The sequence below is a fragment of the Ahaetulla prasina genome, chromosome 3 (genome assembly GCF_028640845.1).
Source record: "Ahaetulla prasina isolate Xishuangbanna chromosome 3, ASM2864084v1, whole genome shotgun sequence".
Lineage (NCBI taxonomy): Eukaryota > Metazoa > Chordata > Lepidosauria > Squamata > Colubridae > Ahaetulla > Ahaetulla prasina.
In genome coordinates this window covers 163,409,970-163,658,029 of record NC_080541.1, presented here as the reverse complement: position 1 = coordinate 163,658,029, position 248,060 = coordinate 163,409,970, and the positions used below count along the sequence as shown (strand labels likewise).

General features: G+C 38.5%; 4 protein-coding genes across 13 annotated transcripts; 3 read left to right on the top strand and 1 right to left on the bottom strand.

Annotated features, from left to right (window-relative positions):
• Positions 1 to 46,043: 46,043 nt before the first annotated feature.
• On the top strand, positions 46,044 to 56,288 carry USP1 (ubiquitin specific peptidase 1). 2 transcript variants are annotated; one of them, XM_058178722.1, is made up of 9 exons: positions 46,044 to 46,433; positions 47,389 to 47,636; positions 48,618 to 48,741; positions 49,918 to 50,013; positions 50,688 to 50,848; positions 51,326 to 52,017; positions 52,542 to 52,706; positions 53,661 to 53,862; positions 55,213 to 56,288. In XM_058178722.1, exons 2-9 carry the CDS (start codon positions 47,464 to 47,466, stop codon positions 55,928 to 55,930), a joined length of 2,331 nt encoding a protein of 776 aa, XP_058034705.1. In that variant the 5' UTR covers positions 46,044 to 46,433; positions 47,389 to 47,463; the 3' UTR covers positions 55,931 to 56,288. The 2 variants fall into 2 exon arrangements, with proteins under 2 accessions (XP_058034705.1, XP_058034706.1); XM_058178723.1 differs by lacking the exon at positions 47,389 to 47,636.
• A 1,669-nt stretch (positions 56,289 to 57,957) lies between these two features.
• Positions 57,958 to 190,575, bottom strand: DOCK7 (dedicator of cytokinesis 7). Of its 8 annotated transcripts, XM_058178712.1 has the most exons (49): positions 190,335 to 190,570; positions 176,533 to 176,638; positions 167,483 to 167,658; positions 166,260 to 166,328; positions 163,962 to 164,091; positions 163,455 to 163,667; positions 161,522 to 161,607; positions 157,015 to 157,081; positions 156,289 to 156,438; positions 154,567 to 154,647; positions 152,930 to 153,095; positions 148,256 to 148,398; positions 144,763 to 144,856; positions 144,493 to 144,655; positions 124,564 to 124,681; positions 123,830 to 123,900; positions 121,165 to 121,303; positions 120,745 to 120,846; positions 119,352 to 119,438; positions 117,952 to 118,183; positions 117,019 to 117,183; positions 115,340 to 115,509; positions 109,844 to 109,933; positions 108,607 to 108,702; positions 107,993 to 108,133; positions 107,726 to 107,839; positions 106,471 to 106,641; positions 105,668 to 105,807; positions 101,663 to 101,832; positions 99,661 to 99,815; positions 98,391 to 98,573; positions 97,218 to 97,353; positions 96,260 to 96,356; positions 92,980 to 93,076; positions 90,966 to 91,100; positions 90,474 to 90,626; positions 89,188 to 89,346; positions 87,188 to 87,288; positions 86,907 to 87,099; positions 84,737 to 84,880; positions 83,626 to 83,757; positions 79,936 to 79,950; positions 69,238 to 69,372; positions 66,312 to 66,401; positions 63,744 to 63,980; positions 61,505 to 61,648; positions 60,291 to 60,397; positions 59,553 to 59,720; positions 57,958 to 58,387 (listed from the first exon to the last, which is right to left on the bottom strand). In XM_058178712.1, the coding sequence occupies exons 1-49, from the start codon at positions 190,370 to 190,372 to the stop codon at positions 58,345 to 58,347; spliced, it is 6,312 nt and encodes a 2,103-aa protein (XP_058034695.1). In that variant the 5' UTR covers positions 190,373 to 190,570; the 3' UTR covers positions 57,958 to 58,344. The 8 variants fall into 8 exon arrangements, with proteins under 8 accessions (XP_058034695.1, XP_058034688.1, XP_058034692.1 ...); XM_058178705.1 differs by lacking the exons at positions 57,958 to 58,387; positions 59,553 to 59,720; positions 60,291 to 60,397; ... (1 more) ...; positions 63,744 to 63,980; positions 66,312 to 66,401 and having other exon boundaries at positions 69,199 to 69,363; positions 190,335 to 190,572; XM_058178709.1 differs by lacking the exons at positions 57,958 to 58,387; positions 59,553 to 59,720; positions 60,291 to 60,397; ... (2 more) ...; positions 66,312 to 66,401; positions 190,335 to 190,570 and adding an exon at positions 188,954 to 189,056 and having other exon boundaries at positions 69,199 to 69,372.
• On the top strand, positions 125,655 to 142,896 carry ANGPTL3 (angiopoietin like 3). Its single transcript, XM_058178727.1, has 7 exons — positions 125,655 to 126,855; positions 130,987 to 131,097; positions 132,232 to 132,334; positions 134,284 to 134,397; positions 134,884 to 134,979; positions 136,107 to 136,379; positions 137,150 to 142,896. The coding sequence occupies exons 1-7, from the start codon at positions 126,370 to 126,372 to the stop codon at positions 137,353 to 137,355; spliced, it is 1,389 nt and encodes a 462-aa protein (XP_058034710.1). The 5' UTR covers positions 125,655 to 126,369; the 3' UTR covers positions 137,356 to 142,896.
• A 20,379-nt stretch (positions 190,576 to 210,954) lies between the features above and the next one.
• Positions 210,955 to 247,105, top strand: ATG4C (autophagy related 4C cysteine peptidase). Of its 2 annotated transcripts, XM_058178725.1 has the most exons (13): positions 210,955 to 211,118; positions 213,610 to 213,757; positions 214,725 to 214,796; positions 214,873 to 215,004; positions 219,756 to 219,839; positions 220,370 to 220,603; positions 221,095 to 221,422; positions 229,179 to 229,249; positions 230,822 to 230,958; positions 238,680 to 238,758; positions 239,458 to 239,534; positions 241,804 to 241,923; positions 244,957 to 247,105. In XM_058178725.1, exons 4-13 carry the CDS (start codon positions 214,917 to 214,919, stop codon positions 245,125 to 245,127), a joined length of 1,389 nt encoding a protein of 462 aa, XP_058034708.1. In that variant the 5' UTR covers positions 210,955 to 211,118; positions 213,610 to 213,757; positions 214,725 to 214,796; positions 214,873 to 214,916; the 3' UTR covers positions 245,128 to 247,105. The 2 variants fall into 2 exon arrangements, with proteins under 2 accessions (XP_058034708.1, XP_058034709.1); XM_058178726.1 differs by lacking the exon at positions 219,756 to 219,839.
• The last annotated feature ends 955 nt before the right edge of the window (positions 247,106 to 248,060 follow it).

The following is a 248,060-nucleotide window of genomic DNA, read 5'->3' as shown; positions in this document are numbered from 1 at the left end:
ACATAGCAAAAAAGGCCCTAAGAGTTGTAAACCTAATCCTGCGTAGCTTCTTTTCCAAAAACACTACACTACTAACCAGAGCTAATAAAACATTTGCTAGACCAATTCTAGAATACAGCTCACCTGTTTGGAACTCTCACCACATCTCTGACATCAATACAACTGAGCGAGTCCAGAAATATTTTACAAGAAGAGTTCTCCATTCCTCTGAAAACAACAAAATACCTTATCCCATCAGACTTGAAATCCTAGGCTTAGAAAACTTGGAACTCCGTCGCCTTCGACAAGACCTAAGTTTAACTCATAGAATCATCTATTGTAATGTCCTTCCTGTTAAAGACTACTTCAGCTTTAATTGCAACAATACAAGAGCAACCAACAGATTTAAACTTAATATTAACCGCTTTAATCTAGATTGCAGAAAATATGACTTCTGTAACAGAATCATCAGTGCTTGGAATACTTTACCTGACTCTGTGGTCTCTTCCCATAATCCTAAAAGCTTCAACCAAAAACTTTCTACTATTGACCTCACCCCATTCCTAAGAGGACCATAAGGGGCGTGCATAAGCGCACAAACGTGCCTACCATTCCTGTCCTATTGTTGTTGTTTTGTTTTTTCTTCCTATATATATATTGATGCTTATACCGCCTAATATTTACTCATATATATGTTCATATACTATATATTCCTTTTTATATGATGTTGTGACAAAATAAATAATAAATAAATAATTCCAACATACTTTGAGCCCAAGGTCAGAGAAGGCAAGGGATGTATGTAATGTCCACCTTAAATAAGCCTATTTCATTTGGGACTAGAAAAAGGTTCATCCAGATAGACAAGAGTCTATATGAACAGGGTCCCCATATGATTAATTCCCTTAATATTGATTTAGCAAAGCCAGGTATCCCATAATAGTTCTCAAGTTCCAATTTGGCTACCTACAGGATTTCTGCCAAAATTTTATTTTGCAACATTGCAATTTCCCAAGGAGGTGAGTGCACATAGCTTAACTGCTGAAATCTGTGCAAATATCAATGCTTAGGTATAAATAGGGACATAATTTTGCTGGCTTTACCCTATATTTTTAGTTGTCTAAGAGCTGAATTTCATTTCCAGCTGTCCCACAGCTGTCCATCATAGGAAAGATGGGTCCACAACTTTTCTTTAATGTGGATATTGTACATATGAGAAATTATGTGTAAATCCATAGAAAATGTTTTTTTTAAAAAATCTGTAAACTAAGTTTAACAAGGGCTCCTAGGCCTTCAGATTGCATTGGCAGAAACACAAAGGGAAATTAAAGCTACTCATATGGTGTTTTTTTAGGGACAAAGCAAACTCTCAGTGTTAAAGTGTCAACATTTTGATGTTACAGAAAACTTCAAAATATACAACATCCCTGCTTGCGTGTGTTCCATGAATGATATTTTATAGCTGCATCTGCTCCCTTAACCTTGCTGCTTCCAACTTCAAAGCTCTTAATCCAGTCACAGTAGGGAAAATTGAACTTGTCATAAGTAAATATTTGAAGGGGATAAAGTGTGCCCGAGAAAATATTACCTCACCATATGGAAAAGTTTTCATGGGCTGCTGCAGTTCCAGTCCAACCTTGACAGTGATTTAGGAAGTTTAGATTATCCAGGTACTATAACTCAACTGGGTGAGCTCAGCCAGACATCATTGTGCCCTTATACTATATTTAGCTACGGCACTATGTGATTGGTTTGGTTGTCTTAGTGTATATACAGTCAGAGCAGTATGGTGGGCTAGAGGTGGCGCTCTCTCCTCATAATAATAACAATAGCACTTAGACTTATATACCGCTTCACAGTGCTTTATAGCACTCTCTAAGCGGTTTACAGAGTCAGCCTATTGCCCCCAACAATCTGGGTCCTCATTTTACCCACCTCGGAAGGATGGAACGCTGAGTCAACCTTGAGCCTGGTGAGATTCGAAGTGCCAAATTACAGGCAGCTGGCAGTCAGCAGAAACAGCCTGCAGTACTGCATTCTAACCACTGCTCATAATTAGGGAGCTGTGAGTTTGATCCTAGGTAGTGGCAGATATTTCTCTCTCTGGGAGCAAAAAGAAACTATCTGAGTAGGCATCAAGAAGGGCATCCGGTACATAAATGCTCAGCTCCATTCAGTTTCCCTGACTCCACCCAGATGCAAGGGATTACGGAGTTGTTAAAAGAAATGTGTGATCGCAGCTGTTTCTTCCTTTTAACTGCTAGTGGGGATTTGAACTGAATGGGTGGGAGCTTGGCTGTGCTCTGATTGGATGGGGGGGGGTTTGTGCTCTGATTGGATGGGGGTGTGTCCTGTGTTGGTGGGGGCTTGGTTGTGCTCAGTTTAGTCTGTGTTGCAGGGGGATTTGAGCTGGTGAGCTGCATAGCTGTTGTTTGGCTTTGTGGTGGTGCTACATCTTCATAGTGGGTGTCAGTCTGCTGCATGTATGGATTGGAGGGTTTGAAATGGCTAATGTTGCAGCTGCGGTCTGGCTTCTGGTCCTTGGTCGTGCTTCATGATCAGTGTGGGTTTGGGTCTGCTTTCTGGGTGGATGTGTGGTGACATCCTGTGTGGACCTCGTGAGTGTGGGTCTGGTGTCATTCCTCGTGTTAGGGACTCGTTTGTCAATAAGGCGGGTTTCCAAATGGCTGGTAGGCGGAGGTGTCATCTCGTTTGTTCATGCTGTGTGGGCGTCTTTCTATCTCAATGGCTTCTCTGATTATTCTGTTGTTAAAGTGTTCAGTTTTGGCGATAGTTCTGGTCTTTTTAAAGTCAATATCGTGTCCTGTGACTTTAAAGTGTTGGACCAGGGAAGAAGTTGGTTCCTCTTTTTTGAATGAGTTCTTGTGTTCTTCAATGCGTGCAGTTATTCTTCTGTTGGTTTGTCCAATGTATGTGGTGGGGCAGGCGGTGCATGGGATTTCATATACTCCTTGATTTTCTAACTCAATTTTGTCTTTGGGGTTTCTTAGGATGGTGGATATTTTTCTGTTTGTGCAGAATGCTGTCTTGATGTTGTGTTTGTGGAGGATCTTGCTGATTCTGTCTGTGGTGCCTTTTATATATGGGAGGAGGGCTGTGCCGTTTTCTTGTTCTCTGTCTTGGATTTTAGTGGGGGGTTCTTTTTGGATTAGCTTGGTAATCTTATTTGTTTGGAGCTCCCACCCAATCAGTTCAAATCCCCACTAGCAGTTAAAAGGAAGAAACAGCTGCGATCACACATTGCTCCCAGAAGCACGAAGCTGAAGCCTGAAGATGACGAATGAGACTTGATGAAACGTCGCCAAGACACTTCCAATTTTACGGGAGAAAACCCGAACAACCAAAGACCTATATACAAACACCCGTGAAAACCTCAGAAAACATATATACATATATATATATATATATATATATATATATATATATATATATATATATATATATATATATATATATATATATATACACACACACACACACACACACACACACACACACATATATATACATACATATATATATTCAAACCACATTTGATAATAAACATTGTAAAATGGAAAAAAATGTGAAGGCTTATCCATACTAACGGCTATTGTTTGGTCTTACGTATCTTTCTAAATGTCACTCCAACCTTCCTGTTGACTTGCATCAGTTCCCTTAATCATATTAATGGCTGTTATCACTCTTTTAGGGCTGCTTAAATCCTAAAATTGTCAGGGAGGTAACCAAGTCAGAGTCAAAAGAGGAATAAGACTAGAATTATTATATAATCACAAAAAGATTAAGTTCAACCTTTCTTAACCCTTATCTAGTGCCAAAATAGTGCTAACCTTTGGTTGATTCCTGAGCATTGCACGAGTAATAATAAATCAATTTAATTGGAACTTCATGGATAGTCCTGGTCTTTTGCACTGGCATATATAAAAACCAAAATTTCATGAGTTTTTATTCCCTAATTGTCCAAAAGTAATACCTCTGGTTTCAAATATATATTACCCTTTTTGATCTTCTGAATCTCTCTCTCTCTCTCTCTCTGTCTGTCTGTCTGTCTCTCTGTCTCTCTCTCTCTCTCTCTTTCCATGATAAAAAATCCTATCTTAGTCACATTTCCAACATACATTCAAAGTACCTTTACATGTTTTAGTTCTGCTCTTAATGGACAGTTTGTTCAGTGTTTTTTCTGTAAACATTTTTATGCACATTTAATTGAATCAGGATATAAAAACAAGAAATTGGCTGGGCCTTTTCCTGTCTCTGTCCTATCATCCTGACACAATAAATCATGACCACGCATAGGCTTGCTCAGAGTTGTGTTGTTCTAACCATACAAATGAGCCAGTTAAGTATGCACCCTGCTCTGTGTTTGGCCTTTTGTCTGTTCTTCGAATACGTTTGGCAGTTGCAGAGCACAATTTATTAATGCAAGATCAGATTCCAGGCACCCAAATTCTATTCATTTATTTTCCCACTTCTATTGGATCAGGCTTTGCCCTGTTCCTTTGCTATACCAAGCTGCCTTATAAAGCATGGGTTATTTTCCCAAAGTACTAATGATATTCCCCTCCCCCAAATTAATAACAAGTTGGATTTCATGATGAAGCTTTCTGGATGAGAAACAGTCCAGTTGCTTTTTGAAAAGCATCTTTGACACAACTATGACCAAGACTCTCCACAGACAAGTTGGATTTCAGTCATTTGTTTTAACCAAGGGAATAAAGACAAGAAGCAATAGACATAATTCCACAGCATATAATTGTTAGGAATTTTTTAAAAAGAAAATTGAACAGTTAGCCATAGAAAATCTGATCTTCAACAATCCATTGATATTTCACATATGCTCTGAAAGGGTAAACAACGGAACAGAAGCTGGGTGCAAGCAGAGCAGAAACAGCTGGAAGAGCCAAGGTGTGTCTCCATCACTTCATGCATTTTAGATAATTGCATGGGGAGCTTCTAGCTCAGTGTTTTCTAAACTTGGGAATCTCCAGTTGCTTGGACTTCAATTCCCAGAATTCTTAGCAATAGCCATTGTTGACTGAGGAACCTCTGGGAATTGAAATTCATGCATCTGGAAATGACAGAAACAGTGCTTCTGGCCTATGGATCAGCACACCTGCCAGCCTCTTCTTTCATGGCACATTGCTAGAAAGATAATGGTCAGGGTATGTCTTCTTAATGTTATTCTATAATGAGTATAGTGTATTTTCTATACATTGGCCTATGACAGTGATGGCTAACCTTTTCTAGACCGAGGGCCTAAAGTGTGTGCACACACAAATGCACACAAATGCACGAACCCCCCAAATGCAATGCTCACGCTGGCCCCGTGCATGTGCACCACCCCCATGCATGTGCACAGCCCCACACATGCATCCCCCACATGCCATGCCCCCCTACATGCATGTGTGCCCTCCCGCATGCACCCTGCCCCCCACACTTGCACAGCAGAGACCCAAAGACCAGCTGATCAGCGGGAGGCACGCACACATGCGCAGCAGAGCTGAATTGGGGCAACAGCTCGTATGTTGTCAAAGAGGGCCCTGCATGCCACCTCTGGCACGCATGCCAGAGGTTCGCCATCACAGGCCTATGAGGTGACACATCTTTTGTTATTGATCAAGGAAAGAACTTGCCATCCCAAGTCTGTTTGGGTCAATTGAGAAATTGAGACTTGAATAGGGAGATGATGATATAGAACAGGGGTCTCCAACCTTGGTCCCTTTAAGACTTGTGGACTTCAACTCCCAGAGTCCCTCAGCCAGCTTTGCTGGCTGAGGGACTCTGGGAGTTGAAGTCCACAAGTCTTAAAGGGACCAAGGTTGGAGACCCCTGATATAGAAATATGTCCATTTAAAGATTTCACATAGAATTTATATTTAAGCATTAACTCTGACATTTAGGTTTTGTGTTGCTGTTATTATGTAACATCAATAATTTGGTCTTTTTTGCTGTAAGCCTATATAGACTTTTTTTCTCTCTACCTCAGCTCTGCCAACATTGACCAGTTAAGCGGTATTGGGCTCTTAAAAATACAAATTGTATTGCAGGTTCATATTCAGCTTAAGAATATCATACAAATACTCTTTCTCTTCCCATATTTATTTTTTGTGTGACTAATATTCATGTGGATCATTTAGTATTGCTTTGATTACAACCAAAAAAAATGTTCAAAGAAATAATTTCTAAATTGTTATTACCTTGTACTGACAGCCTTTGAGAGTAATTAACTAAATCAGTATGATATCATGGAGTGTTCTATCATTTAGAATATGAACCAATTGCCATTTGCCTTCTATGAAAAGAAAGAAATACTGTCATTTATGAGGGATAAAACATTACACAGAGGTGGCTAATGACTGGAAAGAAGTCTACAGAGATTTTATTTTTTAAAAAATCCATTAAAAAACCATTTTGTATTTAATGAATTCCAATTTACACAGCCATTCCTGAACCACAAATTATCTTTATTTCTTGAGATTCCTAACCTATCAGTGTCAGGACAATTCCACCTTATATTTATGATTCATTAATCTCAGCCACAAATAATTTAGGAAACACAGGCATCTGTAGACTTGTGAAGGCAACTAAGTGATCAAGAGTCTGGAGTAGCTTCCCTATTTTGGCTCTTTGGTCTAGAAATGAGAAGGCAGTATACAAAATTACGTATGGTGTAGACAGAGTAGAAAAGGAAAGGTTATTTTCCTCTTCATCAAATATTAGAACCAGAGGTTTCCAAGTGAAATTAAATCCTAGAAGAGTCAGGACAGAACAAAGGAAGAACATTTCACACAATGCATAACTAAATTTTGGAATTTGCTATGACAAAATGAGATTCGTATAGAAAGCATGCTAGAAAGATGGGGTTGCTTCCCTTCCTCTTTTTCTGTAAATTTGAGGTGTTAGTTCGGTCAATATGCAAAATGAGAATACTGGATTCATGCAAAATTCAAAAGTTATGATAAATTATTGTTTATTTCCAAATGAAATGTCTGATTTTATACAATTTAAGGATTCCACAATCATAAGATTGGGTTTATAGATAACAATAGCAATAGCATTTAGACTTATATATCACTTCATAGTGCTTTACAGCCCTCTCTAAGCTACTTGCAGAGTCAGTATATTGCCCCCAACAATCTGGGTCCTCATTTTATCAACCACGGAAGAATGGAAGGCTGAGTCAATTCTGAGCCAGTCAGGACTAAATTCCTGACAATGAGCAGTTAGCCTACAATACTGCAGTTTGCCACCACAGAAGGGAATGATTAAAAGTGGCATATTCATTCATTGCCCAACCTAGCCCCAATGAAATAATTAATTTAAATTCAGGTTTTGGTGGGGTGGGGCGGGAGAGCCTCACAAATTTATTATTTTAGAATGTCACAGCACCATGAGGTTTGAGAACCTAATTTTTAATCTAATTTTGAGTATCAAGGTGATTTTCTTTTCCCAGTAGAGAATGGATGTGTCAGAAAAGTATGTGCCAAAATATTTGCCAACAATCCATGTCAAGATGAGGGTGAATGGATATTATCATGATGAGATGGTTGATATTAACTTTTAGATGCTGTTTCTTCAATGAATAATAACTTCTGCATCAGATAAGAAGCCATGCTTAATTAAGCAGTCCACTGAGTGACAACAGTTAAAACTGATTCTCCATCTCATTTCCTCTGATGAGATTATCTTTTAAAGCCCCGGGGGTCATAAAGAGGTTAGGAGCACTTTGCGATCATCTACAGTAATATGTCTCTCTTAAAATTGTCAATATTGTGGCATGTGAAATACTTGAAAGCGACCACTGACTTTTTGCATTTAGGAGACCCGAGAAGCAAATAAGTAAACAGAAACTGTTGTATCATTAGAAACATACTGTATACTTAAAGGCATGAAGAAGAGAGTCAAATACTGTAGGTAAATATTATTGGTTTCCAGGCAAGCTTAGCCTAGTCTGAAAATTCATTACCATGATAAGAATGTTGAGATTACATAGTAAATCTTTCATGAAAATATATATGTAATTTGCATCTGGCAGGATGGCTAAGCCAGACATTTTAACACGCAAATTCATGAGAATACAATTTTGATTTATTTATTTTGATTTGGCCTTTCTTCCTTTTCTGTGCAGTGGCTTCAGTGGCTTGCTGTGTTCATTCAAGCTTTGTTGCTTTTCTATGCAATGATTTATTTATTTTGGCTTTGATGGCTACTGTCTACTGGCCTCTGCAATCCCCCTGCCTCCAAATATTATCTATAGATCATTCCTATGAGATAGATTAGTCTCTGGAGGAGATTGTGTGTCAAGGAGCGAAAGAGTTCAGTGACATCCTCAGCCAAGATGGGATGTACGCCCTCATGGCAGCCATTTTCTGAGTAGCACCTATAACATTTTCTCACAATTGCAAATATATTCCCAGACATCCCAACATATTGAACAGGTCTAAATGTAAGCAAGAAGAAGGAATGAGCACTGAATTAAACAAGAAGACTGCACTGTCTAAAATAGTGAGTTCTGTCCTAATAACAAGGTTTACAGGCTGTAGAGCAGAAGTGAGCAAAGTAGATAGACTTCTGCATCCAAAGTGCAAAGAACAAAAATAAATCCAGAGACAACATTTAAATGCCAAGAGCTATTAGGCATGTTTGATATGCACACATGTCATGGCTGTTCCAAACACAAGCATCTGTAAATCCAAGGAATTGACAAACATTAGCAAAGATTTATTTTTTTGCTTTATTTATTTGTATCCCATCTTTATTATTTTTACGAATAATTCAAGGGGACGAACATATCCAACACACCGTCCCTCTCCTATTTTCCCCTGTAAGCTGGGTTGGTTGAGGGAGAGCGACTGGCCCAAATTAATCTTTCAGTTTTTCACACAGACAAGAATTAGGGGCTGATTGAGATGAGTTAGAAATTAGGATTTTTTTTAAAAGTGTAAATCCATCTTGTTTAGTAGTAAAATCATGATGAGTGGTATAAACTCAGTCGTAATTGATCCATAAGGCATAATTTTGCATCAACTTCCAGGACTGATTAATATCTGAGAAGAGGGACTGAGAGTTAATGACCTGTTAAATTTATCTATAATTGATATTTTCATCTCTGAAGGAGAAAGGGACAAGATTTCCATACTTCTATTTACCCACTCTTATAGTAATGATTTTATTACAATTAACATTGACTAGGCTAGCTTTTTGATTGATTTGATTTTGTATTAAGTTTTCAATGTAAGTAGGAAAGTTACCAGTTTTATTATGGCTTAAAAACAGTGCTATGAATAACGGTTCTGTTTTCCTGGCTGGGTAGGCATCTCACTTTTTGATCTAATTTGTTAACCATACAGTTGTCAGTTTTTAAATGTCCCTACATAGATGCATCCTCATCAGAGATGGGATTCAAATCCTGGCGCTAGTGGTTCGCTATTGGTAGCCCATGTGTTCGCTTTGCGAGCATGTGGCGCTTCTGCGCATGTGCAGAGCATTTTTGATGACATCTGGGCGGGTGGGCAGAGCCTTCTGCCGCCGCTACCAGTTCGCTCAAAACGGGGCGAACCACTAGAAACCCACCCCTGATCCTCATCAAACTATTCTTTTTCAAAGTAGGGACCATGACTTAACATATAAAAAAGGATTTAAAAATATTAAATGAAACAAATTAGTGCTATTTTGCTAAATTTAACTTACACATCAACACTTCTCACTGTATCTCTGTGTGCTGAGAGTGTAAAAAAAGATGATGGCTCTGCAATTGAAGCTTCCAACTATTTTAATATGTACCATGTTGCACATAAAAAAGAAGGTGCTTTCACTATACAACTGAGGCTACCATTTTACCCAGTGCTTATACCTATCAGCTTTTCTTTCTGCAAACTATCTTGTATCCATAGTACCACTTAATACCCTAACTCTCTTCTTGGCTATTTAGTTTAGTGTTTTTTTATTATTATTGTTTAACGTATTACCTGGACCTGCTTAATTTAAAAATATTACTAATTCAATGTATTTTTTTTTCCAGTTTTATATCCTAAAGTCAATCTTTTCCTAAAATGGGTATACCGATCCATATCCCTTTAAAACTTGTGTTGGACCAGCATTTAAAACAAAGGAAATTAAATCCTGGGAGGCAGATCCACTGTTTTCATACATTGCAGAAAGGAATGTAACTTCAGTCAAATTAAGTTGGTATCCTAAGGGTTTTACTTCTTATTTTGCATAAGGAAGTCAGCACCAATTCATTTATTAGGATGCTTCCTTTGTCAACAATCCAGATAAAATTGTTCTAGGAGAGACCAGGCCTTGGATCCATGTTTATGGATGAGTATAGATACACATTATTTAGACGTCTATCATTCATATACTTGATCTGTCATTCAGTGGCCATTTTATAATTTTATTTGGATAGCTTTCTTAGAAACGTTGGAGAGCTTGAAAACATTATAACATTCCTATGGGAATATTTCCCTCAATAAACTGATTATTTTTAAAAACCACTCTATCTCTGCAAGCATTAGCAATAAGTGGCATACAAACAATACAGTTTACTCAAAGGAACACGGGAGAAATTCATACGATGCTCCCCTCTCTTATATCTTTGATCTTTCAGCCCCCAAACTCTTCTAGTCATTTCAGTAGATCTATCTTAAAATAAATATTTCGAGTCTACATTTAGATTTGCTTTTAGAAGGCAGGAGTTTATTTTTTCTCTCTCTCTCGCCAAGACTTTTAATTTGTCTTTGCTCACTATTTATTTTCACTCCAGAGTCTTGAGCTTTGTGTGGCAAATTTTATTATGGCTGCATATTTTCATCCTAAAAATAGAAGGAAATGAAAATAGAATGAAAAAAAATGTCATCTGCAGACATAGTTATTGATAGATACTCTTGGGAAATTAAAAGCCAGAATGTTAAACCTGAGACTGATCAGATGAAATTTATATTTGTAATATACAACTACTTTATGCACACATTGCAGTTAACATTTATTGAACCCTACAATTCAGTCCAAGATTCTAAATTCATTAACTTTCAGTTAAATTCTATCATAACTAAACTGTAAAAACTGCAATGTGCTGTAAAGTACTGGCTAAGAAATAAATTTCACTGAAGATAGAGAGAGCTCTTTCTTAATAACCACAGGACTGCATTGTTAATTGGAAACCATACTTTTCTCCATACTAGAGAAAAATGTAAGCTATTGTATGGAGTAAGTAACATTCTATATCGTGCGCACCATTGAGGAATCTGGTGCTGACAATTTTCTCAGATGCAAAAGCCAAACATGCCCTTCAATCATTACATTTTAACCAGGGGTGAAATGCTTCCAGTTCAGACCAGATTACCCGATCCGGTAATGATGGTGGAGGGTGGTTCAGAGAACCGGTAGCAAAAATCCCTGCCCTCCCCACATGCCCAGCTGACCCGTGTGATCATCAGAGGTGTTTTTTTTTTACTTTAAAAAAAAATTCTTCGTCTGAAAAAATGCTTTTAAAAGTAAAAAAAAGGCCTCTGATGATCATGCGTCTCAGCTGGGATCGTCAGAACCCTTTAAAAGCATTTTTTTTCTACAACCTCTTCAGCCAAAGAGGCTGTAAAAATGCTTTTAAATGGTTCTGGCAATCAGGTAACTCAGCTGGGATCATCAGAACCCTTTAAAAGGCTCCTCTGGCAAGCCCAGCTGAGTTGCCAGATCATCAGAGGCTTTTAAAAGCATTTTTTTACAACCTCTTCGGCCAAAGAGATTGTAGAAAAAATGCTTTTAAAAGAAAAAAAAGTTGGCCATGCCCACCCAGTCACATTACCTCACCCCCCCAAGCCATGCCCACAGAACTGGTAGTAACAAATTTTACATTTCACCCCTGATTTTAACTAGTTTGCAAAATGTTAACTACATTTGCAAAAGCTTCTGGGCAGACATTGCAAATTCCCAACAGCCCATTTCTTGAATGTAAGTTAGTTTTGGTAGCTTCCTCAAATGGCAAGTTTGGCAATCGCTTATTGGTTTGGCCAAACCGTCTGCAGACATTTCTGTGGATCATACCTTCAGACTTCTGTTCCTAGTAGGATTTTTTTTATCTGTATGTGATTTGCTATATAGTAGGGGTGTCAAACTCGCAGCGTCATGTTGTCATCATGTTGATGTATCGTGACTTTTTCCCCCTTCGCTAATACAGGTGTGGGCACGGCCAGCATGTGATGCATCCGGCCCATGAGCCGTGAGTTTGACACCCCTGCTATATAGACTATCCCACAAAGAATGTGAAATTATTCAAGCCTTCAAAATGCATAGGTCATTCAGAAGACTGACACCCTCACTTTCCCCTTATAATATATTTAATGAAAAAGTCAATTTCAAAATTCAAGTGAAAGGCCTAATTTGTAAGCCACACTAGGTGAATGTTCTGCTCATATGTATTAACAATTGCTACCAACCTGGCTTCCATTGAGGACCTGTATACTGCACAAGTCAAAAAGAGGGCTGTGAAAACAGATCCCTCAAATCCTGGACATAAATGGTTTCAACTCCTACCCTCAAAATGACACTATAGAGCACTGCACACCAGAACAACTAGACACAAGAACAGTTTTTTCTTGAACGCCATCACTCTGCTAAACAAATAATTCCTCCAACACTGTCAAATTATTTACTAAATCTGCACTAATATTAATCTTCTCATCATTCCCATCACCCATCTCCTTCCATTTATGACTGTAACTTTGTTGCTTATATCCTTATGATTTATACTGTAATTGTTTCCTGATTGCTTAATTGTAGCCTATGACTATCATTAAGTGTTGTAAGTGTTGTACCTTGATGACGGTATCTTTTCTTTTATATACACTGAGAGCATATGCGCCAAGACAAATTCCTTGTGTGTCCAATCACACTTGGCCAATAAAAAATTCTATTCTATTCTGTTCTGTTCTGTTTTATTCTATTAACTCCTATGTTAGAAGCCATAATCTGAGATTCATAATAATGCTGATGAGTACTTCAATGAAGGGAATGCAACAGCACCATCATGGTTCATGAAAGAAAATATAAATGGTTTATTGTTAGATCAGTGCTTCTCAATATAGGCAATTTTAAGATGTGTGGCCTTCAGCTCCCATAATCCCACACATTTAAAGCTACCAAGGTTGAGAAACAGTGCAATAGACTATAGTGCAAATAAATGCAAATCCTACAAAAGGAACGTAATTAAACAGTAACCAGTAACTAACATATGTGAGATATCAACCCTTCAACAAATCTATAGGAAGAGTAATAATATTGCAGTAATAATTATAATATTATTTTTTCTTTACTAGCAAGCTGTTCCATTAGCTTCCTTTAGATAAGAGGTCATTTTAAACAGAGCTCGCTTTGTAACATTTGCTCCACTTACAAATATACAAACAGCGGATGGAAACAGGTGTCTTCGGCAGGCAGCACAGCTGCTAATTCTGCATGACTCCCAGACAACAGCTGCTGCTGTGGAATCCTCAAGGCCACATCTCAGTTTAGCTAACTCCAGCTGTCTCACCTCTAACTTCAGGCTGAAATTTGTGTTGCTCTCTCACACTCCCTGGGGAACATTAGAGTAAAAATCCAATTCTGCATGGGAATTGTCTATCTAAAGAGCCATCAGCATATACTAAGGCTGCCGTACATCTGGTTACACTCATAGGATATTTCAGCTAGGAAGTCAATCTTCACATCATACTATTTCTTCCTTCAGAGGAAGTCTGGATACTCCATGGCAACCTAAATGGCTTACAGCTGCCTGTTCTAAAGAAAAACAGCAGTTAAGAACATGTCAAAGGATATATGGCCTAGGTTTTTTTTTTTCCTTCTTTCAGGCTAGACTCATAACATTTTTTTTTTTTTAAAGCATGAAATATTTACAAAGCTATCTGGCAAAATCTTGGAAATGACTTGTTCAATGTAGGCCTTTCTGCAGACAACCAAATTCTTTTCCGTTGGTCATCAGTTGTAATTTCCTGAACCCCCGTGAGATATTCACACCTTCACGTTACCTAAATAATTTTTCTATGCTGTACTTTGTGAAGGCATAAGGCCTAGGTGGTTTGAGTAAAGGCCAATAAGCTGTCATTGAAAAGATGGCGGTACTGTGAGTTATGTTCTTCTTTGGGTTTGCAAAATCATTATAAGAACTGTTTGGATAAGACTACACATAACTGAGAGAAGCAGTGCATGGTTTGAGTGGGAGTCCTTTTATATCTAGCTTTGTCTGGGGCCTCCGTAAGGGTGTGGGGCCTTAAAGATGAATGGCAAATAATGCAGTCTATTTTTAAAGAGTCATTGTGGAGATTCCTAGATGTATCATATTCTATTCTATTAAAAACTGGCTCTTTTCCAAAGAATATGTAAGCCTGGGTCCTCTTTTTTTTCCCTAGATTTGTTTCCATTATACGGGAGCCCTTTTACTTTTCACTGTTACTGTGAAAACTTTCCATAATTCATGGAATTGAGGTTGCCAATTGGTTGCCAATTGTAAATAGAATTATGGAAATGAGATTCCCCCTTTGAATTACTTTGCCTAGAGAGAAAAGAACAATGTTTCTAATGACTTAGGATATTGAGCACCGTAATCTACTATCTCTGGCTTAGAGGATGTGCTCTCCTCTCTACTGTGATATATATTTTCCTTTGAAAAAAAATATGCATCTTCATTTATCCTTCACAAGTTTAAGATTTTCTTAAGGCTATTTTCGTCAGGCCCTCTTGATTAAAGGTCATCTTGTGGGACTCAGGAAGGGCATCTTCTCTGTTGCAATTCTTGGCCAATGGAATGACCTCTCCCCAGAGATCCATGTGGATCTCAACCTTACATTGTTCAGAAAGCTATAGATCTGATTGTTCTCTCAGGCCGTTGGACAGTGTGGCTGTTTTGTTCTGCTTTACTTTGCTCTTCCAGACAGCTGTATATATGATTTGAGATATAAGATATGATATGAGATATACCCCCCTCACATACACACGTACATATTGAATCTTAATTATAAACTGTCCAGAATCCTTTGGGAATGAGGTAGGCAAAAGATAAATAAAATAAAATACATCAGGGGTGAAATCCAGCAGATTCTGACAGGTTCTGTAGAACCGGTAGCGGAAATTTTGAGTAGTTTGGAGAATCGGCAAATACCCCCTCTGGCTGGCCTCAGAGTGGGGTGGGAATGGAGATTTTGCAATATTCTTCCCCCAGGAGTGGGGAGGAAATGGAGATTTGGCAGTATCCTTCCCCTGCCACGCCCACCAAGCCACGCCCACCAAGCCATGCCCACAGAACCGGTAGTAAAAAAAATTGGATTTCATCACTGCCCTACATGCCTTGCAGAGAAGAGATTTTCAAAGCACCAATTAGACCAATCAGCCTAACATCAATACCTGGGAAGATAAGGGGAGGGGAGGGAAACAGATCTCTGAACATTGAGAAAGATTATATTTTATTATATATAAATATAATATTTTATACTAAACATATTTGTTTTAAAAGGTATTTTCTGTCTTTCAATTTTCTGAACTCAGGTAGGTTTGATTCTTATATTTAACATCTTAGCAAAACAGATATCATATTCAAAGAAACACCTCCATTGATATGTCTCTTTTTCAAGATTTTTATCTTTATATTATTATCTTTATAATAATTATCTTTTATTATTGGAAATAATTTATTCAGCAAATTAAATGAAATGCCCTTTTTTAAAGCAGTGGTGCTTAAGCTATAGAATATAGAATTATTTTATTTAAAAAAAATAATCTTTCAACATGTAAATGTACCATTATGGAGCAATCTTATACAAAGCTACTCAAAAGTGAATCTTGCAGAGTTGTAGAAAATCCTATTAATTTTCTGTTAAATATTACTATTAGATGGGGTTTGTTTTTATTACATTTTTTTAAGGAAGTGTCTTGGTCCCTGGATTAAGATTACTTTGAAATTAAGTATCTGCATCCTTGTGGGTTCAAGTTATGCTTTTAATTTAACCTGAAAACAGCAACAAAACTATTCCAGCATCAAAGGTAAAAAATACTTTTTATACTATTGTCCCAAATTAGGCAAGCACTGTTACTATTTACAGTTGGTTCTTTTGGTATCAATTCTGCTCTTGTTTGAAACTCAACTTAAAACATTTGTGGGACACTATCTGCGGATATAAGAAAGTCTTTGATGCAAAATTACTTTATGCTATCAAACAGAAGTCACTCCAAGTAGTTAAAAAAATAAGAGTATGCTGCAGTCTTTCCAGCTGTGAAGTCTGTGCTAGGATGAGGCCCTCAGAAAGGAGGAGAATAAACTAATATATAGAATGTGTACATTCTGCACAATGTCCACAAAACTCACACCATAACTTTGACAGTGCCGAAAACCAGTTAGATTTATAGTTTGAAGGCTGAAATTCCCTGGGGCTGAAGGAGGGTTCCAGACTGGATGAGATTTCTATAGTTTAAGAGCACAGAAACAACTAAAGCCTGCAGGTTGCTTTCCTGCAGCCCTAAGGCTTTGTAATAAAGACTCCCTCAGGGTATTTTCAAAATTTGCCTCTCTAAAGCTGTGATTTTCGAATAGGGCATGTGGTTATTTTTGGCAAAGCATGTTGAGCTTTTGGGTTTGTTTGTTTTTTTGAGGATAGTTATTTTTGCAAACCCCAGTTAGACAGTTTATAGAATTAGGCATGGTTTAATCTTATCTGCCTAACTATCTCATTGCATATGCTATGGAAAGGTTTGTTCTCTCTGCCCCGTTGAACTTCATCCCAGCTTTTTTCTGTCTGCAAACCACAAAGTCTCTCAAATGATTAGGCTTTGAGTCTCTCTGTCTTTCTTAACCCAAAGTCTAATCCAGGATGCTTTGATTATTTGCAGATCTACTCAGATATTTGATGCTACATGTTTATATGTTTGGATGTCCAGAGATCATATAAAATTATTGGCCAATCAGTGCTTGCCTTTTCTGGCCAATAACTGAGCAGATTATTGCTTGCCAATCAATGCCTGCTTTCAATCTGTTCAAAACTGTCTGGTCTGTACTCGGGTGCAAACTTGATTCCCTTTCACAGACAAATTACTACCTTTCCATCTCCTATACTCTGCTTTGGGACATACATTTGTCCTTTGCTCTTCAATAAAACCCTATTTGGTGAGGAAGCTGTATGATGGATGCTAGACTGTTAAAAGTTAAAAACAAAATTCAAAGGGCTTTTATTTGCAATATTTGCAATATTAACAAATCTCGGTTGCTTTTCTTGCTCTGAATGCTAGATTACTGTATTTCATCTCTTTTACCAGAAATGACCAGCAGCTCACTGCTAAGACAGGATCCCAGAATTCCACCAAACAGGAACAGAAACTGTCAATTCATGATTAAGGGTTGATGCACTGAAGCTGCAAAATAAATGAAGGATTATTACAGAAATATTTGATGGTGGATTACTGTGTGAACAAACTAATCTTTTTTTTTGACAACTTAGATAAAGGGTTGGGCTTAAAGATATTTGGGGTGCTAATAAAGCTTCTATGATAGGTTATTTTTTTAATCCAACATAATCAAAAATTAAAAAAAGAAATGCAGGTGACTTTGTATGAAATTATTTATTAGATTTTTATGTCACTTTTATTAGATTATAATTCAAGGTGGCAAACATGCATAACACTCCTTCTTTGTGTTGTGGCCTGCTGGTGGCCAGCAGAGCTGGCAGCAGAGTCAGACAGTGAGGAGGTTGGGGAAGAACTTGGGCCAGTCCTGGGGTCTGGGGAAAGCTCGGGCGAGGGCTCTGCATCAGAGGCAGAGAGGGGTCCAAGGCCATCTGATAGTTATGTGCAGCCTCTGGAGTCTGACAGCAGCAAGGCAGAAGAACAGTGGGAGCCTGTTCCTAGTGTACACATGCGCAGAGCTGCAAGAAGACAGGAACAATTAAGAAAAGAGGGTCGACTTAGGAGTAAGGCTTGGAAATGATTGGCCCCTCCCATAAGACATAAAAGAGAAGTGAATGGGACATGAGCTTTTGCAGGAAGGAATTAGTTCATCTGGCCGATTCAAGATTTGAAAATTCTATTTGTGACTGTGCCAAGTTTGGCCTTGCCCTGTGTCTGGAAATTAGCTCTCTGGCAGTGTTCCACATGAGATAGGTGGGTGTTAATAACCTTTCTCTGAAAGGCTGTTTATCAAGCCTTGCAGACTGTAATTTACTGTCATATAAATAAAAGAGGTTTTGCGGGACTAAGATTGTACTTTATACTTTCTAAGGAAGCCTAGGTCAGAACACTTCGTTATATTTGTTGTTGTTCCACAACAACAATCCTGTGAGATGAGTTGGGCTGAGAAAGATTGATTGGCCAAAGTTAAACTCAAAGAAATTAGAAGAGTTACAAAAGACACTGATAACTGCAACAGTTATATATCAGATTAAACTTCTACAATAACTATTTATATTATCTGTATAGGAAAAAATTGAAATATGTAAAACAGAAGAATTTTGAGTTTGCAAATAGTTGGAATACAAAATTAGAAAACAAAGACAAAAAATATATTGAAAATTCAAGGAAATAAGGTATTAGTGGATAATGTCAGTGTACAGAAAACTGTTTTTGATTACTATTCTAATCTGTACAAAATTATTTCCTTAGAAAAAAGATTAGGAATATTTTAAAAAATAAAGTTTACACAATGCTTTCCCTGTGTTAATCTTTTGTATAGCTTCCAATATTTTTCGTAATAAATATACAAAACATTAAAACAGGGAAAGCACCAGGGCTGAATGGACTACCAGGTTCTTAAACGTAAAACATTCTTCAAATGTTTTGAAGATCAATTCTTGCAACCCCTTCAGAAAATGATGGATTCTATTTTATGAACAGACGCAATGCCAGAACCTTGGAAAGAGGCCAAGGCCAATACACATAGTCCTCAACTTACAACCACAATTGAGCCCAGAATTGAAAGTGAAAAATTTGTTAAGTGACTTTTGTCCCATTTTACAACTTTCTTTGCCACATTTAAGTGAATCACTGCAGTAGTTAAGTTAGTAATACAATTATTAAGTGAATCTGGCTTTTCCATTGACTTTGCTTGTCAGAAGGTCACAAAACATGATCACATAATCTCGGGACACTGCAACTGTCATAAATATGAACCAGTTGTCAAGCATGTGAATCACGTGACAATGGAGATGCTGCAAAGATCTTAAGTGTGAAAAATGGTCATGTCACTTTTTTCAGTGCCGTTATAAATTTGAATGGTCCGTAAATGAAATATCATAAATTGAGGACTACCTGTACTGTATAGTTACCAAAGGAAGGTCAATATCTAACTTCTATTAAAGATTATAGGCCAATTTCTTTATTAAACAATGATTATAAAATGTTTTCATCAATTATGGCAGGTAGGCTAAAAATCTTCATGAATAAACTATACAAGAGTTTGTTCATGAAAATCAGTGTGGATTTATCTAAAAGACAATTAAAAGATAATATTAGCAGTGTATTGGATTTAATAGAATATGTGTATTCAAATAATTTTACCCTGAGTTCTTTATTTGAAAAGGTTTGCAAAGTCGCCTGCAGATCCATGAAATGCAAGACAGGTGGGAATTGCAATGTTTGCAAAAGTACAAAGAAGCCTGAAAGAATAAAATGAGATTTTTTTAAAAAATCAAACTGTGTACTAAGAAATGAGCGTGATCAGTGTTGATACAATGCTGATGATTGAAGAAACAGAAAATCCGGAGAGAGTGGAATGATTTATCCAAAGAGAAGCATTACACTGCAATGTTTTATTGCAGGACTCTCATTTTTCCCCAATTTGAATCTTAGCCTTACACGCATATAACCAAATGATATTGCTCAAAGTAAACAGAAGCAAAAGTTCTAAAAAGTGCAGAGGGACTAATTGGGGAGCCAAAACAGAACAATGTAAACTAAACATTTGGGCGCAGAAGGGGGCGTGCCCCTAGTTGAACTGTGCCCTCCAGGTTTCTGAGCATTCCATCAACCGAGGGCCCGGGGTAGGAGTGGAAGGGTGGCGGTTGTTATGAAAGAGGGTCTGGAGCCGAGGGAGACCACTGTTCCTCAGATAGCTGGCTGTGAATCCCTTCTTGTGAAGTGGGGCCATAAGAATCAGATGGGTTTGTTGATCGCGTACCTGGCTCCTTGCTACGTGACTACAGCCCTGCCTGAGCTGCTGGAGGTGCTTGCCGGGGTGGCTGTTGAGATCCCCAGACTGTTGGTCATGGGGGATTTCAACTTGCCATCGGCCGGCCTGTCGTCGACAGTGGTTCAGGAGTTCCAGGCTTCCATGACGGCCTTGGACCTGATTCAAATAACTGATGGCCCTACCCACACGGGGGGATCCGCGCTGGACTTGATTTATATCTCTGGACAGTGGTTTAATGATCTGGTAGTAAGAGATTTAGTGACGAAACCGGTGTCATGGTCAGATCATTTTCTCCTCCGCCTAGACTTTCAGACCGCTACTCACCACCGCAGGGAGACGGAACCAATGCGTTGGTTCCGTCCCAGGCGCCTGATGGACCCTGAGAGGTTCCAGACGGAGCTTGGGCCGTTTCCTGAGGATCTTGCCCATGGCACGACCGAAGAACTAGTGGCAGCCTGGGAACAGGCCGTGGCTGGGGCTTTGGACCGTGTCGTGCCTTTGCGGCCTCTGACCCGGCGCAGATCTCAATTAGCTCCTTGGTTCTCTGAGGAGCTGAGGGAGATGAAACGCCGGAGAAGACGCCTAGAGAGTGTTTGGAGGTCCAGCCGTTCCGAAGCTGATCGGACACTAGTTAGGTCTTTTTCAAAGACCTACCTAGTGGCACTGAGGGTGGCGAAGCGTTCCTACGCTTCCTCCCTCATTGCGTCGGCAGATAACCGCCCGGCCGCCCTGTTTCGGGTAAGCCGTTCCCTCCTTCACCAGGGGGAGCGGGATGACCCCTTACAGGGACGTGCCGAGGAGTTTAGCGGTTATCTATACGATAAAATCGCTCAGCTCCGGGATAGCTTGGACCAAGATTGCGATGATCCGGATGAGATGACTGAGGCGCGTCTTGTTGATGTTGTTTGGGATGAGTTTGATTCTGTGGCTCCCGAGGACGTGGACAGGTTGCTGGGGAGGCTGCATGCCACTACATGTTTACTGGACCCGTGCCCCTCCTGGCTGGTGCTGGCCACTCAGGAGGTGACACGAGGCTGGCTCCGGGGGATTATAAATGCTTCTTTGATGGAGGGGACCTTTCCCGCCGCCTTGAAAGAGGCGGTGGTGAGACCCCTCCTCAAGAAGCCTTCCCTGGACCCAGCTATTTTGGGTAATTACCGTCCAGTCTCCAACCTTCGCTTTGTGGCGAAGGTTGTAGAGAGTGTGGTGGCGTGGCAGTTTCCTCAGTACCTGGAGGAAGCTGTCTATCTAGACCCGTTCCAGTCCGGCTTCCGGCCCGGGCATAGCACGGAGACAGCTTTGGTCGCGTTGGTGGATGACCTCTGGAGGGCCAGGGATAGGGGTTGCTCCTCTGCCTTGGTCCTGTTAGATCTCTCATCGGCTTTTGATACCATCGACCATGGTATCCTGCTGCGCCGGCTGGAGGGGTTGGGAGTGGGAGGCACCGTTTATCGGTGGTTCTCCTCCTACCTCTCCGACCGGTCGCAGACGGTGTTGACAGGGGGGCAGAGATCGGCCGCGAGGCACCTCACTTGTGGGGTGCCGCAGGGGTCGATTCTCTCACCTCTCCTGTTCAACATCTATATGAAGCCGTTGGGCGAGGTCATCAGTGGCTTTGGGGTGAGTTATCACCTGTACGCTGATGATACTCAGCTGTACTTTTCCACCCCAGGCCACCCCAGCGAAGCTGTCGAAGTGCTGTCCCGTTGTCTGGAGGCCGTACGGGTCTGGATGGGGAGAAACAGACTCAGACTCAATCCATCCAAGACGGAGTGGCTGTGGATGCCGGCATCTCGGTACAGTCAGCTGCAACCGCAGCTGACTGTTGGGGGCGAGTCACTGGCCCCAACGGAAAGGGTGCGCAACTTGGGCGTTCTCCTGGATGGACGGCTGTCGTTCGAAGATCATTTGGCGGCCGTCTCCAGGAGAGCTTTTTACCAGGTTCGCCTGGTCCACCAGTTGCGTCCCTTTCTAGACCGGGATGCCTTATGCACAGTCACTCATGCTCTCGTCACTTCTCGCCTGGATTATTGCAATGCTCTCTACATGGGGCTACCCCTGAAGTGCACTCAGAGACTTCAGCTAGTCCAGAATGCTGCTGCGCGGGTGATTGAGGGAGCACCACGTTGCTCCCAGGTAACACCACTCCTGCGCAGTCTGCACTGGCTACCTGTGGTCTTCCGGGTGCGCTTCAAGGTTTTGGTTACCACCTTCAAAGCGCTCCATGGCTTAGGGCCCGGGTACTTACGGGACCGCCTGCTGTTACCACATGCCTCCCACCGACCCGTGCGCTCTCACAGAGAGGGTCTTCTCAGGGTGCCGTCCGCCAGGCAGTGTCGGCTGGCGGCCCCCAGGGGAAGGGCCTTCTCTGTGGGAGCACCTACTTTCTGGAACGAACTTCCCCCCAGTTTACGCCAATTACCTGACCTTCGGACCTTTTGCCGGGAACTGAAAACTTATTTATTCATTCAAGCGGGACTGGCCTGATTTTTTAATTGCTAAATTTTTAAATTCTTAAATTTTAAATTTTAATTGTATTTTATTGGGTATTTTATATGGTCAATTTGGACGGTTTTAATTTCGGCCTTTATGGAATAAGTTTTTTAATTGTTATTTTAGGGTGTATATAAATTGTTTTAATGCAGGCTGTACACCGCCCTGAGTCCTTCGGGAGAAGGGCGGTATAAAAGTTTAATTAATTAAATAAATAAATAAATAAATAAACATGTTCAGTTACTGAAATGCTGGGTGAATTCATTTTTCCTCAACAGGAAATGTAGAGAGGAGGAATCACTTTTGGATCACACAAGATGACACTGTTTGATGAAAGGGACCCAGACTCTCTGCTAGATCTGGTGGGCCATGCAGAAACAATGGGAGACAGGCAAATACCCAGTCCTCTGTTCTTTTAATATATAACATTCACAGAAAGTTGACATCAATAAATTTAATCTTAGACGACCCTTGCAGGGAAATACAAACATTTCTTCAGAAAAAAAAAAGCAATAGTTTAAATGGAACAGTTGTGGCAATACAACCTAATAAGAACTGAATCTATTCTAAGGCTGTGGAACACTATTTGTTGAGGGGAATGAAGAAACCAAAGCACCATGGACAGTAGCACCTTTATGGAGATGGCTCCAAAAAAAATCACAATGGGGACCAAAACCATGCAATTAAAGCTCATAGAACATAGAATAATAGGATTGGAATAGACCTTGGCAGTCTTCTAGTCCAACCCCCTGCCCATTGAAGGCCCACAAGCCGTCTCCACAGTTCAGCTCTGCCACGCATGTGGGCATGCCTCCCATTGGCCAGCTGGTCTTTGGTCTCTGCCACGCATGCGAGGGGGCAGGGGGCATGTGGATGGCCACACGCACATGCATGGAGGGGGCGCATGCAGGGGGATTTGTGCACGTGCACGGGGGTGGGGTGCACGTGGGAGGCATATGCACATAGCCAGCACGCACATTGCATTTTGGGGTTTGGGCATGTGCATGCACATTCGTGTGCACACACTTTAGGCACTTGGTCCGGAAAAGATAGCCATCACTGTCCTATATTATTCTGGACAAATGGCTGTCCAGTCTCTTCTTTAAAAATATGATGTGCACATAAAAGGTTTTGAAGTGGTTATAACTGCCATCTTGATTTTTTGGGCAGCCCCTTCCTGTTTGTTTAAAGAATGAAGACAGAGAGAGATTAAAAATCTATTTCAATTGTGCTGGGTAGAACATTTCCTTGTTCAAGCTGCAAGGCTTACGTTTTCTAGAAATGGAAATAATCACACTCAAAAAAGAATGGAATTTTAGAGAGTGGGAAGAAAGCAGGTAAAACTCATCCTGGACTCTTGGCCTTTACATAGGCCCATTATCATCAATTGCTTTGTTTCTTCTGGGTCCTTAAATAATTTTATTGTATTTTATTTATGAAGCTTTATACGGTTTATAAGCTTCTTTGCGAAGTTTTATACTGAGACACAGAATAAAACTAATTGTAATAAGAGTGTATAAGGCCCTAGGAAAATACAACACTTAGCTATGAGTCGGCTTTTGATGCTTCTGGAAGTATTCAGTGCACAGTTTAAAATTGTAATTTTGTTTATGAAAATTTCAAAAGAAATAAAAGTTCCACATTGCAGGTGGAATGTGTCTGTGGCTGAGCAATAGTAACTTAAGATACTCCTGCATTTCATACTGAACACTACAATTCAGGCTATGAAGTAGTTCACAACAATGCTTCGATGTTATATAGAAGTATTTCAAAAGACTTAGAAAAAAAGGTTTACAGGAATAGTTGTATGAATGTAGATTGGTATTAATATTTCATGTTTAAAAAAGAGATGGCTTGTATTCTTAGTCAAAAATCTCCTTATATTTCACCAATAACAGATCAATCTACTTAGAGATCCCAGATAACTTCTTGAGTGCCTGAAAATATCTTAGCATTCCCCAACTAGCATATAGATCAGATGTACTTGTAAATATATATTGATAATAAGTTTTGTAAATGTAGCAAATCCCAATTAGATCCAGAATTTCTGTCCAATGTTTACTTTTTCAGCCTTAGAGTTAAAAAAAACATCTACTGTTAAGTTCGGGAAGTAACGAGGCTGGAGACCAGGGTAGTGACAACAGCTCTTTAATATAGGGTGAACCCAGCAACAGGCTGGGGCAAAAACCTCTCCTTTTATACAGTTCTGCTGGAGGCTTCGTCCAATCAGCAACGTGCTGATTTCCCGCTCAAATATTTAAAGGCACAACTGTTAATACATAACACTCCTCCCCTCCCAGAAAACACTTGGTCTTATTTACATATTTATTTACATGTTATTTTTCGACGTAGTCACGCAAATAACCTGGGCGTCTCCTAGTTCTTTCTGACCTGCGCGGGTCAGTTCTGGGTGGTGTTTTGAGCTGGTCGGAGGGGCTGTTTTCTCCTCCCAGCTCTTTCTCTGGGCCATCGGGCTCTGGATTATTGGCCGACTCTTTTTCTTGGCCATCCGGCCTTGGATTAATTTTGGAATTTTCCTTGCTGTTTCCCTCGGGGACCTGATGGCGTCGCTGGAACTCTGGGACCTCAGCTAAGTCTTGCGCCTCCCCCGGGTCATTGTCAGCTGTGGATTCAAAGTGGTATTGGTCATTACCTGTCTCTGTTGGTTTGGTTTGGTCAGTTATTCGTTTCCTTAACTGATCTATGTGGCGCCGCCACACTCGGTTGTCTGGTAGCTCTACCACGTACGATTTTGGCCCTGTTACTTTTGTTACTTGTCCGGCGACCCAACTCGGGCCGTCCCCATAGTTTCGGGCCCACACCCGGTCGCCTATGCTCATTTCCCTTGTTTTTTCTAGCTCCCCCTTGTAACCCTCGGGTGTGTAATGGGGGTTCAAACGGTCAAGTGGGCACCGGAGTTTTCGTCCCATTAGCAATTCGGCTGGGCTTTTTCCCGTGGCTGTGCTTGGGGTTCTGTGCTGGACGGCTAGGAAAAAGTCTATTTTTGTTTGCCAGTCACCTGGCTTGAGCCTGGACAATGCCTCCTTAGCGCTCCGGACGGAACGCTCTGCAAGGCCATTCGACGCAGGGTGGAAAGGTGCAGAGAGGGCATGTCGGATGCCTTCCTCTGCCAGGTACTCTTCAAACTGGGCTGCCGTGAATTGGGGCCCATTGTCGGACACCAGAGTGTCCGGCAACCCGTGAGTTGCGAATAGGTGGCGCAGGGTTGCGATTACTGCTTCGGCTGTGGTGGACTTCATAAGTATGATCTCTAACCATTTGGAAAATCGTCCACCACCACTAGGAACGTTTGGCGTGAAGGGGCCAGCACATTCAATGTGGATTCTTGACCAAGGCCCTTGGGGCTTTTCCCATTCTCTGACTGGGGCTGTTGGGGGTAGCGGCCTGGACTCTTGGCAAGCTTGGCATTTCCCTACCCTCTCAGCAATCTCTGCGTCCATGAGTGGCCACCATACATAGCTTCTAGCTAACCCCTTCATCCTTACGATGCCTGGGTGACCCTCGTGGAGGAGGTCCAATACCTTTGCGCTTAACTTAACAGGAATTATTACACGATCACCCCATAACAGGCACCCCCCTTGAGCCGAGAGCTCATCTCGTTTTTTAACAAATTCTTTGAACCGTTCGCCCGGCTGGCCACCCTCTCTGTACCCAACCGAGTACAGTCCTTAACACAATGTCGGTATGATGCCGAGCCACTTCCTTTGATGTGACTGGGCCAGAGTCCAACGAGTCAATAAGGAGGATGGGTGTCCCGGAGTGGGGTCTTCGGTCGCCCCTGGCAGTGGGCATCGGCTCAATGCGTCTGCATGCCCCACTTCTTTCCCCGGTCGATGCTGCAGCTTGTATGAGTAGCGGCTAAAATATAGTCCATCGAGTCAAGCGTGGCGAAAGTGCCACAGGCGTTGGCGGTCGCCAGCCAGTAATCCCAGTAACGGTCTGTGGTCAGTCACGATTTCAAAATTCCGCCCAAAGACATACTCATGGAATTTTTTGACCCCTGATACAATGGCTAATGCTTCTTTGTCTAATTGGCTGTAGTTCCTCTCTGGGGAGGACATCGTTCTAGAGTAGAACGCTATAGGGGCTTCTGTGCCGTTTGGAAGTCTATGGCTGAGTACAGCCCCACCCCATAAGGGGACGATGCAAACCAGCACTAGGGGTAGTGAGTCGTGATATTGGATGAGCAGGCTATCACTTGAGAGCAGGTTCTTTACTGCTTCAAAAGCCCTATTTTCTGACTTTCCCCAAGACCAAACAGTATTTTTCCCTAAGAGCCTATGCAGCGGTTCCAGTTGCTTTGTTCTTTAAAAGACCGCGTAAAATTAACCAATCCAGGAATGCCTGCAGCTCTGCTTTGTTTTTGGGCGCTGGAGCCTTCCTAATTGCCTTAACTTTGCTCTCAGTAGGGTGAATTCCTTTCTTGTCTATCCGGTAGCCCAAGAAATCGACCGATTCGACCCCTATCTGACATTTATTTGTCTTGACTTTTAATCCGGCTGTCCGGAAAATGCTCAAGACCTTTCTTAACCGCTCCCCCAATTCCTCCATGTTTTCCCCTGAAATTAGGACATCATCAGTAGGGAACTACCCTGGGAGCCCTTGCAGTAGTCGTTCCATCAGGTTTTGGAACAGCCCTGGTGCCACACTAACCCCAAATTGCAATCGGGTGCACTTGAATGCCCCCTGTGCGTCACAATCGTTTGGGCTTGGCTGTCGGGCGTCTACTGGCAGTTGTTGGTAGGCTTGGGCCAAGTCTAACTTTGCAAAGACTTGCCCTTGCCCCAAGAGTGCAATAAGTGTTGCACTACGGAACCGGTGCGCTTTTCTGTAAGGCTTTGTTAAGCGTCGCCTTGTAGTCAGCGCAAATTCTAATTGACCCGTCCGATTTGATGGGGTGACGATTGGCGTCTCCCACTGCGTGATCGACTGGCACCAAAATCCCTGATTTATGAGCTTGTCCAGCTCCTTATCAATTTTGGTTTTAGGGCAAAGGACTCTCCTCGCCTTAAGCCTAATGGGGCTACCTGGGGTCTAAGTTGAAGGAAATAGGGGTCCCCTTGTACTTGCCCAGGCAGTCCTTGAAGACATCTTGAACTCGTTAAAGAGAATGTCTTTCAAATTGCAGTCACTTCTGTAGATGCCAGTCACTCCCATGCCCAGGGCACGAAACCAGTCTAGTCCCAACAGACTGGGCAGAGTTCCTTCGACGATCGTGATGGGCAGGGTCTTTTGTGAGGGCCGTACTCGACTCGGACGGAGGTGGTCCCTCGAACAGGGATGCGATTCCCTGGTAGTCGTGGACTCGTGGCCGTTGTGCTTGCAGATGGCGCGACGGACGGCAGCGACTTCGCCAGGGTGTCCCAGGACATGATGGTGATCGCTGATCCGTGTCCACTTCAAGCCTGCACCGTACTCCCTCGATCTTGGGCTTTGTGAAAATCTTCTTTTCCACTTTGGTTGGTAGCGGCCTATAATGACAGTCGTTTGGTTAGACTTCGCGCCTTTCTTGTTTGAACCAATCGCGGGCCGCCTTTCCGGTTCCAGCGTTTGATTGCGATTTGAATTTTCGGCGGGAAGGTTGGGCGCTCTGCAAACCTGAGCTAAGTGTCCTTTCTTCCCACACCGCCGGCATGTTGCGTCTTTATGGAATAAGTTTTTTAATTGTTATTTTAGGGTGTATATAAATTGTTTTAATGCAGGCTGTACACCGCCCTGAGTCCTTCGGGAGAAGGGCGGTATAAAAGTTTAATTAATTAAATAAATAAATAAATAAATAAACATGTTCAGTTACTGAAATGCTGGGTGAATTCATTTTTCCTCAACAGGAAATGTAGAGAGGAGGAATCACTTTTAGATCACACAAGATGACACTGTTTGATGAAAGGGACCCAGACTCTCTGCTAGATCTGGTGGGCCATGCAGAAACAATGGGAGACAGGCAAATACCCAGTCCTCTGTTCTTTTAATATATAACATTCACAGAAAGTTGACATCAATAAATTTAATCTTAGACGACCCTTGCAGGGAAATACAAACATTTCTTCAGAAAAAAAAAAGCAATAGTTTAAATGGAACAGTTGTGGCAATACAACCTAATAAGAACTGAATCTATTCTAAGGCTGTGGAACACTATTTGTTGAGGGGAATGAAGAAACCAAAGCACCATGGACAGTAGCACCTTTATGGAGATGGCTCCAAAAAAAATCACAATGGGGACCAAAACCATGCAATTAAAGCTCATAGAACATAGAATAAAAGGGTTGGAATAGACCTTGGCAGTCTTCTAGTCCAACCCCCTGCCCATTGAAGGCCCACAAGCCGTCTCCACAGTTCAGCTCTGCCACGCATGTGGGCATGCCTCCCATTGGCCAGCTGGTCTTTGGTCTCTGCCACGCATGCGAGGGGGCAGGGGGCATGTGGATGGCCACACGCACATGCATGGAGGGGGCGCATGCAGGGGGATTTGTGCACGTGCACGGGGGTGGGGTGCACGTGGGAGGCATATGCACATAGCCAGCACGGACATTGCATTTTGGGGTTTGGGCATGTGCATGCACATTCGTGTGCACACACTTTAGGCACTTGGTCCGGAAAAGATAGCCATCACTGTCCTATATTATTCTGGACAAATGGCTGTCCAGTCTCTTCTTTAAAAATATGATGTGCACATAAAAGGTTTTGAAGTGGTTATAACTGCCATCTTGATTTTTTGGGCAGCCCCTTCCTGTTTGTTTAAAGAATGAAGACAGAGAGAGATTAAAAATCTATTTCAATTGTGCTGGGTAGAACATTTCCTTGTTCAAGCTGCAAGGCTTACGTTTTCTAGAAATGGAAATAATCACACTCAAAAAAGAATGGAATTTTAGAGAGTGGGAAGAAAGCAGGTAAAACTCATCCTGGATTCTTGGCCTTTACATAGGCCCATTATCATCAATTGCTTTGTTTCTTCTGGGTCCTTAAATAATTTTATTGTATTTTATTTATGAAGCTTTATACGGTTTATAAGCTTCTTTGCGAAGTTTTATACTGAGACACAGAATAAAACTAATTGTAATAAGAGTGTATAAGGCCCTAGGAAAATACAACACTTAGCTATGAGTCGGCTTTTGATGCTTCTGGAAGTATTCAGTGCACAGTTTAAAATTGTAATTTTGTTTATGAAAATTTCAAAAGAAATAAAAGTTCCACATTGCAGGTGGAATGTGTCTGTGGCTGAGCAATAGTAACTTAAGATACTCCTGCATTTCATACTGAACACTACAATTCAGGCTATGAAGTAGTTCACAACAATGCTTCGATGTTATATAGAAGTATTTCAAAAGACTTAGAAAAAAAGGTTTACAGGAATAGTTGTATGAATGTAGATTGGTATTAATATTTCATGTTTAAAAAAGAGATGGCTTGTATTCTTAGTCAAAAATCTCCTTATATTTCACCAATAACAGATCAATCTACTTAGAGATCCCAGATAACTTCTTGAGTGCCTGAAAATATCTTAGCATTCCCCAACTAGCATATAGATCAGATGTACTTGTAAATATATATTGATAATAAGTTTTGTAAATGTAGCAAATCCCAATTAGATCCAGAATTTCTGTCCAATGTTTACTTTTTCAGCCTTAGAGTTAAAAAAAACATCTACAAATTTAGGATTCCAACTGAGGATTCAACTTCAAACTCTAGGAAGCTACGTTGCTTTGTGGGCCTTTCAGTTCCAGAATTTTTAATGTGGTAGCTTTTAGTAGATACTGTACTTACAAGAAAGAGGAGTTGGGGAAAAATGCAGTGTTTGCAAAATGATATTTTTTTAAAAAAAATTAATGGGAGAGAAAAACAGTCTCATTGGTAGTGAAACTTTTCTCTAGACCTAGATTGATGACTATAGAGAAATGGATAAATAGAATGGAATATTTTGCAGAAGGGAAATAATGAGTGAAATTCTACAAAAAGATTCCATGTGGTGCACATCAACATTAAATTATATCAGTAGTCCTGAAATCACATAAGCATCTACAAGGTTTTGTAAATCGCTTTCCTCATTGAACCAAAACAAAATATTGGGAAAATAAATAGATTTTCCATAAATTTCATGAAAAAACTACAGGTATTCAGGAAGACCAATGTGTCATTATTGAATTTAATTCTGCCTGGTAAAAAATTGTGCAAACAACCAGATTTTCAGTCAAATGAGCATGGCCCATTTTGCAATCCTAAAATGACGTTGCTACAAACGATTTTAACACTTAATTCAAATATGGATTTCCTTCACATTTCAACAGAAACTGTCTATAGGAAAAATTCTAAAAGGTTTTCTTTTAAAATTTAAGCCAATTATGTTACATAAGATAGTATTAAAGCAAAAACAATGTCAAAGATTTACTATAAGAGAACAATTATATTTCATATGCAAGAATAATTCAATAATATCCATCCACATTTTTATTGCTAAAGCATCTAAAAGTTAAATTGTGCCATTTTACATCTAAATTTAGAGAGTTGTTTCTCTCCTTTTTCTTTTATCATCGATCAGATTATAAACAGCATAAACAAAAGTGATGTTATTTACTACCTCAAAGTGCTTTTTGCTAGAACACTTAGTTGGATGCAGCTTAAACATTGGGAGGGTTGAAATGTGTACAAATTCCTACATGATTTTAAGTTTATTAATAAACTGGCCTGGTTCTAGGACAGTTAGCCATTATTCTTAGGATATTTTTAAAAAGCTACTGTAATTAATATTTATGATGAATGTGGCCTTTAGTGCTAAGTTAATAAGTATTAATTTGCTTCTTTATTCAAACTTTCAAAATAGCTGGAAAATAAAGTTTGGCTTTGTCAAGAAATGAGATAACAGATAGCATGCATGACAGCATGGACCCATGCTGTTATGGAAAACAACTGAAAAGTTTCAAATATGGGATAGCCTAATTTCTCCTGAGTAGCTAGAGACTGTGCCAGATGTTATTTTAAAGCTGAATGTGTACAAATGAAAATGCAGAGATGCAATGGCAGATATTTCTCCTTTCAAAAGCAGCAGCAGGCAATGTGCAAAAATAAATCTGGTTCAGACAATCCCAGAATGATAAATTATTTGAACTTCCTGATCATAAAACATTTCCAGAATCTATGCTGCACAGCAAAACACCATATTGTTGCAGAAGTTTTTATCAATAGTATTTTTAATTTCATTGTTAATTATACCACTTGTGGAAAATTTATTTCTTACTTATAGAAATAGTAACAATTCCATATACATAAATATTTTTCATTTGCATTCTGCCTTTGCATCAGTGTTTTGCAAGCTTGGCAACTTTATGATGTGCGAACAACCCCCAGAATTTCATACTGGCTGATGAATTGTGAGAGTTGAAGGCCACATCTCTTAAAGTTGCCAAGTTTGAAAAACACTCCTTTACGTTAAGGAACTAAAGTCAAGTTATATAGAATCATTTTTTATTTTTATAATAGCTCTGCATTTTCTGCATGCTGAAAGATTTACCCCAAAACATCCAGAGGTTTCAGACAAAGATTTGTACTCTTGAGACCCAAAGTTGTATCTACTGCACTGTAATGACTGTTTGATAGAATTAATATTTGGGGTATAATTCATAATTATAATAATTACACCCCATGTTATTTAGATTTCTTTCTCCCTGACCTGCTATTTAGTACTTAAACACTTTTACATATAATCTCTCTCTATTTTACCAATAATAGGTTCTATAGTATTTTGTTGAAATATTCTTAGTATATTTAACTAAGAAAATCACTTGGAAGCAGTTTTTCAGAATTTATACTGAACTCTTTTGAAATATCCAAATGAGTGACAAATATAAGATCCATCCCTCTCCTGCTGTATTTTTATATTTAAAATATTTGGTTATTGTTTCAGAGATAGTTCCTTACCAGATTCATCAATGTTTTCAACAATGGTAGAGCTTCTAATGTTTTTTAAAATTCAAAGTTTTTTAAATTGGAAAAGTTTTTTGGAAAAGTTTTTTAAGGGAAGATATTAACAGATGCAGCTGCCTTGAAAGTAGTCATGTTGAACTGTATAGTTGTTGATTACAGAAAACATTTTAGGACATTTTGTATTATTTCATAAAATACTTTAATAATTTTATGTCATAAAATGTTTTATAAAATTTTTCAAATTTTAATACCAGAGAAGTCATAGGTTCTGGATTTTGGACACATTTTGTAAGTTAGCCTATTTCAGATACTTTGGTTGAATTTTTTTTTACTTATTTACCATTTCACCCAGTTAAAGCTTTCAGACATGAGAGTTTAATAGTATATAGAAGATATTGATCTTTTCTATATACCTCATCCAATAGTAGCAGTTCCTCAACTTCTATAGTTTATTTATTAAAAAGTGATATTCAGGATTAGTTTAAAATAAAATGTGGCTCTTATGGCATTGAAATTTGCTTCCCAGATAATCTGAAATATTTACAAAGCTAAATCTTCATTTTATGGGAAGGTTTAATCTATATAAATCTTGGCACTCAAGTCAGTGTATGTCTTCAGAGGTCTGTACAATGTAACAGCCATTTTCTGAAATCCATGCTTGTAATCCATGGCTACTGATGTTGCAAGTGAAAGTCTACACCTTCCAATTTAAATGGGAATATGCAAGTTCTTTTCCCCAGATGATTACTTTGTCTTATTTTTTTGACAGATAACATAATATTTTAGACTTCTTGTATTGAAAATGAAAGATACAACTCATCACTCTGTTGTGCCAATTCTTTATAGCGCCCACTTTCTGTTAGGGACTGCAGAAAGATTTTTCAGCAATGCCTGTTTTAAAAAGTATATCTGATATTTTCAGTAACCCCTTAAGGCCAATCTGCTATTTCTTGGGCAGATTCTTTGAAAGAATGTGGTTTATAGGAGCAGGCAACATTTTGGGAACTAGGGGACGTTTTGAGGTTGTAGGGCTTATATCAGAAAATGGCTATCACAGGAAACTTCCCTATTCACAAAAGGACTGCCATGCTAACCATAGCTGATCACAAAACACCCATTTGCCAGAAGATAAACCAGCTTCCTATGAAGCTGTCTATCATCACCATGCACCGCTGCCAATAAATATAGTGCTGGTGCTGTGCTTTGTAGCCTGTCAGCTTTCTATTTATTGATAGATTTTTTAAAGATGGTTGAGTCAAGAAGTCTGATAGGCAGCAAGGGATGTATGGATGGACATATTATTTTCAATGAGCATCATACTGGCCACCCCTGTGGAAGATATAGCCCTTCAGATTAGTAAAGGGGGAACATTTAGCAAGCATCTTCAATTGGCATCTGTGGTATGCAATACCTGGTTCTTCACCTCTGCATGCTATCCTTAATTGTTTAAGTCATGTATAGGCAATTGGTAGATATTTTAGTCTTCAGGTCCCATCAATAACACAGGAGCTCAGTTAGCAGGCTTTCAGAGACCAAGAGAGAGCAAATTTAAATGGTTAAACCCACAGCCTCTTTTTACCTGGGTGAATGTGAATTCAGCAACCTGACAATCCTTGCTCTCCCTTTGCCTGCACAGATATTGGGAAAACACAGCTGAGGCATTTAAACTTGCTCTCATTTTGCTTGCACATTGTAAAGGCAAAGGGAGGGATGAATTTTGAAAGGCTAAACGGCTGTGCCTCCAGGCTTTGCCTATGCTGGCCCTGAGATGATGTTCTTTGACCTAGTCCAGGGGTGTCAAACTCATGGCCCACTGGCTGGATGCATCACCCACTGGCCACACCCACTCCATTTAGCAAAGGGGGGGAAGTCACAATACATCACATGATGATGTGACACTGTAAGTTTGACACCCCTGACCTAGTCGAAGTATACATCTACAGAAAGCGGTTCTCTGAAATTCCAGGATCTCCCTTAAAATATTGTCATTAAGTTGTAATTTTACTGCGTTGAAGGGGAATATCATTACATGGGGAGTAGTCATATTAATATCAATCAATTTCAGTATAATTATTACATTTTATGGATTATTGTTGCTTTACAATGTTTTGATTTTTATTAACTGCTAAGTAGTTTTGGCAGAAGCAAGCAGGACACAGCTAAATACAAATTAAATAAATATCTAAATAGTTAATTCCAAGAAAGAATGGTAATTGAATTTGGTCTTTCAAAAAAGTGGAGTTTAAATTCTATATCACAGCATTTTTTACTATGCCTTTATTGCTTTAAAACAGCATCACTAAGCCTACAAACCCAGATATATTTACTGAATCAGTGATACTTCAGTAGTTATTGTTTAGAATATCCATCCTAGATTGAGGGGGAAGTACAATAAATGAAACACAGCAGGGTATCTCTATAAACAATAAGTTTTTGTTTGATTTGAAATACAAGCTGAGCACCACCTAGTGGAGATTTGGCATTAACAGTTTAGTCTCTCATCATGGCTGTGATTACATATGTATCATTGCTAATTTATTAACGGATGTGGACTAGTTTGTTTTTTTTTTTTTTTTTATTACTTTTTTTACAACAAACAAACAAAAAAAATACATTATTACACCCTTGTGCTATACATAAAAGGAAGATTTGGGTCTTCGGATATATCCTCATGATTGCCAAAATCCACGTTCTCGAGGTACAGGTACTGAAGCGTCCAATGTTCCAAGCGCAAAGTCCACAAATGGTTTCCAAGTCTTCCAGAAAATATCTTCTTTATACACACCACTTCTAATTTTAATATCACATGTCATTTTATCATTTAAAGCTAATTTCCACATTTCAGAATTCCACTCTTCTATTCTAAAAATCACATCTAGTTTCCAATATCTAGCTATTATAATTCTACCTATTATAATCATAATTCTAATCAATTCTTTTCATATTTTGTTAATTCTATTTCCTTAATTACCAACAATAATATAGTTTCCACTCTCAATGTTATTACTTTCCCCATCATTTCAAATATCATTTTCTCCAATTGTTGCCAAAACTTTTAACCTTATCACAATTATACCACATATGTTCATAAGTCCCCAATTCCATCTCACATCTCCAACATTTTTACTAGTTTTTTATCCATTTGTGACAATCTTACTGGAGTCAAATACCATTTCCAAACAACTTTATAATTGTGCTCTTTAATCCTTATAGATAAAGTTCTCATAATTCTACTCTTCCAATTCACATTCCAATCTGATTCTGGTATTTCAATATTAAGATCTTTTTCCCAATTTGTCCTCATCACTCTTTGTAATTTTTCATCAGAATTTATAATCTTATAAACCCTACTAACGAGTCCCTTTAGCCCAATTTCATCTTTCATAATCCGAGATACTAAATATTCAAATTCAGTTTCACATCTATTTATTGAATAATTTTCCTTTAGTTTTTTTGTCCATTTTCTATCTGTATTTTTCAAACCAACTTAACCCTAATTTTTCAATAATTTCTTTATTCCTCCTTTCATTTCCCATAACTTTTATCCAATCTCTAATAATTTCTATATTTTCCTCTTTAATCACTTCATTACGTTTTATATTATTTTTAATTGGCCAAATTCCAGTTGTCTCCCCCAAAAAGATTATATCCGGAATTAAAATTTTAACAAATTTGTTCCACATTTTACTTAATCCCTTTAACCAATAACTTCTACTTACACATTTTAAATTTGCTTTATCTAAAAACCACCTTGATCCAAATTTCTATACCCCTTAACTCTAAATCTCTCCAATAATTATCTTCACCTTTAAGTATTTTTACCACTATCCGGATACCATACGCACAGTAATAATTAAATAATTTGGGGATTCCTAATCCACCTTCCTTTTGATTTTGATACCACATTTTCTTCACTAATCTGGGTCTTTTGCCACCATTGCAAAATTTATCCAGTTTTTTCTGATATCCTTCAATATCTTTCTCTGTCAAATTTAGTGGTAGCATCTCGAATAAAAAGTTGAACTTGGGCAGCAACATCATCTTACACATTGCAATTCTACCAAACCAAGACAACTTTAAAATTTTATATTTATCTATCTTCTTCTCAATTTCGTTAATCACCACATCATAATTAAGTTTTTTCAATTCTTTAACCTTAAGTGAAAGCACTATACCCAAATATTTCAATGTGTTTTAATCCTTATCCCAAATTGCTCTTGCATATTCTCAGACTCATTACCATTACTATCCATCAATAATTCTGACTTTGACCAATTTACTTTCAATCCTGTCATTTCTTCAAATTCTATCAAATGCTTATATATCTTTTCAAATCTTTCTCTACATTTTCAAAATAATTAAAGTATCATCCATACAAATTTATCTTATACCCCTTATATCCTTCTAATTCTTCATCTTTTTCTATCATTTTTGTCAATATTTCCATAGCCAATAAAAATAATGTTGGGGACAGGGGACATCCTTGTCTCGTACCAGCTTCTAATTTTATCTCTTCAGTTAATATTCCATTCACCTTCACTCTTGCACTGCTCTTTTGGTATAATTTTGAAATAACATGTATAAACTTATTACCAAAGCCTAAAGCCTCCACAATTACTTTAATTGTTTCCCATTGTACAGAATCAAAAGCTTTAAAAATATCCAATGATACTATACCAATTTTATCACCATTATATTCAGCTACATCTATAATATTTAATACTCTTCTAACAATATCACTCATGTATCTACCCTTCACAAAGCCTACTTGATTATAACTTATATATCTATCTATAAATCTATTTAATCTATTACTTATAATAGCAGTAAATATCTTTGCATCCTGATTAATTAAAGAAATGGGCCGATAGGACTCAATCCTTTCTAAATCTTTATCTGGTTTAGGAATTAGGGATATCACCGTTCTATTCCATGACGAAGGTACTTCCCCACCATGTAATATTCCATTAAATAATTTTTGCAATCTTGGTATTATTAATTCTTTAAATTCTTTATAAAACTCAATAGGTAATCCATCCTCACCTGGAGCTTTCCCTAATTTTAATTTTTGTATTATTCCATTAATCTCATCTTGTGTTATATCTTCTTCCATCAATTCCTTATATGTTTGATCAATTTTCACCACATACTTTTCTAAATAGCTTTGCAATTTTCCCCGATTAATTGGTTTCTTTGAATATAGATTCTGAAAAAAATTTCTAACCACTTCACATTTCTCTAATTTTATAACATCTTATACCTCTATCATCTATCAAAACTCCAATTTCTCTCTTCTCTTTTATCTTTCGCCATCTTTGCCAATAATTTAGAATTTCTATTACTAAATTCAAAAATTCCTATTTAAAATCTCAAATTTCTTTTACTAACTCTGTATCTTCTTCTATCATTTTATTTCTTAACATATTAAGCTCCTGAAGAATTTTTTTCTTTAGTAAGCAAAATTGATTTTCCAATTCTTTAATCTGATTTTTATCTCTTTCCATTTTAATTTTATAATTTTTATATTTCCTACTTGATAATTTAATACTCTCCCCTCTAAACACCGCTTTCATCGCATCCCAAACAATTTCAAATTTAACCTCCCCGTTATCATTTAATCTCCAACTTTCCTCCAGTTTTTAAGTATCCATTTTTATCCTTTTCATTTTATACAATTTCTCGTCATATCTCCAATAGCTTCTTTTTTCTCAAAATTAAAATCTAAGTCCACCATAACTTCTGCATGATCAGAATCTTTAAAATTCCCACATCTACCTTATCCACATTATTCAACAAATCTTTAGAAAGAAAAATATAATCAATTCTAGAATATGTATTATATATCTTAGAAAAAAGTGTATACTCTCTCAATTCCTTTAACCTCTCTCCACATCAACCACGCCATTTCAAGCATCCACATATTTAAAATCCCCATTTTATTTGCTCCTCCACAGCGGGTGGGATTAGTACTATCTATTTTATCTCTGATTAAATTAAAATCCCCAGCCACAATTACTTTCCTACACTTTCATTCTCCAAAATTTTTGTTATTTTTCAAGAAATTCTCTTTGTTTTCATTCGTAAATATAAATTAACAAGTGTCACTTTTTCCTCATTAAGATTTCCAACAATTATTACATATCTTCCATCTTCATCCAAAATTACCTTATGTTTTCAAAGTACACCCTATCTGATATCAGTGTTGCAACTCCTCTAGCTTTTGAAGATCCAAATGCTTTTCATATATTTGCATACCTTTTATATACATTCTATTTGAATCTTCAGATTTCTGATGGGTTTCTTGTAAAAATAAAATGTCTGGCAAATCCTTTTAATCTTAAGCTCCAATCTTCTTCTTTTAATCTGGTTCCTGTACCCTTCACATTCCATGACATTATTTTTATAACTCCCATTTAAAATATAAATTTTTAATCCTATCCCGCATCTTCCTTTCTGTGCCCACCACCCGACATTAAACTACCATATTTAACATATAAACAACAATAAGAAAACAGAAAAAAACAAAAACAAAAACAAAAACAACAATAAAGTACAAACAATCTTCTTCCCCACATCCTCATCGATTTCGCCTCTATAAAGAGAATGGGGAGAGGGACGTGCCAATGCCCGGCCACTTCTTTCGGGCTGTCTATTTAAATTCATCACTCAAAAAAAGATAACGATGACCCGCATTCAGCTTCAGATTTTCCAAGACTCTTATCTGCTTCTTCTCTTACTGTATCCTCACGACTCTTCTTCTGTTCAACCAACACAGGTGATATTTCTTTCCTCTTTAACCCTTTGGAGTCTTGCCTCCAATAGCCCCTTTTTCTTCTTCTGGGATTGATGTTTCCGTATGTTCCACCCATCTGAAGCATTTGATCTTTTATCTCCATTAAATCCTCCATCTCAATCAGTCCAAGCTCCGTAAATATAATAATGCATCTATATCTGGGGTGATTATGCATCCTTCCTTTATAAAAAATTTCAATTGTTGTGGTGGCCTCCAATTGTATTTAATTCCATTATCCTCAAAACTTTTGTGATTGGTTTTAAAAAAAATCTCCATGCCCTTTCTTCTCTTGATATATCCGGGAAGACATGAATAGTCTTCCCTTCAAACTTCAAAGCATCTCCCAACTCTCTCACCTTGGCCATAACTTCCAACTTATCACCAAGATTTGCGAACCTGACAAGCACATTCCTGTTAGAACCATTTTGCCTTCTATATCCAATTCTAAAACACTTGCCAGGTCTGCTATTGTGAACGTAAGTTGCGTATCCAAATCATTAATCCATTTCAAAACCCGCTGTTTCAATTTATCCTCCTTTTCTTCTGAGATTCCTCTGATAACTAAATTATATTTCCTCATCTCTTCTTCCAAAAGACAGATTCTCTTATCTTGCTGCTCATTTTATAAAATATTTTACCAATTTGCCGATCTACTTTTACTTCATGCACATGCATCTGCTCCATTTCATCTTTAATCATTATCATTTCCTCTTTTGTTTTGCAAAGTTTTCATTCATCTCTTGCTTTAAATTCTGCATTTCAGATGTCAGTTTCAATGTCAAATTATCTATACGCCTGATAGTCCTGCTATTTTTCCCCCAATTTTATTTAAAGCTGCAGCAAGTTGCTGCGTTTCTGAAAGTTGTTGAGTCATTTTGAAAAAAACCAAAAAATTTCCCAAACTAGGATTCCAAACCAATTTTACAGAGGGTCTTAGTGAAGATCAAAGGACGACTGTCTTTTAATTGAAGCGAAGCGGCTTATTTGCACTGTTATCTCTCAAGTTCAAGGATACTCCACAAAGAAACACAAAACTTCACAGCTAACATTAATCAGCGCCATTTTTCCTCCACGTCAGCAAAGCAGAAAGGAAGACAAACCAACTTAAACGAAGCAAAATCCTTTTTTTTTTTGTAATATAAACAAGCTATTAATTTGCTCTCCAGAGAAAAAAAAAATAAAGAAAAAATTAGCTCAGTAAAATCCTCTTACTACCAAACAATCCAATAAAAAATCAGTTTCTCTTCTCTTCAATTAAATTCTTCTTGGCTGAACTTCCGGAAGGCTCAAAAAAAAAAAAAATATTCTCATTATCAAATTCAGTCCTTCACTTAGCCTCAGCAATAGAAAAAAATTTTTTAACACAGAACAAGATAGTTAATTTTGGAAAAACAAAACACAGCAATTTATTCCAACTTATCTTGTCTGCCGGCTTCGGTCAACCCACGCTGTAGAAACTCCTTAATTTCAGATGACCTACCAGTTTTAAATTCAATCTGCTGGGCTGTTAACACTTTCAGTTCATGATTTATTACTCCACAAAGAAACACAAAACTTCACAGCTAACATTAATCAGCGCCATTTTTCCTCCACGACAGCAAAGCAGATAAATTCTTCTTGGCTGAACTTCCGGAAGGCTCAAAAAAAAAAAAATCTTCTCATTATCAAATTCAGTCCTTCACTTAGCCTCAGCAGTAGAATAAAATTTTTTAACACAGAACAAGATAGTTACTTTTGAAAAAACAGAACACAGTAATTTATTCCAACTTATCCTGTCTGCCGGCTCGGTCACCCACGCTGTAGAAACTCCTTAATTCAAGCCGTTTCAAATGACCTACCAGTTTTAAATTCAATCTGCTGGGCTGTTAACACTTTCAGTTCATGATTTATTAACTTTCGTCCATATCAGTGCATTCCAAACGGCATAAATTCTCATAAATCTTCATTAATAAGCCCTGTGAAGTGAAGGAAAGGTCCTTACCCCACCACGGTCATGGCCACGCCCGGATGTGGACTAGTTTGTACAAGATGCCATACTGACATCTGGGCAGTCAATTTGTGGTTCTGTACACTGGTCTAATACAATCTTTATCTCTTCAGTACGTTTCAAAAAAAAATTCTGGATGATCTTTCTTAGAATGTAAATTTTGTCAGAAATGACTGGTAAATAAAAGGAAAGTATTTTTAAAATTTAACACACCAATTTATCTGTCCCATTTAGAAGGGTGCTATTCTCTAAATTTGGCCCAAAGCATCTACTATCCATTTGAGAAAAATGTCCAAAATGCAAAACTGAAAATCATGCAGCCGCATTATAGCCAGCATGCTGGGCAAATTCAATTAGGTATGTACATTATGGTTCAGTTTGTCATGTGAGGCTTAAAAAATAGATAGAATAAATCATGATTAAATTATCCATGAGTGAAATGTGTTGTACAAACACAGCTAGTGTTTTATTGTTATAAGACATCCCTTCCATTTCCTGACATGGCAAAGTACAAGTCAATGTACGAATTATCTAGTAATGCTGCCTTTAACAATTTTATACTAACATTTTAAAGTAAATATTCACATGAATTACTTATATCAATTCTTACCCCACCCCTTATTGACCAACCTTTCTATTTAGTTGACTTTCTCACCTGTATCACAGTAATGCCAACTATTTTTCTAATGTTGCCAGCTCATGTGCTGACAAGTTTCCATTTCTTTACAGCTGGCATAACACCACGGAACTGAAGAGTATTTGCCACAAGGAAGTTGCATGTTGTCGTAGCAGTTAAGTAGTACAAGCATTCGTCTTACAACCCTTCATTTAGTGACCATTCATAGTTACAGCAGCACTGAAAAAGGTGATTTATGACCAGTTTTCACACTTTGCAGCATCCCCATGGTCAAGTGATCAAAATCCGGGTGCTTGGCAATTGGCATGTATTTATGAGAGTTGCAGCGTCCTGGAGTCACATGATCATCGTTTGTAAATTTTCCAGCCAGCTCCCAGCAAGCAAAGACAATGAGAGAAATCAGATTTGCTTAATGACCATGATTCACTTAACAACTGCGGTGATTTACCAAATTGTGGCAAAAAAGGCTGCAAAATGGGGCAAAATTCATGTAAAAACTGTCTTGCTTAGCAACAGAAATGTTGAGCTCAATTGTGATTGTAAGTCAAGGGTTACCAGTAACTAATGAATTACCTAGGCCAGGAGTCCCCAACCCCGATTCCGTGGATTGCCACTGGACTGCAGCATGCCAGAAACCGGGCTGTGCAAACAAGCGAAGCCCCATCTGCGGGATGCAGGCAGCAAACAAAACCACACACCCTCCAGTTCGCAGACATCTCTCTCCATGGAACTGTTCCCTGGTGCCCAAAAGGTTGTGGACCGCTGACTTAAGCCATTACCTGTGCAAACTGCTATCCACCCTTTATGTCAGCATAAAATACACCCCAAAAATTGGTGGCCTGGCTCATCGGTTATAACCTGTGCAGCCAAATTTGTGGATTTGTTGCTAGTTAGTATAGGCATACTGCTTGTTTTCCTCTGCTTTACTGCTATTTCCTTTGGCACATTAGCTAATGGACAAGTATAGTATCTACAAATGTGGACAACTGCAGCACAAATGAGGCATAACTTCATTCTGCAATTTGGGGATTCGCCTGAATGTCTGGTTTAGCCTGCCTTTCCTCCCCAAACATCATTGAGGTATCTCACATATTAAATACATGAGATGTAGAAATGGATAATGGCTGCCAATTATATGTGTGCCTTTACCATTTTAAAAATTAACTGAGTTAATTCTAATTTAAGCAGATGTGATTCGATACACTGAGGGAGACACAAGGAAAGAAATAACCCCAAGAAAACAGATACAGACTCCCTGATCGTGTTGCTACTGGATCATGGAGAATTGGACAATTGAAACTGACTAGCCAATAGGCTTTCTTCATTTGGGAAAGTGATTGATGCTATGAAATTTGTAATATAATTCAGGAAAGCCCAGTTAGACTTTTTTTTTATTTTCAGGATGCAGCAAGAAGGAAGGACTACTGTTGCAATCCTAATGCAATTTCAGAGTTCTGCTAATAAGGCACATTCCCTTTTGTTTCCTAAATAAAAAGAGAACTTCTTTTCTTCTCCCCTATCTGGGTTAGAACCTGAACTATTTATAAAACTTGTTCCAGCTACCTTTGCCTGTCATATAGGGACAGGGTAGGCATCATCTGGACCTTATCAACTAAAAAGGCCCATACTATGGGGCCCAGAACATGCCTTCTTCGTTGCCCTTCAATAAAATGTTAGTCAGAAGGTTTCTCATTTTTTATCATCACCCTCTGCCTCCAAGGGTATTGGCCTTGATCCTGCTGTCCTTTAGGGAAGCTTTACAAAGTTAACTTTTCAAGCAGGCAAAGATCAAGGCAATTTATTAATTTCTTTTTGGAATTCTTCCCCCCCAAAAAACTTTTTTAAAAAGAGTGGCAGGAACTACAATAATGACATATATTAATATATTAACACAGTAATATCATCAAAAGATTGGTTAGCTGCCTTGCAGGCACATTTTAAAATCAAACTCATACATCTACCTGCATGTTTTAGTGAGATTCCTCAATGTCTCCCCTCCCCCTCCCCAGAAAAAGTAACTTGAAAAATACACTGAATATAATTTAACATACAAGGTCTCTTTCTCATTTGATGCTAGATTAGCTTTGTAACCTTTCTCTCCGTGTTCACATTTAAAAGTGAAGAAAGATCAAGATGATCCTTAGGTAGCTAAATATTGTTTCAAAACTTATTACCTATGTATCTACTGTAACATGTTACTTTTTATTGGTAACTGGTTTGGATTTCTAATAATTTATTTGGTTAGATTACAACACAAGTGTTTATGTTCTTCCCACGAAGATACTTTCTGCTTTTGCCTCTTGCAGCAAAATAAACAAGCTGACTATATAAACATGCATTTGAAAGGTGTGTAACAGTGTCCTATTTGTGTGAAGCAGTGATGAAATGTAAAATTTGTTACTACCGGTTCTATAAGATCTATAGCATATTTTTTTTATTAAATTGGTCTGAATGAAGATGCCCTGGATAGACCTTTCCAGGTGTCAAACGTAGTGCCACCTTTCTCAATCTTCTCCCCCCACCCCGCAGGACCTTGCAATAATTCTCAAATCTCGGGGAACCCTGCATAAAAAAGGACAGAAAGCACAAAAAAGTTCACAACCCAATTCACTCCAAACCTACACACGTATGACATCATTTTGAACCACAGTGAAGCAGCAGGCAAGTTGTGCACAAATATTTCTACCAGTGTGTACAGTAGCACTATAGGAAGTCCCAAGTTCAAAAAAAATATTTACTTATTCAATCACTACAGTATCTTAACAGAACCTAAGTTAATTAAACTTGGCTTAATTCGTGCCAGGTTGTTCGGCCTGACTGCTGACAAACTACTATAACTGGCTTTTATTCAGTGACTTTTATCAAGGGATTTTATGGATTATAATTTTCCTTTGCTTTGTCACAGGAACGAATAAAAATTAAATCCAGCAAAGGCCCACGGGCATCTTCTTGACTTCTTAGGATATTGTCTTTACTTACTGTATGGACATTTTTATATTTCCAAATCCTATTAAAAATATTTTTTTTAAAAAAGTATTTAACCTGGGTCAGTCACTCTCTTTTAGCCCGATTCACCTCACAGGGTTGTTGTTGTGGGGAAAACAGGAGGAAGATGTGTTAAATATGTTCCCTACCTTGAGTTATAGGTAATCCTTGACTTACGACCACAATTGACCCCAACATTTCTGTTGTTCAGTGAGACTTTTGTTAAGTGAATTTTACCCCATTTTATTACCTTTCTTGCTGCAGTTGTTAAGTGAATCACAGCAGTTGATAAGTTAGTGACCCAGTTGTTAGTTGTGGTTAGTTGTTTTCCCCATGGACTTTTTTATTTGTTGGGAAGGTCGCAAAAGGTGATCACATCACCTTGGACAAAGCACCGGTCTTAAGAATGAAAGAGTTTCCAAGCATCTGAATTTTAATCACACGATCATGGGAATGCTGCAAGGGTCCTAACTCTGAAAAACGTTCACTTCACATTTTTTTAGTGCCGTTGTGATTTTGAACGGACACTTGTTGTAAGTCGAAGACCACCTATACTTGTGAAAATAATAGAAGGCGGGACGGGAGATACCAAAAGTGAGAGACACAAACTGCCTTTCTAGTCTCTCGCTGAGGAGAAAAAAGTACGCGATTATTGAAAGTGGCTTTATTTCTCTCTTTTCTTTCCCCGCAAGCCCAACGCGTTGACATTAACCGCCCTTCCTCAAAACAAGGTTCGCAGCTCAGCGGAAAGAGAAACCGGGCGATTCTTCTGGATTTTAATAGCGAGGCTAAGTGCGCCAATACTCTTCCCTTTTAAAACTCTATCCCTCCGCAGGGCCTCTCCCTTCCCTCAACCGTCAGATGGCCGCGTTCAAATGTACCTCCCCCCCACCACACACAACACGCCTAGCGATCCAATGTGGGCGAGGCCAGAGCGGAATTATTCGCATCTCCTTACGCTCGCTTACATCTGCTACGTCGTTGGATTTGAGCCTTTCCAACCAGGCCTCTACAGCCGCACGCGCGCTTCACTCTAGGACCCCTTTTAGGCCTCCAAGCCAAATGCCTGACCGAACAGACCGAAAAGGGGTGCTTTTTTATTATCCTCCCGCGCTCGGTCAGAAACGGAGCCCATCCCTAAATAAGCGAAGGAGGTCGTCCGCTCCCGTTTTTACTTCTTCCCGCCTCGGAGGGTTGAGGAAGCGTTATTTTTAAACAGGCATTCACGACGGCGGGGCGGAGGCCCCCGGCGCGAGAAACGCGGGCGAAAGAAGGGGTCCTGGAAGAGAGTCAAAACGCGCCAAGTTTCTCGGTGCGGGGGGCGACCGAGTTTGGACTAATCCAAATATTGATGACCTCCGGTCTCTCTCTCTGTCTCTCTGTCCCCCCTCCCCCCCTCACGTTGTACCCTTTTGGGAGCGCGCAGAACGGCAAGATGTAGCGGGTGAGGAAATGCGGCCGCGGCCAGATCAGCGAACGAGGAAGCGCGGGAGTTAGTGCCGCCGGCCGGGCAGAAACCCGGCCTGGGGCTACGCAAAGCGCCAATCCTTGAGGACTAGAAACTTAAGCTCGTCGTCTATCCTCCCCTCCCCGGGTTGAGCCGCAGCAGCTTATAATAAATAGCCCTGGAGCGTTGAGGGGTGGGGGAAGGGGGGAAAAACCCCCTCCGCTTTCGGAGGATGTTCGGGCTAGGCTGAGGGGAACGCTTCTCCCACCGATGAGGAGAGCGGCGGGGTGGCCATCCTTGGGAAGGATGCGGTGGGGATCTGTTAGCCGGGATAGTCGTTGTGGAAGCCCTGCCGAAGACGGAGCGGGTTGATTTTCGGGTTTCGTTGGCGGGAACGGGGTAGAGTCCGGCTGCGGCGATCGAGGCGGCAAAATTGCCCCGTTGGTGGGTTGGGAGCAGTTATTACACCGATGCGAAACTCGAGTCAAAGCGCTCCGTGAGCTGATTTCCCCACCACCACCAAAAAAAAAAAAAAAAAGTACGGCCCGAGATTTTGTTTCTCCCGATTAACGACTATAAAACGTTCTAACGATATAAAATGTGGGAGGACTCGAACTCCCACAATGCCCCTAAGCCAGAAATGGGCTTAAAGGGGCTTCTTTCTGCCCGCCTTTTAGGAACTGCTTTTAAAAAAATACATTTCCAGGGAACGTCTAAAAGCGCCCTTGAAAAGTTAGCTTGCTTGCTATATGTATCCTTTCATGCAGAAAATACTTTATGGTCCCGTTTCACAAAGTCAAAAGCCATCTTGACCTATGATGCCTTGGTGAAAAGTGCAGCTGCTACCGTATTATCAGCCCGATTCGTTGGGCCCGGTTGTCCTTTCGACTAATGTCCCTGTGCCCGGGGTACCACTTAACAAAACGCAACCGTCTTTTGTGTGCTTCAACAGGAGTTAACTAAACAGCAGGCTACGATTCCCTTTCATGCCTTCCTCGACGTCTGGCTAAGGGAGGGGGGGAAAAAAATGCCTGGCGTGCTGCCCAGTGACAGCCACGGACTTTCAAGGGATCCGTCAGCCACAACAAAAAGCAGGCTGTCGTTGAAGTTTTTCCAGAAAAGGGAAACAAAACGAGCGCTGGATTTTGTAGAATCGGCGGAAAACGAACAAAAGGCTTCAGAATATGAGTCTTCTGAAATGTAAGCCTTTTCAGTTTGTAACAGTAGAGCAAAAAAGTTGGAAAACGGTTTTTTTAAAAAAAAAGTTACTCCGTTGCATACTTAAATCACAGTAAAAGATTATACAGCAGAGGATTTTAAACATACAAATGTAGGTTTTTTCCGGTCTGGTCCAGTGTCTTGGACAAGGGCAATCAATTTGACACTACGCAAGAAGGGGTTGGAGCAAGAAGGGGTTGGAGCAGGACAGCCTGTCATTTATGAAAATATGTTACACTAAGCTGTCATTTTTGGATTTCTTGAAAGATATTAGCTTTTTAAATATTTCCCTTAAGCAGGATAGATAATTTGTGGTCCCAGTGCTGCCTTTTTATGGCTTCCAAAGGCCCCCTGACTTCAGTTGCTATAAACATAGACAGTTTTCCTGGTGTTTTGAGGTGAGAAGTACTAAAAAAAAACAAAAACCAATAGAAGCCCTAAATATGCTCAGCACATGCAAATCCCAAGAAAATTCCATTCATATCTTTACATTTTTACTCCATTCAGTTTTCTTCATCATCATCCATTCAACGTAGCCCTTGATCACCTAATAAATGTTAAGTTCAGCCTGGACCACCAATAGATTACCTATCTGATTAATGCAAATAAGCTTTTTCTTTTTTAGGTCTTTGTTATCAGTTTTGATTTAAAAAAATGCCTTACTTCAAAAAGTTTGTAATGTGTTATAATGTTAATAAAGAATACAATCTGTGGAGTTGATTTGTAAATATGAAAATTGTATATTTTTAAAATTATAATTGTTGTACTTTAGCTGTACCTTGAATACAACTCATAATTGTTTAGAATCTAAATTCATGCAAGTGTTGTAAACCTTTACATGTTGGGCAGTTCATTAAAGTCTGTATGTCTTCTGGAATGTTATATATAGAATAGTATTATTAAAATGCATGCTATATTTTTCATATGTATTTTGAAGTTGATTTTTTTTTTTGTATATACTAGTGATCAAATAGTTCCTGCAGCACAACCTCTTTCACCTGCCTGTTGTGATAAAAAAGACAACATGCTACCTTTTGTGGGCTTGAACAATCTTGGAAACACTTGTTATCTTAACAGTATACTTCAGGTAAATTTTTGGTTTTAGAAATTTAATGTTTTTGTACCTTATTGGACGAAGCAGGGTGTTTTTAAAAAGCACACATGAAGCAAATGTTTCTGTATTTTTATTTAATCTTTGTTTTTTTGCCAACATCCTTTGTCATGATGATACTGATAAGCTGTCTTTTTAAAGTAACTTTAGAGCTTCATTTTTACCCAGAAAAAATGTTTTGTAATGTTAATTTTATGTCCTATTTTAGAGACATTTAGCTATTTCGAAGTTTAATATGCTTGTTATCTCTTACAAGTGGAAATATTAAAACAATTATAATGCAATCTGAATATTTACCATGCTGATCACCCATAATTTATTAAACATACTTTCTGGGATGTTCTCATTCAAACTTCTTTTTATAACCACAAAATTACTGTTCTTTTCCTTCTACCGAAAGTACTCATTCACTTTTTACTAACTGTAAATTCTCCTCTTCTAATGTCTCACTCCCTCTCTTAGCTTAGACATCTAAATATCCAACCCACATTTGACCTGTCTTATCTGTTTCACTGAGGTGAAACTTGAGATATTAAGCATAGATAATAAATTCTGCAACTCCTTTCCCCAGTGTAAATGTGAAGAGGTCAAAACCCTCATACACATTAGAGCAACATATAAGTACAATTTAAAGAAAACTGAAAGATTACCCAATAAAATTACCATACTAAAAACAAAGCATACTCAGTTTAAGAAACCCCTAAATAAATATCAAACAAAAAACGTACCTCTCCTTCCCAAATATGCAGACACAGGCATATCCTCCTCAGATTTGAAATCAAAACCCCATCACACCAAAACATAGAAAAAGCATTTTCTGTTTCTTGGTTGGATACGACTTTCCTGTACTTGCATGAAAAGAATGGAATCTCTTGCTATACAAATAATTATACATGTACTACCTTGTCTGTTTTTTTAAAATAAGTAGATGATCACACATCTTTCTTCAGTATAATAATAAAGTTCAGTAACATAATGAAGGTATGTCATCAGAGACATATATGTAATGGTAATGTCAGTTTACACCTGGTAATTTCAGTTTAAATACAATTTCTGGCCCAAGTAAAATATTTGATTAACTAAAATATGTATATTACGTTTAAACATTTATTTTCTGTACAATGTATTCTTATTTTTTTATTCTAATTTTAGGTGCTCTATTTTTGTCCTGGCTTTAAAACAGGAGTGAAACAATTGTTTAATATAATTTCAAAAAGGAAGGAAAGTTTAAAGGACGAAATAGATAAGGTGAGATTTACTGCCCACTATTACATATATCATAAGCTGCCTTTAGAGAATTCAGAATGATGTGGTAACAGTTTTATTTTTTTAGAAGGAATTTATTATCAGGATAATTTGTCACATATCCTGATGCAATAATATGCAGGTTCTTGGTGGCTAACCTCATGAGAAAACAATGCATAACCATACAAATTAATTGAATTGAAAACCATACATACTGGCATCAGTCCCCAAATGAAAAATTGTGTTCAGCTGCTTCTGGAAGGCAATAAGGTTGCAGCCAAATGCATATTTTTGCAGGAGACAATTCCAGAGGTTTAGTCTGAAACATGTTCACTCCCCTTATCCAGAAAATGGTGGACAGCCAGTTGCTTCTCCTGGCAGAATCAAAGTAGCTTGGCTGAGAACAGGCCTGCAGGTAGCCCTGCTTATATAAACGTGCATTTAACATTGATTGAAAGTCAGATTCACTCCACTTTTTAAATATCTCCCCTCTCCTTGGAGATTCATGTCTTAAATCTTCTGTACTGTATTCTTTGTGCAATAAAGTAACTTTTGGTTTCATGAATGTTACAGTAACAAAAGTTACACCTACATGTCAATGGTACAAAAAAAGACCATGTTGTCAAATAACAAAAGAAGAATAAATCTGTAAAGCAAACAATTTTCTATCTTTATAGGAAACTACTAAAGAACATTCTTTTGGAAGTTATGAATTGGTATGCAGCTTACACACTTTGATTGTTTCAGTTGAACAGCTTCAGGCAAGCTTTCTGTTAAATCCAGATAAATACACAGATGAACTTGCTACTCAACCAAGAAGACTGCTAAATACACTTAGGTAAACCATGTTTTTACAATGTTTCAAATATAAGAAGCTGCCTATTCTGTAAGCAATACTGTATTATTTGTATTAGGACATATAGTCTTTATTATTTATATTAAGGGTATAGAAAATTTCTGGCAAATTATTAATTTTAATAATTAGTTTTAATTAATGTAGCTCAAAAATAATCAGTTTACAGTTTGTTCTTTGTGTGATCTCAATGGTATAAATCAATGATTAAAATTAATAGTAAGTTTTGGTTTAGGCAGGCTTTTTATAAATTAATGCGCATATAATCATGATTCTAAATGCAACTGCTTACTATAGTTTGAACTATATTCTCTATTATAATTAACTTGCAGTTCTTGTATGCCTTGGAAAATGGTTACTAAGCTTGCTTAGGCTCATATATATCCTTGTATAGGTTTTATAATTGCTATTAGATTTAACTTAACTGAATGTAATTTTTTTTTATTTCTCATGTCCTTATAGGGAGCTAAATCCCATGTATGAAGGATATTTGCAACATGATGCTCAAGAAGTATTACAGTGTATATTAGGACATATTCAAGGAACTTGTCAGCTCTTAAAGGAGGAACTACGACAGAAATCACTGGAGGAGCCAGCAATTCAACTGAAAAAAAAGTCTAATTTGGATGCCAATGGCACTAGCTTTGCGGAAGATGACAGTGTGCTCCAAAGCCAAATTATAAAAAATTATGACAACAAAACAAAAGAAAATGCAAAGAGGAAAAATGTTATGGAAGGTGGCAATGAAAAGAAAAAATCAAAGGTCTCCAAAGAGAAAAACGGAATAGAAGAAAATTTGAGACAGACTCGGTCAAAAAGAAAAGCTTTAGAAGAAAAAGTAGAAAATCAAACTGAAGCTATCATTAAACAGTCTGTTGAAAATGAAAATACAAAACCAATACATAAAAAATCAAGACTTAGATTAAATTGGTTAAAATCTGCCAATGACCAGCCTAGCATTTTATCTAAATTTTGTAGTCTGGGAAAACTTAAAACAAATTTGGTGTCCAAAGATCCGGTTAAAGACATTAACAACTGTGAATTTACGGGCAGTTCCCTCAAGTATGAAAAGGATAGCAAATCAAGCGGAGAATGTTGTGATTCTTCACCTATGAAAACTACAGTTGGAGAAAGAATTGAATGCTTTAGTCAAGGTTAGCCTATATCCATTACATGGGAGAGTGGGAATTTTACCAATCTGAATATCCTTCTGTGCCATCAAATTTATTAGTAAAAGTTTGTAACTGATTATTAGCTATAAGAAAAGGCAAAGTAAACCATGTATTTAGTTTTCTTATTTCTGCACATGTGTTTACCTCCAAGTGAGATGCAGTTTTCCTATGAGAGTCTTAAACATGATTAAACTTTCTAGGTGCATGCTCCACCAACGTAAATAAAACTTAATAATATTATTGTCAAAATTGTGTTCTAGTGTCACAGCTGAAATGTATTGTTTGAATAAAAAGTTTGTTATGGAGTAGAATAAGATGGTCGTGGACATATGAAGTCTTCCAACTGTTCTGCTTCAATCATTCTCCTTTTAATTTCAGTTACTCAATCACTGATAAAATATCAAGGGATTCTTAAAAACATAATCAGAATATCTTTTGTAAACAAAATCCATTGAAAATATTTCACTGAATCTGTTTTTTTTTTTTTGGTGTTTTTTTTTAAACAGAATTGGCTATTTTCAATTTAGTGGAGCGACTTTTCCAAGGTCAATTGGTCTTACGAACCCGATGTTTAGAGTGTGAGTGCTTTACTGAGAGAAGAGAAGATTTTCAAGATATCAGTGTACCTGTTCAAAAAGATGAGCTCTTAAAAGTAGAGGAGAATGCTGAAAGTAAGTAGAACCTCCAAAGTAAAGATAGCTTCATGTTCATGATTTATAGTAGAACCTTATTGGGTAGCAGGTATTGCTAAAGAGTATTCAATGGACACTATGAGTGAAAAGTGGTTTAAATTCTCTTGCTTTCTTCAGTGAAGCACAGTGATTGTTATGGGATTACTTTGCACCTTTTGGGACGAAAATTCAATAAATGTCATTGATGTGATAAGTTCTAGAACTACTTCTATTTTTTTGTCCTAAATATTTTTTGTCATGCTCATTGTCTATGACATAATGTACTTAAGTAATCTAGCCCTTGTTCAATTTAGGAGTTTTCGTCTTTACTTTTAAATATCCTATACTATTGTATTACACCATAAAGGAAGATATGTAACTCCATCTTGTATGCTTATGACAAACAAATATTACTGGAATGTTGTATGCATTGCTCAATTCAGAAGATATTTAAAAAAAATAATTCATTAAAGTTTAATAACCTGCTACACAAGCTAGTTTGATATAGTGACTGAACTGGGAGAGGGGAAACCTGAATTGGATTTGCCCCAAATGCATGACAGTTTCTCAGTAGAAAAATGTTTTCCTCTTTTTCCCCCCTATCATATTGTTTAAAATACTACAATCAATGTAGTTAAATACTATATTAATGCTTCCAATGCAATTAGGGTGTAATGCATAATGGACATTACTGATTTCTCACTATCTTAAATTATGGAATTCTTTGATCAAATATTAATAAGCTGAGGACAGAAACTTGACCTGGAAATTCTGAGATAAGACTAAAATATAAGACCCAATGTTTGTATTTAACATTGTTATTCCTTACCTTGTGCTCTTACAAGTAATTTGTTTTACAATTTTTACTACTACTATAAATAACAGCAATTTCTCTTTATGCTTGCAGAACAACAGTATTAAATGTTGTTGAATTAATTAATTTATCTTTTACAGTTTCCCCAGAGCCCAAAATGGAAGTAAAGACTTTGAAATGGGCAATTTCACAGTTTGCTTCCATAGAGAGGATTGTGGGAGAAGATAAATACTTTTGTGAAAATTGTCTCCATTACACAGAAGCAGAACGCAGTCTTTTATTTGATAAAATGCCCGAAGTTGTAACAATTCACCTGAAGTGCTTTGCTGCAAATGGCTTAGAGTGAGTATAGGGCATAAACCGTATGAAAAAAATCTGAATTACTGGAAGCCAATTAAAATGTAGGCTAATGATAAAATGAAAATAGTTTTCAATCAAACATTATTCAGACGTTAATTAGTATTTGTTTAATAAATACTGAATGAAAAATAAAGTCCCATAACTTATTCTATGAAGGGATAAATTTTAAAGTTTTATTCTATACGTAAACTCTGTTCTCTAATTTTTATTTTAAGACAATTCTGTATATAATTCTGCATTGTTTGGTAATATGATTTAAAACAGTTTGGTACAATTAATTGAATGAATTTTCTTTCTCTCTATACTATTCTACTCTCTACTAATCACCCTTGATGGCTTAGCAGAAAAGTGCTAATTAAAGTTGTGCGCCACCCAGAGTTATGATGCAAGATGGGCAGCCATATAAATTGAATGAATGAATGAATAGTACAATCTGAATGAGTATGCTCATGCTCACTCTCTCTCTCTCTCTCTCTCACACACACACACACCTGTAAATAAATAAATAAAAATAAAAAAGCCATTTGCTTCCAGTGATCATGCAAGTTTACCTGTAAACCTGTATTTGATTATATTCTTTATTCAGTGGGAAATCTGTGATCATGGATAACCCACATGCTCAAATAACTTTCCCGAAATTATGTAATTAGAGAGACATCTAAAAATATTTTTAGCTCCCACAAATAGATAAGATTGCGCTTTAGTGGTGAAAAACATTTGTCCATTTATAATGGTATATTCTAGTGTATATAATTTCAGCAGTATGCTGGAAAAATTAAGTAGAATTTAAAGATTAATTCAGTATTTACTTGAATATATATAGTATCTAAAATGAGTATATTTGAAATATGGCTGATCAAATGAGATTCTTACCTTTGATTGCTTATTATGAACGCTTGAAAGATCTTTGTGGCTGTAAGACGTAAGATAATTGGGCCCTGCTCTTTTGTACTATGCGTATCTGGCAAAAAAAATTCAAAAATCCTTAAGGTCATCCATTTGTAAAAATGATACCCAGTCTAGTGGACTTCTTCAGATATAGCCAAAAGAATGCCTTTCATAGTAGCATAAAAAGATAAAGCAATTAAACCAAGAAGTTATTTAATCATGGATTTGATTTGATTTTAGAGATCTCAAAGTCGGCAACAGTGAGCCTATCTGTTGCCAAAAAAAAAAAAAATTGCCATCTTTTTGGCTGACAATCATAGAGAAAAATCAGAAAATATAGTATGAAGTTAATTTTAAAATATAATCAAAATATTTGTTTACATCTTAAAAAGGATTGTAATGGAAAGCAGTGCTCTTAACTGTACATGTTATCTTCTCCAAAAGGTTTGATTCTTACGGTGGACTGTCCAAAATAAATACTCCTTTACAGACACCTCTCAAACTGTCCTTGGATGACTGGAGCATAAACCCAGCCAATGAAATCTATGGATTATTTGCCATAGTGATGCACAGCGGAATTACTATCAGCAGCGGCCACTACACAGCCTCAGTGAAACTCACAGATCTTGACAGCTTGCATATAGACAATGATAACTTCAGCTGTGATGCTCTTCGTAAATTTTGCCCAGAGCCACTAAATGAACAAGAAGCTGTCACTGAGGACTATGATGATGGTGAGGTCTCTTTTACAGTTGGAGAAAGCACTCAACCTAACAAAGGACTGAACAAAAAGAACATGGAAGCTGTGGGTCTTCTGGGCGGACAGAAAAGCAAGTCCAACTGTGATTTGCCAAATAACAAAGTAGCCCATTCTGAGAAAATTGCTCATGTGATGGGTGAAGCAAGAAATGCCGAATGGAACTGTCCTAAAGCAATCATGACATTTGAAGAGTGTGAACAAACTGGCCCAACGTCCACTGGACTAGACAATGAAGCAGCGCATCTAATGCATTCCCTAAAACAGTATAAAGACAAGTGGCTACTTTTTGATGATTCAGAGGTTAAACTTATAGAGGAAAGAGATTTTCTTAATTTGTTGTCTCCAATTTCATCATCTACATCTACTCCTTATCTGCTATTTTATAAGAAAATTGTAGAGTGAGATTGTATTTTGATATGCAAATGATAGTTTTTAAAAAGCATACAACGGCAATTTTGTAGATACATGTTACAATTATTTTCATTCTATAAAAATGGGCAAATGTGTGTGTTTTTAAAGGCAATAATTCAATTTGTAGATGTTATACAAATTGCTTTAGAATACAAGTCTGTATATATTCTGTTGAATAAATAATGTTTTGAGAGTAAGCACTATATAACAATAATTCCAGCTTCATCGCACTACTTGTACAGTAAATATATTATTTTTTAAAAATAAAGTTGCATGTATTCACAATCTTGCAAAAATTTGTAGCTGGTCATAAAAGAAACATGCTTTTTATAAAAAAAAGGAAACTGTATGTCTTGTGTATGATTTGAGATTTCATTTCACATTTGAAAACTTCATATTCTTAACAAGTTCTTCTTCTATCCCATGAACATTTTGTAAGTGTTCTAATTAAGGTTGAAAACAAGATGCTCATCTCTTTTTCAGTACGGCCAATGTATATTATGGGTATTACAATATTTGTATCATTGGCTGATTTCCATATTATTGGCTGTATTTCTGTTTCAGTGAATTTCAGTGGTTTATTTGATCATAGTTAATAGATAGCAATGGCATGCTTCAAATTGATTTTATTATTTAATGCTCTCCGCACAGCTGTTTTGGAAGGGAAATACAGGAAAATCCCATAGGAAACCAGATATTGGTGCTATAGAAACCACAGCCTAGCTTCTTCTGAATTGTCAGTTTTGTAAGGACTTGTAAGCTTCTCCCACGAATAGTACTATGTCTGTGTTGGAAGCACTGAGGTGAAAGAATCAGACAGTGACATTACCATTGCTTGGGGGGGATGCCCAGTTGGGGACTCCTTTCACGTCCCCATTAATGAGCCCACTGAAATGATACCTATTTATTTCACACGCTTTCAAACTGCTACATCAGCAGGACCTGAAATGAATGACAGGAGCTCACCCCTTCACACAGCAGCACTTCAAACTTGGGCTTGTAAATTGTCAACCCAATGTTCTAACCATATGAGCCTCCGCAGTTATTGATATTAGGGGACAATTTTTCTTCTTTGTTTTATAGAATGCATTTGTATCGATCGATGGCCAAAATAAAGGGCTTTGCATTCAAAACAGTGGGCAGAGACATCCCCCAATAGATGAGGCTAAGTTAAAAAGTGCCAAACCTGTGATTTGGGTTTCTGAACGAACCACTTTGAATTTGATGAGAACTTCTCATCAAATTTCCGTGGTAGATCATGTTGGTAATAGAACTCTTTATTATAAAGCTTGATGGAGATAATGATATTTGCCTTTTTGTTCTTTTCCAATTCAGCAGAATGTTTGAGACAATTTATCTAAAAGAGGGGTGAGAATGTCCATTAGTATCATAACGCCATAGTAAAACAAAATGATACCAAATTTGGTGCTAAGGAAAAACACTGGCAAAAGAAAACTTAAACTTAAAATGTGCTAGATCAGGCCAAAAACTGTGATGACAAACATTCCGGATAAGTTCCTCCCTATGTCCATATAGAAGAGGCACTTGAAAGTAGCCAAGAAAGTTGTCCAGTCATTACAAATAAAAGTGGGTAAACTTTACAATGAAGAAAAATAACCAGAATGTGAACATTAAAATGTGTAAATAAAATAGTAGATATTGTATGACAGTGTATGATAATAACTTAAATGTTACTTTATAATTCACATCATCCTTTCAATCTGGTATCCAAGCAGAGATGAGAGATAAGATGTATTTGTAAATTGTGTCTTACCTATTAGTCAGACCTTCTGTTTTATTTATAGTGGCCCCAAACAATATTAGAAAGTACAAATTTATACTAAAAACATAATGTTCCAAGCTACCCTAATAATTTTGTTCACATGTAATAATCATGCATATATAAATCAAGAGTAAATTTATTATAGAAAGCATTCCTTCTAGCAATACCTGTCTGTATTTTTTAAAAAACTCTGTTTGCACATGGCAATGAATAGGAAAAGCATGAAATAAAGTGGAAATTTTCAAATATTTAATAGTACCATTAATATAAACAAACACTATATTAAAAATTGTTTGCTTTTTCAAATGCTATTATAAATTAAATATACAAACTAAAAAAAAAATCACATTACAGAATGCTATAAATAAGGTTGATGAATTCAGAGTACCTTTGAATATTAAAGTTTTAAAAATACTTTCATACTGTTGGCAATAGATTTTACAAAAACAGACTTTTAAAACTACATTTTCCAGGAGAAAAGATTTGGCCACTTAATGCTCCCATGCAAATCAAAAAAACATGTGTTAGCTGCCCAGAGCAAATTCCACATATTTTCTGGTGTCGATAACACTGAACCTGCTTTTTCAGTACCTTAAAACTCTTTAAGTGCCTTCTGAAGTGCTTATATGTCCATTTTGCGAAGGCTCATTCTGCTGAAGGAATCTCTGGAGGGTGGAAAAAAACATTAAATGAGCTACTACAACTTAAACCAACAGAATCAAGTTTATTTCTTGCCGATTGAATAAAAATCTGTTGCATGAAGTGTTTCTTCCGTAGAACAATTACTCCCAACTAATACAAGTAGCCCTCGGTTAAGGATCAAATGTTCAACAACATTTTGAAGTTCCGAATAAGTAGTAGTTAGGACCAATACTTGAAGTTCTGACTGTTTCACCACTTCTGAGATCACATGATCACAATCTGGGTCCCTGCAACCAGCTCACACTTAATGATTACTGCAGTGTCTCAGTCATGTGATTGCCATCTGCAACCTTCCCTGCCAGCTTCCCACAAGCAAACTCAATGGAGAAGCTGACAGGGAAGGTCATAAGTCTCTCTCATCCTTGTACCCTAACCTAGCTGCTCTGCACTCATGCTAGCCACTCCGACACCCTTGGCACCCTTTCCAAACATACTCTTCTCAAGTGCATGCTGCACTTGCATCACCCCCAGCCATCTGCACACTGCCATGTTCCCTCTCCCACCTGGCGGCAGCAACTTATCTGTCTGCTGGTCTATTGGTGAGCCAGCTGGGACTTGTAACTTCCTGCCAATTTGTGGAATCTCTTACCCTTTACCCAGAATAGATGGGAAAAGGTAGCCAGGCTTTGAACCAGGCAAAATGTAATACAGGTAGTCCTGTATTACAAACAATCAATCATTTGTTCAGTGACTGTTCAAAGTCACAATGGCACTGAAAAAGGTGACTTACAACTGTTCTTCGCACTTACGAACTCCACGGCATCTCCATCGTCAAGTGATCAAAATTTGGGTGCTTTGGCAACTGGCATATATTTATGGAGTCATATGATCACCTTTTGTGACCTTCCCAGTAGGCTTTCGACATGTAAAGTTTAACAATCACATAGCTCACTTAACAACGTCAGTGATTCGCTTAAAAGATCGCAAAATTGAGTATGACTCAGTTAACAACTGTTTTGCTTAGCAACAGAAATTGTTGTCTTTAGTCAAGAATTACCTATATGGAAAATGGCACCATCTTACCCAATAGGTTACGTTAGGTATAGCTATGGTGGGGTTTGGTTTTTTTTTTTTTCATTCAGGAGGCCTTTGGGGGAAAATGTGTAATGTTATTTATATTAGAATGACCTGTGACAAGCAGCAGGTAGAACAGCCTTGTATAATTGGGGTATTTTTCTATTTATCAAGGGCTGAAGGGCTTCCTTGAGACGATGATAATTTCTTTCAAGTTCCCGCTGATACTCTTTTTGGTCTGGACCAATCAAGCTTTTGTTTTTGCGTAGTGCGTCCTCACACCTAGAACACAGTACAATGCATTTTAAGTGAGCAAATGATCACGAACATATTAGATGATAATTAAACATTTTGTCAATTTATCTTTGTTTATCCTTAAGCTTCCCAGATAATGCTATCTACGTAAGTCCATTTCACATAAAATCAATGCAGCTTGTTTTTTTGGGTAGCTATACTGTACAGCTGAAGCTAGTTTGGCACAGTTGCTACCAAATAATTCTGGACATTGTCTTTTTCTATTATGGAGAGCTTTTTGGAAAAAAAATTGAAACCGGTATACTGTCTATGCTATATGTCTGGCCTCCACAGCATTTTACAAACGTAAATAGGTAGCAATTGCCTCAAATATAAGGATACTCTGCTTTTTCATTAAAAAAAGAAAAGACTAACATTTCAGAGATTTTTCAAACTTGTATTGTTTTGTATTAAGAAAATATCTCCTACCCATTAGACTGAAAAGTGGAAAGGGACTCGAATAACGTAAGAGACATAACAATGAGCACCCAAAAGAATATTTTTTTTGGCTAACTCAGGAGAAAAAGGTTCAGGTATTTACAAGAAATAATACAATACCTTTTTGTAAAGTCTTTGAAACAAAGCCGCAGTTTGTTATGATGGCGGAAGAGTTTAGGATCATTGGGTATTTCAGATAAAAATACTTGTGCAACCTCCAGCGGCCCCTTAACAAAAAAGAGGACAGAATAATTTTATCGACGCAAAATAAAATGTACGATTTTTTTTAACATTATACATCAAAAGCCCTCTGACAGACAACACAAAAACTATATTACAGTGAAAGGAGTAAATTGCACCAATTAATATATTGGGAGAGAGATTGGTGTTTATTTAAAATTATGCTACTTCAGTTGTTGGATGCTAAGCAACATAAAGCTACAACCTTGAACTATCTACAATATTGCAAAAATCAATAAAACTTCAGAATATAAAACCAACAGACTAATTCATAAAGGCACTTCTTCGTTATATTACTGGTAGGGCTGGGCAACGACTCCTTTATGACCTGAGGACTGCAACTCCCAGAATTTCTCAGCCTACAATGTTGACTTCATTTTTTAGTTGATCTGGGTATATTGCCCAACTCTCAAATATGCTGGGCAGGTCACAACAATCAAATTACAATCAAATAAAAAATTGATTATCTTCATCGCAAGCACGATGAAGTGAGGGTCTCACTCTCCCTTGCCAAAGATCTGGGCAAAGGACCAGGTCTTCCCAGTGGAGGCCCTCTGGATCTTGGATGATTGTGGCTCTTTAGGGACGAACAGAGTTGAAATTTTACTTCCCCTTTTGCCAAACATAACAATTGTGTATTCTTGACTGCTATCAATTCAGGGGCAAGAATGCAAACATCCTACAATAGAAAATTACCCACACTTTTCACCTCCATAGATGCTAACAAGAAGAAATCTGAACTGTGCTAAGATTATCTGGTAATGCTACCTGTATTACATCTGCAAATGATTATGGGAGCATAAATTCAAATTTCTAGCTTGTTCTAGCTCAAACATATCCAATAAAACTTTCCACTCATTTTTGTCCCACAGATTAAGTTATGTTTTTTCTACATGATGCATTTGACAGATCTAAATGATGGTCCAATCATCTATTTTATTCCTTGTTCCATTATTCTGGTGATCTAATACTGCATGCCTTTTAAAATCTACCAAGTAGCCATCAAAATACAGCTGTATTTAACAGTATACTCTAACTTTCAAATATCCAAATCACTGTGCTTAAGAACCCATTATGGTACTCTATATTCCAACCTGATTTACAGTGGTGCCCACTGAACCCTGAAGCACCATCTGGAGCATCTTTGGGTCTGCTGGATCTTGATGGGTTGCAAAAGCCAATTCTTGGGTTTTTTTCTGCATGTCCTCAATGGCAACTTCAATTGGTGTCAAAATTATCTAACAAAGAGATGTGCAAAAGCATTAAGACATTGACAGGGATTTTATTTTCTAAATAACGGGAAGAAAACATTTTGTTTCCCCCACCACCACCCCCATTACTCAGTGCATAGTATTACTAAAAAATTAGAGTAGAAGGATACCAAGCAATTGTACCTAAACAGATGGTCACTATTGCCAAATGTCCCAGGAGCCCATCTCATGTTTCAGCTAATTTTCTAATGCCTTATGCTAGCTTTCTGCACTAGAAAACTTGAACAAATTGAAAAATATCCTGTAAAAAAATTCAGGGCGGTTTAGTAGGCTAGGGACTCTAATTACTAATTGATGAACCCAGGATTCGCAAACTATGTTCAATTTTGGTTTATTTTAACCAGTTTCCAGAATACAGGTAGTCCTCGACTTGCAACACTTTATTTAGTGACTGTTCAAAGTTACAATGGCACTGAAAAATGTGACTTATGTCCCTTTTTTCATAGTTACAACCTTTGCAACATCTCTATGATCTTGTGATCAAAATTCAGATGCTTGGCAACTACTTCATATTTATGATGGTTGCAGTATCCCAGGTCATGTGATCATCTTTTGGGAACTTCTGAGAAGCAAAGTCAATGGAGAAGCCAGACTTATTTAACAACCGGGTTACTAGCTTATCAACTGCAGCGATTCACTTAACAACTGTGGTAAGAAGAGTCGTAAAATGGGGCAAAATTCACTTAACAAGTGTCTCACTTAACAACAGAAAATTTGGGCTCAATTGTGGTTGAGGACTACCTGTATTCCATAATTATCTGAGTTCATGCACAAAATCCAAATCATGGTTTATAAAGCACACAGTATATGGATTCACATATAGTACAAATCCAAATCCAAAACTAAACATAAACATTACTTAGTGTGATCTGTGCATCTAATCAGTTCACAACTCAGGGATGATGATAATGGTCATGAAGCAAAAAGATTTTATTGGTGAAGGATGACTACTACGTAAGTCAATACCTGAATCCGTATTTTGAGAATCATTCTTTGATTTGTAAGGATATACTTTTTTAATTCTGAGAACTACAAAGCAAAATGGTACAGAGATTCCCACTGCAGATGAACCATCTATGTTTTATGAGGAAACATGTTTCCCTCTGAAGATTGTCTACGTGGCATGGCATTAGTCCTTCATCCAACTTTCAATTACGTTTTTTTAAGGAATGGAATGGGACTATGGGCCATTAATTTAATTTAAGACTCAAATAAATAACAGTGCATTCTTTCACTTCACTCTTTCCTCTACTTCATCTCCTTCCCCATACTTTAATTTATAAGCTTCTATAAATTCAGGATCCTTGTTTATTCAGCAGTCTCATAAATCTATGTTAATAATAGTAGAAGCAGAAGCAGGAGCAGAATTTTTTGAATAATAATAATAATATTTTAATTTGTATACCGCCCTTCTCCCGAAGGACTCAGGGCGGTGAACAGGCAGATAAAATACAAACATACACAATAGCTAAAAACAACCCTTAAAAGAATGATTTAAATTTGCCCAAAAATTTAAAATAACAATACAACCCACAAAATTACAAAAATTTAAAAACCCATCAACTTCAATTAAAATTAAGAATAAAATCAAGCTAGTCCAGCCATACGAAATAAATAGGTTTTAAGTTCGCGGCGAAAGGTCCTAAGGTCAGATAGTTGTCGAAGCCCGAGGGGAAGTTCGTTCCACAGGGTCGGAGCCCCCACAAAGAAGACCCTCCCCCTGGGGGCCGCCAGTCGACACTGTTTGGCTGACGGCACCCTGAGGAGTCCCTCTCTGTGGGAACGCACCGGACGATGGGAGATAGAGGCCGGCAGTAGACGGTCCCGTAAATAGCCCGGCCCTAAGCCAGAATTTTTTGACAAGCAAAGCATAGACTGTTTTCTCAAAGGCTTGTGAAGATGCTACCAAATTAAAAATACCTTATTGAATGTTTTTGAGTGTTACAAATTAAAACTGAGCTGTGTGAAAATACTGCCTTAACCATATTGTCCATCATTTCCTTCATCATGTAGCCCTTTCATCTCTCTTCAAGGCAGAGTATAATGGAAGTACAAGACTTACTTCTTCCTTGTGAATGACATTTATCCTTGTCTTAATGTAAGGAAAAGCATGGGATATTGTCAAGATAGTCTTCCTTTTGAACTGTTCGTGCAACTCCCCATGAGCTCTGCCATCCAACGTGAACGGAGTACAATACATGAATCGGCGCAAATTGTAGTTTTTGTCAAAATAGGTTATCCTGTCCTTCATTTCATAAGTATCAAAATAGGGCTCAACATAAGTGATTTGTATATAAGCCTGAAGAAGAAAAGCAGATTATCAGCAATAAAACATTAGAACATAACTGGTCATAGAAATGAGAGATTCTATTAATGCTGGGACAAGTCCTTTCCCACATGTAGATTCTAAAACAAGCAGTTTATGTCCCACAGGTGCTTTTTCAGGAGACAACTGGACTTTCGTTTTTTCTTTGAAGACATCTCTCCTTTTAGAGAGTCATTTAAAAGGATGGAAATGACCAACTGTCAAACCTTTTGGGAAAAGTATATTTTCTAAACTAGCTAATAACACCACTTTTTTTTAACAGTACCATAAAATTATATTTCAATGGAAAGATAATGTAATGAAGAATGTAATGCAATAACTTTTATGAAGGATTTGCTATTAGAATAGCAGTTACAGTATAAAGAAAAAAAGTGAAACGTAGAAAAAATGAGATATACAAAAATTATCATGTCAGTTAATACTTAGTTGAGTAACCTTTAGCATGAATTACAGCCTTCCATGTCTTCCCATGGAATGAACCAAGTCTTTTAGTTCTGCAGCTGTTATAATGTGAAACCAAGATAGAATGATTGCTTCTATTAATTGGATTTTATTGCCGGGTCACTTCTGATTAACAAATTTCTTTAGTCGGCTCCATAGATTTTCAATTGGGTAAAGGGTCTGGGCTATTCCCAGGCCATTCCAGCAGTGGAATATGATTATCTTGAAACTCAAAAAAAAAAAAAAGTGGTGTTATTAGCCATCAAACCTCAAAAATACACTTTTCCAAAAAGATTTCCATAATTTTGACCACTACTGTATATTCATCTATTCTCCACCATTCAGTCAGATCTGAAGAAGCTTCTTGAATGAGAAGCGAAACGTCTTCATAGAAAAAAAAAGTTCAGTTGCCTCCTGATAAAGCACCTTTGGGACAACCAATGGTCTGTCGTGGAGGCACAGGCCAAAATTCCCACACAATGACAAAAGAAACCAATGAGACAATACTACAAAGTCTTTTGTTGCTATAGTTACTGGTCTTCAACTTACAACCACAATTGAGCCCAAAATCTCTGATACTAAACAACACAGTTGTTAAGAGTTTTGCTCCATTTTATGACCTTTCTTGCCACAGTTGTTAAATGAATCATTGCAGATGGTTAAGTCTGGCTTCCCCACTCACTTTTCTTGGTTGAAGGTTGAAGATAATCACATGACCCCATCATAAATATGAGCCAGTTGCCAAGTGACCAAATTTTGATTATGTGACTGTGGCAATGCTGCAGTGTGAAAAAATGGCCATAACTCACTTTTTTCCAGTGCTGTTGTAACTTTAAACAGTCACTAAATGAATGGTTATAAATTGAGGGGTAACTGTACAGATGTTTATAGAAGTTGTAAACAGTTAAGGAATTTAATGGGATGATTATTTTTTCACACTCGCCCAGGTTAGATAACTTTGCTTTATGAAATAAATGAAGCATGTTTCAAACAGCATCATTTGTTCAATCAGATTCTCTTCCTGTATGAGGAAGATTTACATGAAATTTTTGATTCAGGAACAAAAATATGCATTTAGAGAAAAATGGACAAACGTATTTTCATACAACCATACCAGAATCCTCCACACTGTACATTAACGCTCTGGGACAAATCCAGTCCAAATTCCTTAGGGTGGGGTTTCAGGGTCTTGTATCTAATGCAGGTAGTCCTTGACTTACAACAGTTCATTTAGTGACTATTCAAAGTTACAAGGGCACTGAAAAATGTGAACTATGATCATTTTTCACACTTAACGACCATTGCAGCATTCCCATGGTCACGTGATCAAAATTCAGATGCTTGGCAACTAGTTCATATTTATCACAGTTGTGGTACCCAAAAGTCACCTTACCTTCTGGTTTCAATGGGGAAGCCAGATTCACTTAATAGCTATCCTACTAACTTAACAACTGCAGATATTCACTTAACAGATGTGGCAAAAAAAGTCATCAAATGGGGCAAAACTCACTTAACACATTTTTCACTTAGCAACATAAATTTTGGGCTCAACTGTGGTCATAAGTTGAGAACTACCTGTTGACAGAAGCAGTATACTGTAACAAGAGAGCAGCTTTATTCTTCCTGGTCAATTTCATTCCTGAAACATAGTATTCATATCTAGATTGAAAGGGAAAGTGTAAATACAACCTGTCATCCTTATTTTCTTGAGAGAAGTAGTTTCTAAAAAAGAAGTACTTCTTCTAAAGTAGTAGTTTCTAAAGAAGAAGTAGGTAGATCTAGACCACTTCTAACACCATGTGGAAAAATATTCATTGAGACAAAGCCTAAAATACAATGTTTGGTCAGAAATTAATATCTTACTTTATTGGCATCTAGTTTGCACTTGTCAACAGGGTTAGAATCTTTAATAACCTCAACAGCATCTTCACCAAACCTTTCTCCATAAAATCCCTGAAAATGATAAACATGATATTAAGAACTGAACAGAAGCCAACATTTTAAACAAAAATTGAGCAAAAGCAAACATTCCATCTCATCATAATTGACTTCTTTTTCCTAGCTGTAGAACTGGAATATACAGTACCTGCTATAAACCCAGTGATTTTATCTGATCTGAAAGCATTGTTTCTTATCTCTCTAGCTCCAACCATTACTCATTCTTACCATACTTTCTGCTTATCACATTCTGAATAATAAATGTACTATAGTTTGTCTGATCTATGTCCTTTGTTTTCATAAGAGACTCAAGGTGTTCATACACAGCATTTTTTCCTCCAATTTTATCCCTATAACAAATTTGTGACATGTTGGGCTGAATATGATAAGCCTAAAATCATCTCACCATGGCTGGTGAAAGATCTGAACCTGGAGCTTCCATGTCACAATCCTAATTCACGCACTCTCAGTTTAACCTACCTACAGTACTGTTGATGTGGGGAAAAACAGAATGAAGTGCTGTGTGTATACAACATTAAAGTTATGAATGAAAGGCTTAGATACATTTTAGAATTATATTTATTTTCAACAACTCCCTCAGAAGGGGACTCTGCATTATATATATTCTTAGGAAGTTCATTTTCCCACTGCTAATCCTCATATAGACAAAATAGAATTAGCTACAGCAAGTATCAGCATGGGGGAAAGCATGACTTATTATTGTATACAAATAAAGATAATTTTTAAAATAAAAAATATTGGTTGATATAAGGTAAAGGTTCCACTTGCACATATGTGCTAGTCGTTTCCGACTCTAGGGGGCCGTGCTCATCTCCATTTCAAAGCCGAAGAGCCAGCACTGTCCGAAGACATCTCCATGGTCATGTGGCCGGCATGACTAAACGCCAAAGGCTCACGGAATGCAGTTACCTTCCCACCAAAGGTGGTCCCTATTTTTCTACTTGCATTTTTTACGTGCATTCAAATTGCTAGGTTGGCAAAAGCTGGGACAAATAACGGGAGCTCACCCCATTATGCGGCACTAGGGATTTGAATTGCTGATCCTTCAATCGACAAGCTCAGCGTCTTAGCCACTGAGCCACCGCGTCCGTATTGGTTGATATACATACCCCAAATTTCAATGCAACTAGATCATGGAAGTGACTTACAAAACAATGTAAACTAAAGTTACTAAAACTAGTATAGTTAAAACTTTTTAAGTACAGTAAAACAAATAAAGCAAAAGAGTTTAAAATCTTTATTAATGTACGCAAATATTCTAAGCTTGACCAGGAAATCTCACCTCTAATCTATGAGAAATTTCAGCAAGTTTTGTTATAGCAGGCTCCTTGTACATGAATTCCTGTTCATCCAAATCTCCAAATTTAGTTCCATAAAAGCCAACCCGAAGTATGTACCAAACATTCGCTTACCATCCTAAGGTATATAAAGTTATGTAATATTTAATGTAAAGCATGTTATTTTTTTAAAAAAATTCTAAAATACAAACTCATGCCAGGATAAAACGACAACAATCAACTAACCAAAAGTACTAGTTATAATTTATACAAGTTATAGCACAAAGGCAAAATTCAAAATTAAATTTTACACTTATGAAATCTATGGGAATCTCATGCATTATTGGGAGGAAAAAACCCAGTGGCTTAGGTCTGCATAGGAAGAATGGAATAACCTTTAATGGCCTGAATTTAGATGATAATAGGCATATTAGGTTGAAGAGGGTTTCTTAGAAATGGGTAAGTTTCTTTAACTGTTATTTCTACTCTTATTGGAAGATACATTTCTAAATTCTACAAGTTTGAGTAACTTCAGAATGAATCTGCACATTACAGTCTAAGCACTAATATGAACTATGTTCAACATAGTTCAACTCAACATGGGCCCCTGGGAGACAGGGAGGCAGATGACAGAACATACATAAAGATGCCATCAAGCAAATGTTGTGATTTACCTAATTGTATCTCATGGACATGAGTACATAATCATGTACTGTATGATGCCATTTTGTATGACACCATTATGTGTGTTTCCATTTTAGCACTATTGTGGTTTGCTGCATTAAAAAATATATACTGAGGTGCTGTGAGTGTGCAATGACTGTTATTTGTAACTTCTCTTAAAACAATGGCCAAAGATTGAAACAGCAATCTTGGTTTAGGAAGTTCATTTTCCCACTGCTAATCCTCATATAGACAAAATAGAATTAGCTACAGCAAGTATCAGCATGGGGGAAAGCATGACTTATTATTGTATACAAATAAAGATAATTTTTAAAATAAAAAATATTGGTTGATATAAGGTAAAGGTTCCACTTGCACATATGTGCTAGTCGTTTCCGACTCTAGGGGGCCGTGCTCATCTCCATTTCAAAGCCGAAGAGCCAGCACTGTCCGAAGACATCTCCATGGTCATGTGGCCGGCATGACTAAACGCCAAAGGCTCACGGAATGCAGTTACCTTCCCACCAAAGGTGGTCCCTATTTTTCTACTTGCATTTTTTACGTGCATTCAAATTGCTAGGTTGGCAAAAGCTGGGACAAATAACGGGAGCTCACCCCATTATGCGGCACTAGGGATTTGAATTGCTGATCCTTCAATCGACAAGCTCAGCGTCTTAGCCACTGAGCCACCGCGTCCGTATTGGTTGATATACATACCCCAAATTTCAATGCAACTAGATCATGGAAGTGACTTACAAAACAATGTAAACTAAAGTTACTAAAACTAGTATAGTTAAAACTTTTTAAGTACAGTAAAACAAATAAAGCAAAAGAGTTTAAAATCTTTATTAATGTACGCAAATATTCTAAGCTTGACCAGGAAATCTCACCTCTAATCTATGAGAAATTTCAGCAAGTTTTGTTATAGCAGGCTCCTTGTACATGAATTCCTGTTCATCCAAATCTCCAAATTTAGTTCCATAAAAGCCAACCCGGAAGTATGTACCAAACATTCGCTTACCATCCTAAGGTATATAAAGTTATGTAATATTTAATGTAAAGCATGTTATTTTTTTAAAAAAATTCTAAAATACAAACTCATGCCAGGATAAAACGACAACAATCAACTAACCAAAAGTACTAGTTATAATTTATACAAGTTATAGCACAAAGGCAAAATTCAAAATTAAATTTTACACTTATGAAATCTATGGGAATCTCATGCATTATTGGGAGGAAAAAACCCAGTGGCTTAGGTCTGCATAGGAAGAATGGAATAACCTTTAATGGCCTGAATTTAGATGATAATAGGCATATTAGGTTGAAGAGGGTTTCTTAGAAATGGGTAAGTTTCTTTAACTGTTATTTCTACTCTTATTGGAAGATACATTTCTAAATTCTACAAGTTTGAGTAACTTCAGAATGAATCTGCACATTACAGTCTAAGCACTAATATGAACTATGTTCAACATAGTTCAACTCAACATGGGCCCCTGGGAGACAGGGAGGCAGATGACAGAACATACATAAAGATGCCATCAAGCAAATGTTGTGATTTACCTAATTGTATCTCATGGACATGAGTACATAATCATGTACTGTATGATGCCATTTTGTATGACACCATTATGTGTGTTTCCATTTTAGCACTATTGTGGTTTGCTGCATTAAAAAATATATACTGAGGTGCTGTGAGTGTGCAATGACTGTTATTTGTAACTTCTCTTAAAACAATGGCCAAAGATTGAAACAGCAATCTTGGTTTAAGGAAGTTCCACCTTGCTATGCAATGCACATGACATTGTCCCAATATATCATAAGTAATGGTTGACTCTCTGTATAATGTAGAGTGGAGACTGTCATGGTAACACTAGAGTTGTTCTCAAGTATAATTTTATCTTCTAGAAGAAATGAAAACAATTTAGGAAGATGATTTTAGTTATACTGTCACCAAACTTTCTCCAACCACTATTCTGGAGATCTATACCCTGTGTCTGCAGCTCAAATATCAGTGACAGTTGAAATTCTTCTGTTTGTAGTAATAAAATTTGCATTGCCAACACTGCAAGGGATACAGGTCATCACTCTATCCTCTATGCAGTATAGGAATAATGGTTATGGTTTAAGGAAGTTTTGCCTGCCAGTTCTCCCTTTGTGCCATGAAAACCATGTGCATGTCTAGGTGGTCTTGGGTAATGGGGTGCAGAGTTCCATAGGATGGGAAATGTCCTGTTTATTCTTTATAGGTTCCCATGCAGTTCCTTTCACTTGGGCATTTAATCAAAGCAACACTAATGCCAAGGATAGCAACTAGTGTTTTCCAGACTATTGAGATTACAATACCCAGAATCCATGACCATTGACGTACTAACCACGGATTATGGGAATTGCAATGGAAGGCATCTGGAAGGCACCGGAATGCTTATCCCTGATTTATAGCAGCAAAACTGAAAAGTGCACTATTTTATAAAGACAACAACTAACTGAAAGACACAAAGCAGCATGGGGTTTGAAATTAAGGTTACCAATCCTGGAATTTCCTCCCCCACAAAAAGATCACACTGCTTGAACAAATATGGCTGAGAAAAGGACTCCAAATGTTCACCTTGACTCTCATGGCACAATTATATTCTGTGCACTACCTTTCTCCTTTTTCTTAAAAAAAAAAAAAAACACCAACCACACAGAAATATTTTGAATGATGTGTCCCATTACTATGTTTCAAAATATGTTTAATAGAGGAGAAAAGAGTTAAATGAAGTCCCTGACTTAGTTTCCAGCTACTTTAGCCTGAACAGAGAAATTTTCAGGAAGATGCTCAGATTGCAATTTGCAAAAAGCTTCAAGGGAAAAGAGCTGCCTATTGCGGTTTTGTACAGGACCTGATCATTCAAGCAATTAAAATTTTAACTATTAATTATGAATTAAATTACTATTCAAGATTGGAGCCAGGCCTGTTCTTCCAATGCTTATTGGTGTCTTCCCTCCTTTCAGAACAGGAATCTCCAAACTTGGCAACTTTAAGACTTGTGGACCTCAATTCCCAGAATTCCTCTGCCAGCATGGCTGGCTGAGGAACTCTGGCAGTTAAAATCCGTAAGTCTTAAAGTTGCTAGATTCAGAAACCCTTGTTTTAGAAAATAGGGTTTCATCACCATCAAATGCAACCAAGCCCAGTTTTTAAAAGGCAAAGAACTCATTATGTGAGCAGCAGGGGTGAGGGTCACCCCTTTGAAGTCACATAAGTTCAATATCTGCAATATCAATATTGTGCTGCAATATAACAATATCTGCAGCACAAAAATTTCTTGTGTAGGATACTAAATGCTAAACATTCCTAGGATAGATTGTCAGTGAAAATAAGGTAATTTGCCTTGGTGAGGGAAGGGAAATGGGCAACACAACATAGAATCAATGCCACGTTTGCTTATTACATAAATAGAAAAAATAATTTTCTGTCTTGCATTCATGGAACTGTGATATGAACAATTTTAACCATATAAATTTAAACTCACATTTTTAAATTCAGCTTTGAGTCTTAGAGGAAAAGGTGAGCTTTCGTTTCTTCTAACACTACTAATAACAAGTATCAAGTGATTTGCATTTACTGATAAAGGCTACCATTTACAAACTTCCAGATATATATTTTTTAAAACAAGACTATGTGGCTAATTCTGGCTGTTTAGAGCCAATAGGTTGATTGGATTTGCATACCATGGCACACCTTTTCTGAAAAAGCCCACCAGTCTATAATGTGGAATAATTTGAAAAGAGGTGCTAAAGTTTCACTTTTTATAGATAGAATTGTCAAGCAACTACTCCTCAACTTATAACCACAACTTGGATGAGAATTTCTGTCGGAAATCATTATGGTCATAAGTTGAATCGGATCTGATTTTATGACTATTTTTATGAAGGTCATTATGCAAATCATCCTGGACATTAAGTGACTCTATGGTTGTTAACTGAACACCAGGGTTGCAAGTGTGAACACAGATGCAACTTTTAGACTTGTTTGTCAATTAAACTATTGGCCAAATAAACAAAGGACATTAATATCATTTCTATCTTGTGTAGTTCTAAGACCATAAACCAAACATTTGTATGGCTTAAATGAAGATGTATTTTTAATAATACACTTACTTTAATTAATACATTTAATTGGATCATTTAAAAGTGTAATTACTTATGGAAATACAAAAACCTGGTCACTCTCAAATCAGGCTCAGTCCTCATATATCTCCAAGGTTTTTATAAAAATGATTTTTTTATTTAAAAAAAAAAGAATAAAATCATATTCTACAAACAGGATTTAAGAGCTGTCTTGCTACAATGAGGATATTTTCTATAGTTTTATTTTTTATTCTACCCACAGACTCATGGGGAGATAAAACAGAGACAGAAAAATTTGCATCCCCCTCCCTCCCCCTAATTATTATATTTTAAATCTGTTAAACTAAAAAGCTGTATGCTCTTCATTTCCAAACAGTGTGCTAACTGATATAATCAGAGCCACCACAGATTTCTTTGATCATCTGTCCAGGTGATCATCAAACGAACACAGTTTAAAAGTAAAACTCAGCTCTGTGAAGAGTGCGCTGGGTGTTTGGCTACAGCTTTCAGTAAAAGGCTATTCACAGCGTTTAAGGCTGCATGTGACCTTGGTCTAGCTCTGAGTTTGCAGTTTAGATTTCTCCAACTGACAGCTGGATGGATATGGTCAAAAAAGAAATGAGAGAATGAGAGAAATGAGAGAAGTTAAAAAAAAACAAAAAAACAAAAACAAAAACAAGGGATTGGCTGAGAAAAGGAGAATAATTGGGGGGGAGGGGTTGGCTCAAGCTGTGTGCAGTCTTGAGTATCTAGTTCTGAAAGATTACCTCTACACACTGCCTGGATGTGGGTACACAATGGATGGATGTCCTTATATGACATAAGTAAATTGTTAAAGAAGATGCATTCTACAGTGCCATCTGATTCCAGTGCTTTCTTAAAACCAAAGATTTAGATGTGTTGCATTTTCTAAATCCAAATAACATTTGCATGAGCCGACAAGAAGTCTTTGTTAAAAATGTCACTGTTCATAACTTCAAACTGCTAGCTGTTTTGGGGAACACAATAAGTCTAAGATTTTGGTCAATGAACAAGCATACAGTAAAATAGTATTATTAACTGAACCTTTTAATCTAGCATATTTGCTGTGAACAGAGCAAACACATGCTAGTGTATATTTAATTGCATATTCTAGTTTTTTATTATTGTCCATCCTGGAATTTTGCAAGTGGGAAGAACAAGTATTAATCTAAAATTGAATTAAAATGGGCAAACTGCAAATTGTTTTAGGGAGCATAAAACTAGGTAAAGATACAGCCAGAGATTTTGTCTCACAGGTGATATCAGGGAAAAATGAAAAAAATACAAAATCTATTCCCTTACTCAAAGCATGGACAGAGTTATTTAGGGTGACTGTCAATGTGCTGTCCACTTTGACAATTTTACACAAGAAGAAAGCTTCTGCCACAAACAAACTTGTTTACACACAGAGGCAAAAAGCCTGTACATTGAAAGTATACACATATAGCCCTACAGTTTTAATATTTAGTATCCATTGTAACTGCTTTTTTTTTCTTGCATGGAAGGAAAAATATTAATCTTAGGTTCTCTAGAGTGGGGAAGCTAGTCAATGTTAGGCAATTTTATAGCTGGCATTACTTACTCCTACACTGAAACAGGCTTATCACAGAGGGAATCTTAACAATTCATTTGGTCCTCTAAGCCGGGGTGGGCAATTAACTTTCACAAAGGGTCACATCGGAAACTAGGACTATCACGGAGTGCAGAACTAATAAGGCTGTGAAGGTGCATAGGCATGCATACACGCATGCATAAAAGTATATTTGGGGGCGGGGGAAATAGCAGCCGCTTTCAAAATAAAAGCAATCCACGTGGGCTGGGCAGGGACAGTTAAAGGACCAGATATGGCCTGGGGGCCATAAACAGCTCAAGTCTGCTCTAAGCCAATTATTATGTGGCCTAGCTAGTTTGGTCTTTGAAAGCAAAATGGCCTCCAATGCACCAGCCCACTGTGCAAACCCTAAGACTGTTCTTATTTTAGGTATCTTTAGGTAAGGTATCTGCTTGATTACTGTACCTAGAAAATGTACATCTTTCTTTATCAGGTTGGTAAGGCAACGTTCCCTAACAATTCGGAACAGTGAATCTGTTGATGCTCCAAATGTTACTGAATTTCTGGGCTTTAATTTCTTCAAACTTTATTTCCCAATTATCTTACTTACAATCTACATGAAAGAGTTAAGAAAATGCTTGCTGCCATGTAATTAATTAGAAGTATTCTGTGATAATGAGTTTCAAACAGATTACCATAATTCTAAAACAATGGTCACCCAAGACAAATTAGGAATTGGCGTATGAAAGGAAGTCTCTTTCCATTCAGCTTCCATTTATTTAGGGAGATGGGAATGCATTGATGGGTCAGTTCCTGGGAAAATTTTTGGAATGAAGTGAATACAAAACATGCTGGAATGAAATGAAGCATAAACAGGCAGAAAATGGAGAGGCCAATAACATCATAGGGTATCATGTTATTGTTCAGAACGTGGAACATTATCTATATGGAAACTCTGATATTGATCAAAGGTATTCACGAAAATCAAACCCCTTGCTTTCAAGCCATAAAACACATTAATACTCCATGGTCTTTGTTTCTGAGCGATGCAAAATGCAGTTATGAGTAAGGAAGATATTATAAAAGCATTTATGTCTATTATTTTGAGAAAAATAATAGTCCTGGGGAGGCAAAGAGAATGAAGGTGAACGCTGTAGAGTCATTATAGATCTGGCAGAGTGGGTATACAGCCATCATGATTTATGAAGGGTTCATAATATGTTATTATGCATGGTAAATACCTGCTAGGTGTAAAGTTTTATTTTTTTTCTTCTGCATATAGACCAAAAGCTTTGCCAACTGGGTTTACTTCACCAAAAATAACTAAAATCACTGTCCATCTTACTCCTGTTGTTTCCAACAGGTAGATGAAAATATCCCCAAATATCTAATTCTAGACTACAATGATATTTTATAATCTGAAATAGAAAGATTAATGCCAAAAAGTTTTGTTCCAGCGATTTCCTATTTAATTCAGCTTTTGAATTCATAACCCAAATTCTGAAGGCCATCCAAACTTACTTGAGAAAAAAAAACCTACTCACTCCATCAATGGTAACCCAATCAGTCTCTGAGGTAATTTCCTTCCTTCCCACCAGCCCAAATTGAGGAGAATTTATATGGCATTTCATAAACCCCTGAGCTGGCATAAGTCTTTGATTAAATAATTTTTTTAAAAAAAGAAATTATTGAGGGATGCCATGGTGTTAAGAATCATCAACAACTTAGTAGGAACTTACCACAACAGACAATAGTAAAAGTGGGGAGGAGAATCAGCAACCAGGGCAATAGAGGAGAAAACAGAAAGTATTTTAATTAAGGAAAATCAAAAAACAAATAAGCAGCATTTGGCAGCAAATAAAGGCAAACAAGCACTCTACAAAATAAGAACTGGCTAAAAAGCATGCAATGGGGGATTAAAGGCCACATTGGGAGAAATGTCCAGCAAGAGGAGATGTCAAGTGCAAAGCAGTGGACAAGAACATAAACCATGGGTGTGTTTTACCATGCAATAAAACATTCCTTGACTATGTTAAAATCGTAATTGAGGAGAGGGTGTATTTCAGGGGTCGATTTAGCATCACACACATTGAAAAGACTCCCCTTAGGCTGTCCTCCATTAACTGGTCACTGAATAGCCGGGAGTGCCTCATCTGTCCCTTTGTATCTGTTTGTCTCTTGCAACAGATTTGTGCCAACTACAGGTAGTCCTCAACATACGACCACAACTGAGCCCAGCATTTATGTTGCTGAGAAATGTGTTAATTTTATGACTTTTCTTGGCCCATTTGTTAACTGTTGAATCACTGCAGTTTAACACGGTGGTTAAGTGAATCTGGCTTCCCCAGTGAATTTGCTTGCCAGAAGTTCACAAAAGGTGAAGACGGGACACTGCAACCGTCATAAATGTGAGTCAGTTGTCAATGTAAATCATGGGACTATGGGATGCTGCTAAGTGTGAAAAATGGCCATAAGTCACTTTTTTTCAGTGCCATTGTAACTTTGAATGGTCACTAAGAGACCACTTGTAAGTTGAGGACTACTTGTATTAACCTCAATGGGAAATCCTTCCTTATAAGAGAGATAAAACTCATAGGGATAGATATTGCTACTAGGAGGGCAAATGCTTTTGATTTCTCCTGATGTCAAAAATGAGAAAATTGAAAAACTAAATTGGCTTAGGCCCTATTTTTCCCAAAATAGCCAGGGTTTGTAGTGGAAATAATAAATGGAAACTATTTATCATTTCTTGCTAAACTGTTATAAAGTCTGATCAACCTCCAGATTTGTAATTATAGGGGGTCTTCGACTTACAACCATTCATTTAGTGACCGTTCCAGGTTAAAACGGCACTGAAAAATGTGACTTATGAGCGGTTTCCAAACCTATGGCCCTTGAAGCATCCCCATGGCCATGTGACCAAAATTTCAACTGGCATGTATTTATTGTCCTGGCATCATTTGCTCACTATCTATGTAACCTTCCCAGGTGGCTTCCCAGCAAGCAGTCAATAAAGGAAGCCATATTCGCTTAATGACTGCATGATTCACTTAACTTCTACAGTGATTTGCTTAACAATTGGGGCACAAAAGATGGTAAAATGGGGCAAAAGTCACTTAACAACCGCCTCACTTAGCAAAGGAAATTTAGGGCTCAATTATGGCTGTAAGTCGAGGACCACCTATAGTAGGCCTACGTAGACGGTGTGTGGCCATGCTTGGATTTTCTTCTGTGAGAAAGCATTTAGGTGCTGCAAAGTTGCACAATGGGTTTCAAAACAAAATCTGAATCCAGGAGGGTCTTTCTTGAAGCTAAATGGCCATGGGTCCAGGAAATCTGACCTCATATGCTCTGAGAATCTTTGGCTCTAAGTGCCTTCCTAAGCAAAAGTTCTAATGATCCCAGTTCTGCAGTGGGAATGATCAAAATAAAGGAGCATGAGCCAGGAAAAAGCAGAAAACATTATTCTCACAGTACATTTTATGGGTATAGGAGACTGATTAAAACAACTATATATGTAACTATTGCGACACCAAACGAAGGTGCAGATTTTTTAAAATCTCATCTAAAACTTCTCCACATGAATAATAAGTATTTGGATACAATATGCTGGCATTATTTTCAGAGGACGATCAACATTTTGTTAGCACATATTCCACACAATTATAAGGAGGCCACATGCAATGCGTTTCCACTGATATTAATTCAGGACCTACATGCTTAACTGCAGTGGATTCCATGGGAACACGACGCAATTAGGAATTAAAGAGGCAAAATACCAAACGAGAAGAGGGCAACTCCTGCGCCAAAAAGAGGGGCTTTTCCACAAAAACAAAAGTTAAAAGATTTTTTAAAAAAAAATATATTATATTTTTACTTAGCTCGTAATTTAATCAGTTCAATTTGCATATCACTTTCATGGATGTAGTATACAGTTTCTCAGCCTAGGTCACTTTAAAATGTGTGGACTTCAACTCCCAAAATTCCCCAGCCAGCATCGCTATCTTGGGAATTCTGGAAGTTGAAGTTCACACATCTTAAAGGGGCCCAGGTAGAGAAACACCGAGGTATGGTAAACTGCAATCAATTGGACATGTTGCACTTAAACCTGCAAAATTCTTAATCCCAATTTATGAAAAAAGTGTGTAGCCTTTTGAAAGTTTCCACCTTTTCTGGCTGAAAGATTCATGTGGAAAAGTTACATCTGATGAATTTCTCTGTGTTCTGTTTGAAGTGCATGAATATCACTGAAACTATGAAATACAGGTTGTCCTCGACTAACAACCACAATTGAGTCCAACATTTCTGTTGCTAAGTGAGACAGTTGTTAAGTGAATTTTGCCCCCTTTTACGACCTTTCCTGCAACAGCTGTTAAGTGAATCACTGGATTTGTTAAGTTAGTAACACAGCTGTTAATTGAATCTGGCTTCCCCATTGACTTTGCTGGTCAGAACATCACAAAAGGTGATCACATGATTTTGGGATACTGCAACCGTCATAAATATGAACCAGTTGCCAAGCATCTGAATTTTGATCACGTGACCATGGAGATGCTTGAATGGTCATGTGAAAAATGATCACAAGTCACCTTTTTCAGTGCCGTTGTAACTTTGAAGGTCATTAAATGAACTGTTGTAAGTCGAGGACCCTCTGTATAAAAAAATCTGTTGTACAAATGAATCTGACAATCTTGGTTGTTCTTCTAAACTAGCCACTCCTCACAGCTCTCTATCAGATACACTAGACTTCAGCATTCAGAATTTCAAATAATGGTCAACAGAACATGCAGGGAGGCAAAAGACGGGAGAAGCTTTTTTTATTTTCTTAACACTGATTTGATTTAAATTTAAGGCAATACCAGGAATAGTTTTGGGCTTCAGCAAAAAAGACCACTGATGATAAAAAAGAGAAATAAAACTGATATGACATCTATAGATTTGGCTTTTAAAAAAATTATTTAATTTTTCATTTCTACCATTAAATCACTTCTAAAACTAAGAAAAGTTTGTATCAGATCAAGATCTCAAATTACAAAATTCAAAAGTGTGTTACTGTTATTTTGTTTGCCCTTTGTGTAAGAAAATATTCTGATTAGTTTGAAACTATTAACCATAACTTTCCAGTTTTGACCTAAATGAATGACTGTATTTATTAAACATCTATCTTAAATATTTTACTGTGGCCCTTACTAGAAAATTAAGACTGAATAATGTTATACAAATGAGATAAAGTTGGGAGGTTATATTTAGATTTGCGGTTGCTGAAGTCACAGCTACTTTTACGGGTTGCCAATTTTTGCACTGGATCATAATGTAATTTGAAAAGTATTAGAGACATTGAAATTACGCATCACATAATCAAAGAAAATATATTTACTCAATGAGGTACTTGAAACCCGTGCTCTAACTGGGTGTTTGGGAGCTAAGTGTTAATCTGAATTAATTTGGTTTTTGTTTCAGTTTTGTACAAGAGACAAGTATATACAATTCATAAATAAATACTTGTTATGTGTTATGATATGAGTAAACTTATGCATTTTTGCATTCAAATTTCTTGAACATTGGAACTTAAATCGACCCCTGTGTTGGGGGTAAGAACATGGTAGGAAGAAATGATATTCTAAGTCAATATAGATGAGAAATAAAATTAACAAAAACAACAAACTTGCAATGGTAAAAATGGTTCATTCCCCAAAGAACCTCATTAGTGTCATAATTCATGCACTACCTAAATTGTCTAAAATGACCACAACAGTTTTACTAATACTTTTTGGTTAATTAATTCAGGTCAATCAATAGCAGACAGCAACAGATACCCACAACTAGCATATGCGGGCAAAGCATTGGCAGGAAATATCAAACCAATCTATTAGTCTTTTTTACTAGCTAAAACATTACCTACCTCCCAGCCAGTACTCTGTATAATAAAAAGTAAAAAAAAAAAAGTATGTAACAGAAGCAAATGCAGAACTTTCTTGGCATGCCATCAACAATAAAACAGTATACATCTACAATGGTTTAATGATTTTTAGGGGCCACGTATTTACATTAGCAGGGTTGTGGTTTTTTTTCATTCCACCAGAAGAAACATCATATGGGAAAGAACCACCTATGGAAATAAGATATTTTTGCTGAATGCATTGAAGGCTAACTCTGCAGATGATGTGACCATGCATGTTTCCTCCTATATAGATGTTCTGTTCTATCTGTTCCTTTCTCTTCATTGTGAAATTTGAAGGGGAACGTGATAAAGAAAATACCCAACATAAAGGGGTTTAATGATAGGAGTACAGAGATTACAACCCTGGGCTCCATTGCATTGGCAAATATACAAACTCCTGGCCCATACATACACACAGTGAAACCATAAATACACACAGTGTATTTGTGTGTGTCTGTGTGTCCGTCCAATTCTTCTTCTTCTTTTTTTGGATTATAAAGATCTGAGAATCAAATGAGAATATGAAACCTCTCTTACCACTGCAACATATTCACCATTTCAGCCTGAGAGTCAGGTTAATGTCAGACTGGAGAAATTCAAACTTTGGGCATGAGTTATGCAATAATTTTTATGCAGTGTTTGTTGTGCAATGCTGGTACAGATAGTCCTTGACTTATAACCGATCATTTTACGACCATTCATATTTACGACGGCCTCAGAACTGATGCTTTACAGTCTGTAAAGCGCCTCCAAGTCACCCTAAATGGTGAGGGCTTCATCCCCCATGACTACATGATTGCATTTCAGGTGCTTAGCAACCTGTTCACATTTATCATCTGTTGTCAAGTGCCCTGCAATCATGTGATCGCTATTTGCAATCTTCTCTGCTGGCTTCCCCAGAAAGTAAATGGTGAAGTCAGAAGAAGACAGCAGAGAAGATTGCAAGCAGAGAGGATGGAGGATTTGAGGTCAGTTTCCCTGGTGCACTGAGGGATTTCCCCTCTTCTCCTGGCAAGGAAGAAAAATCCTCCACTGGAGGGACAGACCTCGAATCTGGCAAAACAGCTACTAAATGCCAGCCTCCTGAGCAGTTCAGAAGGCTGATGTCTGCTACCATTTGGGAAGGGGCGAGCACCAATCAATGCCAGCCTTCTGAAAGGCTCAGAAGGCTGGCCTTTGCTAGCAGCATTAGGCGAGGAAAAAACACCAATGAATTCCAGCCTTCTGAAAGGCTGAAGCAGACTTCATATCTGGCTAAAGTGCTAGTGAAAGCAATCATTCAGAAGACCCTTTCTTCAAAATGTTTGGTTTGGAGAAGGAGCCTTCCATTTCATTGAGATAATGGGGCTGACTTGCAAGACGGAATTGGTGGCCTTGGCAATCAGTTCTAGAATAATACTAAGGTAAGTAGATCCGAGCTTGGTGTGGAAGGGAAAGGCCCCAAGTCTCCCAAGCATGGTGGAGTGGGGAATGGGGCCAGGCCTCATGAATGTGGAGGCATGCTCCGGCCATCTCGCCACCCCATCCCACCCAAAGGCCTAGACTCTCTCCATGACACTCCACTTAATGACAGCAACTGGAAGACCTGGGATTGCAATTGTTTAGCAAAGTGCTCACCTAGTGTCTTGGTTAACAACTGCTTTGCTCAACAACCGATATTCTGGACCCAAATGCAATAGCAAGCGGAGGGTTACCTAGTCCTCCACTTATAACCACAACTAGGACCAGATAACTTTATTGTTAAGCAGTGCAGTCATTAAGAGAGGAATCACCTGATTTTATGACTTTTTGCTATGGTCATTAAGCGAATCACCCATAATCAATTGAGTGAAACACTGTATGACTGTGACTTGCAACCTCCTGCTTGCTTCCCCATTGATTTTGCTTGTGGGAGCTTGGATGGGAAAGTCACAAAGGTTGAACACACGCCTGCAGGATGCAGCAACTGTCTTAAGTGGGAACTGACTGCCAAGGGCTGGAATTGTGATCACATGTCTGCCGGGATGCTGCAATGATCCCAAGTAGTTATAAGTCCCTTTTTAAAACACTGTTGTAACTTTGAACCATTACTAAACGAATGGCCAAACTGAGGGCTACCTGTAAGATTCAGGTTTCAGAGAGTTTTAGTACATGAATCAAAATAAAGTTTATTTTCTACAAGCGCTCAAATTATTTTTAAATTTCTTAATCATTGCAAATTTTCTCCAAATTATATAAATGGCATTTACAATATTGTATATTATCTGTATAGACCAAAGATCTAAGAAATATCAAAGTAGCCTCTAAAAATATAGGCAGTATCAAGCAAGGTGGATTTTTCTTTTTTAGTAAAATTAGGCTGTTCCTAATTTCCAAATATTGGCCTTTAGGTATTTCTCCAGGGACTGCAGTCATGATTACTATAATAGTGGATTATATTTTCATTACTATTTAATCTGCAAGTCCCATATTTCACAATATTTTCAGATTCATTTTCCTCAAACCTAGCATCACCTAGAATAGCAACATCAATGACCCAGACACTCTTCATTTCAATAAATCAGGATGTTATGACCAATGTGCTGTTTAGATTTTAAAGTCCCATAAGATCTCAACCCACTCATTTTCCAAAACCTTCTCAGCTTAACGGTCCCAACAGTTCTTGCTATATTCAAATCCAAACCTCTGGTTTATTACGGTTATAGTTATCTCTTTTGCTTCAAGTCTTGTTCCAAATGCATGTAAAAAGGTAAGCCTTGAACAAACTTAGTCATGTCATCCAAGGTTAAAATTAGTGCCAACGCAAAACCAGATCAGAAGGAATCACAGCATTGGAGTTGACTCTGGGCCAGAAAGGCAGAAGGGGAGTGTTATATGTCTGGTGACCAAGAAACCAGCAATTTTTCAAGTAGCCCGGAATCAGAGTTTACTTTCTGACCTTTTGAAAAGGGAAAATTATTTGCAATGGAACATTTCTCTTTGCTTTGGCCATGTCATAAAAAGCTTACTAGCTGTTGGTATAGTTTTTAGCAACAGGATGCCATCCAGTTCGCTACATCCAAAGATACAGCCATCTACATTCCCACCATCTGTACAAGTCAGGACAGTTTGGATAAACAAGGCATCAGCTGCAGGACCTAAAATAGGTACCTGCCAATCAAGTGCACTGAGCACTCAACTTACTGAGTTTGGGAGCTCCAGCATAGTTGCAAGTGTGTGGTGGTTTGTGTTTTTACTGAGAGTTGATAAAGTTTCAGTTGTTTTTTGTTTTAATGTCATTTTTTTGTTTTGGTTTGTTCGCCATCCAGAGTTTCTTGGATAGATGGTTATATAAACTGGATAAATCAATAAATGACTAAAGCCTAATGGGGAAAATGGCCCGCATAATAATTGCACTCAATTCTTTCATGTTTTGTGGAGTCAGCTTTTTGTTTGTACAATAGGCACAGAATAGAATGTACCAATGGACACAATAATTGCCACCTGATTTAAGTAGGTGGCTCTAGAAAAATTAGAAGAACTATTTAGCCATTGTTTTGCCACCCAAGCTGATTGAACACTTTGTAATGGCCATCTTCTATATTGTGCTGTTCTGACAAAGCGCATTGGTCTAACAGAAAATCAGGCTGATATATTTTGCCGCTTTCTTGCCATACATCCCACAGGCATTACCTGATGAACTATCTTGCTGAATGCATCCTGGAGTTTACCATGAATTGTGGCCAGTTTCTTGGCATCTCTGTTAGCTTCATGAATTGGAATAAGGATTTTGTAAACCTCGTTGACCGCTTCATACATACCAGCCTACAAAAAACTGCATGTCAGATGGATCTATTGCTTCACCAAGAAAATAAACATCCTAAGTGCAGCACATGATAAAAATGCTTCATTATGACAAAGAAACTGAAAAGCTCATTTGCTATACTTTCGTAACTATAAGAGAATATAATCTAGAGCACAGAATAATTCTGAGTGTTCCTTTTTATACATTCCATGAAAAGGCATCTAGGTATCCATCAGCCATTTCCTTCTTTCCACTGCCTTTCAGAGGGTTGAAAAAAATAGCCCCATTATTTGCATAAACAAAACGTAACTGCCCTTGTCTTCAAATTTCTTTCACTTTCAGTCTAAAGAAGATTTCAAAGGAGTCCCGTTGCTGAACTAAAAGGCTTAATAGCAAATTTTGAGCACATGTTACAGTTGCAGTTATGTTACAGTTGGCTAACTAAAAGTGTTTGAAAACTGACTTTGGTTACTCTCCTAATAGCACAAAGAGTGTAATCTTATCCATATACAATCCAGTCAATATTCCTTTCACTCCTATTCCATTTCGGTTCAGTTAAGCAACTGAAATGTAAACCCACTGGTGGAGATGTTTCATGTTTACCTCTGAGTGCTCAGTGCTTTCAAATATTTACATCACGTATCATCTACACCAGAGGTCCCCAACTTGTGGGCCACGACCCACTAGTAGGCCGTGAAGAGACTGTAACAGGGCCATGGAAATGGCTGGCGAGTGTATGCACACACACACACCCATCCTCACTTGCAAGAGCAGTGGGCAAGCGTGTGTGCTCCATTTGTGTGAACAGCAGGCACGTATGCACTCTGCTCGTGTAAGTGGAGCTGCAAGTGCGCATGCTTGCCAGATGCTTCTGTGGAACCATCCCTTCTCCCCCACCCTGCTGGTCCGCAAAGCCAGACACACTGGGGAACTCTGATCTATTCTACGTAGCTATAAGAAATTACCAGACGAAATACAGAAAGTATGAAATTCTTCTACCATGGAAAAACAGGCTGCAGCTTGCTCCAGTAGTCCAACCAGACCCACTTCAGTAAAATACTTTCCAGAACATATCCCTTCTTCATCTGGAGAGACCACATCATCAGAAACTGCAGATTCTTCTAGAACATTTGAAGAAACGTTCTGAGGAAATATAAAGCAATTACTTTCATTAATGATAATATGCAAATCTGACCAAAGCACTAAATCTTTTCTTTGATGTGCAATTATATTTCAGTATAATGGGACTAATCTGGTAATAAAAGCCATATTCCCTTTTATGGTTTATCAGAGAGAATCTCCACAGATAGTGAAAATTAAGAAAAGCTATTACAATGATGTTCAGATTATGCCTGAAAGTTATCATTTTGTTTTGTAAAGCAATTGGCTTAGATTAATGTAGATGAACACTCATTCATGAAGAGCACACAGTTAAATATATACAGATTATGACAACACACTTATTTGTGATAATTCTTACATAACTTTCCCCAAACCTTGAATCTCTGAACTTTCTCCTACTTGCTGTAACTTCCGTTGGGACTGATGCAATCATTCTGTGGGCCTCATCTAATATAGTACCAGCATTTCCTGGTATTTTTCATTGCTGGTACGACAACTACAATTCCAACAGTTTATCTTTCTGTATTGGAGGTTCTTTGAATTTTGTCAAAATAGTCAGTAAAAGAGCCAAGTCACAGAGTTTGCTTCAGATGAACTTTCCTCAACCTAACGCCCACTGGAAAGATGAGAATCACAACTTTTAAGATGACCAGTCAGTTCATGATCAAATGTCTAACTAGATATTTTGGGAGGTGTAATTCTAATATATGCAGTGCGCATAATATACATTCCACTGGGAAGACCCCTGCAAATGGAAAAATATACAACTAGCTTTCCTACCAGGAATATCAAGAGAATGTTCTTAAAGTAGAGCATTAATTTTAACATTAACAGTTAATTTTTGACTTACAACTGCAATTGACCCCAAACTGTCTGTTGCTACGCAAGACAGTTGCTAAATGAGTTTTGCTCCATTTTACCACCTTTCTTGAAAGAATTGTTAAGTTAGTAACATGGCTAAGTGAATCACGCTGGTAAAAGCCTGTTATTAAGAACACAGTAGCCTGCAATTACTGCAGGTTCGAGCCCGGCCCAAGGTTGACTCAGCCTTCCATCCTTTATAAGGTAGGTAAAATGAGGACCCAGATTGTTGGGGGGGCAATAAGTTGACTTTGTAAAAATATACAAATAGAATGAGACTATTGCCTTATACACTGTAAGCCGCCCTGAGTCTTCGGAGAAGGGCGGGGTATAAATGTAAACAAAAAAATAAAAAAAAATCTGGCTCCCCAATTGACTTTGCTTGTCAGAAGGTTGCAAAAGGCGATCACATGACTCTGGGACACTGCCACCATCATAAATACATGGCAGTTGCTGAAAGTCGGAAATTTGATCACGTGACCATGGGGATGCTGCAACGATCGTAAGATTAAAAAATGGGTCATAAGTCACTTTTTCAGGGCTGTAACTTCAAATGGTCATAAATGAATGGTTGTAAGTCAAGGAGTACCGTGTTCTGCTCAATTCTTGTAATGCCCAACATTTTTTCCCTCAGCTCTTGGCACAATCCATAGGAAATAGCTATCTGAAGGAGTCTTCTTTCCCACTTAGGATTACTTTCTTAATATAGTAATTTCATAACACTACCAAGTTATGCTTTCTTGGACTTTATATGACGTAGTCCTTGACTTACGGAAACAATTGAGGCCAAAATTTATGTTGCTAAGCGAGACATTTGTTAAATGAGGCATGCCTCATTTTACAACCTTTCTTACCACAGTTGTTAAGTGAATCACTGTGGTTGTTAAGTTAGTCACACGGTTGTTAAGTGAATCTGCTTCCCTGTCGACTTTGCTTGGCAGGTCACAAAAAGTGATGCCATGACCTGGGACACTGCAACTGTCATAAATATGAGTCAGTTGCCAAGCATCTGAATTTTGGTCACGTGACATGGGGATGCATCAATGGTCATAAGTGTGAAAAATGGTCATAAGTCATTTTGTTCAGTGCGGTTGCAACTTTGAATGGTCACTAAATGAACTGTTGTAAATTGAGGACTACCTGTACGATCCAGTTTTATAATCTAGGAAATTAAAAAACGAAGTACCTGAAATGTAACACATCCCACAGGGAGATATTTCCGATCCTCCAGCATGCTTAGATATTCAGCCACCAGAGCTGCAGAGTGAACCAAACATTGTGCTGATTCGGCGTGGTTATTTCTGGCGGAGTGTTTTCCAGCCATGTTCTGCAGCCAGGTTAGTCGTAGATCTGGGGAATTCTGGTATCCTTTCGCAATTCTAGTTTTTGAAAAGCCAGAAGATTCATGTTAATGTGTATTTCTTTGCCCGTGTTTTCTGAGAGAGAAGCAAACTCCATAAATCCCACCTGTACATCAAGTCAATTAGCATTTCCGGATCTTCCTGGTGTTCCTTCATTTTAACTGTATCCGAGAGGATCATATGGAGATTGAACACAAGATCCTGTACCTGAAAATATGAAACACGAAAAAAATAAATTTATACTTGTTTATTTATATATTATATATATTTATATATGAATCTGTTAATATATAATTTACTCATTGCTCAAAGCCTGGTAGCAAACTTTGACAGAACTAAAAATTTATTTATTTATTTATTTATTATTTAAATTTTTATACCGCCCTTCTCCCGAAGGACTCAGGGCGGTGTACAGCCTACATTAAAACAGTTAAATATACAAACTTAAAATAACAATTAAAAAACTTATTCAAAAAGGCCAAAATTAAAACCGTCAAATTGACCATATTAAAATACCCAATAAAATTATTAAAATTGAAAAAAAATTTAGAAATTTAAAAATTTAAAATTCAGGCCAGGCCCGCTTGGATAAATAGATAGGTTTTCAATTCCCAGCGAAAGGTCCGAAGGTCGGGTAATTGACGTAAACTGGGGGGAAGTTCGTTCCAGAGAGTAGGTGCTCCCACAGAGAAGGCCCTTCCCCTGTGGGCCGCCACCCGACATTGCTTGGTGGACGGCACCCTGAGAAGACCCTCTCTGTGAGAGCGCACGGGTCGGTGGGAGGCATGAGGTAACAGCAGGCGGTCCCGTAAGTACCCGGGCCCTAAGCCATGGAGCGCTTTAAAGGTGGTAACCAGCACCTTGATACATCATTAGTTTAGTCTGGTTTAGAATTACTTGTCTTATTCAATTTTTGTATTGTTATTCATTGTATCAGATATCAGATTTCTACTAAGCCCAATATCATTATTCCCCTGCCCCATATAAACTACTAATGCTAGAAAAAAAACCAACAAAATTTTGCAAAACACATTTACAATATAAATTAAAAAGTCAATTCAAATTTCAACCAATTTTGAAAGTGATGTTTTTATCCAAACTACAACCTGGGTCAATACACCCATTTAATTTTAACTTCAACTATCTGTGCTGACTTCCAGGAATTTTACTTTACATTTTCAACCACCTCTAAATATTTACTTCACATTTTTGCACCAATAACTCTTCTAAGATTCTGCATCGATCAGACCTTCTGAGAATGAACACTTGCTATGTTCAAAGAAAAATACTTGTTTTTTCACCAAATCTAAAAAAGCATAGACTGAAAATTAAGGATTTCCATAGTCTGTGAAGGGCAGCTTTGATTTGCCTGAACAAGTTGCTTCATGGTGCGTTTACCTCATCAAAGCAAACAGACAATCTGATTACCATTAATAAGCTGCTTTGCATCGCTTCCCATAGCCCAGCAATTGCAAAAGTTGTAAGAAATTCCTGCCCATGCACAGAAAGCCCTTCTTCTAAGTGTTGTAAGTATCAGAGGACCTGTAGAACTGGTATTGGACTGAGCTACATTGTGGTTTAAAGCAAGGGAATCATGTTGCTTTATGCAGTAGTTTCAGGGTTGTTTACTTACAATTTTGTCAAAGCACCAAGCTCTTAAATATTGATACAAGAAGTCTCTAAGGAATTAAATACGCTTACAGGTAGTCCTGTAAGTCATCCGAAATCACTTCAAGAGTGAGATGGATGGCATATAAATTTAATAAATGAAATGAATAATCACAATTGACTCTGATATTTTGCTTTTAATTTGCTGTTAATGGCTCAAATTTTATGACTGATTTTAGTAATGGACGTATTTTGACTGAAAACCAGCAAGAAACATCCCAAATAGCTGTCATATTGTAGTTGCTGCAATTGGTCATAAATGTGAGCTGGCTGCCAAGTCCCCAAATGCAATCCCATGGCTGCAGGGGCAGGTCTGTGTAGCACACATAACTTTGAGGATGATATTAAGTAATTTTTTGGGAGGCCGTCATAACTTTGAATGGTCATTAAGCAAAGGTTACTTGTATTTTTCCATGCTAAATGATAATTTTCTTTAACCTGATCAGGGAAGGTTGTCTCCTTCAGTTCCAGATCCTCTTCAGCATAAGTCAAAATGGTCTTCAGAGAACGTCTCAGAAACTCTTCATTAAAATTTTGAGATGTTCCCACTAGAGATGAGAGTGACATAGTCACCTGCATTTTCACTCTAGCAAAGTTCTGAAACAAACAAATTACCTCTAAGTCATTAATCTGTTAATAAGAATAGTTTTTCAAAAAGAAAAGCTTCATAAATTTCGTAAACCCAAAAACAGAAAATAATCTTGTTAAAGGCATCTGAACCAAAGCCCCCCCAATACTCTTTCTCCTAGTATCTGAAGTTCTCCAAGACTGAACTATTAAATTTGGCTATAGAGCAGGCAAATGAAAGTAACACATTTTTTTCCTAAAATTATTCAGTAAAAAATTAAGACAGATACGCTAAACCAAGTGACCAACGTAGAACAAAAAGAAGTTAGCTGTACCCCCGCTAGTGAAAAAGAAATGTAATTATCCATCCCCTCCCAGCCTACATGACTTTCCTCAGTACCAAAAGTTTACCTGCTATTACTTTAAAAAAGAGATAAGAATAGTATTTATGTATTGGTTTAGTTGTATGATTTTTGAAGCCATCTGGTTCCAGATGTTTATATTCTTAAAAGAAAGAAACAATAAGATAGGGAAATTGATTGTGTACATCCAGAAGACTAAAAAACTATAATCTCAGGCAAAAAAATCCAAACACTAACATAGCTTCAAAACCTCCCATGGCTGGGGAGAATAGGTGGGATTTGGAATATCATCAGGGTGGGAACTATATAGATCTATACAGATATATAGATAGGTGGATGCTATTCTATAGAGGAGGCACTGTAACACAGAAGGCAAGAGGTTTCACTTCATATTCATCAAGTCTAATACAAGTCTTTTGGTCAGCACAAGGCTACTGAAGTTCTCATTTTAGAGATGTCCCTCCTTCCATAATTCCAGACACCCCACAATTTAGTTCAGGGGTTCCCAACCCCAGGACGCGGCCCATTACCAGGCCGTGGTCTATTTCGAACCAGGCCACATGAACAGTGGGGGCAGCTGCGTGTACATAGCTTGACTTACATGAGCGGCAGGGTGGTGTGCACTCACATGCACCCACAGCACAACTTGTGCAAGTTGAGCAGCACGCATATGCACCAGCCCACCACTTGTGCAGCCCGGTTCCCCTCTCCCCATCCCAGCCGGGCCGTCAAGCCTCAAAGGTTGGGGACCACTGATTTAGATAATCTGTGCGCTTTCAGAAATAATGTACTTACATTCCCAATCTCAAAGTTTTGCCTCATGAGGAGATACAGAGAGGCACTGGCATGGGACCGTATCATGCTAATGCTACTGCTGCAGTGGCGCAGGAGTCGAAGGCATAAATCGGCACATTGCTCAGTCTCTTCTTCAAACAACAGTTCTGGGAACTAAAATGGCAGGATAAGAGGTATATTATTCAACAAATGCTAGAAACAATGAGCATTGCAAATGTCAAGATGATTCTACTTTATTTGCACTATAATGTTAATTATCTGCTCTCATCTTTCCTGGGATCACCTGCTCACTAGTCCAAGTAAAGCAAGCCTTCAGTTGCATTTTGCTGGCAGAAACTGTGGAAATAAAGCTGTCCCAGGTGCAAAGTAAGCTCATTCAAGAGTGACAAGGAATGGTAACTTACTTTGAGCTATTGAATTTAGATTAGTCAGTCTCAGTTCCAAAATTAAATAAAACCTCCTCACTCGGTACTCTATTTTCAAAACACTTACCTTTGAGACTAAAGCTCTTTGAGTAGCAAAGCAATGCTGGAGATAAAGAGCGCTTTGATTGCAGGCCATGCTATGTAGAAGAGCCTTCAGTACCCCGCCAAGAATACTTTCCTTGGATTCAGTCACCAAAACCGTCTGTAGCCAAAGACAACAGGGCATCAGAAGCAGTCAAAAAAATTGTTTTAAAGTGAAGTGCGGTAAATGCACAATGAAAAGCTAATCCTCATTCTGAGGTGTCTGTAGCCCAGTCACAAGGGCTGGGATGGGACTATTGTTCTCAAAGAACCATTATGGAAAATACCAAGCGTACTCAGGGCAATAAAACTAGCCCTATGCATTCTGAAGCATATGCTGAAGAGGACTGAAGCAGACCTTCAACAACACACAAGCTTATCCCCAGAGCAGTGTTAGACTAGCTGAGGAATTCTGGGAGTTGCAGTCCACGCATCTTAAACTTGCCGAGTTTGAGAAAAAACTGCCCCAGAGGCTAACAACTGAGAAGCTTGATGTTTAAAAGCTCAAAATATTATATTCTACACCAAGGAGAGAGAAAATATCGATACATTTTTAATCTTATGTATATTTGCTTGAGAAGAATTCCCAACAATATGGAAATATTTGGCTAATAAATACAAATTGCTGGAATTGTTATTTACAAGGAAGCAAACGGATGAAACAAATGAATAATAAAAGCAGAAGAAATTTCATCAAACTTCCTTTTATGTCCTCCGAGTTCCCATTGTTCCAGCACATTACACATAACTCGATCAAGTCTGGGAGCTTGGCGCACTTACAACCAGTTGTTGTGCTGCGCGATAACAATTGACATTTGCAATCTTCTCTGTTGACTTCTCCCAAAGTTCAGAGGGGAAACTGGCAGGGAACCCCACAGGCACTAGGGTGAGTCTCCCACACCAGCTCTTCTACACTCATGTTGCACCAGCTATCCACATATCCCCTTGCACCCAGCCCATGACACATCACTCTCTTGCTTTCTCCTTAACCTGTGCTATGTCTCTTGTGTACCCTGCCACCCTCGTGTGCATTCTTTGCAGCCTCCCACATCCTCCTTGACTCACACTCTGCCTCTTATGCACCCCTTAGACACTTGAACACCGTTCCTGAGCTGTGCTCTTGCACAGCCCTTCCACCCTCACCATGACTGGCCCCACACTCTCCTTAGTGCACCTCCCTATCTTCTTATTCTGTCCTCCATCCCACAGCATCCTTTTACCTGCCTGCCCACCTGGGACTTACAGCTTTTTGCCTATTTCCCCACTGAATTTGGTTGTGGATAGCTGTCATGAAGTTGCTTGGCCTAACAACAATAGGATCACAGTTAACGGCAGCAACTAGGGCTGGAGAGATTGCTGCCGCTAACCAATGCTTTACAACTGCCCTTAGCAATGGAAATTCTGGTCTCAATTGCTGTTGTAAGTTGAGAATGCTATAACCAGCATTCTTAGTATACATGGTTAGCAGAGGAGATCAGGAATTATATGAAAGAAAGTGATGACTACTCTGCCTCCAATATTTCACTCAGTTTCTATATTGGTTGTAGATGAAGGAAAGGACTTTTACCTACTGCTACAATGAATAAGATGGAGCAGAAGGTCTTCATGAATCTATGTGACAGAAGACTGTCTCACTGGCCTTGGCAAGAGGCCACATAGGTCTGAACTTTCCTAGACCAGGACAAGAAATCTACTCCCATCAACTGGACCCGAGCAATGTTTCCCTCTTAGTTGCTTATGTAACAGATCTTCCCCTTTGCCATCAAGGTAATCCTCTTTACTCTCTAGTAAAGGAAGATGAAACTCTCATATTTCTGTGGTTGCTTAAGAAATGTAGCTTTCATCATAACAAGTTAGTATGATTGGCTTATTTACAAAGCTAGCTGTGATGTCGATCGGTTTGCAATATGCTTTTGTAGGATTTTGCATTTCTGTTCTGAAACAACACATGTTGCATTCAGGTTATTAGAAACTATGTCAAATACTTTTAGCATCCTCACCTGCACAATTATCTCTAAAGTATCCAATATGATCAGATTGGCTTCTGTTGCCAAGTTACCATCAATAAGTGCTTCATGTTCAATCTCTGCCCGGGACCTGGTAGAAGTAAAATAAACACTAAAAATCCATGTTCCTTTAAGACATAAAACAAAGGAAAGCAAATACCATTCTGCATTCCTAAAACCCCTCCTATAATATAAAAATAATTCAAAAAAGGAGAAAATAAAACAACTAATCTGATTCATGTTGTCTTTTTGCAGTTTTTAAATTTGGCATGAAGATGCTGTAGAACAACTGCATCTCCAAGGAGTAAAATTGGGCTAGATGGACAATAATCTAGCTATTTTGGAGAAACATTTTTTCTGGCAAATACAGATAAAATACAGGCAAATGCATACGCACAAAGATGAAAAAAGACAAATTATTGGCTTAAATGGATAATGGCCAGCCTAAATGGGATAATATTGTGACTGAAATGGAACCAGAAAGCTGATGCATTTCCACAGTGGAAGCAATCTTTTTAACTACACCTGTTAATAGGTTTTTACATAATTATAATTTAGGTTTTCATTAATCCACTATTCTTTCAAATGTTGCTTGGGAAACAACTCAGTTGCAGCTTCACCAAATTGTTTTTGCAACCGCTTCTGATGTTATGGGACTGTTAAAACATTCCCAGACTTTGTTTTTATAGCACAAGGATGATTATTTTATATTCCTCGTCCAACGGTGCCTTATATAATTATGTTTTTCTTTTAGTTTTCTTACTAGGTCAAAAGACTAAATGATACCCACTGTTTATTTATTTAAAAAGAATGATTAAAAGTGTAACCATTCTGTCAATACAATTTTAAGTCCCTTTAAGTTGAAAAAAAACCCCAACATGTTATTTGTAACAGTGAAAATGTCTTTTCATATTTCGTAATGTGAACACAGGGTGGTGCTGTGAGAATAAGTGTCTTCCTAAAATATCTGGGTAGTAAAAATGGAAATGTACATCTGACAGATATCTTTGTTTTGCTATCCTATTCTTAAATGATACCTTCTTTTTAAAATCTGATAATGATTCCTCACAAACAGTACATCACACTGCTCCAAACAAGTTGCATACAATCTCCAGTTGTCCGTGGAAGGTCAATGCTAAATACCTCAGAAGAAAAGCAGCGTAAGTTTGATACTAAGTGAAGAATTCTATTGTTTCAAAAGTGGAGGCTGGCCCTGATCCATACTGACTTCTACTGATCTTATGAAACAACAGCCATTGCTGAGACTGGCTCAAATCCACATTGACATGAACCTGGTGTCCAGATATTACAGCACTCCGTTTGGGTGCTCTGCAATACATTTTTGTGTGTTTGGCTTTAAAATTAATGGTTCTGTGGTCAAGAAAACCGTCTTCAGAAATTAGTAACTCGGGTTCTAAATATATTGTGATCACTCACTTTTAAAATCTCCTTTAACTCAATTATTCTGGGGCAGAGAAAGAAGAGCCGATTTCCTTACCCACTGTGTCACACTCGAGTTTTCACGCGTTACATATTATTTTAATCTTCATCTACCACTTTTAACCGCTGCAAGATTTACCCAGATTATGGCAATAGATTTATTAATTATGTAGTCTATAGCAGGGGTCTCCAACCTTGGTCCCTTTAAGACTTGTGGACTTCAACTCCCAGAGTTCCTCAGCCAGCTTTGAAGTCCACAAGTCTTAAAGGGACCAAGGTTGGAGACCCCTGGTCTATAGCATAAACATTATTCCAGCAGAAAAAAATCTTATAAATAAATATGCCCTATGACATCATACAATCCTTGAGAAATATCCTTGGAGCCAATTTAGCCCTTGGCACAGTAGTAGATTCCCACATTGGTGGTGGTCTATGGCAGGGCCCCTGGGCTCTCTTGTCAAATTTTTCCAGAATCTCGTCTACTGCAAATTAAAAAGGTATTAAAGGTACAATTCATTTGGCATACATAGCTGTTTATAACCCTTATCAGAGTTATTAAGGGATTACGAGCCCATGTGCTAGATGTGCAATAATCACATAAGAATACAGACATGCCTCGTGCTATAGAACAGGAAACATTTTTGTAGCAGGATATACGCACTCTCTTTTTATAGCCAAATTATTTCACAAAACATCTTCTGCAAAGCATCTCAGTCTACCAGGATCTGGGGATAAAAAGCATGCCAGCCAGCCAGCCAAAGCTACACTTTTTACAGCTAATTAACCCCAATGTTTCAAATTCCAGCAATTCCTGATATAACAATTACTGCAGTAACACACAGGCATATAAAACCTCTGCAAAGCATCAAAAAACATAGCTGCAATAACAAAATAGGCAAAGGTTCAAAGTGACAACTGAAAAAACAAAACAAAATAAGATTCATAGCAGGATACCAATGCTACAATACCTGATTGGTTTGTGGCTTCTAAAAATACAGCACATGTAGAAAAATAATTAAAGTCATGGATTAGGGCAGGAAAGAAGCAACTTTTAAACTCCAATGGACTAAGTGACCGATGTTGTATATATTTCCTGCATGTACAATTTATGGCTTTTGGCTGTATCTAATAGGATTTTTACTACAACAAAGATTACTTTCTTATACAGGTAGTCCTCAACTTACAACAGTTCATTTAGTGAGCATTTGAAGTTACAACATCATTGAAAAAAACGACTTATGACTGTTATTCAGTTATGACCATTGTAGCATCCCCACGGTCATTTGATCAAAATTCAGACAATGGCAACTAACTCATATTTACATATTTATGATGCAGCATCCCAGGATCACGTGATCCCCTTTTGCGACCTTCTGACAAGCAAAGTCAATGAGGAAGCCAGATTCACTTAACAACCAGGTTACTACCTTAACAACCAGAATGATTCACTTAACAACTGTAGCAGGAAAGGTCATAAAATGGGGCAAAATTCACTTAACAGATGTCTCACTTAACAACAGAAATGTTGGGCTCAATAGTGGTCGTAAGTCAAGGACTACGTGTAATAGTGTAACTTAATATAATCCAACTGGTTCATTCAGAAGTCCCATTGAGTTCAACATCTTATTCCCAGATACGGGAATAAAATTGCTTTAAACATAGCTTGCACAGGCGTTTAACCCTTTCAAAGCCATAATGTGAGAAATCTTTCCTTAATCAGTGTCTAAATCTGTCCATATTATAGCCCACTAAATTTCAAAGGAGACAACAAAGTCTCCATATACTCTATGTCATTTGCTCAATCTATTAATTTATTAGGAAAAGATGGCATTACTTGTCAAGTTTTTCAGTGTTCTGCCTCCAATGCGTCATGTCCTTTCGCCACCTCAGGTTCTCTTGACTTCCAAAAGCACTTCCGGAAGGACTTCTTTCTGCAGGGAATTGTAATATTTAATATGTGACTATGAAGGAATTCAAAATAGGACAACTGTTCCCAGGCAATTCCTGCCAACCTAGCAGTTTGAAAGCATGCAAGTGTGAGTAGATAAGTAGGTACCACTTTGGTGGGAAGTTAACAGCATTCCGTGTGCCTTGCTGGTCACACATCTACAGAATGTCTTCAGACAAAGTTGAAACTCCCTCGACTAAGAAACGGAGATGAGCATTGACCCTTAAGAGTCAGACACGACTGGACAGGGGAAATCTTTACCTTTGCCCAAGCAATAATTAATTTTGGTAAATGTTACTGTTCTTATTCCCAGGTATAACAATGACGAGGACTGCCTCCATGGCATAAGGTATGAATTAAACATCTATCTATCTATCTATCTATCTATCTATCTATCTATCTATCTATCTATCTATCTATCTATCTATCCATCCTCCCTCTGTCTGTCTGTCTGTCTGTCTGTCTGTCTCTCTCTCTCTCTCTCTGCATGTTCTGATCATGAATAGATTTTAACAAATGGAAGACAATGGTGTTCATCACATGGAATTTTCATCAGAGGCAGACATCAGCATTTTACAGCTCCCAGGCCAGACATCAGCATTTTACACCTGTCCAGCCCATGTGAATTGCTTTTATTTTGAAGGCAACTTTTTCTTTCAATTTATGTTATGTACATGCATGCGGGCCTACATACCTTCACAGCCCTATTGGTTCAGCCCAGTCCAACAGTCCTAATTTCTCACGTGGCCCCTTCGGAAAATTAATTGCCCACGCCTGGTTGTAAGGGATAATGCATGAATAGGAACTCTTCTTCTTTCAACTATAAAAGAACTAGTCCACTCACCCAATTGTCCTCTGCTTCTTCGTACCATTTCTTGCCTGGCTCCAATGCTCCCAAGTATAGCTTCTTCAAGTTTGGCCCGCATATCTTTTGACTTCTTAAAAGTCAGACTGTTCATTCTTTCAAACACTTTCTTCCCCTAGATGTTTCACAAAAGGACAAGGATATAAAAGCAGAATATTATCTTTCTAAAGATTAATTCTTTCTAAAAATAAATTTTAAAAAGATGGGAGGGCCTGTAAAATGCAAGCAATATTAGAGGAAAAAGCAAGAGTTGACTTTGTTTTATCCAGAGAGAAACTTGCAAAGTGAGGAACATATAAAAGGAACATATTTGGAGAAACCAATTCTGCTATCTTTTAGTGGAAAGATGCTATTTTAGAACAGAATTTAACAGAAACCAGTATTTTTTGGATTTGTTTTAATCATTTTTAATATTACCTGCCCAAAGAATAGAATACTGTAGATTGGATTGGATTGGATTGGATTGGATTGGATTGGATTGGATTGGATTGGATTGGATTGGATTGGATTGGATTAGAATAGAATAGAATAGAATAGAATAGAATAGAATAGAATAGAATAGAATAGAATAGAATAGAATAGAATAGAATTCTTTATTGGCCAAGTGTGATTGGACACACAAGGAATTTGTCTTTGGTGCATATGCTCTCAGTGTACATAAAAAGACAAAATACATTCGTCAAGAATCATAAGGTACAACACTTAATGATAGTAATAGGATACAAATAAGCAATCATATCATACTAGGAAACAATATCAATATAAATTGAAATTTGAGATGGACAACCATATAAATCTGCTAAACAAATGAATAAATTTTATAGACATATTTACAATATTAATACAAATCTGCTTTAACTGTCAGTGTTACCATTCTCAGAATCTTGCAATTACAGTACAGGAATCTTCCAGCTAAGTGCACTCATTATAATTCTTATGAGGAAGCAAAGCTATTCAGTTTATGTGTCATTCAATATTTTCTGGAAGTATTCAGTGCAAATTCAGGCTCTCAAGAAAATCGTGCAATATCACCAAAAGCTTACATGTCTGAAAAAGAGCTCAACTTCCAATACAATTTTAAGACCTACATTGTGCAAACATTTGAAGAAGGCCCATCTCCAATCAAAGGTGCGCTTTTTAAAGTTGATTTACCTTATACTCAAAGCAGGAAATGCAAAGATAAAGCAAATCCAACAAGCGATTGAGCTGCAACACAGAGAGATCTGTAAACCATTTCTGCAGAACACTTTCGTCAGCATTCTTCAGGACCCACAGGAGGCAGATCAAAAGGTTTCGACTGGAATCAGCTGAAAATGTTGAGTGTTGCCTGCTGGCCTGGATTCAGAGATAGAACAGATCAAAACTGTGGTTACCAGTTTGATTCTGAAATAAATCTAGTCCAACTAAAGCAGGGGTCTCCAATCTGGGCAACTTTCAGCCTGGTGGACTCCAACTCCCAGAATCCCCCAGCCAGCAAAGCTGGCTGGGGAATTCTGGGAGTTGAAGTCCGCCAGGCTGAAAGTTGCCCAGGTTGGAGACCTCTGAACTAAAGGAAAGTTTTATGTTCTTTTGCAGCTTTAAAAAACGGGATGCAAGCTATTCAGATAGACCTAATGCATCCTGCTTAGGATGTGAAGAGTGTGCTGGATTCTGTAATAAATGGGGCACCGTATCCCCCTCTCAGTGTGACTGTGGGGTCCCATGTCAAATTGTAGATCACACTGTGACCAGCCATAAGCTGAGGGCATATACCAGTCAAGTATCTTTATATATATATATATATATATAAACGATGCTGAAATTCAATACTTGGATGGCCTAGACATAATATTTGAACATAGATCTTTTTAACATTTATATTTTATTGTGTTTTACTAATCTAGGTGAAATTTTAATATATACTGGTAATCCATGTATGATATGCTAAATAAGTAATAACAAGGTGTGGATGAGTCTTTTGACAAGTTTCAAAATGGGAGGAAAAGTGTTATATCCCGATCGCCTCAAAGGTGGTTTTTCAAAAGGCAACGGGACTTTGTTTTCCCCTGAAGACATTTCGCTTCTCATTCAAGAAGCTTCTTTCGTTCTGAAGAGAAACGTTCTCAAGGAAAAACAAAGAAAAGTACATTTGAGACAGCCATGACCTGGATGAATGAAAATCTCCATAGACCGTTATATCTTTAAGGCACTGCCTTAAAATATCATACTATCGTTTTATTGTGCTATAGTTTCCCAAAGAACCAAAACAATCATATTCCAGTATTATCATCTTCCCCTATTCATTCTTTAGTTTCCATGAAATATGTTAAGAATATTGGCATCATTTCATGACATGGCTTTCACCCAGTCTTCTTGTTTCATGAATACAGATTCCCAAGTATTTATTTGTAGACAGATCTATTGAAGGAGGATGTTCTTGTACCGTTGATGTGAGGAGAAAACTGGTAGGCCGGCTGAGCTGTGGTACAGAGGTTCCTGCAATGGCCATAGCAACTGTCTGACTGATCATGTTCCCACCCTCACTTTCACAATCCTCCACTGCGACGCAGCTTGGTCTTCCACGCTGGTTGTGACTTTCTGCAGCGAAACAGGCCAATTTCAATGAAATGAAACATTAATGCGGCTGCTTTAATAAAGTTACGTGGAATACAGACAATAGCAAAAGACAGAAAACTTTTGCATTAGATGGCATATAAATAACCCACAGAATCCCAATCAGAAAGGTTCATTTTAGCCATCTAGTCAAATTCAAATTAAAATAAACCCCTAATTATTCTTAAGGGACATGGTGGTTCAATGGCTAAGACGCTGAGCTTGTCGATCGAAAGGTCGGCAGTTCAGCGATTTGAATCCCTAGTGCTGCCTAACGGAGTGAGCCCCCAGCTTCTGCCAACCTAACAGTTCAAAAGCAGGTAAAAAATTCTAGAAAAATAGGGATCACCTTTGGTGGGAAGGTAACAGCATTCGGTGCATCTTTGGTATTTAGTCATGCAGGCCACATGACTACGGAGACGTCTTCAGACAAGCGCTCTTCGGCTTTGAAACGGAGATGAGCATTGCCCCCTAGAGTCCAGAATGACTAGCACATATGTGCAAGGGGAACCTTTACCTTTTTAATTATTCCTAACATTCAAGCAGAATTTATACTTAAAATGCAGTAGAGTCCTGCACTCCAGGAGGGCAGCAATAGATATTAGCCTTTGATAACACATCCTTTCAGGTATTTGAAGTCTCTAGAACAGGGGAGTCAAACTCGCGGCCCGCATGCATCACTTGCTGGCCCCGCCCCCACCTGGTTTAGCAAAGAGGGGAAAAGTCCCAATATGTCACGTGATACTGCTGTGATGATGCAAATTTGACACCCCTGCTCTAGAATGTTTAGGAAATCATTTTTAAATGGATGAAAGAATGATGTCACTTTTTATTTATTTATTTGTCCAATTTATGTAACTCCCCATTACACAAGTGACTCTAGTAGGCCTTTACTTGTCAGAAGGTCACAAACGGTGATCACATAACCCTGCAACAGTCATAAATACATACCAGTTGCCAAGCATCCGAATTTTGATCATGTGACCATGGGGATGCTGCAATGCTCATGAGTATGAAAAACTGGTCACAAGTCACTTTTTTTCAATGCCTTTGTAACGTTGAACGGTTACTAAACAAGTGCTTATAAGTTAAGGACTACCTATACAGCATGCATTCATTTCCTACTCTACAGGTAGTCCTCGACTTACAACAGTTCATTTAGTGATCATTCAAATTTACAACGGCACTGGAAAAAGTGATTTATGACCATTTTTCACACTTACGACCATTGCAGCATCTCCATGGTGACATGATCAAAACTCAGATGAGTCATATTTATGACTGTTGCAGGGTCCCAAGGTCATGTGATCTCCTTTTGCGATCTGACAAGCAAAGTCAATGAGGAAGCCAGATTCACTTAAGAACCTTGTTACTAACTTTTTTTTTTAATTTGCATTTATATCCCGCCCTTCTCCGAAGACTCAGGGCAGCTTACACTATGTTAGCAATAGTCTTCATCCTATTTGTATATTTACTGTATACACAAAGTCAACTTATTGCCCCCAACAATCTGGGTCCTCATTTTACCAACCTTATAAAGGATGGAAGGCTGAGTCAACCTTGGGCCTGGTGGGACTAGAACCTGCAGTAATTGCAGGCAGCTGTGTTAATAACAGACTGTCTTACCAGTCTGAGCCACAGAAGCCCTTATCAACTGCAATGATTCCCTGTGTGCTTGATGTGGAGTTGCAAAGGCAAATAGACATTTCAAGCACACATTCAAGCTTTTGGGTGCAGTTTAGAAATTCTTTTTTTAAAAAACCCAGTTTTCTGCTCTAACTAAATACAGTACTCAGGTAGCAGTGCAGTTAATGGGTTAGCATACCAAGTACCTGTGAAATCATACAGCTGGGGCACACTCTCCATGATCACTCCAATCAGAGGCAAGTACAGAGTAGCCACCCTGGCCTTTACTTGTGGGTCAGAGTACCGTGGGTCGGAGTCATGGCTAGATAGCAAATTGTGTACCATGTTGATGACTTTCTTATGCAATCCAAACAAACTATTTAACAACAACAAAAAAAGAGTTAGTAGGATGTGTTAATAGTTTTAGAGCAGATATGGCATGGCAAACACATATATAAGCAGATTCACAAGTTTGATTCCTTTTAATTATATCCCTTATTTTATGATTTTTTTTTCAATTTCACCTTATCCTTTATTTAGCTAATCTGAAACAATGTAGCAAATATACTGTAGAATTAGAATTAACCTCTTAAACTAGAATGTGCAAAATAAGCCAATATTAGCCACTTGATTCTGCGTCTTTAACTCCAGACACAAAATATAGACAGTGGTTAATATATAAACTGACTTGCAGATTAATTATTATTTTTATGATGTGCATTTATGAAAATGGAGAGGAAGAGGAAAAAGAAGATACACAAAAAAGGAAAAAGAGGGGGAAAGGCAGAAAAATCACAAAATGCACAAATAATTTACAAACATTAGATTTTTTTTAAATTTTAAATGTTTTCTTAATTTAAATAACTAAATGCACTCCATCATTTTAAAACTACTAATCATTGCTAAAACATTATATGAATTATCAACTGCAACAGTCAACATGGTATATAAATCATAAAATAAGATTAAAAGTTACAGGAATTTCTATCTAAGCAATTAAGACTTTATACTAAGAGAAACTGACACCTCAGATATGAAACAAGCCCATATATGGAATTGTAATCCAAAAATATTTCCAAGTTGAATTACATTCTGTTTCAGATTTATTTTTGAAATACAAAGTTATTTTAGGCACTTAGGCATACACCAAGAACTTAATTAGACATTCTTCTACACACTGAATAAGTATAGTTTCCAAAAGGAAGTGTGGACTACTCTTATAGCAGTTACCACAAATAAAACTAATTCAGCATACTTTGTGAGAATATAAGATTTAGTCATTCTGAGAGTTTTTTTGATGCTTGATACTTTCAGTTTTAGATGATTGATCATTTTAACTACTTTGTTTCTTCCTATTCTTCCCCATTTTTACTTTTTTGCATTGATGGCTGCAGCAAGAGTACCTAAAGTAGAGGTGTCCAAACTTGGCAACTTTAAGACTTGTGGACTTCAACGCCAACAAAGTTGAAGTTGAAGCAAAGGTGGCTGAGAAATTCTGGGAGCTGAAGTCCACAAATCTTAAAGTTGCCAAGTTTGGACACCCCTGCCCTAAAGATTAACTCTCAGAACTGGAGATAGCCACAAAGTAGCAGAACATAATCTGCTGCTGTTTATTGTAGCTATTGAATATCACAAACTAAGACTGGAGCACAACACAGATTATTTTAAGAAGTAGTGATGTCACAGCAACCCATGTTAATAAGAAAACAAAAACGTGTATGGTAACATCATGGTGCAAATTTGTTCTTATATATTTTTCTCCTAATATTGGACAAACATATGTACAATTTGGTATCTATTTCATTTATTATGTTGCATTTTCCTAACTTGCTTTTAACTGTAGAGGCCCACGGTTATACAAGAAAAAAAAATACACAGGGATGAATACGTACCTAACAAAAGGGAAAAAAAACCAATCTAACTTATGTTGGAGCATTCAACTTTATTACAGGTAATCCTTGACTTACAATTCACTTAGTGACCATTCATTTACAACAGCACTGAAACATGTGACTTATGATTCTTTGTCATAATCATGTGATCAAAACTCAGATGCTTGGCATCTGGTTCAGATTTATGACCGTATCACAATGTGTTCCTTGAGTGGTTTATCACACATATATAAACAACTAGCATCCCAATGATAGTTCTCTCTAGAAAATGGGGACCTAGAACTGATCACAGCCTACAGACAAAGGTTGCTAGGAATATTAAGAGAGGTGAACCCTGAATGGGCATAACTCATCAAAACTGACCCTAATATAAATGGGAAATGTCATCTTTACAGTTGGAAAAAACATCAATAATACATATCATGTCTTGCAGTGATGCAATGAAATAATTGCTGTATTTTGGCTTTACATGCTTTATTCATTAATAAGTGATGGAGTCAGTTAAAATTTATCTACCACTTCCTCCATTACTTACATTTTTCATTGTGAATGGTTTACTGACCCCAATTACTTTATATGAGACTATGCTATTCAACCACAAACTATTCCACTGGAAAATAAAAGCTTGGTTCAAAACGAAACAAAACAAAATAAAACAAAACAAAACAAAATGCAATGCAACACAACGCAAAGCAAAGCAAAACAAAACAAAACAACCCCTTTCTAATGATGCCATGCTTAATAAATTTTATCTTATTTATATTTGTATGATTTTCTTGAGGCCTGTGGGTTCTCATATCCGAGTGATAGTTATTTTTTTCTGTTGATGGATAGTCGTCCAAAAACACCATACAATACAGTGGAGAATAGAAAACATAGTCTAGCAGTCAACCATGCATTAGCTGTGGTTCAGTTTTTACTTCTGCAATTAGAAAATCACACGACGCTGGCCATGCTGAAGGCCCTTCAACCTTTTAAGAAACATGTGGCTGTTCCACTTATTTCCTCTTTTTTCTGATCCTGATCTGAAAAAATTGTTCTGGTCAGCAAAAATTAGTACAGGTGGTCCTCGACTTACCACCACAACTGAGCCCAAAATTTATGTCTCTAAGTGAAACATTTGTTAAGTGAATTTTGCCCCATGTTACGACCTTTCTTGCCAGAGTTGTTAAGAGAATTGCTGCAGTTGTTAAGTTAATAACACAGTTGTTAAGTGAATCTGGCCATTGACCCAAAAGTGCTCTTTCAAGAGGCAACTGGACGTTCGTGTTTTTTCTTTGAAGACATTTCACTTCTTATCCAAGCGTCCTCACTTATTGCATCACGGTAGGGCATGCTGGTCTGACGGCCGCGGATAGAAAAACATTACAGAGGGTGGTGAGTACAGCACAAAACATCGTGGGCGGTCCCCTGGTATCATTAGATGAGATTGCTAGGGCTCACTGCCTTAGAAAAGAGTGAAGAAAATTCTCAGGGACGACTCTCACTCTGGTCATCACTTCTTTACCCTCCTACCATTGGGAAGGAGATATAGAAGTATAGCCAGCTGCACAAACAGGCTGAAGAACAGTTTTTATCCCTGGGCTGTCAGACACCTGAATGAGAAATAACATCGTAACTATGTAGTATGATGGACTGCAGGGCCAGCGCAATGTGTAACATTTTCACACTGGTGCAATTGGACTGAGTGTTTTGTTAATAGGATTTCTTGGGTTAGGGATTTTCTGTCTTCACTGTGAGTTGTATTGTGTTGGGGGGGGGGGAGTTTCCCTGAGGGAGATCAACCAATCTCACTGTACATATGTTGTGTACTGACAATAAAGATTTGAACTGAATCTGAATTGAATTGAATTGAAGCTTCTTCAGCTCTCACCGGACGGTGGGGAATGGAAGGATTTATATTCCTTGCAGACAGCCGGTCATTTACATTTCCCGTTGACTCTGCTTGTCAGAAGGCTACCAAAGGTAAACACATGACCTTGGGACACTGCAATCATCATAAATATGAGTCAGTTGCCAAGTATCTGAATTTTGATCATGTGACTGCGGCTGCGTTGCAAATGTTGTGAGAAAAATGATCATAAGTCACTTTTTTCAATCCTGTTGTAACTTTGACCGTCACTAAATGAGCTGATGTAAGTTGAGGACTACCTGTATGACTATCTAAGCAAATTTAAAGAGTAATTGACTGTGAAAGGAACAAGGAATTGAGAAGAAATACATTCTTTCACAGTCCTGTGACAATATACTTGAAGGCTTATGAGAGAGGAAATATGTTTGAAATAATTATAGTCTGTTGGAAACAATTTTAAAATGTACCTATCTGCTTCAGGATCTAGAATGACAGCTAGTTCAGTAAGTACCAGTCCTGCCAAGTAATGCTGTTGACGAAAAGGAACGGACAGCTCAAACATATTTGCAATCTTCTGATCCTGGACATTTGTTGAGAAGCCAGAACTCTGTAACACAAAAACACAACTTTTGGTAGGTTTTATTATATGTATTAGTCCTAGTGGCCTCCACAAATTTATTTATATAAATATATTCATAATAAAATAACAGCATGAAAGAAGAAAACACAACAAAGAAATACATTCAACCTTAGTTCGGCAAAATTTTTTATCAGTTTCTTTATTACTGTTCAACAGCTAAATAAAACAGGACTTGTTTATTGCAAAGGATAAAAAGGATTCCTGATATATCTAGACAGAATTTATGAACAGGGATCACATTATTATTATTATTGATGTGTACTATTCAGTTTCCATTTTTATGCATTTAGCACAAATATTGGGTATTCAAGTTACAAATTTTAGAAATTAGATAGGATAACAATTCATGTTAAGACATGGTTTGCAATAACGGTGTTGATAAGCTATAATAGGTATATTTATATATTAAGTCAAAATCAATCAAGTAACTGGTTTATATTTATATTTATCACATCAACTCAAAATCAATCAAGTAACAATTTGGTTTAACACAGCACAAGTTTTTTTTTAAAAGTCTGCATATAAAGGAGAGCAGAGCTAAAGAAGAATCTAATTCTACATGAAATCCTACAGTCCATTCAATTATTATTAGCCTTCTAACACGACACTATACTTTGGTATATTATCTACCTGTGATGTTGCTGATGACACTGAAGGAGATGGAGAGGCAGGCGGTGTTAGCAAACTACATGGTAAATTCAGAGTAACGTAATGCTCATGGCTACAGACAATCCGAAGGAAATCCAGCCTCAAGGACACCAGCGTGCTGGGGTTTGGTAAAGAATAAAGCTTGGAGGACACCTTGTGAAACAGGAAAAACAAAGTTAAAAAGTGACAAGGAAGCTTGGTCCTACAAATGTAAATGTATCCATTTCCCCCTAAACTACAAAAATAGAGAGCAAAGGACAGGCACGTTAAATTTGGTATTCACAAAAAATGAGCAGGACATTGTTACTTTCAATTTGAACTTTAAACCATTTTGAAGCATTTCCATGCCACTTAGACTATATCTTTTCGGAGTACAACCATGCTGCTGGCCCAGAATGTGTTCTATTTAATCCAATGTTTGGATTATCTTGATCCAACATCAAGAGCCAAAAAGATGGTGCTGTGTCTGTGCCCCCCGAGCAGGGCCTCCTGCCAGAAAGTGACTTGGAAAGTGAGGGGGAAGGGCCATCAGGACTTCAGGAGCACTGGCTTCCCTGGCTCAGCTCCAGAAGCCAGAGGCAGGCCAGGTGGAGGAGATAACGAGGCCTCCATCCCCTCTTCCCCCCCCAGGCCACGCCTCCAGACCCAGCTGATGGCAATCAGGCCTGGCTGGACCCTAGGTTTCGTAGGCAGGAGAGGTGGGAACAACAGAAGCAGGGTGGGGCAGGCTTAGGAAGTGTTGAGTCATGGAGCCACACCCCACAGGATACAAAACCAGTGAGGGCTGCTACGCCTCTTCGTAGCAGGCAAATCAACTGCTTAACTAGAGCTGAAGTACTGTTTTTTTCTGGGTGACTCATTGGCATCAAGGGAGATAACAGTGTCACTTGGCAGACGCTCGCTAGTTTGCTGCCAAAGCTGATAGTGCTGGCTAATTAAGCCATCGCTCGGATGGAGGCGAGGAGGGACAGAACAGATGCTTTGGAATCTACAAACTGACGCCAATAGTGATAGCATCCCCAGTAGTTGTTCATCAAATTAGGAGGGAAAGAGAAAAGGGACAGAATTTTGGCCTCTTTGGAAAACATCCTTCTAATCAGATACCACAATGTATTATACTCCTCCTCTCCTCTTTCCTTCTCTCTCCTTCTTGGATGTAGCCAATGCCAAGGATTCTCTACCCCGAGCCCAGGTCTTTCTTAGATGCCCTCCTTTTACCTCAATCTTGCCACCGTACCTGTTTGTAATAAGTCTTAACAAGGCTAAAGACAAATCCTCTGTCCATGACAGACAACAGATCGTTGAGAAAAAATGCTAAACTAGTGTTGAGTCTTTCAATCATTTCTGTATCCTGCATCAGAGGGAAAAAGGAAAAAAAGAAGGAAAAGGACAGAATGTTTCAAAACAGAAGGCTCTTATCCAACCACTTGTCCACTATATAGAAATTATCTCTCCATCTTCGGGTATACATTTGACAAGAACACAACTGAATTGCTTCCATTACCTTCTGAAACCGGGAAACTATATCACTGGCGATTGTGCTGACCAGTGCAGCTATGTCATCCATGAAGCGCTCTGGAAAACGATTCTTCCTCGGGGCGTCGAGTTTATCAGCAAAATACAAATGATGCACAATACTTTTTACCTGGGGGAAACATATATTACCACTCGCCATCACTTGCACGAAAAATGTCAGCTGTGGATAACAGTACGATTTGATACTATTCTGTAAACCAGATCTAATCATTATAACAGTTGTAAGAGGCTCCAGGTTGCCTTCTTTTCCCATTGGTCTAACTCTAGCTATCATCTGGAGAGTAACTTTCAGAAGCATTTTATCTTCTACACAAGTAGATATTATCTGGATAATGAGTGGCCATTTTCCCTGAAAGTTCATCTATGATAGGGATCAGGACAGAAGTCCAGAGGCAATAACAACAAAAAAGATAACAAAGCCGACTTTCTTTCTGATCATATTTTCCCCTCCAATAAAAGGAAAGGAATAGACATGTCTTACCAGAGATCTGAACTGGTCTCTTGCATAAGGATTGTGATTTTAAGCTGGAGCACATGAAGGTTGCTCATCCCTGCACTTGACAGTTTTTCTCATTCTCTTACCATAAGTTCAAAGAAGAACCATGCTTGCTGAAGAGCTGCTTCACGAACACTTCCACTGCAGACAACCCATTGCAAAGCCAGTTCTTCATGAAAAAGCTAGCAGAATTAAAATTCATGTTTACTCATCCAGCATTTAATCATTCTTGAAACTGTAATTCAGAGATTCCCCAACTCCTGAGCTACTGCCTGGTACTGGATTGTGGTCTGTTCGAAACCAGGCTGCACAAACAGCGGGCAAGTGGGCCTGCGCATGTGCTGCTTCACTTGAGCAAGTGGCGGGTGAGTGAGTGCATGCATGAAGCTCCTTTTGTGCAAGGGTTGTACATGCGTGTCCGCCACTTGCACAAATAGAGCTGTGCGCACGTTCACCTGTCACTTGCATGGAACCATCCCCTCTCCCCTCCCTTTCCACTTGTCCACAAAACCGGAAGGGTTGGGGACCGCTGCTGTAATTAGTAAAATAATATCAAGTAACATACAGGGATGACAACAAGCAAAACAATTTTATGAACATTACAGCAATGGTTAACGGTTCTTTAACAACCTTTTTAAAAGGAAATATTGCATAGTGGGAAGTGTAAATCCAATCTATGCCAGGCAGAACTAAAGGCAAATTGTAATTTCTGATAAAGTTATGATTTATTTTCTCCTGAAATGTTCTTCTTCTTATTGCTAGAAGAGGGAGAAAAATGAAGCTCAGGGTGAAAGAGTTCCACTCTTTTCTCCAGTTTTACTGAAGAGAAGGTAAGGGATAAAAACTGATCCAACTCATCTGTTGGAAAACTAACAAGAAAAATTCTTACTCTTTTCATCCATCTCTTGGAAAAACAAACCGGTGGGGAAAAAAACATCCATATAGATTCCCAGCTGCTCAGTCTCTAATGCCCTCAAGCAAAAGCAGAATGTCAGTAATCAAATTCTTCTTCCTACCTCCATGAAAGCCATAGAAGATGGTAAGTGGAAGCCCCCGTAAGCTAAACTGAAGCACAGGAGCATTTGCTCAATCTTTGCATTGTTCTCAGGTGTGTGATAGAAAAGAATTAATGTTTTTACAAAAAATGAAGTGATTCATCTGGATTAACATCCAAGCTATTTTATATTTGTAGAACTAGAATCAAGCCACTGCGAGTCTAGTTGACTCAGCACTCTTCAAATTCAGGACACATTAAACACTGACTGAACTGTTTATCGCTCCTTGTCTTGCACAACAGCATGTAATGATCTTTGCTATATCTACCTTTTTAGTTGGCAGTCGCCCTGTTAATGTTTGTAAGAAACTTGGTGTCTCCGTATGGGAAGACATACGATTACAGCTTCGATCTGCAGCCTGCAAAATAAAATGGTGACAGCACATTAAAATATGATATGGATGACACACATAATTCGAGACAACGGACATTAAAAAAAAAATAACAGAAACTTTTTAGATTTCAACCTTTAATTCATTTCAATAAAAGGACAAGTAGTACTGAACCTTATGGAGATTTTGAAACTTATTAATAGACAATAAAGCTGTTTGTTTAAAAAAAGGTTTATAGGGTCCAAACGGAGATTAAACATTATGCAATGTTTTCGCTTAAAGACATGAAGTGTTGCAAAAGTATGAAACTAATTTGTAACAACTTCGCATTTTGCTGACATACAAGAAAACAACTTATATTCTAACTTCTGTGTCACTCACCCCAGCTTAAAAAATATTGAACCATTGCTCAAAATACCAATATTTATTGTATAGAATTACACATAGTACTCGACTTATGGCCACCATTGAGCCCAAAATTTCTATTGCTAAATGAGTCATTTGTTAAGTGAGCTTTGCCCCCGTTTTACGATTTTTTTGCCACAATTAAGTGAATCACTGCAGTTGTTAAGTAATATGTTTGTTAAATGAATCTTAACTTTGCTTGTTAGAAGGTCACAAAAGGTGATCATATGACCCCAGGACCCTGCAACCTTCCTAAGTATGAATCAGTTGTCAAGCAGCTGAATTCTGATCACATGACCATGAGAATGCTGCAAGAGTTATAAATATGAAAAATGGTCGTAAGTCATTTTTTTTCAATGATGTTGTAACTTTGAATGGTCACTAAATGAACTGTTGTAAGTCGAGGGCTAGCTGTATACAATCAAATGGGGTTTTATTTATACATTTGGTTTAACAATCAATTTTTTTTAAAAAAAATTTTTTTTACTCTTTTACAAAATAATTAAACTGATTAAAAGCTAAAAGCATGGTCAACTGAATTTAACCAGGACTTCATTTAAACAATCACACTGTGTTAAGAAGCAAGCAACTAAGGTTAAAATTATCATGATATTAAGCATTTTGTATTTTGCAGTGTATTACTTGACACATTTTTCAACAGTTTTCATCAAGAAAAATAAATAGTTCACACATTATGTAATAAAAACAAGGTGGCGAATGAAGAAGAAAATGCATTATCAAAATCATAACAGATACAGATGGTGATGATACAAAATATAAGATTGGCCTCCTTAAAATAAAAGGAAATTAATGAATCACACTAATTAGGTATGGCTAATATAAGTCCTAATTATTTCAGTAAGCCAATTTTATATATGATTGACAATGTAATGGTTAGAAATGTTACATTTGCACATAACATATCTCTATTTGGACTGTATTACATGTAATGAAATGTTATAAAACAAGTGTAAAAATTAATTATACAGTAGGAAAAAAACAGTTTTGAACATGCGGGAGAACAGAAAAAAATCAGATGGATGGTTTCTCATGCAAACTGGTGGATACAAGAGAAAGGAACCATGTGAATTCTTTAAAACAGGTAAAAGTATGTGAAAGGGATTGTAGTGATGACTCGAGGGAGAAAGATTTCTGAATGGTGATATCAACCAAAGATATTAAGAGGAAAGTAAGGAAGCTCTGAGGGAATCACCACCTCTGAAGTCTCTGCATTCGGACTGGGGTTGGATCCCCATGGGGCAGCTTTTGCAGCACCAGTGTTTACCCAAGAATTGGAGCGATCTAAGCCCTGGGCACATAACAGAAAGCAGTAAGGAAAGGAAAGAAATGTTACATATTGCATGCCACATTTGCATTGGAAATTGGAGGAGATTAATTTCTTCAAAGAAATCCAGAAGGTATGCAGCACAAACACATCACCAATTAGTACTGTTAAATAATTTGCTTAGTCCAAACAATTATTTGTATCGATAGAAGAGAATATTTGTAGCTCGGGGTGGAATTGTGGGATCCTTGGTGCTCTTTGAACTTGCTTATTCTCTTGCAGATGTTTCATTAGCAAACTCGGTAACAGCCTCAGCAACAAGGACTCCACAATTATTTGTATTTTTCCCCCAGATATACATGCTAAAATGTCATCGGACCAAGCATATCTTGCAGCACCTTATGTAGGCATAGCTTATAAGGGGCACCTTCTCCATTTCTGTTTAGTTTTAATCTTATTCCAGTTGCTGTTTATTTATGATTTTACTTAAATCATTTAGGTGCTATATTTAGTAAGTTTGTAAATATTAATGCATATACAGTAGTCCCAATTCTAAAGAAATCCAGTCAGGCTGCAAAGTTACTGAATATCAGGACATAACTTAACTGGATCTACCTCTACTGGTTTTAGCTAGAATAAAACTAAACCAAATTTCTCAGCTTTTGTAACACTGATTATATTTTACCACTTCAAAAACCACTTATTTTATAATACACATGTCTTATTTTCCATCATTAGTACATAGTAGAAAAGATAATTCATATTTATTTCTGGGAATCGGTTTTGTTTCATGGATTTCTATACTTCTGTAACCTGCTGCAGTCATCTATTGGCACAATATAGGCATATCATAAATATCTGAATTAAAAATTGGTTGTCAAATAATAAAAAACCCAGACCTCTGAAGAAACAATTGTAAACCATAAGCACTTGAATTTGCAGGAGTTCAGGAATTCATAGTAAATAAAAATATCAGTCTTTGAAAGTAAACCTCACTAAGAAATGTTCTGTGGTTGATTTTCTATACCATGTATGGTTATTAAAACAACTGCCTGAAGACCACTGATGTGATTTGGTTTTTCATGTTAAACAACTCCCTCTTCCAATTTGAAATTTCTGTGCCATAGTTCACACTCTTTTCAAGGATCCCTTGATATGCTAGTCTGGGTTTGGAGGGGGATGAGATGTTCTCCTATATATACCGTGTTTTCCCGAAAATAAGAGAGGGTCTTATTTTCTTTTGAACCCTGAAATGAGGGCTTGGTCTTATTATTGGGGGTCTTATTATTTTGGGGGTGCTCATGGTTACTGTTGTGTTGCGCTGCTGTAGCACCACAACACAATCGCTCGTCAGCTGTTTTCCCAAGGCCATGCCTGCGTCCGCACATCCCTTTGCCTGGCTCTTCAGGAGCCTGCTCGCAAGAGAGCAGCCGCCCGGAACCCCTTGCCACTTGGTGCCTACCCAGCGGACACCCCTCCCCCCCCCAGCCAGGCAGAGCGCCACTTACCAACCAAGTGATCATGACGTGGGCGAAGCTGGTGAGCACCAGGTCCTTGAGGAGTCTGCACCGCCGCCATTCCAGCACTTAGGATGGCTTCGTCTGCAGCTTCCAAACCCTGGCTGGAAGCCACTGGAAGTGAAGAAGATGTCAGCCGCCTGCTGCCGAGTCTTCGGGAGCCAGGGCAGAGAGCCTTCCAGCAGCTGGGGCAGAGAGGCGGTGAAGGGAGCCACAGCCCCACATGGGGAGTCCGCGCCGCTGCCATCCCAGCACTGAGGATGGCTTCCTCTGCGATTTGCAAATCCTGGCTGGAAGCAGAGAACAGGCTGGTCGGGTCAGTCCCCTAATGTCGAGTCTTCCAGGAGCCAGGCCAGCCACATGGACCTGGAACCATAGAGCGGGAAATCTGCTCTATGGTTCCAGGTCTACGGGGCTGCCCTGGCTCCCAAAAGACTCAGCAGCAGGAGGCTGGCCCGACCAGCCTGTTCTCCACTTCCAGCTGGGGTTTGGAAGCCACAGAGGAAGCCATCCTCAGTGCTGGGATGGTGGCGGTGCAGACTCCTCAAGGACCTGGTGCTCACCGGCTTTGCCCACATCATGATTCTGGGATAGCATTCAGTTGGTGAGTGGCGCTCTACCTGGCCAGAAAGGGGGATGTCCTCTGGGTGGGCACCAAGTGGCAAGATGTGCCGGGCGGCTGCTCTCTTGTGAGCGGGGCAGGAGTTTTCAGGTAAGGGGGATGGATGGATTGATGGGAGGCAGGTGAGCCCACCCCAAAAATCAGGCTTGCCCTTATTTTCAGGACATGTCATATTTTGTACAGTACAGATATATGTATCATAGGCAGTCCTCGACTTACAATCACAACAGAGCCGAAAATTTCTGTCAAATGAGACATTTGCTAAGTGACATTTGCCTTATTTTATAACCTTTCTTGCCTTAGTTGTTAAGTGAATCACCGCAGTTGAGAAGTTAGGAACCCAGTTGTTAAGTGAAACTGGCTTCCTCATTGACTTGGCTGATCACATGATCTTGGAACACAGCAACGGTCCTAAATCTGAACCAGTTGCCAAGCACCTGAATTTTGATCATGTGATCACGGGGATGCTACAAAGCTCATGTGAAAAACAGTCATGAGTCACATTTGTCAATGCCGTTATAACTTTGAATGATCACTAAATGAATTGTCAAGGACTACCTGCAATACAGTTTTGAAATCAATTATTTATCCTAATAGCAACTTTAAGTGAGGTATAACAATGAGCACTTCAAATTTTGGTAAGTGGCATCATTCCATTTTAAGGGGTGGGGGAGAATTAGGATTGCCTTGAAATTCAATGTCTTGAGAGCTTTATGGGATCCTATCAGGCAGAAACATTAGCCCTTCCAGTTTATTAAAGAGCAGGTATGCTTCTATAAGAAAGCTTCTATCTATTTTATTGCCAAATTATTCAGGCCAGGCAGCTCATGCAAAACTTATCATCTCCTAGGTAAATTTCATGTGCACATTACTCCCTCTGGCATTTCACAAAAAAGGTCAAGGTGGTTTAATTAAGCAAGACTATCAAATGAATACTAAAAGACTCTTAGCTCTTCCAGTCCAAGGTTTAAATGTTTAATAAGAACAACAGGTAAACCTTTTTGGAGGGTGAGGCTTTTTTTCCCTTCCTTTTCATTAATTAAATAAAAGGATTCTTTTCTCTGCTTCTTGTATTCTTGTCTTGCCCGTGGTATGCAAGTAGGCTGCTAATGTAAATACTCAGAAGGCTCTCCATTTTGGGTGGGTAAATTTTGGGGTTTAAAAACGCTTTTTAAATGCCTCCTAAAAGCTTTTGGCTTATAAGATATTCTTTGCCAGGAGGAAAAATGAAATTATTTATCATGAAAAGTTTATGACAGGGGACCCCAAAGTTGACAGCTTTAAGACTTGTAGACTTCAACTCCCAGAATTCTCCAGCCAGCATAGCTGGCTGGAGAATTCTTGGAGTTGAAGTCCACAAGTCTTAAAGCTGCCAAGTTTGAAGGTTTATGACGAAAGAATCTGTTCTTTGGTGTCATTATCCCCGCTGAACAAGGCATCTGGAAATACAATCTACTGACAGTGGAGGAATCTGTAACTAATAGGAATCCTATGCTCACAATTTGTCCAATCTGAGGCAAACAGTCAAATCTGGAGCCCAACAGGATTCATGATTTGACTCTTATTAATTAATAACCATGGGATGTTATTATTAGCCATCTTACCTTACTTCCAATGATTGATCGTACTTCATCATCAGGTGAGGTTGGAGTCCCTGATATGTCAGGGTTGCTGTTACTAAGGCTCCTGGAGCGATTCAAGTTTAGGCTGGCAGGTCTGATAGCTGAACGAGCCATGGTAGCGTAGTGCACTGATCCTCCTAAACCACTGGGAGCTAAAGAAATGCATAGCAGGAGTCAGAAATTATTTATTTAATTTCATTTTTATTGATTACATATTTATGCCACCCATCTCCACTACAAGGCGACTTTGGGTGGCTTACAAGCAGGGGTGAAATCCAGCAGGTTCTGACAGTTCTGCAGAATCAGTAGTGGAAATTTTGAGCAGTTTAGAGAACCGGTAACAAAAATTTTGAATAGTTTGGAGAACCGGCAAATACTACCTCTGGCTGGCCCCAGAGTGCGGTGGGAATGGAGATTTTACAATATCCTTCCCCCAGGAGTGGGGAGGGAATGGGGATTTTGCAGCATCCTTCTCCTGGAATAGGGTGGGAATGGAAATTTTGCAGTATCCTTCCCCTGCCATGCCCACCAAGCCACGCCTACCAAGCCACGCCCACCAAGCCACACCACAGCCACCAAGCCACACCCACAGAACCGGTAGTAAAAAAATTTGGATTTCACCACTGCTTACAAGTTATAAAAGAAATAAAAAAATAGTTAAAAGATTAAAATGACACAAATCATAAACTATTATTAAAAACAGTATTAAAACAGCAACTAAGATAGCTAAGAGACGGATGGGAGTATACCTAAAGTACTAATATAACTGGTATCACTTTGAAAGGTAGCCCCAGCTACCTTTTGCTCACTGACAGTTACAAATTCCATTCATTAGGTCAATTCTGAAGAAAAATTCAAGTTTGCCTGGAAGTCATATAGTAGCATTTATTATGGGATAGGTAGTCCTAAACTTATGTACTGAGTATTGAGTAAAGTGTTATGATCGTAATGGTGGTGGTCACCACAATTGCGCTCAATTTTACCACATTTTTGCAGTCATTAAATGAATTCTGGGATCATTAAGCAAACATTGTCATTGTTAAGCAAACTTGTTCTCAGTAATGGTGTTTGTTTTTTCTAAAAACCAGAAGCAAACCAATCACTGGCAAAAAAAAGTCGAAAAGAGCAATCACATGACCTAAGACGCTGCAAACAGCCATAACCGCTGAGCGCCAAAAAATGTGATCACACAATTGTGAGAGGGTGATAACGATGCAGTCGTTGGAACTTCAAAAACAGGCTGTGAGTAGGAAGCTCATCCTAACTTTGAACAGTTGCTAAGCAACTGGTCATTAAGCAAGGACTACCTGTATAGATTTCCTTTCCATAATCAAAATACCTATGTTTAGTCATGAAAGAAGGACCCTGTATATATGAGTTTGAATACAACCAATGACAGTTCTTTCTCTATACTCTCTCCATACCCCTAAACAGCTGTTCTTGGAGATAACAGACCCATACAGTGGTATAGAATATGACATAGGGAGATGTAAAAGAAATTAAAATTAGGCATAATTTGGGGGGGAGGTAATTAATAGTTAGTAATTAACTATTAATTATGCTACATGTTTGATCACCAAGGTAAGATACAGAAACTAAGGTCCTGATACCATGCTTTTTCATTTGAATGCAATACAACTGCATTTTAAAAGTGAATGTACCTGTGCATGGAGAATTGGAAGACATATTTGGTAACCGAAAAACATAATAAATATATGAAGTAAGAAGATTGTTTCTTCCATGCTGATCTTGGTTTCCTTCAAGGTTTTTATGAAGTCTGTTTACAATAGAGGCCATGGCTTCAAAAGATGCTTGACCTAGATTGACTAGAAAGAATAAAAGAGTTAGATATCAAGCTGTTTATTTCTACTGACAAACTATCTAAAGGAGGGAGGGAAGGAGGAAGTATAGTCATCACATTCAAGTAATCTGACAATATCTTAAATATGTGTTAAGTATGACTATCAATGGAGATGGCAAATGAATTCATTCAGCACCAACATAACTTCATATGGTCACTGAGCAATGCTCATGAATTGAAGATTACCAGTTCTAAAATTATCACTTATCTTTGGTTATGACTTGTAACTGTCATGATAGCCAAAATAAGTTTCTTCCCAGAAGGTGTGTTCTTTTATAGTTAATTCCAAAATCTTATAATAAAAGTCAATATTCAAAATTTATCTGGATCCTTAATCCATTTATATCTTTCTTAGATTGAGATCTTATTTTAGCTTTGATTTATTTATCAATTTTTATTGCTACTCATCTTGCAGCAAGGCGACTCTTTTTGCTGCTTACTTCAAATTCTTTAAGTTTCAAATTCTTTAAGCTTGTAGTTCCTTTTTATTTTGTTCAGAGCTGAAGACAAACTTACTCAATGAAAACTTTTCAGACTTGCTCTGAAGATCTCTAATAGTTTTAAGATATTAGAGATAATTTCTGAAGAGATTAAAATGAAAATACTTATAATTCTAAATGTAGCTATGGCATGTTAAATTATAGTGGAATAATTACAACAAAGAGAATTTATATTGCAACAAAGCGAATTCATATCATATTTTCACTTAAAAACATAAACCAAAATGAAATACCTATTTGGCCTGCAATAATAGGAGGTCTTACAACCAAAAGAATTAATTTGTCAAGCAAAAGATGGAGAAACCGCACTACAGGCTCCAACTGAGATGAGTTCAAAGCTGAAATACTGCTCTTTAATTCATTTTCCAAGTTGTTCTCCATAATTCTCATGTCACCTATCCGTACAGGGAACATATGTTCATCCAGGGCATGAACAAGTGCAAAGAACTTGTCAAGATAGGGGTCCTAAATAAACAAATAACAATAATAACAATAACAATAACAACAACAACAACAACAATAATAATAATAATAACGTTTAGCTATTTAAACTAATACAATCAAGACCAGAATTTTAAAATCATCAAATGATTCAAAGTGCAGATTGTGCAAACAGGAAGAAGAAACAGTAGACCATATAATCAGTTCGTGCAAGTAGATTGCACCAATTATAAACAACAGCATAATATGGTCACCAAAATAGAACATTTCTAAAAATTATCATATGCTAGTAATAAAAAAATTGGTGGAGACATAGAGTTGAAAAAGTAGTCAAGAATGAGAAGGTGGCATTTCTGAATATAAACTGATAAACTCTTAGCTTATAACATGCCAGTGGCTGAAAAGAGGAAAGTATAGATGATGTGGCAAGATCAGGAGATAGAAGAATAGAACAAGAAATTGGAGAAGTTCGCAAAGTATCAAGATCTGAAAATGAAAACCAAAATATTTTGGCATAAACTGGTTGTGATGGTCCTAATTTCCATCTGACACTTACAAAAGGCCACACTGCTTGGATCCCTCTTCCTGAGAGGAGAGGTTGGTACCAGACACCACCACAGGAGGACTTTGGGAAAAAGTCCCAACGGTTTCTTTGCTGTGAGGTTAAGTTCCTCTGCTAACTTATTTTAGTAATTCCCATTACCCCTATGCAGTCAACTGTATGGACGGTTAGCATTTTTGGGTTTTGGCAGAGCACCAGAGTGGAGAGCCAGTAAGGAATGTGGGCTGCCTCAGGCAGAGGTGAAGGAAGCACAGAGCAGGCCAGGCATGAGTGTCTCTCTGCTCTGGCACTCTGGCAGTGAAACTCCATCTTGTTGAAATCCAGCAGAAAGCATGGGCTTTCCAGGGAAGCTGGCATGGAAGATTGAAAATAGTGTCTACATGAGTGTTCGGTACTTGACAACTGTTCATAAGTGCGAATGGGTTGTCAAGTCCCCAGACTGCAATCACAGGGATGAGACAATTTGCGATGACCTATAAACCACTCTTTCCAAGCCATCAAAATTTCAAACAGACATTAAGTGACTGGTCATAACCAGTCTACATTCCATAAGAAATGTTGTCGTAATATTAGAACAACTTTATTTACTGTTACTTTCCCTGTGTTAGTGGGATCCTTCTTAATACATACCTGCGTATGAATAGTTGACACAGCAATTATTTCTACATTAAAAACTCCTTTATGGTTATCAACCCACTTCATTCCAGGCAAAGGCACCTGACAAAAAGCAAAACATAATGAAGTGTAAGAGATAACCAGGCTGAGCCCCAGGGAGGGATCAAACGCGTCATCGGTCTCAAATCCCTTTGCTCCCACAAGTGATTTTGAATTCCACTGACTCTTCTCTACGCCCATTTGCTTTGGCCGTTAGTACAGTAGTTCTACTGTAGGGCCGGTTTAGCTCACGCTGGTAAAAGCCTGTTATTAAGAACACAGTAGCCTGCAATTACTGCAGGTTCGAGCCCGGCCCAAGGTTGACTCAGCCTTCCATCCTTTATAAGGTAGGTAAAATGAGGACCCAGATTGTTGGGGGGGCAATAAGTTGACTTTGTAAAAATATACAAATAGAATGAGACTATTGCCTTATACACTGTAAGCCGCCCTGAGTCTTCGGAGAAGGGCGGGGTATAAATGTAAACAAAAAAAAAAGAAAAAAAGTTCAGATTTGTGTAAAGAGCATAAGCTTGCAATAAACCCATATATTCATTTGAACTGCCTGGTCTTCTGATTTTTCCATGCTTGATATATACCATATTTTTTGAAGTATAAGATGCACCTTTTCCCCCAAAAAAATCTGGGTGCGTCTTATACTCCGAATGTAGCCCCATCCAGCTTCTCAAACAGAGGTTTCAGAGGCTGAAAGAAGCTTCAGAAAAGAAGCCCCCAAACAGAGCTTCAGAAAAGAAGCTTCCAAATAGAGCTTCAGAAAAGAAGCTCCCAAACAGAGCTTCAGAAAAGAAGCTCCCAAACAGAGCTTCAGAAAAGAAGCCTCCAAATAGAGCTTCAGAAAAGAAGCTCCCAAACAGAGCTTCAGATGCTTTTTTTCTGAAGTTCTGTTTTGGAGTGAAAGTCTCCAAAACAGAACTTCAGAAAAAAAAGCCTCTAAGGCAGAAAAAAGTTTTTTCTGAAACAAGAGTTTCAGAGGCAGGGGAAAAAAAGCAAAAAAAAAAAAAAGCAAGGCAAAGAGCTCACAACCAAGGAACCTGTTGCTAAAATTCACTTCCGGGAACAGCTGATTGGGGGTATTCCGGGAGGCTGATCCACCTGCCAAACAGCTTCTTATTTTCCTCCCCAAAAACTAAGGTGTCTTATACTCTGGTGCGTCTTACACTCCGAAAAATACGGTAGTCAGTTATGACTTTCTTTATGGTGAAAGAATAGTTAGTAAAAACAGACATTTTAATCAACAAATGTGGATAAAATGTTTCTAGAATTTACTTTCAAAATAGGTGTTCTTAATAGTTGAGATATTTGTTGCTTAACCCACTTTACTGAGTCACACCCACTATAGGAAGTTGCTAACCTCTGGAGAGAGTACAGAATAAGCTTGTGGTGGCTTCTCCAAAGAAACAGGGAGGCAGAACTGGCCTGTTTTTAATCGTCCGTTTTGTAGCATCGGTATCCACTTGAACGGGAAAAAAAGAACCAAAACATCATTAGCACCTATCAAATACATTGGAAATCTTTGCTTATTCACTTACCTATTTCAATTTTTACAGCTACCCATCTCACATCCATCACTCTGGGTTGCTCAAGTTAAAATAAACCAAAGAAAGCCACGTAAACGAATTCAAACAATTAACCAGAAATGTATCAAAACTGACTTCAGCCTTATTCCAAACTAACATGTACAGAAATAATATCAAGCAAAATGATTTCTGTGATGCTGAAAGTCAGAATGAAGGTAGGAGGGAATGGAAGACATTTTGTGGTAACTGTTTACCGTGTAGCCAACAGGAGTCTCGAGTGGGGTGTTTTGTTTCTGTTGGCAACTGACATGGTAGAAGGTGAAAAGCAAATGATGGTGGTCCGTTAGAGTAGCAGGAAGCTTAATTTTGATTTCTTCATGGAAATCAGGAGATCTGTTTTGAGGTAAATAGAGAGTTTATCTGTAAACAAAATGCTTAAGTTTGATTGGTTTATAAAGCAACCCTATATCCTCTTTGGAAGACAGCTTTTGGAAGCTGCAGCAGACAAATGTCGATGGAGATTCTCAGTCAGCCTTTGGGTCATGGTTGTCCCAAAGGTGCTTTTTCGAAAGGCAACTGGACTTCGTTTTTCCTTGAAGACGTTTTGCTTCTCATTCAAGAAGTTTCTTCAGTTCTGTTCAGTCAGAACTGAAGAAGCTTCTTGGCTGAGAAGCAAAATGTATTCAAGGAAAAACGAAGTCCAGTTGCCTTTCGAAAAAGCATCTTTGGGACTGCAACAGACAAATTGCCAACAATTCCAAAGTCGTGCTGGCAACAGATCATAAAGTTACACGCGACATTCTGCAATCCCCCAATCACCACTACAATTGATATTCTCTCCCTGAAGGCAGTTTTAGAGATTATTTACAACAGCCTTCGAGCCAAAGCTCTTCCTGGTAGATCATATGGGCTCTTTGGGATTCTTTCCAAATAAAAACTTTCCTGTGAAACAAACCTAATCTTGGCAGTTCTCTTTCTCTGAGGATAGAGTGCTCTCTCTGACCTAGGAGGGAAATCCAAAAAATCTTGTGATCCCTGGAAGACCCTTTCAAGGAGCTAAGGATTGTAGTTTTAATTGCTTAGGCTCCTTCCTTCCCCTAGTTTTCAATTATTGTATTGCATTAGTTACAAGAGAATTTTTTCAGATAAAATGTCAAAAGAAAGATTTCCTGGGATAATTTCCTATTTTATCCCTCCATCTGACTAGCTCTTCCACATCTCTGTTCTTTTGGCCACCCTGTGCTCTGTTGACCCTGCCAGCCTACATTCGCTGGTCCTCCCATTTCCTGCCTCCAACTGACTTTCATTATCTTTTTAAGATTTTTATTTTTTCTATAGGATGATACATTTTCTCTACATTCATCTACATTTCTGTTTAGTTAGTTAACACACCCTATCTCATACTACAAGGCTTTTAGATGTACTCAATACAATAAGATGGTAGGTTCACTCTAGATTATTCTCCAGCTTTTGCTCACATAAATAAATATTTCATTGATTTGTTCTACTAATAAATGTTCCCCTTTTTTCAGCTTCCTAATCATGTGCAATGGGACATAAAGGCTTCTTTTCCTTTTCATGCGTTATCATATATGCAGAAAATGTAACCTCTCATAACCATAATTTCAGCAAATTAGACAATCATGATAATGGAATTATGAAAGGCAAAAAGGGTATGAACAAGATGCTTGGGATCAGATACATGTAGTTAGTCCTCAGATTGCAACCATTTGTTCAGTAATTATTCAAAGTTACAGGGTAGCTATGCTTGGTCCTCAAAATTACAACCATTGCATCATCCCCATGGCCACATGATCAAAATTCAGGGGCTTGGTAGTGTGTTGCCTGCAGGGGCACCTCAGTTCCCTCCATCTGACTAGCTCTTCCACATCTCTGCTCTTTTGGCCACCCTGTGCTCTGTTGACCCTGCCAGCCTACACTAGCTGGTCCTCCCATTTCCTGCCCCCAACTGACTTTCATTATCTTTTTCAGTCATTTTTAACAAGGTGTGCCTGCAATGGCCTTTTGCAAGGCACCTCCTGATTTATGCTAGACCTTCTTCCCTTGTCTGAATCCCATGTGGCCTTATCAAATGTGGCCTTCTCAACAAGTTTTGGAAGGCAAGTACACATAAGAAGACTCTAACAGCATCAATACCAAAGACTTTTAGCTGAGCCCTTCTTTCTTAGTGGTACATCTAGGATCTTCTTTCATGCCTCTGCCTTCTAAAAAGCAAAACGCAATTTGGATATGAGATGGGCACAACTTCTGGAAAAAGGCCTGTAGCTGCCAGCAGCTGTCTTGCAAAGACCAGGCTGAGCGTGCCTTATCAATAACCGGAGGAAGATGGCAAAGGTCAGACATGGACAGCAAGATTGGCAAGGAGACAGGGCTATAGAACAGAAGGTGGCAAGGCCAGCAAAGATGGCAGAATGCAAGGCAGCCAAAAGGGCAGAGATCTGGGGGAAATAGGAGGGTGGGCGGAGTTGAAGAGGAGGTAGTCCCTTACCTTACCAGGATTTAAGGTTGGGAGGAACCAATTCAGGAATGTCTTGGCTTGGGATGGGACCTTAGCTAATGACCAGTGGGATATGGTTAACAAAGGCAATCGGGATTACTGGAATTGCAGTCATTAAGTGAGGTAGTCACATGGCATCAGGCTTTACAATTGCATCCCTTAGCCACATAAATTCCAGTCCTAATTGCCATTGTAATGCAAGGACTATCTGTACTTGCATGCTCATGGCTAGACAACCAGAATCTCGGCTTGATTATAATCAAAAATATGAAATTCTTGTTACTCCAAGATCATCTTTGTAACATATGAGCGCAGAAGATGTTTTATGTCTGATCTCACAATACTATATACAGTGTCGAGTAAAATAAAAGGTTGCTTTTCAGAAAGTTTCTGCTTTTTACCTGTTGTGGTAAACAACAGCTGTATAAGCTTCTTTTGAAAATTCAGCACAGCTAGATTTTCCAAAGATTACCTATAAAAATAAATGATCAAATGTATTTTCAAAAAAACATTCTTTATTCTTCAGAACTGGAAATTTTACTAAGTCAAAAATGAATATCAAGATACCTATTTATGTGACATATATCCATAACCTTGATAAATATGGTTTAGTTTAAATACTGACTTATTAAAAATAAAAATATTTGGCTGCAAAAATAGTTATTAATATTTCAAAAGAAAATATTTTTTATATCTGCTGCATATTTCGTGGTGTGAGCTGTATGCAGAAGTATATAATTATTAATCATTTAATCACCAAGTGAGTCAAGGCTGCTTACAAGGGGTGCAGATACCATAAATAGTAAAACCAAAATCAGATAAAACTTGGATCACAAACATTTCAGCAAGTTAACCCTGTTAAGTTACAAGCAGGAAAGTGCAGAAATGCCACTGAGTAGATGTTGAAATAACACAAAGGATTAAAAACAAAAGAAAGTTTGAAGAAACAAATTCTCAAATAACTAAGAAGTCTGAGAAACCAGTGATCCAGTATGATTCTGTCCTAGCAGGAGTGCAGCCTGGTATAGCACATTTTGATGTGCATCTAATGTACAAAACATAGAATAGATAATTTACACCATCAAAATCAAAATGCAACAAACACACACACACACACACACACAAAACCACATACCGGCATTGCATTGCTTGGATCCTCTCCAAACATAAACTGTACTTTTACAGTAATATTCCGAGCAGATCCTTGGCGATTGGCAAAGTTAAGGCTTTGTGGATAAACATATAGAAGATTTCTACAAAAAAAGAGAGAAAAGTATAAAAATTACATAGTGACTAGGTTATCTGAGTTATCTGTGGCTGATGAATTATACTACCATGCATCAAATAATAGGAGATGGAAACTACTAAACCAGAGATAATAAAAAGCTGCAGGGACAAATAAAAGTTAGCTGACACATAAGCCTGTAATTAGTTAACTGATTAGGATCCCATGAAATCAATGGGGTAAATTAGGGACGACTTAATTCTTATTGATTTCAATGTGAACTAAGCATAGCAAACTTTGATTTATTCTTCCATTCTGTTTCCAGGTATCTGCTGAATGGGAAGAAAGAAGGATAAAAATTGACCACTCTTAATAAAAGCTGGCAGTGATCGAACTACACTCATTTAACTACACTTAAATTAACACTCAAATTTAAAATCTACAACAAAGATGACATAGCCCTCTCCTTATTTCTTGAAACCATTATAAACATCTATTTATTATAATATTTTCCCCTTAGTTAATGTTTTGATTCATGCCTTTTCTGTGAATTATTTTATTCTACAATATGTACAGTATACAAATCAACCAACCATAAACATAGTTGCTACTTCATATCAAAAGAGTAAATTTGCTCTTTCTAAATTAGGCTGTTTAGTACTCTTTACATTCAATATTCATGCATTGGCTTAAAAAGCTACACAGAATGTTACAGTGAGCATTGGGGTTTCTGGGAGGGAATGGTATGGAGCAGGGGTCTCCAATCTTGGCAACTTTAAGACTTGTGGACTTCAACTCCCAGAGTTCCTCAGCCAGCAAAGCCAGCAAAGCTGGCTGAGGAACTCTGGGAGTTGAAGTCCACAAGTCTTAAAGTTGCCAAGGTTGGAGACCCCTGGAATGGAGCACATTGGAAATCTCCTAGAATTTCAAATCAGATGGCAAAATTTATACTTAAAAAACCTCCTTATGAAGTTTCCATCTTTCTTGGAAAAATTGCCAATTCTGTTGTTTGAAGTACACATTTCTCATATAACATTAACAAAAGCCAGATCTCACTGGTTTGTTTGTTTTTCAAATGTGCTAGTTTTATTAACTCTCATTTGCTGAATAATAGACGACCTGGGCCAGTCAAAATAATAAAGCAACAATTATATCCATATTTGAAGCAAAAATAGGGTTTTGAAGACCCTCACTAATTATATATCCCAAACACGTGGTTCACTGCTCCTGTCCTTCACAGTATCTTATATGCTTAGGATAGACTACAAAAAAAGACCTCTGTTGTACATGTTGAACTGCATGCATGCCAATAAATGAGTGAACATGGCAAGGTCTGTATCAGTTATTCCAAATTGCTCAAAGCTTTCAAAGTTCAAATAGCACAGCTGGCATAATATGCATACCACATAAACTGACAGCCACACTCAAGTTGCCAAGTTCTATATCAATTGAACGTTCCAAGTCATCTTTAAAGGTAAGCTTTATTTACACTTAGCATAACATTTGCTATCAGGAAATGTTCATCAGATGGGCTCAAAGAGCCTAAACAGGACACAGGTTACATTCATTCAGGTTTAATTATCAACTACCTCAACTTGATTTTTTTTTAGGACTGAACATGCTATATGTATTTATAGGCATACTAGAACTCTCCCAGAGAAAGACAAATAGCAAAGGGAGACATTTCTTTTCTGAACTAGAATAAGCAGAAAGAACATGAAAATTATTCTAGTATTGGTCTTTATGATTTCTCTAGTAATTTCAGGTAGACTAGACGATCACTTGGAATCAGCAACTCCTGAGCCTAAGTCAAGATTTGCTATGTCTGATGATGTACATTTGCTGGCCACTGGACTACTCCAGCTTGGGCGTGGCCTTCAAGACTTTGTGATCAAAACCAAAACCCAAATGAATGACATCTTTCAAAGGCTTAACATTTTCGACCAATCTTTTTCTGAGATCTTGCAACAAACCAATGAAATGAAAGAAGAAGAGCAGCAGTTAAAAAAAGCCACAACCAGATTGCAAGCAACTGAGGAAGAGATGAGAAATGTATCTTTGCAGCTTAATTCCAAAATAGACTTCCTTTCCATCGAGAAGATTCAACTGAACAATAAAGTAGGGAAACTTGAAGAAAAAATAACTGAACTCGTACAGACCCAGCTTGATATCCATGAGCCAAGAGAAATTGCCTCACTTAAAGTAAGTAGAAATGAAACATATTAAGTGTTGCCAAAGTAAATTGTATTCTGTGCAATGAGATAATTCAAAAAGATTTAAAAAGATTCCTGTTGCTGCTGGACTAATTTAAGGAATAAAGCCAGCTTTTTTCTTAATGCTGCTTTATTGTGCTTTAATGCTACCCATAGCCATTAAGGGAATGTGTAGCGTGTAAAAAGTCTTTAAAATAATCATGAAAGTAATGACTGTTTCTTGAAATAAATTTGCTCTGACAGTTTTCCTTTTTAACATATGTACAAGTTACTACTTTTATTTTGACAATTTGGCTTAACTGTGAAGATTTAGACTAAAAGAAGTAATTAACAAGTGATAATTTTATGCCAAAAAGAAAATGAATAGTAAAGTTAGCAAACTGCCTTTTCTTTCACCCCATAATGTTAATAGTTATATGCTTTTTCAATAATTCATTTAGTTCAGCATTCAATACCATCATTCCAGACATTCTTCTAACTAAGCTAAACCAGCTACAGGTACCAGAACAAACTTGTAAGTGGATCACAAGCTTCCTAACAAACAGGAAGCAGCAGGTGAAGCTAAGCAAGATCACATCAAATACCTGTACCATTAGCACAGGGGCCCCCCAAGGCTGTGTGCTCTCCCCACTTCTCTTCTCTCTGTATACCAATGACTGCATCTCCAATGATCCATCTGTTAAGCTACTGAAGTTCGCAGATGACACAACAGTGATTGGTCTCATTCGAGACAATGACGAATCTGCATATAGACGAGAGGTCGAACGGCTAGCCTCGTGGTGCAACCAAAACAATCTGGAACTGAACACACTCAAAACCATAGAAATGGTGGTAGACTTTAGGAGAAACCCTTCCATACTTCCACCTCTCACAATACTTGACAACACAGTATCAACAGTAGAAACCTTCAAATTTCTAGGTTCTATCATATCGCAAGATCTCAAATGGACAGCTAACATCAAAAACATCATTAAAAAAGGACAACAAAGAATGTTCTTTCTGCGCCAACTCAGTAAGCTCAAACTGCCCAAGGAGCTGCTGATCCAATTCTACAGAGGAATTATTGAGTCTGTCATTTGCACCTCTATAACTGTCTGGTTCAGTTCTGCAACCCAACAAGAAAAACACAGACTTCAGAGGATAATTAGAACTGCAGAAAAAATAATTGCTACCAACCTGCCTTCCATTGAGGACCTGTATACTGCACGAATCAAGAAGAGGGCCGTGAAAATATTTGCAGATCACTCGCATCCTGGACATAAACTGTTTCAACTCCTACCCTCAAAACGACGCTATAGAGCACTGCACACCAGAACAACTAGACACAAGAACAGTTTTTTCCCGAAGGCCATCACTCTGCTAAACAAATAATTCCATCAACACTGTCCGACTATTTACTGAATCTGCACTACTATTAATCGTTTCATAATTCCCATCACCAATCTCTTTCCACTTATGACTGTATGACTATAACTTGTTGCTGGCAATCCTTATGATTTATATTGATATATTGACCATCAATTGTGTTGTAAATGTTGTACCTTGATGAACGTATCTTTTCTTTTATGTACACTGAGAGCATATGCACCAAGACAAATTCCTTGTGTGTCCAATCACACTTGGCCAATAAAATTCTATTCTATTCTATTCTATTTGTATAGTTCATAAGGAAGAAATTGGCATTCCTTCACTTTTACAAACCTACAGCTCTATTTTAGGCATAAAAATTGAATCTTAAAGTTGTTAATCTAATTTTATATAATGAAGTTGGTTAATAATATTTGAAAGATCATTTTATAAATAAGAATATAACATTTGTTTACCTCTACAGCAAGCATCAAGAATACATTTCTGAGATACAGCGTAATTATGGTACATGTAGTGATATTTTAGCCATCAGCTGAAATGGATTAGAACTGTAGAGTTTCAATTATCAGGCCATACTATTTACTGCTCCGAAATGTGAAAAAGCTGCCGAAAACTGAACATGTAAATACATAAAAACAATGCTTTCAAAGTCAGGAAAGATATATGAAAGATAGCACTTGGGTACAATGCAGTCAACAATTGAATAACATCAACTGGACTTTGTGGACAACTTGTTAATATGATTATCAAATTCAGATACCAACCACTGAAGCAGAAGACAGGGAAGCTGATGGGTTTTGTGATAAAGTTCAACCTAAAATCAATAGAATATTTAAGCAACAGGCTGGAGACTTGAGTGCCAAAGTTGGAAATAGTAAGGAGAAAAATATAATTGGCCAAGGAAAGAGAAATGAAGCAGGAGAACAATTTATCCATTTCTGGCAATCCAATGAGTTCTTTATCATCAGAGTCTTCAATCAAAATGATGTCTATTTACATCTACTTGAAGATGCATACCGAAATCAAATTGATTATATTATTAGTACAAAAAGATGGAACAGCTCAATTATAATGACATGACTAAGACTAATTGTGGAATAGATCATTGCTTATGTCCAAGTCAAATTAAAATGGAATAAATAAGCCAATCCATTTCCATGATATAATCTTCAGCATATATTCACCATTATCAAAGGAGAAATGAGGAACTGCTTTGAAGTCCTGAACCTCATTGAGAGAGAACCAAAAGAATAAGGAATCTAATCAAAGTAGTAAGTTTTTAAGGATGTATTTGAAAAGAGATTGCTAAGGCCGAGAATCAGAAGAAAGCAAACTGGATGTCATAAGAAATGGTGGAAACTGACAAGTAAAGAGAAAGAAAAATCAAAGAAGAAAAAATTTCAAGAAGAAACTGTCCATGGATTATTAGAAGATACAAGAAGCAATATTATGATGACAACTTTAAACATAGATGGGCACAAATACAAATCTTCCAAAAGATCTCTAAACTCAGAAGGAGGTTTCTGCCTCAAATTGGTGTGCTAAGATTAGAAAGAGGTCAGTCAAAAGGAGACTTAGCAGAATGTGCACACTATCACACAATATATTTTATATGCTTCACAATGCTTAGAATTAATTAACTACTGCAGATTGCAGTCCAACATGGAATGGAAGATGATCAGGTTCAAAGTATCATGTCTTGGAACATTAGCTTTCTTGAAAAGACTACAATATTAGGAAAGGGGAAAGGAAAGAGACAAGAATGACAGCAATAAAATAAACTTGATTACAGAGATAATGGATAGTGTTATTCGAAGGCTTGAAGGACCAGATGGGTACTGATGATTCTGAAGAGAGTTACCTAAGTGATCACTAACTGACAACAATTTGATGACACATAATCTATCAATCAAATAAACACATATTATCTTCATTTTTTATCCATCAACTTCAGAAGACTGCATTCTAGGGAAAGCTTGCTATGCTAGTATATGCCAATTTCTTAAACTTGATGCCTTCCATATATATTGGACTATGATTCTTTTCAACATGTGTTGAGATGACTTAAGGATATACTGGCCAATAAATGATAAGAAATTTTAATTCAGTGTGCCTGGAATAGGCCAAATAGGAAAAAACATTTTATTATGTATTGAATGTAATCTTTATTAATTTTATTAATTTCACAACAGTAATAATTAATACAAATTGAACTTAAGAGAAATAGAAACAAAGAATAAAAAGGAAAATAAGTGCAGGAGAAAGAAGGAAATGAAAAGAAAGCAATAATGAAAAAGAAAGGAAATATATAAAGAAATGAGTTCCAACCTTCATTACAAGTATAAACAAATCTAGTAACTATTCACCCATTGTAAGATTATAATGTGAAAAAAATACATTGATTTTGGTAGAAACGAGTGGAAAGATGGGCAGCAGAACACTTAATTGGAGAAATGGAGGTCCAACGTGTATTTTTAAACATGGGCCCAATGATGGATACATTTAATGGATTTTTGAGACAGCTGGTATAAGGATTTCTAAATGGATTGTGATTGTCAAACGTTTATTAAAACATAAGGCAATCTTGGAGAAGCACTTCTGATTTGGCAAAAGAACACTAGGTAATGAGTTTATCTGGCTAAGCTCTTGTATAAGATCTCTGCTGCATACATTATTGCAAAAAATAATATAGAGATATTTTATGCTTCAGATTAAGTCTAAATTATTGTTATTGTTTTTGCTTTCCCTAAAGAATTTTGTTGAACAGCAAGATGGCCACCTCAAACAGCTTCTCAACATTGTTCAACTGCAACATGCTCAGCTCACAAAACAGCAAGGGCAAATACAGGTCCTGGAGGAAAAGGTAAAATTGTTGAATATTAATGGCCATCTCTAATCTAGGGGCAATTTCAATGGGTTAGATGATTTATAAGAAGGAAAGAAAACTGCAGTTTCCATAAAGTTTTTATATATTAACTTCTAAAATGTATCATGATTTCAAATGAAAGATCAAGTTTACCAACAGCCAAAACCAAGGTACAACTATTTAGGAAGCCAGGGTTGAGAACTCAAGTACTTGAGTTTGCCATATTTAATGTGAGAATGCAAAAGATTCTTATGCATGTTAAAGTCTTATAGAATAGAATTTTTTTTTATTGGCCAAGTATGATTGGACACACAAGGAATTTGTCTTGGTGCATATGCTCTGTGTACATAAAAGAAAAGATACATTAATCAAGAATCATAAGGTACAACACTTAATGATAGTGTTCAAACACTTTTTGTGTTCAAATGAGCTTCACTAGAAGTGTTTAGGATTGCAGATTTCATTTTGTGTGTAACACAAATGGATTCAATGACTGGGTTCATACATCTTGCAACTTATAATTTGGTTTGTTCAGTTAATAAATTATGTGAATTCAGTCATTGTCTAGGTAAATTATGGTTTATGGATTAGCATGTGTATGAATACCATCCATGCAGCTCTTGAAAAAAGTCTAGTGTTTTCTAGTTGAAAGAATTTACTACTCATTGTATTGGTTGAAGGAAGCTATCTTAATCTACCAGATTTGGGCTGCAAATATTTGAACAACTACTAGATGGGAGCAGCGCTAGTTTTCTCCAGATTTTTTTGCCCTAAAAGGACTGTTTAACTTCTTCACATGACATGGTTGATACTGCTGTCTCTAGTCAAAAGTATTTTTTTCCATGGTGTTTTTTCTTTGTGGTAACTTTTATTTGGCAGAAGACATAGCCTTCATCATTCAAGCATGTAGCTTCATAGTTTTATATGACAACTCTGTATGAATCAGACAGACACATGCAAGAATTTTGTCCCCAATTTTTTTGTGGCCTACGAAGATAAAGGGCCACTTATCTTCCCCTCCCCTGTCCAACCCTGGTGCATTCGTAATTTGAACTTCAAACTGTTCTGTGAACAGGTAACCTGTCTTACTAATGAAGTACAGATGTAGAAGTAATTTCTTTCTATTTTCAGATAAACAGCCCCAATTTTCAAGAGGACTCACAATTATTTTCTGTGAAGGAAGATGACAGACATCCTAAACTGAAAAAACCAGCTAAAAATAGCAATTCTAGAGGTAGATGTGCTTATGAATTTTTTTAAAGTAATTCTAGGGTTTGGAATACAGCACCGTTTTAGAATACCATTCTGGTGTATGCTTTGATAGCAATAGTATGTATGTAAGAAACAGATTTGATTGATTATGCTTATTATTTTTCCAACAACACTAAAAAGCATTAATTTAAAAATAAAGGTGAGATCTGAAATAAAATGTTGCCTATCTCATGAAATAAGATTATGTGTTCTTGTTAGTCCTTTCCTCCAAAACAAGGCATTCTATTCAATCTTCCATGATTCTCTTATTGAAACAGCAATACTAGCTTCTAGCTATTTTCTGGGTACAATTCAAAGTTCTGGCAAAGATCTTTAAAGTCCTGAATTGTTTGTTGTTTTCTATTCATGACTTGATGGACATTATTTTGTCTGCCAGTAATGGCTTCTTTAGATTTTTTTTAAAGCTCCTACTACTGTTACAGTGGCACATTATCTTCTCACTGATTCCTTTTCAAGCGCCTTTGATTTTACGAGTTATCTTGATTTTCTTCAATGACTCTTTATCTTCATATTATGTAACCAAAATACTGAAGGTTTAGCTCTTTTAGGGCTTCCAGAAAAAAATCTGGTTTCACTTCATCTAGAACTGAAATATTTGTTCTTCTTATAAAGAGGCATTTTCAACCTTTTTCTCCAGCACCATAATTCAAAGGCATCAGTTTTAATTAATCCAGACTTTCCAATGGTCTAGTTTTTAGCCACATGTTAAAACCGGAAAACCATGGCTTTGACCACAAATAGGAATGGCTTGGAGTCAGGATATTTGAAAGGCTGTCTATTCCAGGGGTTTCCAACCCTGGCCATTTTAAGACTTGTGGACTTCAACTCCCGGAACTCTGGGAGTTGAAGTCCACAAGTCTTAAAGTGACCAAGGTTGGAGATCCCTGGTCTATTCCATATCAAACTGAAAATCCACTAAAATCATCTTCAGAGGACTCCTTGCTTATCCCTATAATTCCAGAGAACCTTGATCTGCTTCATGTTATCAGACAGACCTGTCCCACTTCCTCACTAAAACCTTTGGAAAGTTAGTGGGGGGGGGAATGTTCTCTTTGCCTTAGAATAGTGATTTCCTGCTGCTGTGATTTCCTGCTGCTGTTTTTATCAAAATAGCTTGTAATTGTTATTTTTTAATCAGTGCTAAGTATCACATGACTGCATCCAACTTAAGCCTTTCGCTGCAATCATTAAACAACTCACTGTGGGAAATTAAGTACAGTGTTATGTGGTCATGACATGCAACTTCCTGTCAGCTTCCCCATTTACTTTGCTTGTTGGAAGCTGGTGGAGGAGGTCACAAATTATGACCATGAGACACTGTGACTATTGTGAACTATAGTGAACTATACTGGTTGCCAAATTTCTAAATTAGGACCATGTGAATGACTGTGAGGATGCTGCAATGATTGCAAGTTTGAGGACTAGTTGTAAATCTAATTTTTCAATGCTGTCATACCTTTGAATGGTCACTGAAGGAGCATACAGTGAGGACAACCTGTTGTCAAGCCTCTTTTTTCATTTCACAAGATATTTAAATCAAGTAACTGTTCTCAAACTCCAAAGGCGGTTAATATTAGCATGTGTAATATTTCCTAATAATTGTTCCCATGGACGAGGTAAGACTGTGCCCTTGTGGAGAATACTCCACAGAACATATTGCCCATATTCTGTTATATTGCTCCCTCTATATAAGGATACAAGAACCTATTTCATAACTCTCTTATCTGACAAAGAACCCAGATAATTCTGATTTATTTTAGGTACAGATAATTCTGTCAGAACATATGTCAATATTTATTTCCAAATAAAAAAATCTTAAATTGATTCAAATTTTGTTTAAATGACTGCTTAAAAAAGTAATATACATTCTGAAAAATTGCATAGATTTCCCTAAATTTCTGTTTCTTTTAGGTAATGCTACTGATTGTACTTGGATTTACAATGCAGGGGAAAGATCTAATGGGATTTATTCTATTAAGCCCAATGGATCCAAGGCATTTAATGTTTATTGCGAAATGGAAGGAGGTATGGCCCGTTACATTAGCAGTCTTGTTTTTTAAACTAATTCTTACCTTCTGTAAAGTGGTGTCTTATATATATATATATATATCTTTATTAAACAAACTTGCTGTCACCACTCTTATTTGCTGAGAATTCAACCTTAATCAAGTAATAGGTAGCAATGAGGTATTTGGATTTTTAACTGCAGTTGGTTGTGGTTTATTTTAGAAAATATGTAAATCATTAAGTCATTGTCTAATTGCATTAGACAAATCCATATTATAATTGTCTCTGAATAGAGACTAAATTGGATAGACTGAAGTTCATGCAGAAATGCAAACTAGTCAATGTTGTGCAAATAATTGTTTTGTTAAAAGTGTACTCCAGTTCTCTTCTGCATACGAACTGATGTACAGCATTCATACCGAGATATAATATATACTTTGTAAGCTCTAAAATGATTAAAACAATCAAATGGTTGTATTAATAATTTATCATCTTCATCCACAGAAAACGCATGGACAATTATTCAGAAGAGATCAGATGGATCAGTAGATTTCAATCAAACTTGGGAGAGCTATATAGATGGGTTTGGTAATCTTGATGGTAAATATATTTTCCAGTTTACTCAAAGTAACATTTATGTGTTTGTTGACTACAGCTTTTGAAAGGAGAGAAAACCCCCGGACATTGGTAAATGAGCTTATTTATTTGGTCTAAGTGGTTGGTCCCAGAATTGTTTACTTTTTTCCCTTCCTTCTACCATGTCTATTTAAAATCCTAAGCATAGGACAGCAGTCATATAAATTATTACAAGCACATTTAAATAGATTTGATTTAAACACGTCCAGATCTAGTTAGTCATAAATGTAGATTTGAATGGATTCTATTAATGCACAAGTTACAAACATTTCTGAAAGAGGCATCCATGCAATTTGTTCAGTTACTTTCTAAGATTTTCAGTGAGAAAGAAATGGAATGTTAGGGTTTAACACTTTTTCCCCCTGGAAATAGTATAGAACAGAAATAAGGAAAAAGATTCTGGAACCTGAATCATCAAGAAAAAATTCAAATCAGAAAGGTCTGCAACGCCTACATGAGCAAGATCAAAGCCATACATTATAATTTTAATGGCCAGTTTGCCACATAAAGTAACAATAAATTAATGAAGGATAACTTCACAAAAGTTTCAAAACTGTTGTCCTTGCTGTAGCAGACTCATGCAGCTATTCTGTTCAAAACTATATTTTGTTAAGAAGTGTTTTTCTGTTAAACATGCTTGTTCAATGAGGTTTACTTCTCAAGTTTATGCTATACACAGTCTACTTAAAATGCTAAAATTATGTGTGTTGTAATATTATAAATGAAACTACTCAATATCCATTAAGGGTATTTTCTCCCCTCAAGGATTATAGTATACATTCATATATACCACTTGCTTCACTTATTACACAGATTCACTTATTTATACTTTATTTAAGAATGCCTTTACCCTTCTTTGCAAACTTTTTTCAAAGTCTTTTTCTATTTATACTTAGTTTTAGTTTCCTGCTTTATTGTTCATTCATGAATACTATAAAAGGAATAAGCCTTTTGCAGGTGATCCAAAGTTCAAGGACTTCCAAGATTCAAGCTGACCATGTAATTCATGGAATTCACAAATCTAGCACTAAAGCTTGCATCTTCCTCTCTGATCTGCCTTAATTGTTCTGTTTGTTCACTTGTATTTTCAGGAGAATTTTGGCTGGGCCTTGAAAAGATCTATTCCATTGTAGATCAAACTGACTACATTCTGCGTATTGAGCTTGAAGATTGGAGAGCTAACAAACGTTATATTGAGTATACATTCAAAATGGGAGGTCCAGACAGAGATTATGCACTCTTTCTCTCTAGGATTACTGGGAATATTCCAAATGCTCTACCTGAACAGAAAGAAATTAAATTTTCTACTAAAGATCATAGCAACAGCACTGAAAGAAAGCTTAACTGCACAGAAAGTGACTCAGGTAGATATTTTCTGTATATGTCAGTGTTTTAAGTTTTCTTATAATCTGGGGGAAAAGTGGCAGAGGGTAAGATTTTCATAAATTTACTATGCTAAGAATAAAACACTAATAATATAGTATTATAAAAGAGAAAGGAAGGAAGGAAGGAGGGAGGGAGGGAGGGAGGAAGGAAGGAAGGAAGGAAGGAAGGAAGGAAGGAAGGAAGGAAGGAAGGAAAACAGAAAGAAAAAAAGAGACAAGAAGCAAATGAAGGGAAAAAATCAAAGAGTATATATGAAAGAAGACTAAATGTCCTTTCAGTTAAAAAAGGTGTATTGCATGCAAAAATCTAGTACATAATAGACAACCCAATGTTATATCTTCTGTTTCACATAATAGCTTTCTACAAATTCAGATAATATTTTAAAAATATCCAATTATTTTTAAAATTACATTACATTCTCTATCAGCACAGAAAACATTATCCTGAAGTTCTCCTGAACATGTAATTTTCTCCAGATAACCTGGTTAGAAAAATGTTTTCTTCAAAATACAATTTTTGCCATCATTGCCACCACTATGACCAAAGGCCATATTAGTTGGGACTATGAGAATTGTAACCCGCAACTCATCCCAACCTATGTTAAATAAACTACTATTAAAGTTGAACATTTGTGGGAATCCCAGGCCTACAGGAACAACCTGTAGTTATCTTAAAAGGTTTTATTTATTAACTATGCGGTTAATATATTGGCATATCAATTCAACAATGTTTCTATTATCACCTTCAGGTGGTTGGTGGTACAATGTATGCGAAGAAACAAACCTGAATGGAAGATACATCAGGTCAAGCTCAAAAGGAAAACTAGAGAGGAAGAAACGAGGACTGTATTGGAAGCCTCAGAAAGGAAAACCTTATCTTCTCAAGTCAACCAAACTGATGATATATCCTACAGATTTTGAAACATTTGACTCAACATTATCAAAGTTTACCTAAGAAGCTGCAAGCTACTTCAGTCACAATCCGGCGGACAGCCCTTTCTGGTGTACAAAGAAAATCATATTAAGGATGTATTCAAACCATAATATTATTCCTTTGGATATATATCTCAGTGTGCTTTGTTCTGCTCCATACGCTCAAAAAATAAGCAGAGCTTTGCTGTTAGACAAGGACAATTTTCCTTGAGGGCCACTTTAGTAGAATATTTCTTAGTATCAATGCTACCTCAAGAAAGGCAGGAAAAATGGAAAGATCTCACACCTCCTTGGAACAAGATTTTGACTTAGGGAGGGAAGGGGAATTGCCACAGCTTCAGTTCCGTGAGGTGTGGGATAGAAAAAAAAAAGATTTTATCTCACAGAATTAGGCAGAAAGTGTCTAATCAGACAAGGAATCACTATTTTCATTTTTGCCAAGGATAGAAGTGGTCTGGAGTGAAATCCAAAATTTTTCCCTACCGGTTCTGTGGGCGTGGCTTGATGGGCATGACAAGGGAAGGATATTGCAAAATCTTCATTCCCACCCCACTAGCCAGAGATGGTATTTGCTGGTTCTCCGAATTACTCAAAATTTCTGCTAGCGGTTCTCTAGAACCTGTTAGAAACTGCTGGATTTCACTCCTGATGTGGTCTCTATTCACTTCTTTGGCAGAGATCAAACAGTGTGTTTTCAAACAGAAGTTTACAAGCAGCAATCTTAATGCTATAGGCACAGGAAAAGCTGTTTTTCTCCTCTATTTAGTTTAATACTTTATTTCAGTTCTCTAAAGCAAAATGTGAGCAGCTTTTTTGCATCTGGGAGCCACAGAGGGAATGTATCCTTGGAGTTGTTTAACAAAGGAAATATGAGTGTGAAGTTTAGTAGAGGCTTAAGATATCTATTTTCTTCTCTTATTTTTTTAATGAAACTATTAAAGGATTACAGAGACTGGGGTTGACTATGTATGGAATATAGACCACGGGTTTTCCAGCTCTTGTTAAGCAGGAAGCAATGGAGATACCTAAAAGCAGAAGTCATTTAAGGGGGAATATATGCAAGTTATATTGCTCCTAGCTATACAGCTCTATTCATAACATGTCTATTTCCCCCACCCCACCCCGAAGCAAGAACTTCCACTGAAATGAATTACATAAAATGAATGAGCCTCATTGTTCAAAATGTTCAGCTGGAACATGGACACTGATTCCATCCCACTGAGATTGTACAACACTGCAAAGTGAAACCCTTTATTCTTTTTTTTTCTATATATAGGAGCCTTTCCTAGCTTTGTGTTTCCTCTCTCTGGTGTCTACATATATTGGGTTCATGTATTAAGTAAACAGACTAGTTGGGAATCCTGGAGTATTGCGCTGACACTCCCAACATTCACCGTTTGGGAGAAATGTGATGTTCTAAATATAAATATCCTAAATATCACCCTGGTGGACATAACTATCTAGTTCTGAGATAAGTGTGTGCCTCTCACTCTGTGCCTAATATTCCTCCTTACTTTCCTAATAATATAAGTCTTTATATCATAATGGCCTTTTTAAATTGGCTTTGATTAAGAAGATAACTTCAAGTAGTTCCTTGTTATTTCAAAATTGTAAATTATAAATTATTGAGATCACAATACAGATAACTACATTATAGTATAGAATGCTTAACTTGCTTTATGGATTTTTTGTTGTTGATTGTTTGGTAAACCACCACAAAGCTGTAAATGAATTGGTGGTATACAAGTGGAGTGAATGAAGGAATAAATAAGCAGGCTTTCTGTTAAAATGAAAAACATATACATTTCTAAAGTTCCTCCCAAATTTGAGAACAAATCCAATTATATTTCACTGGAAGTATACAAAATTTGAATCAGAGTATTATGCTTATGACACTATATTACAGAATTTTTATGGCATTATCTATATATTCCTATAAACATAGGCATAACCTTATCAATGCATCTATCAAATAATTCACATCGACAATAGTGTTAAACATTTAGGCCTATGACAAATTAAGTTAAACAGTTCCATGAAAAATTGTCTCATGACATCAAGCAAAAAAAGCTATCAAGCAAAAAATACTACTGGTGTTTTTGATTAACAAATCAACTGCAATGTATTTTGAAAACAAACTGATGGTTTATAAAACCATGAAAATTACTAAAGTGGAAAAAAACCTTTAGATTTACATCAGCAATTTTGTTTTAATCAGTAGGCTTTCAGAGGGATTTCAGATAGATGTAAACAATATAACCCATTTAAATATTTTTTTCTAATACATGCCAACAACAACATAGATTAAATATGCACATTGCCAAAAGAAAAACTACAGTATGTTAATAGACAATGCATACAAAATATATGTTTCATGCTTGTAGCTCAGATCTTCACAGAAGTGCCTTTTGAATGAGAATTTTCTTTTTTAGGCCGAGTTATTAGCGTTGTATCTGGGCAATTACATTATAAGATTGTATATTATTTAATTAAAAATGTGTACCCATCTAAATCATTTTAATAGTTCAATAAAAAGACTATAGAGCTATATTTCATTTATACCATCTTTCAGTTTACAATAATAACTAACTTTGGTGGTAATTATATCACAATATGATACTAAAATATTATCTCTATAATGAAGCATTTTAAAAGTCAACATAAAATGTCCATACAGTGCAGAGTCCTATATCAAAATTAAGCAACACCGTTTTAAATTTAGAAATCAGTGCTTTTAAATCAAGTCTTTTACCAATTAGGCATTCTGATTCAAAAGTTGTATCGTAAAATATCACATATTGGGAGACTTTATCTGGAGGATGGCTACGGGTGTTCAATATTATCACCAGTTAAATGAAAGCAAAAGAACATCACCTGATCCTGGAGAACAGTATTGGAGAGAAAGTAGGTTGTACTATCTGGCTGCTTACCTGTGCATGGATATTGTTTATTGCAGGATCAATCTTTGTGTGCCCCTGACAATGACCACCTGCCCTAGGACTGCATTTCCCATAACATTACTTCTTGATAGAGGAGTTGTTTAAAATGCCTTTTCTACCCTTGCTTCTCACATGGCTGCTGCCTGCTCTATCTCCAACTATTTAAGATTAGCAAACCTGGGCTGCAAAAATCTGGACGGTCACTAGATGGTAGCAATGAGTTCAGAATTTTCCCTCTCGAATGCTATCTATCTGGAAGTACAACAGTCCTATTAAGAGATTGTGCAGGCACAGACAGCAATGACTATAAAGAGGTTCTGTCATATTACTGCTCACATAAAGATATTGTTCACACTGTGGCAAGCTGAGATAGACTCCTGAAAACCGAGACCTCTTCTTCATGTTGAAGATTTTGCCTCCCATACGACACACGTTGCTGAAGTCAAAACATCTGTTTACGCTAAACACATTCTCTAACTATTTGCATCTGAGCTCTATTATTTACTACTTTAAAAATCTACAAAAACTCTTGTAATTTCCCCCAAACTTTTTACAATTAAATTACTTATCCATTTTAGTGTTATTTTTATTTTAGTTTTTCATGTCTATATTCTTTTTTGGGAGAAAAAAAGTTAGTATCCTTGATTACATGGCAAAGGAGAAAGGTAGAGTATTTATTAAATAAATGAAAAAATAAAATAAAATAATAAAAACACAAAGCAATTCTGCCTAAAGATATTAAATACAGATTCTGGAACTACTGAAGAAAATTTATATGATATTTTCCTATATATTAGTCTGCTCCCCAGAATCTTATTTGAGTAAACACATGTTATTATTGTGCAACAATCTAGAAAATATAAAGGAGAAGGAAGTTTTAATCTGCAACTAAATGAATACAGTACGTGAAGTAGCTGGTGGTTTATTCCTTCTCTTTGAAAGGTGACACATAATTCAGTTGTAAACCATAACCTCAATAGAAAAAAAATCTGGCATAAAGTTTTCATGATTTTATTATAGATATATTATTCGGTACCATTCTGTCCTTGCTAGGACTTTTACTCGCATTGATTTATTACACACTACCTAATGGTTGGTTGACTGCAACTATTATCCCTCTTCCCTAATCCCTAAAACATATATAGTTGTAAGAGATAAAATTACCTCCCAAATGTTCTTTCTGATATGGCATTGAAGATGATTAAATTTCTCCTTCAGAAATTAGAAATTTGGCTTGCTCCCTCCAAGAACTCTCAAGTTTTCGAGAAGGTTGTTCCACAAGTTTCCCTAGCAAAATGCTTCTTGAAGAACTATTGCGTTTGTTGATAATATGTATGTTATCATTCATAATGGTCAATGTGCTAAGCTAGAGAAAAAACCAGTCTGATGTAGTAGTGAGGGCATCAACCTAGCAATTGGAAAAAATGTGAGTTCTAGACTTGACTTAAGCACAAAGCCAGATGGGTGACCTTGAGCTACTCATTATCTCTCAGCTCTAGGAAGAAGGCAACGGCAAACCACTTCTAAAATTTTGCCAAAAAACCCTGCAGGGATTTGTCCAGGTCATTACCAGGAGTCAACACTGACTCAAAGGTGCATGTCGCGCTTACACAAACATTCACACAAACTGAAGTGGTTCTAAGTAAGATTATAACGAGAAGACCAAAGATTTAATTTTGACATACTATTCAAAGCATGTGATATTGTTCTTGCTTTGCCTGAAAGGGAGCACTGAAAATGGAAATAATAATGCACAAATTTGATTAGCCAAGAGTTCAACAAATTCAGATAAACTAGAAAATCCATTAGAAAAATTATTCTTTTCAGGCCCACAGTTTTTAGAAGAAATATCAAGTTGGCATTTTTTGAATATCAATTGATAAATATCAAAGGAGTTAGTTGGTTGCTGTGGAAGCAAAGAAAAGAAATGGAAAAACTCTTCTACTTCCCCAAAACAGAAGTTAGCTGAGGCTGCAGGAAGCTGTGCTAGCAAGTAGTGACAAAACATCTAGCAAATAGCCAATACCTATACCAGCAAGCAGATCCCAATACCTTCTATTTGCAAAATAATGCTCTTTATCTTTGTTTAAATGATCCTGTTTTCAGCATTGTGAGACAGGCAGCATGTCTCTCTATCTGTCCTATCACTTTCATAATATAGTACTAGGTTACTTATGCATGATAAATGTCCATATATTTGCAGTGGAAAAGAACTAAAGCACAGTTATAGCTATCAAAGCTGGTAGCAAACACCTGGATGGCCAACAGATGAAAGCAGAGTTCATTTATTATATCTTTGCACATCTAGAGATTTGTCTGCATTTTCCCAGACCCAGTCTAGTACTGTACTATACATGCTTGCGTATAAGCCTATACGCAGATAAGCTGACCCTAAATTTTTTAACTAAAATACCATGAAAAATGTGCCAGCCACAGAAGCCAACCCTCAAAATGGTCATTTGTTTTAATTTCCACAATTGGCTTATCATAAATGATCATAATAAGGGATGCGGTGACTCAGGGGCTAGGACGTTGAGTTTGTCAATCGAAAGGTCGGCAGCTCAGCAGTTCGAATCCCTAGTGCTGCCGTGTAACGGGGTGAGCTCCCGTTACTTGTCCCAGCTTCTGCCAACCTAGCAGTTTCGAAAGCATGTAAAAATGCAAATAGAAGAAATAGGAACCACCTTTGGTGGGAAGGTAACAGCGTTCCATGCGCCTTTGGCATTTAGTCATGCCGGCCACATGATCACGGAGACGTCTTCGGACAGCGCTGGCTCTTCGGCTTTGAAACAGAGAGGAGCACCGCCCTCTAGAGTCGGCAACGACTAGCATGTATGTGCAAGGGACACCTTTACCTTTACCTTTAAATAATCATAAGATTATCTATTTTTCATGGTATTTTGGTTAAAGATTGGAGGGTCAGCTCATCCAGTGATGGGCAAATACACAAATATAAATATAAAGTACACAGCTACTTTAATTGACTCTATATATTTTGGGAAAACACAATTCTATCTAATTCAGATTATTAAAGGAATTGGATTATTTGCATATATCACATCATCAGCACACGGGTGTACATATGTAAACATTTTAAAGGATTGCATTTCAGTGGTAAGCAGTCAATTACAACTGGCATAGTGTCATAGTGCCTTCCACAACCATAGTTCACTTTTGATTAAAATGAAAATGAAATCTTGAATTAGTATCATTAACAATAGGAGCACATAATCACATAAATGTGATTAATAATAATAATAATAACACAATTTCTCCCACTGTGGTATTTCCTCCATCCAGATCTTCGTGGAGTAGCACACTAAATTATGTAGCAGTCCTAGTACCTTTACTATAACCAGGACATTGCATAATTTAAATATCCCATTCTATCCACATACATTCCCTTAGCAGTGATGTTTTTTGTTCTGATCTAGTGATGATATTACACAGCTAAAGAATAGGTGGAATCCAAGCAAAACAAGATTAATTCAACACTTAGGTTGTATCTAGGAATGTAAAGTCCAAAGAGGAAAATTTCTTTTCAACTCAACTTTTAACTATTCAAATTAAATAAACACAAAAAATAAATTCTGGTAATTAACCTGTTGCTGTCATAAGTGATCTTCTAAATATACTCTAAACTGAAAACCAGTTGTTCAAATAGACTTTGATACGATTCAAAAATAACAGAAGGTGAATCTGATTTAGGTTCATCTATATCAGGGGTCTGCAACCTTAAACACTCAAATAGCCATTTGGACCTGTTTCCCACAGAAAAGAAAATATCGGGAGCCACAAAACCCTTCCTGTGTCTGACTATTTCTTGAGCGGCCACAAAACTAGTATATATAGTTGAATTAAACATTGTTTTCTTCTGAAACTTTTCTTTTCTTGGATTTATCCATGGTTGGCCTACCGGGGGTTGAAAAACTCAATAAATCATGTGCCAGCGGGTGTCACATATTGGTGGTTCTGATGCATATTTTGAGTGACAGGGAGCCGCAGCAGAGGGGTGAAAGAGCCACATGCTGCTCCAGAGCCGCAGGTTGCTGACCCCTGATCTATATCAACAGTCAATTATTGAAAAAGTAATTCATCTCAATGTGTTCCACAACCTATATACAAGTTGCCTCAGCCAACTATGATTGCATGAGGAGTAGCAGAATATAAGATAAGTTGCAATACTCGAATGTGCTAACATTATTTTTTTTGCTTCTTACCTGTAAGTTGTATTTGGAATATAAACATCTCTTGCAGGAAATTCCAAGATCTCTCTTGTTGGTCGAACTCTACTATCTGGATAAAGTTTTACTTGCAACAGTTCTGGAGTTAGACAATAGTGTGGGTTCTCTGGGGCTGGAGAAATATCAATCTTCAACTGAGCTATGGAATGACAAATTATAGTATAAGCAAACTTTAAAATAGCCATTTGCTTAGAAAACAAAAACTGATCTTCAATACGCTTTCAAGCAGTGATATGTACACTATACCTGTGATAGGTCTCAGGCGCCTTAGAACAGAAGAAGGCCTCTTCATATCCGCAAGGAATTTGTATAAATCTTCATCACTCAACCTGTCACCTTCCTATAGTTGATAAATAAAGGAAGCAATCATTTTCAGCCATGTAACAAGTCTCCACCAGTATTCTATGTTGTCTTCCTCTATACAGTAGACCTTGACTTACAACAAGTCATTTAGTGACCATTCGAAGGTATAACAGCACTGAAAAAAGTGACATGACCATTTTTCACGCTTATGACTGTTGCAGCATCCCTATAGTACATAATCAAAATTTGGATGCTTGGCAACTGGCTCATATTTATAACAGTTGCAGTGTTCTGGGGTCATGGGATCACCTTTTGCTACCTTCTGACAAGCAAAGTCAATGGGGAAGCCAGATTCACTTAACAGCTGTTTTACTCATTTATTTTCATAAACCGGCCCTATCCTTTTTTCTCTTTTTTTTTTATTCAAAAAGTTTTTATTAGTCAAAAAAGGTTTATACAAATACATATCAGGTATGGTAAATTTTCATTTTTCTTATCTAAAATAAGAATTTTACTCAAATTTTTTAACACATACAACAGCCATAAGGCAAGCAGGTGACACGAAGTAGCTAAGTTTGCAAATTTTAAATACGTAATAAAGAAGAGTCAAGAATAATCAGAATATCGTACAAAAGAGAATAAGGAAAACCAACACAATCCCAAATATCTTTATCACTTCCTAGTTTTGGATCTCAGAACTCTGGGTTCAGCCTGACCCAACTCCAGGGCCGCAACAGCGGCAGCCGCTTCAGCCCCATGATCTATAACCTCCCCTTCAATTCCTGGGTCATCTGATTCCAGGAAGGCTTTGTGTTCCTCCACATAGGCCGTAGCCTCCGCAATTGTACTGATTTTTTCGTAATGCCCTCCCGAAAATCATCAATCCTCTGGCATCAGCCATCTGAAGCCCACTCCTTCTGGTACAATTTGCTTGACAAAAATAATATTTCTTTCTTTTTCACGCACCTGTCTGGGAATCTGCCTCAGAATGGCTATCTCCTGCCCCTGTAAATCAGTGCCCCACTCCTATGTTTTCTAAGAATTTCATCTCGCCTCTTCTCACAAATTTGACATGAACCTCTCTGGGAACTGCATGCGTGCATATTGCGAATTAACTCTATAAACTCGATCCACATCCCAATTCATGAAATCAACACCTCTCCCAAGAAATTCTCCCAACAATTTAGTCACAACATCTCTCAAATCTTCTTGGTCCACTTCTTCCAAATTTTGAAACCTAAGGAAATAAGACATTTTATCCATCTGTAGTCCAAGCACAGCATTGCCTGTCGCCTCCTCTCTTTTCTGCACTGCCCGCATATCACCCTCCAGACCTTCCACTTTCTGCTTGTTTTCTGCTGAGACTTGTTGAGTATCCTTTAAATCCTTTTGGATAGTCACAATTTCTGCTCTTATTTCCGTTTGGCCTCTTTGCAAATCATCCAATTTCTTGTCCATATTAGATAACTTTTCCAGAATTCTCTCCATCTCTCCAGCAGTTGGTCTCTGACCTTTGCCATTTGAAAAAAAGTATTCAAAATCCTCAGGCAAGCACAGTATCCTTGTAATTTCCTCCGGATCCACCAGGGGGCACTCACAGGAGCAACGAGTCCAGAGTACAGTTAGTCAACCAGGAAGCCGAAGGGAAGTGATGTCATCAAAATTCTCATAGTGAAGGCGGAAGCTGGACGCCACCACTGTTCCCCAGAAGGAGGGGGGGCCTCAAACCTTCCCTCCTAAATTTCTCCATCACCTCTTCTCCAGAGCTCCACAAAACCGTAATCTTCTTATTTTAAGTTCTCCTCTCCAGAATAACTCGTGCTCCTTCCAACCGCAGGGGAGAAAACCCCCGCACTCCGGAGCACTCCACCACGCCACCGATATTCCCTTCCTTCTCCTCCTCAATTCTTCTCCGTGCCCTGTTCACCACCAGGCTGCTGCAGTTATAATCCAATGCCCCGGTATCACTGGCACAGCGCCCAGGCGACGACCAAAATAATGGCCGCGCCTGTGGCCTCCGAACCCCGCCAAGCCTAGGACGCGCCAGCATCGGTCCCCACAGTCCTGTATGTCGGCTGGGAGACCCTGGCGAGCCGTCTGCACGGCAGGTGTCCTTTCGAACAGCTGGCCCCTGAGGGCCTCGGCGGCGGCCGGATTCGGGCGCTGGAGGCAGGAGAAACCTTCCAGACGTCCGTTGCCGCTGGATACCGGAAGTCGTCTCTCGGCCCTATCCTTTTTTCTCATTTGCATTATAAGCAAGGTCAGATGGAGTTCAGACCAAAGGGAGAATTAAATGTTTTCTGCATTCTTTCAAAAGTGAGGAAAACCCGTATGACAGTCCATCTTCTCCTGGACTATCAGTACAACTCCTTTTAACTCAGTAATTACTCCTATTTCATTGTATCCTTGGAGCTACTGAACTTAGAAAAGTATTAGAAGTAGCCAATTTCCTACTTAATGGTGCCATAGCCAGACTATGTTACACAAGGATGTTGTAGAATTCAGTGGAAAAGGGTGCTTCAAACATGCTGCATGATACTTATGACACACAACCTATCTCATTTGAAATCATATACATCAGAGTGAGAATATAAAGCTTAGTGTTACACGTCCTCTTGCACTGACTCCACACATGAATTAGGTAATGGGATAGAAGCAGGCTGAGAAGATGCACCAAGCTCTTGCCCCTCAAAAGTATGTGGCTTCCCATGATTCCTTCAGCGATGTATGTCTGAGAAAGTGTGCAATCACAGATCACTAGTTAAATAGAAATGATATGCAAAAAGGTGTTTCAATTTGCATTGGAAGCTTACACTCGTAAAAATAATATAGCTATAATACATGAATGGATGACAGCCACTTTGGTGTAGCAATGAAAGAACCAAGTTAGAAACCAACAGACTTTGAGTTCTAGTCCTGTCTTAAACACAAAGGCAGCTGGGTGGCCCGCGGCCAGTCAGTCTCTCTCAGCACTCGGAAGAAGATAATTGCAAGTCACTTCTGAAAATTCTTGCTAAAAAAACTGCAGGAACTTCTCTAGGCAGTTACCAGGAGTTAACATTGACTCCATAGTGCCAAAGCAAAAGAAAACAAATACATTGGATATTTCCAAGCTATGAATCAATTTACCTGTCAACAGGTTTCATTGTATTTCTACAATCTATAATATTGATTAAGAAAGACATGGAATAGGGGCTATTTATCAAATATATCACCAAAATATTGCTTATTTGTGCAAGTCTAACTCATGGAGACTACCTGGTTTCTATCCTGATGTTAAACTGGTTTTTTTGTGTGCATACATGTGAATATAATTTATAGTTTTTGAAGGCCTCATGAAATCTTAATTAGTTAGGATAATGTATTATAAAATAATAACAAGGACAGCATATGACTAGTTGTAGCAAGAGTTACTATATCAGGAATGGAGGAATACCTGTTTAAAGAAGTTTGTCACTGTCAGAGTAGCTGGTCTAAAGTTAGTCAGGTTACAGGCCTCATCCCCACTAGTGGTTCTTTCTAGAGAACGCCTACCAACAATGCTAGAGTTTCTTCTTTCAGACCAAGATCCTTTGCGTTCTTTTAAAAAAAAACAAGTAAGAGAAATAAAACTTTCATAATTACTTTTGAAGGCTAGCTGTATGAACTTTGGGAAAAACAAGATAAAGATACAGTTATGCTAACACAATTTTACTCCTGAGACATCGAAAATGCACAAAGCAGTCATTATCCTTACTTCCCTCACAACAACCACACCAAGTGGCTTGTGCTTATTATAAATCATACGGCAATTTATGTCTTCGTTTCTCAAAAAAAAAAGTTAGTCATTATGAAAGATATGGGCGGTTTAGAAATAGGAAATATAAACAAGTAAAATTCTGAATACTAGTATACAACAATAAAATACTCCATGATACTTCACAATAATAAAACCCCTCTCGTGGAATATGTTTGCCAGCCAGTAACACTTTCACAGAATTAGCAGAATAGTTTTAAAAAACAGCAGATGGACTAGGAATATAATCCCTAAAAGATCATTCTATTTGTTCTTGCAGGATTTTCCATTTTATTTTATGGGCTGCACACAAGGATCCTTAGCAGGCCTGGTCTTCAGTTGGTGTTGGTCAATGCCAAGTTGATATAATAAAGCAGTGACAAGATGCATGATCTTATAATGAATGAGACAACTAATTTGAGATGAAACATTCAGACTTGGGTGATCAAAGTGGTTGATCACCTCTTGCAGATACCCTCATCTGAGTTCTGGCTTTGACACCAAATGCAGCCCCAGGGATTAGAGTAGCAGCAGTCTACTACCAAGCAGTCTACCCCAAGCAGTATGTTTTAACAACTTTTGGAAGATCTATACCATAGATAACATGTTGTGAGATCCTAGGTGGTCTCTAGGAAGCAGGTTGGTTTGCGAATGTTGTACTGGCCACGAAAGCTTGCTTCCATTATCAAGTCTGCAGCAGACTCTGCAAAGCTGTTAATTTGGGAAAATGTTAACTTGCCCTTATGTGTCATAGAGCTGGTGTGCCAAAGTAGTTATGGCCATTGTGGCAACCAGAGATCTGAACCAAATTTTTGAGGGTCCAATACATATCAAGAGATCACATGCTGGATCTACTTTTGTGTGTGTGTATGCGTGTCTCTGGGCAGTTGTGAACTGAAGGTGGATTACATTACCATCAGTTCTTTATCAAGGACAAATCACTAGTAGTTGCTTTTGGCTTGCTAGTGCTGCCCTCTGTCCACAGAAAAGTCAGAAGCTATACGATCAGTCTGTCCCAAGTGACTACAGTAATAGACCCAGATGGATTTCAGAAAGGCTGGGATTTCTTTTCCTGGGGATCTGATGATGTTCTTAAGACTCCATCTGAAATAGAAGTGCACTGAGGATCTTGTGTCTGTTTACATCAATGCACTTTTCTGTGTGTGAGTCTTGTAATACTGCTTGGTATTCCAAAGGGTTGTGAGAGATGGAATAGTAGAAAGAATGCCTAGCTCACTACTAAAAAAAGACACGAGGAGAATCAGACCAAGCATATGTAAAAAACCATATAAGCACACTTGATGCTAAGAATAGGAAAACGTAGCTATTCTTCTCTAAATGACAATTCCTAGTGGCTGAAGTCTTCCCAGAAAATAATGTGAACTTGGATCCATGAAGTAGGAAGCATGTTGTTGAAGTAGTTTTTATTCTCTCTGACCAGTTCCAGTTTATATTGAAAGCGGAGGGAGGTCTATCCAACCACATGGTTTGCAGGGTACCTCAGGGCTTGATATTCTCACCTCTCTTGTTTATCATCTACATGAAATTACTGGCTGTTATTCAGCGACATGAGATCAGGTATCCCCAGTGTACTAGTTATGCTATGTCAATTCACGTCTGTGTCTGGAAGCTCCCTGGGCCTGGACAGGGGGTAACAAGCTAAAGTTTACTCCTGAAAAGACCAAATATTTATGGGTACACAAATTGTCTGGTCCTGTTGATTTTTGATCTTTGGCTCTGAATGGAGTTGCATAGAGTTGATGTGTATTTATCTGGAACTCCCAGTTCCTGCCTGCTCAGGAAGCAAATAGCAGTGGTTGGTTCTTTGCACAGAATCATCTAATGCACCAATTGTTTCTCATGGTCACTGATATTTGGTCACTTCAAATCTGCATTTCTGCAATGTGCTCTACACAAAACTATCTTTGAAGACCACTTTAGATCTACAGCTCAAGCAGAATGAGCAGCGGAAAAAGTTATGTATACATCTTGGTAAGTCCTTGAAATATCTCTGCTATATGAACTTTGCAACTGAGCTTCCAGTCACAAAATGGTGGTCATTGTTACGGCCAGCCAGTGGACATGTGACAAGGACACGCAGCTGGTTGGTCCGCCGGCATGGCAACTAACTGATGGGACATCGAAGCATGCTGATTGGCTGAGACACTGACAGCTCTGATATAAAAGAACTGTCAGCACTGGGGAAGTTGCTTGCTCATCAGTTGTTAGCCATAAGAGCGAGTCATGGTTAGATGTTACTGTTAAAGACCTGTTAATTGTTAACCTGCCTCACCTCCGTCATTGTTATTCTAAGAATAGAGCAGTCACCAACTATAAACTCCTTTATAACACTGAATCTGGCTGAGAGACTACCTCTCCTTTATTATTTCTGCTCATCCTGTACTTCAAATCTCATTCACTGGGAAGTATCATGGGGTCTTCTCGATTCCTACCCTTTGGGAATGGCCTTCAAGCATTTAAGCATTTCTTTACAAACTGGCTTTTCCCACAAATTCTGATAAGATAGGCTGACGGTGCGAATATTTGAAATGTCTGACTAGTTTTTGTGATGATATGGCTTTTCCCCTTTTATGGGATGGTCTTTTTGTCTTTATTGTTTTTAGGTGTTGTGTTGGTTTTAATTCTATGCAGATTATGGTTTTCATGGTTTTTGCAGTTTTTTATTGTTTGTAATGCTGTTTGTTTTCATGTATCTGGTTATTTTTGTACTTTTTTGTGTTTTTAACTTTATAAGCCATCCAATACCATGTATTTAAGATGGACAGCAATGTAAACTGAATAAATAAATAAAATACCATCCGGCCAGTTGTCTTTAAGTTGAGGCAGCTTTAAGGGAGGGAGGGAGGGAGGGAGGGAGGGAAGGAGGAAGGAAGGACAGACGGACTTAGTAAAAAGGAAAAAATACAAGTTAATAAATATGTATTGCGTAGCATACTCAATCCAAACTCTGTGACAGTCAAAGAAATGCAACAGTAACTTATATTTTGCAGAAAAATAATTAGAACGTGCCTGGTCAGTTCTACATTATTATTAATTTTTTATTGTATGTGTATGTATAGTAACAAACATACCTAATACTTCTGGCTCCTATTTTCCCTACAGCAAGAAACCAGTGAGATGAGCTGGGCTGAGAAAGTATGACTAGCTCAAAGTCACCCAGCCAGCTTTCTTGCTTAAGGCAGGACTATAACTAACCATTTCTGGTTTCTAGGCCAGCACCTTAACCACTACCAAACTTAGCTCTCCGTTCTATGAAAGGAAGAGCTAATCTATTTATGGAAGAGGTTGATATCCAGCAATATTTGCCCTTTTTGTCCACTTCCCTTTCAGTCTCCGCCAACAGCTGTTTGTACCTGACCCTAAACCTCTAAGCCTTTCATAAAGGCTTAAAAACTTGGCTTTGTTCCTGTGCCTCTGGTGCTAAATATATTAAGGACCCAATTGGCTATACTGCTAACTGGCCAAGTATTTTGCTCCTATGTATATTTAATCTGGATACTGTAGTGTTTTTTATTGGTTTAAAATGTTTTTAGTATTTTAAATCATGTTTTTTTTCCTTTTGAATTATAAGTCCTCCAGTATCAGTAACTGAAATGGGCAGCTGCAGAAATGGATGGATGGAAGGGAGGGAGGGGGGGGAGAGAGAGAGAGAGAGAGAGAGAGAAAGAAAGAGAGAAAGAAAAGAAAAGAAAAGAAAGAAAAGAAAGAAAGAAAGAAAGAAAGAAAGAAAGAAAGAAAGAAAGAAAGAAAGAAAGAAAGAAAGAAAGAAAGAAAGAAGGAAGGAAGGAAGGAAGAGGGGGCAACAAAATAGAATAAATTTGGATTAACGGAAGGGGAAGAATTATCTGAACCAGATGAAAAGAAAAAAAAAGGGAAGAGAAGCTCTGTTTAGACATTAAAAATCCCATTCCCTTCTAGTTTTGAAGATGTTATCTACTTGGGTAATGAAACATCTGCAAGAAAGCAACCAAGCTCAGAGAGCAACAAGGACTCTACAATCCAAAAATATTAAAATTCACCAGACACTAAAACCCACTAAGCTAACCTAGCTTTTTGGCAGCAAAATTTGCAGTCCTTTGCATCTCTAATCCTTTTGCTTGTTTTCACCAGCATGTTCTATATTCTAAATATACTATATGTGAATTTATTTCCACTAGTACCGAAATGCTATTTTTTTTAAGTGATGGATAGTATGCAACTCAAAACAAATATTGTGGTTAGTAAGCAAGTAGTTTTAAAAAAGCAAGCAATTTCACATATTGGTCTTTTGCTAAGACTTATTTTCAATTTCTTGTAATATGTTTAGATATCTACCTCCAGCGGCAATTTCTACTTCTCCAGAATCTCTTTCCAAACTTCCAGCACTGCTGACTATATTCATTAAATGAATAGCAGTCCACGCAAAAGGCATGCGATATTTGCCAAGTCTTTGGCAAAATTGTTCTGACTGGCTTTTCAGTTTGTCTAGCTTTTCCTTGTTCTGCAAAAACAAAAACAAGCAAACAAACCTGTTCACACAATTGAAATATTTCTAAAACATTAATAGTTCTCTGCTGATTATAACATGTCAGTTCATGTTTAAAAACTGAAACCTGGCATATTTCTAAGAATTCTTTTTCATATATTGTAGGAAATAAAAAGGATTTTTTAAATTGAAGCATTTGATTGTATACATTCCTCACATGAGTTAAAGATTTTCCTAATATTGTCTTAAGTAATGCAATGAACCTTTAAATGTGGTTTAAATATGCATGGTGGAATGAAAAGACTTGCCTCTAGTTGAAAGTGAAAATCACAGAATTTGCAATTAAGTCAGTAATAGAACCTAAAAGAAATCCCAAAATATATCTCTAAACAATTACAAGTTACACTGTATCTACAAGAGAAAATATCTGTTGCAAGCAAACAAAAGGAGACTGATACAAGATTATAAAAAAAAGCAGCTCGGACAGAGCTATTATTTATTTAGAATTCTTTCTAGATTTATGCCAAGACCTCAAAATTATTAACAATATCTTATTTTTATTTTAAATACTAGTAGTCCTCGACTTAAAACCATTTAGTGACCATTTGAAGTTACAACAGCACTGAAAATAGTGACCTATGGCCGTTTTTCACACTTATAATCATGGGGATTGCTGCAATGGTTGTAAGTGTGAAATTTGGATTTCGATGCTTGGCAACTGGATCATATTTATGTCAGCTGCAGTGTCTCTGGGTGATGTGATCATCTTTTGTGACCTTTTGACAAACAAAGACAATGGGGAAGCCAGATTCACTTGAACAACCATATTACTAACTGAACAATTGCATTTAACAACTTTGGCAAGAAAAGTCATAAAATGGGGCAAAACTCATTTAACAACTGTGCTGCTTAGAAAAAGAAAATTGGGTTCAATTGTGGATATAAGTTGAGGGCTTCTTGTATTTTTTTACAGAGCAGAATTTCAAATCATTTTCTTGGTAGCTTTCCATTTATTATAGCACATAATTCTGTTTGGAAGGCAAGCACTAATGGGCAACAGTAAACGACAAATTTTCATTTAAAGAGGAAGAATGGGGCATGATTCAAAGAGGCAAGAGTAAAAGTCAAGATATAAGATTTTGGCTTAGTCACATAGTGGCAAATCTAATTGAGCAATATGTCTAAATCCTCCCAAGAACTTACTCAAGCAAATTACTTATGAGAAGTTATACTCAATGGGTTTCAGAAGCAGAACAGATAAAAACAATTTTGGCATCTCCAAAAGGCTAAAATACAAGGGGAATGGGAATTACTGCAAATTGCTTCACTTTGCACTATTTGTCAGTAGAATGGCTTGCAATTCATGATTTGTATCTCTTATATGTTAACTGCTCCACTTTGTTTCATGAATGTAGCAACCAACTGTTAAATGCAGGGCACAATCTACTTTTGGATGAAAAATTAAAAAATTAAAAAAAGTGCTTACCTTTGCAGCATCTGCTTCTTTCATAATCATATATGGCTCAGCACATTCCCCAATATCTCCTTGCTGTAGTACTTTTTCCAACTACTCAAAGAAAAGGAGGCAGAAAGAAGGATTGGTATGATATAGGAAATATGTTTCACATGTTCAATATGTGATTGAAGTTGAACTTTCCATTCAATTATCCAATCCTACAGCTAGAAAGAGAAGTTCTTTTTTTGTGCACTAGTTATATAAGCCACAGTCATAAAGGTAAAAAGCAGGTGCAGTCACATCTATACAAAGGAGAACAGGGCAATCTCTTATCCCCCAATTGCCAATGTGAGATTTCTAACTAAGAGAATAAGAAGGACTTGCTTGAAGTCCCATCTTTTTAGATTTGTTTGCCAGGGACTCAAGTCTTCTTCATAGTATGACAATTCTCTAAAATTCTCTGCTAAGAGACCAGCCTAATTATACATCTTTCATTTGTTTATTTAGCAGAGCTTATGCCCTTGGGATACTGGAACACATTAATAAAAATGTAATGCCTGGAATGATCAAGGGTAACCACAGGAGGAGAGGCAGGACAAAATAAGCATTTAGGTGATAGCTATAAGGGACACAGTGGTTTAGTGGCTAAGACGCTGAGCTTGTTGATCGAAAGGTTGGCAGTTCAGCAGTTTGAATCCCTAGTGCCGTATAACGGGGTGAGCTCCCATTAGTTGTCCCAGCTTCTGCAAACATAGCAGTTCGAAAGCACCTAAAAAATGCAAGTAGAAAAATAGGGACCACCTTTGGTGGGAACGTAACAGCATTCCATGCGCCTTTGGCATTTAGTCATGCCGATCACATGACCATGGAGACGTCTTTGGACAGCGCCGGCTCTGGAAACAGAGATAAGCACTGCCCCCTAGAGGCGGGAACGACTAGCACATCTGTGCGAGGGGAACCTTTACCTTTTATACATGTATAATCTGCAGGCATACCTCTTGCTGTATACAAAAATATGTCCAAGAAGCATGTGTAATTTCCAATACTGGAACACAACATTTAAACACAAGGTCAGGACTATCACCTGTGCCATCACTTACATTTCTGAGAAAGGAGAAGGAATTGAACTCTGCCAAATTTCTTTCATTTCCTGATAATGCATTTTGTGTATTTTGTTGTTGTTCAGTCGCTAAGTCATATCCAACTCATCACACCCACATGGACCATAGAATGTGAGGCTCCCCCCATCCTTCACTGTCTCCTAGGATTTGCCCAAGTTTATGTTCATTGTGTTGATGACACTATCTAACCATCTCATACTCTATCCCCTTTTTCTTTTATCTTCTACCTTTTCTAACATGAGGGGCTTTTCCAATGAATCCTCTCTTCTCTTTAGATAACCAAAGTATTTGAACTTCAACTTCAGTAGCTGTCCTTCCAAAGAACAGTCAAGATTTATGTCCTTTAAGAATGCTGTGTATACGTATGCATTTATATAGTGTCTGTTTGGCTCTGCTGTTTCTCTTAAAAATAGTTTCTTCAACTACCGCTTGAATATTTTTTCCCTACGTATATAAAGAGAGATGATTACCTACAATCAATATTCAGGTCTTATGAAATCATATATTCCACCAGACTTTTAAATGACCTTCATCTCTAATTTTTAAATACTCATATATTGGACAGCTATATTCCCAACCTTTATCATCACATAAAATATTCTCTTTTTGAACAGGAAAAGAAAAATCTTACCTTTATTACCAGGAAGACATCTTGGGAAGGGTATGTAATACTAAAGATGGCTGAACGAGCCAAAGTGGTTATGGCCGCAGGGGGAACGTGAGGTCGCAACATGCTTTTCATTTGTTCGGAGTTTAAATCAAAGTAAAAGTTCTCTGAAATCTAAAACAAGAAGCTAGCTAATTGCAGGTTATTAACTAGACATACAAATAAATATTCTTCATCCAATACAAAATTTTAAAATATCAGAGCAGTTCATAATATAGCTGCTCTTATAACCACTGGAGATGGCAGTAACTCAAGATACTTTTTATATTTTCACATAGTTTTATGCCATTTAGGACTGCACAAGGCTCAGATTAGGAGAGCACAATGTGATTTGGAATGTGCATATGTATGTATATCTGTCAAGCACACCTTAAACCAAACATGGTTTAATTGACGCTGGGCAAACATGGACTTTTGGATTAAAGCTACAATTGTGCCTGAACAACTGCTGTTCATACATTTGCTAGAGTCACTTGTGACAGTTTGACCTACAGTACGGTGACTTTTCTATTATTCCTCAAATGGACTGCCTTTTCCATTTCCATTTTGAATTTGTTAATGTAATTCTTATATCATGATGGCAAACAAAATAAAGGCAACATTATTAGTAGTGTTGAGCATAGAAGCACTACTATCTCAGATAGTATACTGCATTCAAGTTCCATCCGGAGCAAGTAAGCCTCAACTCACCTTCTTCTTTTCTTTAACATCATATAATGCCAGACTTGCAAAAATGGGCTCTATTTCAATTTCAAACCTTCCAAGAAAAGAAAAAGATTAATTATGACCAAAGAGTAGCAACTTCATTTCACTCCACTATATGAACCCCACAGGCACACAGAGAGATACCGAATTGGGATTATGATTGATTACAATGATTCTATTTCTATGACTTTAACAACAGCCTAACACTTGTAGCATTGCTTAAGCCAGGGCTCCCAATCCTCGGTCCGTAGACCAGCATCAGGCCACAGCATGCCAGAAACCAAACCATGCAAACAAGTGAAGCGACATCAGCAGGATGCAGTCAGCATGCAAAACCACACCCCCACCGGTCCATGGAAAAATCTCTCTCCATGGAACCGGTCCCTGGTGCCCAAAAGGTTGGGGGCCACTGACTTAAGCATTCAAGTACCTCAAGGTATTTCACCAAGATGCATACAATAGGAACCAAATAAAAGTTTTGAGCACAAATGCAGTGATAGTAAGATACAGGTACTGAATAACACAAAATCAAGTATCTCTGAATACTGCTTTATATACATAAAGTTCTCTTAATATGTCAATCCAATAAAAAGAACAAGGTGTGTGCAAGGGCATAATCTTCTACTGGTTGTACAACTGCACATTTTTCCACAGCCTGTTTTTAACACTGGATTCAACCAACTCCTACATAATCCATTTATCTCAGCTAAAGGCTGAGAAGGAACAGGTCTTTCAGATTGTATTTTCTGCTATCTATGTTACCCTGGAATTAGAGCCTGTATATTTTGTTTTATTTTTTTGATATGGTTGTATTACTAGCTAATTAATAAACTTTCTATCCATTTATATAATCCTAACCCAGCCTATAAATATTACAAACATAAATGACTGATATCTATGAATTTCAAAAACATTTCAAAAACCCGTACAAAACCAAAGCTTCATCTTGTGAAACTTCAAAAAAAAAAAGGCATAATAATTTGCCTTCCCAAGTTGGCATAGAGAGATTCTACTATAAAGATTTTTGACCAAAACAAAAAGGAAAGCTTTTTGCTATTGTTCCTTTTTTGTAGATAGTGTGACTGTATGCTTGCGTACAACCATCTTCTTCAGAAATATTTTTTACTAAGGATTAAACTAAGTGGGAACTTTAAATCTTTGTAGTCCAAACTGAAGCCCTTATCTGATTTCTCCAAAGTAAACCAGGAATCATAAAAAACAAATAATGGTTTGCAATTATAACGTGGAAAAGAACAAGCTCAGGATGTCATGTTAAAAGTTTACATTCTTTATTAACATGGTGACTTTGTTCAACACAGTGAACATATTCACTGTGGACCCAGATTGTTGGGGGGGCAATAAGTTGACTTTGTAAAAAAAATATACAAATAGAATGAGACTATTGCCTTATACACTGTAAGCCGCCCTGAGTCTTCGGAGAAGGGCGGGGTATAAATGTAAACAAAAAATAATAATATTCATATATATCAGCGGTTCTCAACCTGTGGGTCGGGACCCCATTGGGGGTCGAATGACGATTTGCCAGGGGTCGCCTAAGACCATCGGAAATATGGGAAGTATACTTGCGAGTCGAAGAAACGCGCTCCAATGGTTGACTTCACAAGCCAGCTTCAGGCTCTTCAAATCGCTAGCTGAATTCGGCTTCAGGTGTGATCAATTAAAAAAAAGAGAAATCTTTGCTATGATGTCCCCCTCTCAAGCCAGCTGCAATCACACCCAATCACTAGCCTAATCTGGCTTCAGGCGCGATAAACTTAATAGGGGAGGAGTCTCCGCTTTAATGCCTCCGTCCTCAAGGCAATCGCAAGCAGTTCAGATCGCTAGCCAATATGGCTTCAGGCGCGATAAATTCAAAACAAAAATAATTTTACGGTTGGGGGTCGTCACATCGTGGGGAATTGTATTAAAGGGGTCACCACATCATGGGGAATTGTATTAAAGGGGTCGCAGCACTATAAAGGTTGAGAACCACTGATATATATATAAATATCATACCAAGGTCCATACTGAGTGAGAAAAACGTATGATCAATATAACTGCAATTGATATATTTTTCCCCGTATATTTAATAATTTCTCCCTTTTGCCATGTTAAAACTCAGTGGCAGTTGTTGGAGCCACAACCAAGGCTTTGGGGCAACATTTGTGGCCCTAGAAACTCAAGGAAGAAAACTGAGCACTCGTAGAAGGAACAAAGGCATCTATTTCAGCACACAGCTCAGAGGCAACATGAGAATACCCTACTGTTCTAAATTACTGGCAGTGTTTTAAGCCTTTGTTTTCTTGAATATTTTCTTTCTTATTTCCTGATCCTATTTATCCTACAGTTCACTTAACAAAGATGAAAAGCGCTATTGGTTTCCTACACCATGAATCTAAGTAGGTACTTGACAACAGCTGTATTCATTTACAAAAAAAAACATATTAGTGATTCTGCCATCATCTGTGTCCCTCATTCTTGTAAACGATAAATTGAGATTTCTTCCGACTTTGCGCATCCTAACAACAATATACCAGGGCGGCATATGTTAAAAACTTCTGAATTAATTCTGCTGAAATGGAGCAGCCTCCATCCACACAAAACAGATTTATAGATTTTTCTCTTTGCATTTGTACTGAGCTGACTGAGTCAATTCTGGGGTTTTACATTTGGCACACAAGGCCCCAGCCTAGTGGATCTCAGCCTTTCATACCTTAACTCCCATCATTCAGTCCACCAAAGCACGTGAGTCCCCTTTTGGGAAACTTAACAAAATTCTGACTGTTTCTGGAACATCAGTACAAAATACTCAGGAGTTCTTTATGTTAAATATCCTTTCTGGGATCTAATAGAAATAGAGCTCAGCAAAGAGCCAATTGATATACTACTTCAATGCTGTAGGGTCTTACAGAACACTGTAACAGAAAAATGCTCAGAATTAGCTGAATTAATTCCAGGACTTTTGTTTCCCTCTAGGACGGGGTGGGCAACTCTGGCCCCTTTATGACCTGTGGACTTCAACTCCCAGCTGACTCAGGAATTCTTGAAGTCCACAGCTTCAAGGGGCAGAGATGTGCAACCCTGCTCTAGGAGTTAAGTCCCACTTACATCTCAGTTTCAAAAGCTCTAGTAACTGGCGCTCCCTAACAAGAAATGTTGACAGAACTAAGGACAGACAAGAAGAATAAAGTCATGTGGAAAATCAGTTTTGTGCTTTATTTCTCTAAGGGAATAGCAGTAAAATTTTACCTCCTGTTATTAGAGAAGAGTTATAGGCAATGAACCAACTACAGGTAACCCTCTATTCTGGAGCTCCACTTCATTAAACTTGTTTAACAAGTTTCCTGGCTCCCTGGTGAATGCTTTGCTGGCTGCCTCAAGGCTCAAGGTTTAAAGAGAGTTTGGATTTCTGAGCCTCAGTTTGCCTTAAAGTGCTGCCTTTTAGAAGCAATGGATTGCAACTTCCAGAATTCCCAACCAACATGGGAATTAGCACTGCTGCTTGAGTATCAGGTAGCTCATGTTTAACCTGTCTGGTCACAGAAGGTGCTCTATCCCAACCAACAAATTCTATGTATTAGTTACATTTCTAGGCTTCTATTCACTATTCCTAATCTCTTTCTTGGGTTTTTTCTAATTTTTATTTATTTAATTTGTATCCTGCCTTTATTATTTTTATTTTTTACAAATTTTATAATAAATAATTTTATTATTATTTTTACAAATAACTCAAGGTGGTGAATATACCCAATACACCTTCCTCCTCCTATTTTCTCCACAACAACCACCCTTTGAGGTGGGTTGGACTGAGAGAGAGTGACTGGCCCAAAGTCACCAAACTGGCTTTCCTGGCTAAGATGGGACGATTTGAACTCATGGCCTCCAGCTTTCTAGCCTGGTGCCTTAACCACTAGATCAAAAAAACTGAGTCTTCACTGCAGTTTGAATTTTAATGTTATGGGAAAATAAGTTCTCTTTTTCTATTTTCTCCATGCATGGAGCTATAAATCTCCATCTTGTATTCTTACATTCCATCAAATTAAAAAGCCTTTATATTTCAGTTTACATTTTCTTCAGAAGAAATGTACCTCAGCTACTCTTTTTTGGGAAAATGCAAGAAGAGATAGAAGTAATTGCAACTAAGGTGCATATTATTCATAGTTGTGTTACCTGTGAATATGAAACATTGAGACAGGTCATTTGCTCCAGCTGCACTCAATTGCTATTTAATAGTGCCTCCACTATTTAAATGCTATTTGGAGAATGTGGAAATCGTATGTTTGTGGTAAAACACTGGAGCTGACAACCTTAGTCTGACAAGATAAGTATTATGTACATGTATGTGTGTCTGTGTATATGTGTTTCCATGTGTCTGTCCTACTTTGTCCCCCCCACTCCGCAATTATCTTAAATTCAGAGTCACTTCTGATAAAGGAGAAAATACAACAGCATTTCAAAAAAAAAAATTCAAACTGGCCAAGTTAACACTTACTTTAGAGACAAACACTTGACAAGAAGCCTTTGACCAAAGTGCTCTTTGGGGATTTCTGGAATGCCAAGCCTTTCTATGGGTTCCTCCTAAAATTGGGCGCAAACCCAGGAAGGAAGGAATGCATCACTTCCATATATAAAGCATAGCATCAAATGACTAAAACAAAAATACAAGACAGATTCCTATCCACCCCTTTCTAAAGCATAAGTGTAATTTCAAAATTGATCAACTGGCAGCAACTAAAAATAATAGTACATAGAGGGAATTCATTTCAGATTACAGCTCGGAGGACTGTAAATGTAAATCTGCCTGTCTATGGAGATTCTCAGTCATCCAGGTCATGGCTGTCCCAAAGGTGCTTTTTCAAAAGGCAACTGGGACTTTGTTTTTCCTTGAAGACATTTTGCTTCTCATCCAAGAGACTTCTTCAGTTTTCTGTAGATCTGCCTATGTATGCAAGGTGGATTAACCTCAATGAAAACCTTCACTCTGTGAAAGTGCCACCATCTGCCTCTTTAAGCCAAACAGGAATGTCATTTTTCCCCCACCATCTTTGGATCTTTCTCTGCATCCAGTTCTGATACACACAGAAGGTTGCAGAGAAGTTGGCATGAATGGAGCACCACTGGAAAATCCTGCTCCGGGTACTTTTCATGCCAGATGAAACTGCAGAGGAGGAAAGCAAAGCGGTAAGATCGAAACAACATGGCTGCTTCACTTCTCTCTGCCAAACAAAAGGATTGTTTTGCTTTGCTTAGGACCTGTAATAGGAATATGGTCAACCCAAAAAACCTTTTTAAAATGCCCTGGGAAGCAGTATCTAAAAGGATTATATTTTCATTACTGTTTCTTCAAGCAAAGTTGGTAACAATGCCATAAAACAAACCAAGGTGATATGTGGCTAAATACTTGCTCTTTTATACTTGGCAAAGGTTTCTGATTATTGGCCAAGAACTACCACACCAAAACATGCATTGTGATGGAATGTGGTGGAACAAGCAAACATTAGCATTTGTTTTAGAGCGCAGGTCAGAGCTTCAAGGCTCTGGAAGAGAGGAGAGAACCAGGGCAAACCGGTAGCAACCCACCACTGGTTTATACATATAGAATTAAAACATAAATAAAAGTCAAACATCAACTTTGACAGCCGTCGCCAGGGGAGCTTTTTATCAGGTCCATCTGATTCGCCAGTTGCGCCCTTTCCTTGACCAGGACGCCTTACGCACGGTCACTCACACCCTCGTCACTTCCCGCCTGGACTATTGCAATGCTCTCTACATGGGGCTCCCCTTGAAGAGCACCCGGAGGCTCCAGTTAGTCCAGAACGCGGCCGCGCGGGTGATAGAGGGAGCACCGCTGTTCTATATAACACCTATCCTGCGCGGCCTGCACTGGCTACCGGTAGTCTTCCGGTGCAATTCAAGGTTTTGGTTACCATCTTTAAAGCGCCCATGGCTTAGGACCGATACCTTCGAGACCGCCTTCTGCCACCGATTGCCTCCCAACGACCTGTGCGCTCCCACAGAGTGGCCCTCCTCAGGGTGCCGTCGACCAAACAATGCAGGTTGGCGACCCCCAGGGGGAGGGCCTTCTCTGTGGCGGCACCAGCCCTGTGGAATGAGCTTCCTCCTGGATTACGACAACTCCCTGACCTCCGGACCTTCAGACGTGAACCGAAGACTATTATTTCAGCGCGCGGGACTAGCCTAAGAACAAAAATGTTTTAAACAAATTTTAATGGGGGTTTTATTGGTTCTTATTGTTTTAGTGATCAGGTCTTGATAATATTTAGTTTTAATCTGGGTTTTAAAAGTCTATTTATTATATTGTTTTAATATGCCTGTGAACCGCCCTGAGTCCTATGGGAGATGGTGCGGTATATAAGTTTAATAAATAAATAAATAAATAAATAAATAAACTATCCGAACAGTACCTCGTCAGGTGCTGGATGCAAGGCAAAAAGTTCCTTGTGTCTGTTGGATTTCCTTTGTTCATCATTTTGGTGATCGATTTCTTCATTTGGGGTCCGATCCAGAAGATTAGGGAGCAAAGCATCGGGAAGGGAATTTTTCAAGTCAAAAATACTGCAGGCCCAGCTACCTCGTGGCGTATCATCTATTGACATGGACCGTCTTTTCAGATCATCCTAATGATAAATGGAATAGAAGAATATGTATGTATGTGTGTGTGTATGTATGTGTGTGTATATGTATATATATAGATATAGATATAGATATATATGAATGCATATGTATGTATATATGCTCAGGATAGAATTCTTGAGTCCTTGGTGCTCTCTGAGCTTGGTTGTCCATTACAAAAAAACAACCAAATTCAGACAGCACCAAGAATCCAACAAATCATACACAGTTTGCAAAAGGAATCACAGCCATTAAAACCCTAGCAAGTAATTTTAATGAAGTAAACTGAGCAACAGTACTTGTTCATCCTGGTAACTGTTGCCATCTGGAGCTTCATCAGACTCGAAGATCTGTTTGGGCAAGCCCTTTTGCCTCTCTTTTTGCTTGTCCAAGGTGTTGGGATTGAATCCAGTCCCCAGTTTGTGATACCTATTCAAAAGCAAAGAAAAGCAAATTAAATTACAGCCCTGCCTCGCCTCAAAAAAAAAAAAGTCTAAGTTATTGACTCTTCAAAGATGAATCCCATCATCAGAAATAATTTTCAATACTCAAAATAATATTCGAAGTAGGATATACTAGAAGAAGCTGCTTTGGGTCTAAGAAAGTTCAACTGTTTTCACTAAAGTACATTTAGGATTGTAATCCTCAATTTGTATAGTTCCTTTGTTCCAATAAGCAATTACTGCTAACAAGTATAATCACATCTGTATTGCGTAATATATATGAATGCTCACCAATTAATTCCAATAAATTATGACACAAAAATCAGCTGAGAGGAGGGGGACAAGTAATTCATTGTAGCTTTTAGCTGTTTTTGACTGCTATAGCAATTTGATATTCTGAATTGTTTCACATTGTACATTCTGATTTTAATAGAGAGGTGCATTTAATATTCTCTTCTACAAGCAGATGATACTTCAATAGTCATACAGAATCTAGTTAAATACAAGTTAATATTTCCCTTGAAATACTGGAAATGTGTCCTTAGGGGTCATATCTAGTATATTCAGCTAGAGTGCAATTATCATAAAAATACAAAATTCTTCAGCACAATTCAGCTGAAGAAATAATATATGCTCATAAGAAATTCAATTTTGCTGTTTCAGTTCCAACGCAAAGCTTTTACTGTTTCTGTGTTGGTTCTATTTATCTTCCTCTACCAGCCTTGGCATTTCAATGCCTAAAATTCCTTTTTTTTTTCTTTTAAGAAAAAAAATTATCCCTAGCATCTCCATTCTAAATGCAAATGCATAAAGAACACAAAATATCTTGAAGGTGAACACAACACCCTTAACAAGAAGAACTGTCAGATGGAATAGATAGGTTGAAAATGCTAATATATCAACATGATTAAGATTGTATTTGATCATTTCACTTTTAAATTTTAAGCTCTTAGGGCTTCATTCTGGCCACTCTCTCTGGGGAACCCTGAAGGTATACAATAAAAAGAATTCACATTTTATATATAGGAGAAACAGAATTGCACCCAAAATAACTCAGGACTCTTCACTAGCTATAAAGTATTGTTAGGAAACATGTAACATGGCAACATGATCCTATACATTTCTTTCTATCCTATCATGAGCCTTCATGACTACTGATCAGTAGAAATAATCTCATAAAATGTAGTTCTATACTATATGGCAGGGCGCGCACCCTGAAGTTCTCCTACAGCCCTGAATTCCTGTTCCTCTGAGCATGGTAAGCATGGCCAACAGGCAAGGTTTATTACTGCCAGGTTCAAAAAATCTGAAATGCCCAGCTTAATTGCTTCAGGATGAAGGGAAACAGAATTCAGCTTGGAATTTGCTGAATTGTTTTGAAAGAAAAACCATTGTTCATTTCTAATGCCACCCCAAAAGTATGTCAGTGTTTCCATCAATCCCCCCAAGAAACTATTTGCTATTTAAAAGTGGAATTTCATATAATTTTAAGTATTAGCGGCCATACTTCAAAAGAGGCAATCTTTGGCAACTTCAGACAGACTGCCATTGAGCATAAACTCAGCCATTGAGCATAAACCCCCCGATTTATTTTTTTCCCGCTTCTTTCCCTGGGTCATCTTTTCCCTTCCATACTTCTTTTATCCACTCTTTCTTTCAATTTCTCAGGACAGACAGGCAAAACGGGAGTGATGCTACTGGTAATAGATGCTTTAGACTCAGGCATAAATGGCATTTAAACAGACCTGCTGGGAGCAAGTCATCTACACTGTGCTGCATAACTAATCCAAAATGAGCAACCAGAATAGCGTGAATACTGTTTGAGATGCCAATATTAAGTTTTTATGAACCCACTCTATAGCACACAGAGGGGTGTGGTGTATTTCATGTAAGTTAAGAATCAATTCAAATCCAGGCTTGTCTTTCTAATACCGCATCAAGGCTTGAAAGAAGCTTCCCCTGAGGACAATGGCCCATTCTTCCTGCAAAACCAAATTGCTGCCTAGGAGCAAACCAATATTTACAAAAAGTCCATTTTTATTAGTGAAAATGATAATTAGTGATGGCTGCTTGACAGTGTTTAAAAGCAGCACTCTATTTTTATAGATAATGGCCACTGTTTACATCCCCTTGCACAATTGTGTTAACACTTACTTTCTATTCACAATAGCCCAGTCTTCTGTATAACTTCTTACACAGTCTCTCACATGGGGGTCCATTTCACTGCAAATGAAAGAGATGAAACAAGAAAGAGGTATGATTATTTTTTCCAGACCACAAAGATTCCAAAAACCTTATTTCTAATTGGCCAACAAATCTAAGTAGCCTCCACCACTATCTTTTCTTTTCAATTCAATTTATGTTCCCCTTCCAAATATATTGAATGTTCAGGATACTTAACCAAAAGAAATTTAAATGAACAAAATACTACTAATGATTAGTTCGATGCCTCCCTTTCTTTAATTTGAAATTTACTAAAGTATAACAAAAGAGAAGAAGGGCAAAACACATGTTGTGAATGGTTGCCAAGAAAACTGTCATTGACATTTCAGTGAATTCTTCAAGAACTGAACTTGACCTGGAAAGAGAATTTTCCAAAAAAAAATCCAATGAGGAAGAAGGAAAAAAGTAGAACAGAACAGAACAGAATTGAATTGAATTTTTATTGGCCAAGTGTGATTGGACACACAAGGAATTTGTCTTGGTTTATATGCTCTCAGTGTACATGAAAGAAAAGATAGGTTCATCAAGAATCGTAAGGTATAACACTTAATGAGCACAAATAAGCAATCAGGAAACAATCAATATCAATCTAGATCATAAGGATACAAGCAAAGTTACAGTCATACAGTCGTAAGTGGAAGGAGATGGGTGAACGATGGGAACGATGAGAAGATTAATAGTAATGCAGATTTAGTAAATAGTGTGACAGAGTTGAGGAAATTATTTGTTTAGAAGAGTGATGGCGTTCGGGAAGAAACTGTTCATGTGTCTAGTTGTTCTGGTGTGCAGTGCTCTATAGCATTGTTTTAAAGGTCGAGTTGAAATAGTTTATGTCCAGGATATGAGGGGTCTGTAAATAAGTATATAATACAGTGGTACTTTGGTACTCATCTTTAATTGGTTCCCAGAGGCACAATGAGTGCCAAAAACAATGAGTACCAAACAATTTTTTCCCATAAGGAATAATGTAGTGAGTCACAAGGGAGCCGACACCAATAAGTTCTAGTAAACAAATGATGAGTACTAGGACAAAATTCAATAAATTGCAAAGCAATAGAATATCAGGGTATTATATTGTATACATAAATCTCAAATATACATACAGTACATGAATATCTGTGTGCTTTAGGTACATTTTTCCCTATGTTTCTTACCTTTCCTCTGGTACAGCTGACACCAATGTTCTGCATTCTTGAGGGCTATAGATGACTTCAATATCATCAGAAGGAAATTCAAACAAGTCTCTCATAGGGCCGGAATCCACTGCAAGTGGATGTGTAAGAAGGTAATCTTCCAAATCCACTGGATCAACAGGTTCAGTAAGAGGCACCTATTAAAAAAGAAAGAGATGGGAAAAAAGAAAAGAAAATGACCAAGTTTTAAATACATAGCATATAATAAAGATATACATTTGTTTTTTCCCTACTGCTTATTGAGTCTTTTCCTGCATCTAAGCATGCTATAGAATGGCCATTAAATATGAATATCTTTATACTATATTTGAACTTGCTTCCAGGCAGCTGCTAGATTATTATTTAGTCATTGTCTCCCAGCTATTGCGTCGGAGTGTTCTTTACTGGTAATCCTCAATGTACAACAGTTCACTCAGTGACTCTTTTTCACAGTTATGACCTTTGTAGCATCCCTATGATCATATGATCAAAATTCAGATGCTTGGCAACTGGTTCATATGACTATTGCTGTGTCTCAAGGTCATGTTTTCAACCTTTTGACAAGCAGTCAATGGGGAAGCCAAATTCACTTAACCAGGTTACTAACTTATTGATCACAGTGATTCAATTAACAACCGTGGCAAGAAAAGTCATAAATTCGGGCAAAACCCACTTAACAAATGCCTCACTTAACAACAGAAATTGTGGGCTCAATTGTGGTCATAAGTCGAGGACACCCTGCAGGAAGAGGAATAAAATTAAATACTGTATTAAAGGCGTGATCAATAGATCAAATCAAATTCTTACAACCTATTCTGAAGAGACGTAATGCAGAAACCTTGCTTAAAATGTCTCAATGTCTGGATGGAAAGTCATTTAACAATTCCATGTCATTGTCAACCATATCAAGTTTCTTGCCAGAGTGTCAACATAATGCTAGTTCAGGTTTCCCAACCTGGTGCCCATCCAATGCATCAGGCATGAACTCCCCAAATCCCCCACATAATTTAGTTGGAAGATTTTTAAGGTGCAGAAGTCCAATACATCTGGAAGGCAGCAGAGTGGTATAAGTTGATTTATATGGATGCTCTTATTCCTGAACTATATCACTTTCTATTATACTACAAGCTTAGGCATCAAGGTGACTCTGAAGGCAGATGTTTCCACCCTGAAGCAACCCAAGTCATGAAATCTGAGAAGTGCTTAGCTGCAATGTCAGGTTAAAGTCACACCTCTGAGGCAGCCCCTCTACTATTTAAAACTAATTACAGATGCAAAACAAAGCCTCTGATCTGACTTTTCTTCTGGTGGAAATACCTTCAAGCAAGTTTTTTTCAGATCAGCAAGGGAAGTATGAACAGATATTGCAAAGGTCCAAAAAGTCTTATAAGGCCTGTCATATTTCCGATTCTCCTCCCAACAGGGGAAGCAACAGGGGGGCTTAAGAATAAAAAAATATGAGCATACTCCTCAATGCATTTGGCACCATATCTCTCCCCACAACCGCCCCAGTCTATATGCAAATTCACTTTATACAAGTTTGGGGAAACATAACCCCAAGGGAGGACTTTTGTATGAAGAATACAGACCACACCATTGCAGAAAAGCTGTAAGGTAGCAGATGGGTATCCTTAAACTCAGACTACTAAAGAGAATCAGAAATGAGAAAGGGAATAATATATAACGCTTGCTCTATTGAATTAGGGCTTGAACCAAGGCCCAAATGGCATGATTATCCCTATTTGTAGCTCTGTTTTATTTATGCGAACCTGAGCTAATGTGAAAAATGCTGAAAAAGAGAAATTATTTTTCTCTTTATATAAATCAATATATTGCCCATTAATACAACTGTGCAACAAAAGATAGATTTATCTCAAGATATATTGTACATATATACTTATCTGCGAGTTATTGGGTTGATCAGAGAAATTATCCAACAGCAGCACTGCACACATTGTATTTACACATTCATAAAAATAGCTAATGGTTAAGCATGCAGATTTTTAACAGAGGACTACATGAATCAGCTATGCATGTAAATACTGTATTCAATTAATTTTGCAGCTCTAAATTCCTTTTAGATTTGTGTGCATGTTCAGAGGAAGGATGAATGAATCACACACTAGGGTAAAAGGATGTAAAGATAGTAATATGTGCAAAATCTTTTCCAATAGGGAAGTATGAAATGTACAAGGCACAATAAGATTTCTATTTTAGATTCAGATAATGTGCCAATATTCTTTTCAAGGACTGTATATCCTTTACTGACTAGTAAGAAGGTGCCAGTCACTGAATCACTGAATTGTAGGGTAGCAAGGGGGGGAGGGGTACAGCGTCATTTAGTTCAACCCTGTGCCATAAACAGTTTTTACTCCAAAGCAAAAACTCCATCCTGAAACAGCAATGCTCAGAATTTTATAAAATGTCTGGTTTTTGCTCCTGTGTTTTTTCAAATGACAAACATAGCATGAAGATATAAAACAACATAAATATCAAACTAAGAAACCAATATTAATCTCACCAACCTGGCAAGAGTAAGAAATGCTGCCTAATAGATGAATAAACAGACATAACACAAAGTCATTGCACCAAAGAAAAATTAGTTTGTATTAATTTATTGGGAAAAAAAGGAGAGAGAGAAAGATTTAGAAGTCAACCTATCTCCTTTCTGGCTGAAACCAACAGCAAAAGGAGATGTTTTAAAACCATTTCACTCAATTACCCCTTTTTCAGGTCCTAAATAATGAATGTACAATAATTACACCACCATTCCCAAGATTTTGTGGTTTTACGCAAGCACCTTTACAGTGACAGTCTCAAACTGAATCTCCTATTTATATTCATGTACAAATTAACCCCAGTATATGCCCACAGATGCTCTTTGGGAATAATTACACCCCCCCCAGTTTAAGAACTACTGTTTTAAGAGATTTGTTGATATCACTCTTCTAATAAATAGACAGCCAGATCCTATTAAAAATAATATTGGCCTTTTCTTTCATAACTGATTGTCAGAGGATGAGAATCTCTCATATTCTTTGTTCAATAGAATACCACAGAAAAGAGAGTTTCTTTTGTTTTAAAGGTAAGTATTTCACATAATCTAAAAAATAAGAACTAACTTCCAAGTTAATTTTCTTTCACTGTTTTTTTTAATGCAGAAAGTCAAATTGATTCAATGTGTCATATTTCTTCTTTTCTGGCATCAAGGTTTGTCCATTGCCATGTTTCATGTGCTATGGTATGTGCAGTAGAATCTGGCACACAGAGAATGTTGTGTTCTTAGTAGGCACTACAACTATTCCTTCCCATTTGATTTGATTTCAAATGTAAATGTATGCATGAAAAACTCCCAATACTACATTGAAAGTCATTTTAAAGCAATCTTAAATCAGTATAAATGTGCAAATGGCCTTTCACAAAAAATGAGATGCAAGTTTATTAGATAAGGTTTATATACACTATCATCTTTCTAGCCTGTTCTGCCTCTGAGAATGCACAGGGAGAGTTACCGCTGTCAATGCTTACATTATAAAATCCTGTCTCAAATGTTTATTACTGGATGATTACAAGGACATTGAAGCTTTTTGCCTTTAAGGCTCTGTTAGTCTTCACTGCTATAGTACCTTGCAAGATTGAAAATAAAACTCTGCTTATCAACTTTGTCCTTCCCTGGATGTCAAACACAGTATTTTGATGTATTTTAAGGTTTTTCCCAATCAGCCAGCACTTGTTTCTGTTTGGTCTCTTACCTGCCTGCCTATAATACCACATGAGGAATGTGTTAGCTAAGCGTATCAATCCATTATTCCATCCATACAGCACTGTTGTATTTCCTACAGCTGTTTTCATTTTTAAAACTGTCAAGAAATTTGATACATAAGCTGTTTTGTCAAAACAGTGTTGCAGATGGATCAATGTAGCTGGCATAATATAAAGCCTGTATGCCAGTGGTGAAATTTGAACCGGTTTGCTACCGGTTCACTAGCTGTGCATGCGCGCCAAACACGTGCGCAGTGCGCACCAAACACTGCATGCACACATGAGCAGTACGCAACAAAAGGAGACTTGGGAAGGTAAGTAGAAAAGCGAGGGGGGGGAATCAGCTGTGGCGCGCTAACTTGGGAACATTTTTTTTAAGCTTTTTGAAAGCATTTTTTAAATTCTTTAAAAAGGTAAAAAAAAAGTTCCGAAGATCAGCTAAGCAATGCGCAATCATCAGAACTTTTTTTTTTTTTACTTTTTAAAGCATTTTTAACTATTGGCTCCGGAGAACCTATAGTAAAAATATGCTTTTAAAAAGTTTTTTAAAAGGTTCCGACGATCACACACCACAGCTGTGATCGTCGGAACCTTTTTTAAGCATTTTTTACTACCGGTTCTGGAGAACCGGTAGTTAAAAATACTTTAAAAACAATCAGGTAAAAAAAAAGTTTCGATGATCACGTGTCGCTCAGCTGATCTTTGGAACTTTTTTTTACTTTTTTTACTATCGGTTCAGCGAACCAGTAGCATTTTTTACTATCATTTCGGATGAATCGGCCCAAACCAGTAGCATTTCACCCCTGCTGTATGCTAAAGGAATCTTAGTTGCCCTTATCGAAGTATGATGTAAATGTTCTTCTCTTCTTTTAATATAATTTTACCTGATTGTTAAGATTAAGGAATACTTGTGTAATGGTTATTAATTTGTAAGAAGTTAATGAAATCAAGTGTAAGTCCAACAAAATACAATTTTATAATATAAGGCAGCAATAGCACTTAGGGTTATATACCACATATACTATCTTACAGCACTCTCTGAGCAGTTTACAAATGTCAACATATTGCTGTGTGGGAGAGTGCGTGCGTGCAGCTCCACTAGCCCAAACAGTGGTCGCTCACACGTGCAGGTCCATTTGCATGAGTTGTTCATGTCAGAGAATACACCTACCACTCGTACAGGACCATCCTCTCCCACCCTCGGGCCACCAAGCCAGAACAGTTGGGGACAGCTGGTATATATCATCAAGTATTTGGAACTGCATTATAGCTACCTGACCATGGCTAAGTTTTTTTAAAAAATTAAATTAATTTTAAAGTTAAACTTAAAAATAAAAAACCCTAAAAAGAGTTAAATCTAATTTGTACTTAAAAACGATATCACATTACAACTCAGAAGGAAGTCATACAAACTGCAGGAATTATCAGGAGTCAAGTTTTACTCAAGGGGGACTTTAGCACTGAATAGACCAGAGGTCCATTAAGCCTTTATAGTCTTTCCCCAATGCATTATTTATTTACACGCTTCCTCGCTTTATGGCCCATCTTTCTATTTAACTGAATGTGCACACTGGCTAAAGTCTTCCAGATATTTTGTGGTACTGCTCCCATCAATCCTGGCTAGAAAGTTGATGACGAGCCACCCACCCATTCCATTAACAAAGTATTATTTGAACTGAACTGAATAGCGAAAAGTTTTGTGCGTAGACAGGTGGCTCCATATGGAAATCTAATAAACCTCTCTTAATATAGGTAGTCTTCAAATTATAACAAATGAGCCCAAAATTTCCATCGCTAAGTAAGACAGTTGTAAAGTGAGTTTTGCCCCATTTTAGGACTTTTCTTGCCACAGTTGTTAAGTGAATCACTGCAGCTATTAAGTTAGTAACGCATTTGTTAAGTAAATCTGCCTTCCCCAATGACTTTGCTTGTCAGAAAGTCACAAAAGGTGATCACATGACCCTGGGACACTGCAACCGTCATAAATATTGGCCATTTGCCAAGTGTCCAGATTTTGAACATGTGACCATGGGGATGCTGCAATGGTTGTGTGAAAAATGGTTATAAGTCGCTTTTTTCAGTGTTGTTGTAACTTTGAACGGTCATTAAATGAATGGTTGTAAGTCGAGGACTATCTGTAGACATTTGGACTACAAACTTACAGGATGGAATGCTAACCGCCAAAACAAACTTAATCAACATATGAAAAAACTAACATATCAGTAAGCATTTCTTCTTAGTATACATTTTTCCCATTTTTGGTACTGTAGTTCTAACACATCAGGAGGGCTCCAAACATAGGAGGTACTTAAATACTTCACAAACAGTTAAGCCTCATAGCTGAAGAGTTTTGTTTGTTGCTTTTTAGAAAAAAAGCTAGAAATCTAATTCTTTTGTGCAAACTCCAATTAAATGAGGAAACCTTTAATTACCTTTGTTTCCCATTCCATCAAAATCTGGAAACTATGATTGTTATACTGGAGCAAAAACAGCATATTAAACCATACTTTTGGTAACCATAGTTACTAAAACAAGGGAGTAATCTCCAACTTCAGAAAAATGAAGTTAACTTTCTGGTTTGCAGACTCACAGTGGGGAGGCAGCATGCCAAAGATATTATTAAACTGAATTTTAATTAATTAATTAAAAATAAAATTAAAATTAATTAATTAAAATTAATTTAATTTTAATTATTAAAATTAAACTGAAATATAATTTAAAATGTACAAATATATTCCAGTTTTCACTTATTAATTCTGCAGCCATCAGAAGCTATTATTATTACTATTATTATTACTATTATTATTACTATTATTATTACTATTACTATTATTATTATTATTATTATTATTATTATCATCACATAGTAAACCAGATGTTTAGACTGGATTTGGCATTTTGTCCATTTATTAAGTCCTTTCCAAAAACCCAGGATCAGCAGATATTGTTGTTAAATAATATCAAATGTATCAGCACAGGATGTAAGCTGTTCCAAGTAAAGCTGCCTTTTATAATTGACTGATTTATGACTTTGTTAATGCCAATGGTGGTGCTACAGATTTTTGGGAATTACATCCATGGTGCCTATTACTGTTGGTATTATTTTTGCTTTCCATTGCCACAGTCATTCTACTTCTATTTGCAGGTCTTCATATTTTGTGACTATCTCCATTTTCTTCTCTTCTATTTTGCTGTCTACAAGCACTGTACCTCCACTAGCCAGACTTTCTTGTCTTTCTTTTCAATAATTGTTAACTCTGAAGTATCATGTGGTAAGTGCTTATTTGTTTGAAAATTTTAGCATCTTCATTTTCTATAACTTTGTCTGTTTTGCGGTTCCACACTCAAACAGGCAGCAGCATATTTTCAAGTTCCTCATCATTTGAAGTAGCTGCTTAAAGCCCTTGTCTGATGAGAATTGAAGCAAATTCATTTAGAACAGGGATGTCAAACTCAAAGTTCAGGGGCTGGATCTGGCCTGCAGGGTGCTTAAAACTGGCTCGCAAAGGACTGGCCCATGGTGCCTCTGGAAGCCAAAACAGGGCACGGGGGCACAGTGCAGCCCCTGTGTGGCCCATTTTGGCTGGCAAAGTGCTGCAGGAGGCTGTCCATCCCATTTTCCCCTCCCCCACAGCCAGCCCATGGAGAACTACAATGCTGATCAAAGAAATCCAGTTTGACATCCCTGATTTAGAATGTCACCAGGAACTATTTGCAAAAGCTTTGCAAACTGTATTCTGTCTGATAATTATTTCATTCCATTCTTTTAATCCCAACCAATCTAAACCCAGAACAGGCTATAAATTTTAATTATTTAATTAATACATAGTACTTCATTAAGATTTGCCTCAGATGCTGAAATGCATCAAAACACAACTCTTAACTAGTTCACAATCCATCAAATAATTGGGACCTAAAGTCTCACCCAATCAATTGATTATCTTTTTCCCTTGCTGGTGGAATAGCCACAGCTCTGCTGAAAAGAATGAAGAATTCTTTTAATAGACAGAATGAATTCTCATCAGTCCTCTTGATAAATCTTGCTCTAATTCTAGTACCCCACTGGGCAATGGCAAATGTTCAAAGAAATGTCTCAGAAATGAAAGAAAAGAGTAAGAGTCATTGACCTTTTCATATTTCAATAAAACAAGATTTAACAAATGCACTGCCTTTTATTTAATTTCAATCTGACTTTTACATTATCTGTCAGGTGATTTGCGGTCTACCATATAATAGTATATGAGCAGGCCATTCATTAAAGTTACTGTCCTGTCACAGATTGCATGAACTAAGCATGAACACACATAACCCAACTGCTAGCAATTAAAGAATTCAGTGGGATTAAGAAACTGGCTATGCGTAACCTTATTCTCATTCTGAGTAAGAATTCTTTTAAAAAGGAACATTTGGAATATAAAACCTGATTTATAACAATGGGAGCTGCTAAGTTTATCAGCAAGCAAAGTCAGGATTGCTAGCTCCCTCTATTCATTTGCAGGAAATTTATAGAAACTGTACAAATGACATAGGATTCCAGTAAAGCGGTAAACCTGTAGAAGATTTTATTGTAGAAATTAGTACTGTAGTCACAGTACACACACAAACTGTTACCTTTCTGTTTCTAGGGGACTACATTGAAATGACACTAATTTAACTTTTAATATCTTCCTAAATAAAAGTCTAAATAACTGGCTAACATTGTATCCTAGAAGTCTTTATGTTTGCTAGTGACTCCATGACCATATCAATTTATGTTAAATAAGAATAGAGGTTAGAGATAGGTAACATTCAATACAAAACCCCTGATTTTTAGGGGTTAGGAATTAGATTATCTAATCTGATTAGGGCAAAACTGGACATAAGAACCCACACACCAAATCAAAGTTCTAATATGCACTGGCATTCAACCTTGCTCAACAATCCTATTGTTATTGTGGCTATTATTGTTTAATTGGTAAACAATAAAAAAAATTGCAAATTACAGGACAGAAATAAAAATCCCAAACTCGAACAATAAACAATGCTGTGTAACCTTGCACCTTCCAAGAATCAGTAAATAGACTAAATGAATCCAGAAAACTTCCCGCTAACTTCAACTTTTGCTGTTAGGTAAAGAATAGATTAAAATTTCTTTTGTACTTGGAATCCTACAAACTCAATGCAATTCATGAACCACGAAAACATAATTGTTCTTAAATTTGGAAAGGTAAGCTTCATCTGATGGCAATATGCAGTGGGCCTGCTGCTTATAAATCTAAGAAGTTACTTACAGTTGTATGGTGGGAAATTGTGCCCCCAATATTAAGGTTCTTGAGAAGTTGTGGTGATCCTCCATATTGCCCTGAAATCTGTTTCCGTACTTCAGCTGCCACAGTTCTAGAACAAGAGAAGCGATGGTACTTAACTACAGAATTCACTACTTTTATTTATCAAGGAAATAAAAGATACAAACTTTATAGGGAAAAAAATAACATATACAATATATTAAAAAGTTGTAAAAATATAGCGAAACCTTTAGACAACAAACTTTGCATGCAAGGAAGCGAATTCCACCGTTAGACTCATTATTTTACATAATTTTCCCCCTGTGCAAATAACACCCTTTGTATAATGTCATCGCATCCGTGACACATATGACACCATCTGTATTATTATATTATTTGCATGATGATGTAATTTTTCAAATATCATTTACTGCATCATTATCCTAACAATATAAAGGATGTAAATAATATAAATTGTGTCACATGGGATAATGTCATTATACAAATGATATCAGGTTGTAATACTGATGTGCTCTTCAGTTTATTGAGCTTTGTTACTAACTGGCACCCCAAACTGTAATTAGTCCATTAAAACATTTAATTCTATTGATTCACAACTGGCCTAATCCAACATGCAGAACAAACTCTGTGGCATTGTTGAAGTTAGTGATGCTACAATCACAGACTCTAAACATTATATAAAAGACAACTATTGGGGGGGGGGGAAGAATAATGATAAAATAATGATGCTGAAAAAGAGACTTATTCTAAAATTCTGTATTTATATTTATAAAATTAGGGTTTCATTTTATAGTAAAGGAAAGAGTGGTCATTATTATTTTAACTTACTTAACACATCTTTTTATCATTAATTTTGTATATACCACATAGTGATTAATACCCATAAAACTTACAAGAGTGGTAATGGATTTCATCTTATCCAGGGTATTATGAAACAAATCCGTCCCATTTCCTCTTTAAATTTATGCGATTCAAGGATTAGTATATTATTCTAAGATCAGTAATTCTATTCTAAAAATAAACAAACTTTTGTACTAAAGGATTAGCAATTCAGCAGATATCCATTGTCACTAAGGCATCTGTTGAAGTCCAATACACCTTAATGCTTCTAAGTTAGATGGCCAAAATATTACAAGGTCTTGGGTAAATTTGCCAAAATTTCTTGATCTTGATTCCAGCTAGTTCTAAGCCACAATATATTTATTCTTATTATTCCTTAGATTTTTTTAAATCTTCTCTTTATTAGTTTTATAAATAACTCATGGTGGTGAACATACTTAATATTCCTGCCTCTATTTTCCAATAACTACAATCCTGTGAGGTGGGTTAGGCTGAGGGAGAGGGACTGGACCCAAGTTATCCAGTCAGCTTTTATACCTAAGGCAGAATTAGAACTCGCACAAAGCACAACTTTTGATTTCCTGCAAATTTAACTACTAAATTTAACTAGTAAAATCCTAAATAAGCTTGGTCAGCATTCTTGGTCATTGTTATATGTGAACCAGGACAAAGGCCTAAAATGAAACATTCAATATGCAAATAGACAAAAATACAAGGTCACAGTGATAGTTACAACATAGTGTTCAAAAAATAATGTACAATGCCTCAGCCATAAATTCAAGCAATGCATTATCAAACTAGTTCTTTGATATCTTAATAATCAATACTCAGAGTGCCAGAATTGAATAGCCTTTTCAGAGTTCATCAGATGTTTTGAAAGGAGACTTTAAAGCCTTTAAAGCAGGGGTTCCCAACCAGGACTGTGAGACGATATTCTAGGGGGGGTGAAAACTTGGGTTTAGAAGTTTCAAAATTATAGTGTATTGTGCATAATTATAGGCATATAATCATTTACTTTTGTAAGGGGTGAGAGAATATATCAGAAGCATTCTAGGGGTGCAGGGTATAGAAAAGGCTGGGAACCCCCCTTTAAAGCATGAAATTGGCAATACTTTTCATCACTGAAATAATCAAGCTAGGGAGAGGACAAATAACTAGCAATGAAGATGGCTATTTGCCAAGACTGTTTGCCAAGAATAATGAATTTATAAGACAAACTATAAGAGGAAGAAATATATTCATAACCCTAGAACTTGGTATCTCCCCTTAAAACTGATTGACAGAAGATTAAAAAGATAAAAAGACTTCCTCATACCACACGATATTTATCCTTATGAACATCACTTCCACAAGAGAAGTTGATGGCTATTAATTTACTGTCTATTGTATTACGGGATGATTTTACAAATTACAGAGAAGTGGTGTAGAATAGTTATGAGAATTAATTAGGAATCAGAAAATACTAGTTCTAATCTCAGGTCAATGAATATATACAATCCTAGATTTACACCGGTCGCTTAGCAATCATTCAAATATGACGGATACTACCCCCAGAACTACTTACCATCCAGTTTCGAAGTTCTGATGGCTAATGACCACTTAATGACAGCTACTAAAAATGTCATAAAACTTGGCACATTCACATAGTGACCCACTTAATTAGGCTGGGCTCAATTATGGTTGTAAGTCGACGAGTACTTGTATAATATCTTCTGTTGGTTCACATTTCAAACCGAGTCATGGTTTGTTTAGTTATGATTTGTTAAATTAGCAAAAGTGGCTAGACTCACAAATAAAATCATACAGTTCAAAAGGACTCCAATATTGAGCTCATTACAGAATCTACTTCAGCATGTCCAACAGATGATCACCCATCGTCTATCTCAAGCCTGTCAAACTGGCAGTCCATGGTCTAGATGTGTCACAGGCATGCCACGCCCATGGCATGGCTCCGCAAAGGTAAAAAATGCCACAATACATCACATGATGCAATCAAGTTTCACACCTGTGCTCTATCTGAAGTCCTACATAGGAGAAATTACCACTTAATGTTCCCTATTCCTGACAGTTCATAGTCATACAGACATGAGCTAACAGTTCATACTCTTTTAGATATTAACAATTTTTCCTGTTAGCTAGCCTAAACCTATCACTTTGTCATTTTTGTTCTGGCCTACTTTCTTTTCCATATGATAACCTTCAGATACTTGAAGACTGCTAGCATAAATGTCTTCTATAAGCGAAATATATCAAGATCCTACTTTCTTGCAGGATTCAGGTTCTAAACACTTCACCATTTTGGCAGCCCTTCTCTGAATCTGCTCCACCTTCATCATGACCCCTCTCAGTTATGATGTCAAGAACAGGACCCAAGACACCAAGTATGCTTTATTTAACATGAAGAATAATGGAAGTATTGCTTCTTGTATTATGTAAATTCTGATTAAAATGCTTCTGTAAATGCACAAAGGAAAAATAAAAACAAAAAAGGGAAGAGTTAGAATGGAATAAAGAAGTTGAGAAAACGCATGGCTCAGTTGAATGATAGAGTGAACAGGGATATTCCAAAAGACGGCATTTAGTTCCAGTTTGCATTGAACCACACAATAATCAAGAGAATGTATGCTTACATAACAACGTAACGTAAAATTTTTGAGGAACATTCCTTCAAAAAAGTACCACCCATGTACAAGAAGGCCATACTAGCAAGTTTCAGGGTAGCTCAACATTTGCAAAGTACAAAACAAAAGCAAGCAAAACAAAACCACTCTAGAAAAAATGGTCTAAAGAGGGAGCGGGATGGGATGAGAAAGGAATCCAAGACAAATCTGCTCTTGATTTGAGAAGGGAAAAAATAGCTGAGTTGGGGAATAGAAAAGTGTCTGTAACCCCCAAGGAGGATTCCATGTTGCAATATTTTGTTGCGGAATCCTACTTATTATTATTTTTTTTTTATTTTTTTTTTATTCAAAAAGTTTTTATTGGTCAAAAAAGGTTTATACAAATACATATCAGGTATGGTAAATTTTCATTTTTCTTATCCAAAATAAGAATTTTACTCAAATTTTTTAACACATACAACAGCCATATGGCAAGCAGGTGACACGAAGTAGCTAAGTTTACAAATCTTAAATACGTAATAAAGAAGGGTCAAGAATAAACAGAATATCGTACAAAAGAGAATAAGGAAAAGCAACACAATCCCAAATATCTTTATCACTTCCTAGTTTTGGATCTCAGAACTCTGGGTTCAGCCTGACCCAACTCCAGGGCCGCAACAGCGGCAGCCACCTCCGCCCCATGGTCTATAACCTCCCCTTCTTCAATTCCTGGGTCATCTGATTCCAGGAGGGCTTTGTGTTCCTCCACGTAGGCCGTAGCCTCCGCAATTGTACTAATTTTTTCGTAATGCCTCCCGGAAAATCATCAATCCTCTGGCATCAGCCATCTGAAGCCCACTCCTTCTGGTACAATTTGCTTGACAAAAAGTAATATTTCTTTCTCATTTCACGTACCTGTCTGGGAATCTGCCTCAGAATGGCTATCTCCCTGCCCCTGTAAATCAGTGCCCCACTCCTATGTTTTTTAAGAATTTCATCTCTCGTCTCTCTTCTCACAAATTTGACATGAACCTCTCTGGGAACTGCATGCGTGCATATTGTGAATTAACTCTATAAACTCGATCCACATCCCAATTCATGAAATCAACACCTCTCCCAAGAAATTCTCCCAACAATTTAGTCACAACATCTCTCAAATCTTCTTGGTCCACTTCTTCCAAATTTTGAAACCTAAGGAAATAAGACATTTTATCCATCTGTAGTCCAAGCACAGCATTGCCTGTCGTCTCCTCTCTTTTCTGCACTGCCCGCATCTCACCCTCCAGACCTTCCACTTTCTGCTTGTTTTCTGCTGAGACTTGTTGAGTATCCTTTAAATCCTTTTGGATAGTCACAATTTCTACTCTTATTTCCGTTTGGCCTCTTTGCAAATCATCCAATTTCTTGTCCATATTAGATAACTTTTCCAAAATTCTCTCCATCTCTCCAGCAGTTGGTCTCTGTCAGGCAGGCACAATATCCTTGTAATTTCCTCCGGATCCACCAGGGGGCACTCACAGGAGCAACGAGTCCAGAGTACAGTTAGTCAACCAGGAAGCCGAAGGGAAGTGATATCATCAAGATTCTCATAGTGAAGGCGGAAGCTGGACTCCACCACTGTTCCCCAGAGGGAGGGGGGGCCTCAAACCCTCCCTCCTAAATTTCTCCATCACCTCTTCTCTCCAGAGCTCCACAAAACCGGTAATCTTCTTATTTTAAGTTCTCCTCTCTCCAGAATGACTCGTGCTCCTTCCAACCGCAGGGGAGAATAACCCCCCCGCACTCCGGAGCACTCCACTCGCCACCGATATCCCTTCCCTTCTCCATTCCTCAATTCTTCTCCGTTCCCTGTTCACCACCAGGCTGCTGCAGTTATAAATCCAATGCCCCGGTGTCACCGGGCACAGCGGCCCAGGCGACGACCAAAGTAATGGCCGTGGCCTGTGGCCTCCAAACCCCGCCGAGCCTAGGACGCGCCAGCATCGGTCCCCACAGTCCTGTATGTCGGCTGGGAGACCCCTGGCGAGCCGTCCGTGCGGCAGGTGTCCTTTTCGGAACACCTGGCCCCTGAGGGCCTCGGCGGCGGCCGGATTCGGGCGCTGGAGGCAGGAGAAGCCTTCCAGACGACCGTTGCCGCTGGACACCGGAAGTCGTCTCCTGAATCCTACTTATTATTGAATGATTCTGAAAAATGCAAGTTAAATTACATAAATAAATATTTAAAAATTTAAAACAAAACTGGACTCCTCCTTTTTGAACTGTGAGGCCCAGAATTTTGATGGCAGTATTCCAAACAATCAGAGAAAAGTAGAATGGAGTAATTATTTCTTACAATATTGACTTGGTATTCCTCTTAATATACTCACAAGATAGTTTTTTTCTTTTTTAAACAGCTTCATCCCACTGATAACTCATATTTAACTTAACTGGCTGAAAGGAAATTTAATCTCTTTTACGTGTATTAAAACTAAGACAGATCATTCCCTACTTACACTTTCCATTTAACCTATTCAGATGCATAATGTTATCTTTTTTTCATATTCCATCACCCCATTCATTTCAGCTCATTACAGGTAGTCCTTTTTTTTTTATTTATTTATTATTTCAATTTCTATACTGCCCTTCTCCCGGAGGACTCAGGGCGGTTTACAGCCAACTAAGAACAACAAATATAAAAATTAAAAGCAAATTTAAAAGATTAATTTAAATAGGCTGAGAATTCTAAAAACTATTTAAAAACCCCCATTAAAAAACTATTGGGCCAGTCCTGCACGATGAAATAAGAGAGTCTTCTTCCTGGAAGGCCTGGAGGTCAGGGAGTTGGCATATCCCTGGGGATAGCTCGTTCCAGAGGGCTGGAGCCCCCACAGAGAAGGCCCTCCCTATGGGGGTCGCCAGTCGACATTGTCTGGCCGACGGCACCCTGAGGAGACCCTCTCTGTGGGAGCACACTGGTCGATGGGAGGCCACCGGTAGCAGCAGGCGGTCGCGTAAGTAACCCGGTCCTAAGCCATGGAGCGCTTTAAAGGTGATAACCAACACCTTGAATTGCACCCGGAAGGCAACCGGAAGCCAGTGCAGCCTGCGCAGGACAGGTGTTATATGGGAGCTTCGAGCCGCTCCCTCAATCACCCGCGTGGCCGCATTCTGGACCAGTTGAAGCATCCGGGTACTCTTCAAGGGGAACCCCATGTAGAGAGCGTTGCCGTAATCCAGGCGGGAAGTGACGAAGGCGTGAGTGACTGTGCATAGGGAATCCCGGTCCAAGAAGGGACGTAACTGGCGTATCAGGCGAACCTGATAAAAAGCTCCTCTGGCGATGGCTGTCATATGTTCTTCTAATGACAGCCATGCATCCAGAAGGACGCCTAGATTACGAACCTTCTCCGTGGGGGCCAAAGACTCGCCTCCCACAGTCAGCGATGGCCTCAGCTGATTGTACCAGGATGCCAGCATCCACAGCCACTCAGTCTTGGCTGGGTTGAGCTGGAGCCTGTTTTTCCCCATCCAGCCTGTTTTTCCCATCCTTGACTTACAACAGTTTGTTTAATGACAATTCGAAGTTACAACGGCACTGAAAAAATGGTGATGTTTATGACATGACAGCAATGTGGGCTGGAAAATTTTCTGGGATCAAAATTTTCCAGAGAGAATATTCCACTTCAAGCAATTTTGACAGGTTCGTATCTTTTAATCTTTTCAGTCTGTTGCCCAACATTGTTTCCAATATAATAATTTTTCTCCATTTTTCTTGAATGCACAGTTTAAACATAATAAAAAGATGTAATTTTTTTTCACATCAAGTAATGTTGCCAATTACCAGTGTGGACTGCATGTATATTGGGATAAATATGCTAATTTGAATTGTGTTTGTTTGCATATTTAGGTACAGACTTGTATTAACTATAGCAATAATATAGAAAACATTATTCTAGAACAGCTCAAATGGTGCACCCCAAGTGCAGAAGACTACAGCTTTCAAAATATCCCACAAACATGGTTGGGTGGAGACTAATCTAATTCCCCCTGTGGATCTTGCACGTGATTTTTGAACAAGGTTTACAAACCTCAAGGTCAATCTAGTCTTCTGAAGGGGGAAAAGTGCACTGAATCATAATTACATTTAAACATAAGCTCACATAAAACTTTCCAGAATGTGTGCCATACCTACAATTAAAGCAAAAGAAAATACTCATTGCCAGATTTAACCATTTTGTTATAAAAACATAAGAACAGTGCTGACAGAATGTAATTCTAAGGAATGGCTGAAAAGAAACTCACGAGGTTGGATCAAGCTGGGCCACTACATTTGTTTTTCTGTTCATAAAAGTTAAATACCAGATTCCAAACTAATCTCCCATTTACCATTAAAGCCTCTGTGTCATAATATAGACTGTTCTGAAAGATTTCCAAATTAGCAGAGCAGCATTTTTTTTTAAATTCGGAGAAAGGAAGAATTACAAAGATCATCTTCTGATCTTTTTTTTCCTCCCCAATAGAGGTAGAGCTAGACTTACAATCATAATTGTAACAGTTTTCTGCCACAGTTGTTAGGTGAATCACTGCAGTTGTTAAGGTTAATAACACAGTTATTAAGGGAATCTGGTTTCCCCATTGACTTTGCTTGTCAGAAGGTTGCAAAAGCTGATCACCTGACCCCAGGACGCTGCAACTGTCATAAATATGAACCAGTTGCCTAGCATCTGAATTCTGATCATGTGACCATGAGGATCCTGCGCTGACTGTAAGTTGAAAAGCAGTCATTTCAGTGCCATTGTAACTTTGAACGGTCAATATAAGTCGAGGACTACCTGTATGTGTAAAACATCTGTGTAGTGTTCCTCTGAAATTATAATAAATAACATGCATGAGAATGTAATTATTATTCCTAAGGAACTTTGCAACTGCAGTCTATTGTAAGCCATTTTACTATTTAAGATTTTCAGAATTCCATGAAGAGAACCATCTTATTATTAAGAAATACGATTATAAAATTATTAACACAATATATTTCAAAAAGCCTAATTAAAAACCCTGTATTCAAACGGTTGTCACTGGATCACTGATAAAAAAAATCTGATTTAAATAAAAAACATCAGATTTTTTATTTTTTATTTTTTAAAATCATCTATTTTTTTCCACCCTGATTAGTGGTAGACAAAATGATACACTTCGGTAGCAAAGGAACATAGGTAGCAAAGGAACCCTTAGTGGTTTCTTTATTCCAACAGACTCCATTTGTTTTAAATCATTTTAATTAAAAATAAGAATACTACTATAGTAATATGTTATAAGCCACCATTGTTATTATAGCCACCATAATTTTTAATATCAAGAATGCCTCTTGGGAACATTTTGAAAACATAAATGATACACAGCTGCAATCCAATGCTTCTTTAGTAAATGTGTCCATATAATCCCGAAAAAGAGACACAGATAAATCCATGCAGTGGAAACATTTCTGGAAGGATTGGAGTGGAAAAATAGCTAAGGTTTTATTTTCTTGTTTGTTTGCTTTTATTCATAGCTATATTTTATTTTATTTTACTCATAGCTATATTTTTTATTTTTTATTTTTTTAGAATTTTTATTGGCCAAGTGTGATTGGACACACAAGGAATTTGTCTTGGTGCATATGCTCTCAGTGTACATAAAAGAAAAGATACGTTCATCAAGATACAACATTTACAACACAATTGATGGTCAATATATCAATATAAATCATAAGGATTGCCAGCAAAAAGTTATAGTCATACAGTCATAAGTGGAAAGAGATTGGTGATGGGAACTATGAAACGATTAATAGTAGTGCAGATTCAGTAAATAGTCTGACAGTGTTGAGGGAATTATTTGTTTAGCAGAGTGATGGCCTTCGGGAAAAAACTGTTCTTGTGTCTAGTTGTTCTGGTGTGCAGTGCTCTATAGCGTCGTTTTGAGGGTAGGAGTTGAAACAGTTTATGTCCAGGATGCGAGGGATCTGTAAATATTTTCACGGCCCTCTTCTTGATTCGTGCAGTATACAGGTCCTCAATGGAAGGCAGGTTGGTAGCAATTATTTTTTCTGCAGTTCTAATTATCCTCTGAAGTCTGTGTTTTTCTTGTTGGGTTGCAGAACCGAACCAGACAGTTATAGAGGTGCAAATGACAGACTCAATAATTCCTCTGTAGCATGTATTGAATACATGCATACATAAATAATAATTTATAATCTTATAATTGCAAATTTGCTTATCACAACCAAAATAGATGCCTGTCCTTAGTTTATCCCATCATAACTTAAAATAAGGCAGGATAAAGTCATTATTTCAATTCTCTCTTTATTCCTAAATAAACCATGGCTTTCAGATCATTATGCCTGGTTTAAAATTAGAAGCAAAACCTACTGGCAATTGTTAACTTCTAAGTCTTTTCCATGGTAATTTGGTTAACTTTCAATTTCTGAAAAGTATCTTTCCTACAATGACAGTAAAGAATTTACTGAATCAGTACTTTTCAAACTTTGACAGTCCGTGAATTTCTTAAGTTTTTAAAAAAATTCTAGATCAAGAAGCAAAATTCTGGCAATTGTCTTTGTTTGAGTGGCCTTTCTCTCTCTTTCTCTCTTTTCTGCATTTAAATCTCTGAGATTCTTGAGGAACCTTAAGATTCCATGGAATTTAATTTGAAAAAGTACTGATACTACTTTAAAAATGTATAGATTGCATGACAAAAAGAAATCTGCTTCACAGATAAAATCACATCCAATAAAATTCACTTTGATTTACTAAAGAAATCATTCTAATCTGATATATCTTATGAAAATCATTCACTTGGTAAGCATAGTTGCAAGATCAGAAAATGACTGGAGGATCTCTTCCTGAATTCACATCTCTATTGTGATAAATATTTGTCATATTTAATTGTTATATTTGCTGCTAGCACAATTTTTAAAAAAGAAAACAAACAATAGTAATTAAATATATCCCTTCTCTTATTTCACAACACTTCTTAGGAAAGATTTCCTCACTTTTCATTTGCTGTAAATAGCTTCTGTCAATGCTATTAGCGCTTGACATTCAGGAGAAGCAAAATAACATTCTTTCTTTTGAACAGGTATAATTTAAGCAATATTTGACCAATCTGGAGAAGCCAGGTGCTGAGAGAAGCAGGAAGTGCATAAATCAAATGTCTTGATCACACAGTGCTCTGACAAAATGAAGAAAATTTTGTGTTGAATCTATTTTAATACCACTGTTGATTGGCTGAGTGGAAAAAACATCTGTATATCTTTTTTCAATACAGGTAGTGCTTGACTTACAACTACAATTGAGCCCAACATTATTGTTGCTAAATGAGACATTTGTTAAGAGAGTTTTGTACCAGTTTACCAAGTTTCTTGTCACAGATGTTAAGTGAATCTGGCTTCTCCATTGACTTTGCTTGACTGACAGCCACAAAAGGGGATCACATGACCCCAGGACGCTGTAAATATCACACACGAGTCAGCTGCTAAGCCTCTGAATTCTGATCATGTGACCCTAGCGATGTTGCAACTGTCATAAATGTAAAAAACATTCATGTCACTTTTTCAGTATAGCTAAAGCAATAGCAATAGCACTTAGACTTAGATATTGCTTCAGAGGGCTTTACATCCCTCTCTAAGCAGTTTAGAGTCAGCACATTTTCCCCAATAATCTGGGTGCTCATTTTACCGACCTCGGAAGGATAGAAGGCTGTCAGTCTTGAGCCAGTCAGAATTGAACTGCCAAACTGCTGGCAGTCATCAGAATTAGCCTGCAATTCTAAGCATTGAGCCACCACGGCTCTTGTAACTTTGAACAGTCACTAAATGAACTGCTGTAAATTGAGGACTACCTGCACATGCAGAAGTTAATCCTGTTAATTTCAAGGGATTTACTGGATTTGGCTACCTTCTGAACATGCAATTTCCAGAATAAAGTTACTGGCCTAATGAAATGGAGGGTGGGAACAGAGGGCGGGAGGAATGGTTATTAAATCGAGGACTACCTGTATGGACTTCAACCTCCAAAATTCCCCAGCCTTCCTTTTGCTGCAGATCTCATATCAGGATGAGTCAAGATAAAGAAAGATGAGACATCATTTTATCAGTAAAAAATTAATTTTGAATTATTCGCTTTATATGATCACAATCTTAAAACCAGACTCACAGATGTAAAGATATTATAGGCAGATTTCATGTGAGCAAAGCCAGAATATTTGCTAGTTGCTAACCAATCTCCCTAATCCTAATACATTTACTAGCTAAATAACAAGTTTCACAGAACACAGCGGGAATAAACTGACATAGACTAAAGGTAATCCTCAACTTGGAACCATTCATTTAATGACCATTCAAAGTTAGATCAGCAATGAAGACATTGGCTTATGACCATCTTTCACACTTATGACCACTGCAGCACCCCCACCGCCATGTGTTTAAAAGTCAACACTTGGAAATTGGAATGTATTTATGACAGTTGCAATGACCACCGTCTGTGACCTTTTTGGCAAGAAAATCAAAGGGGAAGGCAGATTCACCTAACAAGTGTATAACTAACTTAACAACTGCAGTGATTCACTTAATAACCGTGGACATAAAATGGAGCAAATCTCATTGTATCAAGTTGTATCTGTTACAAGCTTAGTAACAGAAACTCTGGGCTCAATTATGGCATAAGTCAAGGATTACCTCTACAGTAAGAATCTATTAGCCCCATTTCAGTTTAAAAGGCATTAAGCTTCCATCTCCTTTCATCCGACTGATGAAATAGCTAAACTGATAAAGGATGTTGTTCTTTTGAAGGGGAGCTACCAGATTCCAGTTTTTTTGGCTATCAGAGACTAGCAGGGTTCTTTTCCAACAATACCTACTGTATGAATACACACTTAAGTTCTCACTCATATACCAAAACTTTCTAAAAAGCAGATATCTCTATAGAAAAACTCTATAGTTTCAAAGGCAGTACCTAATGAAGATACTTCATTAATGTGTCAGTGGGTATGTTGGAAGACAGCATAATGTTCTTTCCTCTAACATTCACATGTAAGAATGGAATATAAATAAACTCTGAAAGATAAAATATAAATAAAAGTGAAAAAAGTTAAACTAAAATAAAATTTGGATAAAATAATACTTTGAAATCAGATGGCTCTGTCTGTCTGTCTGTCTGTCTGTCTATCTATTTGTGCTATCTATCTATCTATCTGAGTTTGGAAGCCAGATTATACATACTACAGGATCTGAAATTTAGAAGTCTGGATTTCCCCCACCCCACTCACGTGCATGGGCGAAAATTTTCACTGAGAAAACAGCTGCAGAGAAAGAACTTCAGGGAAGGGATAATGCAACCAGAGGGAGAGAGCATGACAAGTCCAGCATCAAGCAAGGAAGCAAAAAAAAAAATTGTCAAGAGAAGGTCTAACACAATTAAAGGAAGCTGCTCTGCTACATTAAACCCCGATTATACCTTTTAAAAATGAACAAGAAATCTGTTTCCAATTCCTCCTTATAACCCAATACAGGCAGCGTCCCTCACTTCAAGGCCGAGGTCTAAAACACCCACATCCATCCAAACATCAAAACATGCACAACCACAGCTCACCCCGTCCGAAAGGGACCCTCCAAACAGAACAGACTTGTAGACAGCGAAGCAGACGCAAATCCCAGGGAGGACCATCTACGTATAAAGCCAAAGGACAAAGGGGGAGGAAGGAGGCGGGGAGCAGATTAACCCGCAATCCTGCAAATCCCAAAGGTGGCGCCCCTTAAATGAGAAGACCCTAGGAAAGCACATTCACACACGTACGTACATACATAGGCAAGCAAGTTCGCTACAATCAGTCCTATGAAAGGGAGGCGTGCTTCGGAATCAACCCTGCGCGCAAAATGCATCCGGCCGCCCACACGACGGCCTGCCCTTTGCTGCTGCTGCCACCACTGCATAAATCACATCCACGCCTATCGGATCGGGCTCCGGAGTAAACCTCGCCCCCGCCGGGATAGCGACCGTCCAGTCTCAGCGCCACGCGCCCCGGAAGACCCCCCCGCCGGCCCGCGCGCGCACAAGCGACGCTCCCCCACCCCCCCCGCCGGCCTTTTTGCACGGCCGACCACACAAAACGGCGCTAACGCACCACAAAGCAACCCACACAATAGGCGCAATTCCCGGCCCTTCCCCCACAGCCAAGTCTCCGGAATCCCCACCCCCACCCCCACGCCGGCAAGATCATCTTCCCTAGTGGGGATGGGAATGCAACTCCCTGCTTAGGCCCCTTGCGCAGTCCCCACGCGAATCCCGAGGAGCTTAGGACGCGGCTCCTTCCTCGCCGCGCGCCGGTTCTTTTTACCTGCTGATCTTCTGAGCAAAGGCGCGGCGCTCGGCCATGGCCGCTTCGGCTTCCAGCAACCCAAAACGCTCCTCGGCTCTTTCGCCGCCACCGCTGCTGCTGGAGAGCAGTCAAAGGAACCAGGAATGAGTGCCGTAATGCTCCTAAAGGAAGCGCATCCCAAAGTCTGCCGTTTATCCAGTCCCGTTTCCAGCGACAAGTGCGGGGAAAAAGCTTATGCGCCTCTCCTAGCAGACATATGCTCCGTCGCGGGCTCGCTAGATGGGAATCGGTGGGTGTGGGCTACGGAGGAGGGACCGGAGCGTTTTCCTCCAATTTTCTTTAAGGGGGGGAACGGGGGTGGGAGTGGCCGTGTTGGTCCTGCAGCCGGACTTGAACTGGGGGCTGCGGATAACCGTGGAACCCTGGAGAAAGCAGGATCGTCCTTCCTAAGTCCCTCCAATACCCCTATCCCGAAAGACCGGTTTCCCTTAAAAATGCAAGGATGGTCTGTTTTCCTGGAATCCTTGGCAGACGTTTCCATTCAGAACAAGTGCAAGAGATCCAGAAGATCCGATCCACTGGAGGGGGAGGAAATCACGCCGAAGCCGAAGAAGCTCGGAAGGCGAAAGTAAAAAGGAGATTCGTTTTCTGTCCTCCCTGCGTCCCCCCGGGTAGAGTTGATTCCTACCAGTTCTGTCGAGTTTTGCTACTTTCACTGTCTGTCGAATGATCAGATTGTTCCCTAGTGGGGTGTTTTTTGAGAGGGTGAACTTCTTAAGGCTGAGAGACAGTGTGTGAGGTAGTGCTTAAGCCAGGGGTCCCCAAGCTTGGCCACTTTAAGCCTGGAGGACTTCAACTCCCAGAATTCCCCAGCCGGCTTTGCTTAAGACCCCTGGTTTAAGGCATCCTTTTAGAAACTGAGAGATTATGAATTCTTGGCCCACTGTTGCCACAAAATCAGCTGGGTGACCTTGGGCCACTCACTCACTTACTCTCAACTCTAGGAAGGAGACAGTGGCATGTCACTTCTGAAAAACCTGGCCAAAAAAACTGCAAGGAGTTGTGTAGGAAGTCAGCAGGGGTCAAAAACTGACTCAAAAGCACGCTGACACAAACTTGTTAACATGAGAGAGATCAGCAGATCCCTCACCAGCCAGGAGCAAATGCAGGTAACAATTTAGGAAGCAAATGCTGTGTTTAGTTCCACAGAACTTATTTCATCATCTAAAGTAGAGCATCCAAGGGTTGTCCCCCTCCTAATACCGTTCATAAGCATCACCCAGGGCCAGCTGCCAAACTGTTTTGGCACATGACACTCCAAATTCCAGACATTCCCCCTCCCTTGCCTAGCTTTAACAGACACAATATTTATAATAATGATTTAACATTTAATGTATATTCATTTGAAGTGTATCTCATACAAGCATCTCCAAACTGTGTACAATTTTAAATAAGTGGTTAAATTATTATGTCTTTCACATCACCCAGAATCACTTGATAGGCTGATTACTTTCACTGTGGTTGAACCAGAGGTGGGTTTCAGAAGGTTCTGACCAGTTCAGGAGAACCGGTAGCGGAAATTTTGAGTAGTTCGGAGAACTGGTAAATACTGACTCTGACTGGCCCCACCCCCATCTATTCTCTACCTCCCAAGTCCCAGCTGATTGGGAGGAAATGGGGATTTTGCAGTAACCTTCCCCTGGAGTGTGGTGGGAATGGAGATTTTACAGTATCCTTCCCCAGCCATGCCCACCAAGCCACACTTAAAGAACCGGCAGTAAAAAAAATTGAAATCCAGCACTGGGTTGAACGGTTGCATATAGCTCTTTGTTTTTGTCCAGGAACATCCAACTCAGTAGTGGGTTGCTACCAGTTCACATTGATTTGGGAGAATCAGTAGTAGCTGCGGCAGGAGGCTCCGCCCACCCGGCCGGATGTCATCAAATATGCTCTGCGCATGCACAGAAGCTGCTAGGCATGCACAGAAGTGGCGGGCGCACAAGCAAAGTGAGCACGCATGCACAAGCGAACTGGTAGCAAAGGTAAGTGAAACCCGCCATTGATCCAACTGGCTTTACCTAGATATGTAATACTGAATCTTTGGTAGAAACTACCATGTTTCCCCGAAAATAAAACTCTCTTATATTTTTTTGAACCCTGAAATAAGAGCTTGGCCTTATTAATGGGGGGAGTTCTTATTATTTTGGGGGTTCAGGAGGTGGCAAGCATGGCCACCTCATGGCTGCTGCTGTGTTGCGCTGCTATGGCAACACAGCCGCTTGTCAGTTGTTCACTGGGGCAACCGAAAGTGGGAATCTCTCTTGCATTCTTGGCATTCGCCCGCCTCCCATCCATCCATCCATCCATCCCCCACACCTGCAAACTTATGCCCTGCTCCCGCCTCTCCGCCGGGTGACCCCAGCAGCCCCAGACACCCAAAGCCTGCACCTGGCCGCCTCCCTTTTCCACAGCACCCGGCTCTTTATCGAGGGAGGTGGCATATGGGGCGGGGAGAAGCAAGACACGTGGAGCAAGATGGGGCTTACTCCTCTTGCTGTCTCTTCTCCCCCGCTAGGGGGAAGCATGTCTTACCTACCTTGCAGCTCTGTCGCGTGTCTCGCCATTGTCTGCAGGAAAACACGTTGTAGGGTAAAACCAAATTTCTCGCAAGTTCAAGAAGTCTGACTGAACTTGTGAGGTTTTTTTTAACTACAACGTGTTTGCCAGCAGACAACAGAGAGACACACGACGGAGCTACAAGGCAGGTAAGAGACATCGCATGTCTCCCCAACCTCACCTCTCCCCACCTGCCACCCCCAAATTGCATCCAATTTGGGCAGGGGCAGGAAGCCCTGCCATGCACAGCAAGAGGGGGAGAAGAGACAGCAAGAGGAGTGAGCCCTGTCTTGTTCCATGGGTCTCGCTTCTCCCCCCACCCCCCTCGATAAAGAGCCAGGCACTGTGGAAAAGGGAGCCAGGCAGGCTTTGGGCATCTGAGGCTGCCAGGAGTTGCCCAGCAGAGAGGCAGGAGCGGGACGGAAGTTTGCAAGAGATCGCTTCCCCTTTGCCTTCTCTCCCAAAAGCGCTCCTCAGGCACAGCCACTTCTACAGCAGGAGACTCGTGCCAGATCGTTTGGCCTCCTGCTGCAGAAGTGGCCATAACCCACGGAAAAAATGGCCCCACTTGCTGGAGGCGCCAGCCAGAGCAGCATCCATGAGGCAGCTGTTCTGTGGATAGAATTGCCTGCTGTGACTGTCACAGGGTGCAAGGCATGTGGGATGCGTTGCTTGGCCTCTGGCTTTTTTTGCATCCACAATCGGCTGCAAAAGCAGCTGTGCTTGCTGGAGGAGGCGGCCTGAGCGGCACCTACAAATCAGCTGTAGAATGGCGGCCTGAGCATCTCAGCTGGTCTGATTAAGGGGCCAAGAAGCCCTGAGGTGACTGGGGAAGGGAAGAGCTGCCTCCTGTGCTGGCCACGCCCACCCCGTCACAAGGGCTTATTTTCGGGGGAGGGCATATATTTACGCCCACCCCAAAAAATCAGGCTTGGCCTTATTTTCGGGACCTGTCCTATTTTCAGGAAAACATGGTTTTCCTGGTTACATTACTGGTTATAGAAATTATAGTGAGGTTTGATTTTCTTTCCCTGAAAGAGCACAGTCTGTTTTTTTCTGAATTTTCCAGTCAGAATCAATCAAACTCAGACCAGCACTGTTACAGAACTTGTTGTTTGATGTGCCTTCAAGATGTGCCTTCAGATTATGTTCATTCCAAAATAGATACATACATGGATTATGTTCATTCCAAAATAGATACATACAATGCAGAAGAAAGGGGCAAGAAGCAGTTCTGAGATTCCATAATGTATAACAAGAAGAGAAAGTTGGGAGCATGGTGCTATATCATGTCCCACTCACAAATAAGCACATCTGAAAGACGAAAAGTCAGAAGGATTTAGGAGAATGGTACTAAAAACCAACACCCTCTGTCAGTACTGTAGCAACTGGGAAGGATTTTTGAGTCTGTCATTTCATGAAAAACAAGACTATCAATGCTATTATTACTTATTAATATGCCCCAAATCCAATTGCTGTAAAGCATAAGTAGGAACATGCTATTTCCTTCCTCCCTTCTTCCCTCCCTTCCTCATGGGTTATAGATACACACTTCCTTAAGTAGAATTACACTCTTGGTGATCTTGATGGATTCCAAATATTGGTGCAACTACAAAAAAGTGAATTTTTAACACACAGTAATTGGCATAAAGATCTATCAATAATCATATGAATTCAGATCCAAAAGTGACACTAGGAGAACATTAAATTCTACATGTTACTCAATGTTCTAATATTAAGTTCTATCTTTTTTTTTTTTTTTTGTTTACATTTATACCCCGCCCTTCTCCGAAGACTCAGGGCGGCTTACAATGTATAGGGCAATAGTCTCATTCTATTTGTATATATTTACAAAGTCAACTTATTGCCCCCCCAACAATCTGGGTCCTCATTTTACCTACCTTATAAAGGATGGAAGGCTGAGTCAACCTTGGGCCGGGCTCGAACCTGCAGTAATTGCAGGCTTTGTGTTCTTAATAACAGGCCTTACCAGGCAGAGCTAAACCGGCCCTTAAACTGTTTATGTTTGGGGGGGGGAACAGATGTTTAGTACAAAATAAAATTACACTTTCTTTGTTCATCCTGAACATGAAGCACAAACTAGTGAAGTCAGTGAAGTGCAATTCACTTCACTAACTTTCACTATCACTATCTTAACTTCAAGTAAGTGCGTCATATCAACAGCCTATTTGCAAAGGAAGCATCTACACATGAAGAAGTATAATTACAGGCGCTTCAAATGGATGATAGGTTTCTAGCTAGCTCCCACTTAAAAAAAATTGTAGCCTGAGAGGAAGGCCAAAACTCCAAGATATTTTTCTGCTTGGGAAAGATAGCAGCCCTCCCATTATTGTAATCAAAAATAGCTTTCATTTCTCTTATCTGTCCTCATGCAGAAATAGATAGCATTGCTCAAGCAGTTGAGGCAAATTGAGGCCTCTCTTGGGCCTTTATGCCAAACATTGCATCCAAATTAAAAATAAAGGATAAAAGAGTCCACACAAAAATAGTTTTAAAGTAAAACAAATGTTATGTTAAAAAGCTTGCTTTCCTATGCTAACCCTGTTGGAAGACGTTCTGCATCTCACTGTACAACATTATCAAATAGTCAAGGATGTTGACAAAAAAAGGGGGAACGTATATCTGTATTTATTATATTTAGTTAAGCTAATCAGGCAAGGAAGGTATGGCAAACATTTCGTAGGAAACCCCTCTATTTTTCCAGAGAGTAAAAGGAAAGAAGAAGAGAAACACAGTCAATCTTGCAAGATTCTGTTAATGCAAACTTGAAATAAAGATAGACCTAGCATTCCTCTTGTGCTTTTTGTCTGGACTATCTCAAAGGACTAACATGTAATGCATGTATAATTTAAGAGTTATAGATCTGAAGTAAATGTATGTATGACTACAAGCCAGAATTTTAATCTGTCTTTATATCTAAGTTGCTATATAACTCCTCTATTGTAAATTCATAATTAAGTAGGAATACATAAGTAGCCCCTTTTGGTGCAGTCAAAAACAAATAATTACAAAATTAATTAGGTGCAATATAATCATAAAACCAAGCTTAACAAACATACTGCAAACAATTGTTTTCCTAAAAGGAAGCTATTTTTAGTAATGTGTGAAGTATTCGGAATAACCACTATTAATTAATTTGGCTCCTTTGTTTGTTTGTTTTTTTAAAAAATATTCTAGTTGTAGCTGTATTATAATCTAAATGCATTCATTTTTCCCACTGACACAAGGTAAATGGCATTCCCCTTTTAAAATGGGCAGACTTACATCATGTTCTACTTGACTGGTCAACTTATTTATTTATATTTTATATTTCTAAACTCCCCATCTCTCAAAGAGAGGCTAATCAAATCATACCGAGGCTTAGAATATTCAGTCCTTGATTCATCTTCAAGAATGCTAGAATGTAGGCAAATGCCAAGTATAGTTTCTTCGTCTCAGATCCACTGCAAGCAAGATTCCATAATAAGAGGTGAATCGGATTAAATCAAATCTTTATTACAGTCATAAACAGAGGTGGGTTTCTCCTGGTTCTGACCAGTTCTGGAGAACTGGTAGCGGAAATTCTGAGAACTGGTAGTAAAATTCAGAGAACCAGTAGTAAAAATTTTGACTGGCCCTGCCTCCATCTATTCTCTGCCTCCCATTTCCCAGCTGATCAGGAGGAAATGGGGATTTTTCCGGTAATCTTCCCCTGGAGTGGGGTGGGAATGGAGATTTTATAGTTATTTCCCGTGCCACGCCCACCAAGCCACCCCCACCAAGCCACACACAAAGAATCGGTAGTAAAAAAATTTGAAACCCACCACTGGTCATAAACTTATGTATCATAAAAGGAGTGTGCTATAGTTTTCACTCAGGTCCTCTAAAAAGGTGGGAAAATACTTAAAGCTCATTGGTTAAGCCATCTGGCAGCTCTCTATAAAAGAGGACACTGCCAGACTAGCACTCTGTTGGGTTTACTGGTCTACTAATAAAGAGCTGTTGTTACTGAAAGAGCTGTGGCTGTCTCTTCCATCATCAGATCCAACATAAACCATCATAGACAAGATGTGAATACTACAGTCCCGGTGTAAGCCCTAGTGTGAAACCCCCTAATATTACCATAACACAACAATATGCTCCTAAAGTATCTGGATAAATTGACCTCTCTTGCTGAGATGCCTAAGTAGATGGCCTTCAACATTTATTTCCCCAAATTGCGCCACTAAAAATAAGATAAGCTCATTTACACAAGATTAAAAAGGCAAAGAAAAGCATACGGCTCTCCCCATTATTCCAAGAATTTTTAAGAAAACTTCTAATTTGCTGAGCAGAAGAGGACATCACTAATGGAGCACTGCTTTATGTGGTAAAACCATATTCAGTCCCCAAATGTGCTTTTCCAAAAGGAAACTGGACTTGGTTTTTTTCCTGGAAAAAGTTTCATTTCTTATCCAAGAAGTTTTTTCAGTTCTAAGTGAATGGTAGGGAATGGTAGGAATTATATTCTTTGGAGTCTCAATCTGATGGTGGACTCACCATCGGATCTCCTTCCCCCTTGTCCTCACTGTAATCGGGGGTGAGGTGGTATTCCCTTTCTGCCGTTGTTCCTCCTTCGTCTGCCAGTGGTTCCAGGACTTCCACCATCTGGTGCACCATCCTGGATTTCATGGGGGTTTTCCTGGACGATTTCCTAGGCTTCCCTGTCCCAGTAGACCCAACTTTTGATTGCAGGGTAGGGACTGGGCACTCGGACCCGTGGTGGCCGGTTGGCCAAATCAGAAACAATGCACAGGCGGCCCAGCTGTGGGGCCAACACTGTGCCAGTCCCACTTCTTCCTTTCCCGTCCTGATCCGGAACCTGAAACACTGGAGGAGGGCCTATCCAGTTGATAATTGGTTGTCTCTCAGGGAGCCTCCACAGCTAGAACCCAACTCACCTTGGGACAGCACTCCCACAATTCAGCATCCAACTCAGTAGCTGCCTCATAACACTCATTGAGCCAGTGGGGGAAGCCTCCATAGGCACAGGCTTGGCGTAACGTACGTTCCACACACCCCTTGAGATAGTGGATCAGGAGCCATTCCGGCCCTGGCCGCAACTTACTGGAGATGCAGCAAAATTCGCAAATAATCTGCCACCAATCTGCCCCTCTGCTTTAGTGCCAGGATCTCCCCTTCAACCCACTGAGCTTGGGTCACATCCTCAAAGCAGTCCTGCAGTGCCTCTAGGAACAGGATGGCATCCCCAACTCTCAGGCGTGCTCAGTGTAGAGGTCCACCACTCACTCGGCAGCCTCTCCCTCCAATGCCACTGTCACCACCATGACTATGGCCCATTGGATGAGGTAAAGATGAGGTAGTGGTCCAAATGGTTGATCACCTGGCTCAGGAATAGGGTCAATGTCAGGGTTCCCATCAAAGGTGGCTCTAAAAATTGGTGGCTCCAAGAGCATAGGGTGCGGTTGCCAAAACCGCATAGGCCACCCAGGACCTGACTGGGTCTGGTTGGCCTGACGATGGTCGGGGCCCTAGGTGTTGCCCACTGCTGACTGAGAGGCAGACTGGCTAGTTGCCAGCCTGCCTCTCAGTCTTGGTCACTGGGTCCTACTGTCCACCAATCTAGTGGTCTCTTCTGGAACCGGTCCTGTTTTGCCTCCTTGCTCCATCAGGGAGGACCCCTGTAATGCTCCCATTACTGGCTAGGGCTCTTGGGACCGGCTATAGCCTGCATCCAGGTAGAACTTAGGGCTGGCCAAATGGAACCGGGTGGCAGGACCTTTGTCAGTTGGATGAACTGCTGCCTCACCTGCCAGGTGGCTGCCTGGAGCCAGTATTGTGGAAGCTGGCCTCCCCAAAATGCTCCCACAACTGCTCCATCATCTGGCTGCCTAGAGTGGACGAGTAGCTCCACTCCCTTCCTTGTCACTGTCTGTCAGTCTCCTTTCCCACCACCATGTCAAATAAGCACCGGAGAAGCTTGGGGTCGGTAGTGGGGCCCCTTAGCCAGCCTCCGCTGATGAGCCCCAACTCCTGCCCTGCTCCCATTGCAGATGGCTCCTGGCTGGCTGCACACCCCTTGCGCTCCTTGGCGTGCATGTCTATCTGGGCATCTCTCCCAGCCTGCTCTGGCGTGAGAACCACTGTGGGGATGGGTTCCACTGCCACTCCAGGGTCGGCCTCTTTCACCATCCCACGATGCTCCCCTGCCTTCCGGCTGTCCCCAGGGAGCACCATAGAAAAGCAGCTGTAACAGAGGTTTGGGATCATTAGCTTACTGTCACTGTCAAGCTCCGAGCCAATGAAGTAGGACGCCACACATTCCATGGAGTGTCAATACCTTTATTCAAGCACAGAATCTTGCCACAAAGTGAGTCTACGTGAGGCTAAGCTAGCAATACGAGCTTCTGCCTCCCAACTGCTTTTGAAGGGCTGGAGCTCCCCACCCTTCTCCAGCTGCTTCAGAGTGCTGGCAATCACTCTTAGCATTTCTGAGAGAAGAGAAGATGGAGGAGGCATTACTGTGTGGATGGAGAATTCGAGCCATAATAGCCTCATAGTGAGATAAGTGGCAAATAAATTTAATAAACAAATTATCATCATCTTCTTATAATGACCCCATAATCCCTTGCAGAGCGGAGTCTGAATGGAGCTAGCAGAGTGTTTTATTGGCCGGATGCTCTTCCTGTTGCCAGTGCAGAGTTTTGTTCAGCAGATATATTTCCCAGTGTGCTCAGAGAGAGAAATAACTGCCTCTACCTAGGATTGAACTCACAGCCTCCTGATTTAATAAACAAACAAATAAATAAAATGCCTATGAGCATGACTTCAGTTATGAATAAAACTAAAAAGCTATATGAATGTTTTCTGGCTGTTGCAGGAAAGGATGATTGTGATGATTTCTCTGGACATTTCCCCAGATACCTCTCCCTTCCTCTTTAGTTTGGAGGAGGGTGAGCCGGTCCCCAGCAGGTCAGGAGCAGCTAAGGGCTATGAGTCAGGAATGGAGGTTCCCAGCACAAGGGAGTAACCCGCTGAGCTAGAGACTGGAGAGGCACAGCTGCTGGGAGGCCCGGAGGCTTTGGAGTAGAGAAAGCACTTAGCTGAAGCTGGTCAGTGGAGCTGAAGAACAGTCTCCTCCTCCCAATCCTAGAGCACATAGGACTGAGAGGAGACAGGCACAATGAAGGTCATCCAGGCTACTTGCGAAGTGGCAATCTTATCCCCCTTAATGGGCTGCACCAGGAAGCAGTTATTTAGCTCAGCAAGAGGAGTGAAACGATTCTGGTAACAACATGTCTGTTTCAGGGGTGAAATGCTCCCGGTTCTGACCGGATTGTGCAATCTGGTAGCGATGGGGGCGGGTAGTTCGGAGAACCGGTAGCAAAAATCCCTGCCTCCCCCCACCGCCCACGCCTCGCTGTTCCTCTTCTCTGTCCCTGAAGCTCTCGGTGGTGATATAGCTGCAAACGGCCTTAAATGACTGCTGCAGCACTTCAAAGGGCAGCACTACAGCTGATCAGCGCTGTAGGGGACTAGTAGACCGGTGCCTCTATTTTTAAAAAAGGTACACCTGTGCACTCCCAAGTTTTGTATACTTTATTATTTTTATTATTTATTATTATTGGCCATGCCCATTCAATCACCATGCCCATTCGCCCACCAATTAAGCCACGCCCACGGAACCAGTAGGGAAATTTTTTAGATTTCACCCCTGGTCTGTTTCCTTGCTATGTGTCCTTCAACCATCACGATTCTTGCCTTTGGATCGTGCCTCTTGAACTGTGGACTTGCCTTTGCCTTGTAGACTTGCCTTTGCCTAGTCTTTGCACTGTGGACTAGTGCTGGCTTCCGAGTAGCCTGTTGAACTCATTGAGGGTGGGCTGGTGCTACCAAAGGGAATTGCTAGGGAATACTAATTCAGATTTGGAAACCTTAATAAAGACTCCTAATACCTGTGTGTGTATGTGTTTGTGTGTGAGAGAGAGAGTTGGACAGTATAGTCGACTCTAGCAAGATTAAGGCCAGTAAGAGTGCCTTTGAAAACTAAGAAATACTATGATTTGTCAAATGTCAAACTGGTATAGACGAGATACCATCAACAGAACACGAGGCAACATCCAAATTAAGAAGGAAAAATCATTTTTTTATAAATAATAATAAGAAGAAATATTAGATAGGAGTAAACAGGATTTGAATCGATGTGAAGGGAATATGTATGTAACTGGAGAGTGATTGAACGTACAAAAAGTATATATGGAATATGCATAATGTTATATTGTAATCTACATGAAAGAAAAAGTGTTAGAAAAGTATGTCCCAGACAAGTCGCACCATGTCTAATGTTTTTAAATTGTATATTTAATAAAATTTATAAAAAAAGAAAAGAAAAGAAAAAGAACCAGGTTTTTTTTTCTCTTAGCTGTTATGTGCCTAAAGAAGGGGTCTCCACCCTTGGCAACTTTAAGACTTGTGGATTTCAACTCCCAGAATACCTCAGCCAGCAAAGCTGGCTGAGGAATTCTGGGAGTTGAAGTCCACAAATCTTAAAGTTGCCAGGGTTGGAGACCCCTGGCCTAAAGGTTTGATTTGCTTTTTCAAAATACAGTAGCTCTCTTGTCATCACCTGCTCCCTTTGGATGGGGCAAATTTATTTGAAAAGCTAGAATGATTGTTTATTTATTTCCCTGTTAATTAAAATAATATGAAACCTGTTGCTAAAAAAAAAAAGGATAAATAGGTAGTTGCTGCCCAAGCTTTTATTCAAAAGAGATGAAATTCTGACACCAATAGAACAATGTGGCACACCTTTCCATTGTGGAGAAGACCCTTCAAAGCAATCAAGCTCTTCCTCATCTTCACTATCATCATCATTATCATTATGGTCATTATTTTTATCATCATTAATTCTTGATATCTTCATCTTCATTTTTATTTTCTGCATAAGCACAATAGAAAACACAACAATAATAAAGAGGTAATAAATAAATAAATAAATCTATTTTAAAAAAATGTTTTTAAACCACGACGGTCTTGTGACTTTTGGTGGTTAATATTTCAGAAAAATACTTTAGTAAAATATGCGGAATTCCAAACTTCCAGTACCAGTGTAAACAACAGTGTAAAGTGGGCCGGTTTAGCTCACGCTGGTAAAAGCCTGTTATTAAGGCTTATTAAGAACACAGTAGCCTGCAATTACTGCAGGTTCCCAAGGTTGACTCAGCCTTCCATCCTTTATAAGGTAGGTAAAATGAGGACCCAGATTGTTGGGGGGGCAATAAGTTGACTTTGTAAAAATATACAAATAGAATGAGACTATTGCCTTATAATGTTTTTAAATTGTATATTTAATAAAATTTATAAAAAGAAAAGAAAAGAAAAGAACCAGGTTTTTTTTTCTCTTAGCTGTTATGTGCCTAAAGAAGGGGTCTCCACCCTTGGCAACTTTAAGACTTGTGGATTTCAACTCCCAGAATACCTCAGCCAGCAAAGCTGGCTGAGGAATTCTGGGAGTTGAAGTCCACAAATCTTAAAGTTGCCAGGGTTGGAGACCCCTGGCCTAAAGGTTTGATTTGCTTTTTCAAAATACAATAGCTCTCTTGTCATCACCTGCTCCCTTTGGATGGGGCAAATTTATTTGAAAAGCTAGAATGATTGTTTATTTATTTCCCTGTTAATTAAGATAATATGAAACCTGTTGCTAAAAAAAAAAAAAGGAAAAATAGGTAGTTGCTGCCCAAGCTTTTTTTCAAAAGAGATGAAATACTGACACCAGTAGAACAATGCGACACACCTTTCCATTGTGGAGAAGACCCTTCAAAGCAATCAAGCTCTTCCTCATCTTCACTATCATCATCATTATCATTATGGTCATTATTTTTATCATCATTAATTCTTGATATCTTCATCTTCATTATTACTTTCTGCATAAGCACAATAGAAAACACAACAATAATAAAGAAATAATAAATAAATAAATCTATTTTAAAAAAATGTTTTTAAACCACGATGGTCTTGTGACTTTTGGTGGTTAATATTTCAGAAAAATACTTTAGTAAAATATGCGGAATTCCAAACTTCCAGTACCAGTGTAAACAACAGTGTAAAGTGGGCCGGTTTAGCTCACGCTGGTAAAAGCCTGTTATTAAGGCTTATTAAGAACACAGTAGCCTGCAATTACTGCAGGTTCCCAAGGTTGACTCAGCCTTCCATCCTTTATAAGGTAGGTAAAATGAGGACCCAGATTGTTGGGGGGGCAATAAGTTGACTTTGTAAAAATATACAAATAGAATGAGACTATTGCCTTATACACTGTAAGCCGCCCTGAGTCTTCGGAGAAGGGCGGGGTATAAATGTAAACAAAAAAAAAACAAAAAACAAAAGACATAAGGGACAGTTTTGAATAGGGATATTAGACAGGATGAGAAATTAACGGGCATAAATTTTAAAAAGGAAGTTTATAAATTGAGAGCATTTGCTGACAACTTAAGTCATATTTTTGTGGGTACCCAAAAACTGGTGTAGAATACTTGATGAAGGTAAATGACTTTGGAGCTTTAGCAGGCTTCAGAATAAATAAACAGAAAATAACAATGCTCATCAAAAATATGGCTTTTAGGATATCAGTATAATATGATGCTTGAACAAATGGTTTAAAGTTTAAATTATAATTTAAAAGAAAACAATTAGAAAATGATGTACCATTGTTATTTAACACTTGATAAACTGTCAAAAATGTATAAAGGTATTTCAAATATATGTTGAAAATGTAAATGTAAAGGAAGAACTTTTTATCATCTTTGGCGGACCTATCTGCCAAAGCAAAAAAAAACCCCAAAAAACTTGAGTAAGATTCATATTTTAAGGCAGAAAATTCTTAAAGTGAATATAAAAATAAAACCAGACTTTTCTTTTAGGTTTAATGGACAAAGAACTTGAAAAATAATTGAAACTTTGTTATTATATACCAGTGGTGGCTAACCTTTTTGCTGTCGTGTGCCAAAAGTGGGAGGAGCGCGAGGGGGATGTCACATGCACGCGTAATTCAACCACCCCCCCCGTGTGCGATACCCCCCCCACTACCACGCTTTTGGCACATGACAGCAAAAAGGTTACTGGTGGGCCCGGTAGGCCCATTTTTTGCCCACCAGGCAAAAAGCCTGCGGAGGGTGAAAACAGCCTCCCACACCCCCAGAGGCCCTCTGGAGACTGAAAATGGCCCATTTCCCGATTTCTGGTGGGCCCAGCAGACTCGTTTTTTGCCCTCCCCAGGCTCTAGAGGCTTTCTTGGACCCTGGGGAGGGTGAAAATGGCCTTCCCCATCCCCCTGGAGGCCCGTTTCCCAAATTCTGGTGGGCCCAGAAGGCCCAAAAATCAGCTGGCCTGTGTGTGCATGCGCGCTGGAGCTAAACTAGGGCAACACTCGCGTGCCCAGAGATATGGCTTTGCGTGCTACAGGTGCCATAGGTTCACCATCACGGTTATATACTGTATGTTGACAGCAGCAAAAATGCTTTACACACAAAAATGGAAGGATACCTTAATTCTCACAATGGATGATTGGTTGGAAAAACTGAAAAACTTTTATAGAAATAGCTAGTACAGTATATAGTAGTATATATTAGCATGTAAAAGTAAAAGGTTGAGGCTATAGCGTTATTTTCCTATTCTACTGCACTAAAAAGAATCAGGTCAATGCTTTTCTTTCTTTCCTCCCCTTCACCCTACACTTTTTTCTCTTCTCTTTTTCCTCCACCCTTTTCCTCCCTTTTATTTTCTTTTGTGTTTAATATCCTGATAAACTTAATAAAAATGAAAACACAAAGTAACGTATGCAGTATATATTAAATGAAGTATATATTATCAAAATGTACCACCCACCTTACTATTCTTTGTTACTATTTAATAGGATAAATTCTGACTCAGTTTATTGTTTAGATCCCCAATATTTTTTTTTGCATAGGGTCTAAATGTAGACCTATAAATTAGCCACCCACAAGAGTCTTCAGTAATAGAACCTCCACAGTTTGCAAGGTATTATACAATTACACCACTTATTTCTGCAACGTTACACCGTGCTGATCCATTACATTTTGTCTCTAAAATCAATGCAAAATAAGAGTAGAGTACTTTCACTTTAGTAACTTTCAAGAAGTTAATTAAGGAAAGAGACTTCTTTTTCAAAACATTATTAAATTTCCAAAAAAAAATAAAATACAGAAAATCAAAGAATAAAGAATTGACCAGAGAGAGGGATAAGGAAAAAAAGCAAAATTGTGTTCAATATGGTTTATTCTGGCTCAAAGAGTCATTGATTTTTAGGATTTTATCGAAGAAAGTTATAAGATATACTTTATAACTATATACTTTTTTTGTATAGCTTTATTTTTTTATACTCTGTGGAAAGGAATACTTTCTAGATGTATTTTCTATGACCCATACACCTGTGATATAAGCAACTATACTAGTGCAAGTGACCTTAAATCAGAACAGATAGGAAATGGCTAATAGTATACATGACCTTGTAAGGCAAACCAACTGATATTGCTCTCTGACTCAAGTTTTCTCAGTGCATGGAACACTAACCAAACAAACCGAAGGAAAAACTGATCAAGTCTGAAAAGGTACAATGGAGTCTCTGCCCCTCCTACTGAAATAAAATGATCTACCAGCATTCATTTGAACACTAGTTCTATGTTATATAGATTGCAGAATTCAGGTCCGAATGCTATCCCTTATTAACTATGATGCTCTCTTGCTTTCAGGCTGCTTTGCATGAAATTGCATTCTCTCTTCATTGTAAAAACAAAACCCTACACATGTATACAGTTATTAAATTTATCACAGAATTATTGTGTGTCATATTAACAGAACAGAACAGAATAGAATAGAGTTGGAAGGGACCTTGGAAATCTTCTAGTCCAACCCACTGCTTAGGCCTAAGTTAAACTAGGTTTCTCTTTTAGTTGCATTGCATTCACCTTCAAATGGAGGAGTTCTTTTGTAAGCCTGCTAGGTACTCAGACTTGCTCTATACCAAAATCAAATTCTGTTTAGCTAGAATGTGAATAGAGTTTTGGCTCCAGGCTTTTCGCTCCCTTACTACAGTTTTTAATAAATATTTTATTAATGTTTTAATCTGTGCAGTTTTAATGTTTTATTTATTTAATTACTTTTTTTACTTCTTTTATGATTTGTAAAGTCACCCAAAGTCACCCTGTTGGCGTAAAAAATAAATCAATAGTAATTAAATATATGCATTTGAGTATATGAACAAGTAGTGGATATTTGAGGGGGGGGGTGTGAAAATTCACCAATTATTTTGCTGTGTACATGATAAAATAGCCAAAGGTATATCCAACAGACCTGAGTATAGTCTTCATGTAATAAAACTCACTGCTGCAGATAGTTCCCAGATACCCTTTAGATTGCCTGCTTGCCTAGCCCCTATAATGCGAGTTGCACTTTGGCCAAAGACTATGAGTAATATTGAAACAATGGAATGAATCATCTTACTTGTATTTGTATTGGTAGTTTTTCATCAGAGCCATTGATTGCTATTACCATAATGTCCATATTCACTGATTCCAATTTACTGCCATGTAAGCATTATGGGACATAAGTGGGAAAATTTACAGCAGTCAGAAGTATGGGCAATGGTGATGTCACAACATTGCAAACAAAAGAACTGTGTGGAGGATAAATGGGATGGGAAGCTGAAAATAGAGCTGATAAGACTATAAGCTGTCAAGAAGGAAGTAACAGCAACACTGAAGTCTCTAATAGAACACTGTGTTGTTTGTAAATTAAATTTCCTGAAACTTACAAAAGATTTATGATATAAAGAGAACCTGGACAAGTTCCAAGGAGCGCTAAGCCGATTAACAGAAGGAAAGACTTGTGAGAGTGTAGATGTGGAATCAAAGGTCTGGCTTCTGCCAAAATTCACATGTCCTGACGGGAGATTTCTTCTGCTATATGAATCAACATATTTCTAATCAATAATAATTTATTGAGTGAAATTGAGGTTTATTAAACTGAATCACTGATCTCATGCCAGGGCTATTCAATCCAACAATCCTGTAGTACAGGATTGGTAACCAATTTATATGAAGGGAAGGTTAAAGAGATTTGTGCTTAACTAATTGTACAGCCATAGCACTTAGCTCTATATACCACTTCACAGTGCTTTACAGCCCTCTCTAAGGTTTACAGAGTCAGCATATTGCCCCCAATAATCTGATTTGTCATTTACTGACCTCAGAAGGATGGAAGGCTGAGTCACTTTGAGCTGGTCAGAATCGAACTGTGGCAGCTGGCAGAGTTAGCCTGCTATACTGTATTCTAATCACCGTGCCACTATGGCTCTTGTGTACTGGATAACTATTTTGTGCAGAAGATAACAGATGGTTGTTATTCTGTTAGGAAAAGAGCTATTTTACCTCATGTACAGGAAGTCTCTGAACAATCGACTCCTGGCTATTCATTTCCTATGACTATAGTTATTAGTATTAACACCTTTTATCTGTCATTGTTCAAAGATTGAGGAAATGGCTTGCAGCTAATGATCAACATTTGTGTACTTCCTTTGAGACAATGTTACTACCGGTATGATATGCCATAACACTAAGGGGTGGGTGGGAGTATGTGATCATGCATGGAGTTGAAGGCATGCAAATTCTTACTAGATGCAACAATCCCTGATAGGCTTTCCAATAAAATATATATGAAAGCAGCTGTAGTAGGCTGTATTTCACAAGGAGGAAACTTAATGTGTGACTGGTTGGGAAATAATATGCAAATATTTATTTGTCTGACCTATGAAAATATTTTGTAATTGCACATCAATAGGAACAAATGCTTATTTCAACAGCTAAATTGTTGACTCAGATCGGATGTCTCTTATATATACAGCACTTATGCATACAGTATATGTCAATGCTAATATTAATTTATATAGTAAATGCATGAGATGTAGATCCTCTTCTGGTGGATAAATTTCCTTGTTCTGATATAGCTCTGGAGTGTTTTTCTTCTGGTCAGGCTGCTGTTATTACTGCATTTTAAATATATGTGTGATTGGATGTCTCCCTAAGGTGCCTTTTGGTAGATGGCTGTAACAAAGCTATTTAAACAAATTACTATGCTACGCATAATTGACATGGAGGCATTATAGGACACATTAAAAATGTAATTCTTAGCTCAGAATAAACCGTAACTGAGTAAGATGTGCCGAATTTAAAAACTCAGGCATTTCATTCATCAAAATAAGAGTATCCCAAGAGTATTTTTCAAAAGGCAACTGGCCTTTGTTTTTTCCCCTTGAAAATGTTTCGTTTCTCATCCAAGAAACTTCAGTTCTCAAAATAAGAGTGAATTCTTCACAACAGTAGCTACATGAAAATACTGAAGGCACTTTAACTACTTTTGGTGTGTCAGAAATAAAAATCTTGCATACTATGAAAAATGAAGTGACTTGCTGCAAGGAATTAAGAATACAAAGCATGATATTCTTCAATGTTTGGTATAACTTTAATGCAGTAATTAAGTTGGGAAATATGACTCTGAAGTGTGTTGCCTAGAGAACTAAAACAAATTGGCTTGACTATTATAATCAAAGAATGTTAAACCAGAAAGTAGTATCAAGCGGAGTGCAGACTAGTTTCAATGCTGGGTTTGAGTGCTGCCACAGTTTTCTTAATGAGTTGGATGAAGATATAGAAGAAATACATAGCAAATATGCAAAGATCACAAAAATGAATTCATAATATTTGAGAGGCAAGAATAAAAATTTCAAAAGAAACTTGATATGGTAGAATGGGCTGAAAAGAATATATTACATTTAAGAGGAAGAAATCCAAAGCCATTTATTTGGGAAACAGAAATCAAAATGAACTGAGGGATACTAGCTTTGCTAACAGTAGTATTTAGGCTAAGGTAAATAAAGGTATATTTAAAGGTATATTTAAAGGTATATTTTTCACAGTATAGGACATAATTCCATTTCATTCTGTGATGGATAGTAGACTCCATATTGAATATTATATGTTCAGCTTTGAGGACATAATCTAAGGATTTAGACAAATTATATCAGATTTAGAGACGATAAATGATGATGACCAGTAATTAGGAACTAAATCCAACACTGTGAAAAATATTCATAGAATTAGGCATGGCTAAACTAAGAAGAAAAGTTACATGATGCCACTCTTCAAATACCTGAAAAATTATGTCTGTCACCTATATTTACAGAACAAAAAATAATGTAAATTACAGGAAATCATATTTTACCAAATGATATGAAAAAAATCTAATAAAAGAATAATGCATCCCCTTCACCGGCTGTATTGAACCTGCTAGGGATACTTTATTTTTGGTTATTGTATGGCGCAAGGGATGGACTTGATACTAAACTAAACTAAACTAAGTGATACCTTATATGATTTTATACAATTATTTACTCAAACATGAAATTAGTATGCATCATGTTCTGATTAAGTTCATCAATAAGCCATTTAATGGTAATATAGTAAATCAAATCAAAGAATTCATATTAGAATTTGGTTGATATACTGGCTCTGTGTGCCTATGAATTTATTAATTTAGAGCAGATTATGAATACTTATTTAATGTGCAACTAATGCAAGACAAATAGTGATTTAAAGCTCAGTTCACCATTTCTTTATTTAATTTATTTAATTTGATTTTGACTGCGCTCAACTCCAAAACAACCCTGGACAGCTCACAATACAAAATGGAATGCGGAGACAGTAAGACAAATTTAACAGATACATTAAGAGAAATAACAGAATGACAATTTGGACAATAGTAGAAGTAGACATGGTTTATCATGGAACTACATTAGGGCAATTACTCTGTTTCCCCCAAAATAAGACATCCCCTGATAATAAGCCCAATCAGGCTTTTGAGCGCATGGTAATAAGGCCAAGTGCTTATTTCAGGGTTCAAAAAAATATAAAACTGGGTCTTATTTTCAGGGAAAACAAAATGTATGCATGTACATATGCTAGTAGTAACAATAACTACTGTACATTATAGATTATGTGCACCATATCTGGACTACAGTTTTCAAATAATGCAGATGAAGCTGACAGATTACTTTAACTTTAGAAAGTACCTCAAATAGGAGAAAGAAGTACTGCATTTGTCACCTTGAATTCTGTACAGTAAAAGGTAAATCAAATAATACATTATGGCAAAAAATAAATAAAAGCCATATCGTAAATTATCCAGACATTACATTAACAGAGCCATCTACTGGCAGCTATTAAAATGAGCTAAATGTATTACTCTGAAAAGTTTATATTCAAGATTATTTAAGTCAATGCAGAGAAATCACTCTCACCTGTGTTTAAGGTTATGTATATTGTCCGCTAAATCGTGCTACTGATAAGTTATAAACTATCACTGCAGGTTTTTGCATGCCTTATTCAGTTTAATTGTAACATGAGGAACCTAATTTCTAGCCAAGTGTGTATATCTGTTCAACTAAATTATCCATACTTATATTGTAACCAATTATACAAACTAATGCTGCATAGAAATGTTCTTTGATTTATCATGAAAATGCTCATCTTCAACGTATCAAAAGAGAAGGTTAGAGTTTATTTAACGGATGGCAATGTACAATTGACTAGAAACCTCTAATCCGTAAAACCCAGCGGGTTGCATAAACTATGAAAAACTAAATTTCTCAACTGCCATTTCCTCGGATTCCCAACATTGCAACTTTTCTAAGCTCGAAGCCTACATTTCCCAAACAGCAGTTCTTCCCCGAGGGTCCACTTCCGTCTACAGAGCAATGCTTTCTGGGACATGCAGTCCATGCCTCGATATCAAATGAAACGGCCGCAATGTCGGATTCCCCCCAGACAATGATAACAGTGTACTGTACTATTTGGGCATGCAAATTTCGTTTCCCTTTCCGGAAGCGGCGCCTCGGGTGGAGGGGGGATAAATAACGGGAGCCGGAGTGGGTCAAAAGAATCGGTGGTAAGTCGAAACAGGATTTTTTTTTCTCTTTTGTTGGGCGGGAGGGTATCTTCTCTTTAATCTAGCTCCGGTGTCCTGGATGAAGGCGACCGGGGCGGGATTCGAACCCCTCGATTATTCGGAGTTCTCTTCGTGTAGGAAACAATCGATTCAGAACCCCGAGCGAGGCACCCGGTGCGTGAAAGATTCTTTTGTAAAGGGTGAATAATAATAAAAATCTGAGATCGTGGGATTCGGATGGAGCGCGGAGGAGGGTAGATCTCTGAAATTTCTGCAAGGGATAAAAAGCAGGGGAAAAGTTTTCTTGATTCAGGAAACGTCTGAAAGATTGGCTTTTTAAAAAGATGCCGAGAGTCGTCTAAAATAGTAAAAAAAAATCGCTTTTATTCTAAAAGTCAAGGGGTTTGAAATAGAAGTTTTAATCATCTGCAGACTTGGTTGGGAGCTACGTGTAGCAATGGAGCAAAGGCGAAGGAGTGCGTGTGTGAACGGGTTTAACTCGGAGGTGTTTGTGTGTATGAATTAAATTCAATTAAAATTGAATTCAATTGAAATTGAAGATTACTCTGATTTTTCTGCAAAGATTATAGGGTTTGGAAATTAAAAGAGCAGTAATTCCAGGAATGAATTTCAATCTGAAGGTGGGGAAAATCCATTTGGTGTGGTGTTTTTTTGTTTTTTAAAAAATGCGTTTTGAAAATGGGAAGTGTCTAGATCTCATTTAGAATGATTGTTTGGCAAGATATTAGTAGGACATGGTAGTTTTTCTTCATATTCTGCTAAATGCTATGAATTTATTGGTTTTGGGCATGAACATCTTAGCCCTCAAATAAATCAAAGCAACAGCAAAAAAAAAGTGCTGTTTTAATGTTTTGACTGCATTCTATAAATATGGACAGAAGGGTCTACTTATTTGGGTTTTTTTAAATCCTGGTATTGGATAACCCTTCCAATTTTTGGATCTATATATATACCTCTTTCTTCCCTGATAAATGGATTCACACAAAGCGGGTTGTTTGAAGGAGTAAAAAAAATCCCCACAAACCTTCCTTGAATGTTTTGGAGAAGTGGAGCCAAAGAGACATTAGATTATAATAGTTTGCAAGTTCTCAACTTCTCTGGACCTTCACAGTGAACTAATAAGAACTTATATTAATAGGAACGAAACAAAGAATCACAGTTACAGTACAATGAATATAAGATTAGTTGGGTTTTTCAAAATTAATTTCTGTTGATTATATATTAGATTTACTTCTTTCTTTGCTCTATTCAGCTTTTCATTGCAGGAGTTGAGAATGAAACAGAGGCCTGACAAATCCAGATTCAGTGTCTACTATATATTTCCTTTAAATCCTCCATTATTTGAACCCAAAAATGAATTAGCATTTCAAAAAAATTTCTTTATTACACTCTACAATTGTATATATCGTATCTTAAATTTGATGATTGGACAGAATGTGCTTATTTTGAGTCTAAAATGCAAAGAGAAAGTTAAAATTAATTAATTAATTAAAAAGAATGCATTATAGTGATCAATGTAATGATAAACATTGCATACTTGTGTTTTCCAAGATAAACTTTACTGAATCCAACAGTACTTAATTTCCAAGGAAATGTATATAAAATTATAGGCTAATAAATTATAATTCAAGTCTTGTCTTCTCTCATACTAAGTGTTTTTTCTCCTTTTTGAAGGTGGCTATCTTAACTTTTTTAACAAAAAGGAGGCAGTCCTCCATAGAAATCAAATTGAATTAGTTGCCTTTGGTGTCAACATACAGACTGATTTTCAAACTCACTTCTGTTGAGTTTCCATATAGATCACCTTATGTACGATCAGCTTAACTCCCAAACTATTGCTTGCATATTACAAATTGCATACATAGTACATATTGCTTTGACAGGAAAATTGGAAGGCATTTATCAGTTGATAAATTCCTGAATAAAGCAGTTCAGGTAAAATACACTATCTAGGGTTTTTTTAATCACTGGATTTTTTTCATCAGTTTGGCTATATGGAATTTTTGTTGCTCTTAATAGCCAAGTCCAAAATTGTTGATTATAGAATTCTGTGAGACATAAAGCAAATTATACTTAAAGAGTATATAAGAACTAATTGCGTTGAATAAACTGATCGTTTAAATTAAACAGTTCTAATCTGTATAGCTACCCTCTTCAGTAAATAACTCAGGGCATTGTATATCATTAATAACAGAATAATCAATAAAAATCACAAAATACTCAAAAATCCAAAGGAGCAGCATATAAACATATAAGTTCATCCATGGGGTCATATGCCTACTAGACTCAATATCTGTGGGGAAAAAACAGGTCTTCAATGCCCTTTGAATCAATTCATGATTTTCATTTTGAATTTTTACAGTCCTAAATGACTTGCCAGATTACTTAATAGACCATCTAGAACGAACAAGTATAGATATAAAATTTTGCAAATGAGATTTTTCTAAAGATACGGGTTACTGGGGCATGCTAGAAATGGCCTTTTTGTGTTTCATTCCAAAATTGCGGAATTCATATAATTGGATTGTTATTTTGTAAGTGGCAAACTCCATTTATTAGCAGCAAACCAGGATAAAAAAAATCTAGTAATTAAATAAGTAAAGTATGATGAAATGTCATCTTAGATTACTTTCTCCAATTCCAGGTTTGGACATTGGACAGTTTAGCTGAGGAATCTGCTCCTGTAAAATACAAGAATTGAGGAGTTTTGTTTGGCTATTCAAGGCTTATTAAAAGGCATGTTTTGGACAACTGGAAACAGCTTAAAACCATCTAAGGAATGGTGAAATCAGGTATTAATCCTGCAACATTTTCTACAATAAAGTTAATGGAACAGAAAATATATTTAAATTGGTAGGAAAAAGGAAAGTTTCTGCACAAGATCACTTAAGGCTATGTGACATTTCTGAAAATAAACAGGTTGCTGACTTGCAGACCAGCAAGATGTCCTTGACAGATCTGAGAAAGGCAATAAAAGAACCTCAGCAGAGAGATAAGTGGTTGTCTGCTACTAACGCAACAAAACCACTAGGCTGTGGCATCTGATTCTGTGTATGCAAAAGTCAATCTCTCCCCCCCACCCCCCAACTATGTATACACAACTTGTGATACTGTGTTTTTAAAAAGGTGCTGATGCACTTCATGGTTTTCATGCAGCATGGTTTGAGTAAGAGACAATTCCTGTGCCTTAGCAAAAGGACCAGTCTTTAGAAAAAGCCATATCAGTTGGGTAAATATTTGGAGTGAAAGATAACTTAGCAAAGTAGAAAGGCTAATCCTGATACATTAAATAACGTATCTGGATATGTGGTAATTTTCATTCTCATAAAGCTGTTTTGGGTTAGTCTTGCACAATAAAGTGTTTATGTTTCTGTTTCTTTCTTTCTTTGTGTTTCTTACTTCCTTTAAGCACGTTCTTCTTTTTATTTGCATCTTAACCTCTTTTGCTTTATGCGATTTGGATTGGGAAAGAACCCAGCTTTTTAAAATAGAGCATTAATATTGATAAGCCCAGGGTTTTGCTGCGAACTGAATAGGCATAATATAAAACGGTGTCCCTTGTACAGCAATTCAAATATTTTCCTCTGCCTTCCAATTAGCCTTTCGGTGATCTCAGTTGCACAACCACATGTACACACTTGCTGGATAGTTTATTGTGGAGTAGAAAGCAATTGGAGGACATTATGTTTTATTTAACTTTGCAGGATAATTTTACCGTTGTATATTTGGAATCAAATGTTTTTTATTATTTATTCATAGAACTTACAATTGCTTTTCTCTATGCAAATGGATGTTCTTGAGATTTTATTTCTCTTCCTGGTCATAATGGATGTAAGTACCTAATAACACAAGCATCCAGTTTTGTCCTGAGTAACAATGGCTGGGCTTACTTCCTTTCCTTTTGCAGGAACAAAGTCATTAAGATCCTTAAGATAGTGATGGCTATTCCTCATGAATCTGAATATGGAGGCCACTGGGACAGATGAAGTAGAGAAAATAAAATCAAAGTTTATATCAGCATGGAATAATATGAAATATGGTAAGTGAAATGTAATAGACTTTTTAAGCCTTATTTTAAAAAGTTAGCAAAACAATGCAGCCTAGCTTTTGCTGACCATTAATATATTTACTCAAATGACTGAAATATGCTAACTCTGGTTAAGATTATTATTGCTGGTTCAAGTGAAACACATCAATAATGTATTTGTTCAGAAGAGATAATGAGGGAAGAGACAATGAGGGAGAAAAATAGTCAATTTCAGGCTTTTAGGCTTCATGATTTAATTTTGAATGAACTCATAAGTAGCCAAATGAGTAAAGTATTTCAGTTCTACTTTTAATTAATTACAGTTTAGTATCGTATTGAAATTAATGCTAGGAGCTAGTCTCTGAAATTCTGAAGGCATTGAAGGTAGTGGAGAATTTCTTTATTTGGACTAAACCAACAATTTATTAGTGGCATAAATTTAAAATATTACAAAAATAAATGTGGATAGTAAATTGGAGTATAGAACTGGAGAATCCTAGTAGTGAATTGGGTAGTGAATGGTTTTAGCAAAATATATATATATTTTCTGGGTTTATTGGACATTAAGAGTTGCTTGATGGTGAGATGGGCAATATATTAATTTAATAAATAACTAATCCAAGAATGTTTTTAAAGGATGACTGTCATGTTTTCTATGCCAAAGATGTAATAAATTTGAAGGAAGTTTGCTAGTCATGTTATAGGTGTGTCTACTTGCAATTCTTTATTAGATGTTATTATAATAAACCAGGAATTCGGCAGGAATTTACAAGACAAAAGTATCAGTAAAAGAGTAAATTATGTACTAGAAATGTGTAACATCTTGATTCAGAAAGAACTTTTGATATATTGGACTGTAGAAAAAGATGACTATTTACTCCTGAAATAAATTTTGTGTGCCAAACTGTAAAAGTTGTTGTAATGAAATTTGTCAGTGTTCAGCCTTTGAATTAGCTTTGTATTTAAGAACAAATGAGACCAGACAATAAGATTCTGTATGTTCTAGTTTGACTACATTGTTTAAAAATTGAATCATAACAAAGAAATAAAAACAACAAAATATAACCTTGACATTCCAACTGTCTGATGTATTTCTTAATGGCATTTGTGTGTGTGTTGATTATTTTTGTTTAGTTGCTCAGTTAAAGGTTTCCCCCGCCCAAGAGACTTTTTAATCTATTCACTTTTTCTTCTTCTTTTTTTTTTTTTGCTTTTTAAAGTTTTTCCTTTGAGTGGTTCCCTCCATGTTGAAATGTTATTTGTCTCTTTTTATCCTGCTTTTATTATTTTTGTAAAGGACTCAAGGCAGGAGACATATCTCATGCTCCTTCCTTCTACTATTTTCCCCACAACAACACTGTGAGGTGAGTTGGGCCGAGAGAGACTGATGGCCCAAAGTCACCCAGCTGGTTTTTCATGTCTAAGGCAGGACTAGAATTCAGTCTCCTAATCTCTAGTCTGGTACCTTAACCACTTCTTTACTGTAATTGAGACAGAAGTAGGGGTAAAAAAAATCAGTATGATGCCTGTAGGGCAAATTATGCTATCAACCAGTGCTTCTACAAGCTCCAAAGAAAAGATGCTGCTGCCATGTTCTCCGGGTGCTAGAAGAACATTATTGCATAGTTGCAGTCTTCATCTGTACCACCTGAGATGAACAAACATTGATCAGCAATTTTTGAGTTGCCTAGAACTATCAATGGCACAACCACCTGCATTTTTGTGGTCACTCCTGGAAGTTATTTCTCTGTTAGAAGTCACCATGGCCTTGCAGTCTAGGAAGTCCAGTACACCTGGCCTGAACCATATTTCTGCTTCTGATCTCCTGACGATATACCAGCCTTCACTAGCAGCTTATTTCAACTTGCTATTGGCAGTTGGTAGTCTGCCTGCACAACTGGCTTGCTCTCGGGTGGCTTTTCTGCCAAAGACGTAAAATCCATTAACTCCAGGAGATTATCAACTCCTTCCACCATTCTTTGCACTCTTCATCAAGATTCTTGCTTAGCACTTCTGTGACAAGCTTCAGTTCTCCTCTTTCCAGCCTGCTTTCTTAAAGAGGAACGGCTGTCTCGAGGTAATGACCTTGCTTCATTCTATTTTTTTGGAGGGTCCATACCAAGTCCCTTGTGTGATGTTATTTTTCAATGTCACCAAGGCATTTAACACCATGTCCCTTGACTCCTGTTTCAGCCTCTGGATTTGCATACCCTGCCTTGCAGACTGACTCTGGATTGTGACTTATGGACCTTGTTTTGCAACTTGGCACTGGATTTTTGGGCTTTGACTTCCTGTTTGGGGGCTTGGTTCTGATGGCTCTTGGACCCAGCTGGTGGGACATTGACTGGTGGTGGTTGTTTTGTAAGGAATAATAAAGTGGAATTTTACCAACACGCCTGGAGGGCCCATTTGTCTTGTTTAGCTGTGTAGTAAAATACTTTATCGGTGCCTGCATCTACCTATGCGACCTGAGTCAAAACCTTGCCTCCACTGCAAGTTTCCACTGAATCTATCTGAAGAATCTGTGTCAGTGTTCTATGGTGCAGCTTGAAGATTCTTCAAATCAAATATAGAAGGGGTATATGTCCTCTATCCCCACTTCTACTCATGATGATAATCAATGACATCTTGCAAGCTTCATTGTCTGACGTTGGGTTCAGCTTTGATAGCCAGTGGATTAACTGTCTATCTTAGGCCAATGACCTGGTTCTTCTGGCAGAGAGATCCACAGACTGCTGGAAAAGTTTGGCTGTGCATCTAGAGCTATCCACTCAGCCAGTATGTCACTGAATGCGAAGAAGTTCTTTGGCCTCACCATCACCAAAGTCAGGAAGCGGAAATATATGGCCCTATTATACCAACGTCCTACTACTTTGCGGCACCACCATTTGTCCCCTAGGCCCCCAATCACTTGATGCGATACCTAGGTCTCCAGTTTAACTGGAAGGGATGCATCATCCCCAAACATACCAACATCCTGGATTGCATGTTGCAAGAAATTTCTGAGGCTCCCCTTAACAGTTTAGGCTGCTGCAATCTTATTTGGTGCCAAAATTTATTCATGAGATTGTTTTTGGTCAAGCACATCATAACACGTTAAAAGAAGCTGAACTGTTTGGTCGATTCCGCAGTGAGACACTGTCTGAATACTGAAGGATACTCACTTGGGATACCTCAGTTCCAATGTCAAGGACAGGACTGGGTGAGTTCCCTGTTTCTCCACCTCTATCCTGCTTCTACAGAAGGCCAGACTTGAGAAAATTGCATTGAGTTCCACCACACTGCTCGAGTCAACTAGCAACAAGATTCATTTTTCTCCCTTGGGAACCAAATAAAGCCATGCAAGGTGACTCTGTTGCCCTCACCTGTAAAGCAAAAACGTGGACTGAGTGGAGACATGCTGTCTCCCAGTCCCATCGACGACCAAGAGTCGAGCATCACTGACATTTACAGAGACAGTCAAGAGTAGTTGTTGTGCCCTTCCTGGGTGTTCCCTCACGTATATTTATCAGGCATCCAATTGAGGGGCAGTCTATTCGCCACCAAGTCAAGGAGTGCGTGACACCTGTCATCAGGTGGTTGATTAAGTGCTGAAATTCTGTGAAACTATGATGCAAGATGCGCACACCACAATCATGTTTTCTGTCACTTGGAACAACTTTTGCGACAAGACAGCATCTGCTCCTGGGTTGTGAGACTGTTATACCACCTGGAGCCTCATTCATCAAACCAGATTTAGTTGTGGAGGGGTCTCAACAACTGTGGGTTTTGGATGTTTCTGAAATTTCTGGTTATATATGGATGGAATCCTGGGACTTTAAAATTGCTAACTATGGTCATGCTAATTGTGTCAAAGATCTTCTGAGCTGGGCAGGCTCTTCTGCTCAGGTGTACCACCTGTCAATCATCATTTCTAACCAGGGACTGATCCATTGGGTAGTGACTTTGGGCATTGGGGCTATCACAGACCTCTATTTACTAACCATTAGTGGATTTATATACAATTTATATATTTGTGGGATTAAGACTGCCTGCATTTGATATTTTTATGAACAATCTCAAACTGGTAAGGAACATTTGTGTATTACGACCTGCTGTGCAGCAATTCCTCTTGCCGGACTGTAAAATAGCAATTTGTCACCTTAAAGGGTTGACTTGTGGAGTGAGGGGTAGTTTGTTGCAAACTCCTGATTCTTCTCCTATATCATTGACCTGTCTAATAAATGATACCTAGTTTGTAGCCTGGTGCTTTAACTACCTTTCGGGTAATTGAGATGGGCACAGGGTAAAAAAATCATGATGGTGCCAGTACTCATGCAATCAACACCCTGCTTCAATGATTGCATGGAAAAGGGGCTAAATTTTAATTCTGTGGCTATCATCTTGACAGTGAGCATTGGGGGTGGGATGCCTTTTTATTAGATACTTACCATTACATGGTTTTCATGTAATGTTGCTTTGATATATAATGAATTTTAAGAAATGTTAATTGTAACTTCTTAAAACTTAAATTTTTTAAAAAAGAGAAACTCTGATTTAAAGAATGAAAGAGAAATACTTGTTTAGAGAATTAAGTTGGTTTGAGGCTTAATTATGATATTTTGAAAACCAAGCCACACCTTCATTTTGCTCCCATCTTTAAAAGATGCTAGAATGTGTTTCAGATTAAAATGGAAAGTTAGTATTTTTAATTTTCTTGATTAGTTTTTTACTCAATCTAGATGGAGCAGCTTTAAAAAAAATATGTTTGTCTTTGTTTGTAGGCTGGGTACTGAAAACTAAAACTTATTTTAGCAGAAATTCTCCTGTCTTTTTGCTGGGAAAATGCTACCATTTCAAGAGCGATGGTATGTGTACCTATTTTTTAATTGGTTTTTATTCTTATATTTATGTAACAAAACCTTGGATTTTACTTTTGCGGCAGCTTTTGAAAATACTTGAATATTAGATCAGTTCAGTTATATGCTCACCTCCTGAAGGGGGGAAAAAAAAGACTGCAAAAGAAGTTGGAAACATACACAAGTCCTTAAGGTGACCTCTGAATCTGTTCTGACAGGTCTTTCCCATGAAAGCATTTTAGGGTTAAGACTGCTTTTATAATCAACTCAAAGCAGTGCTTTGTCTGGATTTATCTTCTGAAGGGAAGAGTATAGAAACTTTAACAAGGTCCTTGAACTCTACTAAGAGAAGATGTCCTTGCTGTTTACTGAAAGCTGTTTGTTTTATATTTTTCCAGTGGCTGCATCTGTAAATGCTATTTACAGCTGAAGAAAATGATCTTTTCTTACAATAGGATGTACAATGTTAATAAATTAGGGATAATGTGTTCATGTTTTCACTTCTTTTACAACATGTACGCATGATGTCTCTCTTCCAGAACCCAGTGACCAGTCACCAAATGGTTCCTGTGATGACATGACAGAAGAAAGGTTTTCCAGAAACGTTGAAGAGTTCCGTAAAGACTTTATTTCTAGGATATGGTTGACTTACAGGGAAGAATTTCCCCAAATCAAGGGTTCAGTTTTAACAACAGACTGTGGCTGGGGCTGTACCTTGAGGACTGGTCAAATGCTTCTGGCTCAAGGACTTATTCTCCACTTTCTTGGTAGAGGTAAGTTACCAAGTTTTGTGTGGACAAAAGTGTTTATGCTTGATAAATCTTAAATTTGAGGAGGCTCCTCATATCAGAGTTTCTAACCAGAACAGACAGCTTACTCTGAAAGAATTTAAATATAAACTATTTAGTTTCAGTTAAATCTTAGTACAATCTCGTAGATATGCTAACTTTTTTAGTTAATGTAAAATTATAAGGACAAAATATTTGACAATAATTACCATAATTTTTTTCTTCTTGAATGGGTGTCTTGTGGCTGTTGTTACATTGCTGACTTAAGCTCCATATTATTGTACATTTATGCATTTAGTTTAATCGAAACACTTATTGTAGAGTTGCTAAATTACAGCATTTTCTTATGGACTAGCTAACTTTAAATATTTAATATGAAACAGGACAACAAAGAGTAGAAATCTTCTTAAACAAGTTAATGTCATACTGTAACCTTTACTAACCTATAATATAATATCTTTTTAATCCCATCACAGATTGGACTTGGGCCAACGCTTTTGTTTTCGAGAATCCAGAGTCTGAATCATGGACAACTCAGACAGTAAAAAAGCTCACAGCATCTCTTGAAACATCACTTATAGGAGAAAGAGAATTCAGGAACCAGTCAAATCATCCTAAAAGTCCAATACACATCCGGGAAAGTGAAGAAAGCGTGGAGGAGCAGTATCACCGAAGAATCATATCTTGGTTTGGTGATTCCCCACTTGCCAATTTTGGCTTGCATCGGCTAATAGAATATGGAAGGAAGTCTGGAAAAACAGCTGGAGATTGGTATGGGCCAGCAGTGGTAGCACACCTTTTGAGGTAAAAACAAAATTCTTGACAGAACAAACTTGTTTAAAAACAGACTTTTAAAAATGGGTCCCGATTATTTATGATTCAAGCATGAAAAAACGTCGCAGAAACATGAAAGGAATATTGAAGAACCTCTTTCCAATTTCTGATTCCCCATGGGGCCTCGAGACAAGATAACCATATGCATTATAAACTTAGCCTTAACTGCAGTATTTTTAATGATATGTTACAAAAACTAGAACTGTAGACTTTCTGTTTTAATATACTGATGGTGTAATGAGCTGCCAGAGATTAAAACTGATGCTTTCAGTGTTTTTTTAAAAAATATATCAAATTCTTGTGAGATGTTTAATGTATAGGTTTAGTAATAATTACATCTAAATAAAAGTAAAGGGTCTGACATTCAGCCTAGTCTTTTTATATGAAAGTCAAATTTCTGAGTATAGATTGTGATTATATGCCATTGTTTGAGACTATTTTTATAGTTTTATGTTTTGCAATTTTACACAGTCTTCTAATGACAAGAATCTAAAATCCAGGTGTAATTTTATATATCTGTGAAAATGTAGGGTGCACATGGTTTTATATAGCAAGAACAAGTCTCCTTGAATGAAACTTAAAATAATGCAGTTGTCTTAAGAGTTGAAGTTATTTATGTAGTCTATTATATTTGTAAAAGTAACTAATTAAATTAACACAGAAATTTGTTAACTCCCCCCCCTCCCCCACAGTTTTGGTTGATAATTTACATGCTCAGTTGGAATATAAGGTCTGTTCTTTCCCTCTTCAAGTTTAGAGTTAAAAATTTCCCTGTTCAGGTGTAGAGTTAAAAATAATTTTTTTTACTTCTTTGGAATTGTTTGTTATATCAAATAGTATAACAAACCTATGCATCATGACATGGAAGCCATTAAAATCATCAATCCATTTACAGAAGCAGGTGGAATGTTTAGATTTTTGTCTTGGAATTGTTTCATTGATTGACACCTTTGCTCTTATGTCTATAGCATATATATAGATAGATATACTTCTCCACTCACACCACTCTGCAGGCTATATATATAAAACACAACCAAAATGCCACATGCCCTCCAAATAATTCTCCGTATTGGTGGAGACAGCAGCCAGGAATGGGTTGTACTCATCTGTTCAGATTGGAGGACTGAGACGTCTAAAGTTGTTAAATCCCGCCTCCTCTTGCCAGGAACCCAGCTTTTGTCTCAGTCCTTCAGCCTGGACAGACGTATCGTAAGTTTTTTCCCTATTCTTGGACTGCAATGGTCTTTCTGAATTTATTGTAAGTTACATTTAATTTTGTATTTGGAATTGGAGCCCCTTCTGGCTGGAGTTTAGACTGGCTGGGGCTGGGGTATCTCTGCTGTCTGCAGAACAACTATACAGTTCTGCTTCAATCCTGTTGAGCTGCAGGCGTTCTGGGATTATTTTAGAGGAGTGTTAGCGCCCCCGAAGAGAGCACAGAGTTGGATAGTGGAGTTTTTATGCTTCCCATTCTAGTTGGGGCAATATTTTAGCGTTTGCCAAGGGCTTCCCGGGTGGCTGTGTAACTTTTTTCCTTAGATTCACCACCCGGCTGTTTAAGATTGCTGTGGAGTTCTTCCGCTTTCATTTGGGCAGCCTGCTTCGTGCCCCAGCCCTCTGTCTCCCACTTGCGATCATATTCTTGCTGTTTGCAGCCAATCAGCGCTTGTTTGCCGCGCTTATTTCAAACAACAGCGGGAGACTTGTCAGAGCTTCGGCTCCTCCCCCTCTCGCCACGTGGGGGCCGCCATTTTGTTCTACTTTGGAGATAATCGCGAGAGGTGTTTTTGGATTAGCTGCCTTATTCTATTTCCTGGAGCGGCAGTTGGGGATTGAAAAACTTTGTGGTCAGAGGCATTAGACAGTGACTGTCTCCCGCTTGGGACTACCTCGCTATGAGTGGATTGCCTTGTTGTGTCGATCGATCCTCGGAGCCCGGCTCTTCCCGCCTTACAGCTGACGGGCGCCATTTTGGGCACGGCTCAAGGATACTCCAGCAATACTGCCTTACTTCTGGAGCTTGGTCTTGAATTAAGGGCTTTTTAACTACCTGATATAGACAGCTGGGATTTGTCTTGATTGATAATTATGCCAAAAGCAGTGGCCAAATCCAATAAGCCCCGGAGAGCTGAATCTCTGACTATAGAGGAACCAGGCCCATTGAGTAGCAGACCTTCCAGGGCTCCTTTGGCTAGGAGCAGTCAGTCTTCTCACCATGATTCCAAGTCAGTTTCAGCTTCCAGCCATTCTAAGAAATCCTCCAAGGCATCCCTGCGGGATGAACAGAGACGAGACAAAGCGATTAAAAAGACTTGCATCAAGGCAGTTTCTTTCGCCATTTCATTCTATGGTGAATCATCCTTCTTTCATGGAAGACATTGAACGTGGAGATTCGGATCTATTTGAGGATGAGGGTTTGGCCCCGGAACAACCTGCATTTACAGGACTCTTTCCTCCTAATATTTTTAAGTCCTTACTTTTCAAGGCCACTAATGTGGCACAACTGAGACCACCAACTGACCAGTCTGAAGCTTCGTCTTCCAAGGGTGCTTCGGATCCCCTTTTTTCGGAACCAGACCAGGTTCTAGATACAGTTCCTGCCCCTCATCTCTTTGTGGACGTTGTCAAGCGTCAATGGTCTTCTCCTGGATCCTCCACTCTGCCTTCTGCAGCAGACAAACGTTTCTTTAATGTTGGCTCCAACTTGTCTTCAGTTCTGCAGACTCCCTCGGTGGATGCGGCCATTGCCGCCTTATTGTCTTCTTCCTCGATTTCAGGTCAACCAGAAGAAGGTCTGTGCCCAGAGGATAGATGTGCAGAACAGTCTCTTCAGAGGGCACATCAGGGGTCAGCTTGGGCTATCTGCTCTGCATCTTCAGCCTCCTTCTTCAACAGGGCCACTCTGCTGTGGCTTCGACAATTACAAGGAAAGCTTCCTGCGGACAATACCAGAATTCATCAAGATCTCAACAAAATCATCGCTCCGGTCCAGTTTTCGGCAGACACCACAATGCATTCTATGCGCTTTGCCTCCAAGTCCATGGTGTCAGCTGTAGCAGCTCGTGGTTTGCTCTGGTTATGATATTGGCAAGCGGATGCTCGACATAAGTGGCGTTTGGCTTCTACGCCCTTCACTGGAGGATCCTTGTTTGGTGCTGCATTGGACCTTCTGCTAGTCAAGACCAAGGACAAGAGGAAGGTTTTACCTACCGTCCATTGGAGAGGGGAAGCCCGTTATAATCCGATTTCCCATCAGTCTTCATTTCGAGGTTCTGATTGGGAGGCAGGTTCCTCTAGGTTTCAGGGGACATTCAACCAGAGGCAGAGGGGAGCCCATGATAGGGTTGCCCGAGGTAGGCCCTTCTCAGCTAAGCAGCTCTTTTGAGGGGGAGGACGTCGTTCTTTCCAACACCATTGGTAAGTGCACTGCTGACCCTCCTATTGGTGGCAGATTGGCCCTTTTTGCGAACCAATGGGAAGATATTATTTCAGATTCTTGGGTCAGAAATACAATTTGGTATGGATTAGCTCTGGAATTCGTCACTCCTCCGACCTTTATTATCCAATGTCTTTTGTCCAAAAACAGGGACAAACGGATTTGGCAGTCCGCCATCTCCTGGAGATTAGGGCTATTCAATTGTTGTGGCTCCGGCCCCCGAGCCGGCCCCCGAGCCTGCCATCATGGAGGAGAGTGACTTGGAGAGTGAGGGAGAGGAGCCAGCAGAGCCTCCCTCGCCAGGACCCTCCTCGCTGGCACCGCCCCAAGTTCCAGCTGCAGGCCAGGAGGAGGAGCTGACAAGGCGTCTTTCCCCCGACCCTTCCTCCTCCTCCCTGGCAATGCCCCAAGTGCCAGCTGCTGAGCATCAATCTTGGCTCGATCCGAGACAGCAACGCCGAGATAAGCGCGCGCAGCAGAGGAAGAGGTGTGGCAGGCCCAGGGAGTGCTGAGTCACGAGCCACACCCCACAGGGGATAAAATCAGGTGGAATTGCTCTGTAGGCCCTTGTGTCGGACAAAGCTACAAGCTACTAGCTCTTGGACTGCTTCGTGTGAGCTACTGACAGTTTTTGGAATGAAGGTTGGGATTTCTTCGTGAGTAACTGTTTGATCATCCTGCAGACTCCTGGTTGCCCTGGCAACGGTCCATCAGCATGCTGCTACTTGATAGAGACTTGGCAGGCACGTGAAGAAAAGTTGCCAGAACTTTTCGCTGCCAAAGAAAACCCGGCCAAGTGTAAATAAATTGCTGGCAGATGGCATTCGGCTGGTGTGCTTTCTTAGGGGAAGTAGTGGGGGACAGAACATCAACAGGTACTGGGGAATCAAACGGGAGAGGGATTTTATTCCCTCTTATTTTTAGTTCCCAAATTGTTGGGGTGGGTGGGTGGAGACCTATTCTAGACCAGGTGTATCGCAAGTTTAAAATGCACTCAGGTCGATCAATTCTTGATGGTGTTCGGAGGGGCAACGTCCTCTCTTCTATTGACCTCACTGAGGCATATTTGCATATCTCTATTCTTCCCGATCATCGTAGGTTCCTTCAATTTTGTTATGGGGGTATTCATTATCAATATAGGCATTGCCTTTTGGGCTGTCATCAGCCCCTAGGACCTTTACTAAGATCCTAGCCGCCTTAGTGGCACATGTCAGGACCATCCTGGTCTATCTCCACTATTATCTGGATGATATATTAATTTTGTCATCTTCTGTTTTTCAGACCAGGGTAGATCTACAGGTCACAGTTCAGGTCCTGACAGCTCATGGTTTCTCTATTAACATAGAGTCACCTGACTCCGACCCATCTGCTTCACTTAGGAGCAGTGATTGATTCAGTTGAGGGTAGAGTATTTGCCCCAGGAGGGACAGGATAGCACAGAAGGCACTGTGCTGCAGAATTCAGACGGAGCGTAGAGTGTCTTTGCTGATATTATCTCAACTTCTGGGCAAAATGATTTCATCCATTTCCATTGTGCCTTGGGCTAGATTGCATGCTAGAGACCTCCAATGGTTCCTTTTGCCTTTTCAGAAGGCGGGCAAAGGCAACTCTTCCACAGTTCAGGTGCCCAAGGAGGTTCTAAGGTCCCTTTCCTGGTGGCGATCTCTAGCAGTCACCAGGGGCTCCCTGTTTCACGAACCTCAGCATCTGGTGGTGACGACAGACTCCAGTCTTCTCGGCTGGAGAGTGCATTTCCAATCACTATAACACCAGGAAGAGGCACCAGGGAGAACACCAGGGAGAGGCAGCTTCTTATCAACTGGCTGGAGTTGAGAGCTATTTTCCTAGCCCTGTGGCATTTTCAGGCCCATCTATCATGTCTTGGTGCTCACGGACAATGTTACAGCCAAGGTGCATCTCAATCATCAGGGAGGCACCAGGTCCAAGTCCTTGATTTCAGAGGCAAAGAAGCTGAGTCTGTGAGCAGAACAGCATCTTCTTTCTTTGACGGCGGAACATATCTCTGGGATAGCCAATGTACAGGCGGACTGACTCAGCCATCAGGTTATCGACCACGCGGAATGGCGCCTGCATCCGGATCTGTTCCTAGAAATTTCAAATTGGTTTAGCGCTCCAGTGGTGGACATGTTCACTTCCCCGCAGAACACGCAGCTTCCTCGCTTCTATTCAAGGTACCCGCATCCTCGTGCAGAGGGGGTCGACGCTTTCCGCAACAGGTGGCCACAGGGGCTTCTTTACATGTTTCCTCCTCTGCCTCTAATTCTGAGAGTGGTGCGGCGAGTACTGGAGGAACAAGCGGAAGTCATCCTTCTTGTGCCGCATTGGCCCCAGAGGTCTTTGTTTGCAGACCTCACATCGTTGTCGGTGGCTCCACCCTGGAGGATTCCTCCAAGCAGCATGTCGCTCAGCCAAGGGATGGTACTTCATCCAGATCCTCAATGCCTACAATTGACCGCTTGGCACTTGAGTGGCGTGCCCTAAGGGCGGACAACCTCTCTACTTGAGTCATCGGGACTATCCAAGTCTCTACAAGCACATTTATTCTGCCTCTTGGCGAGTTTTTTGTTCCTGGTGTGATCGGGTTGGAGTTTCTCCTCTTCAGGTTTTGATCGCCCATATTTTGGAGTTTTTACAAGAAGGTTTAGACAGAAAGTTATCACCTAATACCTTATGAAGACAGGTGGCAGCTCTTTCTACTGTTTTGTCCTGGGGGTCTCTGTCCTCCTTATCTCAGCACCCTACTATCAAGAGGTTTCTCAAAGGTGCTTCTAATTTATGTCTTCCTGTTGTGCACAGGTATCCCACTTGGGATTTATCTATTGTGTTGAATTTTCTTATGGGGGGTTGCATATGAACCATTGAGGACCACCAGTCTTCGGCTTTTAACTTGTAAAGTTGCCTTTTTAGTAGCTGTTAATTCTGCTAGGAGGATTTCTGAGTTGGCGACTTTATCTGTTCGCAGTGACCTCTGTGTGTTTCACACGGATCAGGTGGTCCTTCGCCTGGATCCTTCCTTTATTCCTAAAGTTAATTCCACTTTTCATCGTATGCAAGAACTTATTCTCCCTGATTTTTGTCCTTATCCTGTTCGTGATTTGGACCGCCACTGGTATACCTTGGATGTTCGACAAGCATTGAGGATTTATATTAAGAGGACGGCGAATTTGCGACGGACAGAGTCCCTGTTTATTTCCTTTCTTCCAGTGTCCTTGGGTTGTAGGGTAATGTCATCGACCATTGGAAGGTGGATTCGTCATACGATCGCCAAGGCTTATGAGCTTCGAACCTTTCCACGACCTGTTCATCTGACGGCACACTCTACTTATAGTGCGGCTACTTCGGCTGCATGGGCTATTCAGGCTTCGTTGTTAGAGATTTGCAGAGCTGCAACTTGGACGTTGCCTTCCCCTTTTATTAGACACTATAAGATTGACAAGTTCGCCTCGGCTGAGGCAGCGTTTGGGCGTAGAGTTTTACACCAAGTGATCACATCCGACGAGAATGCTGACCAGACCCTCCCATTCATAGGGACACTGAACTTTGGTATGTCCCATTCCTGGCTGCTGTCTCCACCAATACGGAGAAGGGGCGTTGGGAGTTACCTGACACGCACCTTCTCGTTGATTGGAGACAGCAGCCAGTCCCACCCTGGTGCGGTCTGGTGCTAATGACTAATGGTTCTGTTTTTTTCTCCGACACGTTGAGTCTGCTTCTTCGTCTTTGCCAAAAGCTGGGTTCCTGGCAAGAGGAGGCAGGATTTAACACCTTTAGCAGTCTCAGTCCTCCAATCTGAACAGACGAGTACAACCCACTCCTGGCTGCTGTCTCCACTCAATGAGAAGGTGCATGTCAGGTAAGTCCCAATGCCCCTTTTGATGGCTTCAAAGAAGGATGTTCCAAAGCATCAGGATCATCATGGTAAAGCAAGATTTTAAGTCATCTCACTTGAGATGGAACACTAAGCAGTATCTATTCTTGTGCATTTCATTCAAACAATCTGATGCTACTTGTGAATCTTATGACCCTCTCCACTTTTTGTTTCTTTGTACCTATATGAATACAACATGATAAATCTAATAACATATTGGCCTTTTTTAAAAACACACACACCATATTTTACAGTCTAAATTGCATGTGTTTACATTTGTAACCTTTTAAAGCTGGGTTTTCCAAATTTTGTGACCTTTTTCTAGAAAACATTTTCTGAGGACTGTGTAGTTTTAATTCTTTTCGCGGCTTACTTGAAATGTGTCTTGTGTATACTTTTAGGAAAGCAGTTGAAAAAGCAAGGGACCCTGAGTTACAAGGAATAGCCATCTACGTTGCTCAAGACTGTACAGGTAAAAGGAAGTGTATTATATGCTTGATCATCCTTCAAAGTATTTCCCAAAATTTATTGATAGCCTGAAAGTATAATATTAGAATCAAAGGTTCTTAGATGAATAGTTTCACATGGTGTAAGGTTGTCTTTTAAAATTAGACCGGGAGTGTTCCATCTTATATAATTCTTAAAGAATTATATTCTTGCATTTGGAAACTTATAGTCTTGTAGACTTATATATGCCTAGCCCAGGGGTCTGCAAACTTGGCTCTTTTAAGACTTGTGGACTTCAACTCTCAGAGTTGAAGCAAAGCTGGCTGAGGAACTCTGGGAATTGAAATCCACAAGTCTTAAAAGAGCCAAGTTTGCAGACCCCTAGCCTAGCCTATACAAGGAAAAGTGTGTTATTATTTACAATTTTCTATATCAAGTACATCTGACAGAACTTTCTATTCAAAACATAACACATTTTGAATAAATTTAACAGGAATATATGATTGGTTCGGTGTTTGACTGGAAAAGCAAGCAAATCTTTTGGTATTTTACTTAGGAAAGTAAAGTACATTAGGATCACATGAGCCACTTAACTGGGTTACTGAGTGGAATGTGGAATGTTGCATGAACACCAACAGTGAGTTTATTGATCCACTAACCCCCGAGGGCATTAATTGTAGCTGCGCACTAATTATAGCTCAAAACAGAGCTGTGTCTGAACTTCTCCTAGTGAACAAACTTCCCTTGTGGCACCTACACTCCTTATGGAGTATTAACTATCTTTTATGATATCTGTGAAAGGGGATAGAAACACATGGGGATAAATTCAGGATCTGCATTCCTGGAATTTAATTTTTTTGCCTTCTGGAGGGGGAGCAGACCATTAGGTTAGCCCAGTGTCTGAAAAAGGACAGCATGTTGCAGGGCTTAAGAATCCTAAACAATGCTAATTGCTGCATGGACTTCTAAATGTTTAAATATCTGAAAAAGAAATGTGACTGAAAGAATGTGGATGCATATTCTGATTTGCCTAGCAGGCTGTGCATGTTCTCAATTCCTTTAAAAACTGCCATAAAATGGTCTTCTGAACTTATTGGCTGCGTTTTGGACTCATTCTTTTTTCTTGTAATATGTTAAGTGGGGTTTTTTTCCCTCTCTTGTCTCTTGCCTACATACAATAATTGTGCTACTGGTCTTGGAGGTGCAATGTTTAATGCAGAATCCTAGCAGTATCTGCAAAGAATGTGGGTTGAGGGTCCAAGTCAACAAGATATTTTGTTGTAATCCGAACAACTGTCTCTTTTATTTGTGAGTCAATGTTGTAAGTACAAAAGGCATGGGCTTGTGTAGCAACATTCATCTGCCATCTTGTCAGTTTTAACAAAGAGACACATGGTACAGGCCCCTGTTAAAGCCATCACTGGTTGGTGGCATTTGTTGCGTTTTCCCACATCAATGCACAACAATAAAATGAAATGACAAGATGTTTTTTCTGCTGATAAACTTATCCTTATAAGATGTTTTGATGGTCTTGACAAAACTCAGTTTATGCTTAAAATGCATTTCAGTAAAGCTTGCTTTCTGTTTCTCTTTCAAGTTTACAAGTCCGATGTTATTGATGCTCTCTGCACTTTCACAGCTTCTGAAAAGACAGGTGCCAAATCTGTGATTATATTAATTCCTGTCAGGCTTGGTGGTGAACGGACCAATATGGAATACTTCGAGTTTGTGAAGGTATGAAATGAGTCAATCATTTTTCAGAATGGGACACTAAATGGCACGAAGGTTGAAAATGATAATTAACCTATTAATAATTGAAATTTCAGTATGCAGCTGTGATTGAAAATCCTAAGTATTAAAAGTAATCTAGTACAGCTAGTCCAGACCCTAAATAGCTATCTTCCTGCTACAAGTTCACCATAAAGACTGAACTTGTTTCACACTTTTTGCCAATTCCTTCAGGGATCAGATAGCCTCCAACTTTTTTTTTTCATAAAATGTAAAGATTATTACTCCCAGTAACATAAGCAATAGGCCATCTCTGAAATTGCTTTTCTTATTGAAGGATAAAGTCCACTGTGTTGATTTAGTAGGTACATAGTTTCATATTAGGGGTTCCACAAAGTGTTTTGCTTCCTGAGCCAAGGATTTGGGGATAGACAGCAAATTAGGTTAGAAAACTATTGATAGTGAAAAAATAATATGAGATTGTACCAGTAGTGGGATTCAAATCAGGTTGCTACCGGTTCACTCGTGGGTATGCAACGCTTCTGCGCATGCTCAGAAGCTTCTGTGCATGTGCAGAGACTTCCAGGCGGGTGGGCGGAGCCTCCTGCTGCCGCTCCTACCGGTTCACCCGATCCGGGGCGAACCGGTAGCAATCCACCACTGGATTGTACCCTTCTTCCAGTGCATCTGGTCTTAATTATTTGCCTTATGCTAACTATAAGTCTAGTTTTTTATGATATAGGTAGTTCATATCCTTGTGTAGCACACAAGCCAACTAAAGCCCTTCAAAACATCCTTAGCAAACCAAAAGACCTAATATCCCCAGAAGGAAAAAACAGGAGCCATCTGCAACATACAACCACAATGTAGGACAAAGAGGCAGAAGACGGGCAAAACACATCCATGAATCCCAACCGGCAGCCAGAAGATATGATGAAAATTCTTTAATTTCACAATATAGAGCCAGATTTAACCATAGTTTCAATTGGGGAAAATGTGACAATCCTAGACCAGGCCAAGTCCAAAAATGCCAGGGAATTTCTAGAAGCCTGGCACTCTAAAAAACATCAGTGATCAATAGATGCATAGACATTAACGACATCTATAGAATATGCAAAAGAGACAATCAACAAGCCTAAAAGAGAAAAAGACTCTAGCACAGGGTCTCCAATCTTGGCAACTTTGAGACTTGTGGACTTCAACTCCCAAAGTTGAGGAACTCTGGGAGTTGATGTCCATAAGTCTTAAAGTTGCCAAGGTTGGAGACCCCTACTCTAGCACCTCTCCACCAGTAATCAGCAATCAGATCAGCATAGATTAACTCCAAAGTTAACTTCAGCTCAACAAGTAAGCAATATCCCAATCAAGAAACTGCCAAAGAGTCATCAGTAAACAGCCCAACCAAAGAGTCTGTAAGACCAACCCCACCCACAGAGACAGGCAAGTCACCAGAATATAAACTGACAGCAAACAGCATTCCTTACTAGCACTGATGATGTTACCTAGATAGGGTATTGAAATGTCCGTAAGAAAAAAACACAAGCTCAGAGCGCACCATTTCAACCCCGAGCTACAAATATTCTCCTTTATTAGTTCACATCCTTCTGTCAATTTATTTGCAGACTTTCCTCTTTCTCCTGCAATATCCTTTGAAAAAAGACGTCTAAAAATGAATTGGAAAAATAATTTATCCTTGCCCTGTAAAAATGTTCCGAACCAATAGAGGCCTAAGTATAGGGAGAGCATAGAAGCTGTGTCGGCAAGCATTTGGCTTTTGAATCTCCTTGGAAGTGTTGTAATATTGGAAAATGACTCTTTTGTACGTTGTCCAGAATTCTTGGATGTGCTTTAAATATTGAAAATAAACAAATAAACAGAGAAGAAGAAAAAAACCCAGTCTTCACTTTCTCATATAAGAAGAACCCATATCATTATTGAAGGCCTTATATGCTGTTTGAAGACGCAACAGCAAAAATACAAGAGGAGTATTTGGCCAAATCTAAGAAATTATAGTATTTTCTATCATTCAGTAAACATCATGTAAGGCAAGGAGAGCGGCAACACCCACACAATTACAGCATATTTTGCATATGTTGATATTTTGCTTGATAATTATAAGCACCAGGAAAACCTAATATTCTAATAAAAGGTGTTCGTTCCAAAGGGTCAACTTAGTTGGAAGAAATCAGTTGCCAGCTCAAATATTTGGATTTTTAGTTTTTTAAAAAATAAAATAAAATGTGGACGTATTCTGTTAAAGGAAAGTAAGACAGCATGTATCTTAAAAATCCAGGTTTGGACATTGGACAGTTTAGCTGAGGAATCTGCTCCTGTAAATACAAGAATTGAAGAGTTTTGTTTGGCTATTCAAGGCTTATTAAAAGGCATTTTTGGATATTTTTGGACAACTGCAAACAGCTTAAAACCATTAATACCTGATTGCGCATATCCAAGATGGCGACGCTGTGAGACGACGGCGTGGGAATGGTGGTCTTTTCCTGGTCGGCCCCCAGCAGGGAGGCTGATTTGCCCATCCTCGACCCCCGGCCCAGTTAGAGGGATGCTTCACCAGCCTGGAGAGGGCTTTTGCCCTCTGGAAGAACGCGACTGGGTGAAGCGAGGCCGGGGGATGAGCGGCGGTCCCTTTGGCGTGGTGAGGCAGGGCGTTGTCGGCATCGGTGCCATTTTTGTGGCGGCGGCTGCACTCCAGTAGCGGCGGCAGCGGTGACGAGGGTGGCGGCGACGCTTCCCCGCACGGTCCTGTGGAGCCCCCATGGAGATCTGAGGGGCTGTGCTGGCCACGGTGGCGGTGGCGGCGCCGGTGCCGCCCTTTCTGTTGATGGCGGCAGCGTTCCTTCAGGGGTGGCAGCGGCGGCAGCTCTCTCCTCCTTTCTCCTTGGGGCCCGCCGGAGGCCTGAGTGGCGGGACAGTTCGGTGACGACGGCAGTGGTGATGGTGGTGCACATGGCGGCGGCAGCGACGGTGGTGATAGCGGCATCTTTCCTCCCCATGGAGCCCTCTTGAGGCTGGTCGGCGGCTTTTGGTCTATTGGCGGTGGCGTCTGTCGGCGGTGATGGCGCTCCCCTCCCCCGGAGCTGTGTCGGGGGCCTTGGGCGGTTGTGGCTGCCACGCCCAAGGTCGTCGTTGGCAATCTGGCGGGGCCCAGGTATGGATTTTGTTGCTGCCTGGGCCACCTTGACCCGGACCCTCCCCCCCCTTGTGATAGGGGGTGCGGGGTGGAGTGGAGTGAGGACAGTGTGAACGACGGCGGACGACGGTGATGGGGGAGAGTTGCTTGGTCACTGACGGACGACCCCGTGCTCGGAGTGGCTGGCGGGTTTATTGCTGACAATTATTCCAACTTTGCTTGAGAGGTGGTCCACCTCCATATGATCTACCATCCTGCCTCTCCATTTTCCATCTGGACTTTGTGTCACCTAATTTCGTTCCAACCTGAGACCTGCTTTACCATCATCTGGACCGACCGGGATAAAACTATCGGCCACTCTCCTGGAACTATGAGATACTCTCCAGCGGAACTTCTTGGTCTGCGAGATTCCCCCCTCTCGCAGAAGTGGCCCTCCACTATATTGAGGGCCTACCTCGATGACGGATTTTGGAATCCCGAGAGGTGGCATGCTTCAAAAAAGGAATTCAGGGATTTTTTAGAATCGTTTTTTATGACTTGTGTAAACGATTTAAGTAAGGGGTTTTTAAGGGGTGGGAGGGCTCAGATAGGTTTTGGGGGAAACTCATTAGGGCCAGGGCCGGGTCCTGCGAGGGCTCGCGGTAGGGAGATTTTAGTTTCGGAGGTGGGGGAGGAGGCGGGGGCTCGATTCTGTGAGGGCTACTTTATTGGCACGGTAATTGGGAGGGACAGATATGGCGGAAGCGGGGGCCCGTATCATGTTCGGGGAGTGCGTGCTTGCTGTTTGTGAGCGATCACGCGCTCCGGTCCCCCTGACTTTTCTCGTTCCCCGAGTAGTCTGGATCCTCGAGGCCCGGGCCTTCGGCTGATGCTATGTAATGCCAGGTCCGTGGTAAACAAAGCCCCCCTCATCTTTGATCTTATACAAGAAGGGGGTGCGGACCTGCTGGGCATTTTGGAGACCTGGTTGGGCACAGAAGGAGGGGTGCCCCTTGTTGAAATGTGCCCATCGGGCTTCTGTGCATTTCATCAGCCGAGGCCCCAGGGGAGGAGTGGGGTGGTGGTGGTTATTATTAAAGAGGGTCTGGAGCCGAGGGAGATCACTGTACCACAGATAGCTGTTTGTGAGTCCCTCTTTGTGAAGTGGGGCCTGGGGATGCAGGTGGGCTTGCTGATGACGTACCTGGCTCCTTGCTACGTGACAGCAGCCCTGCCCGAGCTGCTGGAGGCGATAACCGAGATGGCGGTTGATACCCCCAAATTTATGGTTATGTGGGATTTCAATCTGTCATCGGTTGGTGAATCGTCAACAGCGGCTCGGGAGTTCATGGCTTCCATGACGGCCTTGGACCTGACCCAGTTAGTGGAGGGTCCCACTCACATCGGGGGAAACACACTGGATCTGGTTTTTGTCTCTGGGCAGTGGTTGAATGATCTAGAATTAGGGGATTTAATCAAACCCCTGTCATGGTCGGATCATTCGCTCCTTTGACTTGACTTTCGAACCGCCAACCCCCACCGCAGGGAGACGGGGCTGACTCGTTGGTTCCGTCCCAGGCGCCTGATGGACCCGGAGAGGTTTCTGATGGAGCTTGGGCCATTTCCCGAGGATCTAGCTCACGGCTCGTCTGAAGAATTAGTGGCCGCCTGGGAAAGGGCGGCGGCTGGGGCTTTGGATCGCGTCGTGCCTTTGCGGCCTCTGACCTGGCGCCGGTCTTGACCGGCTCCTTGGTTTTCTGAGGAGTTGAGAGAGATGAAGCGCCAGAAAAGACGCCTAGAGAGTGGTTGGAGGGCCAGTCGTTCTGAATCTGATCGAATACTAGTAAGGTCTCATATTTAGACCTATCTAGTGGCGATAAGAACGGCAAAATGGGAGTATTTTTCCGCTCTTAACGCATCGGCAGATAATCGCCCAGCCGCCCTGTTTGGGGTGACCCGCTCCCTCCTTTTGCAGGGAGCATGGGAGGACCCCTTGCAAGGGCGTGCTGAGGACTTTGGAAAATATCTGCATGATAAAATCGCTCTGATCCGGGACGGTCTGGACGCAGATTGGGCAGATGCGGGCGGGATGACGGAGGTAGATCTTGGTGACGTTATTTGGGAAGAGTTCGACGCTGTGGCTCCCGAGGACATGGACAGGATACTGGGGAGGCTGAAAGCGACCACATGTTTATTGGACCCATGTCCCTCCTGGCTGGTACTGGCCACCCGGGAGGTTACGCAAGGCTGGCTCCAGGGAATTGTCAACGCGTCTTTGATGGAGGGTGTCTTCCCCGCCACCTTAAAAGAGGCGGTGGTGAGGCCCCTCCTCAAGAAGCCTTCCCTGGATCCAGCTGCTTTAGAGAATTATCGTCCTGTCTCCAACCTTCGTTTTGTGGCGAAGGTTGTTGAGAGTGTGGTGGCTCAACAGCTTCCCCAGCACCTGGATGAAACTGTCTATCTGGACCCGTTCCGGTCTGGCTTTCGGCCTGGATACAGCACGGAGACGGCATTGGTCGCGTTGGTAGATGATCTCTGGAGGGCTCGGGACAGGGGTTGTTCCTCTGCCCTGGTCCTATTAGATCTTTCAGCGGCTTTTGATACCATCGACCATTATCTTGCTGCGACGGCTGGAGGGGCTGGGAGTGCGGGGCACCGTCTTTCGGTGGTTCTCCTACCTTTCTGACCGGTCGCAGACGGTGTTGACAGGGGGGCAGAGTTCGACCGCGAGGCGCCTCGTGTGGGGTGCCACAGGGGTCGATTCTCTCGCCTCTCCTGTTCAACATCTACATGAAGCCATTAGATGAGATCATCCGTGGTTTTGGGGTACGATGTCATCTGTACGCTGATGATACACAGCTGTACATTTCCACCCCTAACCACCCCAACGAAGCCGTTGAAGTGATGTCTCGGTGTCTGGAGGCCGTACGGGTCTGGATGGGGAAAAACAGGCTTCGACTCAACCCTTCCAAGATCGAGTGGCTGTGGATGCCGGCATCCCGATACAATCAGCTGACTCCTTCGCTAACTGTAGGGGACGAGGCATTTGCCCCCGTGGAAAGGGTTCGCAATCTAGGCATCCTCCTGGATGTACGGCTGTCTCTAGAAGATCATATGACGGCCGTCGCCAGGGGAGCTTTTTATCAGGTTCGCCTGATATGCCAGTTGCGTCCTTTCCTAGACCGGGATTCCTTATGCACGGTCACTCATGCCCTCGTCACTTCCCGCCTAGACTACTGCAACACTCTCTACATGGGGCTCCCCTTGAAGAGCACTCGGAGGCTCCAACTGGTCCAGAATGCGTCTGCGCGGGTAGTAGAGGGAGCAACTCGAGGCTCCCACGTAACACCTCTCCTGCGCAAGCTGCACTGGTTGCCGGTGGTCTTTCGGGTGCAATTCAAGGTGTTGGTTACCATCTTTAAAGTGCTCCATGGCATAGGACCGGGTTACTTACGAGACCGCCTGCTGCTTCCAAATGCCTCCCATCGACCAATGCGCTTCCATAGGGAGGGCCTCCTCAGGGTGCCGTTGGCCAGACAATGTCGACTGGAGACCCCCAGGGGGAGGGCCTTCTCTGTGGGGGCTCCTGCACTCTGGAACGAGGTACCTCCAGGGATACGTCAACTCCCTGACCTCCGGACCTTTAGGCGCGAGCTAAAGACATTCTTGTTTCATCGCGCAGGGCTGGCCTAATAGTTTTAATGGGGGCTTTTAATTGAGTTTTAGTTTTTATTGAATTTTAGTTGTTAGCCAAATTGAATAAGTCTTTTAATAATGTTTTTAATTTTTATATTTCTGTTTTTATTTGGCTGTAAACCGCCCTGAGTCCTTCGGGAGAAGGGCAGTATATAAATCAAAATAATAAATAAATAAATAAATAAATAAATTTAAGGAATGGTGAAATCAGGTATTAATCCTGCAATATTTTCTACAATAAAGTTAATGGAAAATATATTTAAATTGGTAGGGAAAAGGAAAGTTTCTGCACAAGATCAATTAAGGCTACATGACATTTCTTTAGGAACCGGAAGTCTGGAATGAAAAGAATGATAAGGCAGACAGATGTTGCAACAAGGCCATCGTCTTTTTTATTAGTATTCCGTAGGGTAACAAGTCAAGAAAATGAAGATGGTGAAGAGGAGAATGGGAGGACAGGGTGGAGACAGATTTTAACAGATGCTACATCTTTCTCATCTATAGCCTGCAAAGATAAAATGGGCTGTAACTTCCTCCTTTTTTGATTAATAGCTGGTACAGGGGCCAGAACTCCACTGATTCTTGGGCTAACAAATATCTATTTTATGGTTTTACCTTAGGAGGACGTTTCCTATGATTTCCTGTTGCATTTGAAAAGCTGTAATCCAGAGCTTGTGCATGTAGGATTTACTGTTCCCAATTGTAAAATATTCTATTTATACATAAGCATTTGCATATTGAATGCTTTTATCAGCTAAAAATAAAAGAGTTCATGTTTGCGCACTGAGGGATTTGCAAACAGCTTGCATTGTTCTAAAATCAAAGGCCACAGGTCTAAACTTGTTACATTGCAACCTCCTGCCCTAAAAATCTAAATTTCAGTTTATCTACTCTTATAAAACAGGGAATTTTGAGTCTCGACTACTGCATTGGCATTATCGGAGGCAAACCTAAGCAGTCATATTACTTTGCTGGATTTCAAGGTTAGTGTTTTAATGTAATATATTCCCCCCCCCCTTTTTTTAACATGGCATGTTAAAAAATCTCAATTCTAAGAGCTTTGGAGTTATTATAAGACCCACAGAAAGAAAAAAAATGATTAAAACAGCAGAGATTTCTTTATTAATTTATCAGACCCACAAAGTCCAGTCATTTGTCATTTGCTCCATGTTATAATTAGATTCTGTAAAAATGTATATTTAATTTTCCTTATTGCACAAACAAGGCATAATTTATCTCCTCCATCAAACTCCGAGTCTTTCCCTGCCTACTATCTGGCAAATCCTAGTTATGTATTTATCCTTTAGTAGTTTAAATGGTGCAACTTGATGATCGAATGACAAGCAAATATGTTCTTCCTGTCACGATGAGGAAATACGATGCATTTTTCATATGCAAACTCAAGATATATAATTGTGTGTTTGTAAAAGTAATTTTATCTCCAAAAATTAAATGACAGTCTTATCACTTTATCAAAATTCTGCTTCTACAAGCATCTTTGATTATGCAGAAGTTAATCCGTCCTGCAAAAACCTCAGTCAATGAATATACTCTGGCAGACAGTGACTTGCTGAGGGGACTTTTACCCCACCCCCCCTTCTGTTCTGCATAGAAATTGGATTGTAAGCAGTGTAATAATATGGTGTTTTTTGAATTACTTGTCTTTTGTTTTGTCCTTGTAGATGACAGCTTGATTTACATGGATCCTCATTATTGCCAGTCTTTTGTAGATGTCAGCGTAAAGGATTTCCCCCTTGAGGTAGGATGGATAAAGAACAGCACTGTTTGCTTCGTGGATGAACCAAACACTAATTATTAAATCATCCCTTCCTCCTCCTCTTCCTTTTAGATCTAGAGTAAACAAACAAAAAAAAAACCCCTGTCAAATGTTGATCTTTTATATATAATATCAAGTACATTGCCCTGATTTTTGGGAGGTTGCCGGGATCACATTTTTTAACTTGAGAGAATTACATATCTTAAAAGAACTCCGTTGTGTTAGCAGCACAATCCCTGTTCTGTGACTTTTCTCCCTCAGGCTAGTTTGTCCTGTGCTGCAGTTAGAAGAGTTTCAAATGTTGGATATCCAATTTCACTGCTATAGGAAGGAGAGTCTTCCAGAGGTGTTTGACACAATTATGTTCATAAATGTTTAACCCAAAGTCAAATGCTTCAGGTGCTGACACTACTCTAATAGGAAAGCTATTTTTTCTCTCTCAGATGCTCAGTAGAAGCCTGGAAAATACGAGGCAAGAAAACAAGCAGTTCTACCTGCTGAAGTCTCCAATCCAGCCTATAGATATGCATTGATTAATTAATTGCTAGATTTTATATGTTGCTTCCATTCATTGCCCCCAGGCTAGTCTAAGTTGTTGAGGTTATCTATTATACCTTAAACGTTCAGGCTTCTGTTATGTGGAGATCTTTGACCTATGGGAGCAGACCATGAATGGATGCAACTCAGTGTCTTGTATATATAGTGTGTTCTTCGAAAAATGTGTGTTTTTTACAGGGAAGATTGTACAGGAAAATATATGGCTTCTGATTCCACTTCACAATGTTTGCATCGACAACTATTAACTCTGGTCGGCTTTTAATAAGGTTATTTTTTCAGACCCATCATCTGAAACGTCATTTAGATCTTATTGTGCTGCTGTTGTATCTCCTTGATACTATCCTCAGAGAATTTTCCCTAATTATGTTGCCAGCTGTCCTAAATACTCTTTGCAGTGAATTTGAAGTTCTAGAGCAATCCTGCTTACCTCTTTGAAACTTAGAGATGGACACCCATCACATTTGATCAACTTAACTTTGTCCTTCAGTTATTTGTAGCTTTTCAAGCTTACATATTTCTACTGGAAAACTTCATTGAATTAAACTGCACAATTACCTTTTAGCTTGAATGTAATAATCAGATACATCAAATTTGCTTACTGTTGAGTTTTCAGATATTTTTGTAATCATCTCAGCTTCTTCTATGCCTCATAGAAGTTAATAATCTATCTAAACTTTTGAGATACGAAGACAAAATGATAATTTAATTTGTTTTTCAGTTCAAAAAGTTTCTCGGGAAAATATATTTTATGACATGGGGAAGCAAATTCTAAAGTAGCTAAAATATTCAAATATCTTTCTAGTTTTCTATGGTTTTTTTAGTTTTCTGTCTTGCCAACTTGTAGTACAATGTGCAACTGAAGATTGTACAGAAAGTATAGTTTATTAATATAATTTTTCAGTTGTTTACCCACTGTGTTAAGTGGGTTGATCCAAAAAGCTTATCACTATCATTATTACTACATATTAATAAAGTAACATTGTACATTGAGAAACTAATTTGCTGTTTGTATATACAGCTTTTCTCTTATTATATTAATTTGTTTCTTGAATTTCTATTTTCCAATTTAAGGTAATTAATAGCTTCTCAAAAAAAAATAAATCTCAAAATGTCCATTAAGAAGTTTGCCATTCCATTAGGAAGTCTTCGCTGTCTGCTTTGCTTTTAGTCGAATTCAATACTGTCTTTACTGACTGGCTGAATCTTTCTGGGATAGAAGTCTTCCAGTCCACCTCTGCCATCACTAGCCACTAGCTTTTTGCGTGTTGGTTTCATTCAGAAGGCAGAAAGATCTCCAAAGTCCATTCCCTCCTTCTATAGAGACTAGAATATGGGGGTAGGACTTAAATATCTTGTACTAGAAACATTATCATTCATAGCGAGCATTAAAACAGCAAAGTCTGTGCATTCAAATGGGGATTGAAAACAGAAGAAAAACGGAAAAAATGAACCAAAATACACTCTCTGAATAATTCTGCCAACATATCTGCTCCTCCACCTCAATGTTATGCCATATTGTAGGTAGCCGAAATATTATTTGAGAAGCGTCTTATGGTAGCGTAACTTTTTGTCCGGTTGAAAGCCTAACCTTTATCTGTTGCAGATAAATATTTGCTAACTACCTGACAATTACATCGTAGGTCTTTTCTCAGATGCTTATTAACCATTCAAAAATATTATATGTCACTTGCAGTCTTTCCACTGCCCTTCTCCAAAAAAGATGTCGTTTAAAAAAATGGATCCGAGTTGCACCATAGGATTGTATTGTCGTGACATCCAGAGTTTTGAAAGGGCTGCTGAAGAAATAACTAAGGTAATTTTTTAGATGAAGAAACCAACGTGATTCTCATTTGCTTGGTTCTATTTTATGCTATCATTTTAATTATACCAGTAGAATTTAAATTACTGTCGTACTATGGCCAAACCACTACCCCAAATAACCCAGTCTCAATGGCTTGTTGTGATCCTATTTAATTGATGCAATTAAAACCTGCAAAAGATTTAGAAACATCTCAAGGAAAGGGTTCAGTAGCAGAGTAATTATAGCAAAATTTAATATATTTGCAGAGCATTATCTCTTATCGAGATTTAGCTGCATTTTAAAGTACATTTTGAAGTGACTATATTATGAATGTAGAAGATATGCACATAAGGGTTCTAATCCAAGTTAATTTAATTCTGATACCGTAAGACAGTCTTTCCTAACATGGTAACCTTCTAAATGTCCTGTAGCTGCAAATCTCTGAATTCTGAGTGCTCTGGTTTTAGCAAATCTAGCAGTTTCCAAATAGAGTAAAACTGGTTTAATTCAATCCTTCTCCCCGACAGTCAAGTAGTGGTTTATTCCACCAGGTGGCAGCATTTAAACAAAAATATATCTACAGAAAAACCCTTTTCCAGTCATTAGCCTGAAGAAGTATATTGTGACAATCAATTTCTAGGGGAGGATTTTAAATGAAAATATTAAATCAAATAAATTGTAGATTATTTCTTCATTAGCTGAAGTATGTTCATTACATTTACACTTTAAATATTATTATGGTGTTTTAGCACCACGTTAAATAAAGGTAAGTATTTCCAAGAGCATTTGTTTTAGTGCATTTGAAAAAAATTAAAATAGTTATAGTTATTAAGACATGGAAAGAAAGCTGCTACTATATTCTTGCAATAAAATATTTCATTTTCACTTTATCCATGCTTGCTCCTATCTACTAATCTCATTTTCCTCAAGCTGTCATATAGGATTTATTTTGTCCAGTTAGAGAATTTTATATGTCACTTTATTGGGATGATTAAATGGACTTTTATATTGTACTTTTATTTTCTTCTTTCAGCTTACATGGTATCACTTCTATAAAATTCAGAGTTATTATGTTTACCTTATTTATTAGATTTAAGGATTAAGAAGCCAAACTGCATAGGTCAAAATAATATACCATGAGTACTTTTTAGTATCGCAGGCCAATTCAGACTTGCTTTTTAAAATTATTTGATAATTCAGATTAATCTTTTGTCAAACCTCGGGGGGGGGGGAAAGTAAAATGTATGTTGTGTTATTTTTAACTTTATGGAAAATAACTTCTTGGGGTGTAGGAAGGTAGAGAAAGGGCAATGCTTAGGGCTGGGAAAGTTCACGAACGAGATGACATTTGAATTAGGGACTTTAAACCTTATAGTTTGCACTGGCAGTCAAATTCCCAGTAGCTTTCAGATATGAGATTTCCCTCTCCACTCCCCCCCTCAACTTTCTCTCTCTGAAAGGGAGCAACATTTAAAATTACTTTTCCTTGGGGGGAAAAAAAATCTTCCTGTTCTTTCTAGTTTTCTTGTTGGAGGATAACGTTTTAAATACAATTCATTGCAAAATCATCTCTATATGAAAAAAATAGCTGTATTAGAAACCAGCCATTGATCAGGAATATTAGAAAGCTCCAATTTTATTAAGGAGTGCCTTAATAAAAGGAAAACTATTCTACAAGTGGAAAAAAAACCAGATCTGGATTTATTTTAAAAGCCACAGTTAGGACCGTCTTCTTTTTCTTTGCTTCATTTTTGAAAGACAAGTTCTAGCCTGGATTTTTTTTAATCAAAAGAAAATCAGAACTATATGCCAAATGTTTTGAGAATGTCAAAAAGAGACCATTAAGGTGCTTTCTGTTGGGTAAATGATTTCAGATCGACAGTGGCGTTTATACAGCTGTCATATACCTTAAGAGTCATCAGTATAGGGAGAACAAAATATTAGTACAATTATTTCCATAAAAATAGCTACTGTAATATTGCACTGTTGTAAGTTGCCACACGTTTTCTTTAAACTTAATTTATAGGATGGAGCAATTAACTGCAGAAAGTAGAAGCCTCGTCTTGTGACTCAAGACAGCATGTAATGCTGTTTTGCTAGACTAAGCTCGATTTACATTGTCTGGCTAAGTGATCTGTAATGTGGCAGCTATCCTGATCAAAGAGCAAAAGTAGTAGTGAGATTCTTACTTGGTGGTGGCTGTCAAGTTATAAGACACCTGTCAATTAATAGGAGGGGTTAGCCCACCAGCTAATTTCACAGGCTACCAAGCAGGCATCAGAATGCCATGAACTTTTGTTATTGATGGGAGCTGAATTGATCCAGTAGCCAAACAATAAAAAGTCTCTACCTAATTATCATGTCCCTTGAGATGCTTTGTCATGAACTGCCACCTTAAAAATGTCCCTTTCTGATTCTCAATCCTACTTCTTTTCTGGATTATCTGGAGGATACAATTCAAGAAAAATAGAATAATGTTTAAAACTTCAGAGCATGATAACATTCATAGGATCTGATTTTACTTCAGGCAATTTTCCAGGAGCTTGTTGGTTCCTTCTAAAACACTTTATCCCATTTGAATAGTTCGCTTTCCCCCCCCCCCTTTCCCCCCCTCAATGTGTCAGATTAATATTTATGAATATTTTTCTGATATAGATTTGACCAGTCCCTTATGCACTTTATCTGTAGACCAATACAGTTTTATAATTGATATTGAAACCATTTATGCAATTAAAATGATTAAAATTTGAAAAGCCCCCAAAGCCGATGCAGAATAAATATAAGTCAGAATATTGTTAGTTCAATTTTGCCTTGCCCAAGAAGTGATTAAATGTTACCTTTAATGGGAAATATTTGTTGACTGTGTTGTCATTATAAATATGGTTTACAGCGTGCACTTTGCTGAGGAGGAACAAGAGAAGAAACAAAAAAAATGGAAAGGGGGACGATTTAAACAATTGTGCATTTTGCTTCAAACTGATATGCTTATACTCTTGACATTGATCTTCTAATTCATGTTCTTTTTCCCAATACATTTCACTGTAGATTCTAAAATCCTCATCTAAAGAGAAATATCCCTTGTTTACTTTTGTAAATGGACATTCCAGAGACTATGATTTTGTGGCGAGTCCAGTCCAGGAAGAGAAAGCAATGTTCTCTGAAGATGAACACAAAAAGATGGCGTGTTTTAATAATGAAGACTTTGTCTTGCTATGAGGACATTTTTATTTATTCCTTTAAATGTTTTTATGCTCAATCTTCACAGATGCTACAAAATGGCTTAACTAAAGCTGCAAGCAACATAAAAATCATAATTAAAAGTAATTAATAAAAAAACTTGTGGCAATAAGCAGTAGATAACCAAGGACTATCATCACTAATCAGTTGTCAAAAACTTGTTTTCTGACTTCCAGCAAAGGGGATCCTAGAGTTTAAGACTAGGCACCACTGCCCACTAATTTTTGCTTTGCATAATCATGCACAACACTTCAATTGGGAAGTGACAGAATGGACATCCAGTTGTGACTCAAGTCTAACCTGCAAGATTAGAATCATCAATCTTTCCAGCAGTGAATTCCAAGTGCAGGAGATATTAAGCCCAAACTGCCTGAAGTCTGTTACTTGAGGTAAAAAAGAAAAGAAAGAAAATTGGACAGGAGGAATACCTCATATGAACAACATAAAACAATATCACATGGACCATTTAATTAAATATTCACTTTAATTGATAAAAATATAAGGTTTACCAAACAAAGCTTCTATTGGCATATAATTAGTAAAAACAGACTTGTAGTTAAAATATCAAAAAGCTTAGGAATCAGTAGTTATTATCCTGATGTTTAAAGAAATAAACTAATGAACCTGTACTATGAAAGGCTAATTAAACTTGTGAAAGATGATAAAAGACAATCTGTGCTCAAGGCCTATAATGCGCAGTGTTGAATTTGTGCTCAGGAACATCTTAATTTGCTCATCATAATAGTCAAGTTTAGCCCATTCTAAGTGCACTTCATAAATTGTAGAGCATCTTCCATACATTAGACTTTAGAGAAGTTTTTTATCAGATTCATCATATAGGCAAAAGAAAGGGATATACCTTATATGTATAGCAACAGGTATGCCTCCTGGCCCATGGGCATTAGAAAATCAAGAAGGGTATCAAGACCTATGACACCTATTAGGCCAAATGGCTTAAGGCTAGATGTCAGTTTTGAACTGCCCGACCTACTGTAATATATCTTTAACCCTATAGTCTGCATTTATTAGTAAATACACTGATATAACCATTATATAGTGTTGCTTTGCAGATCAGCATTGAGCTGCAAGAATTTCCTTAAGGCAGTATACCTCCTGCAGGTGACATTTTGTGGACCACCTGTCCTAAGTGCACTTCTGGGGGGGGAAAAAACTGCTAGGATGGTCATTTTAAGCTAACGGGTAGCATTTAGATCTATGAAAATGACAACTGTGGTACTGTATCCGCCTGGCTCCAACAGATTTAGGGAAATGGTAGCATTTGAAGAGAAATGATGTCTCCTTCAGTATCCTTCAAATCTATTGAATATTTATATTCTCACAGGGTACATATCAAGAGTAGGTCTTTTAAAACATTTTAAAATGTATATAGCAACTTATTTTATTAATAGACGAATATAATGGCAGGTAATAAAAGGATACTAAGCTTATTGAGATATGGTTAAATATTGATGTGTTAGGCTAGTTTTCTCATATTTCTAGCTTTTCAACAATTTTTATTTTGAATTCAAATCAATTTTTGACTGTAAAAGGATTCACTGCAATGAATCTACTAAGGTACACTGCATATTTTAAAAATATTTTTGATAACACTTGATAAAGAGACCCTAGGATTGAAGTATTCCAAGGACCATGATGTGCTTCAATTGATCATCACTTAACTAATTTAAGACAAAGGAACTGGCTAGTTTGCAAGAGCATACAGTTTGTTGGAAACCAATACTTAGAATGTTGTATTGTTAAAAACCTAGGCTTAATGTGCATAAAGAAACAGGGAAACAAAATATTAGTATTATTTAGTGTCAGTCCCTATAATGTTTAATGGTGTGATCATGAAATTCCAGGCTGAGTATTGTGGTCCAATGTATTTTTACTTTTTACCAGTGATGCTTATGTAATTGTAAGATGAAGAGTGAGTAAAGATTATTATTTAACAATATGATTTTATAATGACTACTCATTATAGTTGTAATTGAAATCTAACAAGAAATTTTAATATAATATTGGCTCCCACCTCTCGTTTTGTTACTGTTAAACTGCAGCCTATAATATTCAAACAATGCTCTTAATATCAAAAGTCTTAAATATAAATCTAAAATTGTGGACTGAGACACCAGCAGCCGACATACAGGTATATTAGAGTATGATTTTGTGAAATTATATAGATCTTTGCATCTCTGGAAGAATGGATCTCTTATATATACAAAAGATTTCATTTCATTTAAACTGGGTTTAAAATGCAGAATATTTTTCCATGAAGGGATGATTTCATTCCATTTTCTAAAGAATAGGGCCGGGCTATTTACGGGACCGCCTACTGCTACCAAATACCTCTCACCGACCCGTGCGCTCTCACAGAGAGGGACTCCTCAGGGTGCCGTCAGCTAGGCAGTGCCGTCTGGCGACACCCAGGGGAAGGGCCTTCTCTGTGGGGGCTCCCACCCTCTGGAACGAACTCCCTCCAGGACTTCGTCAACTTCCGGACCTCCGAACCTTTCGTCGCGAGCTTAAAACACACTTATTCATCTGCGCGGGACTGGATTAGATTTTAAAGTTATGGGTTTTAAGGGTTTTTTATTATTTATACTATTTTTAAATTTGGCAATAGAATAAGTTTTTTAATTGTCGTTTTTAATCTGTATTTATATGTATTTTAACTGCCTGTGAACCGCCTTGAGTCCTTAGGGAGATAGGGCGGTATATAAATTTGAAAAATAAATAAATAAATAAAATACGCAGTATAAAATGTTCTTGTAGCCAACATTAACATTCTGACAACTGGCTAACTAACTAGCTAACTAGCATTCATTTTTATATAAATGGCAAAAAAAAGTTCATAGAGGTTTAGCACAAGAACATGTCTTGAAATTAGGCCTAATGCTGATGAATGGAAA

What these genes read in the sequence shown, in the direction of transcription:
- DOCK7 (XM_058178712.1), bottom strand. Translation starts at nt 190,372, where the DNA reads ATGGCCGAGCGCCGCGCCTTTGCTCAGAAGATCAGCAG. An exon ending in AGTAGAAATTGCCGCTGGAG is followed by an intron (nt 148,399 to 152,929) that starts GTAGATATCTAA and finishes TTTTTTTAAAAG; the next exon opens with AACGCAAAGGATCTTGGTCT. An exon ending in CTACCTGCTGCTTGTCACAG is followed by an intron (nt 58,388 to 59,552) that starts GTCATTCTAATA and finishes TCCACCCTCCAG; the next exon opens with AGATTCCTTCAGCAGAATGA.
- USP1 (XM_058178722.1), top strand. Translation starts at nt 47,464, where the DNA reads ATGCCTGGCGTGCTGCCCAGTGACAGCCACGGACTTTCAAGGGATCCG. An exon ending in TAAAGGACGAAATAGATAAG is followed by an intron (nt 50,014 to 50,687) that starts GTGAGATTTACT and finishes CTATCTTTATAG; the next exon opens with GAAACTACTAAAGAACATTC. An exon ending in TTTGCTGCAAATGGCTTAGA is followed by an intron (nt 53,863 to 55,212) that starts GTGAGTATAGGG and finishes CTTCTCCAAAAG; the next exon opens with GTTTGATTCTTACGGTGGAC.
- ATG4C (XM_058178725.1), top strand. Translation starts at nt 214,917, where the DNA reads ATGAATCTGAATATGGAGGCCACTGGGACAGATGAAGTAGAGAAAATA. An exon ending in CTACCATTTCAAGAGCGATG is followed by an intron (nt 219,840 to 220,369) that starts GTATGTGTACCT and finishes TCTCTCTTCCAG; the next exon opens with AACCCAGTGACCAGTCACCA. An exon ending in TCTCCACTTTCTTGGTAGAG is followed by an intron (nt 220,604 to 221,094) that starts GTAAGTTACCAA and finishes ATCCCATCACAG; the next exon opens with ATTGGACTTGGGCCAACGCT.
- ANGPTL3 (XM_058178727.1), top strand. Translation starts at nt 126,370, where the DNA reads ATGAAAATTATTCTAGTATTGGTCTTTATGATTTCTCTAGTAATTTCA. An exon ending in GAGAAATTGCCTCACTTAAA is followed by an intron (nt 126,856 to 130,986) that starts GTAAGTAGAAAT and finishes CTTTCCCTAAAG; the next exon opens with AATTTTGTTGAACAGCAAGA. An exon ending in TACAGGTCCTGGAGGAAAAG is followed by an intron (nt 131,098 to 132,231) that starts GTAAAATTGTTG and finishes TTCTATTTTCAG; the next exon opens with ATAAACAGCCCCAATTTTCA.